Below are 288,358 nucleotides of genomic sequence, written 5' to 3'. Positions count from 1 at the left end.
GAGCCATACGTGCAAAATTTAAGACTTTAATTTTCATTTGCAATGGAGTACTTTGTTCAGAAATACCTTTTCCTCTTCTTGTAATTGCAGCATTATGTATTTGTTGTGTGTGTCTGATATTTACAAAAAGTGTATGTCTTTTAAAGTGTGGTGTTTCTCTACTGAAAAAATATGTACAATTTTATGTTTTCATGTATCAGTTAAAATTAATTTACATTATAATAAAACAAAAAAGATTTATATGTGAATAATTGTTTCTAAATTGTATGGAGGCTTGAACAAGGAGTTTCTCCCCCTAAATGGGAAGTAAAATAATCTAGTGAAAAAATAATCTTCTTTAAAATTAGAACTATGGAATTAAATCAGAATTTTTTTTTTCCCCTGATACCCGAGGATCAAACTCAGGACATTGCACTTGAGAGGCAGGCGAGGCGCCACTGAGCTAAATCCCTAGCCCCTGGAATTAAATCATAGAACAGGTATTCCTTAGTTATTCTAAATTACTTATAAAATAAAGGCAAAATTCTTTAACTCTTATAGTATCACTAAATTGTAAAACAACAGAGTAGATAATATTACTGTAGTGCTTATCCCCATGGCAGATTCTAGAATAGTCTAATATACATACTTAATCATCATAAACCCTGCCAGCCAAAATGAAAGCTTATGACATTTTCAGCACACAGATACTACAGGAAAAAGAAAATTATAGATTCCTTCTAGGGAATGAAATATCAAAGGTAATTAGTTATCCTTTTCAATAAAAGGTAAGCATATAATTATTGTTATTCATAATCTTTAGGTAACCCAAAAGGTTAGCATTCATTGATTCATTTATATAAGCCTAATACAGAAAAGCTAAAAACCCCAGAATGACTCAGAATGCCCAGCATTAGATCCCCCCCAAATATAAACTCAGGATGCCACCATGCAATTTGGAATGAAATTTCCTGGAAGCCTCTAAACTCCCCCTCAGCATAATGTTTAAGAGCCCAAGTGTGATCACAGGAGCAGAAACAGAAAACACAGTCCCTGGCTAGCAGATTTGTGAAAAACGTCTAGAAAACTTTCCTTCAACACTTCAGGATGAGAGCAATGACAATAATGGTAAAATTATGAACAGCTCAGAAGATTGTTAATCTTCTTGTGAAATGGACTCAAAGAATATATATGAAACATGAAAAACATCACAGGCAGCTATTTTATAAAATGGGATTTGGTGATTAGAATGTCTTAATTGTAGGGATTAGGAATCACCTTTTATTCTTCTATTCCTGAGGAATTTAAACATCCATCAAAAGCAATGAAAAGCATTCTTCTACCATTTTTATACAGCTTCCACCTGATTATTCATTATTAGGGATTTATATCTGCCCTTGGCACCTTCCTAAGAATTTCTTTGAATACTTACTGAGCAATTATCTTCTTTAGCAGTGGGAAGGAAATAATAGGGATGAGAGGTATAACTCACATTAAGTATTCTTTTTCTAACTGATTTTTAACACAACAGTAATTCCAACTGCTAAATGATCTGGGCTTCCACTTAATGCTCTGGATCAGTGCTATCTAGCAGATGTTAACAAGAGATATCAGTTATACTGATGCAAATACCATTTCCCAGGAGTCCCCATATGCCCAGAATTATATTTCTTAACTGCTGTGAATAAACAAATAAATTGAGGGGCACTTTTCTCAGTCTGGTAGCATTAGAAGCACAGAATCTTAGAAATAAAGGAGGACAATCCTGCATCAGCTTGATGGCTAGAATTGTGGAACCTGAAGGGGAGGAAGGGCAATGAGGAAGGATGAGTGATCCCTTCTTCTCATTTGAGGTAATGGGTGACTGCATGTTTATGTGTGTACCAGTCTTTTGCCATATATCTTATCACTCTTGACACTTAAATCATGAATCAGCATGATGAAAACAATAATCTTGGAAAATCATGAGAAAAAAATAAAACTAAATTTACACTAGGCTGGGATGAAACCAATTCATTGGCAAGAAATGTAACTAGAGAAATGTGACACAGAAAAACAAACCAGGAATCTACAGCCAGTGATTATCGGATGAAATGAAGTTCATCATTTTGGTGGAACTTGTCCACTCCCTGAATAAGGAAAAGATGGGAAAGAAGGATGAAGGATAATGTCCAGATAAGAGAAATCAAAAGAAAATCAATTCCAAAGAGTTGGGCATTCCAAATGTTTAAGGATTACAGAAAGTGCTGCCCCTGAAGAATGTTGAGTAATATGGGTAGACACTGTCTACTGGTATAGATATTCTAGCTCCCTGAACTTCAGTTTCTTGTCTGTAAAATAGTATTGATGATATCACATGCTTTGTTAATTTCTTGTGTAAAGGAAAACTGTAATAGCATGTTAGAGATAATGTCAGAAAATAAAAAGTATTAGTTACAGGACTGGAAACAGAAGTATAAAATCTATGTTTCAGTGAGGATTATGAAATATAGGAATAAACAATTAAATACCAGTACTACTAAATCTGTAATACAAGGAAGTATTCTCTCTGTATGTTCTCTCCAATGTACCAAGATTGCAGGCAAACTGTGTAAATTCTTACTATTTTATTTGTAAACAAATAATATGTTATATCTTAATTGTTTTATAAAACATAAAGGTACAATAACCTTTCATATTATTTCCCAAATTAATTACCCTTTACTTAGGGTAAAGCCAGTATCAGTGATTACTGAAAGACATTGCCTGTTTATTTGAAAAATAAGACTAATTATAGTTAATAAAAAATTCTAAAATTAACTGTCAATTAAATATAAAAAGTTATGGGAAATTACAGATTCCATCTCTATTTTGTGTGTTTAACAGTCATGTGTGCAAGAGAGAAAGAGATGAAAAAAGAGAGAAAGACAAAGAAAGAGAGCAGCCAGGGCTTGGTTTATTTGCTCAGTTGCAAGAGACTGTTTTCTAACTTTCCTGCCCAAATTCCAGTTTATCAATTGATTACTTCATACAACAGGATTTATTGTCTTCCTTAGTTTTACTTCCTTGCACATTCTCTTGTAAGGAAAATTGTTTTACATTCACAGATCCCTTTTCTGAGCAAATACCAAAATGTATAGTTTTGTTTTTTACACTGTGGGGAAAAGGCACAGACACAGCACAGCATTATTTATTTGTGTTTACCGTTTTGTTTGCCACAAAGCAGCAATCATAAATAACAGCTGGTAGAGGACAGAGACTCAGCCTTTAATAATATTGTTTTGGGAATACATCACCTAGCATTGAAAATGCCATATAAAATTCATATCCATAGCTGTTTACAGAAGGAAAAAAGAATAGTTGCACTTTGCAGTGCTAGAACAATTCTCCAGAACATTGAGAAAGATACCGAATGCTGTCTTTTTTACACTTATTTTTGGTATCCAGGGCTATGTTTCAGGGTTATATTGATTTTCATTCTCACTGTGGTTGATTAATGTTTCAGGAAGTAGTCAGGTGCGTTAGTGCAGAGCTGAATAGAAATATCAGTGCATTTTCTGAAGTTATAGTGGGGTGGAGGGTACAATGAAATCAACACACTTAGTGATTTTATCTGATAATGTGTACACCCAATAAAATGAATCTCTAAAATTGACAGTCACACAGACTGGTTAACAGGAAGCTTGACACTCTTTTACAAACACTTGCTATTGTTACTAACAACCTGTCAGCAACTTCTGACAACCAATAAAATGTTAGTGTTTCCTTAGAACATTAGCAATCTTTTTATTTTTTTAAGATTTAATCTCTAAGGTAAGTGTGTTCACCTTATAAATTTACTTCTAAGAAGGTACATTTTTTAGTAATTGCTTTTTCTTGATAAGGAGTTTTCACTCATTACAAGAAAACTGCAAATGTAATAGTTGGAGAACAATCCCATTGTAGTAAAATTTTTCATCCTGACCCTGTTCCCAAGGTTGAAAAATCATTCATTAACTTACTGTTTCCTATTTGCTCTTTTGTCAGCTGTATTTTTCTAATTAAATAGCACATTTTCCACCATCCACAAATGCTCTTTTTCATATTGTGTTGGCTTTTTCACCATATGACCTTTACACGTTACTGATTCCTCTCACCCAGTTAAAATGGCTAATATATTGTCATCCATATAAACAATCATACCCAATTAATATGCCATGCAAACTTTCCTTAATTTCTCAAAGAAACACATATGTAGAAACCAGAGATAACCATTGAGACCAGTGGTCATTGTCATTTATTGTTTTAAAACATAAAATTTTATTAAAGAATTTTTAAAGAATCCAGATGAAAACACATTTAATAAAATTGATACTTATCAAGTCACTACACCTTTAATCAAAGGTTATTTTAATTCTCACTTTCCGAGGAAGGAACACTGTTTTGGTTATCTTTGATGGTTCTCATTTTGCTGAAATCATACAATTTACAGGGTAAATGATTAAAAAACCAATTTAAAGATATCTCTAAGATGCAAAGACTAATGAACTTTAAGATATTCAGTAGCCATGTACAGTAATAAGAAATACCATGAATAAAAAACTCTACACATAATAAATGGAGACTGTCCCTAGCAACAAGGCCATAAAACACTTCGTTACTCTACACATCTTCAGTTGTGCAAAACAGTGGTGCATGTTAGTTTGTGGTACGTATCCACAGTTTTGAGAAACTGTTTTTTGTTTACCTGAAATTGCTTAGTAAATTTCATTGTTCAATGCAGAAAACAACAGCAAAAAAAGAAATGTGGCTTCTTATTCACTTCATGTTTATCTAGCCAAAACAATCAAATTTCTAATGCAGGGGCTCCATTTATTTTCTCTGCAACATTTCTTCAGAACCCTCAATTTTTGATCTGAACTGATAGCTTCTTTGACATGGTGCAAACTTCTCTTTGGTATGTATAATCTCCTTCTTCTGCTAATTTTTTTTCACTGTTTTTTAATTGCATATCACTAAGGATCTTCCTCTGCGATACAAGGAAAACAAACTGTGTTCATGCATGTGTCAAAGCATACATATCTTTACTTCCCATTTTATTTTATGGGGAAAAGATAAAAAGATAAAGTTCTAAGAAACGAATCTGAAAACTCTTTGAAGCTTGTATTTAATTTTCACAGTGGTAATATTTTGCCAAGTTATAGTGTAATATCACAACCGGGTATGAACATTGCTATAATCTATTAGCCTTGTTCAGGTTACTCCAGTTTTACTTATACTCCTGTGTGTATTAATTTCTACACAGTTATATCACCTGTGGAGCTTCCTGTTTTCAGTGTTACAGTCAAAATACTGCAGAGCCTTCAACACTATGAGGAACCCTTCTACTTCATAGGCCATCCAACTCCAGTGCTGGCCATTAGTAATCTGTCCTACAAGTCCAAAATGTTATAATTTCAAAAATATTTTATAAATAGGAGCATATAATACAAAACCTTTCACAATAGGATTATTTTATTTAGCATAATTCCCTGAAGATTTATCCAAGTTATTTTTGTATAAAGACATTGTTCCTTCACATTGCATATTGTTATTCCAGGGTATGAATGTAAGACAGTCAAAGTTGGTGACTTTTACCTCTTAAAGAAGATATAGATAGATTTTTTTCCAATTAAACATAAAGCTGTTTTTAATTTTGGTACACAGATTTGTGTGTGTGTGTGTGTGTGTGTGTGTGTGTGTGTGTGTGTGTGTGTAGCTGTTTGTTTTTCTGGAAGAGACACCCAGAGATACAAGTGATGGGTCATTTGAGAGCAATAAGTTTAGTTTGTTCACACTGGACAAATTGTTTGCAAGATTAGCTGTATCATTTTATACTCCCACCAGCAACATATGAGTAATCCAGTGTCACCACATCCTTATCAGCCATTGGTGTTTGACACTATTTTATAGTGTAACCATATTAACAGGTTCACAATGCTTCATTGTGTTTTTAATTTGCATTTACCTACTGAACTAATGATTCATATCATTTTTCACATATGTGACCTTTATTTATCTTAGTAATAGATCTATTTGTCTTTTTTCCATTTTAATGTTGAGTTCCAAAATTTTTGTATATTCCTAATCCTAGATAACATTTCAGATAAATGTTTGCAAAGATATTTTCTCACTCTGCATATCAAATGTTCTAACACTATGTAGTCTAATTCTTCAATCAATTATTTATTTTATACATTATGCTTTTATTCCAAAAATCTGAGACCTCTTTTGCCTATCCACATCATAAAGATTTCTTACTATTTTTAAAAAGCCTATAGTTTTAATATTTTGTAATTGAATCAATGTTTAACTTTGAGTTAATATTTGTGTAAGTTGTGATGTTTAAGTCAAGGTTTATTTTTTGCCTACAGATATTGACTATTCCAGGATCATTTGTGGAAAAATCTATCTTCCTTCAATTGAACTACTTCCCACCTTTGTCAAAAATCAATTGTGTGTATTATTTTAGTCAATTTCTGGGTCTCTAGTCTGCTCCATTGATCCATATGAGTTTCCCTCCACCAATAATATGCTGTTTTAATTACCACACAAACCCCCCCCACACACACACACATACACAGTTTATATTTTTCCACTTTAGTCTTCACTGTAAGATTCTTTTAGCTATTCTGAAGTGTTTACCTTTCCACAAAAATTTTAAAATAAGCTTGTCTTTATCTACAAAAATGCTTGCTCAAATCTAGATAAGATCTGCATTAAACCTATAGAACCATTAGTACAGAATCAACATCTGTAATCTGTTGAGTTTTCCAATTCATAAGCACCATAAGCATCTTTCCATTCATTTGGGTCCTTGCTTTCTTTTATCAGCATTTTATAAATGTCTGTATATAGATCTTGTGTTTTGGTAAACATATACATAGATATTAACTTATTTGGAGAGATTCTGAGTGGTGTTTCATTTTTAATTTGTTTCCTCTTGAAAAATGTACAGACATGCAATTGATATTTGTGTTTATTTTTCATCCTGTGGCATTATTAAACTCACTTAATAGTACCACTAATTTTTTTCAGATGCTGTAAGATTTTCCATGTAAACAATTAACACCTATAAAAAGAGATTTATCATTCATACAAATCTTTAATACCTTTTCACTGGAATTTCTAGTACAATGTGAAATGGGAGCATTGAAAACAGACATCCTTGATTTTTTTTTTCCCTGTCTGCAGAAAACAGTTAAACTCTTCACCATTTCAGTATGATAATTGTAGATTTTTTTTTTGTTGCTGATACACTTTCCAAGTTGCCATGATGCCTTTATGTTACTAACTGGTTGAATATTTATTATAGATGGAGGTTAACTTTGTCAAATTGTTGCTACAACCAGCTTTTACTTATTCCAAAGAATTATTCCTGAGAGGACAGGTGGCAGATCTTGCTAGGGGAGGAGTGTGATGGGATCTTCTTCCCTTCACTTTTCCACCTGCTCTCATGGATTGGGGAAGCAGACATCTCTGGTTCACAAGGGTAAAAAGACTTCCCAAAACAGGAAGTCTCCTTCTTGGAGCGGAACTTTCCATTTGGCTAATCCTGCTTGCCTTCCTTGACAGCTGTGGACAAAAAAACTCTCAGGCCTGATGGAGAAGGAGAGTGGAAATTTCCAAATCCATCCTCCCTCTAATGCTGGTAGGCTGGCCTGATTTTTCAGGAGGACATTAACTTAATTAAGGTGAGGAATGCCTCTACTTGAACAATCATTTTTGCTACACACAGGGTTGAGAAACTCTGCTTCCTGTATGAATTCCACTGCTGTCCTGTTCTCTGTAGCACCAAAGTTCCCGAGCAGCTCACCTTCCACCATATAAGTGCCTTCAGGCTCTCCTTAGGTTATATTTTGTGCCTTTCCAGGAATTATAGTTGTATTTAGCAAGCATGATCAGGAAAAGCAGATCTGTACCATTTTTGTCCAAACTGGAAGCTTTCTCTCTTTTTTTCCCCTCACACCATTTATTGGTGCTGAACTTTAACTAGTACATATCTAGGTAACCATTTACACATTTGTCTTCCTCCACATTGGATGAACACTGTTATTTTGAAGAACCATCTTTATTTTCAGCAGTGAAATTTTCTTTCCATCATTTCTTTAACTTCCTCCCCTGCATTTCTTGTTTTCTCATTCTGAAACTCTTAGTACTTGAATATTAGCCTACCTCCATTAACTAGGTATAGTTTTGTTCTTTTCTTTTTCCTCCAAGGTTTTTTCATCTTTATCTTCTTGCTATACATTCTAGAAATGTCACTGTCACATTCAAGCATTTATATATATTTTTCTCAATTGAGCAACCAAAACATTAATCTCTAGTATTATTTTCAATTTTCAAACTCAATATCTTGTAAAGTACTCATAGTGAACTATATATTTTAAGTTATTTTTCTTTCTTGAATTATCTCTGGTTAATCCACAAATGAGTTTTTGTTTGTTTTCTCAGTCTTTCATTTTTATTTACTTGCTATTATGAGTCTTCTATGAAACCTGTAAAAAATATTATCCAGGTGGCTGATAAATATATTTATATACTTATAAAGATATAAATTTATTTATTTAACTCAATAAATAAGAGAGGCTTTTTCTTCCATTTACACTGACTTTAGCTTCTCTGTCCACTGCTGAGGTTTCTCAAATGCTGTGATGAGAGCAATGGCAGCTCCCCACAGGTTTGCTCAGGTCTTCGCTTTCACCCTGGGGCTAAATGCCAGACTACACAGTGTTTTTCCCTTGTGTAATGTACCCCAAAGTACAGCTGTTTTCACTATTAAACTTCAACCACCTCTTCCAACTTTACTTCTGTAACAAACTACCAAAGAGAAACCCAGACCTGTCCTGGATTTGAGCAGGCAGTGATCAGTTGTACCTCCCTGGCCTCTCCGTCCCAGCTTCCTCCTGGAGCATTTTTCCAGAATCAAGCTATGGATGTTCTTTTACAGCTTGTCCATTTTTTTTTTTTTTTTTTAGCTTGCCATTTTTAAAGACAACTTTTTCTCTCCCACTGTTGTTGCTTTATACTTTTTCTGTTTTTACTATTTCTGTGGAGTTCTGGGGGTGGAATTGAGAAGTAATCGGCAAAATGCTTATAATGTCTTCCATCCTGAATTGTAAGCCTATAAATAACATTTAAGTGCTAAATTACATTCCTTATAAAGATACATTTGCCAGCAGAGAAAAACCTCTTAAGTGTGATGCTTACCAATAATTTCAAGAAAAGAGAGGAAAACCGCTGTCTGTTATAACATTCTTTCCATGACAAACCAAATTATAGCAATAATTTTCTCAAAAGGTTAAAGAGCAAAAATAGTCATTGGATTCCTTTACATTGCTATAGATATATATTTTTTAAATTTCTTTTGATCTAGGTTATAACAATACAAAATAAAATATTCTTGAATTTCTGGTATGATTGTGATTTTAATGCACTAATTTTCCTGATCTTTTTAAAATTAAGTTTATTAGTACATTTTAGGTATACAATATGATGACATTGATCATTGAGTATTTGTACCATTACATAATATATCATGGTTTTTATTTTTTCCCCTGCAACCCTCCCTATTTGCAAAGACTTTGTTTCCATTTTTTCCTTATCTCATATTTATTCTTTTCCCTTCTCTCCTTTTCCTTACCCCTCCCACTTCCCCTTCCCCTTTGGACCTTTTCTTTCTACTTCACATTAACTATTATACATTTTGGTTCTCATTAACACTTTCAGTTTCTCATACCAGAGAAACTATTCAGTATATAGATGCAGAAACAACTTCTGACATACACAGCCACCTCGTCTTGACAAAGGAGCCAAACACCCTCATTGGAGGAAAGATACCCTTTTTAATAAATGATGCTGGAAAAATTGAGTTTCTACTTTCCAAAGATTAAAACTAGACCTATATCTCTCACCATGCAATAAACTAAAATTGAAATGGATCAAAGATCTAAATATTAAAGCAGAAACACTAAATTGACTGGAAGAGAGGTTAAGTAGAACTCTTGAAGACATTGGAGCAGGAAAAGATTTCACAAAAAAAAAATCTCAGTCGCAGGTGAACTAGCACAAAGTATCAACAAGTAGAATCTCATCTTATTAAAAAGCTTCTGCACAGCAAAAGAAACCACCAACAGTATGAAGAGACCACCCACAATGTGGGAAAAAATTTTTACCAGCTGATTTCAGACAAAGATCTACTATCTAGAATATATAAAAAATTGAAAAAAAATCAGACCTCCCAAATTTAAAGACCCAATCCAAAAATGGGCATCTGAAATGAACAGACATTTCTCAGGAGAAGAAGTAGAAACAGCAAATAAACATATGAAAAAATATTCAACCTCACTGGTCATTAGAGAGATGCAAATGAAAACAATGCTGAGATTTCACCTTCCCCCAGAAAGAATGGCTGCTTTCAAGAAATCAGCCAATAAAAAATACCAGCAGAGTTGTGGGGAGGAAGGAACCCTTGTCCTTTGTTGGTGGGAGTGCAGACTGGTACAACCCCTGTGGCAATCAATATGGAGATACCTCAAAAAACTAGTGTTAGAGGTCCCATTTGACCCAGCTATTCCCCTGCTGGATATTTTCCCAAAAGATTTAAAAAAACCATATCACAGTGATTTATGTGCACCTATGTTCATAGTAACACAGTTTCTAATAGCTAGAACTTGGAAACAGCCCAATTGCCCATCAACCAGATAAAGAAGATGTGTTGTTTTTTTTTAATGGAGTACTACTTCAGCATAAAAAATGAGAAACTAGAGACATTTATAGCTAAATGGATGCACTTTGAGGCCATACTCTTAAGTGAAATAATTTTCCTGATCTTATTGTGCTCCATAAGTAATTGCTATTTTTAAAAATCTGAAATATGTAACAGAATATCACCAAAAATTCAAATACTTATTTGCATATCATATCTGGAACTATATGTATAATATTGTGCTTTTTAAAATGATTCATATATATTATATGCATATATTTCTGTTTGATCTGCCATTAGCTGGAATTCTAACTCAGATGTGTAATTTTATTTCCCTGTGTTTTCATTTTCTACTAGAGAAAAGAAGACCTGTGCTAAATAAGTGTCTCTTTTTCTTACAATTTTACATCAGTATAGCTTAGAGTTTGTAATTTGTATGTAACTTATGTTGGCAACATCAGCAGTAAAGTGGAGGGTTTTCTAGTGTCCATGTTCTACTTCACTTGGTAATAATTAAACATCAATACATATTTTTGGATCCTAGAAATGTTTTTTAAAATTACTCAACTATTCAATTAAATTCAATAAATGTAATTGAATTTTTATTTCTTTCTATCCTTTAAATATATTCCATTAACTGAGCTATATAAAAAATCATCAAAATATATAGTGTATGTTTAAATTAAAACAATTATTACAATTAAAGATAGATTGCATTAGTCTTCCTCATACATTCTTCATAGCTTTGAATACTTTTAATAACACTGTTTCTGTCACTTTCAGAAGCAGTTCTGGAAGTTCTCTGTCTCTATGAGTATGAACAAAAATACTGTGGTGCTGTTGGGTCACATCCAGTAGAATGGCAAGTTCCTAAAAACATTTTAGTGTGTCTTCATTCACCTTATTTACTGGACCTGGCACTGTTCAACTTCTGGCTCTTCCCCCCAATTATAAATGATGGTGAAAGCTCATAGTAGACCATGAAAAGTTTTGAATTGAATCAAGATATCAAGCAGCTATAGTGGCTCAACTAAAGGCATCCAGGAAAGGATGTCTTGAGAAATTAGCAAGAATGATGGGATAAGAGTGTTTGAAGTAAGAGGCACATTGTCAGGAGAATTAATGACAATGTGTCTTTTACTGCAATAGATTTTTTAAAATTTAATCATTGACTATATTTTTCAATCACACCTCATAGGTACATTTGAGACCATTACAGTATATAGATGAAATGCATATTTGAAAACACACGCACACATACACACATATATAGGCATATATGTGAAAACTACTAAGAAATTTGTACACTGGAAAAATTTAAATTAGTGTATTTATTTGACAAATCTATGTATAATAGACCCTTCAAGATCCCTACTGCATAATCATCTTCATTGCTTTTCATTCTAATCAAACTTTACCATTTTGGGGGCTTTAATGTCCAAATAGTAATTATTTAACTTTCTAAACTCCATGCAGTTGAATCTGTATAACAGATTCATATCTGAGCATTTATATATAAGCTTCAGACCACTTAATGGCACTTCTAAAAAGCAGTTGGTATTCTAAAAGTAAACTCCCTTCGAATGAAAATAAAAGCTACAAAGTACCATATATAACTCGTACAAATATTCTTTTTCTTCTCATTTTCTCCCTTCCTTCTGCCTATCTGTAGCTCAATCATGTTGCTCGCATTACAGGTAACAGTGATAGTATACAGATACTGGAAAAGGAAGATAAAACTACTTTGGGAAATTGAATCATGACTACATCTTTACCAGCCCTTGTATTCCTATGTCTGAGGTTTCCTGTTACATGAAAAAAAAATCTGCCTGGATAAGTTTCTATATATATCACTTCTTTATGTGAAACTGAGTTATTTAACTTTATAGCTTCTTTATTTTCCAATTAAGTAACCACATGTTATTTTAATATTAAAATGGTCTGTTTTATTGTGAAATAGGGCAGTCAGATGATACATGTTTTATGCAATTTCAAATAAAATTGTATTTTATACCTTTCCAGAGAGGTGGCATGTGCTTGCCAGGAGATGTAACAGTATTATTAAATCAGTAAAACACACAGACAACTTTAGAAAGAAGAAAGATAGACATCTAATCACCATATAATTGACTTGGAAGGAGGAAGGCCAGTTTGTCAACTGGTCCTAATATTTAAACATATTTAAAGCATAGGCATTTATAAGCAAAATTACATGATGTTTAAGGGACATCAAGTAATTTAACAACTCCTTCCTCATAATGTATGAACTCTGAAGACAGTGGAGATTTTGTAAAGCAAGCTCATGTGTAACATTAGATCTATGTCTAGTTCATGGTAAGCATTTGAAAATATTTATTAAATAAAAGGGTAGACAAATTTGTTCATGAAAATTGTCGTATAATCTGGAGACAGTAGGGAGGGAAAAGCAAAGACATATGTTCATTCTTGTTTAAGGATTTTTTTTTTTGGTTGTAACCCTCACAAGAAGGCTTTTACTACCTTGAGAATAGTTAACTTCATAAAGCAATCTTTCTATGAAAGATAAAAGAATTTGTCTACATTCAACTGCATCAATGAATGGGTATAATTTATAGGGGATCAGTAAACATTTAATACCTACCATGCTGGACATTATGGAAAACACATACCAAATAATAGATATTTAATCCACTAACTTAATAAACATTTAGATATCTTATGTGATTTTTAATATTTAGGATACTAGTAAAAAGGAATCAGAAACGTATTTCAAGAACAGCTTGCTTAATGAATTATATTTACAAAAAATATATGACTAACACCAGGTCAGATGAATCATGTATGTCAAATAATTTAGAGATTTAACTTTCTCAGTTTATATAAATATATCCTCCAAGATAGCACAAATTCTTAAAAATTAAATCTGTCCATCCAACCAATCTCATTTCATCCTGAAATATAGCTTACTTTTACATAGAGTCGTAAAAATTGCATTCTTCCAATTTCTGTTGGTAATCAACTGTGACATTAAATGGCATAAATCTTTGCTCAATTCATTTCCTGCTTCTTCAAAGAAAATGAAAATAAAATACATCTAAATATGGTGATTATAGCAACCATACAAGATTCTAACTTTTGTTGCTAAGTTCTTGAAAGTTTCTATTTTACTTCAAATTTCTTCGCCATTCTTCTACAGCAATAAAAAAAAAAATTGTCTTGAACTTAGGATGACAGTTTAGAACTTGAACATTTTTATTATTTCCTAACAATTGGAAATGCATCACTCAAACATATTTTGTGTTTTCTAGATCATATATCAGCAATGTTATCAAAAATCACAGTCTATTGTCAGCAGAACTATGTAGCCAGAGCATAAGAGCCTAAGCCAGTGACTCCCCTGTGTCTATCTTGTAGGGAGAATTTCAATGAGTTTTTCTTACCCATGAAAAATGAATAATACTGTAGTACCTACCCCTTGGAAGGAATTATCTATATACTTGTGGCTTATTCGGTGGAATATTTTTGAATCTGAGAGCCTTTAAAATTATTAATTTGGAAATATATTTTTATGAAAAATATTTCAAACACAAAAAGTAGGTGAAAGTATAGTTAAATCTTCAACTCCTATATCAAAGATTCAACAATTATCACAGATTTTTCATCAATTCTTGATGATTAGAGTTCTTCACTAAACTTCTAAAAGAAATTTCAAAATGTATATAATTTCGCTCCTGAACACTTCAATTAAAATGTCTTAAAATGAGTATTTTATTACCAAGTATGTGCTGACATTAATGATACTGATTCTTAATTTATGCCTTTTAGTTTGGAAATGGTAAGACATCAGATAACCTGCAGCTAAATGCTCATTTCAACTTCACATGACATACTGTTTTTTTTGTCTCATTTTTCTAAGTCTTAGGGAAGAGGTTACAAGGAGGAAGAAATTAAACAAGTTTTCAGAAACAAATTTGCTCTTATTATCTAAGTCTAAACTTTTAATGAAAGAACTTCACTGCCCCATTTAGACCTGCTGTTTACTGCTCAACCACATCATGGGAGGAAAGCCTAGCGAGCCCACTCCAAGCTGCCAGCACAGTGCACTAGGCCATGACAAACTTGGACTTGGAAAAAATGTTGTAATAGAATGGCCCTGGTTTTGACTCCATCCTGTAACTTATCTCACAAATTTCATGGGAGCAGTATTTCTGTTTTTAATTTCTCAGGTTTTTTTGAAGATAATTCTTTACATTTTTGCCCCATCTCTTTCTACTGGAGATCAAAACTCTTTCCCGAACCCACCTACAAAAGCATATCCCATGCCACCTCCTCCTTCCTCTTCTATTTCCTTATTCCAGATGTCCTTGAAATAGCTCATCTCAAAAAATGTAAAAAAGAAGAAAGACTGCCTTTTCTCAACTCACCTCAAACCTTTAGGGATCATTGGTGCCATCCCTCAGCAATCAAAATTTTCTTTGCGTTCTGATGAAAAACCCCAAGAATTAGCACTAAATAATATTAAATGACTAAAAATAGGACAAAAACATAATAGAAAGAATAATATGATAAACAGCCTTCATAATTTGGATTAGATAAAAGTAACATTTCAAATCCTGGGGAAAACCTAGTAGTCTTTCTTTTAAAATATATAGGAATAAAATTTACTTTTTACATTAGGATTAATTTCAAATGTATCAAATATTTGGATACAGAAATAAAACTACAAGTTTTAAATTTTGATAACATTGAAAAATTCAACTATATCAAAAGGCTCTATAAAAGGAAAAAACCATACCCACTTGATTGAAAAACATAGTTTCGGACATTCACAGAGAATCAGCTACTTTTTATAATATATAAAGAACTGCTATATCTTTTAATAATAGAAAAGTTTGTAATGATATAAAAATAAGCAGAAGATATAATGATATTTCTCAAAGAGGAAATTACGCATAAATCTTTTCTCTCCTGAGATGTGTAGAGATGGAGCGACAGAGAAAGAAAGAACATGAAAGTAGAAGGGAGACTATTAGAGAAAAAGAAGTGAATAAAGAAGGGGAGTGGGAAGGCCAAGAGAGTATGGAAATGATTAAAGCATATTATGTGCATGCATATACAGATATGCCAAAATGAAACCCACTATTATGTATAACTAGTATGCATAAATAATTTTTTTAAATTAAAAAATGAAAATTGTTTTCCATAATGATAAATGTAAATTAAAATTAAACTAAAATACTATATTTCTCCATTTAAATTTATGTGTACAATGCTATCAATTGTATGAAAAGAGACTGTATAGTTATATGAACATTGAGTTATATAAATATAGATATGGCAATTAACCATTGAAAATTATAAGGAGCTTTAAATGTGGAAAGCAGAGGAGTCAGAGAACATACATGATTGAGCAAATAGATTCCCAAAGTGATAAAAAAATTTTGGCTGATAGTGTATAAAATTTTCATACATCATAAAACTTGTTGAAACTTTTAATTTTTCAGTTAATCATTTGTGTAATATAATGAACTAACATACTTCAAAATTTAAAAGATATTGAGTAAAAATTATCAAATTGAAAAACTTAATTTGACCATTGATTATACACTTTCTTCCCTTGGTTATAATCTATAAGAGAATTTCATGGAGAAATGTAAAGGAACTTCCACTTTACTGAAATTACAATTTTTAATTCAGAAGGTGAATTCACAAAGGATAAATTTATGCTTTTATTATGATATTTCTAAACTTTATTAGACTATCAACTACCCTTTTGTGCTTATCAAATATATAATAAAATGTTAATGTTAATTAAATTCCAAATACCATGACTAGAAATAATAATTATAAAATAGCTTGGTAGTGGAGAAATATTCATTTATTACAAAAAATAATGACGGTATAACTTCACTGACAAGTAAATTAATCTGTAATTTACATTTAGTGAGAATAAGACTCCCTGACACAATAGCAATGAGAATTTTAATAAAGCCCAATATACTTAGAGAAATATTGGTTCTATTCATTTAAATCTTCTCAATTAGCACATTTCTCATTTAATTATTGATACTGTTCTTGATCTTAATTTTCTTTCTTTGGATTGAAACTTAGAGTCCAGTTTACTGCTGGCAAATTTTATTGGTTCAACCCACAGTAAATCCTTGCAACTGAACTCAGCATGCACTTCAAATGAGGAAAAGAAAAATGAACCTCAAGAAAATTGACCTGCACCCTTCAATTGACTTTGGAACAACCACAGAGCATTTTAAAAATCAAGTTTAGAACTATTTATTCTGTAAGAAGCCTAGAAAGAAAATGTTCTTTACATTTATAGGGGAGGGAAAAAAGCCAGCTCCAAGGAAACATACAGATTAAAAGCTTCTTATCAATAAAAAGGATCTAATTACAATTGTCAAGATCATTTTTTATGTAGCACCTCAACACTCAAGAGAGAATACCATCTGGGCTGACTGCAGTTAGATGGTGAAGGTAACCTAGCAGAAATGTCAGCAATAAAAACTGCTTTCTCAAATCTTCCAGATTAAAAACCCTGGTGTGAATTAACTCAGAGTTATTAGGGAAACCATTAAAGTTCATTTGTTAACCCTTAAAAGTTTAGTCCTGATACCCACAAATTATTTGAAGTCTATCTGCAACCTGATTTGTCCTTAAATGAACTATAATTTTCTGTCTTCATTGGTGATGTACTCAAATAAGAATGAATATGTGTCATTGTAGTTCCTTTTTTTTAAGTTCTTGGTTTGTCAGTGAACTGAAAACTGCTGGACTGAATTAAAGTAGTCAAATACATCTGCCTCCCATAAGAAAAGGTGTTAGCATAAATTATTGTCCTTGCCAAGTCTTTCTCTAGTAATAAGAAGATATTTTTACCACATGAATCTCACTAATTTTATCACCATTAAAAAATAGTTTTTATGTTATCTCCTTTTCTTCTTGAATCAGAGCTTGATTTGGTAGTATGCCAATGATGCTTTTTAAAAAATCAATCTCGGATCAGAATAAGATTTTTAAATATGTAGAAAATGCCTATAAGATACCCTTAATATAAAATTCTAATTACTTCATGTACCCTGAAAAGAGAGATATTTCTCCTCCTCACATCCATTTTTTCCTGCATTTCAAGTTTTGCCACTTTTATTTTTCTATCCAAAGCAAAACAAAACAGCCAAAACCAAAATCAAACAAACAGCCCCCCAGTCCATTCTTTCTCCTTATTAATATGTAGCTTTTGAAAGGAGTAGACTTTTACAAAATTGAATTACTATTGTCTGCTTGAGCAGGCAGTAATTAAACTTGGCAATGTTCCTTCAGTTGTATGTATCAACAAAACAATCAAAACATAGTCTAAAATATGATCTTCATACAAAGTCATTTATTACTTTTTATAAACTGCAATGTACCTGTCTTTGCTTCCTTTATGCTTATTTAATTTTTTCTTTTCTTTTTTTCTTCTTCTTTCTTTCTTCATTCCTTTTTCCTTATTTATTTTTGCCTTTAGATTAACTTGCAGTATGCCCTGGATCAATCATACTCTACAACATATGAGAAATCTTTTCAATATTACGCACTTAAAAATAAAACAAAATTAAACATGAGTCATATCTGAAAGCCTGCAAAATCTCTGTCCTTAACCTTGTACACCAATGCACGGAAAGCAGGACGTCCACTCCTCCTTGAAATATGCGCTGCATCTTCCTATGGAGCTCCTGCTCATGCAAGGTGCTTTGTTTTTGTTTTGCTACGTTGACTGGTTAGATACTTACTTGTCCTGCACACATCAACAACTGGTATGAATCACCAAAAGGAGTAATACCTCTCTGGAGATGACCAGGTAAATTGAACTTAATACAGTAACAGGCTCACTCTATTATCAGTTTTCCTACTATCTGGCTCCCATAACCAGATCTATCCTACTACAGGCAGAATTTCAAAGCATATTTCTAAACTGTTAAACATTTAAATTGAATTTTCCAGATAATTAAATAACTTTTCAATTTTAATTTGTCTATTGATGGCAGCCTGGTTGTTAGAAAATATTGAATTATGGTAACTTCCATCCAACATTCATCCCAAAGTAATGAGTACAACTATGTATTACTTATTGCAGTTGTAAGAATGGCTCTGCTTTTATGGATCTTCAAAGAGCAACACAGACAATATGCATGTAAAATTTGAATATGATGATTTTTGACTAGTGTTCAATACAATGAAAAAATGAAGAACAAAACAGTGAAAGGTGAGAGAAAACAAGGTTTAAATATTTGCTGTCCAAAAAGGCCTGACTGTTGAGAAAACATTAGCCAGAGAATAAGTGTGGGAGTATTTTAAGGAAGAGTAAGGCAAAAGCAACATTTCTGAGGGAACGACCAAACAGTTAGATCACACATCTCTTGAAAAAGTTGTACTTCAAAATGAAGAAGCTGATATTAAAATAGGTAATTTGACAAAACATCATTCTAGAAAAGAACAAAAGATTGCATTAATATTAAACATCATTAACAATGCTAAATATTTAAGTCTAATAAGAGGAAAGAAATTTGAAAATGCATAGACTCAATCAGAATAATTATTGTTTCCCAGGTGACTTTCAGATTTCTAAAAGGCCCTTTGAAGAGCATTTTGTTGTTATTGTTGTTACTGGTTCTCATTTGTAGTTTTTCTTCTTTTTTAATTCTCTACTTTCTCCAGAAAAATGTACACAGTTACTCTGAAATATCAGAAAAGGCTTCCATTTAAATAAATCTATACTAAGCTTTGTGTACACAAAGACAAAGATGAAAACAGACAAGACACTTAATTCAAGCTGGGCGAGTCTTCTGGCCTAACTTGGGCTGATTAAGCATATAATTTTAGTGAGCAATAATAAAAGCTTGACCGATCTTTTCTATGTTACATTATTTCAAGCACCCATATTGTTTTGGAGTACATTTTACCAGCATTTGTGAGTGTGCACATATTGCTGCTTACTGGAACATCATTTCCAAATTTCAATAATGAAAGATAAGAAATACGTGCTTTCATTTTCAGATAAAGTATAATGTGAGTTCACAATTCTCATTTCAAATGAGGACTTGGGTTTTCATTTAACTGGTATATTTTTGCTATCATAGTTTTCAACCATTTAAATTTCTCTGACTCTTATAAAAACTTCTCCTGCCTTACTTACAGAACCCAAAAATAGGATCCATATTGTAGTAAATTCATAAATAAAACTCTGTGTCTGGGTCTGTATTTTTGGAGACTCTGATTTTTAATAGTGCAGAATAAGGCATTTGCAAATTTGTAAAGCTTTTCAGGACAATCTAATGTGAGTTGAGAAATGATGATATCACACTTCATATATCTCATAAGTAATTGAAGCTCAGAGATGTATCACATGAATAACATGCATCTAGTTAATGGCTAAGTGTGTCCCATGCCTGGGCCTACACATTCATACACCTGTGTAACAAATTGCCTCATGATGACTTTATTTCTGTACTATGTAAGTTACATTTTTTCCTTTTCTTTTACTGCTTCTATACAATCCTCTTGTGTATTAGCTACTCATACAAAGTTTAGGAGATTTTCAACAGGAAATATGCTTCTTGGTGACAGATCTTTGGATGCTTTCCACTGGCGGCCCTGGCTATTAGGCTCTGAGTTGGCAGCACTGTGCATGGAAGCTGCTGCAGAGGATAACTGCTTTCACTAATCAGGCTGTTTCTTACATTTTGTACTGTAAATGCATCCTGTTGATAAAAGGCTTTGTACTGCTCAGTCTTCGCTGCATGTCCTGGAAATATATTAGCTCTAGTTAACTTATTGTATGCAATAATAACCTAAGGAAATGACAACCTGTAAGAAATTATGACACTCTCCTGAGGGATTTTCACAATTTATGAGACAGAGAGAGAGAGAGAGAGAGAGAGAGAGAGAGAGAGAAGCCCAAACCCGCTTATTTCGTATGAGTTTTTTCTCTTCTTATTTTTGCATTTGTTCTTACTCTACTTGAACATCTGAATTCTGCACTGCTACAGAGCACACAACATATATTTATCATGCTAATTGGAAATATATGCTATAAATATTGAAATATTATTTTACTAATAGATAACTTACTTTTAAGAAACATTCCTTTAATTTTATTTAGAATTATCTGGAGAATTTTAAAAAATATTATAGATTGGAATCCTCAAGGTTGAGTCCACTACTATAATGGACTTTTTATTCATACAATTGAAATAAAAAGAAAATCTGCTTTTCTATTAGAAGTGGTCTTTTCATTAGCTGTTGATTCAAATTCAACATAATTCAAGTCTAATTTTATGTCTGCTTGCTTTATGAAACATTCTGATTTGAAATAATCTTGTACAGTATCAGAGAGACAATAGTTTACTAAAATGAGAGGTCAGAGTTTGCACCAAACTTAATAGTTTGTCTGTATCTTTTCTAGAGATAGCTGTCTTCTAGGGTCATAGGTCTTTTAAATTCTGTGTCTTTGAATCACCTGCAGATTTTACTTAAAAGTTATTCTAATTGAAGTGTTCTTAGGTGAATTCTGAGCATTTGCATTTAGAGACGCTTTCAACAACTCCTTGCCTTACAACTTCAAAAACTTGGGATCTTCTTGAGCAAGAAGTTACCTGGATACTGAGAGGTCACAAACAGAAAGCAAGGCGCCTTGACTATGAAAAGATTGTGGTTCAATTTTTTAGCTTGTCTTTCATTAACGCCCTTTTAAGCTGCTGAGACTTATTTGGAGCTAGCAACACTCCTTAAAAAAAAAAAAGCTACTCTTTAATAAATGATTAATGAAAGAAGGGATTAAACTAATGCAGTTTAATAAGTGTCCAAACACAGGATATATCCTGCAGTAACCTCTTCACCTTTGTGATTAAAATCTTCTCTACGCTCCAATTATCCATAAATTTGCCAAATGAAAAAAAAGAACTTGTGTCATTATTTTTCATGTATTTGGGATACAGTCAGCTATTTCTTAAAAATAAAGAATAGATAATATTTACACATCCAACTAATTGAAAATCAATTAATATGCACTGCTTTTCCAATCAAGTAGAAATGATATTTGACATAATATTTTCAAGGTTATAAACTCATGTATCTCTAAGACCATATTTATCTTCCAAATCCAGCATTATTTTAGGGCATTCAATCCCCAAGGTGTTTCTAAAAGTATGTCATCTTTCAGGGGGTAGAGAAATAGAGAAATGAGCAGTTCATCTGATGCAGTGCTCCCTCTTCTCTGTCTCACTGTCTCTCTCTCTCTCTCCCCCAAAACTTTTGTTAATTTTAATTATACTTCTAAAATAAATCTTCGAAATTTTGAGAGATGGATACCTTTGGAAATCCTTGTAATTTCCTATTAAGAAAAATCATATAAAATCTATCAAGATCAAGAGTCTAGCTAATTTAAAATTATCTTGAGAGAGGAAATAATAGAAACATCTTATAAGGAAGGGTACTTTAAAGACATGTGATTGTTGAACAGATCTAAAAATTTTAAAAGTCTCCATCTACATGTCAAGATCTTTATATACCACATAAATTCTGCAGAAATAATTAGATTTTGCATTTTCATAAATAAAAAAGTTACACCGAATATTATGCTCAAACTACATTTAGTTGCATCTAAATAGAGTAATGATCATCTATCATTGTGAAACTAGAAACTTTCTATTAGATTAACAAGTTTATTTTTCCAAGCATTGATGCAAATCAATATTATTTGTGCAAGTAAAGCTTGAAGCAAATGATTTTCTTAAAATGATTTTAAATGTCTTCTGATATATTTGAAAATTAATTATAAATGTATTTGCAAATCAGTAACACAAGAGCATAAAAGTTATATGTGTTGTTTTTAATTGTCAAAGTATCAGCAGAGTTTTAATATATTATATCTTCAACTTGACTAAAGGACAAACTCATTAGTAAGTGAGCCTCAAGCCTGAGGCTTCTCTGTAGTACCAACAGTTAGGATTTGTAATCTGATTATTATAATCACCAATTAAAAACAGATCAATATATCTCATTTGCCATTCCTTTTAGCCTATCTTAATATGTGAGGGTATAATTCTAATTTGAAAACTAAATTTGTTAAAGTTATGAAGTTTCCTTAACCAAATAATTTTTAAAATGTAATCTTTCTTTTTCATTCATTTATTTTTATTGGTACATATTCATAGTATATTATTATAACATCCATCCTTGTGGGTTGGTATGTGTATGTGACATTTCTCAATTTCTTTTTTTATCCCTCCCCTCCCCTTTCTCCCATATTTTTTAAAGTACATATTTGTGTAATAGGAACTTGTTCATATACACAGCACTTCACACACACCCTTTTAAAAGATATAATTTTTCTAAGCTAGTTTTTTCATGTATGTGAGATACACAGCATTTTACAACACATGGGAAATTGAGAGATCAATCACAAGGTAAATGATCTGAGACAGATCACTTTCTTTAGTATAAATCTTTCTTTTAAATAAATATCATAGATTTCACATTTTAAAATAGCAGATAATTATATTCTAAATAGGAAATTTGCAGAATGAGAACACTTTCTTTAAAACATTAAATATCTCAGAGAAATTAAAAAATAATGTTTTCTCACAAAAATAGAATGGAAATGATAAGATACAGTTGAAAATCATAAGAAAGGAATACTTCTATATTTTGATTGCCATTTCACTTTTTGAAATTATTTTTATTCTTTTATGTCAAAATGAACTGTCACACTGGGGATGGCTGTACTTGCCAGTAATACCAGCACTGTAGGAAACTGAGGGAGAAGGACTGCAACTTTGAGGCCAGCTATGCAACTTAGTGACTTAGTGAGACCCTGTATCAAAAAAGAATTTTAAAAGGAGAGGGAAATACAGTTCAGTGCAAAGGCCTTAGATTCAATATCTAGTATCAAAAAAAAAAAAAAAAAAAGAGAGAGAGAACTACCCTAGCAGCCTACATACAAAAACAGAGGAGATTTCTATATGTTTGAAAACAATATGAATGAAACGAGACACTTCACTGACTTGGTAAGGATTCTTATAGAATTATAAACCATAAACAAAAATTGAGAAGTGTTTTGCTTTAAAATATTGAAACTAGTCAGGCTATCCACATTACTAACTTGAGATTTTTAAGGAATATAACTTTGAGCAAATATAATTTTATATTTTAATGACCTTCCAAATCAATATCAAAGTTCTCATAGAAATAATATGAAATTCAACTAAAATTAAAATAACTGGCTTCTTCCCATTTCTTCTTTGACATATGAAATAAATGGATGAACTGGATATGTCACCGCCATAAATTTGTTTAATACAGTTGCTGCTATGCCATATGTGTTTATGCCTAAAATAAGTGGTTGAAACTGCTCCTCTTCATACAGTGGTTTACAGTAGCCCACTTGTTTCTTATCTCACTGACTCAAACTGAAGCACTCTCCACAGTTACTTACCATGATAAAACTTCATGGTTAAAACTAAGGTCATGCAAATAAGATCTCTCCTTCAGGAGTGTTTTCTTTAAGCTAGCCAATCATCAACAGCTATGGGGAACCCTGGATGTAGCAGCCTGTGTACCTTAATAAAGACATAGTCCCAGGGTTTTTTCTCTCTCACTTCCTTCCTCTTAACTGAACTCTCTGTCACCTCAGGACTTCCCATCAGCCTCCTATCAGTATCCTTTCAGTATCAGCCTCCAAGGGTACCCTATCAGTACCCTTGCTGTCTGGGTGAGATCTATGAGCAAAAATTTTCTTCTGTTTCATGCATTTTTATTTCAATTCTTTATCTTTATCATGTGGTATATGACACACACACAACTTTCTTCCCGGTAAGGTCCTGGTATAAATAATGAGTACTCTCAAGAGAACTCTCAGGACTAAGTTACAAAGAAATAGTAACAAGCTAAAATTTTAAAAGTTACTCTATTCAGTTAGTCAACATATGCTTGGCCACCACAGAACTAAAGCAAAAACATAGAATATTTTTAAACTAAAGCATTGGCATTATACATCTAAATGACTGTTTTCTACTTCAATTTAGTTTTCTTCCTTTTCCAACTATTTTAATTAGTCTTTTAAAATTTATCTTCCAAGGCAGAATAAATAATCTAGGAGCAGACTAAAGAAAATAAAATTTTGCCCTTTGAGTTTGAATTTGATTTCATGATAATAGTCAAATATAATAAAGATAGTGCTAAACTCAAGCAGAGTATTCTCATTGATTTCTAAAAATAATGGATACCTAAAAAGATCGAGTTATTTCAAGGCAGCTCATAAATTATATCTGACAACACTTCTGTTGAGTGTCAGAACATTCTATCAGTGGCACCATTGTGGAAATTTTGTTGCCTCCCAAATGCCTTAAGTGGATATCCCTTATAATGGTCTAAATGTTCTGGATATTGCTTTTAAGAAAGTAAGAATTTTTTATCAGTTAAAATCTCATGAACCATGTAAATATAGAATAATAAACATTTTAATATTCATATAATTATAAATTACTAAAAACATAGAAAAAAATAGAATAGCAAATTGCAAATTATGCAATTTTGTTCCATCAAGGACAGCTCACAACAAAGTAAGTAAGTAAATAAGTAAATAAGAGGAATGCAAAGATGAAAGATAGTAAATGGGCCCAGTATTGATCAGAAACTGCCACAAAAATATTGTTAACCACAAGCCTGAAAATACTGCAAGTGTACTACACAGGTTATAAAATTTATACCACAGAGAATAAATCTTAAAGTATACTTGCTTCAAAGGGGACAGGTGTGTTTAAAATAGAACAGCACAGCATTAAAGAGCCAAGTTGAATTTAAATGCACAAATTCTACGGGGAAAGGATAAAAAGTAAAGGGAGAAGCACCATTCAGAATTAGGTTACTTAAACTAATAAGAAAAATTTCACAGTCCTGCAGAACACAAGAAATCTATAAAATCAGAAAGCACACATTCACACCCTCACCAAACAAAGAGAAAGTACCTGGGCTTTCTATACCTACAAAAGAGGATATCATTATATAGAACTCTTGTAAAATGTATCAAACTTTTTAAAAAATGAAAAATAGGAAAAATATCCATACTAATTGCAGGAAATAGTATTTCACCCAATGAGAAATTCATCTTCCCCTCAAAAAATACTATAAATCAACAGTTTGAAGAAAAGTAAATATATTTGAACAAGCCTTTTATTGTATGAAACCAAAAACTCAAAAATTTACAAATTACAAGTAGAAAAGGACAAAAATTGAGAAGATTTGAACAGACTCAGCATTAACCTCTGAAATAAATAATAAATTAGGAGCTCAAAAGAAAAACTCAAATGATAATTTTACAGTGGGCATTACAAAAAAAGAAGAGAGCTAAACAAGAGAAAGAACATGACATAGAAAAAGTAAGAAAAATTATCAGAGAAAAAAAGAATAGAAAAAGAAAGAAAAATAATATTAGAAGTAGTGAAACACAAGTAAGTATAATATTTGCACTATCAGAGTTCCTGAAAAGATAAAATAAAACACAGATGTGATGTAAATGTACAGTCTAAGAAAACTTTCTAAAAATAGATAAGCTAAAGCTAACATTTAAAGGGATCACTGGGAACTTTTAAAAAATCAAACCCAAATAATAAACTTTGAGACATATTATAGTAAAACTTTAAAATTTCAAAGTCAGGGATATATTTTGAAAGCCTGCAGGAAAACAGTTTAAATAATTAACAAAAGCAAAATTAGAATGGTCTTGTTTTTTTGAATTTATAGGACTTCTTGCATTGGCTCCAGCATATATAGTTCATCATTCCAAGTCTTATCTAAAGCGGAACAAAAAGGAACAGATTGTAATCCAGTGAGTTCATAAAGCCAGAAGAGAATTGAAATTTTGGTACAAAGTGCCACACCTAAATAGACAAATTCAGAAAGACATAGCCAAGGATCTACTTGGAGCAGAAGCTGATAGGGTCATACATTACGGGGACCACTTAAATAGTAATTTCAGTGGGTCAACATAACATAAATTTTTTCTTGCCACAAGTTTAGAGGAATCACCACAGTTTCATTGGTTTTATAAAAAAAAAATAAGAAGAAAACCTCACTAGACTCTCATTGTAAAGACCTGAAAAAGATCGTTTCCTGGCTCACTATCATACCACCAAAAAACCCAGTAAAATAAAAGTGGCTTATAGGTAAGAACTGTAAGATATAGTCTATCTCTCAATGAAGAAGAGCTTTGAGAAACCTAAATTCAAGAAAAGAGGCAAAAACAAAGACATTGCAGTAGTATGAAACCTCTGGCATCTATAGCTACAGCAAACAGTAAACATGGTCTAAATACTGGCCCAATAAACATAACATTAACAGTTTATTTAGACATAAGTAGGAGGAAGACACCATTCACCTGGTAATATAACTGGAGATATTACTATGAATTCATATTTATTGTAGTATAGACACAGAGTGCCTAGAAATACTGACACGCTGATATCCATGACTGTACCTAACATCTAGGTTTTATTTTCTATTACCATTTACCAATACAAAGAACTATGGCTTCTTGAATAATTGCTCATACTAGGATGGGACAGGCATTATATAATATAACCCTAGATCATCTAGTGATATAAGACAGTAAACGGTGTTCAAACCAAAGACATAAACAAAAAAATTCTACAAAAATTCTACAATGTAGCATGTCAAAGAGATAGAGGAATCAACTGAAAGATCTCTCAATGCCCAAAGCTATAATAATCTGAGCAACAAATTTTAAAGAATTATTGTAATATAAACCAATGCATAAAATTGTGTATATGAATCTATACCAATATACAATAAAGATTCAATGCACAAACAATTGCAGAGAATTATTTCTTTATCCCTTCAAATAATTTATGGACATATTCTTTCCACAAGGTGGAACATAATTCCCCACACCTTAATGTAGGTTTTACATTGTGAATTCCTTCAAAGAGCACAATATAGAAAGGTGAAAAAATAAAAGTAACTTCACATTGGAGAAACTGAGAAGCAGGACCTCAGACACAGGAACAAGCTTTCTGTCAGAGGATGTGTCATGTTTCTGTTAAATAACCTTGGTATGATATCATGTAGTTGATATTTATCTCTATGATTTTGATTTCCAAAACAGCTAACTCCATTCTAAGGGGAAAATATCAGGAAAATTCCAACTGATACTATAAAGTTACACTGATAAAAACAGTGTGATATTGGCAACAAAAAAATAGACTTGTAACTCAATGGAACTGAAGAGAAGATACAGAAACAACCCCAGACACACCCAGTTCCACTATCTGAAAAAGAGGCCAAATCCATTCACTGGAGGAAAGATAGCCTCTTTAACAAATGTTGCTGGAGAAAGTGGCTATCCACATACTGAAGGTTGAATTTAGACCCATATCTCTCACCATATTCTAAACTAACATCAGAATAGTTCTAAGATCTCAAAATCAGAACAAAAACACTTAATCTTCTGGAAGATAAAATGGGTAAAAGTCTTTAAAGATATAGGTGTAGGCATAGATTTTCTGAATAAAACCCTGGTTGCACAAGAAACAATACAAGAATCAACAAATGGGATCACATTAAATTAAAAAGCATTTGCACAGCAAAGGAAACTACTAATAAAGTGAAGAGACAAACTACAGAATTTGAAATAATTTTTGCCAGCTATTCCTCAGGTAAAGCACTAATACCTAGAGACTCTGTGCCCAAACTGCAAGGCAAAACCCACTCATTTATTGCAAAGTGCCAAAACTGCAATTAAACCTGAATACTGAGGTTTTAGTTTTGAAAAAACAACCCATACTTTAACATCTTTTGTCTTAAAAGAAAAACATAATAACAGAGTTTTCAATGACACAATAGTTTTTTATTGAAAGGTAAAATGTTGCGTTTGGTGTGCTTTTGCCCAGTTAATGTGAACCTTGCTGTTGTGTGCACACTGATAATTTGTCAAACTTTGGCACATGTTTTGTTAGTTTGAGAGCAACACATGCAGCACTCGGGTCATCTGTTAGTCTGTTTCTTGTATCAGATTTGATATAATTCAAAGCTGAAAACAGCTGCTCATAAGCATAAATTGATCCAAACAAAGTAAGAGAAGCAATCCCAAGTGCTTTTTCTGACTTAAAATTATTTGGCAGAGAATTCCACACTTTAAGGATTTCATTTTCACAACTACCAACTGTGCTGTCCTTTGTCATCTTTTCACACTGTATCTTCTCTATCTTCTCAAGTGTTGTACCAAGTCATACATAGAATTTATTTTACCAGATAGAGTTTTCTTGAATTTGCAATAGTTCTATTTCCAGATTTCTAAAATCTAACCCGTGTAATCAGGAAAGATAAAATTCTTCAAATTTGACTCTATGTGGAGAAGTAAGAAAACACAAGCTATTCTCCATCTTATCGAACTGTAGAAATCCATTTCTAAAATTCTCCTCTATCTGCTACAATGCTTGAAAATTCCTTGTATATTTCCTGATGGTTTGTAGAATTGTCTGCAAATGTTGTAGAATTTTCTAAATGCATTTTTAGATTTGGAAAATATCTCAGCTGCCCATTTTCACTATCTTTTCTAAAAATCTGCAGTTTTCTCTCAAATGTTTTGATATCACAAAACATTCTTTCTCCTGTTTTCCCTACACTTTGTAGTTTTATACATTTAAATGCAGTGTAAAATGTTTAAAAAATATGAGGTTGTTAAGTCAGGCCATATCATGGAGCTGTGGATATTCCTGCCCTTTTTCATTCGTAAACAGCCTAAACACATCCAAACCAGCTAAAACACATCCAAACCGGCTACAAATCTCTCCAAGACTTGTTCTCTGCTCGGCCACTTGACAGTATTGTACAAAAGTAAAACATTATACTGTTGCTAAACCTCATCTGGAATAACTTGAAGCTGTCACAAAGAGATGCATTGCATAATTTTATCCTTGTTTGGGAAATTTCGAAAAAAGGGAATTACTCCCAGACAACAAAACCATTTCAATAAAATCTCCATTAGAGAATGGCTTACCATGTTTTGCTTTGCACAGTGAAATCTGAAAGCTGGAAGCTGTGAGATAATTTGTTTTAAAAATATAGTTGCAAAAACTAAGATACTGGGAATGATATTTCCTCAATTTCCCTTCAAGTCATTCCTTTCAGTTTCACCAAGTTCATCAACACTTTTGTGGTTGGTGTCAAAGTGCCATCTGACACTTGATGTGCAACACTCAATATTTTCACTACATAGAATACATATGCTTTCTCATTCATTTAATCACTCCAAATGACTCTTTCCAGGTTGCTTGGAATAATCTTCCACTATCTATTTTTAGTTTTTCTTATTTTGCTGTAGTCATTTTTTGTTGTTCAAGACTTGAAATCTACAAGAATACATTTAAAAAAAAAAAACATGAAACGTCCAATGCAAATCTATCCCTATATCAAGAATAGCTAGCATTATCAGTTAACACTGAAGAATTAGCTATCCCATAAATCCACAATCAATGGCACTGATTCTCAGCTAAGGGTTCTTATTGAATTTGCTGACTATAGGTGCAAGGGGACAATGTTTCAGTGACCACCAGCTTTTTGCCTGCTCTGAAAAAGGTATCTGAGTGCATTTCCTATCTTATGGGAGCTTTGGCTAAAAATCACAGCCAGTCCAAGCAAATATATATGTTTTCGCACATGTTTTCATAAATTATTCACAAACAACTAAATATGATGCTGCACATTCAAATATGCCAGGGGGACAGTGGAATATTAAAAGAATCTCAGTCTTTTAATTAGAGAATTTATTTTCTGAATCTTAATTATTAAATTTAATTTTTCAGGAGAAAACTCAAAGCTAAAATCTTCCATTAATAAAAATTTATGTATTAAAATTTACAGCTAGTCCAAGCAAATATATGTGTATAACCTTTTCAGTATATTGACTGACCGTGTGAAAGCTCAGGCATTGTGACTAATGAGTTGTGACTCCTGACATTATCACCTGGAGCTGCTACTCCTTTTCAAGCATGTACATGATCCTTATGTGCACTTTTATCTGAAGTTTGGCTGTAGGAGCAATGCTGGAATGATTTGGTTCATGTGCTGATGAGGCGGCTCTGCATGCCTGCTATAGCACACCTGCCATAGATTTACCACCACTGATCTAGAATATATAAAAAACTAAAAATATTAGGCATCCCAAATTTGAAGACAATAAAAAAATGGGCATCTGAAATGAGCAGACACTTCTCAGTTGAAGAAGTACAATTGGCCAATAAACACAATTGTACCTCAGTTCACAGCTTAATTCTTTCCATGATTCTGTGGAAGATAGCTGTGTTCATTTTCTTACTGGGAAAATGGACATGATAATGTTCATCACCCAAGGTGTAGTGTGTAAAGAGAAGCAAAATTTTGCTGAATGCTTCAACAAATTTTGTTTACAAACAAACATGTTCATGAACTAAGGTATTATTGTACATAAAAAAGTGTTCAACATCACTGGCCTTTTAAGAAACACAGGAACACTTTTTCATTGTTGCTGATACAACCATTATGAAAATCAGTACAGAAGTTCTTCAAAAAACTATAAATAGAAATTCTATTTAACCCAGCTATTCCTCTTTTAAGTATCGTCCCCAGAGAATTTAAAACATCATAAAACAGTGAGGTATGGGGGCCATGGTTTAGCTCAGTGGTTCTGCCGCCTGTCTCACAAGCGCAAGATCCGGAGTTTGATCCCTGGTACCAAAAACAACAACAACAACAATAACAAAAAGTGAGATATGAATAAATCGTGTTTATAGCAGCACATTTCATAATAGCTAAATCTTAGAAACAACTCATATGCCCATCAGCAGATGAATGGATGAAGAAAATGTGGTATTTATACACAACGGAGTACTACTCTGTCATTAGGAAAGATAAACGAGGCATTTGGAGAAAAATGGATGCATCTTGAAACCATAATGTTAAGTGAAGTAAATGAGATATACAACTTTGAACATCACTTGGTTTTCCTTACATGAAAAAGTTAATATATAAATAAAGTATGAAAAAAAGACATACAATAGAAAAGAAGAGTAAGGAAAAAAGTTACTGCATTGCAACTGTTTCTGCTGTTGGTTTCTAATTTTACTCTTTAAGGTCTTTGTTATTGCTATGAGCATTGTCTATTTCAATTTTTAAAAAATAAATTTCCAAAATAGAAAAATCTGAAGAGACAGTAGCTCAGTGGGTTGTCTAGATTTAGTGGGGAGGGATTGGGAGTGTGGGTAGTGTGTTTTGTTTTTGGATAGTGAAAGTTATCTAAGTTTGATTGTTGTTATGGTTGTACAACTGTCAATACGGTAAAACCTACTGGATCATACATTTGAAAATTTTAAATTGTATAGCATGTCAAATTCAGTTCAGTATAGCTGTTATTTTAATTAAAAAGATTCCAATTGATATTTTCAGTGAATCAAACCAAGAAAATTATGAGAAAATTTTATATACAAAAGGAACCTAAGGAACATGACTACTAGATAAAATGTGACATTCTTGATAAAATTCTAAAACAATGAAAAAGTAGATGAAAATTAAAGAAAATTTAACAATATATTAACTTTAGTTAATAATAATATATCAGTAATGGCTCATTTATTTAAACCATGCTAATGTCAGATATTTATAATAGTGGAAAATATGTGTAGAGAACATGAAAACTCTGGACTTCACAAATTATTTCTTCTAAAATAAAATAATTAATTAAAAATACAAAAAGAGGCAAAATGACAGAAAAATCTTAGTGAAAGTATAAAAGGATTTCTACCCAAGTTCTTCTTTAAATGCTTACCATTAAAAGAAAAAAGCAATCTATTAGATTCATAACAATGTGCAAAGAAGAAAAATATATTTTGAATACTCTAATATACCTTGAAAATTCTAGTCTAAAATACAATTCTTAAAGTCTATTTATTAATCCAATAATATACCAAAAACCAAAACTAAAATTTTTGCACACAAAAATCAAAATCTTTTATATAAACAAAATGTTGCTACTTAGAATATGCGTTGGGAAAAGAAAAATTAGAAAGACAAAATGGAGATTAGAAACAGAAATAAATCAACAAAAATATCCAAAAAGTGAAGGATATTTTAAACACTAATGAAAGTAAACTTGTATATGGGGAAAGGCTCTGTCTAAATGTTCTATGTACACATGGTTTCTAGTCCCCTTTTAATTTGTAATGTAAGAGTAAAATCTTTTAGGAAATTATAGAACCTACACAAACTCTAAATTTTTCTTTAAGAAAAAAGATCATGATAAGTGATTTAATTAAGTTTGCTTTCTTGTGAATATTTGCTTAATGAAGATATCAAATAATACATAAGTATTTCTGAATTATGTGGGAAATTGGAACCAATGACTTATTTGATCTCCTTCTAGCCTAAAATTTGGTTCTGCTTTTTTCTTAAATGCATTTAAAATGTTATTAATAGATACATTGTACATTGGAAGGCAAAATTTAAACTACATATTGTTTTTCCACATTTTATTCAAAATTCATTTTTAAAGTTATGAAGAGTTATAATACAATTATATTCAAAAGTTTGACACCATAATATATAGTAAGGAAATACATTTGACAATAAAATCTATTAAATTATGAATATGTTGATGTTCAATATTTGCAGATTTGTAAGTCATTGGATTAGCAATTCACATTTGCAATGTTTGGAAAATATTTTTTAATTCATTAAGTTTATTAGTGCATTTTAGGTATATACAGTATGGTGACATTCATCATTGGGAATTTGTACCTTTACATGATGTATCTTGGTTATTATCTTCCCCATTCCCCTGCCCTCGCTTCAACCCCTCCACCACTCCCTATTTAAAAAGACTTTGTTGGAGCTGGGAATTTAGCTCAGTGGTTCCGCCGCCTGCTTTGCAAGCGGAAGGACCCGAGTTCGATCCCCGGTACCAAAAATAAAAATAAAAAGACTTTGTTTCTATGTTTTCCTTTTCTCATATTTATTCCTTTCCCATCTTTCCTTTTCACTACCCCTGCCACTTGCCCTCCCCTTCCCCTTTGGACCTTTTCTTCCTATTTCACATTATCTATTATACATTTTGATCCTCATTTTCGCTTTCAGTTTCTCATACCAGAGGAACTATTCGGTATTTACATGTGTGTGTCCTATTTATTTCACATGTATAGGCAAATGTATGTAAATATTTATTTTGACAATATCTTGATAATATAAACCAGTTACAAGTAAAATGTTTGTTTTATTTATTTCTTTGGTTGGTTGATGGGGTTTGGGGAATAAAAGGGGAGATACTACTTTGATTTATGGTGAAAGGATTAGACACTAAATGCTTTAGATAAACATTATGTTCAGACACTACTATAAGCTGCATCTACCCCTCTTCTAGTTCTGTCCTTCCAATACAGCATGTGATCTGTAGTGTTTTTCTTCCTTTCTTATTCCAGCAGGGAACATTCAAACTGCACCAATCTTGCCCTGTCTCTGACATATGATTTCTAGTGTAATAAAATAGATCTTACAATTGCAAAACTTTGCATATTCATTTAAGATTATTAGTAGTGTAAATTAAGTTTCAAAAGCCATAGGAGCAGTGCATAATTTTGTAGAATATGTAATTATTTTACTTGGTTTTTCCCACCTTTATTTCTGCTTTCCAAATTGTCAATAAATCTTGACTCAGGAAGAAAAAGACAGGTACATGAAAAAGTAAGCTCACTCTCCTGTTAAGAATACTAGGTATCTACTTCATGTCCTTTGATATTTGGTATTTTTTTTCTGATTTGGCAGATTTGAACAATAATATTCTATTATGACCAAATTGTGTTTGAGTTATTCATAGCTTTTGCCATTCAGGGTTCTTCTTGGCTAAATCTCAATGGGCAGCCTCAACTGTGATAAGATTTACTGCAACAATGAGCATGTTAAATAAGGTTGTGCCACATAAGCAGAATATAACTAGTGCCAAGGCCTAGTTCTGCCTGCACATTTATGGTTTATTTGAACAACTACAGTATAAGACTGGGTCAAATAATCAAGTTCTGCTTCAAATTTCTGTGACCTAATTTCATGGAACAGAATTATATTCCAACTGCTATCGGCAAAATGTCTTCAGCTGATTTACAACATATTGATATAACAAATGTTAGAGAAGTTATTGAGGATGCACCAGGACATTTTTCTCAATGTATCCATCATTTTTCATTCTGTCATTTATATGCAGTGAGGACAGAAATAGACACAAGTTCAGAGAAACTATTATAAAATATGCAATTTCTATGACTAAGACAAGTTTGGAGCATTTCATTCAGACAAAATTATAATTTCTTTAGGACAGTTAAAAAGATTAAAAAACTTTAAAAAGAGAGATTTACTTCTTATTTTATGCTAACTGAATTTTAGTTTTCTCAAAGTTGTACGAGTAATTTACATATTACACAAATTCAGCAAACATACAATAGCAAAAAGAAAAAAATGCACTTGTTTCCTCACATCTAAAAGATTGTGTTAAATTTATTATACATCCATCCAGAATTTTCCAAAACTATATTGGTTAAAATAATTACACACATTGTTTCAAGGACAATATATTTCTCTGTTATATGGCTCATTGTTATAAACAACCTTTCAATTTAGCTTTTCTACATGCACTTATTTTTTGTACGTGTCTGATTATTGTCTGTCAACAAAAATTGACTGGAAAGAATTTAAATTAAAAAAGGAGACTTTACTTAAGAAAAGCAGTTTGCAAACAAGAGAAGTGCAGCCTTTGGTGCAAAAGGAAATGGGCTATGAAAGAACAAAGAGAGTTGAGATTATAAAGAGAAAGTACTCAGGCCCATTCCAGTCACTTGTGCAAAGAAGGGATACAAACATGTCCCTTTGTGAGTGGTTGACAGCTACATATGTCTGCAGGTACTCATAGTACCTTAGTCAGGACTGGGCAGCAGACTGAGATTTCTGGGTCCCCTTATCTTAACCGGGACAAGAACATGCCTGGAAAAGCCTGCAAAGTTTAGCTTGTGAGCCTTCTAGGACTGAAGAGCACATGTGTGATTGTAAGATTAGAATAAAAATAATCAATTTCACATTTATTATCTTAGTTTATTTAATCTTCATAGTTTCCACATAAAAATAGGTTAATATCTTTTAGTTTTTCTCTTCCAGAAAAGGAAAAAATGGTATATGATATTAAACAATAACCCTTGTTGACTTAACCAATCAGAGCAAAAATATGAACTTATATTTCTATGATTCCAAATTTCTTATTCTTTTATGTTACTGCACAAATTTAGTTTAAGACATTATTTTTCACAATATTAATGAATTTAGAGACATTAATATAGAAATTTGGATCTTGAGACCTGGAGAGTAAAAGATATTATAAGATCAATAAAATCCTATCAACTAAAAGATTATTTTAAGTTAAACAAAATGAGTAAGAAAACATGTTTCAAAGTGGGTAAGTTTTATAGTGAAATGGTAATTAGTATAAGTAAAATAAATAAATAAATTTCTAATTAATTTGCTGCTTGGATACAACCAATGAATCATGATGATCTACAATCATGTGTAAATTTAGGAAGGGACATGATTGTAAATAGTAAACATCGAAGTAAATAATTAGGAGAAGATATGAGTCATATATGATAATTGGGTTTGTTTCCTACATGTCTCAATCCATTCTGACTGCTGTAACAGGAGACTTAAAAACAACATAAATATATTTCTCAAAGTCCTAGAGTCTGAGAAGTCCAAGATCTGTTTGCCAGTATATTTGGTGTCTGGTGAGGCCTGACTTCATGGATGTTCATCTTCCCTCTGTGTCCTTAAATGGCAGAAAGAGCAAGTAAGCTTTCAGGACTCTGTTTCATAGGCACCAGTATCACTCATGGGGTGTTGAACCTAATCACCTATCAAAATCTCCACTTCATGATACTCTTAATTCATGTGTTCAGATTTCAACATATGAATTTTAGATTATAACAAAAGAGAGGCTTTAGATTGCCAGTATCCCTTTAGAATTTCAAAGTGTAGGATATAATACACAGAATTTCATAAATGTGCACTTATAAGGAAAGCAGCTGCACCAATGATCCAAGGGGGTATACTTCTTAAAGGCTTTGGTTGGTTGAATTAGAGTGGTCAAATGTTCCCAACTCAAAATTTTAACTTAGAATGAAGATAAACATTGCAGAAAACTTTGTGATTATTAACATCAAACTATAGGCAAATGATCAACACTGCACCAGCTCCTGCTAAGAACTCCCACAAAGCCTTTTTCTCTATTTATTTTCCTCTGCATCCACAAATAATAATTTATCTCTACTAAAGATTTATCTCTTACCTTCTATTTAGGTTTTTTCTCTATTATTAGTATTAGGCATGATACAGCTGATAACATATTTCCTTATTACTTGTGTTAGTCAGTTTTCCATCTCTATGACAAAATACCTGAACAAAACAATTTAAAGGAGGGAGGATTTATTTTGGCTCATAGTTTCAGAGGTTTCATTCCATGACCATATGGTTCCATCGTTTCTGGGTTTGAGGTATGACAGAACATTACATCAGAGGGCGTGGTATTGAACAGAGCTAGTCATTTTATGGTAGGTGGGAAACAGAAAGAGAAAAATGTGAGCAGCTGGGGACAAGATGTACCTTTCCAGGTTATGCCCCCAGTGACCTACTTCCTACAACAAAGCCCACCCTCTAATAGCCCACTGAGCTATGAACTCATCAGTGGATGAATCCATTAATGAAGTTAGGAGTCTTGTGACTGCATGACCTTCTGAAATCCCATCAATTGGAAACCAACACAATGAAATTTTGAGGGATATTTAGATGTCAAGAATAATGTCTCCAGCCCATGTATCCTCCTTAATTCCAAACTATCTTTTTTTCTGCTCTTATTTCCCACCTTTTTGTTTAAACTACCTGTACCTCGCTTTTGAAACATGTCAACGTTGATTACAGCTTCCTCCTTGCTCTACCATTGCCCCTCTGAATTGCTTCAGAATCATGCATTCATTTTTCCTTCTTTGGTAGAAATTGTGTCTCTTCAACTTAACAAACTAGCACAACACATGACACCTTTGTGATTTAATTTTAAGACATACTACAGAGCATATGAAAGTTCAAATAGTATCTTATTACCTTTATTAAAATAAGATTAAAACCATTCAATTTTAAATTATTCTATCTTTTAAGATAAAATCATGTTGCTAATGTATATTATGGTTTTAGTATAAGACAATTGAGAGTAAAAAATAAATGCCACAAATCCCATTTACTTTACTTATGCAGGTTAAAAGCATCAGGATGCACTCAATATTTCAATTCCTGAAGGAACCAAGAATAATTCCTCCATGCTGAACAACATTATAGTTTACCATTAGAGTAGTTTTAGAAGTGTCTGGATAGATGCTGTACTAGCCCCAGGGTAAGGACTAGGGCAACATCTAATTAGGTGAAGAGTATATAAGAAGTCTAAAGCAACAAAAGCCCAAGTATAGGCTTTGGTGTGAATGTAAGATGCATGACTCCTTTAAACAATAGGGAAGACACTAACATTGTTCAATATAACTCTGGGTAAAACACAGATACACAGTAATTTATATCTCCTTCAAAGGGGCTACAAGCCACTGCTGTGGATGGAACCAGGGAGCCAAGTTATGGAAAGCATCTCATTAAGCACAAGCAGATTTGAAAAGATAAATATCCTCCCTTTTTTGAGTTGACTTTGGCTAGATATGAGGCATATCAGTGAAAATCCTGCAGACAATAACATTAAAATTGTATAATGTGACTTTTTTCTGGCCATGCTACGGTTTCTCATAACAGATTTTATGCTCAGCTTTCTCTTTCTTGCTTTTGTCTTATTTATACCCTCCTTAAAATGCCCTTTAAAAACTTTCAAGTTACAAATATTAGATCCAAGTACAGACTGTTTACTACAAATTTTATGTGCCCTGAATTTACTATCCAGACATCCTCTGTCTGCCTTTATGTCCTATTACTTTCCCTTTTCCATGAATGGACATTTTTCTCTACAGCTTCCAGTTCGGTTGTTAGAAAAAGATTTTTTTTTATGAACGAATAGTTTAAAATTATATTTATTTACTGCAAGTACTGATCTTTGTCAAGATTGCATATGTAAAATAGACCAATCATACTTTAAAAATGTAAGGCATATTTTGTTGTATTTAGTTTTGTTTAATCTGGAAAATGTTGTTTCTTTTGGGGGGAAAAAAAGCAACACTTTATTATTTAGAATGTGTTGTTCATGAGGTAGGTAATTTAGATAACATCTCATATACAAATAAGACAATTATGTAATATAGCTATAGACATGAGTTCTATTGCAGTGTTTCAAAGAAGTAAATGAGGAAATATGACAAAAGGAAAAAATGGAAACAAAGTCTTTGTAAATAGGGAGAGGTGGAGGGGGTTGAAGGGAAGGTAGGGGAATGGGGAAAAAATAAGAACCAAGATATATCATGTCCAGGTACAAATTCTCAATGATGAATGTCATCATATTGTATACCTAAAATGTACCAATAAATCTAATGAAATAAACAGAAGTAAATGATGAAACAGTATGAAATACATTTGGAAAGTATTTTTGATTAGAAGAGAGATGGAGAAATTAAATACCTACACTGAGAATAAAATTAAAAAATTGTAGTAATAATGAAATCCTGTACATTAGGATGTGTTGGCCAGGAATCCAAATTTTGGTACCTAAAAATAGTACTTAAGCTATATAAACATTCCTCTAAATGTAAAATTGTTTCAAATACTAATTTTATGAAACAAAGGTGGTGAAAACAAAACTACCAAAGTAAAACTTATTTTATTAAACTTAAAAAAATATAATCATGATAGTAAAGTGATATAAAACATAGGACACAAAATATATAATTCCAAAAAAGAAAAATTATATATTAGTAATTTTAATTACATAGAAACATATTTTTGAATAACAAAAGCGTATACCCACATATAGAAGTATCAGTGTAAAAACCAACATTACATTTATATTTTGAAGCCTTCATGTTATAAATTTGTCAGTGGCATTCATAAAATTGTTCTGCATATACTTGTTTTCAGTAAATTTTGCAACCAAACTGGCAAATCTGCATTCACAGTTCATCTCAGAATATTTGCATTAATTTGTTTCAATATGTTTTTTTACATGAAGAGCAGGTATGCAAATAAAAGCATCTCAACCACAAATAATATATTTGCAAAAGTAAATATCCAATTGACTGTACATTTCTGAATTAAAAAATCAAAATTGAATTTGTTGTACAGGGCTGAAATCACAGCTAATCAGGAGTCTGAGGCAGGAAGATTTCTTTAGCCCAAGTGATCAAAACTATTCTGGCCAACACACCAAGACTCCCATTGTAAAACATTTTCCATCTCCGGGATCCACCTTTTTCACTCTGGAGGACAATGTGACTCTGCTGCAGTTTCTGATGACCTGTGACCCGTGTAAGTGGTACTCAAACTCAAAAGTGCAACAGGGTTCAGTTATATTAAACTGAGCGATTGAGGAGGTAGATAAATATCAAAACACAACCAAAGACACTGAAGACACTAGTTAAAGAGATCTCCATACCAGAAAGTCTTTCCACTCTCATGCATCTTCAATCCTTGGCACAAAAAAATTAAAAAAATAGAAATATAAGAAAACAAAATACTTCCAAAAACTACTAACCCTGCCAAGGTACTTGAATGGGCATCTGTAGAAAGAAAAAAATAAGAATTGAATGAAACAATAAAAGAAGAAATTAAGGAACAGATCAGTAAGATGTTTGGAAATCTCAGAGATGATATCAACAAACAAATAAAGGCCTTATAAATAGAATAATCACTTAGATAAAAGAAGACACAAATAAGCTAGTTTAATTAACCCATACAATATAAAACATGAATGACCAGTTTAGCAAAGAAATAGAATCTATGAAAAGTTACCCAACAGAAATCCAGGAGAAACACAATGCTACTGAAAGTAAGGGTGCCAGAAGTGACCAAGGTGAGGACAGAGTGTCAGAACTAGGAGATAGAACTGATTTATATGGCCATATATTCAAAGGTCTATATTTTTAAAATGTAAGATACCATGGGAATTTGATCCAATAGTAGAAAGTTGACACAAAGTAGACTAGCATAAGATTAATTGAAATCAGAGAAAAATTAAAATCTAGCGTGATTTTAAATACTGCTTATAAAAATCATAGCAAAAATGTATGCAAGTATGGGAAAAGAATTCAACATAAAGGTAGGCAAGATATATAGAAATTCAAATAATCATGAGGAGAAAAGAATTTCTCCATGATATATCATAGTCAAAATCCTAGAAGTCCAATAAAATGACAAAATTTTAAAAGCTGTTTGAGAAAAACAATAAATCAACTATAATGCTAAACCTATAAGAATTACTTCAGATTTCTCAACACAAACCTTAAAAGCCCTGAGAACTTGGAAGTTCAACAAGTCCTAAAGAAAAAACAACTTTCAACCCAGTTTAATATATCCTTTAAAATTATCTTTCAAAATTGATGGAGATATCAGGGCCTTCCACGACAAAGAGAACTTTAACAAATTCACTACCAAACCAGGACTATAAAAATAACTGAAGAGGGTCCTAGATGGAGACAATAAAGGCCTACTGGAGTGAATACAGGAAGCAAGGTGAGCAGTTAATCAAATTGGAAAAAATAAAGGAATCAGCAACAGAAAAATAATGCAATGACAGGAATCAGTCAATATCTTGCAGTAATAGCTCTAAATGTAAAAAGTCTCAAACAGCCAATCAAGAGACACAGATTGGCAGAAATGATCAAAAAAGCAAACCCATACTGGCAAATAGAATGCAACAACTCATTAAAAAGATCACACAGGGGCCAGGGATTTAGCTCAGCGGTTCCCCAGCTTGTCTTGCAAGTGCAAGGACCTGAGTTCCATTCCCGGTACCACAAAAAAAAAAGATAAAAAGATCATACAGCATAACCAAGTTGGCTTCATTCCAAGAATGCAAGGATGGTTCAACATATATTCATTAATAAATACAATAAGCAAACCTAATGGTATGCTGCATACAAGAAACACACATAATATTTTTCGAAATACATGGATTAAATATCAAAACTTTTTTATGCAACAAGAGCCAGAAAGCAAGGAAGACTTGCTACCCTACATTCAGAAAAATTATTCTTTAAGCCCAAACTGATCAGAAGACAAATAGAATGTTCCCACATACTGGTAAAGAGACAACAATTGCAAATATATGCACAAAATACTGGCACTCCCAATTTTATAAAACAAATACTACTGCACATAAAATAGAAAATAAACATCAATAAAATTATAGTAGGGGAACACAATGATCCACATTCACAAATATATGATCAACTAAAGAAAAATTGAACAAAGAGATATGAGATTTGAACCACAGCTTTGAAGAAATGGACTTAGTAAATATCTATAGAATGTTCTATTCAAAACAACAAAGGGCAAGGAATTTAGCTTAGTGGCGCAACGTCTGCCTTGCAAGCACAAAGTCCTGAGTTTGACCGCCCATACTGGAAAAAAAAAAAAAAAAAAAGCAGAAAACACATTTTCTTAGAAGCACACTGAACCACATACTAGACCATCAAGCTTGCTTAATTAAATATAAAAGAATTGAAATTAACCCATGCATATTATCATAACGCAATGATACTAGAAATCAATGGCAAGAGAAACCATTGTGTAAAGACATGGAGATTAAACAACATTGAGAAATCAATGGGTCACCAAAAAAAATTAAAGAAGAAATCACTTTCTAGAATTAAATGATAATATCAGTAGAACACACCAGAACTTGTGAAACACAATGAAAGCAGCTCTAAGAGGAAAGTTTATTGCTATGAATGGTCACATCACCAAAACAGGAATCCCAAATAAATAACGTAATGATGCACCTGCAGAACCTAGAAAAACAAGAACAATCTAAATCTCAAATAAGCATAAGAAAGGAAAGTATAAATATCAAAGTGGAAATTAATGAAGATGAGACTAAAATACCAAGAATAACTCATTGAAGAGGTGATTCTTCAAAAGGATAAGCAAAATTGACAAACACAGCTAAACTTATCAAAAGAAGAGAAAAACATATCAATGCATGTAGAAATTAAAAAGGTGAAATAACAAGGAATACCACCAAAATCCAGAGAATTTTGACTAATTATTTTGGCTACCTTTACTCTATTAAATTGGAGAATCTAGAAGAAATAGGTAGATGTCTAGATGCATATGAATTACTAAAATTGAACCAAGAAATGTAAAAATTCCAAACAGTGTAATAACAGGCAATAAAATTGAGGTTTTAATAAAAAAATCTACCTACTGAGAAAAGCCTATGATCTGATGGATTCACTGCTGAATTCTGTAAGAATTTCAGGGAATATCTAATACCAGTACTCATTAAACTAATCAAAATAATTGAAAAGAAAGGAGTACTGCCAAACTTATTCCTAGAGGCTGGCATTACCCTGATACAAAAACCAGACTGGACTTAAGAAAAAGTTTAGAAATTTAGAGTAGTCTCTTTAATGCAGATAAATGTAAATATCCTCACCAAGATACTGGCAAACAGAATGCAACAAATCATTAAAAAGATCATACAGCAAAGTCATTCAGCATATATTAATCAATAAATGTAATAAAACACTTGATCATTTCAATAGATACAGCAAAAGCTTTTGACAAAATCAAATATCCATTTATGATAAAAACCCTGAATAAAACATGCATGGAAGGTATTATCTATAACTAATAAGGGTTATTTATGACAAATGGAAAGAAACTGAGTGTTTCTTCTAAAATCAGGAACTAGAGACGATTGTTCAGTCTCACCACCCTGCTGAATATAGTGTTTAAAACTTTAGTCAGCACTGTCAGGCAATAAAAGAAACAAAATGGAAATGTACTGGAAAAGAAGAAAAACAATCCTTTTTCTCAGATGACATAATCTTGTACATAGAAGACGCAAAAAATTCCAGAAAATGACTTTTAGAACTAATGAAAAAATTCAGCAAACTATCAGGAAACAGATTCAGTACACAATAAATAATAGTGTTCCTGTAGACCAATGATGAAAACACTGAGAAAGAAATCAAGAAAACAATACTATTTACAATACCTTCAAAGAATTAAATACCCTAGGTATTAGCTTAACAAATTAAGTGAAACATCTGTACAAAAAACAGCTATAGTACTCCATAAAGAAGATCAAAGAGGACATAAGAAAATGGAAAAACATCCCCTGTTCCTGTATAAGCAAACTAATACCATCAAAATGGTCATATTATCAAAACTGATCTATAGATTAAATGCAATTCAAATCAAATCAAATCAAATTCTTCACATCTATGGAAATCAAGTGGAGATTCATCAAAAAACCAAAATTAGAAATTCCATTAGACCCAACTATTCCCCTTCTAGGAAACTTCCCAAAAGAGATAAACACATCTTATTACAGTAGTGCACATATACCCATGTTTATAGCAGCACAACTCATAACAGCTAAATTTTGGAAGTGGCCTATATCTCCATCAACAAAAGAATGAAGAAAGGAAATGTGACATATAGATATATATGTATGTATAGATATAGGTAAAGATAACACAGACATAAAGAAAGATAAATTTGATTCATTTGTAGAAAAAATGGATGTTACTTGAGACAATAATGCTTAATGAGATAAACCAAACACAAAAGCTTAAATATTACATGGTTTTCTTATATGAGAAACTCAAAGTATGAATAGTTCAAAAAATAAAATATAACATAAAACAGAGAGGTAGACTTTTTACAGTTGGGAAGGAGATCCAAGGATTGAGGGAGAAAAAAGGGAGGGCAGGAGACAGCAAAATAATAAGAATTTAAATGTGATATATATATATACCAATTCCCTGAAAAGAATATATATTCATTATGTTTCACAAATGTGTAGTAATAAAAAAAAGATAAATAGATGCAACATCTAAAACATTAATGAAATATAAAATCAAAATAAAAAGCGGTAACAATAAAAAATTGAAGTAATTTCAATTCTACTTCTTTGTGTTTTAAATTATTATGCTATCATCGTTTACATGAAATTATCATTTAAATACAAGATGCAGTACCATACTAATGGGAAACATGGACTGTGCAATGTGTAAACTTGAAAATTCTAAAAAATCATTCTTTGTGGTGATATCTGTGGTTGAGTGTATGTAAATATACAATTGGAAATTTTCTGAAGTAATTTTAATGGAGAATATAATGTTCATTAAGAAATTAGCAATAAGAATTTCCTATTCTGAAATATATTCAATGTTGAATCCAGTACACAAAACAAAGTCTACCTGAAACTCAAGATTAAAAAGAGCAAAACAAATAAAAGCTATTTATATAAGATGTAGATAGATAAGATAGCACACAGAATATTTTGGTAATCATGGATAATAGTTCAAAGTTATAGGAATCAAGGGATCACTGAGAGATTATGGTATAAAATGAGCCTGGAAAATCATTGTATCCATACTGAAAATGGAGATGAAAAATATTTATTTAATCTATTAGAAATCATCAGAGGATTTAATGAGTCAAGAGAGCAGATCTGTATTTTAAGAAACCCTGCAGGGGAATGGAATATATTGGAACAGACAGACTAGAAATGAAAGGCATATGAATATGTTTTTAAAATGGAGTAGCAGAGACAAGATAAGAACACCCAATAGCTTAAATACCCTCATATGTGAATTATTACTTAAGTCTGTATTTCTAATTTTGAAATTTATGGTGAAATCCAATTTCCTATTTAATGTTATCTTCTTACAAGTCCAAAAAGTCATTATTAACATGTATACCATTAGAGTCTTCATGACTCCTTCTGGAGATGCTTCCTGATTCCACATATTAAATCTGAGGAAACAAATACATTAATTTAGAACACACTCTACTAATTACTGAAATGCATTATAAATGCATTTTATATGAATATATTATCCATTAACTTATACACATTTTGTTTTAAACTTCTGAGTAGCTGTAGCTTATTCTGAGCAACCAAAAAGAACGTGGTATTACATTGTCATAGACATATGACAATAAATATATGACATAAATATATGTACTTAGATTATTTTTAATCTGCAATCAGGTTTCGATTATTTGGAAAAAATTATCAGATATATATATGAAAGAAAATAAGTCCCTTATGTAGTATATGTTTGTGTGTACATGTATATATGAGAGAGAGAGAGAGAGAAAGAGAGAGAGAGAGAGATTGAAATAAGAATAAAACATGTTTTATTTAAGCACCCAGGACATAAGCAAATCAGTAAAAACTAGACCTACAATTCACAAGTGTATTATTTTCTGAGTGCATGTTTTCCTGTGGCTACTGTAACAGATTACCACAAACTATGGTTTACAACAATATGAATTTATTCTTTCATAGTTTTTTTTTTTTGGTACTGGGAATTGAACTCAGGACCTTGCTCTTGCAAGGCAGGCGGCGGAACCACTAAGCTAAATTCCTGGCCCCTCTTTCATATTTCTTGAGGCCAGAAGTCTTAAACCTTTCCTTGGCTAAAATCAACATGTTGGCAAGGCCACATTTACTCTGGAGTCTCTAGGAGAAAACGTCTTCTTTGCCTACCACCACAGCTTTCTGTGGTGGCTGGCATTCCTTGCCTGGTATCTCCACCATTTCATTATCTCACGAAGTGAAGTCACATTGCTTTTGTATATTCTATCTGTGGCAAATATTCTTTTGACTTCCTCTTGTAAGGACATATAACTGCATTTAGGCCATATCCAGACCATGGAGGATGATCTATACTTTTTAATACATTTAACTCAATCATATTGGCAAAGGCTATTTGCTCAAATAAGATAATATTTTCAGGTTCCAGGGATTAGTAATTGAGGCATTTGAGGGAGGAGGCACATTATTTAGCTTACTTAACATAGTGTCTCAACTATACCTCACCTGACTTATACTTGGAGAGCCAGAAAGTTTACTATACATTAGTAGTGAGACCAGGAAATAAAGGGACAAAGGGAAAAGATCTGAGCAAAACTAAATAAAATAATATCAAGGTAAGATAATCCTTCAGCAATTAGAACTACAAAAGACAAAGAACTAATGAAATCTGCTGGGAAAGTAAAGAAAGCCTGGCAAAGCAGCAACAATGCCACAGCACCTGCATTTCATGTCTTCTGTCCAAATAGCTGTATGCAAGTCTTCAGATTCAGTCACTGCCTCAGCATCCTCTTGCCCTCCTCATCTCCTGAGGCTTTTCTCACTTATTTCTGGTTTTGTCCTATTCCTTCAGTCTTTGTCACATCAAAACAAGCCGGGAGGCAACTGGTTGCAGTAACATTGTTTCCCATCACTAACCAGACTACTAAGTAGTATTTTAAGGAGAAGCTGAAAGTATGAACAAAAATTTATAGATATCTGGTTTTAAAATAAATAATTTAGTAAGATGATATTGGTTTAAATTAACTACTAAAAGTAGTACTATAGTAGTACTACATCGATAAATAAAATTCACACAGAAAATTTAGTTTGTGATTTAAGGAATATTTTGACGTATCGTTATTATTACTTTGTAATGCAATCTTGTCTATAATAAATGTTTATTTGTCATTGGTTGATGACAGAATGAATTTTAAAATTTCAGGTAGTATCTAGGAGGAAATTTCAGCATTACTTGCTATGCTCATCAATTACTCAGCAGAGTGTCTGATGCAGATCCAAAATATGAGTATAAAACGAGTAAAGGAAAAAAAAAACCATAAGACTCTCTTAGTTTCATTTTGGAGACCAAAGCCAGAAATGACATAGCTTTATACGCACATAAAAAGTTGAGCAAATTACAAATTTTCTTGAGTCCATCAGATCAATGGAGTCACAGTTCAGCAAGATAACCAAAGTCTGGGGAAAGAGCATCACATGCAGGGAAAATCAGAACCAGAGCATTTTTCCACCTGAGGAAGATGCCACCAGATGCTATATAAGATGATATGATACACCAAAAATAAATTCTAATAATTTTCTAAAAGACAAGTGAGAGCTAGTGATTGCAAAGCTCTTTGAGGTCAAAGACTTAGATGGCATTGCAACCACTTAAAGCCCTTTTCTCTCCATAAATCTGACCAAGCTCTCACAGGGAAGATTGGGGAAAATTTTATGAAAACCTTTTTGGAAGTGTGGAAAGACAGAAAAAGCATGAACTATCAAAATTGCCCTGAAAACCATATTATCCATTTCCCTAATAAAGGAAAAATTCTTAGTTTTCTAGAAGAATAAGAAAAATTATAGTTTTGGGACCAAACCTGGAGGATACTTTAGTGGGAAGAAGAGTGGGTATACACAGTAGGCTCAGCATTGAGGCAGCAGAGAAACAGCAATGTGGAGAGCACATGCCTGGGATCCAGGAATTCAGTGTCTAAGGAGACCTTTACCCAGAGAAAGAGAATGTACTTGTATCTTATTCCTTTTCACTTAATGGACATCTGGTAAAATTAAGAGAGTAATAAAGTAGCAGAAAAAAAGTACTCTAGAATACAATGTAAAGAAATTACTGAACACTGAGTATTAGCAAAAGTTGAGATACACTTCTGGCAAACCTGCCTACATCTATTCTGCTACTAAGACAAAGTAAAACCTTTCACGCATGAAGAGCACACATAGCACCAACAAGTATTGATGCCAACCAATATGCACAGTATATTAACATACATGCCCATACTAAAACCCAAACCAAAGAAATATATGGGCCTGATGTGATGGCATTCATCTGTAATCCCAGGATTCTGGGTGGCTGAACCAGGATTATCACAAGTTTGAGCCCAGCCTGGGTATTAGTAACTCACTGAGACTCTGTCTCAAAATTTTAAAAATAAATAAATAAATGGAAAGGATCTGGGGATGTATCCCCATGAAAAGGCCCTAGATTCAATCCTCAGTACCAAAAAATAAGGTCCGATCATTTCAAAACTTTGTGTGGGGAAGGGATTGAGCGTTTAAGATAGAGTCTTGTTTTGTATTTCTGGCTGGACTTGAACTGACTAGGTAGCCAAGGCTGCCCTCAAATCCACAGGGATCCTCCTGAATGATGGGATGAGGGGTGTGTGCCACCATGCCCAGCTTCAAATTTTAAATCATACTTTTTTCTTTGCCATATACCAATTATTCAGTTTTCAACAGCAACATTGCCATGATACAAATCATATAAAAGGGGAAGCTAAGAAAAACACTCTAACTACATGAAGTATTTATCAGAATCAGAGAATGTGTGAAATATGGCACAGATTTTAGTATTTAAAGACATACAATTAAAAATAACAATTATTGGTATATTTCTGTTTCCAAGAGTAAAGGTACAAAACATGAAATATCAGCAAATTTCAGTAAATGTATAGAATCAAAGGAAAATGCAAGAAATCAAGAATACAATAAAGATCCGAGTAATGTCCCAACCAGCTGTCAATAGACTCAATACAACTGAGTAAGATACAAAGAATCTGAGAACAGGTCAATAGTAATTATAAAACTCAGAGACAAAAAGATTTTAGAAAAAGATAGGTCATTCAAACTTGGGAATAATATCAAACACTAACACCATGAAGCTGGAATTTGAATGGCAATGAGAAAAACATAGATCACAATCAGTGCGTGAAGACATAATGACTCATAATTTGGCAAAATTAATGACAAAAATCAAAACACAGATCAAAAAAGGAAAAAAAAAGAAAAGGAAAAACTCAAGCATCAATGCCCAGAGAACACAAGTAAAGTTATCAAATTCAAACTACTATTAAAAAAATGCAAAGAAGGTCTTGAAAAATGCTGGAGGGAAAACCATAGTATGTCCATAGCAACAAGGCTGTGAATTACAGCCGAATTACTGGAAACTATGAAAACTGGACCACAACCCAGAGACTCTGATGTGCTGAGGTGGATAGAGGAGAAGAAACTCATCCAGAACAGGGCTGACATCAGTCAGAAGTCTCAAACTACACAAGAACAAAAGAGGAATGGGAGTGGAAAAAAAAAAAGATAAAATTCAAAGTGTTGTTCAAAGATCACTATCAAATCAAAATACTAATATTATATAGTACAATTATAGCATATAAAGAGATTAAATATAAACTATCACAATGATAGTGCAAAGAAGGGGAAGGAGAAATTCAAAATATGTTGTGAGATAAACTGTAGGTGAAGACTATAGAAAGATAGACTCAGATGCATGTAAAATAAATATTATAAATGCTAACAAAACTACCAAAAATTTAAAGAATATTCTCAGAAAAAGCCAATGGTGAAGATTAAAATTATTCATAAAATTAGCCCCATTAAAATGACAATGGGCAGAACAAGAGAAAAGAAGAAAAAAAACTGAACAAACATAAAACAGTAAAGAAGATACTAAGTTATAGTGCAAAATTATCAATAACAATTTTAAATTTAAATAGTTTAAAAGGCAGAAGTTGTGAAATTCAATTTTAAAATGCACTATATGTGATTTATAATAAACTTATTTTACATGTAAAATGTAGATCTCTTACAACATAACCATAGATAAAGTTATGCCACACATATAATAACCAAGAGGATTCTGGATTACATAAATTAATTTCAGACAAAGTAGACTTTAGAATAGGAAATATCATCATAGAAACAGAGAAACATTCCATAATGACAGATATATCAATTACTCTAGAGCACATAAAAATGCTTAGTATGTGTGCATCTAACCATAGAGCTTCAAAATTCAAGCATCAAAGTCTAATAGACATAAAAGAAAAATATCTCGTACTTCATAATTATAGTTGGAGATCTCAACATGTATGTCTAAGTAAAAGATATAATATGTAGGAAGAAAATGTAAAACTATATAGATTATCAAAGAACTAGACTGATTTTGCATTTATGGACCCTCCAACCAACTACAGAAGAATACAAATTCTTCTAAAGTGTACATGAAACCTGCACCAACATTGACCATGCTCTAAGCCATAATTTAAAACTTAATATATCTGATATGACATAAAAAACACAAATTTAAGTCCTATGACCATAAGAGAATTAAGATAGAAATCCAAATGTACATATAGCTGAAAAAAAATTCCAAACATCTGTAAATTAATCATCTCTCTAAATAACACATAATTCAAAAGTAACTTTTCAAGGTAAATAAGGAGATGCCTTGGATCAAAGTGAAAATAAAATACATCATTCATTCATGGGACATAATGAAAATGGGATATAAATCATCATTTATGGGATATGATAAAATGATATACAGTGATTAGAGAGGTTTATAGCATGACATTGTTATATTAGAAAAGTAGAAATGTTTTAAACCTATGTCAAACATCTCAAAAATTCTACAGAATATTTTTGATATACTCTTTAATCTCTTTTTTCAGAGTGCTGTAGTTTTCAGAGTAGAGGTCTTTGATCTCTTTCGTTAGATTGATTACTAGGTATTTCATTGTTTTGGATGCTATTGTGAATGGAGTTGTTTCTCCAGTTCCTCTCTCAGTGAGTCTATTGTTTGTGTACAGGAAAGCTATTGATTTTTGTGAGTTGACCTTGTATCCAGCTACTTTAGTGAATTTGGTTATTAATTCTGGAAGATTTTTGGTAGAGTTCTTGGGGTCTTCTACATAGAGTATCATGTCATCTGTAAATAATGACAACTTAACTACTTTTTAGAAATAATGAATAAAAACCAATACTCAAAACTAACAATTTGAATTGAGCCAAGCATGGTGTCCCATGTCTACATTCCTAGAACTCTGGGAGGCTGAGGCAGAAGGATTACAAGTTCTAGCATAACCTAGGCAAGTTAGTAACTTATCCAGACCATGTCTTAAGACAGAAAATAAGAAGTACTGGGAATTTAGTTCAATGCTAATAAAGCTTAGTGCTCAAAGGCCCTGCAGTGAAGAGGTGAGGGAGAGAAGTGAAAGGGGATGAATAAAGGAATTAAGATGCATTATGTACATGTACCAACTCCTTGTAAGCAATGTAAACATTTACTACACACATGTTCTAATAAAAAATAACTTTAAAAAATTTTATTAGAAATTACAAAACATTCCCATTTGTAATGGTACCCAAAAGTTAAACAGTTAGGAGTGCTATTAATGAAATATTTGTAGCACCCATATTATAAAAAAAGAACAAGATGCTGAAAAAAGATATCAAGAAATACATAAACTAAAGGAGTGAGATATAGTGTTCATTATATGGAAGACTCAATATTGTTAAGATGTCACTTCATTTAAAATTGATAAATGACACTATTAATATGGAAAACTTTTGTTCTTAATGAAATCTTATTAAAGAAATTAAGAGATAAGCCACAATTTGGGAGAAAAATGTCTCCACTATCATATATATATGTTAAAGGTGCTTTTTCAACACAGTATATGAAGAACACTTAAAATTCATAATGAGAAAACAAATAATTGGTGAAAATATAGGACAATCTGAACTTTCATACAATTGTCATGCACAATGATTCAACCACTTTAGAAATCTATTTGGCAGGAAAATATACTGCTATAATAACGTACAACACAATAATCTCACTTTAGATAGTAAATCAAGTGGACTGATAACTTCACATACTAAAGTTTATAACATAAATCTATGCAGTCACATACTTTGTAGTAATAAAAATACAAAACTCAAAAGCTCATACAAAAACTTGAATGAGCATCTGTGCCTTGTTTAGTGAGGGAAACCACTTGGACAAGTATCAATACTACAGCATTTTTAAATAAATAAAATGTAGACTGAGAAAAATAAAACCATCTAATCTAGGGGCCACGTATTCAGAAACCTTCCAGGGATGCTAATCTGCATGTATGATGCATGTTAGATAAGATGGTAAATGCTAAGCTGATTGTATTATAACCCAAATTTTATAAGGGTGATGACTTTCTAAAATATCTAAACATTAACAACAACCAAAAATATGTTTAATAAAATAGCTTTCTGTATTGGTTTTCTGTTGCTGAACACAATACCCAACACCCACAATTTAAAGAAAAGATTCATTTGACTCACAGTTTCAGAAGATTCAACCCATAGTTGTCTGACTCCAAGGCAGAAACATCAGGCCAGAGGGGCATGGCGGTAAAGATGTTTGCTTCAAGATGGCAGAGAAACAGCAGGGAAATAGCACTCATGAGGAAGGCATCCAGATATAATACCCAAGGTCATGCCTCCATAACCCATCCAGAAACACAAAGAAGTGTGCTCCACCAAATCTCTAGGCAGCTCACACTGACACAATCTCATTGACAAAATCAAGCTTAACTATTACAGCCTTTGTATACAGTTTGGGCTTCATCTTGGCCTCTAATCTAGCCCAGAGAAAAAGAGAGTTACTGTAACTAATCTAATGGAAGGGATACTAATTTCAGAACACAATTTTTATTTCCACTGAAGTCAACATAAAAATAAAATCACAGGGAGGTTTGAGGGAAAGCATTTCTCTAAAACCTTACCACAAAGATGAGTTAACAGAGAATATTTACAGAGCATTTCCCCTGAAATTTTTCCATCTATCTTAATATATTGTTCCTAAACAGAATTCTGAGAAATCTCTATATACTTATTTTAGCCTTCAAGTTCTATGAATGTGACAATTATTATGATAGTCCACTATGCATACTCAGTTGTTTAACCTAAATCAATTATGATATTGAATTTCTTTAAATATGCAACTTGCAAGTCAGCATTAGAATCAATAGCTCTGGATCTTCCTTGTCATTTACTGCAAAAAAAAATCTCTGAAATACTGCACAACTCCCTCTCCTTCATTCACAGCCACTAACAATCTGGACACAACATCTACCCTAATACTAGATAAATGTGTGGTATTCAAGTGATAATTTTTCAACTGTGAGATCAGTTTGGATTTGACAATCAAGGAAAATGCAATCTTTTGGAAAATAAAGCAATAAGACCAAACTTTCCAGTTTTCTATTTATTAACAAAATGATCATGTACTTGAGATGAAAGAACATCATTCATGAAAACTAGATTTGATCCAAAGCATAAAACATTTTAATGCATTCCATCAGAATATCAAGTAGGCTAGCTTTCTGAAAACATTTGGTTTTCAGGGAGAAAAGCCAGGGTACCTAGAGTAATTGTGTGATTGCTATGGTAATGCATTATTTATTTTACATTTGTCCACTCTTCTTTGTGGCCTGTGAAGCAAATGGTGGATGTGTTTACCATTCAATAATCAGATTCATTCCACGTGACTGAAATAACTAAGTCAAAGATACACAGTTATTTCAGTTAAATGCTAGGATTGTTGATTTATTAAATAATAATTACTGAAATAATAAATAGATGTTATTTTGAAACCTGCATATAAAAAAGTATTTTTCTTAAATAATTCTTTCTTTTAAAAACTTTGAATTATATTTATTTTTATTCTTAACATTCAAAATAAACAATAAACCTGAAACTTCACAATAATTATACTTGCTGACATTGGAGTGAATTTATATTATCCAAGAATAAGTTGTTTCACAGAGAAAATTCAATGAAATTCAATAAAATATAACACAATTCCTATATTAATTTTAATGAAGGTGTCCCAAAGCTCAGATGTTTAGAGAGGTTTTAAAGCAGGTAGCTTGGATGCCAGTGGGGGTTTTCTCAGCTCAGTCAGATTAAGCAAAGAACATGTTTGTGGCTTTATTAATACACACACAACTTAGCTGAGTAACAGTCAGGCTTCTGTATTTCATAGGTTGGGTGCTTGCTGGTAATATCATTCCTAAGAGATTTCAGGACTTTTAATTATTCTGTGAATAGTTTACAGTATTGAACTGCAGAATGAAAATTAAACTGAGGACATTTTATTTGTGCACTGTTTAATTAAATATCAGACAACAGCAAACCAGACTTATAGAAAACCTCAGCAGATTTGGTTTGCCAACAATGTGCAAAAATATGTTTCCTTTTGATTTCAATTAGTAACCCACTGTGATGAAATGAAACTGAGTCAAAAACAGTCTTGAAGTTTTACCTTGAGCATATTACATGAACCATGGACTTTTAAACATTTAATAGATATTCATAGTCCCTTGTAAATCCACTCTACCTTTTTAAGTTTATATTAAATGGATAAATCATGATTCCTGAAAGGTACATCAATTGAAAACTTACAATATATCTAAAATAGTATAAAAAATAGGGTGTTTACATGAAGTAGTACAATTTTACATTTTTGATGAAAATGCTGCATTTCAGTATTAGAAAATAGTAAGATTCTAAATAGGTTGATTAGTAACACCTTATGTAGCTCTGAAAAATCTCACACACAGTTATAGGAAATTGTTCCACCAGTACAATATACCGTGTGTCTTGCTCGATGATGTAAATGAGTAAGATTCATTTTACTTTCTTAAGATTTTCCAAATGAAAATTCACTTAGTAGCCTTGCTTAATATCTTCTAAAGATTTCTCATAATAAAGATGATAAAGATCAAACTTTTTAACAAAACTCCAGGGGATCTTCCCTGTACTCATCCATAGGAACTAACTTGTAGTCTTTGGCTGGGCGTTCTCAGGTATGGCCACAAGTGTCCTCAAGTGTCCTAGACTCTTTTCTGTCTCAAAGCCTTTACTGTGACTCAGTTCTCTTTTCCTTTAAAGCATTCTGCTACCAGCCTTACTTCAATTTTTCATCTGTCTTCATTCTTCATAGTTCACTACAACTGCAACTTATGGAAACTTTGACTTGCTATCCTAAGATTAAAATTCCATGAATTCTTTCTTATTACAATAATCATATAATTCAGTATTATGTTTGTGAGCGGAGAATCCTGTAGAAAATCTAGAACTCTGGGAGGAAGCTCTAGGTTGGAATGACAAATCTAAACTTCATCATTTAGATGGAATTTCAAGCCATGTACCCAAATGACATCATAACACAACAGTGAGTATAGACAGAAAGAAAGAGTTCTGGAACACTCCAAATTATTATCATTCAGTTTGTCAATTTTTGTCTTTTAGCTTGACATTCCAGTCCACTTTTACTGATGTGTATCAAGGAACACAATTTTTGTATTGATTCTCACAGCTTTTGTATTGCTTTTAATCCTTTAATTTACAAAAAAATATTGTATCCATATTTTTAGACTAAGACTAATATGAATGTCTACTTTCAGCCTAAAAATAAGGAAAACTTAAACATATTTTTAGTGATAAAGGAATAGAAAGTGGAAAGAAGTTCCAATAACCCCCCAAATTATATATTCCATGGTTTAAAAAAAAATTCAATGTGTATGCTAATTTGTTTTATTTATACTGCTAGGTTCTCTTACTTCACTGAAAAGAAAGTTTTGAGATATTATCTGGGGTTTTTTTGTTAGAGTCTTTTTGGCTATGACCTCTACTCTAAGATTTTTGCCATTCTTTTAAGATTGTGGTACACAGTATGTTACCAATGTCATTCTTTAATTAACTGGTTAAAAAATTTTGCTTTCTTTTTTCATAGAAGACTTTTAAAAATATTTTCTTTATTAGTATCTACTTGTATTACATTGAAATAAAAATTTTAAACCTTTAATACATTTTTTCCTTAGATTCTTTTATTGGTACATTTTAGGTATACAATACATTTACATTTATCATTGGGTGTTTGTACCTTTACATGATATATCTTGGTTCTTATTTTTTCCCCATATACTGTCTTCCCTTCATCCCCTACACCCTTCCCTATTTAAAAAGACTTTGTTTCTGGTTTTTCCTTTTCTCATAATTTTTCCTTTCCTGTCTTTCCTTTCCCCTACCCCTCATGCTTCCCTTACCCCTTTGGACCTTTTCTTCCTATTACACATTATTAATTATTCATTTTAATCCTTATTTACACTTTCAGTTTCTCACACCAGAGAAAATGTTTGGGATTTGCACATGTGTATTATTTATTTCACTTAAGACTATGGCCTCAATATGCATTCATTTAGCCATAAATGTCTCGTTTCTCATTTTTTATGGCTGAGTAGTACTCCATTTTATAAAAAAACCCCATCTTCTTTATCTATTTTCCAGTTGATGGGCACTTGGGTTGTTTCCAAGCTTTAGCAATTGCAAACTGTGCTGCTACAAACATAGGGGGCACATATATTGCTGTTGTATGATTCTTTTAATTCTTTTGGGAAGATACCCAGCTGGGGGATAGCTGGATCAAATGGGTCCTCTAAGCCTAGATCTTTGAGATGTCTCCATACTGATTTCCACAGTGGTTGCACCAGTCTTTGCTCCCACGAGCAATGGAGAAGGGTTCCTTTCTCCCCACACCCTATCCAGCATTTGTTATTGGTTGATTTCTTTTTCTTTTGTTTTAAAAATTCTTTTATTGGTACATTTTAGGTATACAACACATTTACATTTCTCGTTGGGAACTTGTACCTTTACATGATGAATATTGGTTCTTATTTTTTCCCCATTCCTAGCCCTCCCTTCACCCCCTCCACCCTTCCCTATTTACAAAGACTTTGTTTCCATTTTTCCATTTTCTCATATTAATTCCATTCCCTTCTTTCCTTTCCCATACCCCTCCAACTTCCCCTTCCCCTTTGCCCCTTTTCTTCCTATTTCACATTATCTAGTATAACTTTCAGTCCTTATTTACACTTTCAGCTTCTCACACTAGAGAAAATATTCAGAATTTATAAATGTATGTCCTATTTATTTCACCTAAGAGTATCGCCTCAATGTGCATCCATTTAGCTATAAAGTTCTCTAATTTCTCATTTTTTATGGCTGAGTAGTACCCCATTTTATATAAAAAACATATTTTCTTTATCCAGTATCCAGTTGATGGGCATTTGGGCTGTTTCCAAGTTTTAGCTATAACAAATTGCTATGAACATGGTTGGACATATATCATTGTGGTATGATTCTTTTAAATCTTTCAGGAAGATACATAACAGAGGAAGAGCAGGATCAAATGGGACTTCCAGTCCTTGTTCTTTGAGGTATTTCCATGCTGATTTCCACAGTGGTTGTACCAGTCTACACTCCCACCAGCAGTGGAGCAGGGATCCTCTTTCCCCAGAGCCCGACCAGCATTTGTTATTGGTTGATTTCATGATAGCAGCTATTCTTTCTGGAGTGAGGTGGAATCTCATTTCACAACTGCTTCCACACAGTTGTTTTCATTTGCATCTCTTGAATGATCACTGATGTTGAACATTTTTTCATGCATTTATTTGCTATTTCTACTTCTTTGAGAAATGTCTGTTCATTTCAGATGCCCATTTTGGGATTGGGTCTTTAAATTTGGGAGGTCTGGTATTTTTAAGTTATTTATGGATTCATGATAGTAGACCTTTGTCTGAGGAAGAGCAGGTAAAGATATTTTCCCACATTGTGGGTTGTCTCTTCACACTGCTGATGGTTTCTCTTGCTGTGCAAAAGCTTTTTAGTAAGAAGAGATTCCACTTGCTGATTGTTTGTTCTAGTTCACTGGCAACTAAAGTTTTGTTCATAAAATCTTTTCCTACACCAATGTCTTCAAGCATTCTACCTAACAACTGTTCCAGCTGGTTCAGCATTTCTATTTTAATATTGAGATGTTTAATCCATTTTGATTTTAGTTTAGTGCACTGCAAGAGATATAGATCTAGTTTTAATCATTGGCAAGTTGACATCCAATTTTTCCAGCATCATTTATTAAAGAGGCTATCTTTCCTCCAGTGAGGGAGTTTGACTCCTTTATGGAAGATGAGATGGCTGAGTGTGTCTGGAATTGTTTCTCCATCTTCTAATCTGTTCCACTGGTCCTCAGGTCTGTTTCTGTGCCAGTACCATGCTGTTTTATCACAGTAGCTTTGTAGTATAGTTTCAAGTTGGGGATTGTGATACCCCCGCCATGTCTCTGTTACCTAGAATTGCTTTTGCTATTCAGGGTCTCTTCTTGTACCAAATGAATTTTGGATTGTTTTCTCAAGGTCCGTGAAGTATGCTGCTGGAATCTCAATTGGAATTTCACTGAATCTATATAGCAGTTTTGGAAGTATGGCCATTTTCACTATATTGATCCTTCCTACTCAGGAGCAGAGAATGTCTTTCCATTTTCTGATAGCCTCTTCAATTGCACTTTTCAGATTGCTATAGTTTTCAGAGACAAGGTCTTTGATTTCTTTTGTTAGGTGGATTCCTAGGTATTTCAGTTTCTTAGATGCTATTGTGAAAAGAATTATTTGTCCTATTTCTCTCTGAGTGAGTCTGTTGTTCGTGTAGAGGAAAGCTATTGATTTTTGTGTGTTGACCTTGAGTCCAGCTACTTTACTGAATTTGGTTATTAAATCTAGAAGATTTTTGGTGGAATTCTTAGAGTCTTCTATATAGAGTATCATGTCATCTGCAAATAATGACAATTTGACTTCTTCGTTTCCTATCTTTATTTATTTTATTTCTTTCTCTTGTCTAATTGCCATGGCTAATGTTTCCCAATCTATATTGAACAAGAGTGGTGATAGTGGACATGCTTGTCTTATTCCTGATTTTAGTGTGAAGGATTTCAGTTTTTTAACATTTAATATGATATTGGCTATTGGTTTTTCATAGATGGCTTTTATCAGTTTGTGGTGGAGACCATCTATTCCAATTTTTTGTAGGTTTTTTTTTATCATAAAAGCATGTTGATTTTGTCAAATGCTTTTTCTGCATCTATAGAGATAATCATATGGTTTTTGTCCTTGGGTCTATTGATATAGTGTATTACATTGATTGATTTGCGTATGTTGAACCATCCCTGCATCCCTGGGATGAATCCCACTTGATCAGGGTGTATGATCTTCTTGATGATCTTCTGCATTCTATTTGCCAGTATCTTATTAAGGATTTTTGCATCTATGTTCTTTGGTGAGATTGGACTATAGTTCTCTTTTTTGGTTGTGTCTTTCTCTGCTTTTGGGATCAAGGTGATGCTTGCTTCCAGGAATGATTTTGGGAGTATTGCTTCCCTTTCAATTTCATTGAAGAGTTTTAAAAAGTAGTGGCAGTAGTTCCTACTAAATGTCTTGTAGAATTCAGCAGTGAAGCCATCAGGACCCAGGCTTTTCTTAGGTGGTAAGTTTTTAATTAAGCTTTCAATTTCATTGGTAGATATTGGGTTGTTAAGAATTATTAGCTCTTTATCGTTCAACTTTTGTTATTCATAGATATCTAGGAATCTGTCCATTTCTTCTGTGTTGTCCATCTTATTAGCGTATAGGTTCTGGAAGTAGGTATTGATGACCCTCTGGATTTCTGCTGTGTCTGTTGTAATTTCACCCTTTTCATTCCTAACTGCATGGATTTGGGCCTTTTCTTTCCTTTTTCTGATAAGGTTGACTAAGGGTTTGTCAATTTTGTTGATTCTTTTGAAGAACCAACTCTTGGTTTCATTGATTTTTTGTATCCTTCTCTTAGTCTCCATTGCATTGATTTCTCCTCTGATCTTTATAATTTCCTCCCTTGTATGAGCTTTGGGTTTGTTCTGCTCTTCTTTTGCTAGAACCTTGAGATTCAACATCTGGTTGTTTAATTGGGCTCATTCAGTTTTCAAATATGCATATTCACTGCTATGAATTTCCCTCATAAGACTGCTTTCATTATGTCCCATAGATTTCAATATATTGTATTGTCATTGTCATTTAATTGAAGGAACTGTCTGATATCTTCTTTAATTTCCTCTTGAAGGATTTGTTATTCATAACTGTGTTGTTCAATTTCCATGTGAGTATGAAATTTTTCCAGTTTCTTTTGCTATGGATCTCCAATTTCATCACACTATGGACTAATAATAAACAGGGGATAACTTCAATTCCTTTGCACTCACTTAAAAATGTTCTATGCGCATATGTGGTCTATTTTGGAGAACGACCCATGTGCAGCTGAGAAGACTGTGTATTCTGATTTTGTGGGGTAGAACACTTTGTAAACATCTGTTAAGTTCATTTGTTCAAGAGTTAGAATGAGTTCTAGTATTTCATTACTTATTTTTTGGCTAGTTGATCTATCTATTTGTGACAGTGGGGAACTGAGGTCCCCCACTACAACTGTATTAGTGCATATATTACTTTTGATGTCCCTTAGTATTTGTTTTATATAGTTGGGCTCAGTAGTGTTTGGTGCATAGATATTTATGATTGTCATCTCTTCTTGTTGAATTGTTCCATTTACAAAGATGTAGTGTCCTTTGTCTCTCTTATCAGTGTTGGTTTGAAATCTACTTGATCTCCAAAGAGGATAGCTACTCCTGTTTTTTTTCAGGTTCCCATTGCATAGAGTATTGTTTTCCCCCTTTAACTTTCAGTGTATGAGTTTCCTTTTGAATTAAGTGTGTTTCTTGTATTCAGCATATTGTTGGATTTTGCTTCTGGACCCATTCTGCCAGTCTATTTCTTTTGATTGGTGAATTGAGACCATTAACATTGATGGTTATAACTGAAATGTATTGACTTGTCATTGCCATGACTTTTTCTTTTTCTTGGGTTCTCCCCCCTTTACATTTAATTTCTTGTTGTGCCAGGTGGGTTCATTCTGCTTTGCTTCCTGGGGTTGTGATCCTCAATGTCTGTTCCTAGGATATTGTGCAAAATTCTTTGGAGTGCTGGTTTGGTATTCATGAAGTTCCTATGGTGCTCTTTGTCATGAAAGCATCTTATTTCTCCATCCATTTTGAATGATAGTTTTGCAGGGTATATCAATCTGGGTTGGAGGCTGTCTTCTTTTAGAGCTTGGAATATGTCATTCCAAGCTCTTCTTGCCTTGATGGTTTGTGTTGAGAAGACTGCTGTGATCCTGATGGGCTTTCCTTTGTATGTGATTTCTTTCTTTTCACTAACTGCTTGTAGGACTTTGTTATTCTGTTGGATTTCTGGAATCTTAACAATTATATGCCTATGTGTAGATTTTTTTTTAATCAAGATTATTTGGAGTCCTATATGCCTCACTTATCTGTATGTCAAGTTCTTTTGTCTTTCATTACTTCTATGAACAGTTTTTTTATGTCATCTGCACTCTCTCCTGTTTCTTCTTTGACTCTAATCAGTCTTATGTTATTCTTCTTTGCATTGTCTAACAGCTGCTGGATTGATTTCTCATGGTCCCCTACAATATTGAAGTAATTATTTTTTTCCTGGTCACTAATTGTAATTTTATCTTCTGTATCTGAAATTATTTGCTCATACTGCTGTGTAGACATTCAATGGAGTTTTTGATCTCCTAGAAATCTATTTACATCTGTTTTATGGATTCCATTTGTTTCCTATGTTGGGATTCCATCATGTTCCTCATCTCTTCTCTAGAATTATTAATCATGTCTTGCACTATGAGCACAATCTCTGTTGTTATCTGATAAATTATTTCTGATTTCATTTTTTCCAGATCCTCTTTTGTTGCCAGTTGAGGGAGTCCAGGTGGTTGAGTATCAGATTGTTCCATCTCATTTCCCTTTAGGGTTGCTGTAGGTGATCTGAAAGTCTGGTTTTGAGGCTTGTTTATGTGTCTTCTCATTTCGACCTGGGGGGGGTGGTGCTATTGCCTCCTATGTGGCTCACCTCTTCTGCACTGGGCGCAGCGGTACAGCAGTTCAGAAGCCCCTTTCTCTGGGCCAGGTGCAGTGGGATGGATGGCAGCCTGGAAGCCCCCTCCTCTGGGCCAGGAGTGGTGGGCAGGATGGTGCCCTGGAAGCCCCTACCTCTAAACCAGGAGTGTTGGGATGGCAGCTCAGAATACCCGTCCTCTGGGCTGGGTGCAGTGGGATCTATTGGTTGATTTCTTGATATCAGCCATTCTTTCTGGGGTAAGGTTGAAATTCAGTGTTGTTTTCATCTGCATCTTTCAAATGACCAGTGAAGTTGAGAAGTTGAACATTTTTTCATATATTTATTTGCTGCTTTTACTTCTTTGTCTGAGAAATGTCTGTCCATTTCAGATGTTCATTTTTGAGTTGGGTTTTGAATATGGGGGGGGGTCTGAATCTTTTGAGTTCTTTATATAGTAGTCCTTTGTCTAAGGTACAGCTGCTAAAATATTTTTCCCACATTGTAGGATGTCTCTTGGCTCTGTTGGTGCTTTGTCTTTCAGTGTAGGACCTTTTTAATGAGATGAGATCCCAGTTGTTGATTCTTTGTGCTAGTTCACAAGCTACTGAGGTTTTGTTCATAAAGTCCTCTCCTATACCAGTGTCTTTAAGAGTTCTACCTAACTTATCTTCCATAAAATTTAGTGTTTCTGTCATAATATTTAGATCTTTAATCCATGTTGATCTCAGTATAGCACAATGGAGATAGGTATGGGTCTAGTTTTAATCTTCACAGGTTGAAATCGAGTTTTTCCAACACCACTTATTCAAAAGGCTATCTTTCCTCCAGTGAGGATGGTTTTCTCCTTCGTCAAAGATGAGGTGGCTGAGTATGTCTGTTTCTCCATCTTTTAATCTATTCCACTGATCCTTGGGTATGTTTCTATGCCAGTACCATGCTGTTTTTATCACAGTGGCTTCGTAGTATAATTTCAAATTGGGTATTGTGATTACCCCTGCCATGTCTCTGTTGTCTAGAATTGCTTTACTATTCTAGGTCTTTTCTGGTTCCAAATGAATTTTTGGATTGTTTTCTCAAGGTCTGTGAAATATGCTGCTGGAATCTCAATTGGAATTGCATTCAGTCAAAATAGTAGTTTTGGAAGTATGGCCATTTTCAGTATATTGGTTCCTCCTACCCAGTAACAAGGGATGTCTTTCCATTTTCTTAAATCCTCCTTGATCTCCTTTTTCAGAGTGTTATAGTTTTCAGTGTAGTTGTCTTTTGCTTCCTTTGTTAGATTGATTCCTAGATATTTCATTTTTTTAAATGCTATTGTAAAAAAGAATTGTTTCACAATCTTTGTAAATAGGGGGGACTGGAGGGGTTGAAGGGAGGGCTGGGCAAAGGTGAAAGACAAGGACCAAGAGAGACTATGTAAAGGTGCAAATTTCCAATGATGAATGTCATTATATTGTATACCTAAAATGTACCAATTATTTGAGTGAATATGATAATGTAATATAATAATAATATAATAATAATGATAATGTAAAATAGGAAGAAAAGGTCTAAAGGGGTAGGGGTAGTGGGAGGCACAGGGGAAAGGAAAGAAGGGAAAGGAAAAAATGATGAGAAATGGAAAAAATGGAAATAAAGTCTTTGTAAATAGGGAAGGGTGGAGGGCGTGAAGGGAGGGCTAGTTATGGGGAAAAAATAAGAACCAAGATGCATTATGTAAAGGTACAATTCCCAATGAGAAATGTAATTGTGTTGTATACCTACAATGTATCAATAAAAGAATTTAATACAAAAAAAATAATTGTTTCCTTAATTTCTCTCTCAGTGTGTCTGTTATTTGTGTATAAAAAAGATATTGTTTTTTTGAGTGTTGACCTTATAGCCAGCTACTCCACTGAATCTGTTAATTAAGTCTAAAAGTCTTTTGGCAGAGTTTTTTGGGTCTCCTATATAAAGTATCATATCACCAACAAATAATGAGGGTTTAACTTCTTCCTTTCCTATCTTTATACATTTTATTTCTTTCTCTTTTCTAATTGCTATGGCTAATATTTCCAGAACAATGTTGAACAGGAGTGGTGATAGTGGGCATCCTTGTCTTGTACCTGATTTTAGCATGAAAGTTTTCAGTTTTTGACCATTTAGTATGATGTTAGCTGTTGGTTTTTCATAGATAGCCTTAATCAGGTTGAGATAAAGACCTTCTATTCCAATTTGCTGTAGAATTTTTTCATGAATGGGTATTGGATTTTGGCAAATGCCTCTTCTGTATCTATTGACATGATCATATGGATTTTGTCCTTGACTCTGTTAATATAGTGTATTACATTTATTGATTTACGAATGTTGAACCATCCTTGCATCCCTGGGATAAATCTAACTTGGTCAGGGTGATGATCTTCTTGATAAACCTTTGTATTCTGTTTGCCAGTATCTTGTTTATAATTTTTGGATCTTAGTTCATTTTGGAGATTGGCCTGTAGTTCTCTTTTTGGGATGGGTCTTTCCCTAGTTTTGGAATCAAAGTAAAACCTGCTCCCAGGAATGAATTTGGAAGTATTGCTTTCCTTTCAATTTCAATGAAGAGTTTAAAGAATAATCTGATAATTCTTCTCTAAATGCCTTGTAGAATTCAACAGCGGACTCAACAGGACCTGGGATTTTTTTGTTGGTAAATTTTTTATTACATTTTCAATTTCACTCATTGTAATTGGGGTGTTTAGAATTTCTATATCTTCTTCATTTAACTCTGGCAATTCATATGTATCTAGGAATCTGTCTATTTCTTCTGTATTTTCCATTTCATTAAGTACAGGTTCTCAAAGTAGGTATTGATGATCTTTTGGATTTCTGCTGGATCTGCTGTGACTTCACCTTTTTCATTCTTAATTGTGTGGATTTGAGCCTTTTCTTTCCTTTTTTGGATAAGGTTGGCTAAGGGTTTATTAATTTTATTTATTCTTTTGAAAAGCCAACTCTTTGATTCACTGATTTTTTTGTACCATTCTCTTAGTCTGCATTGCATTGATATTTGCTCTGTTCTTGATAATTTCCTCTCTTATATGAGTTTGGGTTTGTTATGCTCTTCTTTTTCTAGGAGCTTAGGGTTCTGCATTAGGTTGTTTATTTGAGCTCTCACTATTTTCCTAATATGGGCATTCACTGCTATGAATCTCCCCCTCATAGAACTGCTTCCATTGTGTCCCATAGATTCCTGTATGTTTTCCTAGCATTATCATTTACTTGTAGAAACTGTCTAATTTCTTCTGTGAATCATTGTTTGTTCAGGAGGGTGTTGTTTAATTTCTTTATGTTTGTGGGAGTTTTGCGGTTTCTTATGTCATTGATCTCAAATTTCATTGCAATATGGTCTGAAAATATACGGGGGGTAACTTCAGGTCTTCTACATTTACTCAGACATATCCTATGAGCTAGTACATGGTCTATTTTGGAGAATGAAACATGTGCAGCCAAAAGGAATGCCTATTCTGATTTTGTGGAGTGGAATACTCTGTAAACATTTATTGAGCCCATTTGTTCAATAGCTTGGTTCAGTTCTAGAATTTTGTTGTTAATTTTTTTGTCTAGATGATCTGTTTCTTTGTGATAATGGGGTATTGAGGTCCCCCACTACGATTGCATTAGTTCTTTTTTGGTGTTTCATGTCCATTAATATTTGTTTTGTATAGTTGGGGGCATTTGTATTTGGTGCATATATATTTAGGATTGTCATCACTTCCTCTTAGACTGTTTCCTTCAGAAGGATGTAGTGACCATCTCTGTCTCTCTTAATTAGTTTTGGTTTGCAATCTACTTTGTCTGCAAATAAAATTGCTAACTCTGCTTTTTTCTGGGTTTCCATGTCATGGAGAACTGTTTTCCATCCTTTTACTTAAAGTCTATGCATTTCTTTTTGTGTTAGGTGCTTCTTGTATACAGCATATTGTTGGATTTTGCTTTTTAATCCTGTCAGTATATTTCTTTTTATTGGTGAATTGAGACCATTACCATTGATAGTTATAACTGATAGATATTGACTCATCCTTGTCATGATGTTTTACTATTGTTGCTTCTTTTATTTCTTATTTTTTCCCTCTTTCCCTTTAGTTTCTTACCTTGCCTTTTGGCTTCCCTCTGTTGGGCCTCATGGAGTTGTGTCCATTGTTTCTTTGTAGTATATTTCTTAGAATTGTTGTGGAGTGCTGGTTTGGTGTTCATGAAATTTCTCAGGTGTTCTATATTGTGGAAGTATCTAATTTCCCCATCAAACTTGAAAGATAATTTTGCAGGATAGAAGAGTCTAGGTTGAAAGTTATTTTCTTTAGGGGTTGAAATACTTCACTCCAGGCTCTCCTTGATTTAAGGGCTTGTGTTGAAAAATCTGCCATGATTCTGATGGGCTTTCTCCTTTGTATGTGATTTGTTTCTTTTCTCTAACTGCCTGTAGGATTTTGTTCTTCTGTTGGGTTTCTGGGATCTTGACTATTATATGTCTAGGTGCACATTTTTTTGATTGTGGCTTGGTGGAGTTCTATATGCCCCACTTATCTGTATGTCCAATTCTCAACCTCTGTCTGTGAACTTTTCTGCAATTACTTCTGTGAACAATATTTTTATGTAAATTACAATTTCTCCTGTTTTCTTGTGGACTCCTATGAGTCTTATGTTATTCTTCTTTGCATCATCTAGTATCTGATGGATTAATTTCTCATGTTCCCTTACTATGTATAAGAAATCTCTGTTTTTGTGGTCCTTAAACACAATCCTGTCTTCTATATCTGATATTCTATCTTCAGATTCCCTAAATCTGCTGTGCATGCATTAAATGGAGTTTTTAATCTCCTGAATATCTGTTTGAATCTGTTTCATGGATTCCATTTCTTTCTTATGCTGGGCATTCATGGCTTCCATTTCTTTCTTATGCTGAGCATTCATGGCTTCCAGCATGTTTCTGAGCACATCTGTATTTTTTATCTGTTTCTGTCCTAGAGCCTCTAATCACATCTTTCACTCTGCTCACCATCTCTATAGTTATCTGGGAGATTATTTCTGCTTTGAATTTTTCTAGAGCCTCATTCCTCTCTTTTGTTACTCCCAGTGCTATCAGTTCAGGGTGTTCAGGTGGTTGATTATCAGACTTTTCCACCTCATTTCCCCCAGAATTTGCCTTTTGTGGGGTGGAAGTCTGAGTTTGTGACTTGCTTAAAGGTCTTCTCATTTTTTTTTGGTACTGTCCTTGGTTTAGTTCCTGGGTTGATACTTTAAAGTTGCTTATTGTAAGTATCTTTGTTATATTTAAAACCAATATGGAATGATTGCTTCCAGAGGTGTCTTCCACGTATAGCTGGTCTTTAGGTTTTGAGTCTCTAATGGCTGAGTCTATCTCATTTTCATTATACAAGGAAGGACAACTGATTAGGTCAATCACAATACATTAGCAGAAGTGATGCAGTCAGCAACACAATAGCATCAAGTACCTTTTAGAAAATTATAATTTATGGTGGTTATTAACCTATCACCTTTCAGTTTGTGAATTAAATCAAGATCAAGGACCAATCCAACATGTGTTTATAGTGAATAAACTCTTCAATATAGCAACTCTATCCTTCAGGATGGGGAGTTAGAGGGAGTTGGGGAGGGAGGAATAGGTAGTTAGAGGGAGAGTGGAAGGTTAGCAGTGAGGTCAGAGGGCACAGGTGAGAGAAGGAAAGAGACAAAAAGAAAAATAAAGAAGAAATACAAATTTGGGCCATAACACAAACACAAAGGGAGATGAAAACAATGTGGCATAGCAAGGGAGCAAGTGAGAGAGAGTGAAAAGAGAAAAAGAAACCTTTTAAAAGAGTAGAAAAAGAAGAAAGAAACAAAAATAAGTGCAAAAAGGTGGTAATTTTGAAAATAACAACTAAAAGATAAAACTCAAGGGCCTCCTTCAGGGTATGTTTCTGCTGTCACAATAAAAATGTAGGCAGCAGTGTGCAGTTATAAGTCAATGAGTCTCAGTAAGCCAGTCAGATTCAAGCAGTTTTCGGGCTGCAAGTCCCAAGTTGAGCTCCCTGTCCTCCTGCAGGGTTGAACTCTGCAAGGTTCTATGACAGGTTCCAGCTGCATTTCCCCTGAAGATAGTCCAGGTTCAAATGGGAAGTGATGATCCCTCCAACTTACCAAGTATGGTGGCCTGGTGTGCCTTTATTGCAGAGATTCTCTTCACTTTGCCAGTGGGCTTGTTTTCATCAGGGAGCCTGAGAGAGGCCCTCTCTCTGTTGTTCACTTCTGCAGCTCAGGACAAGGGCCCTTATGTCCCCCTGTGCCTCTGTAATGTGGAACCAGGTAGTGGCATAGTCAAGAGGCCAGAGGCAGAGGGGGGGTTGTTGTTGCAGGCACCAGTGCTGCTAAGCTGGCTGCTGGTGGGTGTGCCGGGGTGTCCTCACAGTCTCCTGGTTGCAATCTGGACAGAGAAGGGCGCAGCCACCTGTGACCACTCTGACTGCATGGCCAAGCTCTCCAGCACCATTTATTAAAGAGGCTATCTTTCCTCTAAAGAGGGTGTTTGGCTCCTTTGTCAAAGATGAGGTGGCTGACTGTGTCTGGAGTTGTTTCTATATCTTCTAATATGCTCTACTGGTCCTCAGGTCTGTTTCTTTGCCAGTACCATGCTGTTTTTATCACAGTGGCTTTGTAGTAGAGTTGCAGGTTGGGGATTGTGATACCCCCTGCCATGTCTCTGTTACCTAGAATTGCTTTTGCTGTTCTGGGTCTCTTCTTGATCCAAATGAATTTTTGGAATGCCTTCTCAAGGTCTATGAAGTATGCTGCTGGGATTTCCATTGGGATTGCATTGAATCTATATAGCAGTTTTGGAAGTATGGCTATTTTCACTACATTAATCCTTCCTACCCAGGATCAGGGGATGTCTGTCCATTTTCTGATATCATCTTCAATCTCTCTTTTCAGAGTGCCATAGTTTTCAGAGAAGAGGTCTTTGATTTCTTTTGTTAGGTTGATTCCTAGGTATTTCAGTTTTTTGGATGCTATTGTGAAAGGACTTATTTGCCCTATTTCTCTCTCAGAGAGTCTGTCATTGGTGTAGAGGAAAGCTATTGATTTTTGTGTGTTGACCTTGTAACCAGCTACTTGACTGAATTCGGTTATTAGGTCTAGAAGACATTTGGTGGAGTTCTTGGGGTCTTCTATATAGAGTATCATGTCATCTGCAAATAATGACAATTTGACTTCATTTTCCATCTTTATTCCTTTTATTTCTTTGTCTTGTCTAATTGCCATGGCTAATATTTCCAAAACTATATTGAACTGGAGTGATGATAGTGGACATCCTTGTCTTGTTCCTGATTTGAGTGTGAAGGATTTCAGTTTTTGACCATTTACTATGATACTGGCTGTCGGTTTTTCATAGATGGATTTTATCAGATTGAGGTAGAGAGTGTCTATTCCAATTTTTTGTAGGGTTTTTACCGTAAATGCAAGCTGGATTTTGTCAAATGTTTTTTCTGCATCTATTGAGATGCTCATATGTTTTTTGTGCTTGGCTTTATTGATAGTGTATTACATTGATTGATTTGCTTATGTTGGACCATCCCTGCATCCCTGGGATGAATCCTACTTGGTCAGGGTGTATGATCTTCTTGATGATCTTCTGCATTCTATTTGACAGTACCTTATTAAAGATTTTTGCATCTATGCTCATTAGTGAGATTGGCCTATACTTGTCCTTTTTGGTTGTGTCTTTCTCTGCTTTGGGGATCAAGGTGATGTTTGCTTTCAGGAATGAATTTGGGAGTATTTCTTCCCTTATGATTTCACTGAAGAGTTTAAAAAGTAGTGGCAGTAGTTCCTCTCTAAATGTCTTGTAGGATTCAGCAGTGAAGTTATCAGAGTCCAGGCTTTTTTAGTTGGTAAGTTTTTATTTACATTTTCAATTTCATTGGTTGATACTGGATCATTTAGAATATTTAGATCATCTTTGTTCAACTTTTGTAATTCACAAGTATCTAGGAATCTGTCCATTTGTTCTGTATTTTCCATCTTATTTTCTTATAGGTTCTGGAAGTAGGTATTCATGATCCTCTTGATTTCTGCTGGGTCTGTTGTAATTTCACCCTTTTCATTCCTAATTGCATGGATTTGACCTTTTCTTTCCTTTTTCAGATAAGGTTTGCTAAGGGTTTGTCAATTTTGTTTATCCTTTTGAAGAACCAACTCTTGGCTTCATTGATTTTCATTCTCCTTGTCTCTGTATAGTTCTGTCAGTCTCTCTTAGTCAGAGCATTGATTTCTGCTCTGATTTTTACAATTTCCTCCCTTGTATGAGCTTTGGGTTTTCCTGATTTTCTTTTTCTAGAAGCTTGAGGTTCAGCATCAGGTTGTTTAATTGGGCTCACTGTTTTCCTGATGTGAGTGCACTTCTATGACTTTCCCTCATAGGTCTGCTTTCATTGTATTCCATAGTTTCTGATATGTTGTATTGCCATTGTCATTTAATTGTAAGAACTGTCTGATTTCTTCTTTAATTTCCTATGTGACCCATTGTTTATTCAGAAGTGTGTTGTGCAGTTTCCATGTGTTTTTGAAATTCTTGCAGTTTCTTTTGCTATTCATCTCCAATTTCATTGCACTATGGTCTGATAATATACAGGGGATGAGTTCAATTCCTTTGCACTTACTTAAACATGTTCTATGAGAGAATATGTGGTCTATTTTGGAGAGCGATCCTGGCGCAGGTGAGAAGAATGTGTATTCCCATTTCGTAGGTTGGTACACCTGTAAACATCTGTTAAGTTCATTTGTTCAAGAGTTAGATTGAATTCTAGTATTTTGTTGTTTATTTTTTGTCTAATTATGTATCTATTTGTGACAGTGGGGTATTGATGTCCCCCACTAATATTGTATAAGTGCTTATATTATTTTTCATGTGCATTAGTATTTGTTCTATATAGTTGGGTGCACTAGTGTTTGGTGCATAGATATTTATGATTGTCATCTCTTCCTCTTGGATTGTCCCCTTTACAAGGATGTAGTGTCCTTCTTTGTCTCTTAATCAGTGTTGGTTTGAAATCTACTTGATCTGCAAAGAGGATAGCTACTCCTGCTTTTATTTGGGTTCCTCTCACATGGAGTATTGTTTTCTACCCTTTAAATTTCAGTGTGTTTCTTGTATGCAGAAGATTGTTGCATCTTGCTTCTTGACCCATTCTGCCAGTCTATTTCTTTTGATTGGTGAGTTGAGAACATTATCATTGATGGTTATAACTGATACAAATTGACTTATCGTTGTCATGACCATTTCTTTTTGTTGGATTATCCCACCTTGCATTTAATTTCTTTTAGTTTCAGATGGATTCATGTTGCTGGGCTTCCTGGGGTTGTTATCCCTGTTGTCTTTTCCTAGGATACTGTCTAAAATTTTTTGGAGTGCTGGTTTGGTATTCATGAAGTTCCTAAGGTGTTCTTTGTCATGAAAGTATGTTATTTCTCCATCAATTTTAAAAGATAGTTTTGCAGGGTACATCAATCTGGGTTGGAGGCTGTTTTCCTTTAGGCCTTGGAATACATCACTCCAAGCTCTTCTTGCCTTGAGGGTTTGCATTGAGAAGTCTGCTGTGATTCTGATGGGCTTTGCTTTGTATGTGACTTGTTTCTTTTTTCTAGCTGCTTGTAGAACTTTATTCTTCTGTTGGGTTTCTGGAATCTTAACAATTATAATCCTATGTGTAGTTTTTTTTGATCAACCCTATTTGGAGTCCTATATGCCTCACTTATCTGCATATCAAGTTTGTTACCCCTGCTTGGGAAGTTTTCTGCCATTACTTCTGTGAACAGTTTTTTTTATGTAATCTGCACTCTCTCCTGTTTCTTCATTGTCTCCAATCAGTCTTATGTTATTCTTCTTTGCATTGTCTAGCAGCTGCTGGATTGATTTCTCATGGTCCCTTACAATTTTGAAGCAATTTTTCTTTTCCTGGTCACTAATTGCAATCTTGTCTTCTATATCTGACATTCTGTCCTCACATTGGCTCATTCTGCTGTGTAGACTTTCAATGGAGTTTTTAATCTCCTGGAAATCTGTTTGCATCTGTTTTATAGATTCCATTTGTTTTCTATGTTGAGATTCCATCATGTTCCTCAGGTCCTCTCTAGATTTATTAATCACGTCTTGCACTATGGGCAAAATCTCTGGTGTTATCTGAGAAATTATTTCTGATTTCATTTTTTCCAGATCCTCTTTGTTGCCAATTCAGTGAGTCCAGGTGGTTGAGTAACATTTTGTTTCCCTTTGGGATTGCTGTAGGTTATCTGGAAGTCTAGTTTTGAGGCTTGTTTATGCGTCTTCTCATTTCAACTTGGGGGTGGGTGGGTGCTGCTGGTGTCCATGTGGCTCACCTCTTCTGTGTTGGTAGTGGTGGTGCATTGGCCCAGAAACCTTCTACTCTGTGCTGGGCATAGTGACATGTTGACCCAGAAGCCTTGTCTTCTGTGTTGGGAAACAACATGTGGGATCTCTTCTTATTAAAACTTAGTTTTGTAGATCAGAAGTCTGATGCAGATCACACCAAGTTACAATAAAGGTATTGGATAGGACTGGATTCCTCTGTGGAAGCTGTAGGCATGGATCCTTTTCCATACTCAAACAGAATCTTGTGATATTCATACAGACATTGCGAGTGGTGCTGAGGTCTCTGTTTTCTTTCTGATCAGGCGCTTTTATTTTCTATTTTCCCCCCTTTCCCTTTAGTTTCTTCCTTCACCTGGTAGCTTCACTCTGTTGGGCCTCATGGAGTTATGACCTTCATTGTCTTTTTCTAGGATATTGTTTAGAATTCTTTGGAGTGCTGGTTTGTTGTTCATGAAATTGCTCAGGTGTTCTTTGTCATAGAAGCATCTAATTTCCCCAATGACTTTGAAAGATAATTTTGCAGGATACAATAGTCTAGGTTGGAAGTTATTTTCTTTTAGGGCTTGAAATACTTCACTTCAGGCTCTCCTTATCTTGAGGGTTTGTGTTGAGAAGTTTGTTGTGATTCTTATGGGCTTTCCTTTGTATGTGATTTGTTTCTTTTCTCTAACTGTCTGTAGGACTTTGTTCTTCTGTTGGGTTTCTGGGATCTTGACTTTTTTTTTTTTTGTACCTGGGATTGAACTCAGGACCTTGCACTTGCAAGACAGGTGTGGTGTCATTGAGTTAAATCCTTGGCCAATGTTGACTAGTATATGTCTAGGTGTAGATATTTTTTGATTGTGGCTAGTTGGATTTCTTTTTTTTTAGTTGGATTTCTATATATCTCACTTATCTGTATGTCCAATTCTCTACCTCTGTCTGGGAAATTTTCTACTATTACTTCTCTGAACAGTTTTTTTGTGTCATTTGTACTTTTTCCTGCTTTTTCGTGTACTCCTATCAGTCTTATGTTATTCTTCTTTGCATCATCTAGCAGCTGCTGGATTGATTTCTCCTGGTCTCTTACTATTTTTAAGAAATCTCTGTTCATGTTCATTAACTGCAATCCTGTATTCTATATCTGATATTCTATCTTGACATTTGCTCAATCTCCTGTGAATACATTTAATGGAATTTTTAGTATCCTGGATATCTGTTTGAATCTGTTTCATGGATTCCATTTCTTTCCTATGTTGGATGATCATGGTTTCCATTTCTTTCTTTTGCTGGGCATTCATGGCTTCCAGCATGGTTCTGAGCTCATCTATTTTTTTATCTGTTTCTGTTCTAGAGCCTCTAATCATGTCTTTCACTATGCTCACCATCTCTGTAGTTATCTGGGAAATTATTTCTATTTTGAATTTTTCTAGAGCCTCATTCATCTGTTTTGTTACTTCCTGTGCTATCAGTTCAGGTGTTCAGGTGGTTGATAGTCATATTTTTTCCACCTCATTTCTCCCAGAATTTGCCTTTGGTGAGCTGGAAGTCTGTTTGTGTCCTGCCAAGGTGTCTTCTCATTTTTAATTGATGCTGTTTTCTGCTTTCATTCCTGGGCTGATACTCCAATATTTCTTATTTTGAGTATCATTTTTACTGGTGTTTAGAGCCCCTATGGAGTGATTGCTTCTCAGATATCTTCCAGGTATATCTGGACTTTTTAGGCTTTGAGTCTCTAATGATTCTTAGGCAATTTCATTTTCAGTATACCAGGGAGGATAACTGATTAGATCAATCACAACACCTTAGCCCAATTGACACAATCAGCATCAAACACAGGTTAGCAAATGACAATTTGTGGTAGCAGTTAATCTGTCACCTTTAACCATAAGAGTGAGATCAAAATCTAGGGCCACCTCAAAATATGTTTGTTGTAAGTAAACCCTTCAATATGGCAAGTTTACCCTTCAGGTTAAGGATTTAGCAGTGGTTGGGGAGGGATGGTTAGAGAGATGGAGAGGGAAAGTTTAGAGGTGAGGTTATAGGACATGGGAAGATCACGCAAATTGTGGGGATCTGTTGAAGACAGGAGGAGAAGACAGAGTGAAAGAACAGACACAAGTACAGAACAAACTGACAACAATAGGGAAGCTAGAAATTGTATTCCTCTTCCTATAAAAGTGACAGTCTAGAGGACAGAGAAAGAGAAAAAATTCAGACTGGGACAGAAACAGGAACAAAGAGGGAGAGAAACATAGAGCCAGAAGGGATAGAGAGATAGAAAAACAAAAGAAAAAAAAATCAGGATATGTCTCTGCTGTCCTGGTAGGCAATGTGGGCTGCAAGCAGTGTGTGGGTCTAAGTAAATTAGTCTCAGCAAGCCAGCTATAGTCTACTGAGATTCAGGCTGATTTCTGGCTGCAAAGTCCAACCTGAGGTCCCTGACCTCCTGCAGGATTAAACTCTGCAAGGTTCTATTGCAGGTTCCAGCTGTCCTCCCTACTATGCGGGTCAGGGTTTCTATGGGAGGTGCTGATCCCACCAACTTACCAACCATGATGGTCCAGTGTGCTTTTATTGAAGAGGTTTTCTTCACTTTCCCAGTGGGCTTTAATTTTCATTGAGGGCCCTCTCTGTTGTTCACTTCTGCTCTATCTCCTGGAGCTCATAACCATGGCCTTTATGTTCTCCTGGTGCCTCTGCTGTGTGGATTCTGATGCTGCACGACTGGGGTCCAGTGGGGTGCAAGCTGCTGGAGTCCATGGGACCGGTGGCGGGGCCAATGTTTCTTAGTTTACATTCTTCTGTATTTCCTCTCAAGATAGAATGCCTTGGGCCTCAGCTTTCCCTGGCCTGGGGAGTGGGCAGGGGTGTGACAGCTTGAGAACCCAGGACAGACTTGCCCTTGCACTGTGTATGCATGCAATTTGCCCCTCAACGTCCCTGGCTGAGTGCCTTTAATACATTTTTAAAACTCTTGATCTTCCCAATCCCATAGTACTGTATTGTACATTTCTGAGACTGGGTTACAATTGATGATAGATGACAGGCAACTTAGATGAATAGATGATAGATAAGTATATAGACACATAGATTTAAATCAATAGATTCATCTATGTATGTTTCAAAACAAATAAAAATGACTAAGATGTCCGTCCATCTTTTCTTTAGGTATCTACTTAATGTCTACCATTATGTATATATTTCCTTACATAACTTTGTTCAAAGTAGTTTTGTTTTTTGGGGGAGGAGGTTGTTTTGTTTTTTTTGGTACCAGGGATCAAACTCAGGTCCTTGTGCTTGCGAGGCAGGTGGCAGAACCACTGAGCTAAACCCCTGGCCCTGTTCAAAGTAGTTTTATGAGCAAAAGTTCTGAAGATTTATATAACAAAGAAAAAATTTTATGCCGTCCATCTAAATAAAAATGTATTAACTATCCCATATTTTCTATATTAGTATTTATTAACTATACACGTATTTTCTAAATTAGTATTTGAAATCCATATTGTAGTTCTGTTTTTTTATGGGGATTTTTTGGTACTGGGGATCAAACTCGGGACCTTGCGCTTGCAAGACAGGCACCAGAACCACTGAGCTAAGTCCCTGGCCCTGTAGTTCTGTTTTTGACTGTCATAGTTAACATAGCGAGTAATTTGAAAGCAAATTAAAAATGTGTAAGGGCTCATTTAATTGCCATTCAAGTATAATACATGCTGATAGATGCCTGTTTTGATTGTAGTTTAGCATGGCATTAGGAAATAATATGTTTTTTATGTATTCATTATTATATCTGCCCTATTACAACTGGCTAGATGTAAAGTCAAAAATAGAAATTCATTACAAAAGATTATTTCAGTAAGAATCTTACTATGTGACCCCATAATCATTCAATTTGACATGCCTACTACAAATATCAAATAATTTTCCCTACACTACTTTTTATTTGTAAATAGTGACTGTGAATAATCTTTCCCTCTCTGCTCTCATGTCACAATTCAGTGTTTATATTCTAAATCCTTGCTTAGAAGGGCACAGTTTTAGGTTTGCATATCTTCAGAGTGGCTCTAAATGCATATACTAAAAGAAGTATTAATTAATGAAGTGTATTTAAAGATAAATAATTTTGTGAAGAGACTTTCAGCATTAGCCTTCTTCCTGAAACTAAATACATAATTAGTAATATAGTTCACCAAGTGTTGCTGTTGTCTTCTAAAAATCACAAGAGCAATTTTGAACTGAAGTGTGTTGCATGCTTTTCTTTTTAATAAGTAAGCAAATTTAGCAAGTCTGTTTCAGGCTACAATGGCAAATAAAATGGCAAAGTTTGCAACCTGGCAAAGTTAAACTCTGAATCTGTGTTCAGAAAGACTTGAGTTCACAACTTGTCTTTGGAGATGATTAGTTATGTGAATTGAAGACAAATATTTATCCTATCTGAGCCTGTTTTTTATCTTATAAAATATAGTTACTTAGTGCAAAAAGTTATAATGATTTATGAACAGTTAAAATCAATTTATTTATTTTTTCTCTATTTTACAAAGATCAGCAAAGTTTTTATCTACAAAATTATTTTATTTTCCTTTTCTCTAGTGCCACAATCTCGAAATGCAAAGACTTTAAATTTAAAAACAAATCATTGTGACTGATCATGTTTTCATTCTTTTGTGGAGGCTTTTTAAGCCCAGGTGATCCTCAGTCTTGTGGTTTCTCAATGGTTCTCAGTCATAACATCAACTACAGGAAATCTGAAGGCAACCTGTGTATCTAAACTGGTTCACTCACGTGACTGTCAGTTGATATTATTTTATAGCTAGACATTCACCTGATACTTTTAATCAGAGATTCTACACGTGGCTGGTCGTGCTTAACACTGAATGGTGACTAGGTTTTTAAAGAGAACAAACCATGAATGATTGTTCTCAAAGACCCATGTGAAAGCTGTAAGAAAAATTTTCACCTCACTTTTACCACATCTTAATGGTCAAGAATGAGTCTTAGAGACAATCCAATTTATAGGAAGATCTCACAGAAAGATAGATAAATAGACATATGTGTGGCACCTTTTAGATTGGCTGCCACATCTATTTTATCCATCTTGGGGAAAACAGTGTAAAGAAGAAGTATAACATGACAGGGCCAGGGATTTAGCTCAGTGGCACCATTTCTGCCTTGCAAGTGCAAGGTCCTGAGTTTGATCCCTGGTACCAAAAAAAAAGGAGAAGCATACCATGACAAATTCTTACTTTTGAGGTGTATTTTCTTGCTGGCGGGCATAGACATAAGCTCTAGATACAACCAAATACATACAGTTGTCCTGGTTAATAAAGAAATGGCTAAGGAAGGTCATTTCTGGCATTCTTTAACCATTGCAGTATCACTTAGTTTTCACAGGCAGCAGTTTCCTGCATCATTGTATCAGTAGTCTTCATGAGTGGCAGGCTTCGATGAACCAATCAAAAAGTCAGGGACAGAGCACAAAGTGCAGCACGGAGTCCTCTGCCAGGTGGAGTAAGCTCTACCTGTTTATATCCTGACATTGAATGTGATTCTGTCCTTACATTTTCTAAGTCATCAGACTTTTCAGTGTTTATTTTTGCTACCAGTGATCGTGATTTTTTTTCTTTATTTTTTGCTTCTATTTTTATTAGAATGTGTTTGCAGTACATAGTGATTGCATTTATTGTGGGGAATTAGTACACGCACATAACACATATTAATTCTTTTTACATCCCCCTTCCCTCCCCTTTCTCCCCACTTGCTCCAATAAAAATAGATGATAAGAAACAGAGAATTGATCCTTTGTGAACAAGAAAGGTACCAATGATCTTTTAAAATACTTTTGCTCACATCAGACAAGTTTAATTTTATTGCTTTCATCTAAGAATTCTGATAGGTACACAAAGAAATGTTTTAATGAATTATTTTATATACGTTAATTGTTCCAGGTCTAATATTAAGCCAGCTGATCATATTGAACAATCCCTACAATGTAAGTCAAACATAAATAAATGTTTGCATTGGTTTAATATTTAAGTTTTTAAAAATATTAATAATTTATACTTAATTGTTTTATATTTATCTCAATATTTTCTTTTGTATGGGTCTTGTTATTCAGGCTTTTAAAAACTAAATTCCAAATATTAAGTTCCATAAACACAGTATAATAGTAAGTACCCAGTATAATCTTGTATGAACATATATTTTAATACAGAAAGAAACAAAAACAAAATGTTGTAGAATATATGAGCCTATTTGTATAGTGATGACTTTTACTTTTTCTTCTATATTTTGTTTTTTTTATTGTTACAAAGTATTTTGGAAGAGTCCTAAGAGGGAAATAAAGCTGGGGAAATATAACTCTTAAGAAAAGCTATGATAGAGTTGTCATCTAATCTACCTGTGAAAAGTCAGACTGCTAAATATTCATGGGACTTGTGTTATCAGAAGTAAGTGAGAAATGAAGGTATATCTTAACCAATGGGATTATAAGTCAAGTAAATGGAAGTTTTCTAGGAAAAAAATCTTTTAAAATGTTTATGGAGGATTACTTATTAGTTATAAATCAGATTGTTTCATAGTATCAATATTAAAATAAATGACATATAGCAGAATAGTGAAAACTAAATCATACTATAATGTTAATTAAATTTTGTTCTAATATTCATAGAAAATTTGCCAATAATGTGAAATCAGTTTGGAAAGTACAATTGAATCCAAAATAAAATGGGTAAAAGCCATTAACAAATATTGCCTAGGTCTCTTAGTCCACTGTGGCTAATTCAAACAAACAAGCACAAAAAGTGCCTCATGTTTGAAAGCCTGAGTTTTTCTGATCTTGTACTGTACTCTTTACCTGGCTTCTCTTTCAGGGAACAGATTAGATTCTCTGTTCAGAACATGCTCTATTAGTGGAGTGTAGGTGTATATAAGTACACATATACACATTTGTTTAGAAGAAAAGAGAGGTAGGAAAGAGAGTTATGTGTAAAATATTATACATAAATAAAAGAAATAATGCAAAAATCATCCATGTCAATATTTTTCTGTGTTCAACAATAAAGTCACATACCAAAGTATGAATATCAAAAACTAGGTTTCCAATGAGAGCATATTTATCCTAAAATACACTTGTAAACTTTCTTTTATCTAAGTATCTCTAAGTTTCATAAAGAAATTTCTGGGTGTTAATAAGACATCTGAAAATTCCTTAGTGAGGATAAATGTTATAAAATATAACATTAATAATAGTAACTAAATTAATCCAATTTAACTTCTTAAAAGTAAATTATATTCTAAATATTCTTTTATATTTATTCATGAGAATATTTCTGGAAACAATTATGTTATAAGCATGTTTTATGTACTCTGTCATTCTCTTCTCAGTACTTCTCTCAATATAAGCATGAAATATAGCTAGTAAACATTCATAGTGATCATGCCAATACCACTGTATTAACTTTCCATCACTATAACAAAATATTTGATAAAATTAACATATACAGAAAAGAAGATTTATTGTGGTTCTCAATTTTGGATGTTCTGGCCTAGGATCAATTGCCCCCATGCTTTGAGACTGTATGATACTGCACAGCAGGGTAATGTGCATGATGGAGGGAAACTACTCATTCATTTCCAGGAGGCACAAAAGAGAAGGAGTAGGAAGTGAAGGTACCTCAGTCTTCTTCTCGGCACGCCCCAGGTTACCTTAGAACCTCTCAGGAGGCTACATCTTTCAAAGGCTCTACCATATAATACCAACCTGGGGAACTAGCCTTTAACACATGGGCCTTTTAGGGATATTCAACAACCAAACTACAACAATCACTGAGTTCTATTTAAAAATGGGTAAAGAAGGCCAAGGTGTCTCATCAAATCACCACCAGGGTATGAAGAATTCAAGACTTCCACATAAACTATCTTTAAACATTTAGTGGTGTTCATGTAAAATATTTATTTTAATTAATTTAATTACCATTATATAGAAATATTTTGTTAAATGGCTAAAATAAATGGTCAAAACAACTTCACAGTAATTTATTATATATTTTCTGAATACTAGAAAGGAACTTGAAGGCATCAAATATTGGAAAAATGATAGATGTTCACCACCCTGATTTGATCAGTATACATTATACACAGAAATATCACACTGGCTGAGTGTGGTGGCACATGACTATAATCCCAACACTCCGGAGGGTGAGGGAAGTTGATAGCCTCCAGTTTGAGACCAGCCTGGGCTACATAATGAGCTCAAGATCAGTCTGAATTACAGAGTGAGAACCAGTCTCACAAAACAAAAACAAACAAATATAAAAAAATAATATGACACTATACCCCATAACTATAAAATTAATATATGTTAATTAAAACAAGTTTTAAAACCACTGATATTCTAAAAATAATTGACAAATTACATAATAAAAATAACTATTAAAAGTTTAAAATTCAAAAATGGTATATACTTATAATGCCAAATGTTTTAGTTAATTCTTGAAATAATTTTAATGTTATGAGTATTATTAATAATCCCTAAAGAAGGGTAAAGGGAAAAGAAAGAAAAAATATGAAGAAAGGGAAAAAAAAGGACAGAAAGCAAGTTAAAAGGCAAGTGTTTCTTGGAAATATAAGAAAAGATAAGCTTCCAGTAGCTAGAAGAGATCCTAAGAAGTCAGGTGCTATGTAGGTTACTGTTCCCAGCATCCAGTGGTCACCTATCACAGGTGGTGCTCTGGGTTTAAAATGACCAAGTGGGACTCAAGTTCTATAAACCAGTTACTCAGCATGTAGAATTTAAAGGAAACTGATTTTAAAAGAAAACCAGTTATTCTACATTTCTAAGTTCATGAAAACTCAACTCTGGATGTAGCAAGGGTTCGCATTCTGTTTCCCCCCAGGAAACAAAGTTCAAGTTGGCCAAAGTTCAAGATCTACTATCTATTTTATCCTAATTCTTATTAGTGCAGCTGGCCACCAAACTCCACCTCCAGTCCTGACTCCTGGTACCTGCCTAATTACAGGCTGAAAAACTAAACTGTCTCTTACAATAACACTATTATTTCTACCAGAATGTCAAGAGAGCTCTTTAGTATAAGAAAGTAGTCTCAAAAGCATTGCTTTTTAGGATGTATACCCTCACAGAGAAATATTTTGTTTTCCTTTACTCTTAAGCAAAGACAATAAAATGTGAATATTTAGAAGTAGCCAGTCAGGCATTAGAATTTTTCAGTTTGTTTGCCCAGTGCACATAATTTAACTGGAAAACAAAATGATAAATCTTACTGTGGTAGCATAAAGGAGAATATAATCATTTTATCTCTCTACTCAGAAAAAATCTGGTTATAAGATAGTCAGAAAAATACTTAAATTAGGATTTGAGTCAGGAAACATCACTGGACCTTTTTTTACATTCACTTATCCTCTTTAAAATAGGAACAAAGTTATTGTTTAGTTTTCAAAGCTATTTTTAATTTTTATATTTACTTTGATATTTTTGTTTCCCCCTATAAATTGCTCTGATATTCATGGATTACACTCAATTCTTTTAGTAATAGTCTAAATATTTTAAGTGTTGTTAAACTTATGCAACTTATTAAAGTGTCAGTTAACCCAGCAGAAGTTATATAGTTTCAAGATCAAATGCATATAAATTTCATCTGAATTACAAATTAAATTTACCAGTCATATTCAGTTAGGCATTTAATATGCAATGACTGACTAATGTTTTATTGTAGACGCAGGTGACCTAAGAGAAAAGTAACAAAAAATGTTCACACTTCAATGCAGTTGTTTTCTGGAAGGAGATAAAAATACATAATTAAATAGATGTAATATATATTTATATATACACACATATATGCTTACAGTCTATGTGGAAAAACTAACAAATTAGGCAAAAAAGAGTAATGGATGGTGATGCTTTTTATACACACATGTTCACTGGAGCACTCTAATGTAGTACCATTAAACAACTCTGAATGCATTGAGCACACTGGCCTCTAGCAAGCAAAGAAATGTTGGTCAGAAAGGAACACATTTTGTGGTAAAGGAAGTTGATGTGCCCTAAGTATAGGGTGTCCTAAGTTGAGAAGGTATTTGTAAAAGAGAGAACAATAATTTGAAATTTCCATGAAATTGAGCCAGGAGATTAGGGCCGCACAAAGCTGGCTGGAGAACTAAGTGGAATCTGTTAATTACAAAATGTCAGGACACAGTTCTCAAATCCCTGCATGTGAACTTCTCAAGTAAACTCTAGCAGGTTTTCCATAGGATAGCCTAGACCTGACCTCAGCCTGAGGAGTGGGTAATACAAAAAGAGACAATTGCCATTAAGTGCTTACTATGGTGCCTCTTCACCATAACCCACCCTCGTGCTTCAGGATGCAGTTCTTTTCCTACTTTTACTTGGTGCAAACTCACTCTGCAGAGCCTATTTTCATACCTTAAATAAAGCTTCACCACTATTTGTCTTTGTCTCGACCAATTCTGTGCTCAAAATAGAAAGAACCTAGAAACTGACTCTAGAAAGAGTCTCTACCACTCCCAAACCCAGTAACAAAAAAGTATAACAAAAAGAAATTTTTCCAGTGACAATTAAGAGGCTATATTTGCAGTAATTGCATTTCTAATTTGTGAAATGGTAGGTCTTCACATCAGAAGACACACAACAATGAAAACATGACACTAGAGCCCCCTGCAGACAGGCAGGTCTGCGCACACACTACCGAGGTCACGAGTCATGTGGAACATGCCGAATCAGCCAGCGCCCCGGCAACAATCCATTGGACACCCCCTTCACTCTTCTGTACAGCCACCTGGTTCCACACTACAAAGATGCACAGGACACGGGACCACGAGACCACAGTACTGAGTGCCGCTGCTCCCGGCCCAGATGTAGGGACTTCTGAGCCACTGTCTCACTGCTTCTGGTCCAAAGGAAGGGGCTTCCCAGCCACCATCCCTCCTGCTGCTCCCAGCCGAGAGGAAAGGGCTTTTGGTCCACCCTCTGTCCCACCACTCCTGGCCTAGAGAAAGGGGCTTCCAGGCCACCATCCCTCCCACCACTCCCAGACCAGAGGTAGGGGCTTCTGATTCACCATCCACTGCTCCTGGACCAGAGGATGGGGCTTTCTAGCCACCATTCCTCTGGCTGCTCCCAGCCCACAGGAAAGAGCTTTTGGCCCACCATCCCTACCACTGTTCCTGGCCCCTGTCCCACCTCTCCCAGCTCAGAGGAGGTAATCCGTGCAGGTGCCAATGCCCCCACCAGTCAAAATGAGAAAACATTTAAATAAGTCTCAAAACCAGACTTCCAGATCACCTACAGCAACCCCAAAGGGAAATGAGATGGAACACTCTGATACTCAACCACCTGAACCCACTAAACTGGCAAAAAAAGAGGATCTGGAAAAAATGAAATCAGAAGTAATTTCTCAGATAACAGGAGAAATTGTGCCCTTAGTACAAGACATGATTAATAAATCTAGAGAGGAGCTCAGGAACATGATGGAATACCAACATAGGAAACAAATGGAATCCATAAAACAGATGCAAATAGATTCCCAGGAGATGAAAAACTCCATTGAAAGTCTACACAGCAGAATGAGCCAATGTGAGGACAGAATTTCAGATATAGAAGATAAGAATGCAATTAGTGACCAGGAAAAGAAAAATTGCTTCAAAATTATGAGGGAACATGAGAAATCAATCCAGCAGCTACTAGATGATGGAAAGAAGAATAACATAAGACTGATTGGAGTCAATGAAGAAACAGGAGAGAGTGGAGATGACATAAATAACCTCTTCAAAGAAATAATGGTAGAAAACTTCCCAAGCTGGAGAAAAGAGCTTGACATACATATAAGTGAGGCATATAGGACTCCAAATAGCCTTGATCAAAAAAATCTACACATAGGCATATAATTGTTAAGATTCCAGAAATCCAACAGAATAACAAAGTTCTACAAGCAGTTAGAGAAAAGAAACAAATCACATACAAAGGAAAGCCCATCAGAATCACAGCAGACTTCTCAACACAAATCATCAAGGCAAGAAGAGCTTGGAGTGACATATTCCAAGCCCTAAAAGAAAACAGCCTCCAACCCAGATTGGTGTACCCTGCAAAACTATCTTTCAAAATGGATGGAAAAATAAGATATTTTTATGACAAAGAACACCTTAGGAACTTCGTGAATACCAAACCAGGACTCCAAAGAATTTTACACAATAGCCTAGGAACAGACATTGAGGATCACAACCCCAGGAAGCAAAGCAGAATGAACCCACCTGGCACAACAAGAAATTAAATGTAAAGGGGGGAGAACCCAACAAAAAGAAAAAGTCATGGCAATGACAAGTCAATACATTTCAGTTATAACCATCAATGTTAATGGTCTCAATTCACCAATCAAAAGAAATAGACTGGCAGAATGGGTCCAGAAGAGAAATCCAACAATATGCTGCATATAAGAAACACACTTATTAAAAATGAAACTCATACACTGAAAGTTAAAGGGTGGAAAACAATACTTCTTGTGACGGGAACCAAAAAAAGCAGGAGTAGCTATCCTCTTGGCAGATCAAGTAGATTTCAAACCAACACTGATTAAGAGAGATGAAGAAGGACACTACATCCTTGTAAAGGGAACAATCCAAGAGGAAGAGATGACAATCATAAATATCTATGCACCAAACACTAGTGCACCCAATATATAAAACAAATACTAACGGAAATGAAAAGGCATATATGGACTTATACAATTGTAGGGGGGACCTCAACACCCCACTGTCACAAATAGATAGATCAACTAGACAAAAAATGAGTAATGAAATACTGGAACTGAATCGAACTCTTGAACAAATGAACTTAACAGATGTTTACAGAGTCTTCCATGCCACAAAATCACAATACACATTCTTCTCAGCTGCACATGGGTCATTCTCCAAAATAGACCACATACTCACACATAGAACATGTTGAAGTAAGTGCAAAGGAATTGAAGTTAGCCCCTGTATATTATCAGCCCATAGTGCAATGAAACTGGAGATCCAGAGCAAAAGAAACTCAAAAAATTTCATAAACACATGGAAATTGAACAACACACTTCTGAATAACCAATGGGTCACAGAGGAAATTAAAGAAGAAATCAGACAGTTCCTTCAGTTAAATGACAATGACAATACAACATATTGGAATCTATGGGACACAATGAAAGCAGTCTTACAAGGGAACTTCATAGCAGTGAATATGCATATTAGGAAAACAGAATGAGCCCAATTAAACAACCTGATGCTGCACCTCAAGCTTCTAGAAAAAGAAAAACAGGACAACCCCAGAGATCATACAAGGGAGGAAATTATAAAGATCAGAGGAGAAATCAATGCAATGGAGACTAAGAGAACAATACAAAAAAATCAATGAAGCCAAGAGTTGGTTCTTCGAAAGAATCAAAAAAATTGACAAACCCTTAGCCAACTTTATCAGAAAAAGGAAAGAAAAGGCCCAAATCCATGCAATCAGGAATGAAAAAGGGTGAAATTACAACAGACCCAGCAGAAATCCAGAGGATCATCAATATCTACTTCCAGAACCTATATGCCAATAAGATGGACAACACAGAAGAAATGGACAGATTCCTAGATACATATGAATTACCAAAGTTGAATGAAGAAGACCTAAAAATTCTGAACCACCCAATATCAACCAATGAAATTGAAAATGTTATAAAAAAACTTAGCACCTAAGAAAAGCCAGGGCCCTGATGGCTTCACTGCTGAATTCTACAAGACATTTAGAGAGGAACTGCTGCCACTACTGTTTAAACTCTTCAATGAAATTGAAAGGGAAGCAATACTCCCAAATTCATTCCTGGAAGCAAGCATCACCTTGATCCCCAAAGCAGAGAAAGACCCAACTGAAAAGGAGAACTATAGGCCAATCTCACTAATGAACATAGATGCAAAAATCCTTAATAAGATACTGGCAACTAGAATGCAAAAGATCATCAAGAAGATCATACACCCTGATCAAGTGGGATTCATCCCAGGGATGCAGGGATGGTTCAATATATGAAAATCAATCAATGTAATACACTATATCAATAGAGCCAAGGACAAAAACCATATGATTATCTCCATAAATGCAGAAAAAGCATTTGACAAAATCCAACATGAATTTATGATAAAAACCCTACAAAAAATTGGAATAGATGGTCTCTACCTCAAATTGATAGAAGCCATCTATGAAAAACCAACATCCAATATCATACTAAATGGTCAAAAACTGAAATCCTTCACACTCAAATCAGGAACAAGACAAGGATGTCCATTATCACCACTCTTGTTCAGTATAGTTCTGGAAACATTAGCCATGGCAATTAGATAAGAGAAAGAAATAAAAGGAATAAAGATAGGAAATGAAGAAGTCAAATTGTCATTATTTGCTGATGACATGATACTCTATACAGGAGACCCCAAGAACTCCAACAAAAGTCTTCTAGACTTAATAATCAAATTCAGTAAAGCAGCTGGTTACAAGGTCAACACACAAAAATCAATAGCTTTCTTCTACACAAATGACAGACTCACTGAGAGAGAAATAGGGCAAATAATTCCTTTCACAAAAGCATCCAAAAACTGAAATACCTAGGAATCAATCTAATGAAAGAAATCAAAGACCTCTTCTCTGAAAACTATGGCACTCTGAAAAGAGAGATTGGATATCAGAAAATGGACATACATCCCCTGCTCCTGAGTAGGAAAGATTAATATACTGAAAATGGCCATACATCCAAAACTGCTATATAGATTTAATGCAATTCCAATTGAGATCCCAGCAGCACACTTCATGGACCTTGAGAAAACAATCCAAAAATTCACTTGGAACAAGAAGAGACCCAGAATAGCAAAAGCAATTCTAGGTAACAGAGACATGGCAGGGGGTATCACAATCCCCAACCTGAAACTATACTACAAAGCTACTGTGATAAAAACAGAATGGTACTGGCAAAGAAACAGACCTGAAGACCAAGGGAACAGATTAGAAGATGCAGAAACAACACCAGACACACTCAGCCATTTCATCTTGGATAAAGGAGCCAAACACCCTCACTGGAGGAAAGATAGATTCTTTAATAAATGGTGTTGGAAAAAATGGGCTTCAACTTGCCAAAGATTAAAACTAGACCTATATCTCTCACCATGCACTAAACTAAAATCAAAATGGATTAAAGATCTAAATATTAAAATAGAAATTCTGAACCAGTTGGAACAGAGGTTAGGTAGAACCCTTGAAGACATCGGTGTAGGAAAGGATTTTATGAACAAAACCTCAGTTGCCTGTGAACTAGCACAAACAATCAACAAGTGGGATCTCTTCTTATTAAAAGGCTTCTGCATAGCAAAAGAAACCACCAGCAGTGTGAAGAGACAACCCACAATTTGGGAAAAAATCTTCACCTGCTCTTCCTCAGACAAAGGTGTACTATCTCAAATCTATAAAGAACTTAAAAAGATCAAACCTCCCAAATTTAAAGACCCAATACGAAAATGGGCATCTGAAATGAACAGACATTTCTCACACAAAGAAGTAGAAATAGCAAATAAATACATGAAAAAATGTTCAACATCACTGGTCATTCGAGAGATGCAAATGAAACCAATGCTGGGATTCTACTTCACTCCAGAAAGAATGGCTGCTATCATAAAATCAACCAATAACACATGTTGGCGGGGCTATGGGGAAAGTGGAACCCTGCTCCACTGCTGGCAGGAGTGTAGATGGGTGCAACCACCATGGAAATCAGTATGGAGATACCTCAAAGAACTAGGACTGGAAGTCCCATTTGACCCCACTATTCCACTGCTGGGGATCTTCCCCAAAGAATTAAAAGAATCATACCACAGTGATATATGTGCACCCATGTTCATAGCAGCATAGTTTGTAATAGCTAAAACTTGGAAACAGCCCAAATGCCCATCAACTGGAGCCTGGATAAAGAAAATGTGGTTTTCTAATAAAATGGCGTACTACTCGGCCATAAAAAATGAGAAATTAGAGACATTTATGGCTAAGTGGATGCACATTGAGGTGATACTCTTAAGTGAAATAAATAGGACACACATGTATAAATACAGAATAGTTTATCTGGTGTGAGAAACTGAAAGTGTAAATAAGGACTAAAATGTATAATAGGAAATGTGAAATTGGAAGAAAAGGGGCAAATGGGATGGAAGTGGGAAGGCTATGAGAAAGGATAGAAGGGAATAGGATTAATATGAGAAAATGGAAAAATAGGAACCAAATCTTTGTAAATAGGGAGGAATGGAGGGGTTGAAGGGAGGGCTGGGCAAGGGTGAAAAATAAGAACCGAGAGACTACGTAAAGGTGCAAATTTCCAATGATGAATGTCATTATACTGTATACCTAAAAATGTACCAATGATTAGAATGAATAATCAATAATGCAAAATAGGAAAAAAAGGTCCAAAGGGTAGTGGAAATGGAAAAAATGTAAATAAAGTCTTTGTAAATAGGCAAGGGTGGAAGGGATGAAGGGAGGGCTAGGAATGGGGAAAAAATAAGAACCAAGATGCATCATGTAAAGGTACAATTCCCAATGAGAAATGTAATTGCATTGTATACCTACAACGTACCAATAAAAGAATTTAATAAAGTGCAAAAAAACCCAAAACAAAACATGACACTATTAGAAAGTTATATGATTCATGAATATCATAATGAAACATACAAAACAGCCAAGAGATAACGAGTGCTTTTGATCTCTGTATAGTCACCAGATGGAGATATGTTACTGGCCACTGCAGTGTGATCCCATTCCAGTATGTCCGTGTGTTTTTCACTGATTAATATACCATTTGTCTCCCAATTTAAGCCACTATGCACATAACAATTCATATTTTTTAAATTTTAATTTGATTGGTGCAATTTAGATTTACATAATGATCACAGTCATCATTAGAAATTTGTACCTCTACATGATATATCTTGCCTCCTCTTTTTTCCCATTCCCCTCCCCTCCCTTCAACCCCTCTCCCTCTCCTTATTTACAAAACTAATTCATATTTTTAAACATTTACAATTTTAATATCTTTCCTTTGTAGGAAACCAAGTAGAGATTATATTTGGGCACTAATGAATGCATACATTTTATCAAATATCACCTTAATATTAGGATCCATGAAAATAGCCATATAAACAATAATGTGATCTATGCATACTATAAATATTCTACTAGGAACCCCATCATTTAATTCATAGAATAATTCTATAATATAGTGCTTAAATTCTTTCATGTGTATTTTACAGATGAGTAACTGAAGCACAGTTGATTATTTTCTATGCTTGTGCAGTTGATAAGCACTTGCGTTAGAATCTGCACCCAAGCTATTAGCCTCAAAATTCATTCCTCATCAACTGTGCAATGGAAAACTTGGTGAAAACAACAACAACAAAAAAAGCAAAGAATAACGCTACCAAATATCAGAATTAATTTAAATATTTAGGTGAAATTTTCTTAGCCAACAAATCCAGCAATTTCATTCTCATGTGTACTTTGTATCTGCCCATGAATATTCATATCTTAATAATTCTAACTGGAGTACTCTACAATTTTTTTACTCTATTTCAAAACTCCTTAAAATATCAATATTGATATCATTTCCAAAAGCATTATTTCAATATTCTTAGTATTGAATCAGACGACACTCTTAACCCTTTGCAATGATTCCAACATCGTAAACATCAATTTTTTTCTTGAAGATATTTTTACTCTTTCAGAACATTGCCTTGAGTAACAACTCTAGGAAATGAGGTTGAAATGTCTAAAGATAGAAACATATTTAAGATTCATGGTACATGCAGTATTTATAAAGGATTTTATTTGCCCAATATCTATTGTACTTAAAGCCAGATGATAATCAGTAACTGTATCTCCTCTAGTCATTCCAATAACTTATTTTGTGTTCCATGACTCATTTTGGGAGCCGAACCAATTCCTCAGCATTTTGCTGCATGAAAACAATGAAATACAGGTAGCAACACATGAAATGAAGAAATGAGTAAAATATTAAGCACTTGGAGTGATTACTATTCCAAATTGAGACTTCAGTATTTCTCTTCTGATTACTTTCACTTTAGGAAAAAAAAATCCACAAGTACATGATCTGTTATTAGATTAGATACCCTTGTTTATTTAAGACAACTAGATAAAATTATAATATTTTAAACTATTTCTCTAGGAACACAACATGACAATAATTGGAGCTACTTTAGATATTGTCGGAAATACTGTGTTTCACTGAGACTAAATACAGTGGTCTGCATATTCTGGCATAAATGTGCACTTCTCGAAAATGTCAAGGAAGTTATTGATCTTTCTAACATTTTTGATGTCTGATGTCTAGTGACTCACACTGACTAATTTCTTTTTCACAAAATATTATTACATGTGTTAAAAATTAAGAATGGTGCCGTCAGAAAGCTTTATGAGTTATTTAACATATAAGCTAGTACTTTGTACAAATATTTCCATGTATTTATATTCACATCTTCTCTTGGATGAAAACCTGTGGCATTCATTAATGCATTCTGAAAAATATATTTACTAAGAGGAAGAAAATTGACTAACAAATAGCAGTCTTGTAACACATCGGAGCTAATGGTTTTGCCATTTAAAGGAGCTATCAAAACGCTGCATTTAACAGTGATCTTCACTAATGAATCAGCGCCCTCTATGTTCAGCAGTCTTCAATGGAGACCTGAGTAATAGTAATCTTTGAATAATTGATGAAACCTGATTTCTCCACGTCAATTTTTATACATAAGGGTAAAATTCATTTCTTATCCGTCAGTTTTATAGTCCACTTCCATAAATCCAAAGGAATACTTTTGATTTTATAAGGAAAAAAATAACTCTACAGTTGTTAATTTCTTTTGAGGACATCCACTGACCTATTGTGTTAGGATATTAAAAGCAGAGATGATTTTTGAGTGAAAAAAATTATATATTTCAGTACACATTACTAACATTTAAAGACCTTATAAGTAATAGAAAAACATTTGATTTTGGCACATATTTATGATCATAAATTATAGGTTTCATTCATTAGACGACACCGTACAAATTATAAGGAAAGTCTGGCTGAATTATACAGAAATTTCTAAACAGAGATTTCATTATAGAAATCAGTTCAGAGGAAGAGATAAAAGTAGCTTCCAGAAAGGAAAAGAACCTTTTATTTATACTTTATATTTAAGTATTTATAATGTACAAATTTTCCAATGTAATGCTTTGAGTTGTTTCACAAAGCTTGTCTTGAAAATGTTAAAGGCAATATGAAAATTGCAATAAAGAAACCCAGAATTTTTTCAAGATTATTTAAACAGTTCTAAAAGTTTAAATTACATTAAATTTGTTTTAATTAGTAATTAAAATATTTGTTACTTAAGGTGCATAGTAGTTTACATTGAGTGTAATTTGAAGATATATGCACTTACAAACATTGAATTATCTGATATATAATGAAATGGACAAAGTGGATGTTTGATAGGGGATTTTATTCTACATTTCTCATCTATGATATTAACTATGTAGCTAAGAATAAGAAGAAAAGATGGATGGAACAAAAGTGGATTAAGCAAATAAGGTTGGCACATTTTATAAAGGAAGTGTTCATAAAATTAGAAATCTGAGCAGCCCTAAAAATTCTTAAGTGAATTAAACATTTCTGTCATACACTGAAATTTTTTACAAAAGTTCAAGATCATTAAAAGACTATGACAATTTGAAAAACTGTTATATAATTTCTTCTCAAACTGTCAAACTTATTCTACATGATTTATTGAACAATGCTACTAAAGTTTTAATATATAACACTTGAAATGAAAGAATAGACAACCAATGTAAATAAATGGCAAAAGAAAAGCTAACCACAAATATGCTCAAGACTATTTTTGTGATGTTCATCAAATATATTAATGAGCCATCATAAAGCTAAAAAAAATTAGCTATAGAGACACGTTAAAATTTATCACAGAGCTTAAAACTAAAATTAGTTCTTATCAAAATCCAAAAGATAAAATACAAAATTTGAAATCAGTGACCCGGGAAAGGCAATAACTTACAAGGTTAAATTGGTAATTAAAGTTGGAAATACAGGAATGAGAATACAGCATGGGGCCTCATCTCACCCTATCTTTACAAAGAGAAGTTGAGTTGAAATGTCCCCTTCATCCATTATATTCCCATCTTTATCACCAATGACATCCTCATTGCTAAATCCCGAATCCCTGGCTCTGGCAATCAGCCCTGTGTACTTCCTACTCATTCCCAGTACCCCCTCTTTCATTGCTACAATTTGTTATTGATGTTACATCACAATGCCCTTTCAAAGCCATCAATCCAGATAATAAGCTCCATGAGGGAAGGACCTTGGCGGTGAATTCATTGAAGTTTATAGCTTCTCTCTCAAAGCAAGCCTTCAATGAATATTGTTGAAAGACTGTACAAACAATTTTAAAAAGCCAATTATTGCATTCCCTTCAGTGACACTGCAAAAATTTCAACTTTATTAATGTCATATAGAAGGCATTGAAAGCATACATTTATCCTCCTTTTGAGTTTCTCTATGCTTTTCTTTCCCCCAACAATATAATCTATTATCCAAGAGTAGTGCATATCTTTCAAATCAGAAAACAAGCAAACTAAATTTTTTGCTTGAATATTCCTATGCTTTTACTAGTTCTCCCTCTAAACTAACCTTCTTAAAGCTAACAACTACTCATCTTCAAATATCAGCTGCAATGTATTACCTTTAATTCTTTTATAAAGCTCCCAAGCAATAAGGGACAAATTTGTCATGTTGAATTTACATGGAACCCAATGCAAGGCATATTCAATAAATCAATGTGAAAGACAAGAAGGAAGACAGGAAAGAAAAGAGGAAGGAAGGAAGGGGGGAGTGAGACAGAGAGGAAGGAAAGGCAATGTTAATTCATCGACAATTAGCCACTTGATTGTAGCCCTTTTGTAGATCAAAGTTAACACACTTTTTCATTTGCTTTGCAATTTTTATTTTTACCTTCTTAATTCACACAACCTAGTTGTTCTAACACAGTCTCCAAGATAAAATTTTTCTCAATGATAATGATAATACCTGGTTCATAGTCAAAATACCTATTATAAATATTGTGCAAATATTGAGATATGAATGAGTATTTATATATATTCATAATAATTATGAATTCATTAAATCTAAAAAAGTATCACTGATTGCAGTGTGGCAGAATAGAAAAGAACTGGGAACTTCAGTTATGCTTGAGTCTGAAACTGACACATTCAGGTTTTCTGACCTTGAGCTAGTTAAATATTCCTGAAGATCACCTTTTTCACATATAAAAGAAGGGTAAAACACCTTGCAGTGTTTGCAAGTAGTGTAGATTGCATAAAAATTTTGAGATTTTAAAAAATGTATAATATCATTTCAAAATCTTTGTGCTAAAATCCATACATTGGATATTGTAATTTTTGTGGAATCATTAGCAAATTAGAAAGAATACCACTCAAGAATACCATAGTAGATACCTTTATAATCCTGTTTTCCTATTTAAGAAGATAATTAAGATGAGACCATGACTAATTACCATAGAAATAGGTGTCCTGCCTCTACTGCAAATTAATTTGTGTCACATAAAATGCACTAAAACATGCATTAAATTAAATATTCAGTGTCTGGTAATCAATTTATCTTTTAAAAAGAGCTAAACACTTATAAGTGTATCACTAAAACTTTTTACATTTTTAATAACAGTTTCTCTGAGATTATGGAAGATTCTTAGAGAGATTCTCCAAAATTGTAACCCTCAATCTTTACCCAGGTGAATTTACAGTTAAAAACTTAAAGTGAGAATATAGGAAAAAACAGGTTTACACATTCATAGTGTTTAATTTAGCAGATTAATTGGAATCATTTCAAAAATGTTTATATATCAGAAATAATTCTAGGCACTAAGGATACAATATTGAACAAAAAAGGAGGAAAGGAGGATTTATACTCACCTAGTAGCTTAAGACAACTCCCACTTATTTTCTAATTTCCATAGGTAAAATTTGTAACTCTTCTTGGCTCAATCCTTGGTTTAGATTTGAACAGGGATGAAATCAAGATGTTGGCATGGCTGGGCTAGAGGCTCTAGAAAGAATCTGCTTCCAAGATCATTCAGGTAAAGCATATTTTGTTGAAGTGGTAGGGCTGTAGATCTTTGTTTCTTGGTTGGTTGTCAGCCAGAGATTATATTCAAATCCATGAACATGACACATCCCACCTCCGTGGCAGCAATGGCACATCAAATTCTTTCTCTGCTTTGAATATCTCTGACCTTTCTTTGCACTATCAGCTAGAGGAAACTCACTTTAGAAGACTCATAATCTCTGTTTTCTTAAGGACAACTGACTTGATTTTTTTTTCCATTTGCAAAATGCCTTCACAAAAATACCCAGATAAGTGCTTGAAATAATAACTAACAGACAGAAATCTGAAGGCCTGAGAATCTTTGGAATTCTGCCTGTTACAATAGAGGGACCATAAATACTTTAAAAAATAAGTGAAATACAGATGACGATTAAGGGATATGGAAAAAAATAAAGTAAGTAGGATATAAAAATATTCAGTTGAGGAGGCAGGCTAAAAGGATCATTGAGCAGCCTTCTGGAATTTAAGTCAGAATATAGTGGGCTAAAGAAAATTTCAAATGCCAAAGAAAAAAGGGAGAGAAATCTTAGCAGGAGCATTTAGCATTCAGTGACTCCTGCTCATAATACCTACCACTGGTTGTTGGTAGACCAAGCAGAAGAGCATCTTATAGAAAATGCAGACTAAGTTGAAAAAAATCTAATGAACTGCATCTTCTTCCCATTAATTTAAATATATGCTGATTATTCCAATATATGTTCTTTATTGAGCCTTAAATCAGAAACCAGACTTTCAAAACTATATTAAGACTCACAAAATAAATAAATTGGGCTGAAAATGGCATACAGGAAAAGTATCTAAGCACAAACTCTTTTAACACCATTTTTTCAGACTCTGTATTCCAAGCTAAAATATAGACCGACTGACTAAATAGAAACTCCACAGAGATACATTTATTTTAAAGATAATACTACTATTCTTCCAGTATCTTATTATTTCACAAAATTAAAAATAATCCATATGAAGACTACTCTCTAACTTATTCAATTTCCCCCAAATACTATTGAAATTTTCCCTAAGTTTCTATTTTAAAATTCTTTATCTTCTCCATGGCTTGCATTTTTCTTTACTGTAACAAACTAACAAACCTAACAGTCTTAGACTGTTGAAGTTTACCAAACAGAATGCTAACAACATTTATTATGTTCCTCATTGACACAAGGACATTGATTCTACAATGTGTGCACATCTGAGACACCTTGGGGCTCCCCCTGCTCAAGACTATCCCTTCCCATAAGCATGATGTAACTTTTATGCTCAATCTGGGCTCAAATTATTACATAGAGTTTTCATATTGTTTTCTTCTTTATCCTGAGAAAATAATCTTTTAGACTTCTTAGTCACTTGGTCAAATCTTTACATGCAGTATTTTTCTTTGTGAAGAGTTTTCAAAGTATTCAAAATTCATTTTGATAATTTCTCTGATAATTAGTGAGATAGAACATTTTTTCATGTACTTTTTGACCATTTGTATGTATGTTTGGCTTCTTCTTTTGAGAAGTGTCTATTCATTGTTTAGCCCATTATTGTTAGAATATTTGGTGTTCAGCTTTTTCAGACCCTTCTATATTTTAGGTACTAGCCTATTACTGGATGAACAGTTTGCAAATGTTTTCCCCCACTCTGTAGGTTTTCTCTTAAGTCTTTTAATTACTTCATTTGGTGCACAAAAACCTTTCAGTTTGTGGTAATCCCATTTGTCTATTTATACTTGTGTTGCCTGTGCCTTGGAAGACCTTTGTAATAAATCATTTCCAACATGAGTGTCTGGAGTGTGTAGGTATGTTTTCTTGTGATATGTTCCGAGTTTCAAGTCTATAAATAAATATTTGTTAAATTCTTAGCTGAGCTTTGAGTATGGTGAGGAGGAATCCAGTTTTAGTTTTCTAAAAATATACCCAATTTCACCAGCTCTGTTTATGGAAAAGACTGTCATTTCCCCACTGTATATTATTGGTGACTTGTCAAAAAACAGTGGGGTGTATGATCATGGATTAATTTTGGGATTCTCTTGTTTGTTCCATTTGTTCTTAGCAACTAATTTTAATCTAAGATTTTACAGTTAACCAGAATCTTGAAACTACTTCTTAAATTAACATATCACCACTTATCTTTTGGATTAAGTGAGATACAATTCTCTATGTATAAACTCCTTTAAAAGATATCCTTCATAAGCCAGGTAAGGTAGTGGAGGCCTGTAATCCCAGTTCTCTGGGAAGCTGAAGCAGGAGGATAACAAATTTGAACCCAGCCTGAAAAACTTGAGACTGGTGGGAACCTGCCCCCCCCAAAAAAAACCTGAAAAATTAAAAAAACATGCTGAGGGAGTATCTTATTGCAAAAACACTAGCTTCAATCCCCTGTTCTACCCCTCCCAGATACCCTTTATTACAAATTTTACTAAAGAGACATAATTGCTTATAAACAATTTTAGAAACAATCCAATTTAGTTTAACCTTAAAATCCATTTAGGAAATTTAGAGTTCAAGTCTTGTTAAAATAATCTTCAGTCTTGTAGAAGGCAAATACTTCTTCTTTTGATAAATTAATGAAGAAAACGTAAAAAGTTGGGCCGGGGATTTAGCTCAGTGGTTTCACTGCCTGCTGTGCAGGTGCAAGGACCTGAGTTCGATCCTCAGTACCAAAAAAAGAAAACATAAAAAGTTATTTTAAAACCCATATTAGTAGCTTAATTTACTAAATTTCAAAGCTTTTTTCTATTCAGAACTAATTACAGATGGGGAGATTTTCATAAGAGTCAAATCATTTGCATTAGAAGTTAAACATTTTAAATTGTTCCTTGAATTTTTCTTTTAAATTTGCACAAACACTTAGTATACATCAATTTGAACATGAGCTCCATTAAATGGTGAGAAATCTTGTAGTCTGATTCATGGAATGTTGTTTTACGGGATCTGTTAAATGAACAACCTTGTGTATACAAAAAGTTTGTCATTGCACTTACAAATTGATGGTGAAATTATAGCAGAAAATTTTGCATATGAGTTAAGATTATCACAAAAAAGATAAAAGAGATTTTTTTTTCATTCTGGGGAGAATACAGATTTAAAAGACTCCAGGAGAACAGCATCATCAGTCAGAGTTACACACAGGGAACTATGAGTCTGAGAATTTGGCCAAAATCATCACCCAACTATGGCTCAAAACCCACCAGCTTTTAACAGCTGGAATAAAAAATATTTCTCAGGAACACAAACACAAAACAGAGTAATGTTCTTTTAAGATTTTGAAAAGGTGACCTGATATAAAATTTGTCCAAAGAACACTAATAGGACATGATATTTTGAAGGTGTCATCTTCTGATTCAGCCTGAAGTCACTTTATCTAGCTATCATAAAAAAGACATTAAAAAGTCCTCTGACAGAGATGTGGAGAAAAGATAACTAATATACATTGTTGATAAGCATATAAATGTACAGTCATTATGGAAAACAGTTTAGTGATTCCTTAAAAAACTGAAAATAGAGCTGCAAGAGGATCCAGTAATTCCACTACAGTGGAACCTTGACTTATGAACTCAATTTATTTAGGAAGGCTGGTTGTAAATCAACTTGGTCAGGCTCCTCTATATAACATTCAAAGTTTCTCTCCTGTATAATTTTAGGCCACACTTTCTTCCCGGCAGATCTTGGTGTCCTTAGAAAGACATTGGCCCAGGATTTATCAATTAATCCCACACAGGACAGGATGTTGTATGCTTCTTCCAGAACTCTTTAAAGGTTAAATCTATATCTGAGACCATCTGGAAGCATAAATAGCCAGCATTCTGGTCATAACTCAAGACTTTGGTCAAAAATTAAAACTAAACTTTTGGTCATAACCCAAGTTGTTTGTATGTCAGGCTGATCATAACTTGAGGGTCCATTGTACTGGGCATATATCCAAAGGAGATGAAATCATTACATGAAAGAGATACTTGCACTTCCATATCAATAAAAGCATTGTTCATGATTGCTGAAATAGTCAACCAAGAAGCCCATCTGTAGATGAATGGATAAAGTAAATGTGGTACAAATATCTAACAAAATATTCTTCAATTATAAAAAATGAAGTATTATTATTTACAGAAACAGATGAACTGGAAGTAACTATGTTAAATGATGAAATAAGTCAAGTACAGAAAGATATATACCACATTCTCACTCACTTGTGAAAAATAAATACAGACTTCGTAAAAACAAACAAACAGTAAATTGGAGGCCATTAGAGGCTATGAGGGAGCAGAGAGAATAGAGAATGGACAGAAGTTAAAAAAGGAGAAAGAAAACACCAAAGGAGGAATTTTTTCTCATTTTCTACAGGGGTAACTATAAGTAAAGCAGTCTATGAGATATTAAAAAATGATTAGAAAAAGAGAATACAAAACTCCCAAAATATAAAAATGACTAAGATTTCAAGAGATGGAAGTGCTTAATTATTCTGATTTGGATCATTCTACTTCACACACGTTTCAAGTTATAATATTGTATCCACAAAGGTGTATAAATATGGCACAATAAAAATTAATTACTAAATTACATTTATAATGCAATCTATGCTCTAATATCATCTAGTTAAAAAGTACATACAAATGTATTCAGGTCATATTACCTACCTGTTCATTTTGAAGACATATAAAAAATGTAGAAGTATGTGAATATAAGGTAACATATTTGTTGACCTAATAAACAAAGAAAGATAAAATAGGAATACTTTGTATTAAAATAAGAAGACTATTTGTTCTAAAATATGCAATAATATGCAAAACAAATGAAGAAGTATAATGAGGTATAAAAGAAATGAATTTTGTTTACCTGGATTTAAAATAACTGCAAATATTGAGTTAGAAGCAATAAAATATGTTTAGGAACTTGACAAATTTAAATAATTTATTCAGTTTATTTACAGGGAAGAAAGTGCCTATTGTTAAGAACTGCCAATTGTTAAGTATTTGATATCAAAACAAAAAGAGTAAAACTTGAGCTGGAATTTTCTCTTTTGAATTCTAGAATTAATTTGTGGCCAAGTAACTAAGCTTCCCTTTATCACTAATATTTTTACCTTTCTGTTCCTTTTGGTACATTTGTAAATTATCTTGGAAACTATTATTAATTTTATAAAATTTAAAAGTTTCAAATATCATTTTCACTTATTGTGGGCAAAATTTATGTGTGTGGGACCATATGTAATTATTTCTTGGCTATTTGGGTATAAGTTTTGTTTGTATATTTATGTTTATATATTTTTTCTTCTCCGAAGCTTCCAATTTTTGTCTTTCTCAGACCATGTGGCAGAATAATAAAATTGTTATGTTGAATGCCTAAATTGTTTATGTGGTTTCTAAATAAACATTATTAACACAAAGATATGCACTTCTCTCTTATAAAAGGATGAAAAATAAAGACAAACTAGATTTGCTCAGCCTGCTTTATATTTTAATTAATTAGAAATAAATGTAAGAGTCCATTTAATTCCTTAATTTAGGATAAACAAAACAAACCTGACAAATCAAAAAGCACTTTAATTTCTTGCTTTAAAATTGCTTATTATTACTTGTGAATGTCTTGCAAAACTTGACATGTCTTGGAAAAATTGACATAGTGTCACTTCCTAAGAGTTGGAATCAAATATAGACAATACACATTGCTCATATAACAAAAATCTAAAATTATAATTTTAATAAATGCTTTAATATGTGAATACTGTTAGAATCAGAACATATGCCTACTTGATTATTTGGAGTAGTATGTTAATGAGTAGAGTATTTGAGGAAATGATACCTGAACTAGCACTACCTAAGAGCAGAAAGTGTTCTATGAAGGAAGGAGAACATTTATAAAATTGCACTCAAGGAAATATGGCTCATTTAAATATTGTGAAAACAAAACTTAGATGAGACCTGAACTCAGAGAGTCAGAGCATGCTTGATATTAGAGATGTGGATGAAGTGGTACATTGGAGACATACCTTGTTATGGATTTTGTTCCTTTCTTAAGAACAATAAAATAATAATATTAGAAGATTTTAGGAGGGGCATAACATAATTTTAGTCATAGCAAAACACTAGTAACACTTGATAGTGTACATTGTACCTTAAAACATGTCAGAGTTGTCTTAAGTGTTTGTTATCTCATTTGAGAACCAATCCAGAGGCTAAAAAAAGTTGCTTATTTGACGGAATTTATGCACGAGAGTCACCTAAACTGATAATTTATAAGAAGATGGCAGTGCATTCTTGGTTTCTGGAGCTTTTGATCGGAAATGCAAGGAACAATTCCCAGGAATTTGAATTTTATTAAACATTTTCAACTATCCTGATAAATACTGTTCACATACTTGGACAAAAACACTGGTCCCCTACTATAGGATGCTCCTTATTTTATTCATATACTCCTTAGGAAAAATCCCAGAGTATAAATACTCTGCTTTTTTTCCAAAATTTCCACTGCCTGTTTCCAAAAATAGGCATATAGAAAAAGAAATGAATGTAAATTTTTTAAAAATATTATGCTCATGAAGTCAAAAAGTCACTAGAATCTTAGCAAATATTAATCATGAGAACAAAAATGATGCACACATTTTATCCTTGATTATCTAATCACTTCTTAGGTGTTATTATCAAAGATATTGAACTTTGTGACAATAAAACTAAGCACTCAAGAAATACAAAAGCATATCTTCTGGCTAGGATGCATAGGAAAAGAGAATAGAAACTTTCAGAGGTGATAGAAATGTAAACTTTGAGAAGTTTAACTATATACACTGCATATATTTATTAAAAATCACTGAATACAAGGACCCAAGTTTGTTTCCCAATACAAAAAAAAAAAATCACTGAATTTACACTTAAAATTCATACATTTCACTGTACCTATATTTTACCTAAATGAAACTGATTGCTCAGTGCACAAATTTGTGACATAACACTCAACTTTTCATCTCATTCTTCTATTTCTTGTCAGCTCCAGTCAGTTGCCCTGACACTTTTGGTTCTGTGATGAGTGAAGAGAAGTCCTGAGGCATGTAGAGATTCCGGGAGCGCTCCTTATCCATTCCACGGGAACCTATCCAAGGCACCACAACTTATCACGTCAACTTACATGTTTTGAGTGAACTGATACAGCAAAATTAAGATGTTGAAAGGTTGGAACAAGTTATTTGTGTGCATTCTTTTATTTAGCTTATGTTTCATTAACTACTGTTTGAAAAGCAGGAAAGGACACAGTAAAATTTCCACCCCAAGAGGGCTTATTTTAACAATGAATGGTGCCAGGGACAGTACATAAGTTTTCCAGTGGGCAGAAACTCTTGTCCATCTCTGTTGTTTTAAGGTAGAGAAGAAACAAACATGCATATAAACTAGCTTCTCCCCCACAGAATGTCTCAAGTCAAGAAACCTATAGGATTTGATCTATACAATATTATTGTAGGGAAATAAAGAAAGCATTCTAAAGCACGACCTGAAACAGTGGAAGAAAAAACACTCAATAAAAAGAAAAATACAAATTATATTGAATTATATCCAATTTAATGGTTTAAAGGTCAAGTTTTTATTCTAATCTTTGACATTTAGAAATCTTCATTTTTCCACTTATTAGATGTTGACTGAGAACTTAGTATGTTATTTATTTAAGAGGCCATGCAAAATGCAAGGTAACTTCAAATATCAAATGACCATAAAATTATTGAATTGTGGAAAACTCTAATCCAAGTAACTCAAAGAATTTATATTTTAAAATAATTTTTAATTATTATTAGAAGAAAAATGGTATTTTTATTTACATGTGTCCAGACTATAATAAAATAATGTAATTGACAACACAGAGAAATAAACATTAAAGTCAATTAACTTTATTGAAGTATACTTCCATTTTTTTACCCAATGCTGACCTAAATCTTATGACTTCATAAATAATGACAACCAATAAATATTTTCTTTCAAATTAAGAGAAAGCAGATCTGTTGATGTTTTTATTATTAAAGGGTAAAAAGCTATTTTCATGAAATATGATTCACAACTATAAATGAAGCTAAAGAGTGACAGATACATGAATTGACATACATGCCATCAAATTTTTTATTTTAAGTTTTTGAATGAAACAATCTTACAAGATGTTTATCAGAAGCCAAGAGAAAGAGGATGGAAATGTATAAAGAAAATCTCAATATTTTTGCTTAAATGTCATTTTAACAACACAATTTAAATGTTGACCAAACATGATATCCATTATAAAAAAGATACATAAAGTAATGAGTGAACAGGTCCACAAATAAAGCAGCCTCTATAATAAACATGCTGAGAGTGAAATTATGAAGGTAGATTAGGTAATGAGAAATCTTTTACAGGAATTAAATTTAAATGATACATATTCCTGCAACCCCAGTTATCCAAAGGAAATGAAAGCAGCATGTTGAAGACACATCTACACCATCATGTTTATTGTAGGACTGTGTGCAATAGCCAAGAAATGCAACCAATCTAAACATCTACTAACTGATGAATGGATAAATAAAATATGGTACATATATAACATAAACTGCTACTGAGCCATTAAAAACGGAATACTGTTATTTGCAACATGATGAATGAACCTGGCAAGCTATTAAGTTAAGAAAAATAAGCAAAAAGCAAACCACCAAAAGACTAATATAACATGGTCTTGCTCATGTGGAATCTAAAAATATTCATCTCCTAGAAAATGAGAGAAGAATCCAGGTCACTAAAGGCCTAAGAGAGTAGAAGGGAGAGAGTGATATAGAAAGTTAGTGAAGAGGTTCTAAATTATATTTATAAAAGAAATCATTTCTGATATTCTATTGCACAGCAGGGTGACTACAGATAAAGGTAATGTGCTGTATACTTCAGAAACTAAAAGGGTTGATTACTTTCATCACAAAAAAATAAATGTTTGGGGAGATAGATATGTTTATTGTCTTTGAAGATTGAAAAATACATGTATCAAAACACCATGATATCCTATAAATATGCACAACTTTATGAGTCAATTTTTAAAAAATAATATCAAGTAAAATACAATTTCCATAATGTTAAATATAAATACTTTAAAAGGATAAATATATATGATAATAAAAAGACAAGGAAAAATATTTTGATATATTTTGACCATATACATTATACTCCTATACACACAATAAAAACTCAAGAAGATTCCAAGGTGGCCCAATAAAAGTACCCAGTACTTGCCTCCTTCTCCATAAAGGTTAATTAAAACAACAAATGAACACCTGCATTTCAATGCGAGGCCAAGTGAGCAGATTGGAAATTATCAAGGGTGAAACATGATCCCTGTGAGCTAAAGACATAGGAGGGCAACATAAAGAGAGGAGCAAAGTACAGCAGCACTCATGACCCCACCCCCCTAGACAAGGGACTCCCTGCTGAAAGGGAAAGGTAAATGGGAAAGGCCCAGCAGATCTGATCACTACAGTTGCCAGTGAGCCACAGGAAAATCCTCAATTGGCTCAGGCATGGAGCCCAGGTAAGGAGCTATAGAGAGTCTGCACAGTAGACTGGCTTCTGAGAAGGAACTTCAATGCTGTAGATCTAAGTAATTCAGAGAGTACAAATAGGCCAAATCCTCCAAACTCTATACTGAATCATACCGTATTAAACTATAGAAAACCAAAGACAAAGCAACAAATCTTGAAACTAAAGAAAAGAAATGAACAAAACAATCTACCTATAGAGGAATGGGAATAATCATTGTAGCATACTTCTATCAGGAAATCCCAAGCAAGAAGAAAGTGCAATAAAGTATTTTAAATTGGGAATTTAAAAAAAGGAGAGGATGCCAATCTAGATTTCTACATCTAGTTATATTATTCTTCCAAAATGAAGGTTACATAAAATTTAGGCAAGCAGAAATAAAATGTATTGTTAGCACATATGTCTGTGGAAATATGTGCAATTCCTCACAAAGAAAGAAGATACAGGTTGAAAAGTTAGATCTATGTAAGGAAAGAAAAGACATCGGGGAGTAAAAAATGAAGACATATTAAAATTTAATTTATCTATTCTTAGTTGATCTGAAAGAACACTATTTTTTTCAAGTAATAATTACAACAGTGTGTTAGATGACCATAGCATATTGAGAAATGAGATGAACAACAGTAATTCCATGACATACAGAAAGAAAGAATTGGAAAGAGTTCATTATAATTGAATTATAGGGAAAGTGGCATGGTGCTACACAATGAGGAACTCAAATTAATTATAATGTAGAATGAAGACTCTAGGGAAGCTTACACATGCACAGAAATTAAAAATAAATATAATTGATATGCTAAGAGAGAAGTGAAAAATAGAAAACAGCCAATTAAACTGTAAATGATTAGTAAGAGAATAGTAAATGAGGAGGGAAAAGGAAACAATTAGCAAGTTCACTGACTATAGAAAATATGTAACCATGATAGATACTAATCCACCTATATCAATTATTACTTTAAATGTGAATGTTCTAAATGTACAAATCAAAATGTACAGCATGTCAAAATATATATAAAAGAGACAATTCTCTGTTCTATACAAATTCATTTCAGAAGTAAAGATTTAGGATAAAAGTAAAGGAAGACAAAAAATATTAAAAAGTTAACAATAATTAGAAAAGCTGTGAATCTTGTGATAATTTCAGAAAATGCAGAACTCGGGAAAAAGAAAATTATCTGGAGGACATACGTAATGGTGATGGAGTGAATCTCCATCATGATGAAGACATAATGATCCTAAACATGGATTATGTTTAAGAAAAGTTAAAATAGGGGAGGAACCACTTGTAGAACTGAAGTGAAAACTAGAAAAACCTGCTGTAGCAGTTGGAGACGTCTATATTCTTTATCAATATCCCATGGCCAAATCTTCACATGCATTCTCTCATTCTAGCATCCCTAATATTATAGGTTTGAATTTTATATAATAAGAAACTGATTTCAATTTTGTTTAGGTTGGCAAACATCTGAGATTCTAGCTCAGGTTTTTCTGATGCTATTTTCTTTGGTTCAGTATTCATGTTGAAGAAACCTCACAAGTTATTACAGCAAAGTAAGTTTTCCCACCAGAACAGTGGATATTAACATTTTAAGTGTTCAATTTTTGCCTTCATGAACCCGTAGTAATATCTATTAATATTTTTAAGCACTTGATATACATCCAGATATTATTCTTCCTAGATGTTTTATTCAAAAGCAAATCTATGAGAGAAACAGCTCACAATCCTCATTTTCAAATGGTGAAGCTGAAACATAAACTAGTTAATAAGTTGGTAAGATGCAGAATTACGATTAGATGTCATTCTCCTTCAGTTTACAGGTTTACTACATTATAATTTTTCTTGTTAGGCATTTCAAAATGTTTCTAGGTCGTTTTTCTTTGAGGGGGGTTACACAAACAATGTTCACATCAGTTTATCTGTCTCCTAGCTGTTTCATCCTTTTAACTTCAACCCATGAGGACAGGTTAAAGGTTCCTGTTCCTCATCTATAACCATGAGTGATACAGCCCTACTGCAAATAACTCTGTAAAATAAACCTAAGAAATATAGAGTTCTGATGAAGAAATCAAAGAAAATTTCTTGTCATTCAGAAATGAGACAATGCTGTAAGGATTAGGGAATATTATTGCTTTGCTCTAAAGTAAGAGACGGAACTTGTATACATCCTCAGAGAATAGATTTTAACAAGTAGTAAAGGAGATAGCACCTGTCTCATTTTTCTGACAATGAATAAGCAGTGAAAAATTGTAATAAAGTTAACTCTTAGCATCCTCAATTTCATTTCTTGCCTTAGCATATTTTGCTTGGAAATAATTGCCCAAACCTATAAATAACACACCCACAGCCAGTATCATACTGAATGAGAAAATGCTAGAAGCTTCTCATCTAAGATCTGGAAGAACACAAGATTTCCAATCTCATAATTGTTATTCAACACAATATTAGAAGACATAGCCAAAGAAATTTGGCAAGAGAAAAAAAATAAAAAATATGCAACAGGAGAAGAGAAAGTTAAATTATCCCGGTTTTCAGACCATAAGATTCTATATAGAAAAATCTTAAATACTTCACTAAAAGACCAATAGAACTAATAAATGAATTCACTAAAAATGCAGGGCATAAAGTCAACTTAAAAATATTCAGCATTTTTATACACTAAAGATTGCTGAAAAAATCATGAAAAGCATCTCATGGACAATAGTTACCAAAAAATAAAATATCTCAGAATAAATTAATCCAAGAAAGTGAAAGACTTCTGCAATGAAAATTACAAAACTTTGAGAGAGGGTGAGCTGGTCCCAGCACCCAGAAGGAAGCTCCCCGCCTCCATCACAGGCTCCTAGGGCAGTGAAGCTCAGCTGGTCCCAGCACCTGGAAGGAAGCTCCCTGGCCGCCATCCCAGGCTCCTAGGGCAGAGAAGCTGAGCCACGTGGGTGCCAGAAGCACCCCCACCCTGTGGAAATGAGAAGACACATAAACAAGCCTCAAAAACAGACTTCTGGATCACCTACAGCAACCCCAAAGGGAAACGAGATGGAACAATCTGATACCCAACCAACTGGACTCTTGGAAATGGTAACAAAAGAGGATCTGGGAAAAATGAAATCAGAAATAAGTACTCAGATAACAACAAAGATTTTGCTCATGGTGCAAGACATGATTAATAAATCTAGAGAGGACACAGATAAAAAATTAGAAGATCTGAGGAACATGATGGAATCCCAACATAGGAAACAAATGGAATCCATGAAACAGATACAAACAGATTTCCAAGAGATTAAAAACTCCATCGAAAGTCTGCACAACAGAATGAACCAATGTGAGGAGAGAATTTCACATATAGAAGATCAGATTTCAATTAGTGAGGAGGAAAAGAAAAATTGCTGAAAATTGTAAGGGAACACGAGAAATCAATCCAGCCCTTGCTAGACGATGCAAAGAAGAATAACATAAGACTGATTGGAGTCAATGAAGAAAGAGGAGAGAGTGCAGATGACATAAAAAAAACTCTTCACAGAAGTGATGGCAGAAAACTTCCCAAGGAGGGGGGAAAAGAACTTGACATACAGATAAGTGAGGCATATAGGACTCCAGCTAGCCTTGATCAAAAAAAATCTACACATACGCATATAATAGTTAGGATTCCAGAAATCCAACAGAAGAACAAAATTCTACAAGCAGTGAGAGAAAAGAAACAAATCACATATAAAGGAAAGCCCATCAGAATCACAGTAGACTTCTCAATGTAAACCCTCAAGGCAAGAAGAGCTTGGAGTGATGTATTTCAAGCCCTAAAGGAAAACAGCCTCCAACCCAGATTGATGTACCCTGCAAAACTATCTTTCAAAATGGATGGAGAAATAAGATACTTTCATGATAAAGAGCACCTCAGGAACTTCATGAATACCAAATTGGCACTCCAAAAAATTTTAGACAATACCCTAGGAAAAGACAATGAGGATCACAACCCCAGGTAACCCAGCAGAATGAATCCATTGGTAGTGACAAATTAAACACAAAGTGGGAGAATCCAACAAAAAGAAAAAGTCATGACAAGGCTTTTAAAACTTTTGACTTCATCTCCCTAATGAGTGTATAATTCAATCTTATTAGTATTTTTCTGATTCTAGAGTTGCACACCATTCCTTGTGCTATACTGGCTATTTATCATTGTCTTATGTCTACATTTTAATTGGTGTGTCTATTAATGAGCTCTAAGAATTCTTTATATATTCTGCTCATAGGTTATATGCATTGTAAATATGGTCTGTTTAAGGACTACTTTTCATTTTAATGATGTCATTTAAAGTTCTAAATTTTGATGGAATCTCATTTATCAATTTTTTTCTTTTATACATCATGTTTTTTGTATCCTAGGTAGTTCTTGCCTACCCTGAATTCATAAATATTTTCTCTTATAATTTCTTCTTAAAGTTTTATACTTTTAGGCTTTCTTATTTAGGTTCATAGATCCCTTCAAGTTATTTTCATGTATGGAAAAAAAGGGTTGAGGTTAATTTTTTATATACGGATACCAGGTATTCTAGTGCCATTTGCTGAAGACACTCTCTCTTCCTTGGCTCTTGAATCGAGTTTATATTCTATAAAATGCTAATGTTAAATAATCTTTCAAAACTCAGTGGACCATATATGTGTGGTTCTATTTCTAGATTCTCTGTTTTATTCCAATGATCTGTATGTCTTTCCTTACACCAACACTGCCTTGATTACTGTAGCTTTAGAAGAAGTCTTAAAATTGGGTGCTAAATGTCTTCCAACACTGTTTTTGTTTTTGTTTTTGTTTTTGGCTTTTCTGGGTCCTTTGCAGTCCTACATAACTTTTAAATTTCAATATCCAGTTCTTCATTTATAGCAAGTATACACAGACCTGAATTTTGCTATATACCTTGTCTTTTCTAATCCTGCTAAATTCAAATACAAGTTCTAGGGGCTTCTAGAGATTTCTTAGTATTTTCTCTGTAGATGATCATTTCATCTACATAGAAAGATTTTGCTTCTGCCATGCCAATCCTATCCTAGTTGTATCATTTCATTGCCAGACTATTTTGGTGGGGACTAGGTTTCAAAGTTTAATGGACAGATAAAGAGTAAGCATATCTGCCCTTGTTCCCCACCTTAAGGAAAAAGCATTGTATCATCTCCATTCATATAAGGCATTCTCGCTGGAAGTATGTAGTACATGTCTTTAATCTGTTGAGAAGTTTCTGTTCTACTTCTAGTCTTCTGATAGCTTTTACATGAACAGCTGTAGAATTTAGTCCAATACTTTTTCTCCAACTAGTGACAGGATCATATGGCTTTTTCCTTTCCTCTGTTTAAATGATGATTTTGGGGGGTGGATCTTCCAATGCTGAACCAACACTGCCATCCCTATAACAAAACCACTTTCTACATACTGCCAGATCTGACTTCTAAGAGTTTGTTTTGTTAAACAAATTTCTATCTATGTTCATACTTTTTCTTCTATTATCTTTATCCAATTTTAGGATTAGCACAATGTTGATTTCCTAAAATGAGGGGAGAAGTGTTCCTTCTTTTTTTCTGCTTTAATTGTTTGATATAATTTATCAGTTAAAATGTTCATGAGCCTGCTGTTGTCATATATACATTTTAGGTATACAGTATAGTTATATTCATCATTAGGATCTTGTACATGATGTATCTTGGTTCTTATTTTTTTCCCATTCCCCTTGTCTATTTATATGTTGATCTCAACAATGTGTCTGAAGCAGTTTTAATTTAACAATTAACATGTTTCAGAAAATCTTGTGAGAATTTCTGTTCTTATTAATATCTTCATCTAATCAGTGCTTTTTCTTTTCTCTCTCTTCCCACCCCTTTCCTCTTTCTCTCTTCTCACTCTCCTCTTATTCCTCCTTCTCCTTTCTTTTTCTGTCCCAAATATTTTTCCATCCCTCCTTCCATCCCTCTTTGTTTGAATGACATATTTTTCTAAGCACTCTAATAAGTTTAAGGATTAAGTTAAAACTTCTTTTTCTTAGTGTGGAAGCCTAGAACCTTCTTCCATAGTGTCCCCCACTCCTTGTACATCACACAATATTTTTGAACCCCGTGATTATACTTTTGAAACCACTACTCTAGGTGATTGGCAAAAGCAATCAGAGGACAATCGACACAAATAATGTCATCAGAAAGTTGAACATTCAAGAATAACTCATATTTTGGTGTGTAGGGTATTTATAATCCCGTAGAAAAATCTTTTTTAAAAAATTATTGTATAATTTGCAGTACATAATGTTTACTTTCCTTCTGTGGAATTGGCACGTGTACATAACTCACCTTAATTCCTTTTTTCATCCCTTTTCCTTTTCCTCCTCCTCCCCGTCTACCCAACTCTTGATCCTCTTACCTTTTTTGGGGGGGAAGTACATGTTTGCAGTACATAACATTTCCATTCCTTGTGTGGCATTGGCACATGTACATAATTCATCATAATTCCTTTTTTCATCCACTTTCCCTCTCCTACTTCTGCCCTTCATCTCTTGAGCCTTTCCCCGTTTGAGAAAGATCTAGTTCCTATTACTGATCTTTTGGAAACATCTGTTTTTAAATGCTTACTCTGTTTGCTTCATGGAGCTGCCATTACAGTCAAGCTGTAGAATATAATGTGAAATACTTTAGAAGTCAATCAACTCAATTTCTCACCTGATGTTTGGATTCCATAAGCAAACCATTTTAGATGCAATTAATTTGGGCTTAAAAAGTTCTAATTTTGAGAATATTCTTTATATCATCAAGATTTTTTAAATAGGACTCTAAATATACAAGATGCATTTATTCTACAGTACTAGATATCCCAGTGGACAGAAAAATAGATAAGATATAATTTTGTATTCTCAAAGCTTATATTTGGAGGGAGGATATGATAATGAACATAGTTAAAGGGAAAATAATATTGTGACATAAAAGAATAAAAATTTATTCTGGGTGTTCAGAAGAGATATTTCACATCTAGTTAGAAAATCAAACATAGTCTTATAAAACTGTGGTTGGTGTTAGATACTCAGTAAGATTGCTCTAGACATTGAAATTCCTGAAAGTGCAAGGCTTCATGTGAGTAAGTGTACATTGAGGAGGAATGGTAAGAACTTCGCAGAGTATCTGACAACATATGTTCAAAATTGAAGAATACTGAGAAATCAGGTATAACACATTTAATGTAAGTCAAAATTGATTTGCTGAAATACAGCTCTAATACCTCAGGCTTTGCAGAAATATATTCATATGCAATTCCAAACCTAGCTAATGGCTATGTAACATCAGCAAAGAATGTTCCACTACTTTTTTTTCCTTCCAATAAGGCAACTTAATGACTTACTGAGAACTTTTCTTAAAATAAAAAGGAATGCACAATTACCCCATAAGAAATGGAAGTAAATATCTACAAAGTAATATTAGTTATTATCAACAACTTTATGGTTATGACATAAATTATTACTAATATTCTGTCATCAGGTAGATGAAAACTTAGTTGAGTTACAGGTTTTACTCTTTTTCTATTTATTTTTGTCTGAGTAACTGATGTTAATTTTACTTTTAAAGGTTCATGAAGCACAAGTAGATAATTTCTCCTTAAATTTGCTTAAGAACATTTATTAGAAATTGGGAGTTTTAACTCAACAACTGTCAAACCAAATCGTTATCATAATAACGTTACAAATGCTTGCAGCCAAACTTTTACTTATATTCTTAATCATCTTGAAAAATGAAAATTAAGCTTATCAATAATGTTATCTTTTACTTAAATTATATTTAAAGGAAAAATTTATCAAGGGGATAGTATGACTTACAATTGCTTGTGGCAGTTTTAAATTCAATTAAGACTGCACATTAATTTGAATGTGTGAATTCTACTGTAAATATGAAGAATTCACCCTGCATTATGTTCTCTCCTGGAAACAGGAAAAAGGAGGCACTTTTTATCATTGAGCATTTAGAGACAATAAATTCAAATTATGACAAATGGTTTAACAAAACTCTTTTAACAGTGTGATGTAGAAGGACATACACAGCTAAAATAATATTTTCCAGGCCTAATAACTGCTAACGTTTATTGATATCACAACAATGTTAATTTCAAAATGAGATCCCAATTGTATTAGACTTATAATAATGTAATTTTATTTCAAATTAGAATGAGAAACTAAAATATATGCAAATGATATTAATAACTACTTTCACCTCCCGTGTGCCATCATATTTTCTCCTATTCTATGAAGATAAAATAATAAAGCAATAATAAAATTCTTATGTTTAAGAGTCCCTACTTGGAAGTCAGTGTGACTATGATGACTTGTCTTCCACAGAAATGTGGTTATCTGTAATTAAACATATGATAACCTCACAACATTTGTACAATAACCTCTAATTTAAAATAATTATACTAAGAAGTACTTATTATAGCAGGGCATGATGGCACATACCTGTGAGGCAGAATGATTGCAAATTCAAGCAAAGTTAGGGCAACTTCGTGACTTAGCAAGATCTTTGCTTAAAACAAAAAATAAGTGGCAGGGAATATAGCTCAGTGTAAAGGCTTGGATTTAATCCCTAGTACTGAAAATCAAAGCAGTATTTACTAAGAACTGAACCAGTACTGTCATGTGCCAATGAGAAACACACTGCTAGGTGATTCTGCTGTGCTATGAGCAACCTAAGTGGACTTATCACAAGTATAAATGGATGAGGAGGTCACTACCACATGACAGGACATGTCATTTTTTGGGGACATTTTTTTCTAAGATATGTACATATATATGTATATAAATATATATACTGAGCACACTCTAAAATAGTGAAAATAAGTACAGTAGATAAATACATAAGCCAGTTGCTTGTTATCATTATTAAGTATTGTATACTGTATATAATTGTACATCTTATGCGATTATTCAGAAATCCAGTGGACAATACAGAAGAAACTTCTGGCAAACAAATAGAAAAGGTCATTTCTAAAAATAAAGTTTGTGTTTTCAGTACTCGTTTAATTATGTATTTTTACTAGTGTTTGCAGTACATACTGATTACATTCATCATGAGGAGTCTGTACAATTATATAGTCCATCTTAATTCATTTCCCAAATTTCATTTGTCCACTTCTCTTCCCATCCCTTCTTACCCCCTCTAATTGTTGATCCCTTTCACATTTGAAAAAGCTCTATTTCCATTTTTCTTCAAGTCTTTCTTTTTCAACAAATTCAAAACTGTAATATACTTAATTCAAAAAATCTCATCAAAATCTAATAAAAGAAAAAAATTTATTCCAAAAACGACAATGAAAAAGTTTTTTAAAATACTGTTTTATATAGAATATGTTTTCCCTAAATATATTTTTGAAGGTAAAAGTAACAATATAGAGACTCAAATACAAATGTACAGATAAAGACAGTTTTATATATATAACTAAGAAAGTTATTATAAATTCAATCCATAATATATAACACCTTATGTTTTAACTCTAGAGCAAAACTTTTTTTCTAAAAGAAAAAATAGAAAATAGCCCAAAGTGACGTTAAAAATGGCCAAATTTAAAAATATTCCACTAGGAATTTGGTTTTGGTCTATAAATTTGTCTTCCATATGCAGGGAAATTTGAAAAGTTACCCACTAGCAATGTCTTCTGTAAATATAATCCTCAAGAATAAGATTAAACTTGTCAAGGCTCTAAAAATACTCCAGTTTCTTCTGTATCAGAGAAGACAGAGAACAATGATGGTATGACTGCATAGTGTTTCTGCTAGATCTTTATGATTCTGTTTGATTAAGAGGTCAAATTTTTCTTTCTTGTCTCTTCAAACAAGAATGATGAGAAAATATGACTGCTAAAATAGTTTCACTTATCCTGCCCTCTGAGGCAGTCTACTGCAAACCATGCATATAAATAAAACAGTTAATTAAAGCTAGCTTATGTCATATAAAATGCAAAAAAAGAAATTTAATAGGATATTATTCACTGAGTACAAACTCATTGACTGTATTCATAAATGTAGATGATATAGATCTTTTGCATATTTATTTGCACCAAAAATACAAATTATTTTTTCCTCAAATATCATTTAGTCTCAAATATTGTCTTGGTAAAAGTTAATTTTACTTCTCAGCCTGTAATATAGATAATTTTCAGGTAAAATGAATGTTGGGTAATTTTACAAGCAAACTGCCTGGCTTCCCAGAGAATCTATAAATAATAAGAAAATATTATTTTTTCTATTAACTTCTTATATGATATGGTTGTCTAAACAAAGATAATTTCAAAAGTCAAAATATATGCTAATAATTTCAATATATAAGCAATATCTTTGTCAGTTTTTGAGATAGTCAACAATATTGTTGGAAAGTAGAATCCAGTTGAATTAAAATTATTTAATTGCATCTTCATAGAAACAAGTATTACCTTTTTTTGACAGACAAATATTTTATCAAAGAAGATTTAAATGTCATGAGTAAAATGTGAGAAATTTTGAACAGAAACAAGAGGTCTCCTTAGAGACAAACTATATTTTCTAAAAACCTTTCCGTGAGATTCAAGGTTAAAATCTCTTGCAGTGGACTGTGGAGAAAAAGGATAATAAGCTCGATCATCTGAGAGAAGCAAGGCCAACAGGATTATTCCTGCACCGCATAAAAAAAGGAAGGATATTTTGAGTCAGAGATCACATTTAATTCACACAGTGAACAGATTTTATCCCTAAAATGAGGTGCTGTGCATAAATCCACATCTTTATTTTTAGTATTTGTCAATTTATACGGAGTATTAGCCCAATATTAGGAAACTTATCCAGTTTCTCCTCTTCAAGAACTCTTGTGGTCCTTTACACTAAAGGTGGAGAGAGTTACCTGAATTGGAAGCTGGCCCCTGAACTACCCTGCACACGTAGTCACAGTTCAACCAATGCTGCAGTGTCAGAGCAGGACCAGCAGTACCACTGCCACCAAAGGCTTTACATTTACAGATTCCATCTCTCTAGATCTTGGCTGCAGCACAAAACTTTATCGTCTGAAGAGTGGGCTCTTCGCAGTAAGTTGCTTTTTAAAAAAACAAAGGCATCTTCCTTAGTTCATCTAAATTCCTCTTCCATCAAGGTCAGGTTAAAAAAAATAGCAAGACTGTATCCAGGGCACACTTCTGAGCACCCACACATTCTTGGGCATATTAGAGGAAGGGGAATGGTGTGGATTATGGCACTTTGAAATTTCTTGGGTGGAGGTTATGGACATTATTTTTAATCCAATCTGTAAATCAAAACATTCTAGTTATTGCTGAAACATGAGTTAAGTCATACAGGCTCATTAAATTCTCTCTATTGCTATAAGCAAATTTCAGTCAACTCTTTTTCTTTACACTTCTTTTTTTACATTGAGTTCCCATGAGTACTAGTTCATTAGCAATTAACTCATGTATAATAATTATTCTAAACATAGGGATGCAAGTGATATGGTTAACTCCAAAGATCAAAAATTTATTAATAGAAGTGATTATTGTACAAGCACAATATTTTCATTTTTTACAAAATATCTTTACAAAATATTTTTATCTTTAGAAAGATAAAAAAGAATGTTTCCAAACTTCTTTTACAAGGCACTTAGAAAAAAGAAAGCAATGAAATAAAAATCAACCACTTCAATAATGCAGAGACAACCTGAAAACTGTTTCTTCTCTCCTAAATTTATTTTTTGTGGTTCTGCAAAAGGCCAATAACATCATCTTGTTTGATGTTGCTGTTCTTAAATATCTTACCAGTCACCTAATAAAAACAATGTTTCATTAATATGGAAATCTTCATAATAGTTATGATGTTCACATACCATTTAGGTTTTTGCCTTGGATATTTTGAGGAAATTCAGTTTTTTTCTTTTCTCTATACTTGAGTAGAAAGAATGAAATTTGATTTACAATGTTTTTGTTTTAACCACTATAAAGAAGCAGATACCTTGCCCCAATCACATTTGGTTCAGAGGTCAAGAATGATGACGCCACCTATTGAAAAGGAGGAGGTAAAATTATTACTATAGACCAAATAACTCTCTGAGGAGAGAAGGATATGCTCACAACACAGTCTATTAGAACTAGCTTGAAAGAATGGGGTGCAGAGACTGGCTTGTATTACCATTGTCAACACTAAGCCGATCCACAGGTATTTCTTGATAGTATTGAGATAAAGCAGCCATTAATTGACCAAATAATTTTGAAGAATTTAACCAAGGCAGTGAAGCCTTGTACTATGGATGGGTCAGTGCCCCATTTCCTCTTGGTAAACCTCCCTTGAATTTTTTTAATGCCTTGAATAAGTATGTCAAGTAAATCTCCTTGGAGAAAAGTTCATGAATGAAACATACTTGAGCTCCCGGAGAAAGTTAGATGCAGTTAGGATCTTTCCTGAAGAGGTTTTTGAGGATACTTCATGGAGAGATAGGAAAAAGTGCATTGCCTTCTTTTGATCTTGAAGGTAAAGTGTAGCTGAGAGGCTGTTTAGTCACTGAAAAGATTACAATAACTCAGTGAATAATGGCAAGGTGTTTAACAATTTCTGATTGGACAGAATTGGTAATTTTACTAATAATGGATGTGAGTGCCTTAATAAACAGAAGATTAAGATTTCTGTCATCCATGAGCTTTTATTCATTTTTTCCAATGTTCTAGCCAAACTGTGTAATTATGGAGAAATTCTAGTGAAAGTCACCCATTTTCACATGACATTTTGTATAATGAGTTTCAATCTTTGAAGATTTCTTTGACTTTAGACTATATTAACTATTTTAACTTGGGTGGGATACGCAAAGAAGGTCCATAGGAAATCCCATTTTGTCACGCTGATTCTAAAATTCAGACTTAGTTTAAATTCAATGTATTTATTATTCATTGAGTTAGAATGTCCATGGATATCATGAGATATTTCAGGGAAATGTGTGCTGTAATCATAGGATTTGTAGGAGAGGCAGTAGTTGCAGAGGTTAAAATGTCAGTTTTTATATTTGGTAACTCCCAGAAGAATATAGGAGATACATAATTGAAACTCATATCATCTCTGATATAATTTTAATTTGAACCCCACTATCAATTAAGACATTAAAGTTTGCCAATTGGCACATCTCAGCAGATATTAAAGTGAATTTAGAACTTATATTGTGCAGACACAATAGAGACACATTGTGTCTTTTTTACCTTTTTTTAAATAAAATTGTTTTAATGTATTTTGGATTTTCAAATGGGTCAAACTTTAATTTCCACTGGGGGGGTTGTTTTTTAATTCATTTTATTGATACACTTTTGATGCACATAATGATCATATTAATCATAGGGAATTTGTACCTGTATGTACTATGTTTATGTTTCTCTTTGTTTTCTCCCTTACATCCAGGTTGCAAAGATGGACTATTTCCCTTCTCTTCCTCCTTTTCCTCCTCCTCTTCTTCCTCCTTAATTACTCTAGCTACTCCAGGGGAGTGTCTTCGCTCTCCTGCCCATATTTATAAGTTTCTTTGTTCAGAGATCCTTCAATCAACATTGTGTTAATGGCCTCTCCCATAGGAGTGGTTGAGACTCTTAATGCTACACATACACACAAACACCAAGGGGGGTTGAAAAACAATAATGACCCACACGTTCATGTTTTCTGTCATGATCAAAATGGTCTGATAGACGACTATCTCTACTTTTATAGTAGTTAAAGAATGGGGCTGGGCTGGATCAAAGATTGCTATGGGTGGGTCAGAGCTTTCATGTTGTGAACTTCTTACCACCACAAAGGAGAAAACAGGAGGATGAAGATTTCTTCATTTTGCTAAAATGTGAGGTAGAAGGTAGAGAAAGAGGTAGAGCTTAAAAATTATCAGTAAGAAAATACCAAAACTAAAGTCAATCTTTATTAGAATTCCAAATGATTCCTCTGGACTCTGATTATTATTTATTCAATATTTTTATGAAAAAATGATAGTATTAAATATGTTTGGGAAATAAGATTAATAAAATGAATATATACATAAAACATTAATACTAATACATGACAAAAACATTTAAAGTTAAGGAACATTAAAAATAAATGTAACATTAAGACAAACTAAAATAGAATTTTATATGGAGAGCATAATAATTTAAATAATAACTTGAAATGATATATATATGTGATTAAATTTTTAGATCCTTTATAAAGAATTATTTTATAGATTGTATTAAGCTGCGTGTGATATTACCTTTCAAAAATCTTGCAATCGGTTTTAATTCTGAATAGACTAATTTTTCCACTTAAACTGTCAATCATTAAATTGAATTTAAGTAATTTAGTATTCATTATGTTAAAACATTAAGCAAGAAAAATGTAGCTATTTGTTTCAGAATCAAGAAATTAAAATAAGTTAAATTTCAAAATACTCTGCAAATTTCATATTCACCAAAATGATGATACTCAATATAGAATGTTGTTAACATCACTAAGATTTAGAGATCAATTTCATAAACAGCCTATTAGCCCTTCTAAATATCTCGGATATGTATGAGTCATGTTTTGCACTGAATAGACAAAATAATGCAACCATTTGTAACTCTATTACCAGCAACCTTATGTTTTAAATGTCATTTATTGGAAATAGTATTTTTTGAAAAATGGATTACATATTTTATTCATTTTAAGGAGGAAAATGAGTATTAAAGTCAACTACATAGTATCTGTTATCTAAGTCTGTGTGGTATATATTGGGGTAGTAGGAGAGAAAACATATTCTGCATAAATTTTATAATGTATTTCTACTGTCACACTAAAACATACAATTTAAAATAAATTGTGAAATTCTTCATTACAGTATTTTTGTTTTACTCTTTATAAGATATTTTGGTGAATGTTTTGCTTTTTTTCTAGAGACATAATCACAAGCAAAAGTTTAAAAGCCTAGATGAAACTTTGAAAACTGTAAACTATTTATTGAAATAAAATAGTTTTATTTTGAGTACATCCTGGGATATTTCAGGGTTAGTAGAAGCTTAAGAATCTACTTACAGAAATTAATATCCAGTGTAAAATTTAAAAATAGATTTCTAAAGCTTTCTTTAAATAAAATTGCCTAAGATCAGCTTTAATTATCTGCCAACTCAGGCTCAGTCCTCAAAGCAGTCAATTTAAGATGCCAATATGATCAAGAGACTGACAAATGTCAACACTTGAAGACACAATATTTACTAGAAAAAATAAAAATCTAAACAGAAAAATAAATTTTCTATGCAGTTGCTCACCAACACAAAATTATGGAAAAATAAGCTTATAAAAGCCACAATACATAAAATGCTGTCTACTCAAGAATTACACTGGCCAGCACTATGCCCCTGGAACCAGACCACGCCATGCAGGCCTTGTGGTATGTGAATCCACAGTGCAGAGGCACTGGTGCAGGGGCAAGGTTATGTGCTCCAGAAGATAGAGCAGAAGGAAATAACAGAGAGAGGGCCTCTCAGGCTCCTCAATGAAAACTGAAGCCCACTGGGAAACTGAAGAAAATCTGCAATAAAGGCAAACTGGACCTTGGTGGTTGGTAAGTTGGTGGAATCAGCACCTCCCATAGAAATCCTGACTTGTTTTGGGGGAAGAACAGCTGGAACCTGCAGTAGAACCTTGCGAAGTTCAATCCTGCAGGAGGTCAGGGACCTCAACTTGGGCCTTGCAGCCAAAAATCAGAGTGAATTTCAGTGGACTGCAGCTGGCTTGCTGAGACTAATCCACTTAGACCCGCACACTGCTGCCCTCATTGTTTACCAGGACAGCAGAGACACACCCTGAGGGAGAACCTTTTTCTCTTTTTTGTTATAAATATATTTTTTCTTTTCCTTTTTTCTGTCTCTCTGTCTTCTTGCTCTGTATTTCTCTCCCTCTTTGTTCCTGTTCCTGTCCTATTTCAGATTTTTTTCTCTCACTTTCATTCTCTCAAATGCCGTTATTTTTTCTTTTTCATAAAGTTTATTGATATATTTTAAGTATACAGTACAGTTACATTCATCATTGGGATCTTGTACCTTTACATGATGTATCTTGGTTCTTATTTTTTCCCCACTCCACTGCATTCCCTTCACCCCCTCCACCCTTCCATATTCACAAAGACTTTGTTTCCATTTTTTTCCTCGTCTCATATTTTTTCTTTTCCTTTTTTCCTTTCCCCTACCCCTCCCACTCCGCCTACTCCTTTAGACCTTTTCTTCCTAATTCACAATATCAATTATACATTTTGATCCTTATTTACACTTTTAATTTTTCGCACCAGAGAAACTATTTGGTATTTACACATGTGTGTCCTATTTATTTCACTTAAGAGTATGGCCTGAATGTGCATCCACTTAGCTATAAATGTCTCTAGTTTCTCATTCTTTATGGCTGAGTAGTACTCCATTTTACAAAAAAAAGTACTTCTTTATCCAGTCTCCAGGATGTCATTATTCTTATAGGAAGGTGAATACAGTTTCTAGCTTCCTGGAATAGCTTCCCTGTTGCTGCTAGTTTGTTCTGTTCATGTCTTTATTCCTTCATTCTGTCTTTTACTCTTGTCTTCAAGAGTTTCCCCCAAAATTGTGTGACATTTCTGTGTCCTCTAGCCTCACTTCAAACTTATCCTATCCTTCTATCTCTCTATCGCTCCCTCCCCAACTCCTTCTAAATCCTTATCCCAAAGTAAATTTGCTATATTGAAGGGTTTATTTACTACAAACATATTTTTGGCTGGTCCTTGATTTTGATCTAGCTCATGCAGTTAAAAGTGACAGATTAATTGCTACCACAATTGGCATTTTCTCAACTGTGTTTCATGCTATTGTTGATGCTGATTGTATCACTTAAGCTAAGTTGTCTTGACTGATCTAATCAGTTGTCCTCCCTGGTATACTAAAATGAGATTGCCTAAGAGTCTTTAGAGACTCAAAGCCTAAAGACCAGCTATACCTGGAAGACACCTCTGAGAAGCAATCATTCCATAAGGGTTCTAAATACAAGCAGTAAAGATACTCAAAATTAGCAATATTGAAGTATCATCCCAGGATTTAAATGAAAAAAACAGCACCAATAACAAAAATACAAATGAGAAGACACCTAAACAAGATGCAAGACCAGACTTTCAGCTCATGACAGGCAAATTCTAGGGGCCATAAAGTGGAAAGATCTGATAATCAACCACCTGGAAACTGAACTGATATCAATGGAACTAAAAGAACACATGAATGGGGCTCTAGGAAAATTCAAACAGAAATAATTTCCCAGATAACTACAGAGATAGTGAGCAGAATGAAAGACATCATTAGAGGCTCTAGAAGAGAAACAGATTAAAAAAATAGATGAGCTCAGGACCATAAAGGAAGCCATGAATGGCCAGCATAAGAAAGAAATGGAAATCATGAACTCCCAACATAGGAAAGAAATGGAATCCATGAAACAAAATCAAACAAATATACAGGAGATTAAAAACTCCACTGAAAATATTCACAGCAGATTGAGTGAATATGAAGATAGAATATCAGATAGAGAAGACAGGATTGCAGTTAGTGAGCAGGGAAACAGAGATTTCTTAAAAATAGTAAGGGACCATGAGAAATCAATCCAGCAGCTGCTAGATGATGCAAAGAAGCATAACATAAAACTGATAGGAGTCCACAAAAAAGCAAGAGAAAGTACAATTGACATTAAAAAATCTGTTCACAGAAGTAATAGTAGAAAACTTCCCAGAAAGAGGTAGAGAACTGAACATACAGGTAAGTGAGGTATATAGAACTCCAAGTAGCCACGATCAAAAAAAATCTACACCTAGACATATAATAGTTAAGATCCCAGAAACCCAACAGAAGAACCAAATCCTACAAGCAGTTAGAGAAAAGAAAAAAATCACCTACAAAGGAAAGCTCATTAGAATCACGGCAGACTTCTCAACACAAACCCTCAAGTCACAGAGAGCCTGGAGTGAACTATTTCAAGCCCTAAAAGAAAATAACTTCCAACCTAGACTATTGTATCCTGCAAAACTATCTTTCAAAATCGATGGGGAAATTAGATACTTCCACATCAAGGAACACCTGAGAAATTTCATGAACACCAAGGCAGCTTGCCAAACAGTTCTAAACAATATCCTAGAAAAAGAAAATGAAAGTCCCAACTCCATGAGGCCAAACAGAGTGAAGCCACCAGGTAAGGCAAGAAACTAAAGGGAAAGGGGGAAAAATAAAAAATAAAAGAGCCAACAACAGCAAAACATCATGACAAGGATGAGTCAATATTTATCAATTATAACCACCAATGTTAATGCCCTCAATTCACCAATCAAAAGAAATAGACCAACAGAATGGATTAAGAAACAAAATCATACAATATGCTGTATACTAGAAACACACCTAACTCAAAAAGTAATTCATACACTGAAAGTAAAAGGATGAAAAACAGTTCTCCATGTGACAGGAACCCAGAAAAAAGCAAGGGTAGTAATTTGATTTGCAGACAAAGCAGATTTCAAAACAAAACTAATTAAGAGAAACAAAGATGATCACTACATCATTGTGAAGGGACTAGTCTAAGAGGAAGAGATGACAATCATAAATATATATGCACCATATACTAATGCCCCCAACTATACAAAACAAATATTAATGGACATGAAAATCCAAATAAGCACTAAAACAATTGTAGTGGGGGACCTCAATACCCCATTATCACAAATAGACAGATCATCTAGACAAAAAAATTAACAAAATTCTAGAACTGAACCAAGCTATTGAACAAATGGACTCAATGGATGTTTACAGAGTATTCCACTCCACAAAATCAGAATACACATTCTTTTCAGCTGCACATGGTTCATTCTCCAAAACAGACCACATCCTAGCTCATAGGATATGACTAAGTAAATGTAAAAGACCCGAAGTTACCCCCTGTATACTATCAGACCATAGTGCAATGAAATTGGAGATTAATGGCATAAGAAATTGCAAAACTCCCACAAACACATAGAAATTAAACAACACCCTTCTGAACAAACAATGGTTCACATAAGAAATTAAAGAAGAAATTAGGCCAAGTAAATGATAATGACAGTACAACATACAGGAATCTATGGGACACAATGAAAGCAGTTCCATGAGGGGGAGATTCATAGCAGTGAATGCCCATATTAGGAAAACAGGGAGAGCTCACATAAAGAACTTAATGAAGAACCCTAAGCTCCTAGAAAAAGAAGAGCATAACAAACCCAAACTCATACAAGAGAGGAAATTATAAAGATCACAGCAAAAATTAATGCAATAGAGACTAAGCGAATGGTACAAAAAAAAAAATCAATGAATCAAAGAGTTGGCTTTTCAAAAGAAGAAATAAATCAATAAACCCTTAGCTAAACTTATCAAAAAAAGGAAAGAAAAGGCTCAAATCCATGCAATTAAGAAGGAAAAAGGTAAAGTCACAACAGATCCAGCAGAAATCCAGAGGATCATCAATACCTACTTTGAGAACCTATACTCTAATAAAACGGAAAACACAGAAGAAATAGACAGATTCTTAGATGCATAAAAATTGCCAAAGTTAAATGAAGAAGATATAGAAATTCTAAACACCCCAATTACAATGAGTGAAATTGAAAATGTAATTAAAAATTTACCAACAAAGAAAAGCCTGGATCCTGATCTCTTCACTGCTGATTTGTACAAGACATTTAAGGAAGAGCTAATGCCACTAATCTTTAAACGCTTCAATGAAATTGAAAGGAAAGGAATATGTTCAAATTCATTCCTGGAAGAAACTGTTGCTTTGATTCCAAAACCAGGGAAAGACCCAATCAAAAAAGAGAACTACAGGCCAGTTTCCCTAATGAACATAGATGCAAAAATCCTCGACAAGATACTGGAAAACAGAATATAGAGGGCCATCAAGAGGATCATACAGACTGACCAAGTTGGATTTATCCCACAGATACAAAGGTCATTCAAAATACATAAATCAATAAATGTAATACACTATATTAAAAGAGCCAAAGACAAAAACCATATGACCATTTCTTTTTTTTTTTCTTAAATTCTTTTATTGGTACATTTTAGGTATACAATACATTTACATTTATCTTTGGTGCTTAAATCTGTACATGATGTATCTTAGTTCTTATTTTTCCTCATTACCTGTGCACCCTTCACCCCTCCACCTTTCCCCACTTAGATAGACTTCATTTCCAGTTTTTTTCTTTTCTCATAGTTTTTCCTTTCCATTATTTACTATACGCACAAAAAGCATTTAACAAAATCCAACACCCATTCATGATAAAAACCCTTCAGAAAATTGGAATAGAAGGTCTTTATCTCAACCTGATTAAGGCTATCTATGAAAAACCAACAGCCAACATCATACTAAATGGTCAAAAACTGAAAACTTTCACGGTAAAATCAAAAACAAGACAAGGATGTCCACTATCACTCCTGTTCAATATAGTTCTGAAAACTTTAGCCACAGCAAGTGGAAAAGAGAAATAAATAAAAAGAGTAAAGATAGGTTAGGAAGAAGGTAAATTGTCATTATTTGCTGACGATGCATAGAAGACCCAAACTCTGCCAAAAGACTTCTAGACTTAATTGACTGATTCAGTGGAGTAGCTGGATACAAGGTCAACACTCAAAAAACAATGGCCTTCTTGTCCAAAAATAACAGACCCGCTGAGAAAGAAATTAGGGAAACAATTCCTTTCACAATGGTATACAAAAAATTATCTAGGAATCAATCTAATGAAGGAAGCAAAAGATTCTTTACTGAAAACTACAGCACTCTGAAAAAAAGAGATCAAAGAGGGTATAAGAAAATGGAAAGACATCCCTTGTTCCTGGTTAAGAACAAGGCAACAAAGGCATGGCAGGGGTTGACGCAATCCCCAATTTAACACTATACTACAAATCCACTGAAATAAAAATAACACAATGCTGGCAAAGAAACAGACCTGAAGATCAGTGGAATAGATTACAAGATACAGAAACAACCCTAGACATACTCAACTACCTCATTTTTGACAAGGGAGCCAACAATTCTCACTGGAGGAAAGATAGCCTCTTTAATAAATGGTGTTGGAAAAACTGAATTTCAACCTGCCAAAGATTAAAACTAGACCCATATCTATCACCATGCACTAAACTAAGATCGAAGTGGATTAAAGATCTAAATATTAAAACAGAAACACTCAACTTGCTGGAAGATAAGTTAAGTAGAATTATTGAAGACATTGGCATAGGAAAAGACTTTATGAACAAAATGTCAGTAGCATGGGAACTAGCACAAAGAATCAACAACTGGGATCTCGTCTTATTAAAAAGATTCTGCACTTCAAGAGAAACCAACAACAGAGCTAAGAGACAACCTATAATGTGGGAAAGACATTTTAGCAGCTGTACTTCAGACAAAATACTACTATCTAGAATATATAAAGAACTCACAAAAATCAGGACCCCCTCCAAAATTTAAAGAAGAATTCAAAAATGGGCATCTAAAATGAACAGACATTTCTCAGACAAAGAAGTAAAAGCAGCAAATAAACATATGAAAAAATGTTCAACATCACTGGTCATTCGAGAAATGCAGATGAAAATAACACTGAGATTCCACCTCACCCCACAAAGAATGGCTGTTATCAAGAAATCAACCAATAACAAATGCTGGTGGGGTTGTGGGAAGAAAGGAACCCTTCTCCATTGTTGGTGGGAGTGCAGACTGGTGCAACCACTGTGGAAATCAGAATGGAGATAACTCAAAGGACTCGAACTAGAGGTCCCATTTGACCCAGCTATCCCCCTCCTGGGTATCTTCCCAAAAGAATTAAAAGATTCATACTACAGCGATATATGTGCACCCATATTTATAGCCGCACAGTTTGTAATAGCTAAAGCTTGGAAACAGCCCAAGTGCCCATCAACTGAAAACTGGATAAAGAAGACATGGGTTTCTTTTTATAAAATGAAGAAATACTCAGCCATAAAGAATGAGAAACTAGGGCTGTGTTCCAGTTCCTGCCCATGGCACGGTTGGGTCCCAGGAGTGGCTTGGATCCCTGCCTTCATCCTGTGCTCCTCTCTGTGGGTCAGCCAGGCAGTGTGAAGCTCTTCAGCTGTGTTCTGGTTCCTTCCCATGTCATGGTGAGGTCCCAGGAGTGGCTTGGAGCCCCACTTTCATCTGGTGCTCTGCTTAGCCTCGCAGGCACTTGCAAGGTCCAATTCCAACACCACCACCACCCCTACCTTCCAGCTCTTCTGCTACCTGGTCCCACACTACAGAGGCACAGAATTATACTTCACATAGTTAAATGTGATAGATTAATAACTACCACAAATTGTCATTTTCTAAGCTGCACTTGATGCTATGGTATTGCTGATTGTAACATTTGGCCTAACATGTTGTGATTGATGTAATCAGTTTTCCTTCCTGGTATAAGAAAAATAAAATAGCTTCAGAGTCATTACAGCCTCAAAACCTAAACACAAGCCATATCTGGAAGACACCTCTGAAAAGCAATCATTCCACAAGGGTTTGGAACACAAGCAACAAAGATACCTGCATTAAGCAATTTTGAATATCAACATAGGAATTAAACCAAGGACACTACCAAAAACAAAAATGAGAAGACATTTAATCAAGGGACATTTAAGCAAGGGGCATTTAATGCAGGCTTCCACACCACAAAAAGGAAATTCTGGGGGAAATGAGGTTGAAAAGTCAGATAATCAACCACCTGGACACCCTAAACTGATATCACAGGAAGTAGCAAAGCAGATACATGAAGCTCTAGAAAATTTCAAGATAGAAATAATCTCTCAGATAAATATAGACATGGTGAGCAGAGTGAAAGACATGATTAGAAGCTCTAGAGCAGAAACAAATAAGAAAATTGATGAGATCAGAAACATTCTGGAAGCCATGAATGCCCAGTATAAGAAAGAAATGGAAACCATGACCACCCAGCATAAGAAAGAAATGGAATACATGAAACAGATTCAAGCAGATATTCAGGAGATTAAAAACTCCATTGAAAGCATGCAGAGAAGACTAAGAGAATCTCAAGACAGAATATCAGATATAGAAGTCAGGATAGCAGTTAAGGACTGTGAAAACAGAGATTTCTTAAAGATAGTAAGGGGCCATGAGAAATCAATCCAACAGCTGCTAGATGATGCAAAGAAGAATAACATAAGACTCATAGGAGTCCACAAAAAAACAGGAGAAAGTACAATTGACATAAAAAAACTGTTCAAAGAAGTAATAGTAGAAAACTTCCCAGACAGAGGTGGAGAATTGGACACACAGATAAGTGAGGCATATAGAACTCCACCCAGCCACAATCAAAAAAATCTACACCTAGACATATAATAGTCAAGATCCCAGAAACCCAACAGAAAAACAAAATTCTACAGGCAGTTAGAGCAAAGAAACAAATCACTTACAAAGGAAAACCCATCAGAATCATGGCAGATTTCTCAACACAAACCCTCAAATCAAGGAAAGCCTGGAATGAAGTATTTCAAGCCCTAAAAGAAAATAACTTCCAACTGAGGCTGTTGTATCTGGCAAAATTATCTTTCAAAATTGATGAGGAAATTAGAAACTTTCATGACAAAGAACCTGAGAAATTTTATGAACACCAAACCAGCACTAAACAATTTTATGCAATATCCTAGAAAAATACAATGAAGATCACAACTCCATGAGGGCCAACAGAGAGAAGACATGATACAAGGTAAGGCACTAAAGGCAAAGGGGGAAAAATAAGAAAAGAACCAACAACAATAAAACATCATGGCAAGAATGAGTCAATATCTCTCAATTGTAACTATCAATGTTAATGGCCTGAATTGACCGATCAAAAGAAACAGACTGAGAGAATGGATTAAGAAGAAAACCCAACAATATGCTGTATACAAGAAACACACCTAACTCAAAAGGAAATTCATAGACTGAAAGTAAACGGATAGAAAACAGTTCTCCATGCAACAGGAACCCAGAAAAAAGCAGGAGTAGCAATCTTATTTGCAGACAAAGCAGATTTCAAACCAAAACTAATTAAGAGAGACAAAGATAGTCACTACATCCTTGTGAAGGGAACAATCCAAGAGGAAGAGATGACAATCCTAAATATTTATGCACCAAATATGAATGTCCCCCAACTATACAAAATAAATATTAATGGACATGAAAAACCAAATAAACAATAACATAATTATAGTGGGGGACCTCAACACCCCTCTATCACAAAGAGAAAGATCATCTAGGAAAAAAAGTAACAATGAAATTCTAGAACTGAACCAAGCTGTGGAACAAATGGACTTAATAGATGTTTATAGAGTGTTCCACACCACAAAATCAGAATACACATTCTTTTCAGCTGCACATGTGTCATTCTACAAAATAGATCACAGGCTAGCTCATAGGGCAGATCTAAGTAAATGTAAAAGAATTCAAGTTATCCCCTGTATATTATCAGACCACAGTGCAATAAAATTGGAGATCAATAATATAAGAAACTGCAAAACACACACAAACTTATGGAAATTGAATAATACTCTCCTGAACAACCAATGGGTCACAGAGGAAATTAAAGAAGAAATTAGACAGTTTCTACAAGTAAATGATAATTCCAGTACAACATACAGGAATCTGTGGGACACAATGAAAGCTGTTCTATGAGGGGGAGATTCATAGCAGTGAATGCCCATATTAGGACAATAGAGAGAACTCAGTTAAATAATCTAATGCAGAACCTAAAGTTCCTAGAAAAAGAAAAGTATAACAAACCCAAAGCTCATACAAGAAAGGACATTATAAAGATTCGAGCAGAAATCAATGAAATGGAGACTAAGAGAATGGTACAAAAAATAAATGAAATGGAGAGCTGGTTTTTTGAAAGAATAAATAAAATTGATAAACCTTTAGCCAACCTTATCAAAAAAATGAAAGAAAAGGCTCAGTTCCATGCAATTAAGAATGAAAAAGGTGAAGTCACAACAGATCCAACAGAAATTCAGAGGATCATCCATACCTACTTTGAGAACCTGTACTCTAATAAAATGTAAAACACAGAAGAAATGGGCAGATTTCTAGATACATAAAAATTGCCAAAGTTAAATGAAGAAGATATAGAAATTCTAAACATCCCAATTACAATGAGTGAAATTGAAAATGTAATTAAAAATTTACCAACAAAGAAAAGCCCAGGTCCTGATGGGTTCACTGCTGAATTCTACAAGACATTTAAAGAAGAACTATTGCCATTACTCTTTAAACTCATCAAAGAAATTGAAAGGGAAGCAAAGCTTCCAAATTCTTTCCTGGAAGCAAGTGTTACTTTGATTCCAAAACCAAGGAAAGACCCAACCCAAAAAGAGAACTACAGACCAATCTCCCTAATAAACATAGATGCAAAAATCCTCAACAAGATACTGGCAAACAGAATAGAGAGGGTTATCAAGAAGATCATACACCTGTCCAAGTCAGATTTATCCCAGGGATGCAAGGATGGTTCAACATCCATAAATCAATAAATGTAATACACTATATTAACAGAGTCAAGGACAAAAACCATATGATCATCTCAGTAGATGCAGAAAAGGCATTTGACAAAAGCCAGCACCCATTCATGATAAAAATGCTACAGAAAATTGAAATAGAAGGTCTTTATCTCAACCTGATTAAAGCTATCTATGAAAAACCAACAGCCAACATCATACTAAATGGTCAAAAACTGAAAACTTTCATGCTAAAATCAGGAACAAGACAAAGATGCCCACTATCACCACTCCTGTTCAATATTGTTCTAGAAACATTAGCCATATCAATTAGACAAAAGAAAGAAATAAAATGAATAAAGATAGGATAGGAAGAAGTGAAACTCATTATTTGCTGATGATATGATACTTTACATAGAAGATCCAAAAAACTCGGTCAAAATTCTTCTAGAACTAATTGACAGATTCAGTAGAGTAGCTGGATATAAGGTCAACACTGAAAAAACAAAGGCCTTCTTACACAGAAATAGCAGACCCATTGAGAGAGAAATTTGGGAAATAATTCTTTTTACAATAGCATCTAAAAAAATGAAATATCTAGGAATCAATTTAACAAAGGTAGCAAAAGACCTCTAGACTGAAAACTGGAGCACTCTGAAGAAGGAGATCAAAGAGGATATAAGAAAATGGAAAGATATCCTTTATTCCTGGGTAGAAAGAATCAATATAGTGAAAATGACCATACTTCCAAAACTGCTATATAGATTTAATGCAATACTGATTGAAATTCCAATAATATACTCCACAGAACTACAGGAAACAATCCAAAAATTCATTTGGAAGCAGAAGAAACCTAGAATAGCAAAATCAATTTTAGGCAACAGAGACATGGCTGGGGGTATCACAAGCCCCAACTTGAAACGATGCTACAAAGCTACTGTGATAAAAACAGCATGGTACTGGCAAAGAAACAGACCCAAAGATCAGTGGACTAGACTAGAAGATGCAGAAACAACTCCAGACATACTCAGCCACCTCATCTTTGACAAAAGAGCCAACCGCCCTCAATGGAAAAAAGATAGCCTGTTCAATAAATGGTGTTGGAAAAACTGGATTTCAACCTGCCAAAGATTAAAACTGGACCCATACCTATCACTGTGCACTAAACTAAGATCAAAGTGGATTAAAGAACTAAATATCAAGGCAGAAACAGTAAACTTGCTGGAAGATAAGTTAGGTATAACTCTCAATGACATTGGCATAGGAAAAGATTTTATGAACAAAACTTCAGTAGCACAGGAGCTAACACAAAGAATCAACAACTAGGATTCTCATCTTTTTAAAAAGCTTCTGCACTGAAAGAGAAACTACCAACAGAGCTAAGAGACAACCTGCAATATGGGAAGAAATTTTTAGCAGCTGTACCTCAGACAAAGGTCTACTATCTAGAATATATAAAGAATTAAAAAAAATCAGACTCCCCAAATTCAAAGACCCAATTCAAAAGTGGCCATCCAAAATGAATAGACATTTCTCAGACAAAGAAGTAAAAACAGCAAATAAATATATTAAAAAATGTTCAACATCACTGGTCATTTGAGAGATGCAAATGAAAACAAAACTGAGATTTCACCTCACCCCATAAAGAATGGCTGCTATCAAGAAATCAACCAATAATAAATGCTGGTGGGGGTGTGGAGAGAAAGGAACCCTTCTCCATTGTCGATGGGAGTGCAGGCTGGTGCCACCACTGTGGAAATCCCTATGGAAATAACTCAAAGAACTAGGACTACAGGTCCCATTTGACCTAGTTATTCCCCTACTGGGTATCTTCTCCAAAGAATTAAAAGAATCATACCACAGTGATATATGTTCACCTATGTTTATAGTGGCACAGTTTGTAATAGCTAAGGTTTGGAAACAGCCCAAGGGCCCATCGACTGGAAATTGCATAAAGAAGATGTGTTTTTTTATAAAATGGAGTACTACTCAGCCATAAAGTACGAGAAACTAGAGTCATTTATAGCTAAATGGATACATATTGAGGCCATACTCTTAAGTGAAATAAATATAACACACATGTGCAAATACCGAATAGTAGTGAGAAACTAGTGTGAGAAACTGGAAGTGTAAATAAGGACGAAAATGATTAAAATAAATAATTGATAATTTGAAATAGGAAAAGGTCCAAAGGGGTAGGGGTGGTAGAAGTGGAAGGGGAAAGGGAAAAAAGGAAAGGAAAAATTATGAGAAAGAAAAAACACTGGAAACAAAGTCTATGTAAATAGGGAAGGTTGGTAGGGGTGAAGGGCGTATACTTAATGGGGGAAAAAATAAGAACTAAGATACATCATGTTCAGGTACAAACACCCAATGATAAATGTAAATGTATTGTGTACCTAAAGTGCACCAATTAATATATAAATAAATAAAAAGAATGAGAAACTAGAGACATTTATAGCTAAATGGATGCATATTGAGGCCATCCTCTTAAGTGAAATAAATAGAACACACAGGTGCCAATAACGAATAGTTTCTTTGGTGTGAGAAAGTGAAAGTGTAAATAAGAATGAAAATGAATAATTGATAATGTGAAATAGGAAGAAAAGGTCTAAAGTGGTAGGGAAAGTGTGAGGGGTAAGGGAAATGATAGAAGGGAAAGGAAAAATTAGAAGAAACAGGAAAAATTGAAAATAAAGTCTGTAAATAGGGAAGGGTGGAGGGGTTGAGAGGAGGGCAGGGAATGGGGAAAAAATAAGAACCAAGATACATCATGTACAGGTACAAGATCCCAATGATAAATGTAAATGTATTGTATAACTAAAATGTATCGATAAAAGAATTTAAGAAAATAAAAAAGAAAACACTACTGAGATTCCATCTCACTCCATAAGGAATGCCTACTATCAAGAAATCAACCAACACAAATGCTGGTGAGGTTGTAGGGAGAAAGAAACCCTTCTCCATTGTTGGTGGGAGTCCAGACTGGTGCAACCACTGTGGCAGTCAATATGAAGAAACCTCAAAAAACTAGAATTAGAGGTCCCATTTGACCCAGCTATTCTCCTGTTGGGTATCTTCCCACAAAAAGTAAAAGAATAATACCACAGTGATATATAAATACCCATGTTTATAGTGGGATAGTTTTTAATAGCTTAAACTTGGAAACAGCCCAAATGTCCATCAACTGGAGACTGGAAAAAGAAGATACGTTTTTTTTTTTTTTTAAGTGGAGTACCCCTCAGCCATAAAGAATGATAAACTAGAGTCATTTATAGCTAAATGGATGAACATTGAAGCCATGCTCTTGAGTAGAATATATAGGACACACATGTGTAAATAGCAAATAGTTTCTCTGGTTTGAGAAACTGAAAGTGTAAATAAGAATCAAAATTTATAATAGATAATGCTAAAAAGGAAGGAAAGGTGTAAATGGGAGAAGGAAGTTAGGGGAGTAGGGGAAAGGAAAAAAGGGAAAGGAAAAAATATGAGAAAAGGAAAAACATGGAAACAAAGTCTTTGTAAATAGGGAGTGGTGGAGGGGTTGAAAGGAGGGCAGAGGAATGGGGAAAGATAACAACCAAGATACATCATGTAAAGGTACAAATTTCCCATGATGAATGTCATCATATTGTATACCTAAAATGTAACAATAAACTTAATGAACAAAAAAAATTACATTGAAAATAAAGCTACAAGAGCAATTTTTTACATAATACACTTCTTTTCCATTTTGTGTGCTATGAATATTTCACTGGGTTCTTCAAAATGTTTGTCAAATATACCTTATCCTCAAAATATTTTATCTTTCATATGATTTCACATTCACTAGGTGCATCAGTGGGGAATATTTTTGGTTTCAGTTAACAAAATGTCTGACTAATAGGAGCTTGAAACATACAGAAATGTTATTAATGTAACATGTATTTTGTAAATAAATGGCACTCTCCAATAGTAAAACATCACAGAGGATGGTGGAGTTTTTCTGTTTACTGTTCTACTATCTTTATCATGCTGACATTTCTTCTGCCTGCTGCCCCATTAAGTTTACAGAATGGCGGCACAGCCCAAAAGGTACCTTAACAACATTAATAAAAGGTATCTATGTTAATCTAGATTGATAAAAGATATCTACATTGTCTCTTATCGGTAAAGCAAAATCTTTGTCAAAATCTCACAGTCCTTAGAATATTTTTTATTGTGTGCATACTTGTATTACAGAATAGTGATGTCTGGTTTTGGAATTGGGTATATCCCCCAGAATTATGGGGAGGGATTATATCTGTAAAACATGGTTATCTCTAAATCAAGAAAAAATAAAGCCTTTATAGTTGGAATTGCCAAGAGAGACTGAAGTTTAAATGCAAGTGGGATCAGTTTCATCAAGAAATCTTTGGGCATTAATTTTTTTAAAAAAATGATTTCTTTAAATAATATTCATAGAGAGGAATACCTCTGAGTATGTATATTGGAAAGAAATCCTTTCTCCTCAGAAATGGTTATCTCAGGTATTTTGTCACAGTGACAGAAAGCTGACTAACACAGGTAGAAAGAACTCAACCTGCTTAATTGGAACATTTCATGGCTTAGAAGTTCTAGTGCACTCAATTTGATCCACTTTGTTACTTGATCAATGCCTTGACATGAATGTTGATGAACAAAACACAAAATCTGAAAACCCAAACCTTTACTTCCTGGACACCTTTGTAACTGAGGCACAAGTACTCGTGTTAGACTCCAATAATCAAATACTTGCCTCTCAAAAACAGATTCAAGAACTAAAGAATACTAACAGTGTAAAATTCATTATGCCAGCGATTATATCATCAGCAAATGTTGTTTCTAGGGCAATGATGACCATTACACCAGGATAGGATTTAGTGTTGAGCAGCAAAGCTAGCAGAAGCATCAGCTAGCAAAGTCTTTTTTTTTTTTTTTTTTTTGCACTTTATTAAATTCTTTTATTGGTACATTGTAGGTATACAACACAATTACTTTTCTCATTGGGAATTGTACCTTTACATAATGCATCTTGGTTCTTATTTTTTCCCCATTCCTAGCCCTCTCTTCACCCCTCCACCTTTACCTATTTACAAAGACTTTATTTCCATTTTTTCCATTTCTCATCATTTTTCCTTTCCCTTCTTTCCTTTCCTCTGCCCCTCCCACTACCCCTACCCCTTGGGACCATTTCTTCCTATTTTGCATTATCAATTATTCATTCTAATCATTGATACATTTTAGGTATACAATATAATGACATTCATCATTGGAAATTTGCACCTTTACATAGCACAATCAACAAATGGGATCTCTTCTTATTGAAAGGCTTCTGCACAGCAAGAGAAAACACCAGCAGTGTGAAGAGACAACCCACAATTTGGGAAAAAATCTTCACCTGCTCTTCCTCAGACAAAGGTCTACTATCTCGAATCTATAAAGAACTTAAAAAGATCAGACCTCCCAAATTTATAGACCCAATTCAAAAATGGACATCTGAAATGAACAGATATTTCTCAGACAAAGAAGTAGAAATAGCAAATAAATACATGAAAAAATGTTCTACATCACTGGTCATTTGAGAGATGCAAATGAAAACAATGCTGAGATTCCACTTCACCCCAGAAAGAATGGCTGCTATCATGAAATCAACCAATAACAAATGCTGGCAGGGCTGTGGGGAAAGAGGAACCCTGCTCCACTGCTGGTGGGAGTGTAGACTGGTGCAACCACTGTGGAAATCAGTATGGAGATACCTCAAAGAAGTAGGACTGGAAGTCCCATTTGACCCCACTATTCCACTGCTGGGGATCTTTCCCAAAGAATTAAAAGAATCACACCACAGTGATATATGTGTGCCCATGTTCATAGCAGGACAGTTTGTGATAGCTAAAACTTGGAAGCAGCCCAAATGCCCATCAACTGGAGCCTGGATAAAGAAAATGTGGTTTTCCAATAAAATGAAGTACTACTCAGCCATGAAAAACGAGAAATTAGAGACATTTAGAGCTAAGTGGATGCACATTGAGGTGATACTCTTAAGTGAAATAAATAAGACACACATGTATAAATACTGAATAGTTTCTCTGGTGTGAGAAACTGAAAGTGTAAATAAGGACTAAAATGCATAATAGGTAATGTGAAATAGGAAGAAAAGGGCCAAAGAGGAAGGAAGTGGGAGGGCTAGGGGAAAGGATAGAAGGGAATGAGATTAATTTGAGAAAATGGAAAAATAGGAAGAAAATCTTTGTAGATAGGGAGGAATGGAGGGGTTGGAGGGAGGGCTGGGCAAGGATGAAAAACATAGCAAAGTCTTTATTCCTTGTTGAATGAAACAGTATCCTCCTGAACTGACAATTATATCATCTTGCATGTAGTACTATTTGCTACTGAGTGTCCCTTTTATGAGGCAATTGAAGCTAGATTATGCTTTTTATAAACAAAGCAAAATCTGAAGGATTTAGCACAATAAGCATTTATTTTTTAGAACTCAGACTTTAGGTACAGTCCCTATATGAGATTTTCTCTGTTATATGACAGAGAAAAGACAGATGATAAAATCATACCTCATCTCTTAAAACTTCTTATCTGAAGTGGTATAAAAGAATTTCACTTACACTTCATTGCAAAGACAAATCCAAGGACATACTCATTATTAGCAAAGTACAGAGTCAAGTGCTGTAAGCCATGTTCTTATCTATTTGCTTTTATTTTTTCATTTAGTTCCCAAAACTTTTCAGCAATATTGTGAACTATACAACATCTCTTAAGTAAAATGCTAATTTTCTTATGTTAGTTTCTTACAACTGGACTGATAAATATCCCTAGGCTATAGACACAAAGCCCTTGAATCAGATGCTATGAGCACATGCAAAAAGGAGCAGGGAGGGAACATGTTACAAGGAGAAGAGAAATTGTTCATGTTACTTGCAGAAAAAAGTGCTTGTGTGCAAAAAGGGAATAATAAGGTACCCATTTTCTAGGGCTGTTATAGAAAGAATGGATTAATGTACGGATATAGAACTGTACATGGTTCATAGTAAGCGCTTAGTTTAAATATTGCAATTATTACTATTATTGCTATTATTCCTGAAATAGAGATGAAGACTATAATTAGTCTTTCTTCATAAAGTGTGTTGGAAATCCAGGAAAATACAAACACTACTTCTCCTCTCGAGAGTGAATTAAGAATTCAGAGTAGGATAAGGTCAATGTGCACTTGAGTAATTACTTTAAATCACATCTCAGAGAAGCTCAGAATGGGCTTATACTGTGGCTGTATTTGGTTATCAGCACCTCCAGGGGTTGAAAAACCAACCATCCAAAAACACAGCTGGGTCCTCATGATAAGTGTCCACATAAATATTATGCCTAGAATATCCTCTGACCAGAGCAGATTTGTTGGATGAACTATTTCACTGGACAGAGCTTAGTAGTACTTGATTTTGAAGGGAAAACTGATAATTCAGTGCTTTCCAATTTTGGCTGAAATATTGCCTTGCCTCTGTGTGTATATATGAGTGTAATGAGAAGAAGAGGAAAGAGAAATTATATTCCAAACCTTTCCAGTTCATTGTGCTGACTGCTTCTATGCATCAAGTAATGACACTCGCATAGGGACTTATTGTTGTCAGTTGGGACTAACATATTAAATTCTTCCCAGCATAAATACTCCAGTCACAGAAAAACAAAATAGAAAGGAAAGAAAGTTGATGTCATTCTGGACTCATTTGATAGTTCTTTTTACAGTTTGACAATAGAATTGAAAGGGGGAGCATTTGAAGGAAGAGACAGGGTGGGTGCCAGTCAGCACTTCAAATTCCTAAATAGGAAAACCTCAGCTGACTATTTTAAAGTAAAATAACTATGTAAGAAAAGAAAAGTAAATGTCTATTTTTCTTATTTCTCACTACAGATGAAATGATGCTGTATTAACCAGAAAGAAGGAAAAATCCAATGAAAAAAAAATTAGAAGGGGACAGGGATTTTGCTCAGTGGCACCATTCCTGCCTTAAAAGTGCAAGGTCCTGAGTTCGATCTCTGGTACCACAAAATAAATAAATAAATAAATAAATAAATAAATAAATAAATAAATAAAGTTAGATGACTTAAAATGGGAATTATAAAAATATGAGAATCACAAATGTAATAAATTTATTCAAAGAGCAGATAACTTTTATAAATTATTACTTAGATTGTTAAATGAACTGTTGATTATGCAGTAAGTGTAGTTTTAGAAAAGAAATATAAGAAATAGCATTTCATTTTTCTGACTTCTTATTGGAAAATTTTAATTATTCTCATGAATTAGTTTTTTGAATGAGCTTCTCAGATATTAAGAAAAAAAGAAAAAAAATCAGATAAACCAAATTAGGGAAACATATATATCATTGAGAGAATGCTCACAAATGTGCAAAAACATTGCATTAGTATATTTTATTATAAAATAAATGTCTGAAAATCAGATCATGTTGACTTTTCAGGGAACTTCATTTCTAAAAATAAATGAGATCCAACTATTTTTGATGTTAAATGGTAGCTATGACAACACAGTTTTGAGAAGCCAAATAGCATATAGGACATTCTATGTATTGTTAATCTCCATCATGGTTGGAAGGAAGTTCTTGGATTGGTTTGAAATATTTATTAAAATGACAGTATTTTTCAATTAAAAGTAAAAATTTATGAGGAATGTGACTGAAAATATAAGTAGCATGAAAGTAGTATGGTCAAAAAGTGAATTTCTCGCTGATCAAAATATTAAAATTGGTAAGTCACCATCACTAGGTTACACTTATTTTGTCTCATAGGATCCACACAAAATTCTTTTTTTTTTTTTTTTTTCGGTATCGGGAATTGAACTCAGGATCTTGTGCTCTCCAGGTAGGTGGGTGCCACTGGAGCCCAACCACACAAAATTCTTAAAAGAGAAGTAAGGAGCTCTGTTCTACAGTTGGGAAAGCTCATGTTCTGAGAACTAAGAGGATTTTTTCCAATGTCATAGGATTGGCAAGGGGCAAAATAAACTAGAAAGAATTCATTATTATATTTTGGACTAGGAATTAAAACCAAAAATAAAATCTACCGATACTGGCATGACAGTTAAAAAAAATTGTTATCAAATAGACTAGATGATTCACAGATATGTATTGAAGTCAAGAAAGAACAGAGGCAAACAGATACCTGCATAATACATTAAATACAGTTAAGGGTTCACTCCAGCTGTATGGTAAACGTCTCTCACTACAGTTCATTCATTTAGACACATGCAGTGTCTCCATTTATGGCTAAATTTTCAGCTTAAAACACAAGGTGAGAATGGAAAAGAAGACTAATGATGGCACATTTTATATTTAAAATGTATTAATTTTATCTTAATGATTTAGACATAATTGACACACAAAAAATATGTATAACTGATCTGTACAATTTCATGAGTTTGAACATTTGTGGTCCTGATATCCCCATCATCATGATAATAAATACAGTCAAAACCTCCCAGAGTTGTTTTGTATCCGTCTGTTTTTGATCGTTTGTTTTCTTTTTGAATTAAAAACACTAAAAATGATATATACCATCCCATATTTAAAAAGGCATAATACCATATGGTTGCATAGATACAATATTGTATAATAGATCTCTAGAATGTATTCACATAATAACTGAAACTTTTTGATCTTTGAACATCCACTCCCTATTTCTCCCATCTTTCAGCCTCTAGAAACTAATATTGTCTTTTCTGTTTCTAGGAGTTTGATTGATTAAGACAAATTCATATAAGTGGAATTATGCAGTACTTAATTATTGCCTGCAAAGAATCTATTTTTCTCAATGACTCTTATTCTGTGAGTTGTGGATATACAGCACACTCTAATATACAGTACAAAAATTTAAAAATCATGTTAAAATTTACAAAAAATAAACTTTTATCCCCATAGTATTCAATCTGCAATATCCAGATGGTCCCATAAAAGTTGTTTTGTTTTTTAATTTTATAAGTAGCACTTGAAGGATTCTTGTGAATACTTCAAACATACAAGACTAGTGAAATGCTGCTTTGTTATTACTTATACAACACATTCCTTCTTATTGGTAATGATCATTATTAACTATCATTATTTAAACAGTTTTCACCTAAAACTCTTTGTGTTTTTTGTACCTCCATATATATGGATATACAAGTGTGTAAAACTTATACTAGAGACAGTGGAGGGTTAATGACGCATTTTCCTTCTCTCATCAATAAGAGATAGACCTTGGGCCAGGGAATTAGCTCAGTGGCACCACGCCTGCCTCGCAAGCTCAAAGCCCTGAGTTCGATCCCCAGGGGAAAAAAAATACAAAAAACAAAATCAAGAGATAGACCTTAAAATGCTCAATATTGTGTGTTACGGCCTGAATTTGTCTACTCCATAAATCATGATCCAACTTCATGCCCAAACTCATATGTTAATTGTACTTGGAGGTGGGATCTTTGAGAGGCAATTAGGAATAGAGGAGATCACTACAGCGGGATGTGTGTGTGTGTGTGTGTGTGTGTGTGTGTGTGTGTGATTACATTAATGCCATTATGATAGAAGGAACAGAGCCAAGTGAGCAAGCTTGATCTTCACCAGGTGCTTCCTGCACTGCCTAGAATCTCAGCAGATGGTCCACACCAACAAGAAAACCTTCACTTAATATTGCTGCTTTAACTTGAACCATCCAGTCTCCAGAAGCATAGGAAATGAATTTGTTTTATTGGTAAATTTCCAAAAAAAAAATAATAATAAATAAAAACTTTTAAAAAATTAAAAAAAGAATTTCCAGTGTGTGATGTTCCTTTGTGAGAAGAGAAAATGGCCTAAGACACTGTATTTTTATTTCTTTTTATTCTCATTTAGTAGTCTCTGAATAAAAAACAAATTGTTTATAAATAGGGAATCCTCAATAATTAACCATATCAAAATTATTTTCATTAAATATCCGAAGTCCAAGCCAGAAATGATACAGTGTAAAGTCTTACGAATTTTTTTCTGAGCTTATTATGTATGGCACTTACATTTCAATTTTACAAATAAGATTCAATATATAATTGATTAAATGATAAATAATATATTGAAAACAATTTTCACTCATAAGAATAGAATCTGAAGTTTTTAAAATTCCAATTTTATATATAAGCATATTAAGTAGTGTTCTGAAGTTTTTATATCGAACATTATATATAGTCAGAAAATAGGATATAATAGCTTATTCAAATTAATTAAATTTTAACATACTTTAATATTCATGTGTGTATAATGGATTTGCTTTAGACTACGAGAAGGCTGGTTTAGAAGAATTACACCTAATAATGCCTATGTGTGCATATTCAGTGCTCTATAAATGTCTAACAAACCTCAAATTTATATTTTATTTTATTTTACTGAGCATTGAGGTATACATTCTGAATGAAAGAACACCATTCATCAGTTTCCACTTCTGCCTTCTATTTTGCCAGTCATTTGGGTTTCTAAATTTGGCTTGATATTTGTGAAACTTCCAGATGAAATTCAAGGCTGAGAAAAAATAAAAACAGAAATTTGGATTCTTACAACTAATTTCTAATAGAAGTTTAATCAGACTCAAGTACATAAACAGATTTGGAGAAAAGTGAAAATTAAAGTCAAGACTATGAGAATAAAGCAAATACAGTGGATATTCAAATGGCCAAATTCACTAAACTGTCTTTTTTCCTGTGTGTGATGGGGAAGGAAAAGTTACAATTGTTCTGCTTATGAAGTCCTTTGCTTTGATTGTCACATAAGCATTGAATGTATCAGAACACCGCCCTGGAACGTTTCTCAGCAACTGGTCTGTTGCCTATGGCCATACTGCTCAACTTCCCACCATTTGAGCTCTGAATGCTGTGTTGTATTGTGTACTGTGCTTGCTGCCTACTCCATAGCAAACATAGATAGAAATTTATATAAACCCAATAATAAGATAATTATCTTCACAATTGTGGATGCTACACCCCTATATTTTTTTCTAACTGAAAACTTTCATCTACTAAATCTTGTTACTGTATGTTACCTCTCCCACTCAAATCCTGTTTCTTTTATGGACATATCTCTCTGCCTTCTATTCTTATATGAGTTCACCTGTCAAGACTTACCTTCTCTGGCTACTTTCTTTTCAATAGAAACCTCAAGAGAGGGGATATTTTCTTTTTCTTTGGGGGTAAATAATATATTTTTAATCACTTTCTTTAAAAAATACTATTTTTTCGCAGGGCCTATTAACAATGAACACATTAGTTACTTAGAAATTACATTGATATCCTCTAAAAAGAGTAAAAAGGTCATTTGTGGAACCTAAGCTAAAACCACTACTGAATTCTCTAAAATTTTAGAACACTTTATAAGTAATGAATTAAACTCTTAGAAAATGTTTCTTAATTTTATTAACATATTTACCCATACTAAGAGAATATGACCCAGACATGATACTCATTTAGTATGTCAAATGATATTATTACTTATAGCTTATTATTTGATTTATTTATTTACAGTGATGTTTTATATTTAGAAAAACTTCATTAACACAATTTTTATTACCATGGGTCTTCTTATCTAAGAGTAAGTAGATAAACAAAGAACCTCATGAAGACTTATGCTGTTTTATTTATAATAAATTACTTTATAATGTATTTTAATTAAAATATAACAAATATAATAATAGTTTGAGTACATACATATGTTACAAAAATATATGTTTTAGCCTTTATTCTAAAGTTTAGGATTTAATTGGACAGGAATCTGTAAGTAGATTTGAAAAAAAAAAATCACTCCTAAAAACATTTTCTTTTATTAAACTCAGGATATATTGTAGATATCTTCCATATTCATGGAGTCAAGAAGTTTATTTTCCTTTCCCTTTTTTGCTGGAGAAATTATAGGAAAATAAGCTCTAACAAAATGAGGGAGCTGGGGAAAAGTCATTACAAGGGAAAATATGGAAGATTTTACATAAAGGTGGTACATAGTCTAAACTGGGCTATGTTTTGAAGATCAGTCTTAGAACAGAGAGGTGAGAAAGTAGAGAACTGAAATGAACTGCAAGGTTATTGCCTCAGTGATGCACATTGTATGAGACAGAGTCAGAGGAGATGATGCTATGGAAAATAGTTTCAGTCAAATTATAAACTTCCTTTCAGGCAATACTAGAGACTGGATTTTTATCCTGTGGTTATTAAAATAAAAGTACACATTTCTTAAGAACACTGTCTGAAATAGAAATGAGGTATGACAATCAAAAGGGGGAAATAGTTCTGTGTGTAAGTAAAATGATTACAAATGACAGATGCCTAGTCAAGCATACAATCTGAAAATGACAGGAAAAATGCAGATTGGCCAAATAAATTATCTGACACTATCCTAGGCACTCAGAGAAATAAGAACCTATCATGACTGGTATTGTACATTTACATAGACTTTTGATAAACTGACAGCATTAGTTCTATTCCCTAGAGCTGATACGATGGGAAGAAAAAAAATAGAATGTCTTAAGGGTCTGATAAATTAATCAAATAGCCTAGAATTAGAAAACTAGCAGCTTCAGAAGACAATATTATTCTCTCATAATTTTACTCAAACGGTAAAATCTGTATCCTTAATTACTATAAAAATTTATGGTCCGTTTTTTGTTAAAAGGCATGTAAAAGTCAAATTTATTTATTTGTTTTATTTATTTATTTTTTTGGTACGGGGGATTGAACTCTGCGAAATCACTGACCTAAATCCCCTGTCCCTCAAATTTACTTTTTATCTCTGACTCATTATAAGAATTACTCATTAAAAATAAAACCTATAACAAACAGTTCACTAACATCAGAAATGCTATTTATTGGGTTAAAAGAGTCTGGTTTCAAATTTAAATGCTTAGCATTTTATCACAAAATAGTTCCACAACCTTAAAGGTAACTATTCACCAATTAGCCCTAATAAGTGTGATTCCCAGAGACAAAAATTATTCATCCTTAGTTTGCTTTTCAGTAAGCCTGATACAAATATTGTTTTGTAGTCATTTCCTTATTCCTAGTATTTAGTTCATCTTTTCTATTCAAAGTAGAGGTTGAGAAGAATGACAACACAGATGGTGTCATTTTCTTCCTCACAAGTCAAAGTGATGAGCCTTATAAATGACTGTCACAAGCATTTTCTCACTTGTCTGGTGCCTTCTGTGTCCCCATCTGCACAGAGCTAATCTGATGACTTATACTTCTCTGACCTCTTGAAAACAGATTCCCATGATCAATTTAGAGAGGAGACAAATTATAGCCTGATTATTTTTTAATTGTATAACTATTATATTAGGAAACCAGTTTTATAATGAAAGGTCATAGATGTTAGATAAATTCCAAAAGATAATTCAAAATGCCTTTAAATTCATGAATAACAGCTCCAAGAATGTGAAGTCCAGAGTTCCTGTTGAGCATTGGTAGTGCAGCCACACAATATGACTGAGCATGTCCATTTACAGGTGCACTTACAAAGAGTGAATGTAACCAACAATGTATGTGTGCATAGCAAAGTAGGGTTCTCTTCCATATACCCTAAAGGTGAGATTGGTTTTACCAGTTGCAGTTATCAACTAAGACTCTGCAAAGCCAATGATAATTTTATGAATTTGGGGGTTGATGAAGAAGATAAAAGTCTGGATCAGATAATAATCGAAGGACTCATTCTTGAACGCAGTTAAAGTACTGATAATCCTAGAAACTTGAAGATGGTTGTGTTTTCATTCTTTATATTATAGGAACATATACATAAATGAAATTGAATTGTATAAAACATAACTTCAGTAGTTAACATTTTGTCAGTCTTCTTTCATGTATCACCCCATTTCTCCTTGTTTTTAACCAACACAAAAATTAAGTTTGATTGGTATTGACCAGTAAGTTCAAGGGTTTACAGCTGCAGTAGACATAATTCTAAAGATGCCCACTCAACCCTCTCACTTCCTGTTTCCTCAAACACTAATCTAGGTACATCTGTGAAAGGAACTTTCAGATGCAATTATGAAAAGATCACCTTCAATGGTGTGAGTAAACACAATTTAATCACTTAAGCCCTTAAAACTGCAAAGTGTCTCAGGCTGGAGACAGACAGGAATGGAAGCAAGACTGATGAGACACAAAGGGGAGATCAGATGATCACAGCAGAAGAAATACTGAACCTAAGCAGTTAACTATAAACATGAGGAAGGGGACCAGGAACCAAGGAATATAAGGGTTCTTTGGAACCTGGGAACAATCAAGAGCCCAAAGTAAACAAGTCAATGAGACCCCATCCTAGAGTCACATAGAACTAAATTCTGCCTAGAATTTGAATGGCCTTAGAGATAGACTCATCCTCAAAGCCTCAAGAAAGAAATGCAACCCTGGTCACAACTTGATCACTACCTTGTGTAGCCTAGACAGAGAAACAGAGAGACACACACAGTGCTTGGACTTCTGACTTGCATGACTGCAAGATAAATTCTTGTTGTTTTAAGTATTCATTTTGTGATAGTTTACTATGACAGTGATAGAAATCAAAGATACCAGATTTATTCCTCTTATAAATTCTCCCATCACACTTTCACCAAATGCATTTAGCATTCACTATTGATTACTGCCTAGATCCAATATTTCCTTAGAGATTGCAAAATGGTATTTTTGAAAGTCTATCACTACTCCTGTTTTTATTATCTGTGATTATTTTTTATAAAAAAGACTTTCTCTTATCAACTATTGGTTATTCAATAACAAAACAAAAACAAACACAATATTTCTTCCTTTTTCATTATTTACCAATTTTCAGAATGATGAGTTGGTATGCTAGCTGATGTCTAAACTATATTTATGCATTCTAAATTTCAATATATTTCACAGATATAGGTCCATTGAAATCAATGTTATTTTTAAGTTAAAAATCTCCTTTCTTTGGCAAGCTTCAAACTGTCTCATGGGTCTCTTGACATTACTATAGTTTGTATAAAATCTTTTCTTTCTGGAACAGTAAGATACTGTAACTTAATTTCTCACCTTTTCCCACAGGCCTGAATCAAACATTTGCCCTTAAAAGGATTATTATTTTCTTGCTATTCAGGGATTATCATTTGGGCAATTAGTAATCTCATTACAACTAAGTTATTAGTTTTTCTTGCACTTCAAACTGCACAGAGCAAAGGTATGCTATTCTACTCACTGATTTCCATTTTGAATGTAAGATTACAGCGATTTTAGTTGATTGTTTTATTTACTTTAAAGATACCACATAATTATTTTAACAGGGACTTTAGCTATTTTGTGCGGAAAAACAAAACCAAAAACAAATGGGCAGCTCTTCATTTGAGCCTATAAATGCCCAATGGGTAACTAAAAACAAGGTGAATGTCTCTGTGTTTATTTTTTTGTCTGTCTTCTGCACTGCTTTAAAATTTTGAGTCTGAGAACTCTAAGACAAGAGATTTACATGGACATTCAGCTGCCAATGTTTAGAGCATTTTGCTCCAAGTCACCTAGAATGGGAGCCTAAAAATCTTCAGTCTTTACCCTACACCTACAGTCACCTTAAATTCCAGCACAACATCTGCAAGACTGAGACTCCTGCACCCCCTTAAAGCAAGAACAACCATCTCATGGAAACTGAATTGGCCCTGAAGCCATAAAGAGTTTTTGACCTGCAAAACCACATCTGAGATAATGAACAGCCAGACTCTAGCCCACCTCATCTGCCCCTTAAAATCTTATGCCTGTTCCTTTTCTAATGGATCAGTCTGCTCTTTATTAGAGCTGTTCTCCCTTCAGTACCTGATGAATTCCCTTTCCTGTTTCTCCTCTTACTCTCCTTTGTTAGGGCCTGGCTGATCTCTGTCAGGGGCATTTCCCCCTTCAGGTTATCTTCTCTTCAAGCTAGAGTGCCTTCCTGTTTTCTTTTATTTTTCAGTTAAAACTTTTGCTTGTATATTTTTGGTGTTACTTCAGTTTTAGTATCTATCATCATTGATGCAAGGTCCTATGCTAGCTGCTAACAATATCATACAGCTATAAATCTGGGAAAGTTAACCAAATGGTCAGCTTCTTATATCTTGATTATCCAAAAAAACTGGATTTTCAACTCCTAAGTTGCCTCTTCCATTTGAAATATTTATTCCATACCAAAAAAAGAGAAGTTTTTCATGACTAATTGAAAGTTGTCTGGTCCATACAACTCCATCCTTCAGGTGAGCCTACATCTCCTCACACTCTTATAAACAAAAGGTCTACCCCATCCCGTTTGTCCCTAATGCCAGCTCTGCCCCCATGAACTAAAACTATCTAGGCCCAGGCTTGCAGATCCCAGACACAGGCCCATACTTGTGGACACAGACCAACTCCATAGGCTCAGGCTCCAGGTCTATCTACACAAACTCAGTCACTAGGTTCATTTAAATCCTTGCAGGCTTCTGTAGACTGCAGTTTAAGGACTATTCCACAGCTAGTCAGAACCTGCAGACTCAAGCTGCAGTACATTCTCCGAGTCCAACTCTGTGAACACAGGTGCCAAGCACAGAAAGATAAATATGGCATGATCTCACATATATGTGGAGTCTAAAAAAGTTGAGCTAGTACAAGTAGAACGTAAAATGTTGTTTACCAGGGGTACCTACCTACAAAGGGAGATATTGGCCAAAGCACATAGAATTTCAGTTAGACAGAAAGATTAAGCTCAAGAGATATATCATACAACATGGTGACTATAGTAAATAGCAGTGTATTTTATTTTGAAAATTCCTAAGAGAGTATATTTTAAGTCTTCTCACCACCAAAAAAATCAAAAGTATATGAAGTAATAAACATGAACAAACATGTTACCTAGCTCAAAAGAACCTTTTCACATTCTATACATATTTCAAAACCCAGTGTTTTACATTATGATTACATACAATTTGTCAACTGGAAAAAAAAGGGGTTATGCTATTCCCTTTCTAGGTATCTTCCTGAAACACTTAAAGACATCATATTCCAGTGATACATGCATACCCATGTTTTTAGCAGTACAGTTCACAAAAGTAAAATCTTGGAAGCAGTCTGTGTCCATGAACAGATGAATGGATAAAGAAAATGGCATTTATATACAATGGAGTACTTACCCTGCCATAAAGAAAGCTAAACTTGAGTCATTTGTAGAGAAATGGATGCACTCCGAGACCATAATATTAAGTGAAATAAATCAGAGACAGAAGTTTAAATATCACCTTGTTTCTCTTATGTGAGAACCACAAAATATAAATAAGGAGCAAAATAACAGGTAGGTAATAGGAAATAGGAAAATAAATCTTCTACAAAAGGGAAGGGAACCAAGAGATGTAGGAGGGATGGAAAAGAATTCAGATGTGTCATGCGTATAAACCAGCTCTGTGTGAGAAGTATAATCATTAGGTGCTGCAAAAATGGACCAACAGAAAATCAAATGAAGAGAAAAATACATTGACCAAGCAGTTTACTTTAACCCCTTTCTTTTACTAAAGGAATTATTTCCCAATGACATTCTTGTGTGCAAAATGGTACAAATCACCAAATCACACAAAAATGAAACTTAAGTCTCAAGAAATCATTAACAAGATTAAAAAAATGGTAAGAGATATTTAGTTAGATGAAGTCATTACCTTACTACAGAAAAGGATGAAGGCATTTAATAATTTAGTTTGTTAGAAATATCTAAATTTAAGTATAAGGTCAAAGTATGAACATAACAACTAAATACTACAAAATACAATGTATTGCATTCAATTAATCAAATAAAGGGCAGTTATCTTAAGTATCATTTAATGAAAGACAAAAAGAAGCAGCAAAGTAAAGTAACTATGGGCAGAAAATACTAAGTAAGGTTGTTAAAAAGTACATCAAAAGTGAAAGCAAAAAGAGTTAAATAATAAAGACATGGAAAATAAATAGCACCTAAACACTAAACAAAAAAAAAGTTTTTAGCATTGTTGACATTTAATAAAACAGAATGTTGTAAAAGATGTTAATAGGGACAAATATTAGCACTGTGGAATAAAAGAAAGAATTGCATGAATGAGCATATACTAAAATAATGAATATAATGACATCTGACTACAAAAAAATATCTGAAGCAAAGCATGTGACATTTATATGGACTTATTACCAAAATTATTACTCACAGTGAAAATGCTATAGAACTCTTATCAGAAAATTAAGATCAGGTAGAAGAAAAAATTTTAGCAAAGGGTAAAAAAATAACAAAACCCTTAGCTGTGTTGCATTATAGGTGCAATAATCAAGAAGCGAAGATTATATATTATGATGAAGTACATATTAAACTACAATAAAATGTAATTATATGTGAGGCCAGTCCTAAGCCTATTATATTTCAAAGGACTGTTATGATATAGTCTACATTGACCACAAAAAAGTCAGGCATCAAATCTGTCATTATATTTTGTACTTTTTCTGTTTGTGACAGAAAATATAGAGGGTCTTAAGTCTCAGATTTCTGAAATCTGAAACAGTCTGATGCTGTTGGAGAACGAATAGAAACAATAAATTATGCTGCCAGGGGAAAATGAAACATTTTCTCAAGTAAACTGAGATGTAGGTTGCAAATGCCTGTGTGGTTTTCCAAATCAACACTGAGAAATCACAATGAAAAACTGTATAAGTACTTTATCCCTGGTTGAAACTATCACTAAGTAGAGATATTTAAGGAAGGAAGGGATAAATACTTTTCAGTATTAGTTGCATTAGTCTTTCTATACTGTGATTAAGAAATTAGAACCTTATATTTGAACTGTGGATTAAAAACGCTAGGGGGAATTTTGTTCTCCTAGTTGAGATTTCTTCTTTTTTTCAACCTCTTCAAAACTGCTTTTGTTTTTTCAGCATTGGGGAATACTGTGCTTATGCAGCGTAGGTGAAATCTTGAAATCCAGTAGCATAAATGCTGTTTTTGAATTAGACTAAAATATGTGAAACACCAGGAGTAATAGAGTGTCATAAAGAATTGAGAAAAAAAAATAAGAAATCTGATTCTCCAATAGAAGAAAAAGAAAGTTCCAGGATGCATCTTCATAGTGTACCAGATAAAATGGCAATCAGAGAATGCTCATCAAGAGCATTCATATCCTTAGGGTAGAAAAAAATGTCAAGAAGCCTTGAAAAGCAGAAGTCTTCCCACTGCTAATTGTGTATGGTGGCACTTTCTTAGTCAAAAGTGACAACACGCTTACATGCAGAGAGCACAAGGCGCTGCTTTTCTGGCTGAGAAGAGTGGAGCTTATTTTCTGTTCCCTCCACTGAACCAATTATACTTTTAACATCAACTCCCCACAGAGAAAGTTAATACATGACAACCTCTCTTGGTCAAGCATACCTTATTTAAACAGAAGTTTCTCTGGAGAGTTCTAAATGGTTTGGCACGGAAATAAATTAGCCAGTGACAGCTCTGTTCCATTTTATTAGAACAGTATTAAGAAATGAAAGTAGCGTGTAGCCAGCTATGAATTTAACAAGTAATTCTCTGGAACGATTGTTTTAGGCTCCTCCTGAAAATATGATGAAGAGACATTAATAAAAATGATGGATAATTGAATAATATAATAAGAAATATGTGGAGTAAATTAGATAACTGCTTGGTTTGACAAATATAGCTCTTACTCCCCAGGACTGCAGCTATAGTCCTCAACGAAATAATATACTGTACATTATTTCATTTTAAGAATTTAAAAAAGTATTTGCTCTGTCTCATCAGAAGCAATATAGGAATATCTACTTAAATATTGGAAAATAAATATGACATCATAGAATTGGAATAATTAACAATGTAATGCTAGGCTAACTGCTGTCTCTAAGAAGTACCTCATATCATTTAGGGGAGTACTTCATAAATGTGCTCTACTGTAAATTTAACAGTTATTTAGTAATAAATGTTTTATGGTCACATGAGTTTGGATAATGCTGCATATTCTGTTCTGCTTCCAGATTTACAACACATAATACCATATTAACAGAACTAAGGAATTCTGGGAGGTAAAGAAACTTGGCCTAAACCAGGGCTTGTTTGCAATGAAGCAAACAGCATTTTCTATTTTTCCTTTTTTCTTTCCTCTTTCCCACCCTTTTTTCCTTCCCCTTTTCTTCCTTCTTTCTCCCCACTCCTCTCCTCTTTCTTCCCCTCCTGCTTTTCCCCTTCTTACTTTCCTCCTGATCAACCAACTCCTTTCTTCCTTTCTTCCTTCCTTCCTTCCTTTCCTCTTTTCCTTCTGTTCGTCCCACTTTCTTTTCTCTCCCCGCATTACACTTTCTTCCTGGAGGGAGAAAAGACATAAAAAGTTTTCATAAATCTAGTGTTTTCAGAACAGTTCAGAAAGTTAATTTGGGTATTTGTGATTCCTGTCCAAATATGCATTGAATAAGTTACTTGGATATATGTCCATCAGGAAATATATCACATGTAAATATGACTTTAGAACTAAAAAACAAGTTTCTCCTCTTCATATTTCCCTTTTGTAGTTAATTGTTATTACCTAAAATTATTCTTGTGACTAGGAAAAAACAAATAATAAAATCATGGTACAAAGTCAAGTAGAACTTTGAAATGTCAAATACTTTTTTTATTTGTACATAGGAAAATGGATTTGCATTCTACAAAACATTTACTTATGAAAAAGATATTTTTAGTTTCTTATGAGTATTAGATATTATAATGTCCTCATCTTTTGTTTGCTAATATTTTTAAAATTTCTTCAGAACCTTCTGGAAAAACCTGTTATACCACATTAACAGATGATAAGACTTTGAACACACACTATTACTGTGGATAAACCAATTGATCTTATTATTATAGGATGATATGTATAAATTTTTATTATTAGAAGAAAATAACTGACATTCTATGGAAATCTAGAAAAATGAAGCTTAATATCTTCATGCAAACTTATTTCACAAATCAGTGAAAATGGCATAGAAAGATACAATGTGAAGTAAAAAATGTAGTAATAGTAGAGAAATAAAGTAAAAAAAGAAAAGAAATGGGGGAAGTTTCCTCATTTGACTTTCTCAATAGTTTGTGACAGGTGGCCTCACTAACATGGATATTTAGCCTAAGGCTAGGACTTGATGAACAGGTAAGTTTGACTCCACTCCGGACAAGTTCCCCCTGGATCTATATTGGATTTGAGTCGTGTACCCCAGAGACTACAGTGGTGTGCAACTCAGGCCTGATCCACATGAGATCTCTCAAAGTTTACTCCTCAGGTGAGAACTCTGCACTTTTATTTAAATATTGTCAATGCTAAATATGGGGTCTCTTGAGGTATGTAGAATTTCTGTTGCATTCTCACTTCATAAAACTCAGGGAAACTTTTCCTATTAACAAACACTTTAAAAGATATTAGTATAGTTTCTTTGTATGGTTGTTATACTATTTGATACTAAATATTACTGAAATTTCATCTTGACTACTTAGTGAAGCATTAATATATCAATTAATAAGTACTTATTAAGGTTCTAGTTTATGTTCAATATCCTAAATATTTTGAATCAATATAAAGTTTTAAAAATTTTAGAATGCCTTTGTAACATCCTTCTTTCAGTGAATAATGCTACTATTAATTATATGACCTATTAAATGCTTTACTGGAATTATGTGAAGCTTGTCAATTAATCTTACCAGCCTGCTTAGAATACTGACTTTCACTATTTAGAAATGTGGTATCTTCTTCCATTTATTCATTCTTCTCTAAGGGCCTCAATATATTTCTTATAACTCTTTTTTTTTCTTTCTATGCATTTTTGTCCAGTGTACTTGTGGTATATCATTGTTTCTAATGTGTATAAAAACTTTATTATACAATTTTCTGCTTAGATTTGAAAACTAGTGTTTTCAAACCTGATTGCATTATCAAACTTAAATGAATAATAAAACTTTTATAGGACCCATTTGAATTCCCATCCTATAAATTATTTGTAATAATTAAGTTAATTATTTATTAATAATTAAGTTCACAATTAGTTTTTCCTTTAATTATGGTTTAAGTTCCTCACATATTTTCTTCCTTTTCTTTTTCTTTTCCTTGGTAAACAGGTTTGTGCCTATAAATACAAGCTAGGACTCCGCACAAGTTTACCCTCTAGTTTCTAAAATGTAGAACAACAAAGAAACTCCATAAAATCAGGCAATGAAATCTGTGTTTTCTGTATCAACAAACTGGTAATAGAAACAAATATTTGTGCAAAGATTTGCTCATTTTCATTTTTCATTTTAAATAGGAACATGTTTTCTTCCTTTCATTTTGCTTCCCCTTTTGCTTTTGGAAAGCAGATTTTTGTCTTTCCTAATGAAGGAACAGACTGGCTGTTTAGAAGAAAGTTATTACTGCAATCTCAGAATGTTTCTGATAGTCTAATATGGTCATACTTCATTCTCCCAGAAGCAGGAAAATACCATTCAATCTTTTTACGATTTCATAATAAATGTGGGTCAGACACAAGGCAATTAAATTAAAACTTTTGCAAAAGGGAAATGGATATTTGCACACTTTTCACAGTCCTCAGGTGTTACTAACTTGGAGGCAAAGTTAGAGTATCTTTTTTTTTTTTTTTGGTACCAGGGATCAAACTCAGGTTCTTGCACTTGCATAGCAGGCAGCAAAACCAGAGCTAAATCCCCGGCCCAAAGTTAGAGTATCTTCTGTAAAGCTATTAACTAGTCCTTTACAAAATGGCTTTAAAAAATGTAAATATATTCTTTCAAGTTTTTCAAAAGGGCTTGATTTAATTCTCATGTTCCCATCCTTTAGTTTCCCTGGAGCAAATGTTATTAAGCAGTCACTTTGGCCAATATGACAACACAAGCATTCCTTCCTAGGAGATAACAGAGTCTCCATCTATTCTTTTTCTTTTATTAGTACATTTTTGCAGTACCTAATGATCACATTTATCACGGGAAATTTGTGCATATGAAGAACTTTTTCTAGTTTTCTTTTTGCTTAGGACAGTGCCTTAGTGTCTTAGTGTCCAACTGCCTAGCACAGACTAGCATAGCAAATGAATATACTATATATATTGTTTTACTATGCTGTATGTTTTCCTTTATTCCATTCAGATTTATAACTTCTTATTTAACTATCTTTGTAACCAGAATCATGAGCTTATAAGATGATTGATTAGGTTAAAGAACATACTTAGTATTCATTAGGTAGGATGAAGTTAATTGGCCCCTAGAGAAATTATTCCCCATAGTACTGTTTGCATAAGCACAAGATTTCAACCTACTGACTTACAAATGGGAAGATTTATATTTCCATTTCAAATATGGAGCATTTTACACAAAACAACTTATAGAGGAAAGTGGAGCTATTACTTTTGGGATGAGGAAAATTTATAGTACTTTGATACTAAACTTCTGACATAAGATTACTGTATGTAGTTTTTTTAGTGCTCTTTGGGAAAATATCCATTACAAATGCATAGCTGGAAAATTTTCAAGCTAAGTTTCTGTTAACTACCATGTTATATTGGAAGAATCCAAAAATCTGCAAGGAATCCCTTTTGATTCCAGAATATCAGGCATTTGGATATAAAGAAAAATGCTAAAATGTCAACTATGGAGTAAAATAAACATGTGTATCTTTCAATATCAACTCACTAACAATGTATCTCAGTGACTATATGTAAAAAAAAAGGCAGCTGAATATATCTGTGATTTTTACCCTCAGAGTGGTTACATTTTAATGCATGAAAGAGACAAATTATAAAAATATGACACTTAAATACCATAAAAAGGGACATGCATCAAAGGCTGTGAGAATAAAAAACACTCTCTGCTTGAACAAGTTGTCACAGGAATTAATTTGTAAATTAAATAGCCATTAAACTACTCTAAGCCCCTTCCTAAACTTCCTTGTAACAACACTCACCCCAGTTAATCATTCATTTCTATTTCTTATCAATGAAAGTAGTTCTTAAAATCTTCATGGATACAGGCCCCATAATGATCCTTGACACTTATCCTCTTGCCTTATCCTCTTCCTCTTCCAGTTTTCCTGCTGTGTCACAGACAACTTATTTCCAACTCCTTGCATATTTTCCTCCACAGTCCATTTCTTAAATATAAGTATTCCTCAAGCTTCTGCCCTTGGATTTCCTGAATTCCATGTTTTCCTTTAGACTGTTATGTCCTCTACTCCATCAAATATATTACTCCATCCCTCTATACAGTTACTACATAATCCTGAATCTGACTCCAGATATAATTTGAAATATTTAAAGATCCCTTTCATGGAAGGACACAACACATTGCCACTTGAATAGATGAAAGGTGGAATTTTTTGTTGCAGCTTCAAATGAGAGAAGAATGCAAGGCATGGTCATAGACGGGATGGCTCCTAGGGTCCGGTCAGGGTGGCAAAAGTGGGAGCTGACGAGGTAGTTTATGTGTGGTAAGTAGGGTGGGGTTAATTATGTTTAGTGGGCTTTCTGAATATAGATGAATATAATGATTTCTTGGGCACAGGGCATAGTGGCTACCCAGGGTTTTCTGGAATCTGACCTTGAATCAATAGGGCAAGTGAAGAATGATCCAGATTGTGGGGACCTGATTAGGGAAGTGGTAGGGTGTGCACTTAATCAGTTGCCCATGAAGGAGAACTAACTACCCTCTAGCCAGGACCTCAAAATTGAATAGGAACACATTTCAAATTAACTATATACAATAGTTGCATGCAGTCTTTCTTTGCCTATGGTCACCACTACATTTCAAGTGAAAGTTATCTCTCTACTGAGATACTTTCAAACTATTATTCTAAAAAATTCTCAGTCTTCATCTTTCTTATACCATTTCTCACTACACAGGGTTATGAGAGTCATAGGTTCTAAGTATAGATCTTATCACATCAATTTAAATGAGAACTCAAATCCTATTGTCTCGGGGCACTGGATATGCTCTGCTTTAGAACATTCCAAACTATTTCTTTCCCTTGTAACATTATCAAATTTCTAGTTGCTGAACATGCTCCTATTATTTACTTCAAGATCCATGATTATGCCTTGCACCCTACATGGAAGAAATGTCCCTGTCATTCTATCACCACATGTAACAAGATTCCCACTCATTCTCTACATCCCATCAGAACCCTCTCTCTTTCAAATACCTTCCTCAGATTTTCTCATTCAAAAAAAATCTCTTCATTTTGATTTTCTTTGGTAACTTATATAAACTTCTAATATAGCACTCATTTACTTATTCCTTTATTCAACAAATATAAACAATGAAGATACAAAGACCAAGAAAACGTATGATTTCTAACTTCATAGCACACACAATAGCCTTAAATGTTAATGCTGCTCCTACAATTACGGCTCAAAATTGGCTGGAAATTAGTGGCTTATTTTCTTATCTTTATGCTTTGTTTTGTCTTTAAACACAAGGTCTTAATTTAAACCTTATTTACTATATTTGTGTAGAGGCTAAGAATATATTTCAGTGGGACTAACTTAGGCAGTTATTCTAAGAAAAACAAACAAAATGTTAATGCTTTAACTCTGCGTTATAGTAGGAATGTGATAGATTTATTAAAGAGTGAAGATAGTAAATAATCTCCATTTTATAATGGGACAAAGATGTGCTCTTTGCCTGTTTTCCCTGAATGTCATTAAACATTTTATTAGCTCTCTCTCTTATTTTTTTTTCTTTTGGTACCAGGGATCGAACTCAGGACCTTGTACTTGTGAGGCAGGCAGCGGCACCACTGAGCTAAATCCCCAGTTCATATATATATATATATATCTTAAAAATGACTCACTCACATTTTACTATATGTCTAAAAATGAACTTTATTATACCGGTCTGAATTATACTTTATAGGCATATGACTTTACTATATAGAAAGATTAGTTTCTTAAACTATATTAGTCATAGCATACTTAACTAGACACATTTTTAAGGAACCAACAGCATACCAGTACAACGGCAAAGACAGTACGATATTTCCTACTGTGACCCTCTATTTGCATCTGCAGGAAAGGCATGGATTAAATGGGGTACTTTCCATGTGTAAGGCACTAGGGATATGTTGGTAAATCACTGTCTTTTCCTTAAGTAACTCACAGAAATTTTTATATAAAACCAAAGTATCCCTTATCAGAACACATGTATAAACATTAACCTGCTTTATACTAACACTTTTCCTGAAAGTGGTCTTTAAGCAAAAATATATTTAGTTCTGCTAGTGTTGGGTACTATTATGGCTATCTGTGATAAAATATTGAGCAAAACATGAATATTCCTTGGAAGGCTTACATTTTTGTTGGAATAATCACACAAATTCTGCATAAAAGCAAAGAGGCTCAATGAGATTAAACTCTTATTAATTGTCATATACCTAGGAAATGGTAAAATCAAGGCTAAAATCTGTGATCTTCTGATTTATAAATCCAGTTTTCTATAATCTCTGTTCCTAAAATCACAGAAATCAATGCAAGACAAAACAAATCAAAAAGTCACTTAAACTTTAAAACCACTATATAAAATGAGACCTAATTCATACAATATAAGATACAACTCTTTACTGTAAAATTTAATTTTCACTTATTTGTACCATTGTGAAGAGGCAATTTAAAGATGAGTTCAAATGTCAGAAAATTATTAAGAACTACATCGTATTTACCATTATAATGATATAAAGCTAACTAACATGCATTTATTTGAAAACTAGGCAAAACTGGACACTGTGAGGACATTAAAAAAAAAAAAACCTCTCCAAATATATGGATATAGTTGTCACTTTCATGTATTCACTTGAAGAAACTGGTGCAAATATTGTGAAAAGTCAAAATATTCCAATAAAAGAAAATTTAATTCAGAAGATATACATTATGAAAACAACATTATGAAAAGTTAGCAACATAAAATTTCATGGTGGAGATGTCAGGAAAGCCTAGGAGAGAATTATGATGGAATGAAATTCCAGCTGAATTTGAAGGACTGTCCATACGAAGTGAGTCAAGTCCTTCCAGCAACAGGGTTAGAGGAAATAAAGAAATGCAATTTAAGGAAATTAGAAAGCAGAGGTAGAAGTTTTGGGAGAAGTAGGTTAAGATACTTAGATCTTGTAGGATGAGGCCAAATAATGTTTGTGTTAGAGAAGTTTTTAAAGTATACAGAGACGAATAGGACAATGATAAAGTCTTCTGAGAAGACTTGATGGGACCCTGTGATTTGGATTGGAAGAGTGAAAACCAGAGGCAGTAGTTCATTTAACAGATCAGTACATATTATGAATCCCACAGAAGGTCAAAATAATTTGGGAAACTATGATAATAGAAGAAATAGGAAAAAAGAACAGACTTAAGGAAGGACTAGAGTGTGACTCAGTGGCAGAGCACTTTCCTGGCCTGTGTGAAAGAGGCCTTTGGTTTGATTTCTGTCATTGAAAACACATCCACACACGTGTGCCCTCTGTAGGTGAATTTAGGGAAAAAACAGAACATGAAGATCAATGTGAGTTCCATAATCAAAGTCATAAAGATCAGACTAATAATTTACTGTTTTTACTACATGCCATTACTTTTGCAGCTTTATTTTTTCTTACTCACTTAATCCTACAACAGACCTAGAAAATAGATATTGTCTCCACTTTATAGATGATGAAATTGAGACTCAGAATCTAAGTAATTTCCTCTAGGTCCTATAGCTAATAGACGGCCAATCCAAACCAAACCCAGGCAGGTGACTTTCAGAATCAGTACTGATTTTAATTCACTGACCCTAAAATTTCAAGTATTAGAGACTGGAGTACCATATTCATAAGTAGTAAAATTGAGAAGGTTATTAGTGCTTGTTTAACAGATGAAGAAAGGGGGTTTCATGAAGATGAATAGCTATTTAAGTTTTCAAGCTTGTAAGTGCAAAGGCCAAATTCAAACCTGTGTCTTTGTGATAAAAATCTCATGATCAGTCCATATTTTATGGTCGGTCCTTCCCTTCATTTCAGTTAGTTTTAAAGTGGATCATGGTAGCAAAAATTAATCGTAGAGTTCACTGTACTGTAAGTAAAGAAATCATCAGATGAAGTGAGAAGCAACTTACTGAGAACCCAGTATACGTACATTTTTCCAAGTGTACCATTACAAAGCAGAGACAACATTGTTGTGTATGGAGTCAAAATAGTTCTCCTCTGAAGTCACTTTAGCTCTAGTGCTATCATTTAGAGCCACAGAAGATAAATCTATTCTCTCTTCCTTATGACAACCCTTTAAATTTGGGGGGTAAGGAATGTATTCTTGACAAACCTCTTTTTTATTAAAAATATTCTCTGCTTCTTGAATTACTTTTCATTTCTTCACTTTTTTTATATGCTGAATGTATTAAAATCAATCAGTCAATATCCTACTGTGAGAGGAGCACAAAACAGAGTCTAATGTTATAGTTATGGTCAGACCTAAGAAAAAATAGGTCTACATAGACCTCATTTTACACACTATATATCCATTAGAAAAGCTTAAATCTAAGTTATATAATAGCCAGATCACACTGTAGATTCATGATGCATTTAATGTATTCAAAATTCCTAGTCTTTTCATATTAATTCTACTCAGTAGTTTTTAAAAAGTAGTGATAATTAAGCAACCAAAATAATCTATGAACTGTATTGAGAGACTTTGAAGGTGGGCTTGTGGCACATGTCTGTAATCCTAGCACTTGGGAGGCTGAAGCAGGAGGATTGTCATGAGTTTGAGACCAGCTTGGGCTACATACTGACTTCAAGGCCAGACTACTACATGGTGAGACCCTGTTTCAAAAAGCAAAACAATAGCAACAACAAAAATGAAAGCCTATGACGGATTACAGTGTTTTCTGTGTATTTTTAAATTATGTATTTTAATAATTGTTACACATGTTTATTATTAAGATTCTAGTTAGCATTATTGAAACTAAGTTTTAAAAATTTAATGTCAAAATAAGCATTTCTTGAATTATTTGAATAAATATACACTGTATGAGTAGCTAAGACTAATTCAAATATAAATTTTTTATAATGTATATCCTAAAATCCTTTGGCCTATACTCTTTATTTACAACATATATAACTTACACATAATAGTGAGTTTTGAACAGTAAAACACTATAATTTTATTCTGAAATACTCCATTATTGAGAGTGAAAAGTATCAAAAATGTTACATTTTTGTTTAGTAGAAATCAATAAATACACAAATATCCCTTAAAAATCTTTTGCCACACATTTTTCCCAAGAATTTTCACATGCAAATTTATGTTATCATTCATATGAATTCACAGTTTATAACTTATAAATGCTAAAGAATCTATTAGAATTCATGACAAGAACAAAAATTAAATATAGAAAAAGTGGCTAAATACTGCACATTGATTCAATGGATAAATTTATATTACAAAATAAATAATTCAGTTCATGCTTTCTGGCAAAATTAAATCTTCATATTATTTTAAATACACTGTTAAAATCAAACAAACTACATAATATATTCATTCTGGCATACAACATTGCTTGAGCCTTTCTCAGTTTCATATTTCATTGACACAATAAAGCAATAATAGCACTCTAAAAATAAAGAAATTGAAAAATGTAAAATTTTGTTGGGGTTAGAATTTCTGAACAAAATGCATAGACTTTGTTGTCTCACTATCAGTTATGATATTTGTAATTTAATACAAAAATACTGCTATAGTTTGGATGTGATTTTCCCCCTATGTGGTAAATCAAGTGTTGGGAGTATGGTCCTTAGGTCAGCAATGCCGGAAGTGGAAAAGGTAGGATCCCTGAAGGGCCCTTCAGTCAGTGGGGGACATGCCTGTGAAACGGACTGGGAAACCTCAGGGTTTCTGTGGCTCCCAATCTCAAGACATGCTCTCTTGCTTCATACATGCTTCCCCATGGTATGACTCAGACCAGAGGGCCCTCAACCAGAGGTGAGCTGATGTCAGCACCATGCCCCGAGGCCTCGAAAACTGTGATCTAACAAGCCTAATTTCTTTATTTTTTAATTAAATTCTTTTATTGGTACATTGTAGGTCTACAACACAATTACATTTCTCATTGGGAATTGTACCTTTACATAATGCATCTTGGTTCTTATTTTTTTCCTCATTCCTAGCCCTCCCTTCACACCCTCCACCCTTCCCTATTTACAAAGACTTTATTTCCATTTTTTCCATTTCTCATCATTTTTCCTTTCCCTTCTTTCCTTTCCCCTGCCCCTCCCACTACCCCTACCCCTTTGGACCTTTTCTTCCTATTTTACATTATCGATTATTCATTCTAATCATTGGTACATTTTAGGTATACAAAATAATGACATTCATCATTGGAAATTTGCACCTTTACATAGTCTCTCTTGGTTCTTATTTTTGACCCTTGCCCAGCCCTCCCTTCAACCCCTCCATTCCTCCCTATCTACAAAGATTTTCTTCCTATTTTTCCATTTTCTCATATTAATCCCATTCCCTTCTATCCTTTCCCCTAGCCCTCCCACTTCCTTCCCCTTTGGCCCTTTTCTTCCTATTTCACATTACCTATTATGCATTTTAGTCCTTATTTACACTTTCAGTTTCTCACACCAGAGAAACTATTCAGTATTTATATATGTGTGTCTTATTTATTTCACTTAAGAGTATCACCTCAATGTGCATCCACTTAGCTATAAATGTCTCTAATTTCTCATTTTTCATGGCTGAGTAGTCCATTTTATTTTTAAAAAAACACATTTTCTTGATCCAATCTCCAGTTGATGGGAATTTGGGCTGCTTCCAAGTTTTAGCTATCACAAACTGTCCTGCTATGAACATGGGCACACATATATCACTGTGGTGTGATTCTTTTAATTCTTTGGGAAAGATCCCCAGCAGTGGAATAGTGGGGTCAAATGGGACTTCCAGTCCTACTTCTTTGAGGTATCTCCATACTGATTTCCACAGTGGTTGCACCAGTCTACACTCCCACCAGCAGTGGAGCAGGGTTCCTCTTTCCCCACAGCCCCACCAGCATTTGTTATTGGTTGATTTCAGGACAGCAGCCATTCTTTCTGGAGTGAAGTGGAATCTCAGCATTGTTTTCATTTGCATCTCTCGAATGACCAGTGATGTTGAACATTTTTTTCATGTATTTATTTGCTATTTCTACTTCTTTGTGTGAGAAATGTCTGTTCATTTCAGATGCCCATTTTTGGATTGGGTCTTTAAATTTGGGAGGTCTGATCTTTTTAAATTCTTTATAGATTTGAGATAGTAGACTTTGTCTGAGGAAGAGCAGATGAAGATTTTTTCCCACATTGTGGGTTGTCTCTTCACACTGCTGGTGGTTTCTCTTGATGTGCAGAAGCCTTTTAATAAGAAGAGATCCCACTTGTTGATTGTTTGTGCTAGTTCACAGGCAACTGAGGTTTTGTTCATAAAATCTTTTCCTACACCGAAGTCTTCAAGAGTTCTACCTAACCTCTCTTCCAGCCGGTTTTGTATTTCTGTTTTAATATTTATATCTTTGATCCATTTTTATTTTATTTTAGTGCATGGTGAGAGATATAGGTCTGGTTTTAATCTTTGGCAATTTGATACCCAGTTTTTCCAACACCATTTATTAAAGAGACTATCTTTCCTCCAGTGAGGATGTTTGGGTCCTTTGTCAAAGATGAGGTGGCTGAGTCTGGAGTTGTTTCTGTATCTTTTAATCTGTTCCACTGGTCCTCAGGTCTGTTTCTTTGCCAGTACCATGGTGTTTTTTTATCACAGTAGCTTTGTTGTATATTTTCAAGTTTGCTGTTGTGATACCCCCTACCTTGTCTTTATTGCCTAGAATTTCTTTTGCTAATCTAGGACTCTTCTGGTTCCAAATGAATTTTTGGATTGTTTTGTCCAGTTATCTGAAATATGCTGTTAGAATTTCAATCAGAATTACATTGAACTTATATAGCAGCTTTGGAAGTATAGCCATTTTCACTATATTGTTTATTCCTACCTGGGAACAAAAGAAGGAAAAAGTAGAAACAAAATTTTGTAAATAGGAAGGGGAGGAGGGAAGGGAGGGAAGAAGAATGGGGGGAAAGCAAGGGCCGAGATAGCCCATGTACAGGTACAAATTTCCAATGATCAATGTGGTCATACTGTATACCTAATAGGTACCAATAAACTTAATGAATTAAAAAATGTAAAAATAATAGTATTCTAATCTGTGTATTACTTTGAATGCTAAGAAAACTTCTGATTATTCTCCATTGCCTTGGAATGTAATTTACACTCACCTTGGCAAACAAATCCTTCTAATAGCTTCAGGGAATTTAAGTTTTAAATGTACTATAAAATGAATTCATGTGTTATTAAGATATATATTCCAGATTTTTTGCCCTTGTGTATGAAAATGATAGCTAACTTGCTTTGAGCTAAACTTACTCTTTTTCCATGTTACATGCTATACATGATATACAGCATATGTATCATAAAATATAGAATTTGAAATATATCCAATTAAATAATAAAAAAAGTTTATTCTTGATGAGATTAAATTTGACTATGATGATATGAATTAATTTGAATGTAAACATTTCTTATTCAGGATGCTAAATTGTGATTTCAGCTCTTCATTACCAGAAAGAATAAATCTAATCTATACTGGAAAGGTTACATAAACTAGTTCAAATCTAACATATATTTAAGTCTTAAAAATATACAGCTCTTTCAAAAAACAGAATGGTTTTGGATAACAAGTTCTTTGTGCTTCCAGTACCTACTGAAATAGATCCACACGGGAAGTGATTATTGCCTCATAGAGAGTTAGTTTTCTAGTATATGACCCTACTGAGAAAGGTATGCTAGGAGTCCTGGGCGTACAAGTTCCCACTGAAGATTATTTTGGCAAATTTTTATGTCCATCAGGTAAGCACAATTCGATGTCATTATAATTTCCTTTCATGCACACTCCCTTAACACTTTTTACTACCATCCTTTCTCCTATGTGGTTACCTGAAATAAAATCTAACTGGATATTTTAAAAGTCCATGATAGAGTTCTTCATTAGATCTGAGAAAGGTCTGGAAAAGGTCACATAAATGCAGTTAGTGATACTCTAAATTTATAACCAGAAACCTCAAACAGACAGCTCTCCTTGAAAATTCTATAACTTCCCTTCTTTGTCATTTAAATTTTATAATTTCTCTTTCTTCATTCAATCTCAATTGTTCACAATATACACAAATTAACTAAAAAACAAGATTAAGCACTAAGAATCTACCCTACTTTCTCACCATCAAAGGAACAAGTCCAACTTCACCTCCACACTTTTGTCCTTATTCATTCCCAACAAAATCAGAGAATTTTTTCTGCTAAAATCAAAGGTCAATCCCTTCATTTTTCAGAGACCACTTTTACATAACTTTTATTACAGAACATTGGTGTCATTTTTTTTATCATTACTTTTTGATCATCTTACTGTGTCTAATTTATAAATTAACTTTATCATAAATAAGTAGCTATGGCATTAAAATAGTACATACAGGATTCTCTACTCTGCACAGCTTCAGGTATCCTCTAGGAAGCTTAAACCATATTCCCTTAGGTAAGCTGGAGCTGCCAAAATTTAGCATCTTCCCTCATCTCCATTCTCCTCACTCCAATTCTATATTTCCTCTTATCAAAAAGATATCCACTCTCTTATCTGAGTTAACTCAGGTTTACTTTTTTATAGACCAAAACTTTAGGTGCCATCTTTCCACTGAACTTGCTTAATCAAAGCCAGTGATGATGTCAGTAAGGACAAATCCTGGTCATTTGTCTGTCCCTACACTTACACAACATTACAGCAGTTAAAATGTGGAGTAAAAAAATAGAGTCTCTTCTAGTGCTTAGCTATCTCTCTGAGCTTCAGAAACATATCACCAACAGACTACATTTTATTTAAGTATATGACATATATTTATAAATACATATATTCAAAATAAGTCATATATATATTCAAAATAGAACCCTCATTTTCTGTCCCTGGGTATGTTCCTTCTTCAGTTTTCCTCTCCTTTGTAAGTGCCATAATCATTGCCTTGCACAAAACAAACAACTACTCATTTCTCACCTATAAGCAAATACTATCAGTTTTACCAGTAAAATGTTTCTTGAATCTGCTTCTCAGTTTACCATTGCTTTCTTCCTATTATAAGACACTACCATCTCTAACTTGATCTACTATGGTACATTTCCTTTGTCTACTCCTGCAGTGTAATTGTTAATCAGACTATTAGAAGATTTCTCTTTATATTTATCATAAAATAAAATTATTATTGTTTCTAGTAAGTCTCTAAAAAGCAGATATATGACCACATTTCTTACTAATATCCTACCTCTCTCCTGAAAAAAAACAAAGATTTTTACAACTTTAAGGGCCTTTTGGAGTTGTCTTTACCTAAAATATGAATTGCTCAACACCTTGTCCCTTCTTATTAATGAGATCTCACCTAAAAAAAGAAAGAGAAAAAGAATAAATCACAAAGCAATTGAGGCTAACCCTGCCCAATCAATATAAATCATTCCCTAATCCTGATGCTCTATTATTGCTCTCTATCTTGCTTTGAAATATGTACTGTATGACTTTAACACACTTAATTTTTATTTCTTTGTTTCTGATATGTCCCAGAAACTATATTACTCCCCATATTACTTCCTATATTACCCCAAAACTATATTTTAGACCATAAAAATTAAATACATTGAGACAGTATTCGGGTCTGTGATTCCTGGATCTGAGGTTTTTTGTGTGTGTTACTAATTTTCAAATATTACTGATCATTCCTTTTTCAGATATTTATTCTGCTCTGTTCTCCCTCCCTTCTTCCTCCATTTCTCATTCCCTCTCTCTGTCTCTGTCATCTCTCTCTTTCTATTGCTCCCATTTCTTTCTCTTGCTTCTCTTTGTCTTTCTCCTCTCTTTGTCTTCTCTCACCCCTCCCTTTTTTATCCTAATTGCATCTATGCACACTTAAAATTGTTCAATAATCTGTTCTCTGATAAACTCAAGGTCATTGATTTTTCCATTTATTTACTTTTCATTGTTTTAAGGATAAGAGTGAAAACTTTGTAGTTCTTTATATTTCTGAGCTGTTAATTAGAAGTTCTATTTACTTATTTTCCCCTTTGAAAATAATGATTATTATCTATATGTGTTATATAATACAATGCATTGTCTAGATTAGAAAGTTTATAACACTCAAGGACTTAAGAGGAAGAGCAATTAGAGATTATTCAAAGTCCCAACACTCTTCTGAAATAATCGTTAAAATATTGATCAACTTTTAAGAGTATGAATATATATTATATATGCCTTAATGCTTAATGTCCCTGGGACATACTGAATATATAACTCACTATACTTCTTTGTTAACTTTATGTTACAGGAATTTCCCTATATCATTAAATAATCTTTCAAAATTTGATGATTTGTGGCTTCATGCAGTTTTGCTGTTTCTTAATTGAGGTGAAATTCATAATAGAAAAATAATCATTTTGTACTGGTGTTTAATAGTAAGCACTCTTCCATCAAGTTCTCATTTTCATTACTTCATTACTTTGGTTGGTTGAACTTTATCCCTACATAGTCATCCCTCAGTATCTGAAGGGGAGTGGTTCAGGACATAGCCCAGATACCCGAATCTGTGAATGCCCCAGTTCCTTATGTTAAGGGGTGTACTACTTGCATATAACCTATGAACTTTTTTCTGTATGCTTTAATTCATTTAGATTTACAATATCTAGTACATTCTAAATGTTATATAAAAAATTGTATTTTTAGTGAATAATAAGAAAAAAAAAACCCAGTACAGATGTTACGATTTTTTCAAATATTTTCAATTGATGTTTATAATCAATAAATGATGAGTCCACACATATAGAGGGCCAGTTGTACCACATTTTGTTTATATATATTTTAACGAATATTTTTGTTTGCTTCTACCTTTTAGCTATTGTGAATAATGCTGTTGTGAATATTCATGCAAAAGTATTTATGTGCTTCTTTTCAATTTAGAGGGCATGCCAAGGACTGGAATCACTAGGTCATGTGATGATTCTATGTTTAACTTATTGAGAAAGCCCACAAGTGTTTCCCACCACAGGTGTATCACATTACACTGCCAAAACCAATGTGTGAGGGTTCCAATTTTCCCACATCCTCACCAACGCTTATTATTTTATGTTTACCTGTATTATTTTTATCACACAACTATGAAATGATATGTCACTGTGGTTTTAATTTATGGGCATTTCCATAATAACTAATGATGTTACAAGACTTTTCAAATACTTGTTGCACATCCTCTTTGGAAAAATGTTTCTTTTAAATCATCTGTTCATTATCTAATGGGACTCTTTGTTTTTCATTTTTGATTTGTGTTTACTTTACATTCTCTAGAAATATCCCTTAACAAATGTAAATATGATTTACAAATACTGTCTCACATTATTTTCACTCTCATGATAATGCCCTTTTATGCACAAACATTTTATTTTATGAAGAACAGCTTATTTATTTTTTTCACTTTTTTAAATTTTTTGGTGTCATATCCAAGATTTGGCTGTCAAATCTAAGAATCAAATCCAAGGTCAGGAAGATTCTCCCTTAAATGTTTTTCTAAGAGTTTTATAAATTTTACACTTACCCTGGGGTCATTGATCCATATCAAATTAATTTTTGTATATATATTGTGAGGTAAAGATCCAACTTCATTCTTTTACTTGTAGACATTTCAGTAGTAATTTTGGAAGATATTATTCATTCCCTAATTTAATGAACTTCACTCTCCTGTTGAAAATGCATTTTTCATGTACATATTGATTTATGGATTCACCTTAATGCTCTCTATGTTCCTCACCAGTACCATACTGTTTTTATCACAGTAGTTTTGTAGTAAATGTTGAAATCAAGAATCATGAATCCTCTGATTTTGTTCCTTTTATCAATATTGTTTTGACTACTTGAGTCCCATGAAAATTCCATGTGAATTTCAGGATCAGTTTTTCAATTTGGACAAATAAAGCTGTTGGAATTTTCATAGGCTTTCTCTGGATCAGTAAGACACTTTGAGTACATCATCTTCCATGAACTCTTACAATAAATTTTTATTTCTTTAAGATCAGCAGCAATATTCTCATCATTATGATTTTAGTAATTTAAGCCTCCTTTTGTTTTCTTTGTCAACCTTGCTAAAGGTTTTTTAATTGTGTTGATCTTTTCAAATATCCAACTTTTATTTTATTTCTATTTGGAGGTCATTCATTTACTCAATAATGTATTTTAAGAACACTATATCAAAATAGATTTTTGCTTTTTATGATTTATCTCATGTATTTTGCCACAATGACAGAAAGCTAACTAATGCAACCCTTGTCCTGCTCCCTATTTGGGAGAACACTGAATCTGATGTTAGCTATGGCATGTACATAAATGTTCTGTATCAGTTGTAACTTGTATATAAGAGATAAAATTTTTTATTTGGTTCTACATTTGTCTTATATTTCTTTTGTATGTCCATTTATATGAAAGATGAGATACATGGATTCTTAACACCTGACACAAGTAAATGCTGTAGAAACTTAAGTGGTTGTTAACTAAAAAATTAAGCTGGAATTTTGACAAGTATTCAGTTGCAAAGAACCTAAAGTTATAAACCCGAAAAAGATCTTAGATTATAAATTTTCTATATAAATAATTAGTTAAATTCCAATAACAGATCAGAGTAGATTTTGATATAACTTAGTAATATTAGGAGTTATACATAAATATAGGTCTGAGTTAAGGCTTATTTCCATTATATTTTTACCCCTGTAAAACAATAAATTCACTCTCAGTAAAAATTTTGTTTTGGATGCCAAGATAAATAGAATAAGAATAGGAACCTTATTTTACAATCACATGTACATCAAACAAATAGAAATCAAATAACTAAATAGGTAGATATTTATAAAAAGATTAAAAAAGCAAATCAGCTCCACAATATTTCACAGATGTCTTAGAAAAGTTTAGATTTTTTTTAAGTCATTCAACTGGGGTTTTGACTTGAATTTATCTGTAATATCAAAAGAATGAACGACAACAGCTGACATCAAGGCTAGTGACCAAGCAATCAAATAGCTATTATGTGAAATAAACAACAACCACTCAAGAGCTAAATTGTCAAATACAATTAGTTCAGAATATCTGTGTCAACACAAATAGAAACCTGATTTCATCTACCTTAATTAATGAAGAAGCAAATATGGTTTTTGTCTGTATATTTCTTTATCTTTTTTAAATCCCCTAGAACTTAGAAGGCAAACTTGAAAATAAGCAATGGCTAATGTATTGGCTTTTCTATTGTTTCTTTTACACACTGAGGGCTTAAGGAAGAATCAGATGAATGTATTTGCTCAAAATATATAATCTTTAGGATCTTCAAATTGACTGCAGCTCAACTTACCTGTATTGGACTTGACTGGGCCAGTTTAGACCCCTATCTTCCATCTAAGCTCATATCTTTTCCATATTTGTTCATTCTTCAATCCAGGATGAAGGGATATTTTCTACCTAGAGTGTGTTCTTCTTATGTCAGGTTTTAAAGCATAAGATAGAGAAAAGCAAATACTCAAACTATCACAACGCAGCTGGTGTCCTACCTTCCAATGTTCCACTGGTCAAAACTAGTCATAAACCCAAGCCCAATGACAGAAGGATGGATGAATAAATTCTATCCCCTTTGTCAGAATGATGACTTCTCTAATAGGAGAGAGTGAAGAATTAGGAATGATAATCTAACCTACCCCAACTCTTTGGGAAAGTGCCTTTTTTTACAACACTTTCAGCCTGATTTTTTTCCCGGATCACCTCCAGCTTACTAATCTTACTTCAAATTGATGTAAGTAGATTTATACATTCCCACAAATTTTCATAGGCTAGACACCCTTTATCTGGAAACAAGAGAGTAATAAATACTACTTTTATTTATTTATGCTTTTGAAGTATAGAAAATATAAGTGCCAGTATGTCTTGCCAAGTAAATCAAAAATGAAGCAATAGTCAAAGTACTACAGCAAGTGAATCAGTTGAAAATTATTTATAAACTGCTGGGTAAAAGGGTTCTTTTATAGATTTGAAAAAGAGCCTCAATTTCATTATAGTTTAAAAAGTTTCTTCAAAAAATGTAATTTCTTTATCTTTTCTAATCAAATAAATTTTTGTTTTAACTTTTATGAAGTCTCAATTTGTTTTCTAGTTGAGTACCACTAAAATTCAATTCCTAGTCTAAATTTAATTAAGTACTAACTCCCCCACACTAACATCAATATAACTATAACTCTTCAGTCACAAACTTTAAAACATGTTTACTGAAATTTTCAATATTTTAAAATGTTTGACACATATTTGTATATAATTCTGGGGTACTATATAATAATTTGAGTTTTGAAAGTAAGAGAAAATTTCAGTACTCTCAGCTCCTATTTAATTAAACATCTAATGACTCTCTAACATGAAGACTAAGGTGAAAATAGTACCTTCCAAACTATCATTTCAAAGCACATTTCTGAACAAAATACAGAAGTAATTGATCAAATGGAGTTTGACATTGTCAAATTAACAGCATTATTTTCTACAAGGTTTTTCATGTGCATTTGCATGGTTTTAGGATCATCTAGGAGTTGTTACTGCTTCCTTTTTAGGCATTGTAGTACTTATTTTAAGATTTTCAAGTAATAGCTAACAATCTACTAGTAAATGCAGAAAATACAAGTTGGGACTATATTATTACTCCATGGGAGAAATCTGATCTCATGATAAATAAATTGAGTTCACTATGCTTAGCTATTTTATGGATTAATTCAAAAGTATTTCCTTTTCAAATCAACCTAATAGCATAGTTAAGATAGACCATGATATTCCCATAGCATATTATGTGCCTGAAAAATGATTAATGATCTAAATTTCTTTCTCTTATTCATCCATTTTCCTAATAAATACAAATAGTAGCTCACCAATAGATATTGAATAATTATCCCCAATTTCCAAATATCTGCCCATACCTATTCCTCTGATATCCATCACAGTGAGGGTAAAGAAATTCTAGTGATATTTCATGATGCTTGATCTCAGTAGGATCATGTAAAATATCCTTGAAATGTCTGAATTTTAAAAATTATACATATATATTTCTTTTTGACAGTGACAATTAATGGAGGATTAATTTTTCTTAGTGTTTTTCATCAACAGTCTTAGATCTTCCCTCTGCATTTCTCTCTGATCAGTATTATAGATATCTACTCCACTCTAGCTCTACTTTAAACTGGGAGTTAAGTTAGGAAGAACCTCTTCAGAATGAATGTTCTCACCAATTATGGGAATGGGTATATGTCAGCTTCCCATGTTACATGTAGTAATTTTCTTCAAACAGCTACAAAAAATGAAGGCAGTTGATAACCTCCTGTATTTGAAAAGCAAAATAGAAGGTCATCTTTCCAGCATGATTTGAACTGAGTTCACAGACCCACCACTGGTCTAAGTAACTCTCATTCCCACCCACCCCACACACTTTTATTTGTCTCATCACTAGTTTACTCCTTTTCTTGTCTGAGCTATATTTTATTTGGCCTTATTTTGGTTATGGATTATACTCATTGGATATAATAGAGTTCAAAATAAAACAATGGGTAAACTAGATAGAAATTTATCTCTTTGTCCTGAAAAAGTTTGGCAGCTCAGCTCTAACATGTGATGGATTCAGATTCCCTTTATCCAGATTGTTTTATCAGCTCTGTGATGTTAACCTTGAAACATCATTCAATATGGCTCACTCCATTTTCTCATTTTAGCCAATGGGAACAAAACAGGAAAGTCCTCAACTGGATACTTCTCTGCATACAGAATCAGAGAGAAAGAGATAGAGAGAGGGGGAAAGGGGGAGAAAAAGAGATCTGATGTTTCTTTCTCTTTGTACAAATACACCAGTATGTGTAGATGAAAGTCTCACCCTCTGACCTCAATAAAACTTGATTACATCCTGATAGGCCCCATCCATAAACACAATAACAAGATTGGGACTAAGTGTTCAACATGTTTTTGGAGAAGGGATATAATTCATTCGTAACAGCTTGCAATAGAATACAAAACAGCAGAATTAAAATGAGATCATTATATATCTCTAGCATTATATGTGCCTACAAAATGATCATTGAAACAGATTTCTTCTTATTACCCCTCTGATATCTTCAGGATATTATTAGGGTTAGGGGCACTGTAAGACACTTCACCCAATATGAAGAGAAGAAGACAAAATAAGACACCCTTTGGTTTTGCTCACATTTCATTGAACAAAACTACTTCATTTACAGTGGGAGGAAATATTTTCCCTCTAACAAAATCTGCTACACAAGTTTTGAACATAGAATCAAAAATGTGTAAGAAGAAAAAGCATTAGCATTTCATGGTTTAATGTCATGAAATAAAAGAGCCTCTAAACTTTCTATTATGGTATTATTATACCTATAATATAGGTATCTATGAAGATTTAGAATGATAGAAACATTATTAAGAATTTTCTAAACTTTATAAACTACATGAAAAAGAGTATTATAAACTAATTTTTAAATTAAAACATTGTCAACTATATCATAAGTTAGGAAAGGAGATTTAGATCTGAGGACAGGATAACATATGTTCCATCTTCTTCACAGAAATTGCATCCTAATAGTATAAATCCTGTTCTAGCTAAGACCCCGGCACTATTACAGAACCCAGTAATAACTGATAAGGAGAAAAACAGAGTAAGAAGGAGGAAGTGAAGTGTGTTTGTATATCTGCATATGTCATTTACTATTTCTACTTGCCAGCCTCAAAATGTCATTGTTGTTTTTGTCACTTCTATTCTTCTTGTCCTTGATGTTTTATGCCTCTTAAAATTATTTACATTTCAGTGAAGTTTCAGAAAAGATTAAAATAAATCTATGTTCCACCTTACATGTTGAGTTTATATTACATTCAGAAAAAAATTATGTAAATAAAATTAATACACCTATTACTAGATGATGAATATTGGCCATTAGTTCCCAACATTTTTACCTAAAATTAAAAAATAAAAGGCAGATATACATATAACAATAAATGTGAACAGGGATGTAATCTAATCAATAAGAGAATGTTTTTCTAAAAATGAGAATCTATTGCATGTAAAAGAAGCCAGTAGCATCTGCTGTGATTTTCTTTCTCTGGCAACCACAGAACTAAACAGTTTATAGCAGGGATTGAATATTTAATAAATAAAAATCTAGTGTGAAACCAGAGGAATCACATTAAAAATCTACTTTCTTACATTAGCAATTACCATATGAAGAAATAAATAATATGGAAAAGAAGAACATTGCAGTAAATGTGTGTTACTTGGCTTTTTGAGAACTTCAGATAACCCACATGTAAAGATATAGAAAATGTGTTCTTTGTAAAGAATACAAAATATATGTCAAGAGATTGAAATGATTTTACTAGATAGATTGAAATGAGCATATGTTTTCTTCTACTGCATCATTTATCTATAAGGAAAAGAATTTTAAAAATTGGAACAAGGGCTAGGGCAGTAGATAAGTGGTAGTGTTCTTGCCTAGCATGCACAAGTCCCTGGGTTCAATCCCCAGCATCACACACACACACACACACACATCCATACAAAATATGGAATATGTGTGTGTGTGTATATATATATATATATACACATACATACAGAGTCCACGAAAAAATTTCTACATTAGGAAAAGAAAAACTTGTATAAATATTTTAATACTAAATTTTTTGAGATATCATGAGATTACTACAAGTTACCTTTGGCCTTTACAATTACAAGAGGTGCTCAAAGTTGAGGCCATTAGCTTCCAGACATTTATTAGCTTCCAGATATTTATTAATATGGCAAACTGATGAAATGTGTATATGGTTGTTTTTGGCCGAGTATTTCTATCTCTATCTCTGTCTCTGTGAAAATTGATGATAGCTAGAATGTTGAATTCTCAATAAACAGAAAAGCAAATGTTCTTTTACAAAAAAATTGATGTAAGCATTCAGGTTTTCTATATTAAAATTGGTGATGTTGAAAGAGCCAGTGCTATTTACAATACAGAAAACATCTATTTTGGCATAAATTACCTGTAGATCAGGGGATTGTCAATCAGATTATCTGCCTGACCTTAGCCAGATCCTCCACAGAATCAGCAGAAACTGTTCTGCAGCGGAAGCTGTGAGCCAAATAAAAGTCAGCTTCCAAATCCATTTACACAGCACAGACACAATTTATGTTTTTCTTTTTGCTTAGCAAGCAGTTGTGCTATGAATTTTATCTTGAGAATTTTGGTGGTAATGAAACATTGCTGTAATTTAGGATGAGCCAAGCATATATAAAAATAAGAGAGCAAAAATCTGTCTTTCTTCGCCCACTGAGGCATTTTTTTAAAAAATCAAGTAAAAATACGTATTCTCTGAGCTTCTTTGAGCTCTCTGGCAGTATTCATCATTTAGAAAAAAATCAATAGAGAAGATTTTATTTTCAATTAGTAAACGCTTATCTCCTCAGAAGCTAGTCATTCTTTATTTCTATAGTGCATTTTAGAAGATTTTTACAATCCAATTGTATGCAACTTTCTGTATTACTATAACAATACATTTTAAAAATTGTGAGGTAATACTCCTAAACACATATGAGTAAAGATGGATTTTTAGACCATCATACCAGGCAAATAGTAGATGCCCTTTAATTGTTCTGCTGTTTTTATTGCTCAGACTTTTACCCAGTCATATTCCATATAAAGTATCTGACATGGAAATATGAACTGTTTCTATATTGGGATAATTTCTATATTTTTAAGGATATAGACAAATATTTCCTGAATGAAAATAATACCATGAAGAATAAATTGTTTTCTCATTATTTCTTGCTATCCAACTGAGATTATAATGGTTTTTTAAATGTAGGAAGTGCTAGTCAACAATGTAAAACTACAAAATGGTTCTAAAAAATTGTACAAGAATTCAGGTTTTTGTTTGTCATATATGTTTATTTTGTATAGACAATTCTCATAACACAATACAGTAACTTTAATAAAAAGTTTAAAATGACACACATGTGTAATAACCAAATAATTTTTCTAGTGTGAGAAACTGAAAGTGTAAATAAGGATTAAAATGATTAGAATGAATAATTGATAATTTGAAATAGGAAGAAAAGGTCCAAAGGGGTAGGGGTGGTTGGAGGGGAAGGGGAAAGGAAAGAGGGGAAAGGAAAAATCATGAGAAAAGAAAAAAAATGGAAATGAAGTCTATGTAAATAGGGAAGGGTGGAGTGGGTGAAGGGCACACAGGTAATGGGGGGAAAAAAGGAACCAAGATTCATCATGTACAGGTACAGCACCCAATGATAAATGTAAATGTATTGTATACCTAAAATGTACCAATAAAAGAATTCAAGGGAAAAAAAGTTTAAAAAAGTGAATAGTTATTAACATATTTTGGCAACATTCTCCTAAATGTTTTGTGTTTTTGACATTGACATAAAGCCCCTTATATAGTAATAAAGGCAACATGATAAAGATAAATGATAAGAACAATATATAAAATAAATTCTGAAGACCAAACAGTGATGATAAATTTGTAAGTGATAGTTTTTCAAGGGCAGCTTTTATAGGATGATTTCAAGATTTTTTATCAAGCTTTATAAGTTTCTTAAAACTTTAGAGATTTTAAAGGATTTTTTTTTTCATAGCTGGTATCGAACTCGGGGCCTTGTACTTGCGAGGCAGATGTCGGAACCACTAAGCTAAATCCCCAATCTGAGATTTTAAAGGATTTTGAGGCTATGTTTTAGGGAAATGTTCATTCAGATAGAATTAATGCCACTGGTCATCTTATAGTATACTGGCCTAGCAAGTATATAGTGGAATAGATTTCTGTAGTCTGTCGAAAAATTATGAAATACTTTAAATTCCACCAAAGTAAGAACTATGCAGGCAACATTATGTACACAATATAATCACAAAAGTACACAATCATGTTACAAAGAGCAAAGATGCAAGAAAGAGGATACACTCATACTAGGGGTTGAAATACCGAAAGGGGAGTGTGTGTGTGTGTGTGTGTGTGTGTGTGTGTGTGTGTTTTGGGAATTAAAACTAGGCCACATGCTAAGCATAGGCTTTACCACTGAGCATCACTTTCAATTCCCATAAAGCTTTTTGTGTTTTCATAGTATCTAACAGACTTTAAACTTTGTGCACATGACAGGAAATTTTTACACCTAGAAATCTAAACCTTTGAAGTACTTACACAGATTCAGAGGTTGCTAGACGAATGCTCATTGCATGTTTGTCTGCAATTGCTAAATACTACAAATAATCAAACTGTTGATCAAGAGATAGAAAATTACTGACTGAGGAGTAGCTCAGTGGTAGAGCACTTGCCCAGTATGTGAAAGGCCCTGGGTTTGATTCTCAGCACAAGAAAAACAGAAGGAGATGGAATGTTGCATAATATAATATATAAAATATCCATATTGTTAAGGAAAATTAGGTGGAACTATGGGTCCATATATGGAAATATCACTTCAAACTAGCAGTTAAAATACAGAAGTTTTTAAGTAGTACTTATATCATGACTACATCCCAGTAAAAAATGTACAAAAGTTCTCTTTTTAACCTTTAAATGTACACAAATGCCCAGGAAAAAAAATGTATACCAAATGCTTAAGAATGGTGATCATGATTACCAAACATAAAGCTAGCCTGAGGAGAGGGAGAAGATGGCACTCACACAATTTACTCTTTATATTTGTGTACACTTTGAATCATGTCAAGAGTGAACTTATGTATACATTAGTGCATAATCAGCAAGAGCTGTATATCAAAGCCAAATTTGAGTACTTGTTTTTTCCACAAGTTTTGTATGATCAATATAAGCAAAAAGAAGAAGCTATAATTTATTAGTCAGGGATGTGTTAGGCTCATAAGCAGTCTAAAATCTGTCAAATAATTCTCACTGAATAACTGAAAATAACTTATTTGCTCTAGGTATTTCTGCCTGTTATTTAACCATTTAATTCAAATCAAGAACAGTCTATATATCTACCTTCTATTTATCTTCTCTCTTTTCAGAGTTTACATCTTCACATGTCCTTGAAGGTTGAAATTATTGTTTGGATCCTAAATGTCTCCCCACAAAATCCAATAGGTTAAAGATTGATCACCAGCATGTAGCACTTTCAGAAAGTGGTGGGATCTTTAGGAAGTTGAGCCTCACCCAATTTGGGGCGAGTCTTTGAAGAGGATTTTGGAACCCTGGCCCCTTTTTGTTTCTCTCTTTGCTTCCTGGTCGACATGACATCAACAGCTTTACACCACCCTGAGTTCCCTTCCTATCGTGAGGTTTCTGCCTTGCCACAGATCCAAGACTACAAAGCCAGCTGCCTATGGTCTAAAACCACTGAAACTGTGAGTCAAAATACATCTTTCTTCCTTCTAATAGCTTTTTTCAAGTACTTTAGCTACTCCCTTAAACTAACCACATATATCAGTACTCCTGAATATGGATATTTTTAATGTATTCAATAGAAAACAATTAGTAAATCATTCATATTAAAAGGATTGTCTAAAATTGGTTATATTTCTTCCACTTACAATCTGCATTGCACTCAAACAGGGTGAAAAGTATAGCTGTCACCTCCTGACAAAGGTATTATACTCCTGACCCCCTCTTCTTAGTATCTAAAGTCCTGGAATATTTTCTTCCCCTTATTGTCTACATATACATCTGGAATTCTGTCATTTCAGTAATGATTGAGGAATATTATTTTTGTCTCAGCCAAATTGGTAATGTTTTAAAACCAGAATTGAAGGTGTCATCTGAAGCAGCTTAGAATTAATTTACTAGTTTGCATTTGATGTTCATTAAGCAGTACTCTCTCTTTGGTTTGATTAAAACAATATTCTATTCAGTTATCACTTTATACATCTATACACCAGAAAGAAAAGGAAAAGCAAACTTGCCAATAAGAAACAACAAAAGCCTTCATAAGCAAATGAGTTTGTTAGGTTTACCTCCAGTTATGCTATTTTGTTTGCTTTATCATAAAATGGTTTACTTAATCTATACACTCAGAAGAGTCTTTAACAGTACCCTTCCATGCTAATATCTAGGTAAGAGGTCTCTAAGTTACAATAGTTTGAATGAGATGTTCTACAGACTTGGCTGAACCCTTCATAGTTAATTCCCATAGGAGAACCAAAAATAACTTGTTTTCTCTAGGTGATTCTGCCTTCTAATCATCCATTCAATTCAAATTAAAAGCAGTCAAGATCTATACAAAAAAAGGTCACTCAAAGTGACTTCTTTTTCTAAAATAGTACTTAAAACTACTCTTCTTCAACATATAAGATTAGCATTTTTCTTCATACACATGCAATTATAAGACATGGGAAAATCACATTTTAAAGAATTTGACAAAATGTTACATTCATTAAAATATTATTAAAGTAAGCTTTTAACAATTAGAAGATGGTTTTTATTTATAACTATCTCTACTATGTGTTGAATGTTTGATAATGTGTCTATGTTTCCTTCATCTTTATGTCTGCTATTATCTAAGAAATGGCTTTTAATCTAGTACTTAGAATTCTTTAGACAGATGTAAGCAATGTGTTCTTGCTGCCTATAATATTCAAGAGGTTAGTGACCTGGCTAAAGTTGTACAGATAAACATTGTGACTATGAACTATCTCATTTTTCAGTTGTGTCCTTTTCCTCACCTATAAGATGATAGGTCAGAGATGGACATTATCTAAGATTACATATAACAATAATAACGTTTCTAATTTTCTTTCCTATTTTATTTTAACCAACAAATAAAAAGTATAAATATTATGGTATAAACCATGATATTTTGAAATATATATTATAAAATGTCAAAATCAAGCTAACAACATGTACTAACTTAGGTACTCATTTTGTGCTAACACTCAAAATCTACTCTCAGCAATTTTTGAGTGCAACATGTTGTAACTAACTATATCCCTGATGTTATATAATAGAACTCTTGGACTTAGTGCTCCTAACTGATGTTTTGTGTTCCTTGACCAACATCTCTGTAATCTCAACTCCTCCTGACTTTGGTGACCACCATTCTATCCTCTGCTTCTATGACTTTGACTTCTTTTAGCTTCCATATGTAAGTGAGATCGTATGGTGTTTGTCTTTTGATATCCTTTCAGACCTCTACAAAGAAGATATTTGAAATATATATATCTATTTGAGAAATATTCATTAAACCAAAGTGGTCTCACATGTTGTAGGTATGACATTTGCCAAGATTTTAGATAAAGTCCAATTATTTATCAAACTATTATATCCACTATTATCCCCCATCTTGTAAATATTATAAATACTATAATAAATAAATACTATGATAAATACACAAATACTGAAGAATCAAGGTTAAAAATATCTCATATATTCTGTTTCTTCATGGAACTTAATAGTAATTTATACATTGTAGGCTTTTAATAACAAATCAAGAAGAATTTTACAGATATCTTTATTATAAAAGTCCATGAAGCAATAATGAGCCCCTTCAAATTTTGTGATATACAAATGAGTTTGTCCTCCCTGTCAGGAATTGAGATTTGAGATTATCTAATTTGATGAAAGAGGAATCAACAACAGGTGCCAATTTTATATATGGCTTGACCAGAAAAGTCATTTCCTCAGTTTGATCAAACTTTATATTGCCTCTTCCTAGTTCTAGGCCTTTGATCAACCTTTATTTATTATTTTAAATTCTTTCTATGCCACTTTGAAAGGTATATGAAATTTCTCCAATCTTCTTACTGGTTTTATAGCCTAGGAATGTCATTCTCAAGGATCTGGAAACCATCCCTTTGAAATGTAAATATTGAATAAAATGGCACCTCTATCTCCTAATTTCTGTAGGAGGGTTGGGTCTTGCTCCAAGTTCTGGAACTGACTCTTGTCGTGAAAACAGAAGAAAGTATACTTTCACTTTGAGTAAAGCATGTTAGCTAATGAAAATGGCTAAAGGTCTCCTCTCCCAATGTCCTTAATAACTATTCAGGCTTTTGTTCCCTTAGAGTTGACTTTTCTCTCTCCTTTTGCAATAACATGAGTAAACTTTTCTTTGCCTATGTATAATTTTGTAAGACATAAATTTGCTTTGACACCTGAGGACTACAGTAAAGAAAAAAATGTGTTGAATTTGTTCAATTTAGGACTTTATAAAAATCAACAACAAAAAAATCATCATGTTATTGCATATGTACTATAACTTATTTATATCATGTGCTTATAAGCTGTTGAGTTAGGCTTGCCTTATAACAAATATTTTAAATAATTCTTCTGTTGCAAATTACACAATAGTTAAAATTATTTTTTCAGATTGAAGTCTCAGGCTTTAGTACTTAAGACCTCTGCAGTTAGGTTCCAGTACCCTGCCCAGTATATTACACAAAGCTGAAAAATAAATACAGTAAGAGACACAACTAAGAGAAAGAAAGCGAGGCGCCAGAATGACCAATGCCGGGGCAACCAACAAAGGCCCTGGACAGTCGCAGGCACTGACTTTTATTGGCAATCAATTGAGGTAAAGCAAGCTACATGTAGTTTCTATGGAAATTAATGTAAACAAGGCTGATAAAGAGAAGACAAAGCATTCTCAAATTAGGAATAGAATAGGCAAAATATATGGTTGTAATTAGAACATTGTCCTTCTAGTCAGAAGGTTTTAGCTGTAGGAACAGAATTTGGGTGCCAGTTACTCTGATCTCGGCACATAGGCTTCAGCCAGACTCCCTTCTCAAAACAAGCCCATTGTGAGGTTGACTTTTCATAGCTTGGATTGGGCATGATCAATATTACAGTCCCCTGCACATTAGAAGTACAATTTCGAGCTTATCTTCTGTTGATTTAGAATCCATAGTAAACAGTTTCCTTATTTGTAAGAGCTTGTATTTTAATAGAAAGAACCAATATTGATTTAGAGAGAATTACTAAAAGCCCAGAAGAGAACACTGAGACAAGTCCAAAGGTGAGGCTCACTGTTGCTTCTGTGCAGGTTGGGTACATTATACAAGTAACAGTGAATCATAGACTGTGCCCATAAGACAATGAAGAGCACTAACAGGAAATTCCTAATGGATTGATCCTAAGTACAATCCCATGAATGTAACACTCTTTAATGTTTTTGAACCTCATATCAGGTTGCTTGTTCTTTAAACAATGGTCTGAGTTCTCTTTTAACAGCTAAAGATGAAAGAAACTACCATGCAAAAGAGAAGAGATTTTTTAAAAAGCTAAGGAAACACAACAGATGCTTCAAATCAATATGATGTGATTGGAATGTTCTTAAATGTTAGTGAAACGACAATGAGAATGAAGCATAAAAGAATCCCTTAGATATCTTTGTATGTTTGTTTTTAAAATCTCTGATGATTTCACTACCATGTGTTTCACAGAAGTGGTGGGCATCATTTTATCTCTTAGCTTCTTAAGTTTCCAAAACTTTTTATTTTACTGAGAGAAAGAGATTTATCTTTGATGTTTTACATACTATGTTAATTAGTTGACAAAGTACAAATTACACTTATTAATTTAGATCAAAGTATACTTTGCCATTTCTGCACTGCATTAAATATTATCTGTATAACCTACTGAAGTGTAAGAAGTCAAAAATCATCTAATGTCACTTTACTTTTGTCTCTCAAAATTAACTAAATCAAGTGGTCATTTAGGTGGCACATAAATTTTAATCTGAAATAAAGTTTCATTAAATCAAATATGAAACTTCTTATTTACATATTACATCATTCTTTAATTTATGTAGCTGTTCTATTTCTAGATCGTATGTATTCACTTGAAAACTGAAAAAGGATAAAGAGATAAAGAACTTAAAATGTCACAAGAAAGAGGTCGCAAAATTCTTCAGCTTGGAGGAATCAGAAGGCATGACACTGCAGTCACCTAGGTCTTTCTGACCTAGCGCTCCAGGTTTCTCTGAAGCCCCTGACACCATACAGATAATAAATGTCCCCAGGCAAACCTTTTCCTGCTGCTTGCACTGCCTCTGTGGAATGTGTGACGACTACCAGTCAGCAGCCTATGCTATTCTTGTCAATCACAGCAGTTGTAACCACAGTTTGTTGCAACCTCTTTTTTGTTAGTATTTTTAAGCTATCAAGCCAAACCCTCCAGAAACCATCTCAGGAACACTTACTCTGGGCTAGTAGAATTTGTGTTTTACCCCCAGATGGCCATCCTCATTGGAATTTAAACAATTTGTTGTCAAACTTGATATACCTCAACTTATCATTTAAATTTACAAAAATAAATCCACAAAGTAGAAAAGTGATCATGGTAACTGCACGAATCAAGCAGAAATCATAAAATAATAATTGATTTGAAAAATTAATTCATAAAATTAATTAGTGCTATGCAAAATTGAACTAACTTATTTCTATTTTAACACAATTCCATGTGCAGCTTTTGTCATTATTTAGGCTTGAACAGATTGTGTTTGAATAAATGCTTTCACCAAATGAAATACCAATAAAATTTCCTTCCAAAAGCAGTTGGTCTATGTGAATCTGTGTAACTGAATAAAAAATTAAACAAAACCTGAAAATAATTAAACAAAGGTTCTGGCTGCCATTTTTTGTACATTTTACATTGTTTTATAGTTAAAGCAACAAAATTTAAAAATCATGCAGTCTTGACACTTGAGAATTTAAAGGTTATTTGGTCCAACAACCTCTCTAACACTTAAATCTACCCAGTAGCATGGATGACCTTCCTGCCTTATTTCAGTTCCTAGAAATTAAACACTAATCAAACAGCCTCACCATCAATCAAAGCTAGTGATGCCTAGAATCTCATGTTTATGCTGTACCATAAGAGATAGGATTGCCATTTATACTTATTAGATTCTACTCACAAAACTAAAATACAGAAAAGTCTAATTCTTATGGCATTTAGCAGTTCCCTGAGCACTTGAAAATACTTTTATATGATGAATACAATTAAGAGAGATAAACTAGATGCCATTTAAAATATCAGTTTCCAGCTCCATCCATGTTGCTGAAAATGACCAAGTTTCATCCTTATAATGAATGAGTGGTATTTCATTGTACATACATGCCATCTTTATCCACTCATCTGTTCCCAGATGCATGTGCTGATTAAATTTCTTGACTGTTGGGAATAGTAAAATAAACATGGGAGTGCAGATATTAACATATAACATAGTAACATATGTATATATGTAACATAGTATGTTAACATACTCACATACAACATACTAATTTCATTTCCTTCAGAAATATATTGTACCTAGTAGTGAGAATGCAGGTTATAAAATAATTCTGTTTTCCTTTTTAAATCTCCATACTATATTCCATTATGGTTGTACTAATTCATTTTCCATATCCTCATCAGCACTTACTATATTTTGTCTTCCTTTGGGAAATTTCTATTTAGATTATTGGCCATTTTAAAACCAGATTTTATTCTATTGAGTTGTTGAAGTCCCTGTGTATTATGGAGGATGGACATTATACTAAGTAAAATAATCCAAGCACAAAAAGACAAATATGGAATGATCTCACAGACATGTGGATTCTAAAAAAGTTGATCTCTTAGAACTTGACAATAAAGTAGTGGTTACAGAAGCTGGGGAGAATAAAGGAGAAGGGATAGGGAAAGATTGGCCAATGGGTACTAAGCTACTGTTAGGAGCAAGAAGTTTTATTGTACTATTGGACAGTAGGGTGACTACAGGTAACAATAATGTAACACATATTACAAAAATCTATTAAAAGATTTTCACTATTTTCATCACAAAGAAATGATCAGTGGTTGGGGAAATAGATATGCTTACCTTTATTTTAACATTATGCGTTATACTATATATACATATAGTGAAACACCACTTGGTACCTCATAGATAGATATAGATACATAGATATATTCTACACATCAAAAAGATTATTCTCCTTTTCCTGAATATTTTAGTTTGATAATCTAACTATCCTCAGAACAAGTATGACCCAAGACCCCTAAATATATTACAAGTTTCTCTGTAATCAAAAATATTTTCATAACACTATAAAAATATCATTTTCTTTTTGTGTTAATGTTGAAAAAAACCAAGGTGAACTGCTATTTAAGCACAAATCAAGATGATGGCACCAAATGTTTTAGCACTGATTGAATGTTTCTTTTTCATATTCATGTGAAAAATGTTTTCTTATTCTTATGTGGAAGCTAAAAGAGTTCATCTTTTAGAATTACAAAATGGACTATTATTAGTCACCAGAGTCTGGAAAGGAATGAGAGGATAAAGAAAAGTTGGTTATTGAATAAAAAATATAATTGGGTAAGAAGAATAAATTCTAGTTTTCTATAGCATAGTAGGGTGACTATAGTTAACACTAACTTACTGTGTTTTTTAAAGTAGCTAAAAGATTTTAAATATCCAAAAACAAGAAATGATAAATGTTTGAGGTGATGGACATGCTAATTACTCTAGTTTGATCATTAAACATGGTATGTATCAATGTACTGAAATGTCACGCTATATAATATATACAATTTATTTGTTAACTAAAAGTTTGCAGAACAGCTAAGATTAAAGATTATAATCTTTAAAAATAAGATTTAAAAAAATAGTCTTAATGATAAAGTAAAACTGATTAATGTCATATCTCAACCCTTGTGGACATACACCTTTAATGTTCTGTGCAACGAAACAGGAAGTGTACCAAGAGCACTTCGAAACTATTTGGCAATTTTTTGATTTGCAAGGTAAACTATCCACTTTGTAGATGTAAAACCATTATTGCTTAAAACAATAACTGGGAAACAAATTATACTTATTCAGAATTGGATAGTTGCCATACATTGTCTCAAAAATGACTCAAGTAAGCCTGTTCACAATGAAAACATCATTTGTTGCCAATAATAAAATTTCTGGCTTCTAAAAATTAGAAACTAGTATTTGCCACCACGAACTTGTTACCTCCCAATACTGAACATTTTTTCTTAGACTAGTTTGAGATAACATTGTCAGCCTCAGATTTTACAAATGTGAAATCATACATTGGCAAAATTACATTGAAAATGTAAAACAGATCATTTAAATCCCAATGTTAACAGCACATGACATGTTCATTGATATAAGATCTGACCCCTCACTGAAACTGATCTTTATTTTAGTTCCATCAAGTTTCCATGTTCTTGCATTCATCTAGCCTCTTTTGTTATGGACTATAGGATTCTTCCCCCACTCCTGACTAACTTTCTCTGTTTTCTTCAGATCCTAAATTAGGTATTAAATATTTAAGATATTCTTCCAGAATTCTGTTCTCCTTTTCACTATGACACAGTCTCTTTTTCACTTAAGAGAGCACCTAGCCTATTGCATTTTATAATCACTTGTTACATTGTCTGTCTCTATACCTGATGTCTCATTTGTTCATCCCTGAAATTCCTAGATGCTAAAAATAACTAGCATATGTTGAACACTTTGCCCTAGGCATTGGATGACATTTACATATATTATTTAATTTAATCTTAGTAGCAAGCTTCTTAGGCAAGTACTCATAGTTCCCTTTAAATGGGATAGAAAATTATAATAAGTAATCTAAATCCCACTGTCAGCAAATATCAAAGCTGAGGCTCAAATGGCAGTCATTGACCTATTAGAATTCACTTTAGTATCAGGAAACTTATAAGAATTCAGTAAGTATTTACTAAGTAGTTTTGTCTTTGAAAGAAGTTTTCAGTACAGCATTATATGTGTTCCTTTAGTGTCATTACCTGAATAATTGGTTTTTGCTATTAGATACAAAAAACAAAACTCAGACAACAAAAAACTTCATTTATTTATGTGTGCTCTATTGACAAGAAAATTGAAATCATTGTATTATTGCAGAAGTATTCCTGGTGATATTTAGAAAAGAATTTTCAAAAAATACTCAATTTTATTATTACTAGAGTCTCCTAATAAATACCATAAGGGCAATTCTGACACACATCATAAAATTTTTTAATCTCATTCTTAGAAACAGTTTTCAAATAAACAAGTGCAAAGTCCGCTGACCATAAACGAAGCTAAAGAATAGTGAAATTGAAAGTCTGGTATTAGTGTTCTTTTAGGAATAAAATTCCATTTCTAAATGACATTCTATTTGATATTCCTCAGAGCAGCTTCATTTGATGTTGTAAACTATATTTAATATTTGAAATTGCAATTGAAAGACACTTGTAGGCAGATTCACGTTCTTTTCCATACTCTCTGGGGTCAATTTATTTTGCTGCCGCATCTATTACTTTTTCAGTTTCACCATAAACTAGAGACAAAAAAGGATAAAATTTAAGTTCCACTGAAGTAACCAAATCTAAAGCCAAGTTCATACTACGAAAAGATTTGGATCTAGAAATAGAAACTATCCTGAAATGCTGACAGGTGCTGGAGTGTAGAAATCTGAAATCTATGTAAAGCTGTCAGACAATGAAACAATTGTGCCAAAATCAGATGGAATGAAATGTGTTAAGTAAATATTCCCGCAGGATGCCATTCAACTCCACATCTGCTTGTGGCCACTTACAGCACAATGGATGTGTAAAATTTACTTAGTCCCTCCTTGCTTCTCTTACACTTATATTTTAACAGCTCTTAAAATTCAAATAGAAGAGAGAACATAAGGTGTAGAAGGCAGAAAAACCAGTAAAGTAAGTGTTAATTAACTGATGACCTCTGTGGAAAGTGAGGGCTCAGTCCCACTGGGGAGCCCATGAGAAATCACACAGATTACACCTCCAATTGGGGTAAAGGGGGTGGCTCAGCTATTCACTAAATCCTGTCCCCTGCCTGCTGAAAAGTGACCTAGAAAACTTTAACTACAATAGTTTCCCACTTATCCACAGTTTCATTTCCTGCAGTTTCATTTACACACAATAAACTGTGGTCCAACATATTAAGACATTTTTAGAGAAAAAATATGCACATCAACATAAATTTTATTACAGTATACTATTATTGTTCTGTATTATTATTGCTTTAGTCTCTTACTGTGTCTAATTTACAAATGAAACTTTATCATAGGTATGTGTGCATAGGAAACAACACAGTGTAGGGTTGTTTACTATCTGCAGTTGACATACTTGTCTGATGAGGTCAGCCAGATAGGCTTCTCTGTGATATCAGTGTTCTTCCTGTCTTCGGTTTTGTTCAGTGAAGTTTCAGCAACTGTCCATGTGTTATTTTTATGGTTAATGAAAATTCTGAGAGATATCTAGTAGAGGGACAAGTTAAAATAACCCATCCCAGACCCAATTATGTAATATTAACTGAAACTTATGAAAAGTAAAAATTTTAATCTCCATTAGTAATCAAGTAACAGGAATGGCTTTCTTTCTGTGGAAATCTCAGAATATTTTCTGATAGAGTCATACCAACTATTAACCAGAAACTCCTAGGCACCATAGCCTGGACTTAAACTGGCACAACGCTCAAATTTTACAAGGTTGCTCAGGGCAATGATAAGAGGAGCTAGTTCTGTTTTCACTCCTTGATATTGAAACTGAGGTATTCCAGCTACTAACTAACTTTTCTCTAAGTTTCCTCTGCCTCTTTGTGTCTCTCCCTCTCTGTATCCGTATCTACACATAGGAGATCAATATATATGTTGACCCAATGCCTGTACTGTTTTCTGGAAGACAGAGACCCTACCCTACATATTGTCATCCCAGAGATGTTTCTTGATACAAAGTGTTTCTGTAGGATCCTATGTCGATGAGTCAAATTTTCTATTTTAAATAAACTATAAATTACTATGATTTAGTACTATAAGCAGGAAAACCAAATACACATAAAAAGTAGGTGAATATTTCAGTAAAGTGAAATTTTTTTCTGTGAGATTGAGGCAGGTTAATCACAAGTTTGAGCTCAGCCTGAGAAATTTAGAGACTTAGCAAGAACCTGTCTGAAAATTGGAAAGAAAGAAAGCAAGGAAGCACAAAAGAAAGCACGAAAGAAAGAAAGAAAGAAAGAAAGAAAGAAAGAAAGAAAGAAAGAAAGAAAGAAAGAAAGAAAGAAAGAAAGAAAGAAAAAAAGAAGAAAGGAAGGAAGGAGAGAGAAAGAAAAAGAGAGATCGAGAAAGAAAATGAAAGAGAGAGAGAGAAAGAAAGGAAGGAAGGAAGAAGAAAAGAAAGAAAGAAAAAGAGAAAAGGCTGAAACTGTAGCTCATCATGCACTGCCTAAATTCAATCTCAAATGTTGCAAAAATAAAAACAAGGAAACAAACAAAATACCTTTATCATCTTCATAGTAAAAGGGTTCTGATATAATTACTGTAATTGACTTGCTTTTAAAAGAAAGATGCTAGCATGTCTGCAACTTTGTATCTGTCTCTTCTCTCATAGTTCAGGATTTCAGAAGCAGCCTCATCAGCTGTGGTAAGAAGGAGCCCTTGCTGCGATGTTGCTGAATAACTTTTATCCATACTCTCATAGCTCCTCCATAAAATTCAATATTTAAACATCTCTTAACACTTAAAATAATCACAGAAAAACTGAAACTTAAAGTCATCATTTTCCTTTCAAATATTACCTTTTAGTTTTAGCAATTAAAATATATATGAATAAAAAGAGCTTTATAACTAAAAGGCAGTGAAATAAGGATTTACTCAAGACTTATTTGACCTTTAAGTTGAAAAGATAATTTATGAAAGCAGATACATTTTCATCTACTTTCTAAATAATTCAAATTAAAATAACTTTTTAACCTTAGCCAGACTACATGGAAAACCGAAGATCATCCTGCAAGAAAAGATTTAAGTTCATGTGTATTTTAAAAATTTAATTATAAACTAAAATTATATTCCATAAAGTAATGGGGATCCTGGGATATATGAAATGTCAAATACGAAAGTTCATCACAGGATGAGCAAGTGTTTACATATGTTAGATATTCTACATAATTTTAACATTCCACATACTTTGAACTATGAAGCTTTTTAAACTTTTCATAATTGGCCTATGTTATTTCCTAGAGGAGTGGCATATTATGTACTAATTCTAAAATATTTTTATCACACATCTGACATTCATCCAAGATATACCTATATATTTTTACTACTCCCTGTTAAAAATATGAAATGAAATTATATTATGAAATAGGGAATTTATCAAAAGATAGTTGTCTTTGTTCATTCAGAATGTACTGGGTAGCTTTTAAAAAATTTTTTCCCCCAAAACCAAGATCAAGGTACCAACATACTCTGTCAAATGAGGTCCCACTTGCTGATTCCAAAAGATAAACTGTTGTGTGCTCACACGGTGAAGGTGCAAGAACGCTCTCTGGGCCTCTTTCACAGGGACACTGGCCCCACTCACAAGTGCCTCACCCTCACAAACTAACCATCTCCCATAGGCCACACTCCTGGTCCAATGCCATCAAATGGGGATTAATTTTCAACTTAAGAATTTTGAGAGGATGCAAACACTGAGATCATAGGAACAGTGAAAGTGCATATAGGCATTAAGTGCACAAAGACAAGAAGAAGATACTGAAAGCTGCTCCCTTTATTGCAACAAGATGTTCTGCTTTACAAATCTTTGTTGGGGTCACAAAACACCATATATCTTTATTAACTCATCCATAAGTTTGAGCTATGTTTATGTACTTAATTATAAATTACTGAAGTTAAGACCTATTTGATGTGGTACATTATCTGGTCTGCTATTGGATACTTATACATTAGCAATTCCTATTCAAGAGAAGGTATTTAAATACACACATGTTAAGTGAATAAGTCTACATTAAGATATGATTGCTGTGGTTAGCATGGTTGCTTTATACAATTCAAATCTGATATGTTAGTGAAACAGAAAGAGTCCATATCTGAGCACAAAAATCTTTAAGCCAAAGGGAAACTACAGAATGCTTTTGTTCCACATAATGTTTTTACTACCTTAGGCATACTCATTTCTTTTAACCAATCTCAGTGAAGTGAAAATATTTAAAATTATATTTTCCCATAAAGTGCTCAATTTCCTTCTCAAACACTTTTTAACTGGGCACAGAAGAGAATATTGTAAATAGTTTCTAATGAAACTAAAATTTGTGAGACAAATTCCTATACTTTGTATAGACATAAGTAAAATTCTTTATTTTTCTTTATTATTAAAAAGTGAAACTTTATATCAAAAATATTCCTTAGATAAGAATATGGCACAGGTAATGGGGAAAAAATAAGAACCAAGATACATCATGTACAGGTACAAACACCCAATGATAAATGTAAACGAACTGTATACCTAAAATGTACCAATAAAAGAACTAAAAAAAAAAAAAAGAGGATATGGCAGGTGGGGAAAAGGAAAGAGAGCTATGACATTTTTAAAAATCACTTAATCTAAACCAACTGTTGCTATTTCTACCAGCAAGAGCAGCTCTACACTAAAGTAAATAAAGAAAACATTTTACTTGGAGAAAGAACAAAAATGTGATTTTGAATTTCTCCACGGACAGAAGTTTGTACCTTTCTCAGTGATGACAGCTTGTCATGGTAAAATGACACCGTCTGGCTAAGAAATCTGCATTAGTCAGATTTCTATTACTATGACAATTACCGGAAATATTCAATTTATAAAGAGAAGAAGTTCATTTGGCCTCATAATTTTGGTGGCTATAATTCATGACTAATTGGCCCCACAGCCTTTGGGCCCATAGTAGACCAACACCTCATAGTGGGAATACTTGGCAGAACAAAACTGCTTATCTCATGGCTAGGACCTAAAAGAGACAGAAGAAAGCAAAGGGCCAGAGTTCCACAACCCCTTCGAGGGCATACACACCCTCAGTGACCTAACTTTCCATTAGGCACCACCACTTAAGGACTTATCAGAAGCCCCATGCTGGAGACTAAGATTTACCATGTGGACCATTAATGATATTTAAAGTCCAACTTATAGCCAAACCCCATATCTACTGTCATGAAAAATTTAGCAGAAAAGTGCTATCTATTTTCCCAAATTTGAAATCCATTTTAAAAACTGATGACACAACAGGAATAGTAAAAGATAGTAAGGGAAATAAAACTGCATCACATTATACCTGGTAACTGGTTTGAAAACTTAGTTACCAGTAACTTTTCTTACATTATTTTAAGCAAATGGCTTGATTCCCCTAAGTGTCAAAAAATTCAAAGATGACTAAACTTTCAATTAGCTCTTATTTCTGTGATTTTAACTTATGGAAAGTATTTGCTGAGTTACTGAGAAAATATAGTTTTAATATTTTTATTTCTTTCTCACCATCATTGTTTTGCAGAAAAGTCTGTAGTAAGTCTTAAATATCAATTTCAGACTAATGTTTTAGAATATCTTAGGAATCAAATCATATGGGTTTTTTACATGAAAAAATAAAAATTTGATTAGAAATAATTTTAAAATGATTATTTTTTCAAGAGTTATGATCATAAAACTTGGGTGTCTTCACTAAAACTCATTAGAAAGGCTCTCTTCGAATGAAGAAAGGTAATGGTGATATTTAAAAGTGAAATCAATGGAGAATTTAGCTTCACTACACTTTGATATACAATAGAATCTCATTTGGGCTCATATTTACTCTGAGTCTATAAAAAAACCTCAGTGGACACTTGCCTCGGTGGAGCACAGGCTGTCATGGACAGAATGTCAACACTGCTCACATAGAAGGTGGCACACATAACTTCTCTTAAATTTCTTTCCATTATTTTTTCTGACCTTTTTCAGCTGAATAACTATTCTATGAAAGCATGAGAACTCTAGAGGTGACAAAAATTTACCTGAATTTTCTTAATAGATTTATTTCATTAAAAACAGAAGCATCACTAATTTTCATGAACAGATGAATGGATATTTAGATTGTGGCATATCACCACGTTGGCATACTACTCAGGAAAGAAAAATGGGGTAAAAGATGAATCATTGAGATACACAATCAAAATAAAGATGTTAAATGAAAAATATAGCCCTCTTGGGAGGGGATTTAGCTCAGTGGTTCTCGCGCTTGCCTTGCAAGCACAAGGACCCAAGTTCGATCCCCATACCAAAAAGAAAAGAAAAGAAAAGAAAAAAATATATACCCCTCTCAAAAAAGTTCCATAAGATTATTCCATTTATATAAAACTACAAAATGGAAAACTATATAGTTAGATAAACTAGATCAGCAAGTGCGTATAGTGGGGTTTAAGAGCAGGAGAGAGGGATTACCAGAAACAGAAGAAAACTTTGGGAATGATGGATATGTTTATTGTCTTAATTTGAGTGCTTGTTTCATAGGTGTTTATAAATGTCAAAACCTATAATACCTATCAAAAACTGAAAATACATGCACTTTTCTGCATATCACCTATACCTCAATAGTATTTTAAGAAAAAAAAATGTTTGTGGTAGAAAAAAATGATACAAAATAATTTTAAATATATTTATGTCATCACAAGATTTATCCCATTTGGGAAAAAAACTCAAATCTGAGTTCTAAATTTTGCTTTCATTTTCAACCTATATTTTGTATGGTAAGTTTCAGGTTTTAAACTCAATGCTGAGTTGCTGAACAAAGAGCTGCATGCTATCTATGATTTTCATGTTAGTATTTGAGGGTTTCTTTTAAATTCTGCTTTAAGATACACTACTCATATTGTTTCAGTAGTTGGTACTGCATAATAACTTCTGTATTATTGTGCCCCACCTTAGAGGATGTTAGGGGGAACAGGTTGGGTGTTTAACTGAGCCGTCTGCAGAGGTACACACTTCTTGCCTCAGTGTTTGCCATTGTTTTTACTCTGTGAATATACCTTCACTTTTATCTCAGTTCCAGTAGCTAGTGTTCTCTTTTTGTGCTCCATGGTGGAACTATAAATCCATATCTTGCAGAACCAAACCTCTGATATTCTTTAAAGAGGTTAGCTCCCTTTCTCTGAACCACATGACACCAACCCCCAGGAAGCCTACTCTCTTCTTATTGCTTTGGAATCTTAGCTGCATTTTCACATTGGGCAGGGTCCCTACCTAAGTTTTGAACATCACTAGTTCTTCTGCAGAGTTTTCCAGCCTATCACACTGCTGCCCTCGCCATGGTTTAACTATCTAAAGAATATAAGTGATAATATCCGGAGTTTTCTATATACAAAGCAAAGATTTTCAATGAGATTCCACAGCATTTTGTATGAAAAAGTCTTTTCTCTTGGCAGGTATTTAATCTCAGAGAAAATGATTTGGAAATGTCCCTATTTTCAATCTTGATTCCTCATTATGTTTGCACAGTGTCCCAGAGAGGTCCAATTAGGGTAAAATGCTACAATATTAACGTAGTGATGTTCCCTTTCCTCTGACTTTTTTGTTGCTTACACGTACTCACTAATAGGGATACAGATAGCCTGTCTCTGAGCATGACTCCTGGCTGGAGAAAAATCTTTCTGTTGAACTATATAAATGAAGTATTCTATTCAAGATCGCAAGCTTGATCACTTCTCAGAATTGTCTCCTTGACTCACTCTTGTAATTTCACGAGATTGTCTGGGCCAGAATTGGCCACTGAGGGAGGCCATCAGTCTCTTTGAAACTGGTTTGCCAACTGAAAGTCCAGGACTCATTGATCTGATGTAAAAATTGAGTGCCAAAAGAGCACTCTTGTGCCTGGATTAGTGATTCCGAATTCCAGTTGCATGTGAGAAATATATGGAGAATATCTTTACAAGGCCAATGTCTGGGCCTCTCCTAACAATGTGAACCTGAACCATATGAACATGCATAATATCTGTAGTTTTTCATGTCTATTTATACACACTTGCTGTACACAATGATTACATTTGTTGTGGGGGATTGGTACATATACAAAACACATCTTAACCTTTTACTCTCCCTGTCCTCCCTTCTCTCTCCCGCTCCGCTCCTCCATACCATGCGCAGAGGATCTACCTCCTTATTTCATATAAATTGTTAAACAGCAAAATAAAAGTGCTTATAGTTTTTAAATCTTCCCATTCTTTTTTAATTGAAAATGACAGATCTACACCAAGACTCTCCCCCTCCACACACACACATACACATACTATCATTTTGAGGTATAAAAAATGAATATTTAGATGCAGCTATTAAGAAGGAACACAGTGAACTTTGAGTGTAGGCCAGTGGTAAAGCACATGCCTAGCATGTGGGAGGCCCTGGGCTCCACCATTAGCATGAAGAAAAAAAAAAAAAAAAAAAGAACCTACTCTGTATCTTTAGCAATGCTTCCTTTCTGAAATCCTTCCCAATGTTCCCCATGATGAGATAGTTTGGGCACCTAAAGAACTTTCTTCAATAGAAATCCCAGCAGAAGCATCTTTCTTTCTCCTCACTCCTTCCTTGCTTCTTAGTTTTCTTTTTCTTTCTTTAAATTTTTTGTAGTCCACTTCATCATCATAATTTTCTATTTCTTTTCTTTTCTTTTCTTTTTACTTTTGGTTTTGTTTTGTTGTTTTTTTTTTTTGTACTGGGGATCAAACTCGGGACCTTGTGCTTGTGAGGCAGGCGCCAGAACCACTGAGCTAAATCCCCAGCCCTTTTCTTTTTACTTTTATTAATACATGTTTGCAGTACGTAACGATTACATTCAGAGTAGGGAATTGGTACATGTACATAACACATTTCAATTCTTTTTTCCCCTTCCCTCTACTCCTTTTTATTTTTCCAACATCAGATTCATTTATTTATAAGAGCTTATAAAGTTAATTATTACATACAGAGATTGGAAATCAGACTCATAGGCCAAAGAACATAGAAAACATTTAAGAGAATTGTACTAAGTCAAGGTACACTTTTAGATACATTGTCCATGCTCCTGAATTACAATAACTTTTTTATTCTCTCTCTTTCTCTCTTCTTATTACCAGTCTTTTATTTGAGGTTTTTATTTGAGTTTTTCTTGTAAGAGAAACCATGTGATAATAAACTTGTGTGTCTGGATTACTCCACTTGACATTATGGTCTCGAGGTGCACGCATTTGTCTACAAATCTTTCTTTAAGGCAAAGTAGTACTCTGTTTACTCTATTATGTTTAAATAACACATTTGCTTTATCCATTCATCTGTTGATGGACATATAGGCTGTTTCCAAGATTTAGCTATTATGAATTGCACTACTATAAACATGGGTATGCATACATCACTGTAGTATGATATTCTTAACTCTTTTGAGAAGATACCTAGAAGGGGAATAGCTGAGTCAAATGGGATTTCTGTTTCTAGATTTATGAAGAATCTCTATACTGATTTCCACAGTGGTCATACAAGTTTACTCTTCCACCAACAATATTCCAACTACTCCTCAAACAGAGGATTAATATCAGGCATATATAAAGAACTCAAAAACTTAGACACCCCAAATTTACACACCCAGTTTTAAAAAAGTCATCTGAAATGGACACTTCTCAGATGAAGATATTCAAATGGACAATAAATAGATGAAAAAATGTTCAGCATCACTGGCTATTCAAAAATGCAAATTAAAACAACACTGAGATTCCATTTCACTCCAAAAAAAAAAGGTAACCATCAAGAAATCAACCAACAACAAATACTGGTGAGGCTGTGGAGAGAAAGGATCCCTTACCTCATAGTTTTCCAAAGACAATAAAAATACCTTTTAATCTGGGCCATCCTCATTCTCAAATTTTATCACTAAATTTGCAACTGCAGAAAGGAAAAGAAAAGGAGAGAGAGAGGGGAAGGGGAAGAACTTATATATCATCTCTTCTTTCATCAAAACTTAAGCTATAAAATTACTCATGAAACATCTTCATTTGAGGTAGGTCAACTCATTTCAAGGTGAAATGTAAGTAGATGGCCAGAAAGAACCATTCAACATGAATGCATTTACCTTTTCCATTATTTAATAGTATAATTCAGTTTTATGGATACAAAAAGTTCCCCCATAAGGAGTAGAACTCAACTAATTAGTTGTTTTTTTTTCCATTAACTTTATTGGTACATTTTAGGTATAAAAAACAGTTACATTCATCATTGGGATCTTGTACCATTACATGAGTTTCTTGGTTCTTATTTTTTTCCTCTTCCCTTGCCCTCCCATCACCCCCTCCACCCTTCCCTATTTGCAAAGACCTTGTTTCCATTTTTTTCCTTTTCTCATATTTTTTCTTTTCCCTTTTTTCCTTTCCCCTATCCCTCCTACTTCCCCTACTCCTTTAAACCTTTTCTTTCTATTACACATTATCAATTATACATTTTTAAAATTACAATATCAAGATCTAGAAGACATTTCCACAGATTTTACAGAATTTAAAAGGATATAGAAAGCATATGACAAAAATCTTTTTTGAAATAAATTTGACAACTTCTAAGAAGTACCTTGGAAGACAAATTAATGAAACTGACTCTGGAGGAAATATAAAATTTGAATAGCACCTATTAAAGAAAGTATATTCCTAGTTTGAAAACCTACCTTTGACAACAGCAGGCTCATATACATTTTAACTGATAAATTATATCAAACAATTAAAGCAGAAAAAAGAAGGAACACTTCTCCCCTCATTTTAGGAAATCAACATTGTGCTAATACTAAAGCTGGATAAAGATAATAGAAGAAAAAAGTATGAACATAGATAGAAATTTATTTAATAAAACAAACTATTAGAAGTCAGATCTGGCAGTATGTAGAAAGTGGTTTTATTATAGGGATGGCAGTGTTGGTTCAGCACTGGAGAATCCACCCCAAAAGTCATTATTTTACCAGAGGAAAGGAAAAGGCCATACGATCCTGTCAGTAGTTGGAGAAAAAGTATTGGACTAAATTCTACAGCTGTTCATGGTAAAAGCTATCAAGGGACTAGAAGTAGAACAGAACCTTCTCAACAGATAAGCCATGTACTTCATACTTCGAGCAAAAACGCCTCATATGAATGGAGAAGATACAATGCTTTTTCCCTAAGGTGGGGAACAAGGCCAGATATGCGTACTCTTCATCTGTCCATTAAACTTTGAAACATAGGCCCAAACCAAAATAGTCTGGCAAAAAAATGACACAGTTAGGATAGGATTGGCAAGGTAGAAGTAAAATCTTTATATGTGGATGAAATGATCATCGACAGAGAAAATACTAAGAAATCTCTAGAAGCCCCTAGAACTTGTATTTGAATTTAGCAGGATTAGAAAACACAAGGTATATATAAGAATTCAGGTCTGTGTATACTTGCTATAAATGAAGAACTGGATATTGAAATTTAAAAGTTATGTAGGAGTACAAAGGACCTAGAAAAGTAAAAAGAAAAAAATAACAATGTTGGAAGACATTTAGTACCTAATTTTAAGACTTCCTCTAAAGATACAGTAATCAAGGCAATGTTGGTGTAAGGAAAGACATAGATCATTGGAATAAAACAAAGAATCTAGAAACCCCCTTGTACTGGGCCATGGGAGCAGAAGATCTGACTTTGGGGCAACCTACTAAGGTTCTGTTCTTGTGTCAAATGCAAGACTTTAAGGAGTTGCCTTGCTTTGTTTGTCTGTCTGTCTGTCTGTAGAGCAGTTTTAGGTTCACAGACACACTGAGAGGAAAGCACAAAGATCGCCTTTATCCCCCTGCCCCACATGTACATAGGTCCCCCATTCTCAATCCCATGCACCAGAGTGGTACAATTAATTAGCCCGCATTGCACATCATTACTACCCAAATCCTGTTGCCTGTGGGTTTGGACAAACGTATAATAATGTGTATCTGGAAAACAGTACTCCATGTGACAGGAACCTGAAATAAAAGCAAGAGTAGCTATCCTCTGTGCAGATCAAGTGGATTTCAAACCAAAATCTGAAACACTCTGGTCCCAAGAATTTCAGATAAGGGATAGTCAACTTGTATGTACAAATCTATTGTGAACATGTGTTTTCATTCCTCTTAAGTAAAAACTTAAGAACAGAACTGTTGGTTCTTAACAGTAATACAAGAAATTTCTATATTGTTTTCCAAAATGGCTTTATCATTTTACATTCACATTAGCAGTATTAGAAAGTTCTAACTGGTTCACACCTAAGCTGACATTTGTTCTTTGAAAACTTTTAACTTCATCTCCCTAATGAGTGTATAATTCAGTCTTGTTATTGTACTGATTAGTATTTTTCTGATTCTAGTGTTGCACACCTCTCCTTGTGCTGTACTGGCTATTTATCATCTTCTTGTGTCTACTTTTTAATTGGGTTGTCTATTAATGAGCTGTAAGAGTTCTTTATATATTCTGGTCATAGGTTATATACATTGTAAATATGATCTGTTTAAGGACTACTTTTCATTTTAACGATGCCATTTGAGGTTCTAAATTTTGATGGAATCTCATTTATAAATTTTTTTCTTTTATACATCATGTTTTTTATATCCTAGGAAATTCTTGCATTCCCTAAATTTATGAACATTTTCCCTTATAATTTCTTCTTAAAGTTTTATAATTTTAGGCTTTCATATTTAGGTTCATTGATCCTTTCAAGTTATTTTTATGTATGGAAATAAAGGGTTGAGATTAATTTTTTACATATGGATACCAGGTGTTCTAGTACCATTTGCTGAAAATACTATCTTTTCCTCTGCTCTTGAATTGAGTTTATGTTCTATAAAATGTTAATGTTAAATAATCTTTCAAAACTCAGTGGACCATATATGTGTGGTTCTATTTCTAACTAATTAGTTTTAAGTGCCATTTTCCAAAGCTATAGTGAGAAATATGTATGTATATATATATATATATATATATATATATATATATATGTACATACTCCCAATTTCCAAATAAACCTTCATCTTCTGCTAGCAGTATGGGACATTGTCTCATTCTTTACTGGGACGCTTAAAGCCATCAGTATGCCTTTCCTTGTTTTTCTGATTCTCCCACTTGAAGTTCATTTAATCTATTTAATATTTCCATTCTCTTTTCCATTATACATATGTGTTTGATTCTAGTCCTTCCCTCACTTGCTACATTTCTACTAATCTCTTCCTTTAATTTTTACTTTTCCCTCAATTACTTTCTTAAAATCCAACTACAAGGGCATTAAATCCTCATTTGATGTAATTTGAATTACTAAATCAACAAGATATTATAAATACTCCAGTTCTAAATTCTGGAATGGTGGGACAAGCCATCAAAAGACATATGTGCCCAGAATTGAGTGAACTTAGTTCTCAAGATAAATGTGAAACTGAAAACAATGTAATTCAGATCTCTAAAAAGTCTTAAGATACCAGAATCCTCTGGAGATGAAAGTGTTCTGTGTGTGGATTACTGTTTGGCACAGGATGCAGTACTGGAAGTCCTTTTTTCTTCAAGTCCTGATTGCTTTTGAGTAACCAATACACAGGGCCAGGGAGAACTGAGTGGAGACTGAATCTCAGAGAAGAGCTGCACAATGAAGATGTTCCCACAACAGTGCCTTCAACAGAGATGGGTGTGGGTCTCTCCCACATCTGTTTGCATTAGAGTAGGACAAGTTTCTCACTTCTCTATTTTTCTGAAAGATAATGCAGCAGAAATGGGAATCATATTTCCCATTAATTAGTTTTAACTAAAAGCACAGAAATTCAGTTATTACCTTAAATATTTTATCTTACTTGGAGTGAAAATGATTCACAAGCAATCCAACAGATTTGTGTTCAGTACTCTGAGAAGAAATTATTCTCTGAATGATATTCTCAAAATTTTAAATTCTTTAACTATGAGGTAAAAGAGATTGCTTAATCCTTTGAAAAATACTATTTACAAATAACACCACGGGTAAAACAAATAATAAATTCAATTAAGTGACTTTTCATTTAAAAATCATGAAGAAGATTATCAATACAATCCTTTAATGTCTTACACTATATTAACTATGCATATATCTTAATATATCTTGCATTCCAATAGAATGACAGTCATCAAAAAGATTTTCCACTAAAATAACAGAGATGTGATTAAACACATCTCAGAGTCAGTTCACAAACACAGTTACATAATCTAAATCAAGAAGAGGCTTTAATATTTTGTCATTAAATATTTTTCAATTTTGTATTAGCAAATTAAACACATTTAGTGAAATCTCATTAAATAAATTACTATAATTATAAGTGTTCCATTGCTATACCTGTAGAAAATATTTTTTGTATTCTAATTTCATCAGAAAAATAATAAATATTTCCGTCCTAGCTTTTGAATTAGTATTAGAAGGGAGAAATTAAAAATAAGATTGTCTATCTGTTGATATTAAAATAATGAAATAGCAATAAATTATTTCATTATAAATTATAACAAAATTATGGGAGCTATTACACTAACGAAGTTTCTGGAATAGTAACTATAATTATTCCATTTTTATGACTTGGAACATCAAATATTTTCAAGGTTTGCTAAAATAATTCTTGATCTTCAGATAACGTAGACATGATATTTTGGCTGAACATTTAAAATAGATTTCTCTCTTTAAAAGAAAAATTTATAAAACTCATCTATGTCTTATACTGACCTACATGAAACTTGCTGATATCAATTAGATATCACTGGAAATATCACAATTTGACATTTTATGACCCATAAAACCTCTCTTTCATATGATTCAACCCAATATGTTCATTTATTACTGTTAATTCATGTTTTGAAATTGTCTAATTTCATGATCTTTTCCTATGTTCTTAATTTCTCTTCTATTGCTTTGTCTATTTTTCTTTGATTTTTTTGTTCCTCTCATAAATAACTCTAATAATTTCACAATAACTTGTAGTTTAAGAAGCACTTTGTGGACATAAATAAATGTAAGATGTTAGACAGTCCTCTAGTCAGAAATTCAGATCTCCATTTGACAGATATAGAAATAGAGACAAAAAGGGATTAAGTGTGTCCCTGAATCACACAACTACTAAGTAGTAGAGCTACGATATAAATTCATGGTCTGGCTTCAACAGACTCTGTTCTTCAAGATGTTCCTCTGAATTATGATGGATTCTCAATTTGTCTTTGCTAGTAGGATATCAATTATTTCTTTTATTGTTTTGAGCACTAATTTCTGCTATAATATTTATTATCTTGTTCATTTGTTATTTCTTGGAGTCAGAATTTCATACAGTTCTCGTACTCTACCTTTTAGACTTAAGATATGTGATGTACACTACATGTATCTGGGCCCTCTTCCTGTTTGTATTGTTAACATTGGGAAGAAATCTGCCACATTGGGAGAAACTATAAACCCATAAAATGTAATGCAAGCTTTTTATTATGGAAGTGGCAATGTGTACCACTGCATACTCATCTCAGCCAACTGACTGTATTTCTACAACTCTTTATTTCTAAAACTAATTTTTATAAAAGTCAGTGTATAAATGAAATTCTGTCAAGAATTCCTCTGACTTTTCATACTCCACATCATTTTCTCAGAAACGGCTCTTGATAGTGAACCTCATTAATTGTTTCAGTTTGGTGAATATCTAAAGTAACCCTAACTGTATTTCTAATAGTGACACAAATATATACAGACATGTTTTGCTATTTGGGGTTTTCCCATGATTAGCAGGGATTGATACACATCTTTTGTTAACTTTCTTCCTTTTTTAGTTTTTTGAGACAAGATCTTGCTATGTAATTCAGGCTGGCCTTGAACTCACTATGTTTCCCAGATTGACCTTGAACTTCAACAATCCTCCTGCCTCAAGGCCCAAGTGCTGAAATTACAGGCATATACATCTAGGCCAGGCTCAGAAGTCCTGTTTTGATAATTGTGGGAAGAATGCCTAACCATGTGACAATCCCAGAACATCTCTCATATCTCCCTACATTTTGTAAGAGGCATTTGGATATGCCTTTTTCCAAGATTACTCAGCTTATCCTGATAATGGCCATTAAATTCCAAGTCACTAATCCCTTTCCATATAAATCTACCCACAGCATTTATTCCTCATGACTCCAACAATCTCTAAAGGATAATTCTTTCCAAGCATCATATCATTTTATTCAGGAGACATAATTAAGTTCCCTAAATTTGAGGATGTGGCATTAAAAATTGATCATAAATATTGCATCATAATATAAAGCCTTATATGTTGCATTAATGTCAGTTACGTTTATTTATGTAAACTTTTAGTTTTAAAAACATGCAATACTTACCCTATTTTTCTAAAGCAAACATAAAGAGGCAAGCAGAAATTGCATCGCCTGATTAACCAGTAAGATTCTTATTAATGATAACAATAACTGCATCTATGAAGCACCTGCTAGGAGAGAAGCACAATGCTGTTTTTTAATGGGTATTTTTGCATTAAATATTTGTCAACAAAACTAAGGTATAAGATTCCATATTTTTCCCATTTTTCAGATGAGGAAGATGAATGGAGGTAATAGAGAACAGCTCTTAGTAGAAGCACTTTAACCCCAGGCTCTCTGATTCTAAACCATGATTCTATGCTTTCATCATATGAATCCATTTTATGAAGAACATAAGCCTAAGACTGCCTATTTCATAACAGTTTCATAACTGTTTCTCTGTTCTGCTCATTGCTAAATAAATTTTACTCATAGAAATAAGAAGAAAGTAATTTTGCCTACAATACAAAGCATAAAAATAATGAACAAAAGGAAATTGCTTCAAGGTGAGACTGACCTACTTGTAATTTGGTTCCAGTTTATGTGCTGTGTGGTTTTCAGCAACTGCTCTTACCTCTCTGACCCTCTGCTGTTTTATCCATATAATGAAAAGCAAGGCTGCTTTTCCAAAAACCTACGTTGTCTTAAAAACTAAATGAAGATAAAATTTCTACCATAATGTCTAGTATATAGTAGGTACTCGATTTAAGACAATTTAATGCACCTAGTTTAGTAGATATCCATTGTGTCAGTTCTTTTATCACCCACTCACAGAAACATGCCAACTTGGGCCTGATTCTATTTGCATATTTTTAAAAGAAAGTAATTTATGTGGTCATTTGTGTACATTTAAGTAAAATTTTGTTAACAGAAATAAGTGAAGAATGACGAAAGTATTTACAACAGGGAAAAAATCCTGTAGGCAAAATAAGTAAGACTTAACTATTTTACTTATTAGCATCCTTAATGTGACAGTTTCCCTCTTACCAATATACCCTATTTATCTGTAATATTAACATATACAATACACACTTAATAGCTTATAAAATATTTTTAGAAGTTTATGAGCATAGCAGACAGCCATAATGTTAAAATAAACAGGAGCTGGAAGTGTTTTGATCAGATATCCTTAATATGTAACCTTCAGGTATAGAGTTCATGTCTGACAGGACTCTCAATAGTAAACAATCTGGAAACTTCACTTTCTGAAATAAAAATACAGAAGTAGGGTGGAATGACTCTAGGTGATAGCTCTTTGTGTCACATCCTCCTATGTAGTTTTTAAAGCCTATATTTTTGAGACTCTAGGCTGGACCTATTGAACCAGAATTCTCAGGCATGTGGTATAGCATCTGTAATTTCCTTTAAGCTCCAAGTGATTTTCTCCTGCACAGCCTGGATTGAGAACTTTTGAATGAAGTCTTTGAGACAGACTGTTCTATAATTCAATTCTATGTCTGCCGTTTCTATGTAACATGGTCTATTGAAATCTGTTGGAATTAATTCTTATTTCAAAGGGTTGCTATAAAAATTAATAAATATAAAAGTGACTGAACTGTAATGGACACTTAATAGAAATATCTGTCACATGTCTAAGAGATATTGATATAGACGTAGCACAGATGCAAATATAGGTATCTTTCTCTCTTGATGAACAACAGAGAAAGTACTTCATTTTTCTAGGTCCTAGGGAAATCAGTTGACATGGCTAACAAGAAGATAGACCCTTTGCTCTCTTTGCTCTGTCACCATTTACAATTCTGTCACATATATTTCAGAGTATACTGCCAATAAGAAACAGACAGCAGTCTGACAGTGACAGGCTGAAGACAATCGCAAGAGTTTCATAATTATTTCTTATCACAAGTTGTGGTATCATCTTGCAGTGGTAATTGCATGCTGTTTTGCCTCTGATTCCTGCCTGGTGTTTTCAGCTACCAAAATTACACTGGCCAATGAACAGTACAGTATTATGGACCAGATCACGTCAGTACCTTGTAAGCCCAGAGGAAGAGTTTGTTGTAAAACTGTGTAATTCTCTGGATAAAGTTACTAAAGACGGCTTAAGCAAGGGTATGTGGTAGGTTAACATAATATTTTGACTCATAAGAAACCAGTAGTGATTTCATTTAGAAATCTAGGCAGCAAATTAATTCCTGTTAGGTTAAGGACATGAATGAACTTGAATGAGTGGAGCCATGCATTCATCTAGCAGAAATTTTTCAGAAATGGAATAAATCCTCTTATTTATTGGATCATTATTTATATTTATCTCAAAAGCATAGAGAATGACATACATCAAAGGCAAATATGCCAAAGGACTAGTAATAGAAAAGTACCAAATGGAATGTTTATTGCAATAAAATGGTAAAATATTAAAAAATATTTGAAAACAATAATTAATTAAATGTATGATGCAGTAATGATGAAATTCTTTAATGGAATTTGCTTCTCACCGTACAATGCTGAGACTGTTCTTAGAAAAAACATGACCTCCAGCCTCTACAACCTGTCGGACTTCATTGTGGAATGTTGCTCACCTCACCGTACCTCCTCTTCAGAACATAAGCACTCATTTATTCTCAGCTGCTGGGACAGCTAATGGCTGAGTGTTCTCTGGTGAGCCTCACTGTGAATTATTTAAAGAATATGAGACATGGTATAAAGGCTGACTCCTTTGGCCCAATCCAGAATAACTCTGAGAGGTAAACTCATCTCCGGAGCTCCTCATAGGATTAATGGAGGTTTTCGTGACGATTGGTTTAATGTTTCTTCTCCCCACCCAGTTCCCTCAGGGTTGATCTGAGAGCATTCCTGAACAAATTCCATAAATCTCTCTCCCCAGATCTGCTACCGAGGGAACAGACTAGTAACTTGCCTGCTTGCCTGGAGTGAACACCTTCAATCTGCTGCACCGACACAATTCACATTCCCCCACTTGTTTGACTTTAGGCTCTGGCTACTGGAATTTGAAAACCGTTCTTCAAATATGTCTTTACCTATTATGTGCCTTTGTGTGTGTGTGTGTGTGTGTGTGTTATTATTACTATTATTGGCTCAAGGAAATTCAGTATTTCCTTCATATTATCTTAAACTATTTTTCTATAATAAGGAAGAATACTTATATTTTTACTTATACAGTATTATACACATAGAGAGAGAGTGAGAGAGACAGAGAGGTATGTGGTATAGCACCACATTTACAGTTTTACTTGTAAATTTTTGCTTTCACTTTTCAATAAATCAAATTTGAACTTCAACTATATAGAGAATAATTTAGGAGCATCCTTAAGTAGAAATCAAAACTGGTTTATCTTAATTGGAACAGATAAACCTCAACTTCAGGGCCTAAATTCAGTTTACCTGGTCAATTTTAATGAACTCTTAATTGGTCTTTCCACCTCAATTGTTGTCCTTCTCCAAGCAATCTAAAGTAGTGCTAAGATACAATAAGCTTTTAATGTAGAATTATCAGCAGATTGCCTAAAAAATAAATGCATACATAAATAAACCAACCTTATATTATTCAACAGCCTAGACCCAACTAAGTTTTGCTTGCCTCATATAGATTTTAGTCTATTTTTTGTTTCTTACCAATAACTTTTCTCCAATTCTAACTTCATACATTTTATTTTCCTAAAATGTCTTTTCCCCATCCTCATATGTGCAAATGTAATTCTGCTAAGTCTATATCAAATGACACATTTTGCAACTTTACTGTATCTCTCTGACCAGAATTTTTACCCCAAGTAACATATTTTACTTATGCTTTTCTTACTAGATATAATATTCTACTTGGTCCCATGTCAATAGGTGTCATGTGTATTTGTCTGCACTTCCTACCATGCCTGCTAATGAAATTTACTCAAAAATGTTTAAAATAAGTCATAATAAATGAAAAGATGGAGAAAAATCATGTGCTACTTGACACACATTTTTTTCTAAAATAAAATATCCCTTAATAATACAGAATTGTTTCACTGAGTCAATACCTTTTGTTTACTCTTACCAATAAAATATTTTTAATTTGCTAAGTTTTATGCACTCAATGTAATCCAGTACTAATATGTTCCCTTTAATACAGTGCAGCCACCATCTAAAAAGAGAAGTGTTCCAGCAATATGTTTTGCTACATCTTATGCCATGAGCTGAGATGGAGGTTTGCAGATGCTAATACAAATCAATCAAAATAACTTGTGTATTTGCAATCTCTTTTGGCATTTCAACAATCCAACCAGAAATGATTCAGGTTATGAAACACCCAATTACTTGACAGAGTATGTTAGACATTCAAAAATACAAGAAGATTTATATTTTTCAATTTCCTAAAGGAAAAATGAAAAATATTTTCTCAGCTACTGTTTCTGCAAAACTGCAGAGACAAAGAACTAAAAATATGAACATTTTTTGGATTGTCAGTTAATATCAATTGAATTTTATGTAAATGTTATTATTACTATTACTATTATTTGCTTAAAGAAACTCAGCACTTTTTTCATATTGTCTTAGACTGTCCATAATAAGATAGGTGAAAGGGAGAATATTTAAATTTTTTAAAAGATAATAATAAGTGGACATTATGTTAGAGATCATTTAAATATTGCCTCCAAAAATAAAGTCAACATTTCATTGAATATAGAAGCAAGAATTACTTATGTAAGCCAGGCATGATCATAAGTATTTTCCATGATTACCTTAATTTTCACATGTACATTATATAATAGATAAAATATCAGTCCAAGTTAATATGAAGTACAGCTAAGCTTCATAAACAGTATAATTACTTTAGAGCACATGTCCTCATCATAAATGCAGTACTGACTTCAGTACTGTTAAAACATTGAAGGAAACTCAGATTATTATCCATGGTTTTAGAATTCAGGATAACTTAAACTCTGACTGTCATTGATTATAACTTAACCAATAATATTATTTGATGAATTTTTAATAAATTTAATGAATAAACATATGTTTATCTATAAGTGGATTGATATTTAAATAAAATATTTTTTATTATTACAAATAAATCAGTCAGAGATTTTCTTGAGCAGGAAATAAAATATTTTTGAATGTGAAACAAATTTTTGTTGACATTTAATCTTGTTCATTTATATCATTAACATTTTAAAGGAAACAACTAACAATCATTTATGGAAATGAAAATGTAGAAGTAGCTGGAAAATTAATTGAATGGTTATAAGTGCTGCTAGAGGGCAACATGAGGGTAATTGTTTTGACTTCTAATGGTGTCCTGGAAGAAGTTAAACCATGGTCACAGTGAGGTGAGATTTAAAGAATATCTACCACGATGCTTCATTTTAGAGCCTAGGTCTCTCATACAGGTGATACAGAGGTGATACAGAGTGCTATTGAAGCAGGAAACTGTGAGGACCCCAGAGAGAGCACTCTTAACGTGGAGTTTGGAGCAAATTGGCTTTTAATGTCAGTGGCTCAGCAAGTGACTCCTGTCAGTCTCAAGAGCCCCGTATAGAAGTTTGTTCTTCTTTATACACCTCTTTTGATATCTATGAGGCTTAATTTCATTAGCGTTTCCCTGGGAATATAGCAAGCAGTATTTATACAAAGGAGAGCAGGGGGGCGGGGCCCAAGGAGTTCTGGCAGGACTTTCTGAGTCCATTATGCTCCTTTGGTAACAGATTACAAAAGTTGTTGTGGTTACTCAGGTTCATTCTACAAAGAGCATAGTTACCTAACTAACCCATAGTTTGCCGATAACACAGTTAACCCATTGTTGCCCAATTCCATACTGAGGTGGTGATTTCCTCTCTCACTATCAGCATTTTTATATTGCTTATTTCTCACCTGGACTATTTTAATAGCTTCCCTAAATCTTTTCAGTTTTACCTTTGGTACCTATTTTTACACAGAACTCACAGTAATACTTTAAACTATGACTCAAGTCATACAATTCTACTGTGCTCAAGATCTTCTTTTGGGGTTGCTTGTAACTATAAAGAAGTAACTTACATAGAACTAATCTTTCCACTGATAACACAAATAAAATGTTTCCAAGAAAAAGACATTGTAGTGAGACTTGGCTTGCCATAACTTTTTTACCACTTAAAATCATTTGATTATTTATTTCATAAGGATAAAAGCAAATTAAAAAGCAGTATTCTTGCCACTTTGTGGGCCCCTTACTTTGAAGAAGAGACAAAAAATTAGAGTTCAGAGCTACCAAGTCAAGAATTATGGGTCAGCTTCTTGGGTAATATCCAACTACATAAAAGTGTGTTAGGCATTCTGTCTGCAATTTACCACTTCTGATTTCTAGTTGGTGCATGAAGGATGTGAGAGACATTCATATTTATTAAAGAAATTGAATTTATTTTCAAGGAAAAATATTCTGCAAAGCAAATTGTAGGCCAAAGTGATTGCATCACTGAAACAATGGTCATTGTGCTGCTCTCTTTCATGCTGTAGTGTTGTCAATGAGAAGAAGCTAAGGAGCTACAGATGATGTTTCTGTGATGTGTGGCCAGGTAAGCATGACTGCCACCCTATGAAGTAGGAGCAGAAACTATTGTCTTCACTTTCCAGCTCTCTGACAATGACCTCCAAAGACCATTTTATAACAGCGCATCTCAGCAACTAGATGCAGTGTGCCAAGGCAAATGTGGGAGCCCCGTGTTAAGGCTTTGTGAGTTAGTACCCATTCAAGTCTCTAAATAACTACATGCAACTGAATCATGTCCAACCTTGCCTACATGGAATCAACTCAGACCATTATGTGAGTTTGAATTAAAATTTATCATATTACCCACTGAAATTTGGGTTTATTTAATGTGATACCTATTGTTACCCTCATCAATGTAGAAAAACTAAAGTGACAAACAGGAGTGAAAAGGATTACAGATGGGAGTTATGGTAATTGTTAGTAGGCAACAAGAACTGATAGAGTCATGAACAGGTATGGTGGCCTAAGGAGGTAAGGTAGCAGACAAACAAGAAATGAGGCACAAACATTACATTCTTTAAGGGCTTAGATATAAATAGATGAGTCAAAAGTAATTGGTTAACCAAATATCTGGAATAATGATATTAAAAATAACAGAAATATATTTAAAGATCTATTTGAAAGTAATGTAAAAATATTTGGATGATGGTGTGATAAATTTTAATTTCTTTATTAATAAGGCACCTGAGACTGATTAAATATTTATTTGAAAATTTGGAAAGGAATTCTTGTAGGAAATGTGTCACATCAAAAGGTACAATTTTAGGGAGAAGTTGACTATTGAAACTGCCAAATTAGCTAAAATTTTCAAAGGAAAAAATTATAGGTAAAAGGAAAAATAGACCTTGAGAAACACTCAAAAAGGGAAGGAAGAAGGCAGATGAATGTCAAGGTGTGTACAGGAGCTCCAAAGCAGCAACAGAAGAGGCCCAGTTCAGTACACTGGCACATGAAAAAACAGATTTGCAGGTTTTGGAGAAAGTCAAAAGTGAACCATCAGATTACTCATGCACGAATGATGAAGATGATGACTTTGACATTGGTCATATGAGTCAAAGTTCCTGTGACAGTGAAATGAAGCAAGAATTGACATACAGACATAAGGAATGCAGACCTTGATTCAGATGATGAAGAAAATAGCAATACCTACTCAGTTTATCTCAAGAAAAAACTTCTGATCAGCGAGCTGTATGAATTTGAAGCACAAGTAGAAAGTGACATTTTCCATATGCTTAATTGAATGGCCAACCTCATCTTATGGAATTTTAACAAGGTTCACTTCAAGCAAGAAGCACAGGATTCAATCTAAGACTTCTAGAGGACTTCTCTCCAGGTGATGTTCAGGCATGCTTGGTCCACATCCCCAGTAGAAACTATGATGGAAAAGGTCAGTGAGGGAATGCCCTTCACTCAGTTGTTCATTGAGCAGTGGTTGAGCTGAGTGGTGGGAATTGGGGTGAACAAAAAAGACTCATTCTGATGTTCACAGGAAGTGGGATAAGAAATAATTTGCTAATTAATAGAGACCATTCACTTGGCCTTGATCTGATTGTATTGCATATCCCCTTAGGAAAAGAAGCAAGTATGTTCTTTTTATTATCAGAGGCAGTGTAGTATTTACCACCAAGAAGTCTACAACCAGATTTCCTGGGTTTATATCCTCACTCTGCCACTTACTAACCATATGAGTTTGAGAGTTATCTAAATATCCTGTACCTCGGGTTTTTCTTATCTGTATAACAGGGATAATAATAGTAGTTACTTTATGGGCTTTTCTGAAAATTAACTGGTCAACACATGGGAAACACTTTATATAGGTCTATGAAAACTAAAAGCACTCCTTAAGTGTTAATAATTATTAACCATTTACTGGCATTGTTTAAACAGTATACATACATGATGTCATTTAACACTCACTAAGGCAGGTGATGTTATTACCAATTTATAGAAGAAGAAAGAGAGACTTGAGCAGTTTATGCAAGGCCACGATCCTCACCAGTCACTGTGCAAGGTGGTGTATTTGGTGTTGGTGAGAATACTGCATACCTTTGCTTTATTATAGCAGATTACTATTTCACATTATTATACATGAGAGTACATAGGCAAAGATATAATTTTTGGAAAACTAGTGCTACCAAAGTATTATAAGGTTTATCTAGCTACATTTAACAATCTAAATTAATAGTGTTGAAACAAAACAAGCTTTCATCTATATGTGACATGTGTGAATAGCAGCATGTTCAAAGCACAGCTTCCACTGTCCTGACCACATACACTGAGTCCTTCCAGGAAACAGCAGCCAAGCTCACCAGCCCTGTGCGGTATACACAGGAGATTACGGGGCTGCTCGCCTATGGCTGAGCCCCGTTTCCACCCTTTCACAAACTGTAGAACTGGCGAATTTCAATTTTTCAATACAGCATTTAACCATTTTAATAATTGGTTGGAAAGTTAGAACTATATGACATTCAGTGGAAAAGGAGAAAAAGAAGAAAAGCCTATAGAATGTTGAATCATTCACCAGTAAAAACTACAAAAAGGGTGCAAAAAGGGAGGCGGGAAGAAGTTGTACTTGAAAGAGTATAGAAACCAAAATCTCAAAACTAAGTGGATCATTTGTGGATAGAAAAGGAAAATTAAAAAAGGATGAGATCTGGGAATAAGTAGTCATCTCCTGCTGTTGCAGGCAATGCAATGAACACAGGACTCAGATCCCAGGGGTTGAGCAATTCATTTGTGATTAGAAAAATACCAAATATTGCCTCTTATTTTCACAGGTTTGATAGTGTAGAAAAAGAGTAGCTAGATTTTACATCAATCACCCATTCATCCAAAAATCCATCTTAGGAAACGCTGTGTCAGAGATTTGTTTGAGGGTAATCTTAACCAAGGGAAGTAGAGTTGGAAGTATTAGTAATTCAAGAATCACAGTTTCTAATAGGGCAGAAAGTCATGGGAAGGCTGGGCTGCAGGTGCTGGGAGGGGAGAAGCATGCATCCTCAGGGGCAGGAGAAGTAGAGCAGATGGACAGAAAGGTAGAGAGGAAATCAGAGGCATGGAGAAAGGAGATGAAGGACATTGAAACTTGCCGTAAAGCAGGAGGTAATGTCATTTGCTAAAGTCATAAGATTAAAGAGACTGAGAAGCCTAGTGAAAGAGCAGATATCATGGTAAATAAGATAGTATATTAGAGATAAAAGAGTAATGAAAAATAATAAATTCTCAGATGAATCTAAATGGCCACCTCTGGTCAAACTAAAGAACATTAAGGAAGTCAGAATATTAGAAGGAGGAAAGAAACTGGAAATACAAATTGAAGATCAGTGAGAGAGTTGGCAGGAAAATGAATTTCAAAGTTTTTGGAACACTGACTTGACAGAGTATATGTATCACACAACATACGTGTTATGTAACATAAAGCTAAATAACAGCAGCAGCCTTTGAAGGATTTTAAAAACTGGTTAAGGACAGAGGACTTACATTATAGTAAAAGAAGTGTTCAAGCAAAAATATGTAAACAAGAACAAAGTTTAATGCTGTAATTTTCAAACAAAATACTGTGGGGAATAATTAGAGTCAATGAGCTCAAGAGGAAAAACTTTCTGAAAGAGACAAATTTCGAGCTGAAATTTGAAAGAGAAGAGAGGGAAGCAAAAGAAATACTGCCAGATGTCAAAGGTGTAAGAGGCTCTTTGGGAGCAGGAGTTACCAGAGTTCTAGGAAGTGCTGGCTTCAAGCTTCCCTGAGGGCCCCTGCATTGCAGCTCTATGCCAGGAACAAGAGTAGCCAGTAGTGACAATTCACTGATTGTGTCAATTTGAGTAAAAAATGCCCAACTGAATTGGATCAGCATAGTTCTGGGTGTAGCTGAGAGGATTTACAGAATCTTCTGAATTCTGAAAACAGAAAAATGAAGAAGGAAGGTTCACTTCTGTTTTCACCTTCATCTTGGACATCTCCTAGCTTTAGGTGCTAGACTCTAGCTTCCTTCACAGACCTTTTGGCCTCCTAATGTGGACTCACATGGGACACTACACTGATCACCAGGTCTTTGACTGGATTCTTCAGATATCCTGTGAACAGATAGCCCTTTTGTACTTTTCTGCACCACACCTCACTCTGCAGGCGGCCAGTGTAAGCCAATCTTGTAAATTCTTACGTATTTGTAAGAAACTTGCATTAAATCTGTTTCTCTAGCGAGCACTGACCAAATCACCAGGATCAAGGATGAAGAGAAGAAATAAAATTTCAGTATCTCCTTTTGATAGGGTAGCACAGATAGTACTCTCATCTGCAAGAATGGGAAAAACTCACCTATAGTAACCAGCCTTTTACCCTGTCACTTGGGCAGTGCATTTGTTTTCATACTGATTATCTCGAGCATCACTTGGGAAGGTTTCCTTTCAACCAGTTGATTGTTGTATTGAATAAAGTTGATAAAATTGTGATTTTTATATATCCTATTCTATTCTTATAAAAATTAATAAAAATTATGCAAATATGTGATATGCAATTATTTCCTTATTTAAATAATTGGACTGGTAAGTGGTTAAAAAGAAATCACTCCTGTCAAATGACTTCTTGGCCTGTACAAAATGATTTATCTTTACCACACTTGAGTTGTTTATCTGCAGCTGCAGAAACTCAATATCGTGGGAACTAAACAATAACTTTCTTCTTTATCACCCAAAACCCACAACCAAAAAAGAAAGCAAATGTCAAAATTTTGTGCAGGTTGAAAAAGCTCTACAAGAACTGTCCTGTTAGAAGCCAGAGGACAGCATCCATTCTCCCTTCAGAAAGGCAATTTTAAACTCATTCCATCATTGTCTGTAAGTGAATTTAACTTCAGAAAATCCTTCAGTTGACCTACACTCAATCTTTTACTTTTTCTTTAATACAAATGCTCAGAAAGCAAACTATTTTTTCTCAATTTCTGGAATGAGAACAAAGTGGAAAAAAAAATCTGAAGCACAAATAAGCAAAAAAAAAAGTGTCAGAGCCATCTGTTTGGGGAGTATCAGAAGTGATGCAGGTAAATAATTAAAAGAGTTTAAGTGGCCTTTTTTATACAAAAAGAAAAATTTCAGGACCACATGGTATAAAAGTATCACATATGGAAACTAATTAAAACCTTGTCAAGGGAAACTTGTCATCCCTTATACTTCAGTAAGTGATCTAGAAACTAGGACAAGACTGCTACAGAAATGGGCAAAATAATTTGCTTTGAAATTTGTCATTAAGAAAAGTGTGTCTCAAGAATCCAAGTTACATCATCTGGAAATGTTACTGTTGTTTTGATCACAAATAAATGCAAGTTTGTATTAAACTAATGCAGAGTAGTTCTAAATTATAGAATTTGAATGTACTGTCACATGGAATCTTGTCAAAAATGTTTAAAAAGCTTTATGTCATAAAATCATTGAATTAAAGACATACAAGGAAACAAATAAGAAACAAAAAAATCTCATTCCAGTGGTATATGGGGAAAAAGATGAAAGTGTCTAATGTGAGAATCAGATACTCTGAGTTCAGTGCTTAACTTGTTTAAGTTTTTGGTTGCATGGTCAGTCAAGACATGCTGCAATCACAGCCACACCCCTGAGCCTTATACATTCCATTCTACCTCCATATTTCCCTGGAGATTTGGTGTACTTAGTTAAATATATTTCACTGAACTTATTTTAGCAAGGTGAAAATTCCTTATTACCCAAACTTTCTGTCTTCCACAAATCACTCCCAACATACACATGTGCACGCTTTTCCTCTTTTATGCTGTTAAATTTAGATATCTCTAATGGATTCCTAAAGACAGGCTGTGAGCAATTGTTTCCATCTTTCTCCCTGGACATTCCAAAATTATAGTCAAACTGAGAGAGAATATTATTAAACCGCCTCCTAAGTGCATTACATACAGGAACATATGTAATCCTAAGAATAACACTTTAAGGTGTGAAACATTATTGTCCTAATTCAACTGATAATAATGGTAATGATGGAATGAATATCTGACGCTCCATAAAGTGACACAGCTGACATGGAAGTTGGACCTGGATTTCTTGGTCAAGGCCATTAAACAGACTTCAAGAGAAGACGCATATCAAACCTCAGACTTCTGCATTAAATTCAACAAAATATCGATAGGCCAGTTAATTGACGGAGTGCACTTCAGTGCCTTAAAGTCAGCTGCTCCTGATGCCCTCTCCTCCTCTACCTAACTCTCACTCAGAATTTAATATCCTAGTGTTCAGTGGGATTACTTATCATGCCAGTCCTCACACTGATTTTAATGTTAGCACTTTCAACGTTTTATTATTTGTTAGCTTCACTCTTTATTTTTTGAGGTTGTCTTTGGAGCTGCTCTCTTAGACATTGTAGCTTTTGAAATAGAAAAAAAATTTACTCCGTTGAAAATCCCATTTAAATAGTTCTTTTAATTCTGCATCAAGAATTTTGTTAAACATTTCCCAGTGAGTTTCTATAAGACAATCATTGCAGTTTCTTTAACTCAGACATGACTTTCTTTTAATCTATTTTCCCTGACTTTTTGAACTGAACATACTAAGATAAATAAATGAGTATGTCATTATTCTTAGTTTTCCATGACCATTGATATGATAGATATCAAAATAGAATCCCTTTTTCAATTTCTACATTATGTTGATAAAGAGGGAAGCAAGATAATACGGTCTTTAAATGGAATCCAACATCTCATGAGTATTCAGGGCCTAGAGTAGCTGACATTGGCAAAAATTATAAAATGAAGAACACTGATGATAAGTCTATAATAATAATGTGGTTTTATCAGAGAAGACATTCTGCTTGCCTTGCTTCCTTTATCTGACATCTAATCAAAATGGAACTGATTATACCAGGAAAAATTATGTTTATAGTACTGGACACCATCCATTTCTACACCCTGAAAAGTTGTCATGATTCCTAGATGACTACATCTTTTCCTTCACAGGGTAAATTGTCCCATTATAATGTATCTTTTAGGAAATTAACACCATAAATAATCCTTGCTCATATGACTTTTGTCCAAGTAATGATTAAGAGCTCCAATTTCTCATTTTCCATTTTACTTGAAGTTTATATAAAGGTCAAGAAAGTAGTGTCTTTGTTGAGACTTTCACTATACAAAAGGCTTATGAAAGGGAACTTATATTTCTTATACATGTTTCCTCTGTTCCTTTAGTTTTCATATGCAGTGCTAACACAAAACAGAAATGTTATGCATTCAGACTTTATTAATTGTACTGCCAATGATAACAGTACTAATATTTAATATTTAGGTATTTCTGAGTTTCTGGAATTCTCCATGCACTATTTAGATCTCAAAGATACTTCATGAAAAAGGCTGCACTTCAATGAAAGAAAAATTACAAAACTTACTGAATGCTTACTTTGTTGGCATATTTTGGATACTTTCAAGTGTATTAGTTTTAATCCTTAAAACAATCTATTTAAAATATCATATGAATCACTCTCCTCTTCTGCTTTAATTTTTTCACATTATCAACTGACATGAACTTGTTTTGTTGTCAATCTCATGTTACTGGAATAACATCTCCAAGGGTGCAATGACTTCATTTTGGCTCATTTCCATATTACTGGTATCTAAACAGTGTCTGGAACATAATAGACATTTAATGAATCTTTAAAATATTCACACATCCAACAAATATTTATTAAGTTTTAGAAATGTGTTCGACACTGTCACCTAAAAGATTTCAATCTGATGGAAAAATTAACCATCAATATAGTAGCTGTAAGATCTTTGAATGATAAACGTTAAGACTTGGACAGTGGCCTCGGAGCATGTTACAAGAAGGCAGAGCTTAGGCTGGAGTATCTGGGAATATCTCCTTTACTGAGTACAGACGTGACTTAGGCAGAAAAGGAGATGACAAGCAGAAGACATGGAACGGCATGTGCAAAGGCTCCCAAGTATGGTGACAGCAAGCAAAGGGCATTTGAAAACTTAAAGTTTTAAATGGAGCCATTAAAGCACAGAGTCAAAAAGATACTAGTGGAAAATAAAGCTAGAGAAGACTTATTTTATGCTTTAGTTTTTTTCTTAAGCACAATGATATCTTGATAGTCTAACTCCAGATCTTTTCAGAGTATCAGTCTAATGCATAAAGAATAGATTATGAGTGTCGTTGCAAAAAAAAATGTTATTGAGGAATCAAAAGCAATCATATTTAAATCAGCAATACACATGGAAATAAATTAATAAATTCTAAAGCTACACTCCTGATTTTAAAAAGTTTTGGGGCTAGGGATGTAGCCCAGTAGTAAGGCAGTAACTTAGCATGGAAAAGACCCTTGTATTGATCCCCGGGACTGAAAACAAAATAAAAATCAGGATTATTCAATGTAAAGAAAACTTTCAGAAATGGAGAGTGGTAATGGTTGTACATCCATACTGATGATTTTCACCTTTTGGATCAGCAACAACCAAAGAATGGAAGAAATAATCACTGATTCTAAAATTCCTTTCATGATTATTTAAAAAATTTCCTTTAATTTTATTGATCCAACATTAAGCAGCAATATTACAGCTTTATAATTGAAATCAAAATAGAAAAACAATTGCAAGGGTTCAAATTCCAATTCTACCATTTATCTTATGAGCTTTCTGAAGGTTTTCCAACTTCTCTGTGCATTGCTTTTCTCAACTGTAAAATAGGGAGAGTAATATAGCACCTTGAGGAGTAATTGAGAGAATTAAATGAATATAGCCAGTTACACTGTAACACTCAGTACATGTAAGTTGTCTCTGTCATTAAGATCTTTCAGCATGTAGTTTTTTTCCCCAAGATTTCTTTCTAAAAATTTTTATTAGTTCATGTTTGCAGTACATAGTGATTATACTCATCGAGGGTTTGGTACACATAAAGAACACATCTCAAAAAAGCAAAAAGAATACATCTTTATTTTCACTATTCCAAATTACAAGTTACTTCATCTCTGACACTAGTTGTGTATGTATTATTAGGCCATTATCATAGACTGCTAGGCAAGAAGCAAAGCGTTCAATGTATTTTTAAAAGAATGATAACACGGTAAGCATTTGTCATTTGCAGTATACGTGTCTTACTGAAATAGGGGATTAGGGTCTGGCAAAAGCTGGCTGGGGAAGTAGGGTGTCCTATTAAGTTCAAGATCCAGGACACGTGCGCAGAACAGTTCCCAAAACCCTGCAAGTGGACTTAGGGCGAGAACTCGAGCAGTTTTTCAATAGGATGGCCTAGGGTTGACATTAGCCTAAGTTATGGGATCTCGGCATCGCCTCTCAGGACCCATGTGTAGAAGTTCTTATGAGTTTCTTCATGATTTGTACAATCTAAAAGAAAGGCAGCTATGAGGAACTGGTACTATCATACCTTTCCATGATAACCCAACCTATGTTTCCCAGATGCAGCATGCATTTTTATCTTTGCTCTTACCCTCTTTTTCTATTTACTCTGCCCAAGCTGGCTCTGCAGAGCTAGTTTCTCTCCTACTCTTCATTTTTGCTTCCTTGAATAAACTTTGCCACTGATTATTGCTCCTTTTATTCGATTCTTTGTTTAAGGTGAGAAGAACCTGGAATCCAACTCCAGAAGTAGAGGCAAGCTATCAAGAACCTGGTAACGTTTAACTGACAAGCCACTTTTTAGAAACAAACTACTCAATAACATTACTAAATTTCAAGGAAGAAAATGGACATGAACAAACTGACTACTCAATCCAAGTAACTAAAAATAGTTTATAGAAAAAGTAAAATAATATGATTTTTATTTTTTGAAAAAAAATTTTTGGTAATACATTACTTTTTCTTTGTAGCTTTAGGAATTACCATAATAATTAATGTTTTTGAAAATTTACACTAGTGAAGTCATAGTGATAGTGACTTTATATTATCATTTTTAATCTTCAACATCACAACGTTAAGTATTCCTACAGTAATCTTCACTGAATTAATGAAGACCCCAGAATTCAAAAGAGCTAAGAGACTTGGTCAAGATTATGGAGCTACATGCCTAATGGTTAGACGAGATTAAAATCTAGGTGCTTAGCTTCTAAAGCCTGTGTTCTTAAACTTTATGCTATATCACCTCTAAGTATTATTAACAACGTTCAAATTGTGAGCGCCTCTTTCTTTCTTCCTTCCTTTCTGTTTTTCTTTTTTTTTTTTTATGGTACTAGGGATTGAACATAGGGCCTGTGCACTGAACTATATATGAAGCGCCTTTTTTGAAAGTTTATATATTTATGAATGTATGTATGTATGTATTTCAATTTTGAAACAATGTCTCACTAAGTCGCCAATTTGTCCAGTCTGGGCTTAAATTTGCAATCCTCCTGCCTCAACTACCAGAACGCTGAGTCTACAGGCATTCACCACCAGATTAAAGATTTTCTTTAATCTAAAACAATTTTTATTCTGAGAGTCTGAAAAAAAAAAATCTTGATTTGAGTACAAAGTATCCAGCTTCTTCAGAGTGTAGGATCGAAAGACAAAATGGCAACTTAAATCCTAGCTTTGCTGCTAAGGTCTTTTTGTTCTTGAGATGTTTTACTTAAAGTTTACAAGATTCAGTTTGCTCACCTGTAAGATAAAGGTTCCAATGATGCTTCATAAAGTTGCAAATATTCAATGAGTCAATATATGTAAATTATGTAGAACAGTTCCTGGCCAAAAAAAATAAATAAATAAAGGAAATGTATTAAAGTTAGCTATTTCCATTAACCAAAGAGACCTTGGACACAGAAAGGCATTCTATTAATTAAAAGTAGATTTAAGTGGCAATAAACTAAAAATAGATTTTAAGAAGGTGAAAATGTACATCTTATGCACAAACTTGGAAATGATCGTTTTTTAAGGGTTACGAGTGCTCAGTGTCAGACCAAGTATGTTATCCATGCCTTCAGTCATGCCATAAGCAAATTTGGATTAACAGTACCCAGCCATATCAATCTACATTTAATTCATCAGACAGACAGAGATCAAGATGAAATGGGGGGTTATAAATCAGTTTTGTTGTTGACTGAAAACTCTCCCTGACATAAGACTTTTTATAACAATGAATTTTTTAATTAATATTAGTTGTTATCTTTATCCTCTTGTGCTTTTTTAAACAATAGCCTCAGTCCTAGTTATATGTATTTTTGCCTGTTACTTTCTCTCTGGTGCTTCTTAAGTAAAAATCAATAAATGTAAAAGTAGATGTTATCACTTTGAAAAGGGCTACACTTCATAACAATAGCACCATTTGTGGGATAATTTTGATAAAGCGTAAATCCTTATACTGATTTAATCCCTTGTTTTCTAAAACCGATCCATTTGGTAGATGAACTCTAATTTTGCTATATCCAAACATTTTTAGAGAAACATGGGAAATAAATTAATACTTTTTAAATAGCTGCTTTTATTGAAGCATTTGGATAGTTCATCAAAATAACAAAGAACAAGGTGTATTTTTAGTTAATGATGTTTCTTGATTTAAAAGCTGGAAGAATTACCTCTGGTAAAGAATATTAAGAATTCTGTAGTCCACAGACAAACTCTAAGAATCGTATTTATCGCAATGTAAGTTTGGGGCTGATCTAGATTAGGAAATATATGGGAAGAGAAGGAAGCAGAACTTTAGAGTTAGAAAGGCCTGAAAAATAACCTTACTCAAATGATTAACGTCAACAGCAGTGATAAATAATGTTGATAGTAAGCACCTTGTAGCAGAAGTGATGAAGTTGATGCTCTTTGAGGTCTTTCTCCCCAAATCCCATAACTCCAACTTACATAAAACTCAGAAATCCTGATTAAGGAGCATCAGACAGAACACCTATCAAGTACTGCTCAACTGACAAGGCCATCGAAAAGAATGAAAACCTGGGGCCGGGGATTTAGCTCAGTGGTTCCGCCACCTGCCTTCCAAGCGGGAAATCCCGAGTTCGATCCCCGGTACCAAAAAAGAAAAGAAAAGAATGAAAACCTGAGAAACTGTCACAATCAAAAGAAGCCCAAGGAAACATGAAAACTATATGGAATATAATATCTTGGATGAAATCCTGAAACATAAAAGGGGCACTGGGTATAAACTAAGGAAATCTAAAAACAGTATGGAATTTACTTAATAACCTGTCAAAACTGGTTCACAATCGTGATAAAAGTACCATAATGTAAAATGTTAATAGTGATAAAAAAATGAGTGCAAGAGTATACAGGAGCACTCTGTATTATCCTTGTAACCCTTTTATAAATCTAAAACTAGTTTAAAATGTATTTGAAAAGTTAAGAGACCTGGAGGTATAGCTCAATTTTAGAGCACTTGCCTAGCACATGCATGGCCCTGGGTTTGTTCCCCAGCTCCGCAGCAACAAAAACATCAATCATATTTTGTGATTACAGCTACTTTTTATAAAAATATAAATGTCATTTCTTATTTACCTGTTTTAAATGTAGGCATTTCCCTAGAAATTGATGATAGAGTGTCATTTTTACAAAAAAAAAAAACTCATCAGTGGTCCAAATGATACAAAAATCATAAAAACAGATTAGTTATGAGACGGTAGAAATCTATACAACATTTCTACTATTTATTGAAAGATAACCTAAGAAGTAAAAAAAAAAAAAAGAAATTCAGAATCTTCTTTTTTTAATTGTTCTTGGTCATTGTAGTGGAAGGACATCCTAAAAATGACCCAACATTTGCAGATTTCTTGCCTACTATTGTATTTTAGTAAGAAAATCTGCACATTAAGAACTCTGATCATAGAATAACTATATCTGATCTGTAATTAGCTGTTTTGAATCTACCTCTCTAGAACTGAAAACGTTTTTGTTTCATCTCCTATGAAAGGAGCAATTAAATAGTATTTCAAAAAATATTATGAGCTGCTAGGAAAAATTGACCCATGATAAAGCATTAAACTTTCTCTTTAATAAAAGATTATTTGCAATTACTTATACTTATCTCTTCAGCATTGTTTGGAAAAGTGTCTTCTTTTTTTTGGGGGGGTGACTTGTGTAGAGAAGTACTGAATAATTACAAGATGGTTTAATATATACTCTGTCATATAATAGTGCTGTGTCATATTTGTCAAGTTAAAACTCCCTAAGTCTCAGTTTCCTCAAAGGGGGAGTTAAAAGTTATCTCATGGGGTTGTTGTAAGACATAAATAAAGGGATGTGTAGAAAGCTATTTCATAGTTCTGGGCATAAAATTAGTGTTCAATAACTAGTTGCTTGAAATAATAGGGGTAGGATAAGGTTGTTATTCAAAGTTAATCTTTTCAAATAGATCTTTCTAAAATTTTTAAAACAATAATTGCTCTCTTTCAAAATTTTTTGTTAGTACCTGCTTGCAATATGTAATGATCACATATATTGTAGGAAATTGATACATGTACATAACACATCTCAATTATTTTTCCCCTTCCCTCTATCCCTTTTATTTTACCAGCATCATATTCATTTATTTATCTTATAAGTCATTATAAAGTTAGTTATTCTATATACAGATTAACAACCAGATAAATAGGCCAAAGAACATATAAAACACATAATTGCATTGAATGAAGGTACAATTTTAGATATGTTCTATTTTTTTGCTTTATCTTATACTTAAAAGGATAGAAATATATATTGCACTTGGGTCAGCATAAATATATCTTTTAAAATTAAAACATTTGCAAATCCAATATAATCCTAAAATGATTGACATTAAACATGACGTATTTGACCATATTCTCCATTTGGATAATGCATTTACATACATGTAATTTATTAATCCCAATAGTATGTATTTATTACTTAAAACTGTAATATACAGTATACAAGATGTAATATTACTTCAGTCTAGAAAATAATTTTATATATTTTTGGATTTTTGCATGTGGTCATTGCAATAACACCAAAGTACTTATGACTTCATGTTTCTTGTCTCAGGAAATATTGATATATCTTGAAAAATTCAAAATCTAAAAACTTTTGATATAATTGCATTCCCTAATACAATGTGATACTGTTTAAATGAGAAAGATTTGATAACATGCCTTTGATTTCTCCCTGCTGTTGTTTGCATACACTAATCCTAAGAATTTATGCTGGGGTCATCCTCCTGGTATCTTTGTTAACAAAAACCACAATATGTGGCAAAGGCTAGTTGTCAGCCTCTGAAATATTTGGCATTCTCAAAACAGGCCCAGGAACATCAAAGTAGCATGAAATTCCATTCTGTATTATAAAGGAAGCAAATTAAGTGCTGACACATGAAATATATAATATAAGCCACTCTCCATCTCTAGCCATTGTTGCATGCAGGTTAGGGTTTGTGGCAGATGCTGATGATTACAGCTCTCTCCAGCTATGCCTGGCCTTGTAAAACAAGACATTTGTATATGGTCCATATAGCCTGTCAGTCCCTCTAAAGTGTCATAGACTAAATTCAGATCCTGCTACTCTGAAGCATATGAGTCTTAAGAGGTATTCATAAATACACTATCCAACTGGCAATACCGACTACTTGGCCCACATGAATATACAAATTTTGTCTGTCCTTGACAACCTTACAACATTTTTTATCCAATGAAATGGTCAGGAAACTGAGTTTTAAAATACAATTACACTTTGCTTGTATGTTACCTTATTGCTTTTGTGTTCTCTGCCCACTGCACCCAAAAGAGACTCTGCAAATGAAAACATAATTGGTGATCTGGCTGGAGATTTGAGGAGGGAATCTACATCTGTTCTGAGGATGGGGCCTGACAAAATCAAATTTCAGTTTGGAAGCAGGTCTTGCAGGATGTAAGCAAAGTAACTAAGGGTGCATACATATTATTCCTTGCCACACAGAGAGTGGCAAAGTCGTCGTAGTCCAAGTAGAGAACTGCATTACCTATGCAAGCAAAGGAGCCCAGGATGTGAAGAAGAATCACTTCAGGCATAATTACAACAGTCACATATTCTGGTGTTTCTGGCATTCTGACTTGGGGTAGTCAGCCAGGGAGAGAGACCCATCAATCACCTGGACACAAAGGAATCTAGAGTGTATGAGATACTGCAGAAATTATCTTCTTCTACAGCCAAAGAAAAAATGTAGATATAGACTCACCTTTGTGTTATTAAATTGCATCTTGAATATGATCCTTGGCAGGAGATCTAGGAAAATACTAGTATTTCAGATAGAAATTATTGTGAGAAGACAGATAAAATAGAGTAACATTTCAGGTAAAGAATTCTTAGAAGACACGAATGGAGGGGGAAAAAAAAGGATGAATTGAGCCCTGAAAGATGCTCAATCATTTTCTTTGGGTCCATGCCTTACCTACTGAACATTTCCTCCCAAATAAACCACAGGTAAAAAGTAAATTACAAGATTTATCCTGCAGGGCAAACCAGAACCCACTTTACCATTATCAAACCACCAACCACATTTCCTTTGAATTTTAATTTGATGTTTAAAAACAATCCTTTCTGTACACATTAAGAATCCTTGTCTTTATCTTTGCATTCCCAGTACCTGGGATTGTTTGTCTATAAAATGCTGAAAAAGCATTTGTAGAATATATAAAATACTGAGTCAAAATATTGAACTAATGAAAGCACTGGTAAGAAAATTCTACTTTCTTATTTCTCAGTTATATTTTTTAACAAGCTTAATACTAAAATTTATTTTCACTCATTGAGGTTCTGAGTATAGACATTCCAGCATTCTTGAATGTTCAGATTGAAAAATGCAAATATCCCATTTTCCAATGGCAAAGACCACTGATGCTGTAGAGGCTTGAATACTACAATAAATGGATTTTCCAATTTGAATAATAAGATTTCTGAATTAATAGTATTTATTTCTACCACTCTTCCCAAACTCTAAATTAAAAATATTTTGCAAAAAAAGTATTTATTACAATTTAAAGTAGCTTTTGAAAATCTGATTTATCAAGAGCCAATAAAAGTCACTGGCTACCAACAAAGTAATTATCATTTTTTGTTCATTTTAATCTACAGTTTTATGAGTATTTTTCAAATGAAAATTTTAAATGAGCTGTGGATTGCCAAAAGGTAGTTAAATGGGAAGTCCCTCATAGATTGCTGATGATCATTCCTCTCCAATTATAATAAATATTAATTTTCATAAATCTATTTCATCTAATGATTTCCTAGTTACAAGTTATGCTTACCTGTGCTGCCATTTCTCCAAAATAATAGTTCTAATATTGTGTTAAATTACTTTGATTTCCCTTGACTTTCATCCATTTCTTCTGCCCAAGAAGTAGACAGGTTATCATATGGTCGCCTATTATCTCAGCACTTCAGAGAAATTTAATTGGAATAATAGTATTCAATAAACATAGATTGTATTAATAATAATGTGGCTGTTAAATTGTGTCAACTTGATTGGGTTGGGAGGTGCCCAGGGCATTGGTGGAGCCTGTGTGTCTGTGGATGATGCTGTAGGCCAGCAAACTGAGGAGGAAAAACCTACCCAAGTTGTGTGTGGTACAAACAAGTAGGATGGAACTAAAAGGGAAAGAAGAAGAAAGAAGAAAGGAGAATAAGAAAGTGTGCCTATTCTGAAAATCTCTAGTCTTCATGTCCTGTGCTGTCATTGACTTTTGACATCAACCTCCAGGTCTCCAGTTTCTTCAGACTTCCAACACAGGCTCACAGTAGTGACCTGCCCCCCCACCCCCTCGAGCTTCCAGGCCTTCAGCCTTGGAATAGTGCTGCATCCTTGATCCATCTTGTTGAGTAGCTTCCATCTTCTTGGCTGAGTAGCACTCAATTCTTGGGCTCTCCCACATGGAGATGGCCATTGGGAGCTTTCCCTCTTCTGATCCACAGGTGGCCACTGTGGACTCTCCCAATTCAGATCCTGTAAGTCTACCTAATAAATCCCTTTGCATAATTATACATATATTTCCTTTTGATTATGTTTCTCTAGAGAACCTTAATAAAAATATTAAAATTTTTAATAATTTACCTATACTGATAAGATGATGAAAGATGCACATTTAAAATAAAATGACCCACAGAAAATAAGTCTACCTGACTTAAAATCATAAGAATAGCAAATAAATACATAAGGAATCATTTAGTCCTTCCACCCCTCTCCCCCTTTTTTGAGACAGTGCCTCAGCTGGGCTTGGGTTTGCTGTGTAGCCCAGGCTAGCCTTGCACTTGCAATCTTCCTGCCTCAGCCTCCCAAGTGCTGCGACTACAGGTGTGCACCACCACACCAGCTCCCTACATTTTAAACTATTTTGTAGTACTCATAATTGGGAATGAAATCCTTTGAGAGGCTATGACCTTGTCTCATCTATTCTTCTAATTTATGAATGGAACCTAGGATGCCAGTTGATATGTTCTCATAATATATATTTAAACATCTTGTAAGGTTAGAACAAGGCAAGATTGAGACCACCAAGGCAGGCAAAGTTCAAGCAACTGTAGAAGAGTTTATTGTCATCTGGGTGCAGAACAGCCAAAGTGGAAAAGGCCATTGGCCTGAGAGAAAGGTGTTTGCAATTGTTATAGGGGAGTTTAGGTAGGGGAGGGGGCACTGGTGCAGAGGGTGGAAAATTTTAGAGTCCCATGGGTTATGGGCCTGAGGCCTGCTGATAAACAGGGCGGTGGTGGGAGCACCAAGTCTCTTGTGGTTTTTTGTAGAATCAGCTTTCTTGCAAGTGCAGCTAAGTGGGGCAGCTGCTGTCTCCCTGTTACTTCTGTTCTCCTGTGGATGCTGGTAGCGGGTCTGCTTGGGCAGAAGATCTGACTTGGGGACCTGTCATATCTATTGTCTCCTCTTTTGTGTATTGCTAAGTATTCATGTTTTCCATTCAGCCAGAATTCCAAAATTTTCACCTTCTTGATGTCATACAAACAATATCACAGAGTGCTTTGAAATACCCCCAAAAGAAAAGTAGGAAAGTACAGTAATTACAAGTACATAATAGATGTTGCACAGAGAGGAACTAATTGTTATGTAAAGTACCTTTCTTTGCTTTCCTAACAAAGAAATGTCCAAAGCAATTGTAAAATAGAGCACATGCTATTTAAAATGCATTTACCCCAGGACTGCATTTCACCACAAAACATAGTAAAATTTTAAAATCATTTGCCATCACAATTTAGATAGGGGAGGTATGTTTAGATGGGGGAAGTATGTTTTCATTTGCTAATGGTTCATTCCTAAACCAATGGTCAAATGTGCAATTATATGAACAAAGCTCTGGTGTTGAATGAAAAAGCAAAATTATACATGTCAGTATTATCAGTTATAGGGATTGCTTTAGACTTTTCTTATATGCAGTATTGTAGGATCCTGTAATATAACCAGATTAGAGACCAGTTTAAAAATACTATACTACCAAATTTATCTTTCTGTATTTGAACTAAATGCAAAGCATGGGGTGATATATAGTATCCAAGAGAAGTAGGACTCATTTCTTTTGGCAAATACACATACACACAACACAACCAAAGTGTAATAAAATTAAATAGCACCTTTTATCAGTTCAGATTTTTTTCAGTCATCACTTGGTCTTTTGTAAAGCCTAATAAATTATGAACCAAAGAGGATATTGAACATTCTCAGGAACAATAATGATGTGTTTGCTTTTTTGTAAATAAAATTGCATTTGGTGACTCTTCCTAGAAACAGAAAGAACAGCACTAGCTAACTTGATGTCAGGGTGCCACATAGTGTAGGAGCTGTCAGACATAGCATAGTTAACATTTTTCAAGTTCATGGACTTCTAATAAGATTGTAACTTTCAGACAACATTTAAAATAAATTCCATTTTTCCTGCTGGACACAATTTATCACTCTCTAAAATACATATAGTGGGAAAAAGGATTTTATTAGAAACATTCAGTGAAATAGAGATATTTTAGACTTTTGGAAGCAAAGAAAAAGATCAAGTTTGAAATAATGGTAATATCCCTCAGCTTAAGCATTTTCTGTCAGCTAATGAATAACTGTGTTAAAGGACCCCAAGGCGAAGCTTTTTCCTTAAACAGTATTGTGTATAGCTGATAAGGGTTTTCATATTGACATTTTCTGTGGTTTCCCACTAGTCTCTTTTTAAAGAATGGTTCCTATTGATTCACATCCCTACGTTCTCTTTCAGACATTATTCTCAAGAAATATACTTTCATAGATTAGTAAATGTGTGCACAAAAAGAAAACCCTAACCTCAGGAAAATATTTTGTAGCAACAGTAAGAGGCTTTGTAGGAGGTGTCTGCTACTCTCTGGAGAACATGAATTATAAGTAGAGAGGGTAGGAAAGATGGCAGTAAGTTTGCATTTCTACACCAAAAGAAAAAAATTGTGCATTTCACAAAATATAGCAAATTTTGAATCTTTATGTATTATTACTTTAAAATTATTTGAGGTTAATTGAATGTGGAGATTTAGGCACCATGCCAGCTGTTCTCATTTTCATATTTCCATATTTTAATTAGTCATATGCAAGCCTTCTAGTATATTGAAAATGTAGCATGAGGCTAATTTAATGAAAATAAAATCTTGAAATTACTAAACAGGCTGGTGATCTGGTCCAGTTTTAACATCTTTTCTAAGCTTTGGGGTAAAATACTAGAATTGTATATGTAAAAGGAAATTTTTACATTATTCTAGCCCAGATTTTCATTTTTCAGAAGCTGAGTTACAGAGTTATTAACCGTTTTGCCTAAAGTCAGATAATACTAAACAAAGAAATTCACAGGTATCAGAGCTAGGAAAATGATTGCCTGAACATTATTATTAAAAGTTCAAATCATTTCCAAAGATTCAGAGATAAGATCAAAGTGGACTGTAGTTACCAATTAAACAAAAACCTTACTCTTTGTGTCTAGAAGCTAAGTCAAGAACAAACTAGAAGGATTAGACATCTCTACTAATAACTCCAACAGGGACTGACTAGAAGCTTTATCCATAGTACTGGATTTACATTTCACATTGGTCACTGTTGAAATGTTCACCAATCTTTTCTTCCATGGTTCTTTAGTTTCACTGATTCTATTTCTGCTTCTATGCAATAGATGGGGCTTGGAAACAATTATATTGCTACTTGTATGGCAAATATGAGACTTGAGGGTCCCATTTAGCCTGACATGACACACAGTTCTCTCTCTTGGGTCTTTCCACTTCCATGGCCCCATAATTGAGCAGCACAACACAGGACCAATAATTCTAGGACCCCAGTATCTCTGTCTCTCTCTCTCTTCTCATCCCTTCTAAGTTGTATGGAGAATTCTAAGTTAACAATTATTTTCTTTTTTTTAATAGCTTTAGTGATGGCATTGGTACTATTCTAATTTGTACTGTTTCTGGTGCTAAGTTGGTGCTCATGCTTATCGATGTATTTTTGTGTGTTTTTATCCTGTGGCTGTATTTATCTTTATTTTTATTATTTCTAAGCAATATGACTATGATATCCTGTACATTTTTATGGTGAAAAATAGTAGTTTGTGCCTTTAGATAGAAATAGTACATAAATTTGAAAAATATCCTGGCATTAATCTTTGGCTGGTTTTGTTTTTGTTTTGCAGTGGTGGGGATGGACCTAGAACCTTCACATGGAGCTACTTTCCAAGTGCTTTCCAAGTGCTATTTTATTTTGAGACAAAGTCTTTTGCCCAGTTTCCCATGCGGGTCTTGAACTTGTGACCCTCTACAGGGCTAATGTGGTGTTTTCAGTAAAATTTAGCATGTGACTTGATGAGCTAAATAGATAACCCACTCTAACATTAGCAGCAATCTTCCCATCCACTGAGAGTCTACATGTAACAAAAAGGTAAAGGAAGGTTAACTCACCCTCTGCTTGATTGCTTTAGTTGGGACTTTAATCTTTCCTGGCTTTGAAGATCCTGGTTTTCAAGGCTTCAGACTCAGATTGGAATAAATAACATTAGCTCTCCATCTCTCAAATATTCAATCTATATCACAGGCTTTCCTGGGTGTCTAGAACTTCTCATTGTCAACCTTAACCACTACTTTGTTGTAAGTCCCTTTCTAGATTGGTTCCATTTCTGTTGGAGGATATTGACTAATACATTAGCTAAATATCCAATATATTTCTCAATTTGGCTTTCCATGTATATCCAGAATACAATTCACTATATGTTCTCTCACTATATAAGGATATCTTGTAGTATATTCTTCATTTATTTCTGAGACTATAATAATCAGTTTATGATGATTTAGGCTTTCTCTAAAGAGATTTAAATGCTTTTCTGCAACACTCCTCACTTCATTTTGAATCATCATTGGCAGTCTTTAAAATCTGGATTTGTAGTAAAAGTCTATTAAACACTACGTGTTTTCTATCATGTTTCTCAATATTTTTTCCAAATTCTATCCATTGCCCTATTCTAAAGCCACTTCCATACACATTTTAGAGTAATTGTTATATATTTGCCACTCTGCTTTCAGTTATCAAATTATGTATTAACATTATATTGTTGCTGTAACAAATTACTATTAATTTAAGAGATTAATAGAAATTTATTACCTTAAACTTCTGTTAAACTGAATCAGTAGGCCTATTTCCAGGTATCTGGAGAAGAAGCCATTACCTTGGCTTTTCCATCATTCCTAGAATTCGCAAGAATTGTTTATTCATAGCTACTCTTCTCAACCTTCAAAGCCAGCAGTGCTGAGCTAAATCCTCACATCACAGCTCTCTTCCTTCTCCTTGTGACCCAGCTCTCACCCCTAGCACAGAAAGGTTCATCATATTTAAGGATTTCTGTGATTAGATTGGGCTCACTCAGATAATCCAAAATAATTTTCCTTCTCAAGGTGCATAGCCTTATTCACATTTGCAAACTCCCTTTGACATATTAAAGTGTCATATTCACAGTTCCTGATAATTACCCAGTATGGATATCTTTGTAGGGTCATTATTCTGCTTACTACATTTTGTTTCCAAAATTTGGGTACTTTTGCACTTGTTTGTAAGTCAAAAACCTATACGTTAGGTTCCACAATGAGACAAACAGAAATTGATGGGATAGTTTTATGTCACCATACTCTTAGTTTTAAAAGGGATACATTTTTCTAGACATTTATATTATTTTATTTATATTATATCCACACATAATGTTCATATTATATTACCTATTTGTATATTACTTTTGGAGTACTATGTCTTATAAATTTTGAAAATATAATATATAAAAAGACTAACTTAGAACAACAAAGGTTAAAAAATACGAGTCCTCAAATATAAAAGTCTTTTAATGTAGCGTAATCCCAAAACTGATGAATAAGTATTAAAAACTGTTCATATTAGTACCACGTGTTACGCTGAATACAGAAAAAAATATTTACTTTTTTATCATGATCTTTACAGAAATTACAGAAGTTTTGAATTATCTAAAAACTGAAACAAGGCAAATTTTGCGCAAAAACTGACTGCTGAAGATGTTACAGGAAATATTTTAAATATAAAAAACAAACAATATATTTTGTAAAAATCTAACATTTTGGCATTAAATTTGGTCCATATATTTATTTAGTGAATTGAAGGATAAGGAGAGATGATTTTAAAAGCTACTTTAAAAAAGCTAGTATAAAATTTCCATTAAGACGGGGGATTTAGCCCAGTGGTTCTGCCGCCTGCCTCACAAGCGCAAGGTCCTGAGTTCGATCCCCAATCACCCCCAAAAATTTCATTGATTAAAAACACAGGCTATGACAACTTATTAATGCACAAGTATGTAAAAGAAAAGCCAATATAAAAGTTGCAGTGGTTAAAAAGTCAGAATATTAATCCAAGAATGGCTGGAATATATATATATATATATATATATATATATATATATATATATATATATAAAAGATAGCAAACTGGATAAAAACAAAAGCATCAATCCAATTGGTAATGGAATTGAAATACGGTTACTTACATTAAAAAAGCTAAATAACTTGGAAAATTACGATGAGGTTATAAAAATAGAGGGACTTAGCTATCTTAAGCAGGAGGCATAGTTTCTATCTAAAATGTCCTGGATGTATTTCTATCAATATTTGTAATTATCAATGTGTTTAAATTACAGCATAAATATTTGCTTTTGAATTTTTTAAATTTATATGCAGAAATACCAAATACATAAAACTTTTGAAGGCATAGGCATAGGAAAAGACTCTTGAACAGAATCCTGTTTGCACAAGAAATAGTACCAAGAATAAATAATTGGGATCATATCAAATTAAAAAACTTCTGCACAGCAAAAGAAACAACCAACAGAGTGAAGAGACAACCTACACAATGAGGAAAAATGTCAGCTATTTCTTAGACAGAGGACGACTATGTATATATATATATATATATATATATATATAATTTTAAAAAATTAAATCCCCCAAAATAAAATTTTTAAATGGGCAAGTGAAATGAATAGACACTTCTCAGAAGAAGACATACAAATGACCAAAAAAGGAAGAAGTGCTTGACATCTCTGAGCACTAAAGAAATGCAAATTAGAGCAACATTGAGATTCTTCCTTACCCTAGAAAGAATGACCACCATCATGAAATCACATAATAACAAATGCTGGCAAGATTGTGGGGAAAACGAAACCCCTCTACATTACTGTTGGAAATGTAAACTAGTACAGCCACTATAGAAATCAATAAGGAGATTCCTCAAAAAGCTAAAACGTGAAATTCCATTTGACCCAGTTATTCTCCTTCTAGGTATCTTCCCAAAAGAGTTACAGACATACTACAATGATACATGCACACCCATGTTTATAGCAGCACAATTCATAATAGCTAAATTTTGGAAGTAGCCTATATGTTCATCAACAGATAAATGGATAAAGAAAATGTGATATTTACACACAAAAGAATAATACTCTGAAATAAAGAAAGACAAACTTGAGTCATTTCTAGAAAATGAAAGCACATTTATGCCATAATGTTAAGTGAAATAAATCAGACACAATCTTCAAAATCAAGTGATTTCTCTTATATGAGAAACCCATAATATAAATAAAAGATAGTTAATACGAAGTAGGAAGATAGATCTTTCTCAAATAGGAAGGGGATCAAGAGATGAGGAAGGCAGAAGGAGAGGAGGGGAAAGGGTAAAAAAAGAAATTGAGATATGTTATGCACATGTACCAATCCCACACAAGGAACTTAAACATTATGTACTGTAAACATGTACTAATAAAAAATAAAAACAAAACACAACTATCACCCTTGATGTGTAATTAATAATAACTTATTTAAGTATATAAGGTTTCATGATGTATAGAACGTATAAATAGTGTTCATCCCCCCACCCCCAAAAGTCTGTAACATAGAAAAAGAAATAAAAGACTTAGAAAAGTAGATGGACCAAAAATTTACACAAGACTTGCTTTTATTTTCTTTGTTTCTAGTTCCATTTTGAACATTTAATTATTTGCCCTCAATATGATTAATCCAATGAACACAAAACCAACAAAGAGCAGAACATACCAATGTTACCAAATACTATATATTATGCAATCAATGTACAGTGGGTAAAAATCAGGGTGAAATTATCAAATTCATATTGAGGGCATTTCCTGGCTAAATTCCTCCAATGTTATTCTTAAAACCACCTAAATATTTAAACTATTACAAAATGTAAATTCAGATTTTAATGAAAAAGTTCAATGTTTTTCTTCAAAGTCTTAGCTAGCAAGCTCTATACCTCCTTTGAGATGGATTATGTGTTTTTAGAGAACAGGTAAAATGATATAATGTGCAAAACAAGTTGGCCCAATTACAATTACTTAGGTTAAATCTATTTTAGAAGACTAGATAGATTCTATAAAACTAATCATGAAGCTGATGACATTTCTGTAAGTAATTCTTTTGGGTCTGACTCAGATTTAGGACAAGTATTAAGTTTTATTTTTTAATATTCTTGCTACTAATTTTCATACATGCAATGATTATATCTATAAAATGAAACTTTTTATATTCAAACAGTCCCACAGGCTGTAATTGGGAAATTAAACAGAAGAAAGAGGTAGTAGTAGCTTCATGCAATGTTATAGTAAATCAAAAAGTCATAATACAAAAGTCTAAGAGGAATGATATTAAAAAATTCTTCCCTCAACACCTCTCCCTGTTTCTTTCTTGAAATACACTAGTATTCTATTTCAGAGAACTGTCATTATAAAAGGAGATAGAAAAAAATAAAAATTATTCTAAAAGTAAGAAGAAATTAATATCTCAATCTGTATTTTGCCACATATTTAAGGAATATATTTTGGGGTCACTGGGAAGTAATTTTAATAAAAATATTCAAATTTTGGAGTGTCTCTTCCTGCTTAGATAGCAGTCCCACTAGTTATTTATATCTATTTTAATTAAAGATTTCGCTCAAATGTCACTGAACATTTTTTTGTCAAATTTTTCAATATACACATTAAGAAAAAACAATATTTATGTAATAATGAACAATTTTTTTTTGGCTCAAATGTGAATTTATTTATTTATTTATTTATTTTATTAAATTCTTTTATTGGTACATTGTAGGTATACAACACAATTACATTGCTGATTGGGAATTGTACCTTTACATAATGCATCATGGTTCTTATGTTTTCCCCATTCCTAGCCCTCCCTTCACGCCCTCCACCCTTCCCTATTTACAAAGACTTTATTTCCATTTTTTCCATTTCTCAGCATTTTTTCCTTTCCCTTCTTTCCTTTCCCCTGCCACTCCCATTACCCCTACCCCTTTGGACCTTTTCTTCCTATTTTACATTATCGATTATTCATTCTAATCATTGGTGCATTTTAGGTATACAATATAATAACATTCATCATTGGAAATTTGCACCTTTACATAGTCTCTCTTGGTTCTTATTTTCACCCTTACACAGCCCTCCCTTCAACCCCTCCAGTCCTCCCTATTTACAAAGATTTTGTTCCTATTTTTCCATTGTCTCTATTAATCCCATTCCCTTCTATCCTTTCCCCTAGCCCTCCCACTTCCTTCCCCTTTGGCCCTTTTCTTCCTATTTCTCATTACCTATTATACATTTAGTCCTTATTTACACTCCCAGTTTCTCACACCAGAGAAACTATTCGCTATTTATTCATGTGTGTCCTATTTATTTCACTTAAGAGTATTGCCTCAATGTGCATCCATTTAGATATAAATGTCTCTAGTTTCTCATTCTTTATGGATGAGCAGTACTCCATTTTATAAAAAAAAAACACCACATTTTCTTTATCCAATCTCCAGTTGATGGGCATTTGGGCTGCCTCCAAGTTTTAGCTATTACAAACTGTGCTGCTATGAACATGGGTGCACATATATCGCTGTGGTATGATTCTTTTAATTCTTTGGGGAAGATCCCCAGCAGTGGAATAGCAGGGTTAAATGGGACTTCCAGTCCTACTTCTTTGAGGTATCTCCATACTGATTTCCACAGTGGGGTTGCACCAGTCTACACTCCCACCAGGAGTGGAGCAGGGTTCCTCTTTCCCCACAGCCCTGCCACCATTGGTTATTGGTTGATTTCATGATAGCAGCCATTCTTTCTGGAGTGAAGTGGAATCTCAGCGTTGTTTTCATTTGCATCTCTCAAATAACCAGTGATGTGGAACATTTTTTCATGTATTTATTTGCTATTTCTACTTCTTTTTCTGAGAAATGTCTGTTCATTTCAGATGCCCATTTTTGGATTGGGTCTTTCAATTTGGGAGGTCTGATCTTTTTAAGTTCTTTATAGATTTGAGATAGTACACCTTTGTCTGAGGAAGAGCAGGTGAAGAATTTTTCCCACATTGTTGGTTGTCTCTTCACACTGCTGGTGGTTTCTCTTGCTGTGCAGAAGCTTTTTAATAAGAAGAGATCCCATTTGTTGATTGTTTGTGCTAGTTCACGGGCAACTGAGGTTTTGCTCATAAAATCTTTTCCTACACCGATGTCTTCAAGAGTTCTACCTAACCTCTGTTCCAACTGGTTCAGAGTTTCTATTTTAATATTTAGATCTTTAATCCATTTTGATTTTAGTTTAGTGCATGGTGAGAGATATAGGTCTAGTTTTAATCTTTGGCAAGTTGAAGCCCAATTTTTCCAGCACCATTTATTAAAGAGGCTATCTTTCCTCCAGTGAGGGTGTTTGGCTCCTTTATTGAAGATGAGATGGCTGAGTATGTCTGGCGTTGTTTTTGCATCTTCTAATCTGTTCCACTGGTCCTCAGGTCTGTTTCTTTGCCAGTACCATGCTGTTTTTATCACAGTAGCTTTGTAGTACAGTTGCAAGTTGGGGATTGTGATACCCCCTGCCATGTCTTTGTTACCTAGAATTGCTTTTGCTATTCTGGGTCTCTTCTTCTTCCAAATGAATTTTTGGATTGTTTTCTCGAGGTCTATGAAGTATGCTGCTGGGATCTCAATTGGAATTGCATTAAATCTATATAGCAGTTTTGGAAGTATGGCCATTTTCACTATATTAATCCTTCCTACCCAGGAGCAGGGGATGTCTGTCCATTTTCTGATATCATCTTCAATCTCTCTTTTCAGAGTGCTATCATTTTCAGAGAAGAGGTCTTTGATTTCTTTCGTTAGGATGATTCCTAGGTATTTCAGTTTTTTGGATGCTATGGTGACAATTTAATGCAAATTCAGCCTATACTCTTAGTGCTTGTTCATTTCTCTTGGTTGTTTGGAAATCTATTTCAACATCATGTTAATATACATTTTTCTTATAGTTTTCAATATTTAGTAGTAAATATTTGGAGTACATATGATTACATTCATTATGGGGACTTGGTACATTTACATAACATATCATATTTTTACAGCCCCTTCTCCTTTGTCTTCTCCCTCCTCCCTCCATCAGTTAGTCTCCACCCCATTTGCAAATGATCTATCTCCATTTATTATCTCCCTTTTATTTTGCTCTTTTATTATATTTTGGGTTTTTAATGTAGGCAAAACAATGTGATATTGAAGCTTATGTGCCTGATTTATTTCACGTAATATTATAGTCTTGAGTGGCACCCATTTTCCTACGAATGACTCAAATTTATCCTTAATTTGAACACTCTTTGGAAAATAAGAAAAATTATCCCATTTCTTTATTAAAATTATTTTTATTTATCTTTAATGTATATGTGTAAGAAAATGAAGTAATGTTATCATTCATGCAAGAACAAATGCATGCTAAAGAATTATTAATTTTTTTAAAAAAACTACATCGATAGTTCACTAAATTTACAAATATTAAATTATTCCATCTTTAACTTTGAATTAAATGAGGTTTATTAATGATGGCTTCATGCAAATGAAGGTATACTCATATCTTTGCTTGTGGCATCTCCTATTTAAAATATTTATTAGCTTACTGATAGTCTATTAATACTTGAATACAGTATATTTCATATAATTCTATTCTATAAATTTAAAACAAAATACTTTTCAATATTCATTAAAAAGTCTCATCAATTGAGATGATAAAAAGCTATTCAAAACTTTTCTGCATATATACCTCTGCTTTGATAATTCCATAAAGACCTTATTAGATTGAGTGTATATTTTTCTTTAGCAGATGTTTATAAGATTATGTACCATTTTCTTGAATAGACAGTATGCGACTCAGGTCGATCAGAGAACCAAGTTTTGAAGCTGAGCAGCCAAGAACTAGACCTTGTCACACTACAGTGCATTTCAGTGATGATGATGCCGACGTTATTCAGCAATGAGGGTGGTCAGTTTCCTGTGTGAGAAGTTTCACCTTTGCTACATCAGATAAAAAGGGTGGTTCTTTAACTCTTCCACACAGAAGAAATATATCTTCTCATCCCCACCCAGAGTGAGACCATCTCCACGTTTTAAGACTATAGGTAAGTTGGGCTGGGGATTTAGATCAGTGGCACCTCTCCTGCCTTCCAAGCACAAGGTCCTGAGTACAATCCCCAGTAGTGAAAAAAAAAGTGTGTCTGAAGACTATAGGTAAGTCTCCTTTCAATTTATCTGATAGGAGGATTCTAATGAAGAGTCCAGCTCCAGGCCCAAATCCTATGTGAACTCTTTAGCCCTGAGCATAGGCTATATCTGGCAGACTCCCTGGGGGAAAGGTTATGCAGGGAAGATGACCTTCTCAGGCCAAACTTGAAGACTATTACAGAAGTGAGATAACCCCTATGTGTACCCTGTAGAACCATTCTATGCAGGAAATTCAAGTGAGACATGAAGGGGTAGAATTCTAACCCTTCTCTAGTTTAGCCTCCAGTTTATCATTAAATCATTTATCAGTAAATGATGAAAATCTTCACAGTTATTTTAATTTGGGGCTTGTTGGTTAATCAGCTAATCCTATACCCGATATCTCAACTCTACTGCTCAGCTGAGTTCCTGAAACCTAAGATATGTAAGTCCACTCTTAGAACAAAAGAGTCTAAGTAACCAAGTTTTCTGACTTCTGTCATATCAAGATCAATGGCTAGTGTAGGAATTTTCCAACAGGTAGGAAGTACGTTCTAAGGTTCTGAGTAGCTGTTAATAAAAAAATAATGAAAATTTATCACTTGTTTAAAACTTTAAACAAATTAAATTTAACAGAGTTTATTTAAACAAAGAAGAATTCGTGAGTTGGACATACTCAGAGCCAGAAGAGATTCAGGGAGCTTCGCCCATCATTGTGATCAGGCAGATTTTACAGCCCTACATGGAAGCTAAGTAATCATCACCTGATTGGGTCCAGGTAGACATTTGTTTATTTGCTATTGGTATAATAAATTAGGTCCCTATGACTGGCTGAAATCCAGCTTCCTATGGCTGGCTGAAACTCCACTGTTCATTGTACTCCTAAGTTAGTTTTTGTTGGGGACCAGGCTATGTGAAGAATTATTGGGATCTAGATTGAGTGACTGCACCCCACAGTTGTGAGCATACAGAAAGCTGTGTGCTTTCTGAGTGTGTGGGAATGCTCATAATCACAGTACTCCCATGGCAGGATAACTAATCTGGTGAGGACAATGTAAAGAATACTTATTAAGGGTTCCTTACTAACTTGGGCAGGCATCCCAGTATAGGGAAGCATATATTTCTTTTCATGCATTCTCTTTATAAAAGTTTAATCTATTTCCTATTTTTCAAAATATCGTTTCAACTGTTATTATTCCACAAATGACACACAACCCTCTTTCCCCTATGCTTCTTGGTGGCAAATAAAAGCAGAACACCCATAGAGATTGTCGAGGCTGTCCATTAGAAGCCGGCTTCTCCCAGGCCCTTTGCACCTTTAATATTGTCTCTGTTTCTCTTTATTCCCAGTTGTTCCCCCCTCACAGGTGTATGGAGGTCTAATCAGATCCCAGTAAGTTTTCAGTTTATTTATGTAAATATGTATGTCAGGTTGCAGTTTAATTAAGTAGGGAAATTCAAAGTGGGGAGACAGCCTCAAGCTAATGACTTGCTGCTTGTTAACACACTAATTAAGCAGAAATTGTCAATAATGTATTATAGTGGCACATATAAGCAATATTCATGTTACTCTTCATTGTATCCCTTAATGTTGGTGTTCATATTATTGCCATTATGGCTAAGCAAAACGGAATTCAGAGAAGTGAGCTACCAAAGTTACAAAGTTGGTCTCAGACTTAGAATTCCATATTCTTCAAAACTTCCCCTTTTTGTCTACTACAGTACAGCTACCTCTCTACTAGATAGATAACAATATTTGCTTAATTAAATTGAAATGTTAATATTTCCTGAAAAATACAAGCTAAGCATCAGGACAGATTTAAAATTAGCTCATCTAATTCACTTCCAAAATTAATTAGTCAATTTTGCCCAAGTTTCAGAAATCTGTTTTTTATGACTTGATATTACTTACAGTTTTTATTATTAAAGAATCTTTTGTTGGTACAGAATGTGCAGCGAAGAAGACAGAGAGGCTTTGGAGTGTCAGTTATGTCATAATTCTGAATCATTAAGTCAGCTAGTCAATTTTTTAAAATAATAAAGAAAAAATAATTGAAGGAGAGAAAAGGTCAGGAACATTGTTTTTGTTGCTGTTCTTGTTCATAAGTATACTTGTTTCTGCAAATGGTTTCAATGAATCATTTCAAAACTGAACAAGAAACAGATGTCTGTTAATTAGAGATTTGAATTTAATGACATGGTTGCATAGGTATGGCACACAAAACATCTGTGTTCTAGTACTTACATTAATTTAATTTCTTTATAGGAGTCATTTACATTTTTCTTCATTTTCAATAAATTGTTTTTCATTGCTCAAAATAACACTGTAGTTGTGAAGTTGATGTCGTCTAAACAATAGTATGAAGCTAATGCCACAGCATTCACCTAATGAGCCCTGCATTCTCATACTGAACTACATACAAGAATCACAAGTAAATTAATTCTGGTTATGTAGAAACAATATACTTTGAAGTATGATTGAAGGATTAATGAGCTTAATAGATCATACCTTGTGTAACTAAGAAAGGAATTTCAGGTTCACTTTATTATTGTTTTATACCATTATCCTTGGAAACATGAGATCAGAACCAGTGTTGTGCTTGTTGTCTAAGATTGTATTTTGATAAACAAATACAATTTTTACTCTCATTTAAGATCTAACTTCAAATTATATGCATATTTATTGAACATTTCCTATGCATCAGGTTCTGGGTAAAGCACTTTAGATATATTTTTTCATTTAGTCTTTTAACAGTTTCAGGAGGGAATCATGCCTCTCTACATTTATAAATGAGGAAACTGAAGATCAGTAAGATTATAGTAACTTGTCAGGAGTCACTATTTTAGCAAGCTGCAGAGTTCATTAAGAATTTCTTTTACCTGAGCCTTTGCTCTTAGCCTTCAGGTGCATTGTCCTTGAGAAGTTCATCTCACTCAAAGACAGGGCAGCAATTCCTGTTCACTCTTGTTCTTTCCATTGTGCAAGTCTATTATTTATTGAATTCAGAACTATTTAATTTATTTCTTAGGTTGTCCCAGGGTCAATGTTTGGGTTCTCTTTTCATTACCTGTCTCCAGAAGTCATGAGAAGTTAGAACAACACCAATATTTTCAAAAAAGCTGCTGGAACATAATAGAAGGATACATATGGCAAACATCGGGGATTAGGCCAATGACTCCCACCACTGTACTAAAAAAATACTGCTCTGTGGTAGAGTGATGGTAACTTGCTAGCAGCTCCTTCAACACTTGTACACAGAAAGTTGACTAGGATGCTAGAGAACGTGGGATTTTTGCTATAAAATGCAGACAGTTTGCTATGAGAAAGAGTTAAAAATGAAGTCTTTGTCACTCTCCTGGTGGTTGGGCCTCAGTGTACTTCCTAAAACTTAGAAACTGTAAATAGTCTCAGTGGCATCCAGAAGAGAATCTACAGATTCTTTTTCTTAATTTATTTTCAAAGAAGAGACAGAAAACTAGTACAATAGTGTTTTGTTTGTTTTGTTTTGTTTTCTGCATGAAATAGTAAAGGGGGATGGTACACTTTGAGGCCTTTGGCAATCTCTATTGATTATTTCTCAGCTGTAGTCATATTTTTGAGATCTGTTAGGCCCTACTATAGATATTAGGTATATAATTATAACTAACTTATTCTCTTTCTCTGCAGAGTCTCACAATTAGATAAGGAAATAGATTTGTGGGTGTATAGTTATGATATAAGATTATTAATGTGACAATGTAAGCAATGATACAATTTCATAGAAGTTACAGAAGAAAATCAACAGGCATCATGCGGTGATTTGAATAATGATTTTAAAATTTGCAGTGATAAGATTTCCTTTTATTTTTTCAGAATTATTATAAATGGGCAGACTCATGTAAGTTCAATACATTTAAATGCATTTCAGTTATCAGTGTTTTTTAGTGGTCAAATCAACCCATTGTCAAATTGGCACCAGCATTTTTTGGACATAATCAGTCTGATATCTTCCTTGGTTTCTAGAACAGCACAATATTTAGTCTTATTACTTTTCTTATAACAGATACAAAACAAGTAATTTTCTGTGGAATCCTGGAAAATATATTTAGAGGTCAAAATTTAAGTGCTACAGTACTTATTACTCCAAAATTAACTTTGCTTCTAGGCCTCTTCATTGAATAAAGCTGCTAATTTTGCAATTTGTTAAAATTAATTGTATTTCAAGTAATACATAAGAACATAAAAATTTTACATATTAATAGTTCAAACAAATAAAAATTTTATACTGTAATATGTAATTCAAATTTTAGATTACAATGTAGGGGCTAATTTATTTCTTTTTCTCCTATCTCTCTTTTTTTAGATTAGAAACCTGGTTCTCAGTGTCATTAACATATTTGCTTTATTGTGTAATAATATCCCTCTAATAGGTTTAACGTAGCCATACCAATAGCATCACCAATTAAGACTACTAAATGCAGATTACTATATATTTGGTTTCTTACTTTTCCCTTAAGTTTGAGGATTATAATCAAAATAATGTGCATAGAAAACAGAACTTCTGGTGACAGTAACATGAGAAAGTTGAACAATTCCTTCAACAGATGACAATTATAAAACCCAGTGAACAAAGTTTTTAAAAAAGACAATTTCCATTCTCTTCTGCTTAATGATATGGAAAAAAAATTCATTGCTTCCCCTGCAACAAGATAAATCTAGATGATATCTTCAAATAAGTTTTCTGGAATAAATCACAGAGCAGAAGTTCTAAGATAGCTAAGTAAACTAAATCCCAAAATGTAACAATCCATCCAAAGGCGATAGGGCACAGAGATCATTTTATTACTTTGTTATAGAATAGGAAATGATGGCTGCCATGAAAATGAGCAAGAAAAAAAGCTGCAAATTTTAATGGAGCTTGAATGTGAACCAGGATGAAATTTTAGAATCTTTAGGAACCCTAGACACTACAACAATCACACAACAGACATTAAGTATATAATGATAACCACAAAAGAAAATCTATAATTTCTACAGACCTCTATCTGCTGCTTTTGACAAAGATCAGGGATGCTGGGCACCAACCAGAGTGCTCCTTGTTGGCCTGCGGTCAGAAAATGGTTTGTCCTTCATAGTAAGGAAAACTTCACCCTAATGGAAATCTTCCTGCCCCTATCGCAGACAAAAGTAAACTCCTTTTGAAGATGAGAAGCAAAACCTGCCTATCTGTGTGAAATTTGTGAATCTGCTCCGTGTTGAGCTGTGCTTTTCTTCCAGCCTATGCAGAAATTGATCCTAATGATAAGTGAGTTTGGATTGAAAACTATGGTAGTCTTCATGGTTTGGAGTATGAGATACCAGAAATTAAAGGGAGAGCAACTAAAACTAAAACATGGGAGAGGCCCTGGAAATAAGCGTGGCCTGGAGACATTGAGACCCATGCTCAGAGTATGAGCTCTATCTAAATCACTGATTTCTCAACTACAGAGGCAGAAAACAGCAGTTAGAAAACCCAAAGTTTATAGACTTGAACTGCTTCATGTTACAGGAAGATGTATTTTGCAGTTTGACTCCAGATAAGTTGTTTCTAATATAGAAAAATAGTTCTTTGATGAACAAAAGTAAGTCCAGACATTATAATGTAATACACAAATATTAATTAAATTTATTGGTACATTTTAGGTATACAATACAATGACATTCATCACTGGAAATTTGTATCTTTACATAATCTATCCTGGTTCTTATTTTTTCCCCATTTCCCTGCCCTCCTTTCAACCCCTCTTTCCAACAAATATGACATATATCTTTGGAGGTGGGATATGGGAGAAGATAGTCAATAGAAATGAACCATAGATTGGCCCATATATCAAATTTATTAAATAACTCGACAGTTAATGTGTTCAAAGAATTAAAGAAATTTTGTAATTAGAAATGAAAAGAGAAAATCTCAGTAGAAAGTGAATTATATACTATATTATATTAGTTGTCATAACATAATTAAATAGAAGTGCTAGAGCTGAAAAATGGCAGTATCTAAAATAAAAAACTTACCAATGAACTCAAAAGCAGATTTAAGGGGGAAGAAGAAAGAATCAGGGAAATCAACAGATCAACAGAAAAATCTAATATGAAGAACAGAAGAAAACAGTAGAGCTGGGGATTTAGCTCAGTGGTTCCAGCACCTGCCTCGCAAGTGCAAGGTCTCAAGTTCAATCCCCGGTACAAAAAAAAAAAAAACCTAAGCCATTGACTTTTCAGTTCAAGATAATAAATTCCTTTAAAAAGAAAAAGAAAAAAATAACGGAAGGTACTAAAGACTCAGGGACCTATAATACAGTATCAAGAAGCCCAACATATTTCATGCTGTATTTTAAAAAATCAGATAGCAATATTAGCAAATTGAATCTAGCAAAGTATAATGTATCTTTAACAAGTGGTTCTCCTCTAATGAATCCAAATTAATTTATCCATTTAAGATTGTATGATCTTCTAAACATAGATTAAATAGTTATAGAAAAAGCATTGAAGCATTCATAATAAATCTGAGATGACTAAGAAATTTATTTCTTAGATCTAATAGAGAAATAAGTCTACAAATAGCCTACTAATAACCCATAACTAGCATCATACTTAAGACTTTCTACTTACCATAGGATCAAAATAGTATAACATTTCTATTCAACATCATATGGGAAGATTTAGCCAATGAAATAATAAAAGAAAGAAGTGAGAAGTATATAAATTGGAAAAAAAGTAAATTTTTTAATCACAAATAGCACAATTGTTTACTGAGAATATCAAAATGATTCTAAAATGTAGACACTACAACCAATAAATCAACTAAACAAGATCTCAAGATAGATCAAAATACAGCTGTGAAGTTAGAAAGCAACATTTAAATAGATACTATAAACAACACAGAAGATATTCAACATATGATATTAAGTTTAATGAAAGTTGTGTAAGATCCACACAATTAAAATTATACTACAGAGAAAATTGTAAAATGAGATAAACAGAGCATAGTATAGTGATAGAGTACTTGCCTAGCATGGGTAAGCCCCTTGGTTAGATCTCCAGTACTAAGACAAAAAAGAGAGGAAAACAATTGGAAAATTAGAATAATATAAAATATTCATTAATGAGATTCAATATTAATTGATTAATTAAAATGGCAAATGTACCAACATTGATCAACAAATTCAATATAATCTTAAATACATATGGCTGTGTTTATAAAAAATGAGGACTTTATTCTAAAATTCATTTGGAAATGCAAAGTGTCTAGAATAGCCACAAAAATATTGACAACAATTTGGAGAATTTATACAATTTCATTTCAAGACTTACTCTAAAGTTTCAGAAGTCCAGAGATCGCTGTTTACATAAGAATAGATGCATACATCAATGGAACTGAATACAGTTTACCTATAGAATCACACATACAAGGTAAAATGATTTTCAAAAGAAAAACCCAGGTATTTCAATATGAAAAATGATCCTATTCAACAAATTATGCTAAAATAATTAATTTAACATGCAAAAAAATTTCATGTGCACCTCTTGCAGTATTTTAAAAAATAGCTAAAAATAAATTATATATATAATATAATGGATAAAAAAATTGTTTGAGGAAAACAGGAGAAAATTTTGACCATAACTTAGACAAATGCTGAATAGATAAGATACAAAAATATGTGAGTTGAACAAAAAAAAAGGTGGACTTCATCAAAATGAAAAGTTTTTTCCACTATGAAATACTCCACTAAAACAAATAGGCAAGCCACAGATTGGGAGAAAATACTTATAATATAGTTAACAGACAAGGGTTTTGGATATACAACATAGAAAATCTTTTTCAAAATAACAATAGAAATATAAGCATCTCAATTAAAATATGGTGATGAGGGGGAATTAGAACAGAAATTTACCACAGAAGTTAGATGAATGAACAAAAAAGCCATAGAGGTCCAGGGATGTAACTCAGAAGCACACCACTTGCCTGACAAGCACAAGGTCCTGAGTTTGAGTCCCAGTACCAAAAAAAAAAAAAAAAAGCATAGAAAAAATGACCAACATCTCTACTCATCAGGGTAAATGCAAATTAAAACAAAAATGAATTAGCACAGTAGGCTGAACTGAAGAGCTACAATTTTTTAAAAAATATATTCGCAATACTAAACACCAAGTATTGACAGAATGTGAAATCACTGAAACTATTATATGTTGCCAATGTAAATTCAAAATCACTCTCTCTTTGGAAAAAAAATTATCATGTTCTTAAGTTTAAACATACTTACTATATGTTCATAGCAGCACAATTCATGATAGCTAAAACTTGGAAACAAACCAATTGCACATCAGCTGGAGATTGGATAAAGAAAATGTGATTTTATTATAAAATGGAGTACTACTCAGCCATAAAGAACAAGAAACTAGAGACATTTTTAGCTAAATGGATGCACATTGAGGCCATACTCTTAAGTGAAATAAATAGGACACACATGTGTAAATATTGAATAGTTTCTCTAGTGTGAGAAATTGAAAGTGTAAATAAGGACTAAAAGGTATAATAGATAATGTGAAATAGGATGATCTAGAAATTTTAAGAAATCTCCCACCTATGTGTTTATTCAGGAGAAATGCATTTCTACACAGAGTTCTTTTTATCTGCATGTTCAAGGCAGTATATAATTCATAGTATCCCAAACCTGGAAACAATTCAAATGCTTAGATCTGTTGAACAAATCTGTTGGGCAAATTCTGGTATGATCATACAAAGAAATGGTAATGTTCAGTGAGGAGAAACTATCAACATGGACATCTACACAGACACACTAAAACATCATGCTAAAAGGGAAAAAAGATATCATACATACTGCTTATTATATTTGTAGGACATTTTATAAAAGATGAAGTGATGGAATTGATTAATGATCACCAAGGATCAGGAATTAAGGGAGGGCATTAAGTCTAAAGAAACTCATGAATTTTCTGAGTTGGAAAGAGTCTGCATATTGACTACAGCAGGGGTTGAATGACTATGTATTTCACCCAAATTCATCAAAATGTTTACATTTAATTTCAAAATGGTTGTATTTTATTGTAGGTAAATCATATATCAATAGAACTATTTAAAATATACAGTATATGAATGTCACTGAAAATAATGTTTCTGCTTCAGTTATGCCATCAACTTTATATATAATAAGGCCCATTTATTTTAGTATGTTTTCAGATTTCTACAGATTATGTTCTTACTCATTTGATTTCATTTTGTTTCTTCTTAAGTAAAGAAATGAATACATAGAGGTTTAAAATGAAAATTTTTAAACAATTTACACTCATAGCAACATTGTTTCTACTTTACTTCTTTCACATTGATCCACCTACTACCTGAAACTTCAATTATTATTGATTTTCTATCATTCTCCTTTTTATTCTGTAGTGCAGGAGACCTAACCAGGGCCTCACCCATGCTAGGCAAGCACTCTACTACTGAGCTACATTGCCAGCCCCATCATTCACTTTTGAATATACTACATATATATCCTAAATCTCCCTTTTGTTACCCACAAAGTATAATGCTATTGTTTCTCTGAATAAGATATGTTATAAATTGCCTAAGTGCATGAAAATGTTGCTTATCCCTTTTTTATGAATGTTACAAAGAATAGTTTTGGAATCAGATGAGGTGGGGGGATTGATAAAGTATTTGGAAAATAAACCAAGCTTACTAAGAGCTGCATAGGTTTCAAATGACAGTACAGTAAAATTATCTTGAATTGAAGCTCTTGGGAGAGATAAGTCGTAAAAAAGATGTGCAGATCAGCTTACTTTACTACATTTCACAGTAGGTAACAAATATAACAAATATACAATCCACAGTATGGTAAATTAATCCATTGGAGCACAACTACTAATCTTTCTAAAAAGCAAAATATAAAACATAGATATATTTATACTTTTCTCCAGTGTTCTAACTACTGTGAATGCATTTAAAATATACAATTGGATATTTTGACAGTTGTATACATATACATATGTATACACACACATATATATATGTATATATGTATATATACACACAAACAGATTTGTCAAAAATACAGAATGACATTTTTGGGAGGCTAATCTTTGTGCCATTATTTGTGACAGCAAAAGACTGAATGCAACCTATAGGTCAGTCACTGGAACAGAACTGGTAGGGCTGGATGAATAAATAAGTGTACATGGATACAATGACGTACTATGTATGGTAAGAAAGGATAAGGAGTATTTCCTGTATACTTGTATAAAACAATCTGCACCATATCCATCTCGCACAATTCTTTCCACTCCACCAGTCAGTGTAGTTCATTTATTTGTAATCTGACACAGAAGGATATGCTAAATATTAGCTTCTACTAGAATGCATTGCAAATAGTCTTTTGAAACCCTTGGTAGTGAGGCTGAGTAATTTCTTTACTAGGCATTAAGACTACATGATAGCATGGTCTTGCTATCCTTTGTTCATTATTTTTAAAGTTTTCTCTTTATTATTTATTTAATAATCTTACAGTGTAATGCTGAACAGAACTGAGCATTTATTTAACCCAATCTATACATTTCATAGATAAAAACCCTGAGGATTGAATATCAAACTACTCTTTTGTCACATTTTTGTTGAAGAATCATGTTTAGAATAAAAAACACACCATAATAAAATACATATTATAAAATTCACTACTCCTAAATTATATAACTTTTAAAATTACAGAGATAATATTATTCAATGCACATAATACATTTGGATTTAATTTCCTAAATCCATTTTGTGTATATGTCAAGATCCTTTAAAGAATAAAGATATATAATTTGAAGGATGAAAGTACTGAGTAACAAATTACGTATTGAGTACATAACATTAATGAAACAGAGTATGTACTTTTTAATATATTCAGTGATGTATACAGAGTATGAATCTCAGTTATAAATTCTAATGCAAAACCCAAATTAATTTATACTAACATCTGTATTCCATTAAGTTGACAGTACATAATCTCAATTATTTTATGTCTTTTTTCCCAAGACTTTAATTTTGGGTGGATTTGTACAGAACCAAATCTTTAAGACAAGGTTTCTATCAGATCCTTGGTGGCTCTTATGCACTTAGATTGTATCGTATAGCTCTTACAATTCACTCTACTCATTCTATTCATTTAATTCATTAAACTCCTGCTATATTGGGACTGTCTATGGATACACTGAGTTTCCATCACCTAAATATATCACGTACTCATTTTGTATTATATCTACTTACCTATATAGAGCTAACCTCCCTACAATTCTATAAAGAAAGAATCATAAGTCTGCTCTGCAGTTAGATTTCATAAATTTATATAGATCATAGTTGCCTCTACAGGAACAGTCCAGAGTTCAAAAGCAAAGAGTACTAATATCTCATGTTTTACCCTCTTAACTATTTTCTATCCCAGGTGTAGTCTTAGATAGATAGAATATAGTGAAAGGGAGAAAGGTAAAAGAATTATTTCCCGCTATGCTGAATCTTTTGTCAATACTATTATTTTAACTTGAAGTGTCTAGGTATTTGAAACCAAAAATAACAGTGAATGACTTTTTTTTCCCAATTTTTTCCACTGTATTCCTTTTTGAGGTAATGTCCATGAAACCTGCAGACGACTCATGTTACAAAGGATGGAAACTCAAACTTTTAAAATTATCTTACAGTATATATGCTATAAATGCCTTAAAAATAAAATATTCTATATATATCATACTTTTCCATATTTCTCCTTTAACTATCCTTTCCTTCTACACATTAAATTCTTTGATTAGATGTAACTTAGTGCCTGCAATTTTTCCATATTTTAGTACCCCAACTGGTTTCAATCAACTTTTCTCCAGTGCTATATTGTCTCTACCTGATATCATACCTTACTGTGTCAAGAATTCTAAGAATTCCATTGAATCTGTATTCAATTGTGTCTTTATTCAACTACTCCATAATTTAAAAGTTTTAGGTATTTCTCCCAAAAGGGACAGAACAGCCTGGCGGAACTTTGCTAAAGAAGGGTGCATCTTAACAGTTTTACTTTCTTTGCTCTCATTGCCCCTAGGTTGCCTACAGCTGATAGCTGAACTTCCCCTTGGATTTGCAACTTTTTCTCATCTAACCTATATTCTTCATAGACAGATAACTTTTCTGGTGATATAATACTTGTGAGAATCTAAACCTTATGCTTATTTATCATAGATTTGTATTTAATTAATTTGAATAAAAATTCAGTAAATGTAAACACATAAGAAAATTCAGTAACCAGTTATTGACCAATGATAGGGGAATATTAGCATCCTAATTAATGTGTTTTAAATTATCACGATAAATAGCTGAAGCACACAAATGCATGTAATGACATTTTAGCCAACATGTCCCATAGATTCCAACAAATATCTAAAATCCAAATGTGCTATCTGCTTACTGCTTGCCTTTTCAGCTAATTTGAATTGTCTACTGTCCCCCATCTCCAGGGTGAGGGGAGTGATACAGTGGTAACCTTGCTACCACTTTTGGGCAACCCAGTGAGCAGAGAGTGACAGTCTGCTGTATTAAGTGTGATAGTTTTGCAATTGGGAATTTGGTTTACTAAGGACATCTGTGACACTGTGGATTATGTGTGGAGCATCAACTTGGTCCCCAAGATACTGTAAAATTAATATTTTTTCACAAAGACACCTGGAAACCAACTTATTTTGTGTGAACACAGCATTTTTATATTATTCTGTTATTTTTGCTTTTGCTATAAATAGCATCACTAATGAATGGCATTTTCATAGTTTTAAAGTGTGTTTCTTCTTTTCTCACATTTATCTGGTGCATTCTTATAGGAGCCTTCAAAATATAAGGACATGACAACATAATTGCATGCTATTTTACACATAATGTAAAGATAGTAACTGTAATATCTTTGCTTTATGTAACTAAATCCCTTAGTAATCACTGATGGATCATCAAAGGGCAGATATAAAACAGTGTATAATTATTTTAGGAAGGAAGTGAAGAAAATTATTTCAGAAATGAAAAGTATTACATTAATAAGAACTAAAACACTTTCTGAAAGTGAAACAGTATATTTTATTACGCCAAAGAGCTTCAAAAAGACAGTTTAATTGAGATTAAGACATTTTGCTTTCTAACTAGGATTTTCCTTCTTAAAAGGTCTCTTTGATTGCTTAGCCAATTCTCTGTAACTTCCTAATAATTACAAAGGGTTAGTACTTCAAATAGATTTTCAAGGATTTCTACTCATTAATTCTTCATTCTCACTTAGTTATTGCTGAATTCCTACCTGTATATTATGATAGTATCTAAGAATTTATAACAAAACTTATTGTGATGACTCAATACACAGATTTCTCAATGACAAACTGGATCCTCTTAATAACAACTGCCAACTTTAATTCTTAGAATTTCAAGTAATATCTTCAAATCAGAGTTTGATGTTTATGTATATGTGAATGCTGGACAGACAGATGCTTTTCATAACTCAGTTTTGATGCAAACTAGATCTCTGTGATTACTGGAAAAATAATTTTGAGATGCTCACTAATATTCATGTTTTTCTTTTCATAAATGAGTAGAAGACTAACAGACCATAGAGACACAATTCATTTAACCCATTTACATTATAATGGTCAACACATTAATTTTTTTATACTTTTATTGGTACATTTTATGTATATAATGCTTTTACATTTATCATTGGGTGCTTCTACCTGTACATGATGTATCTTGGTTCTTATTTTTTTCCCCATTACCTGTGCACCCTTCACCCCCTCCACCCTTCCCTATTTACATAGATTTTATTTCCTTTTTTTATTCTTTTCTCATAACTTTTCCTTTCCCTTCTCTCCTTTCCCCTTCCCCTCCCACAACCCCTACACCTTTGTACCTTTTCCTATTTCGAATTATCAGTTATTCATTTTAATCATTTTAATCCTTATTTACGCTTTCAGTTTCTCACACTAGAGAAACTATTTGGTATTTTCGCATATGTGTCCTATTTATTTCACTTAAGAGTATGGCCTCAATATGCATCCATTTAGCTATAAATGTTTCTAGTTTCTCGTTCTTTATGGCTGAGTAGTACTCTATTTTATAAAGAAAAATACATGTTCTTTATCCAATTTTCAGTTGATGGGCACTTGGCCTGTTTCCAATATTATTTTTAACATCATTGAACTTAAATTTAACTCTAAACCATTTGAAATATGATTTCTATTTTTTAAAAAAAATCAGCCAATATAAAGGAGCTCTATGTAAGAACAGAGTAATTTAATACCTATTTAGCCCAAATATTTGTATATTAGTTGTCTGGGTATTTTTCTATAATAAAGTTGAATTAACAAAACTCCACAATTTCAGAGGATTAAAGAAATATTTTTTTCCAGATTCATAGTATTGGAGGTTAGCTTGCTGATATTGGCCAGACTCAGACTAGCTTAGTTGGAGGAGGCTGAACTGTAGATTGTGAGTTATGTCCTTCCACACAGCTTTGTCCCTAAGACTCTTCTCCTCTCACAGAAGAGATATGTTCGTGGTCATTTCCCATGCCTCCAGGCCTGAGGCCTAGATCTAAACTAATGCAATGTGTCCTTTTCACATTGCATGGAAGTCATTTGGTCACCCCTGCCATCAATAGTGTGAAAATGTATTCCTCCAACAGGGAAAGTATAACAAGAACACGTAGAGAAGAAGGGAGGGAGTTGTGATACAGACACAGAAACAGAAATATAGAATAATAAATTATCACAGTCCAAATAAAAATAAAGGTACATCGATGTCAAGCTGAATATAGACAACAGTGCTCCTTAGGTTCAAATTTCTAATGAAATCACCAGCACAGATTTGGTTTGTTTTAATACTGAGTCGGGGTTATTGCCAAAGATTTGCATTTAATTGTTCTGGTGTGGGGCTCAGGCACCAGTATTTTTAAAGGTGGCCGCATTATGAAAATCACTAGGACATATGTGTCTGCCTTGGTAACATCTTCCTATTTCAGAAAGTTGAAAGCTCAGGCTCTGTTTAGAAAGTCAGTTTAATCAGATAAAGACAGTTCTGCTGAAATCAGCTCTCACTTTCCTGACCTCCAAGTATGTCCTTTAAATTCTGGCTACTAGTTTAAATACAATATAAACAGTTTGCATGAACAGTATTTTCTGTTCATAGAATGAAGCAGACACAGAATATAAAAATACTCTTCCTCCTGACATCAGAGGAAAAAAAGTTGTTTTGTGGTCAGCAAGTGGGAAAAATGTCAGGAAGGAAAGCTGGCATTATCCATTGTCTTTCTGTACTTTACTGTCTGGTTAGGTTCCAGTTCACGTGCTATCCCATTCATGACTGGGCCACATTTCTGATCATTTCCAGGGCTTCTAGGCACTCAAATAACATGACCCTATTTGTGGCTCAAGGCTTTCCTATTGGCTTTTACTCTCAGTACATTTACTCCATACAATTGCAGAACCTTTTTTGTGTATAACTGCATTACTATAAAACATAAAACTAGTAAAAAAAAAAAAAAAAGAATATTTTCACCATGAGTTATTTCTCATAGTTTCTCATTCTTGGTTTCTATACCTTCAGTTTGTAATCTGTCCAGTAATGTACTTTTTAAAAACTATTCCTTCTTTCCTACTTAAAATAAATTTCACTCTTTTTTATCATCAATCTACTACACTGCAATTCTGCTATGCCTTTCTCTCTAGAGCATTCATTTATTTAACCAATTTGTATTCAACCAACAATTTAGAAAACAGTTGCATGTCAACCAAAGCCTTCAATGACTTAATTGAAATAAATTAAAGATTTGGAGGATTGTGGATATCATAACATGAGTGCATAAGATCCAAAATATTTCTTGGGATTCAAGTTGAGTAATAATTAAGTGCATCCTATAAGCTTATTGAATATATAAAACTACATTAATTGATACGAGAAACAAAATCTGAGCTATCCTAAATTTAATTATAAGGACCAGAGGATGGAAGGGAGGAGAGATGAAAGAGGTTATTAAATTAATAACTGCAGGCCCAAAACTCCAACCAATCCTTTTACATATCTAAATGTATGACAAAACTTTAACTCAAGTCCCGTCCTTACTCCATGAGTGGCATTACATTCTGCTTACAACTACAACCAACATAGACGCAACACAGCCCTCCTATCCCAGAACTGTCTTATTTCACATTAACCCACCCCTCTTATTTGCAGCCACTGTATGATCAATGGAAACAACCTATGCCTTCCTTATCCTAATTTTTATTATAAAAATATTCTTCACTCTAGCTCTGTAACACAATGCAAAATCCAAAAAGGACAACCAGAAGATAAAAGAGTGGGAAAAAATTGATTTATTACCTACAACAGAAAGAGAGTCTTGGAATTATTTTGCAAGCAATACACTCCTAGAGGAATGGAGGTGAGGAGATTTTATTCAGAAGTCTATCTGTATTTATATAGGAAAAAAACTGTAGAGGCTGGCACATTCCTAAACATGCTCAGTTTAAGATCATAGTTCAAGAAGGAAAGATGAAGGACACATTTCTGGGTCTGCTCTGTTTGGGCATGGGATACACGTCCCAAATGTTAAGACAGCAGACACACAAATGCTTCTGTGCATACAGAAGTCAGGGTCATAAAGAAGGCAGCTGTAAATGCTTTTAGGCATGTTCAGCTCAGTGTTATAATGAGTCAAGTTTAAGCACAGTAGTGAGGGGGGCCTGTAATCCCAGCTTTTTTGGAGGTCAAGGCAGGAAGATCCCAAGTTTAAGACAGTCTGGGCAACTTAGCAAGAATTTAACAAGACCTTGTCTCAAAATAAAAAAATAAAAAGGGATGGAATATAGTATAGTTATGTGGTAGACTGCCCCTGGGTTTCATCCCCAGTGCCATGAAAACAGAATAAAACAAGATCCATGTTTATTCTACATTGCCTAAAGAATGAGTCAATATGGCTTGATGACCTTGCTTGGTTTTGTACAAGTTCTTCCAAAGAGTCTCAGCTAAAACAAAAATAAAGGACAACTCTGAAGATGTGTTAAAGCAGGAGTTTACCCGCAAAGGTGCCTCCCTTGCTTAATCACTAGTAAGTGCAGTGTACATATTTCCAAACTACTATCTAGCTTTGCTCATGGTATTACCCCATTCTAATCTTTACTGTCTAAGTGACCTAGCTGATTTTCTTCCCATACTTAATCTTATCTTTGAGAACAGGATTCCTGTGGGCCTATTGCAGGTAGGCTAGTCAAAACTGGTTTAATCTAAAATGGCTGCCAGAGTGACAACCAGACAATTTTTAACTTCAGTGTCATCCATCAGCACGCTGCCTGACATACCCCACCATGTCACGGCAGTTTTTAAAGTTTTTGAGACTATGAACAAAAAGAAACATAAAAGGAGCTAAAAGAAGCAGCACCTAAATTCACAGAAAATCTCTACCCATTTCCAAAAATAGGAATATTCTTCCTCCCCATTAGCTTCTTCCTTTCCCTCTTTTCTTTCTCCCATATCCATAACCTCTAACCTCCAACAGGTTGAGAAATTGATTTGTGAGTTAAACTCCTATTTCTTCTACTCCTGGTGAAGAGTAAGTCTCCTTTGGTGTTCAATCCACTCTTAGCCTTGTTATTCATTTCACAACTCTGAAAAGAAAAAAGGGCCCTCTTTGGGTTTCAGAAACTGCTAACACAGGTACCTGTAGGAACCTGTCCAGGACATGATCTTTATTCTGCCTAGTATCTGTAATGGCATAACAAATCCTTCTATTTCCAAAATTCCTTAATCTTAATAGTTTTGGTTTAACATTATTTTAGTATTTGCTAATGTAACCAAGCTACTTTCAGGGAAAGATCTTTAACACAATTCTTTCCTTCCCCAATCTTTTTTGTCCTCCAATCTTTAAAAGATCCATTCCTTTTACATGGCATTCTAAATGCTAAAGAGAGACCTCTGAAATGCATCTCTTCTCCTCCACCCAAAAGAGTAATGTGCCTGGGCCAGGCGGGGGATTTAGCTCAGTGGTGCTGCGCCTGCCTGGGAAGCCCAAGGTCTTGAGTTCGATCCCTGGTTCAGCCAAAAAAAAAAAAGAGTAACTTGTCTATTTGAAAAAGAAAATGCAAATGCTGACCCCAGGAGCTCTAGGTCCAGGTGTATTTCAATGAGGAAAAAGAGGGGAGAAAAACAACATTCTGAAGAGGATTCCCTGCCCCATGTGGGTTCCTAAGGTAGAGTTCTGAGGTGACAAAGAAATCACTCTATTTGCTTTCACTCATTTCTGCCTCTTGAGCAGTAAGCAGTACAGGGTTTGGTAACACTGGATGGCATGAATGTTTATGACATAACCCAAAATTCACATCTTGAAATTCTGACCCCCAAGATAATGATATTAGTGAGGTAGGGAATTAGGGCTGGGGCAAACCAGACAAGCAATTGAGTGAAATATGTCAAAAGTTATAAATCCTGCGCTGGGGATTTAGCTCAGTGGTGCTGCACCTGCCTTAGAAGCTCAAGGTCCAGAGTTTGATCCTCAGTACAAAAAAAAAGTCATAAAATCCTATGGCTACAGGCTAAGGAGAGACCCAAAGAGAAACATCCACAGAACACTGGACCCAAAAATGACTCCCAGCTTAGTGCTCCTGAGCGCTGTACACAGAACCAATCAGAAAGCAGTGTTCTCAATCCTGTATTTGAATCTTGCACTGTTTCTAGAGCCAATCAGAAGACGCTATTCTCAATTCTTCATTTACCCATGGGCATGACCAATTAAAAGACACTATCTCTGATTGTTCATTTACAACTGGCAAGAGGCCAAATGACTTTTTCCACAGGATGGTTTATAAGGGGCTTGAGGCCATGTAATTTTTTGATAGGACAACTGTCCTTTTGCCATATTTGTGTGAGGTAAAGGCCAATCCAATATTTTGGATACTAAAGAACCTCTTCTCTTTATCCTTGGGGCCATTGTATGCCCTTTTAACCAACCCACCCACAATTTGTAGCGACTACTTTTTTTTCACCTACAATAAAATTACACCCTGGCTGCATTTCCTAAGTGTCTTGTCCAAATCTTTGTTTGGGACATCACAGACCTGGAAAGAAGTCCCTGGGATCCCTGTCCAGTAACATTAAGAGATAAGGGTTTCCAGAAGGTGATTAGGTCATAATGATGGAGAGGAGGCAGGCAGCAGCGAAACCACTGAACTAAATCCCTGGCCCTTTGTGATTTAGATTAGTAATCTTAAAAAAGAGATACTAGAGGGCCATTTGTTTTCTTTCATCCTGTGAAGAGGTAGCAAGAAAACATGGGCTATGAACCAAGAAAGATGCCCTAAATATCTAATGCCTTGATCTTGAACTTCCCAGTGAGACAGAAAATGAAGGGACGAAGGGCAAATGCTCAGCAAAACTAAATAAACTAAGTAAACTAAAGATGGGATAGAGGTAAACCTCAGGGGAAAGTAGAGATTCAAAAGACAAAGAACTGATAGAATCCATTGGCGAATGGAAGCCTGGCAAAGCAGCAACAAAGCCACAGTACCCAGTGGCAAACCTCCCTTTTTACACATTCTCTTCTGCCCATAAACTTTTAGACCCAGGTGCTTCTTAGGCATCCTTTGCCCTCCTCATCTACTGAGGGCTTTTCTCTGTTCTAATAAACTACAAACCAGTCAGTTCTTCACCCCTTGCTGTTTTGTTATGTCCTTATTTGACACCTCAGAACAAGAACTCAGAATGGGTGAGAGAGCTGGTTGCAGCAGCCTCTGGAACTGTGAGAATCAGATCTATGCTTCCTATAAGCTACCCAATTATGGTATTTTATTATAGCAGCCCAAACAAGCTAAAAAAATTCACATTAATTGCTTGAACCACCATATCTGCAGGTGAGCTGGGAGCTCAAAAGTCCTCTCAATGATTTTCCCACTCCAATAAACTGAGGTGTACCCTAATACATGAGGACCCAGTTCTGCTTGCTCATATGTCATCACACTGAAGCTGGAGCTGAAAGATAAGTCACCTGAATATTTTTTCAAAATTATCTTTTGTACATAAGTATTTATGCTTCTGTCTCTGTTGTTCTTGCAAATGTGTGTGGCTTACTGTCATTTTCCTAGCTTCCAGTGCTCTTTGAAGGATGATATCTCTCTATCTTACACTTGGCTGTGCTACTTTTAATCCAAGGTTCACCAAAGTTTATAGCTCCTTACATTACACACTGACACTTAGTCTTCATTCCTGAGGGACACTCACAGTTCCAAGTTGGCCATCATTCAAGAGGCTATAGCCTCAATCAATTTTCCTTTCGGTGATTTTTGCTGTCTTTTCTTGCTAAGGGGTGTTAAGTCTCAAAAGGGAAATGAATTTGTTAGCTACTCAATCCTTTGCTCCCAAAAGATAAATGGTCTGACACTCATTTTGTACTTGTTTGGGGGCTTCTTGTTTGTTTCACTTGTTTGCTAATTTCTCCCCAGTGATTTGTTCTGCATATGAACGGCAATTAAGACAGATACTCACTTTTCTACAACAAATGATATGATGACTATTTGTCCCCATTTATTGATTGCCATTCTGGGAATTGAACCCCAGTCCTTCACACTGTGCTGCATCCCCAGCCTTATTTAATTTGTTTTGTGACAGAGTCTTGCTAAATCACTAAATTGCCCAGGCTAGGCTCTGATTGTTAATCCTCCCTCAGTCTCCCAGACTGCTAGGATTATAGACCTTTGTGACCAGGCCCAGTTGCATTACTCACCTTTTGATTATATAACTAAAGATAGCACTCCATTCTGAATATTCCATTTGAATATTGGAAATGGGCAGGGGGGGCATAGGGTGAGTATTATATTATCTACTGGATTGATAGGCTGTAGGAGTTCAGAAGCCACCTGAGATTTCCAAACACCTTTCTCCACTGTAACTAAGTGACATAAGCAGTTACTTAACTGGATTATTTTTACATGTCATGTATGAAAATCAAACACCTTCTTGGCACATTTTGTACTATAAACCAAGGCACTTGTAGGTAGGATCAGAGTTGCTCCAAAATGCAATGATGAACTTCATCTCATTGTTTGAGGAGAACTTTCCCCCCTTCATCTCAAACTTCTTTTCCTCCCTATGGAATCTGTTCTCACCTGAGTACCCACTATATAGCTTTAACTGTACTTGTGATTTAAATAAAACAGGATTGCACTTCCTATGATCTGGGGGTAAAGCCTTGGAAAGTCTATTCATTTTCTCTGTAGCTCCTACTCATCAGGTTCTCCACCCCCTCACAGGTTTCCAGGGCTTTTCTTAGAGAGTATTTAATGAACCACCTTTCTGCTATATGACACCACGGAACAAGGAGTCAGCCCTAACACAGAGGTAAAGCCACTCTGCCCAACTGAGCATAGGTTTTGAAGGATTCTGACCAGTCTTTATCAAATGATTCTAGGACGCAGGAAGAGTACAAATAGAACCCACAGAGTAAAAACATAAATCAAGCTAATAAACCACTGCATCTGCTCTACTCACCTTAAAATATTATCTTTATGACCTTCTGGAAGATCCAACTTGACTTTAGAAATTTTTAGGTAGTTTGGATTTCCGCCATGTGATGAAAAGGGTCAGCCCTGGGACACAGCTCTTGGCCTGACTCGGGATCATTTAGACAGAGAATTCTGGAGCTTCTAGCACCCAGAAGGTATCCTAGGAGAGGAGATACGGGGTCACAGTGGACCCACCCGTTGATTCCATGATCACTCAATCTCAGAGGAGAACCATGGGCAGAGGAGAACCTGAGCTGAGTCCTCTAAATGGCAGGGACTAGAGTGAAGGTGCAAGGACCTGGATAATAGAAAATAAGCATGTTGGGATGTATGCAAAAATTTTAAAAAATAGGTGAGTAGAAAAAGAGGGAAATCAGAGAAAAGAGTCCAAAGATGGCAAAAACTTGGTCCCGGGTGAGATCCCTAAAACTCACCAGTAGTTAAATGGCCAAAAATCTTAAAAATGAAATGCCTACCCTAATTTTGAAATGTTTAAAAAAGCAATAAAGGCAGGTGTAGGAAAGTGACACACAAGGCAAATTTTCCTTTTATAAGGGATGGTGAGAGAGGAGACAACTAGGTAGTAGAGAGTTTTGCAAAGACAAGGAGGAAAAGTCATATGAATCAACATTTGGGGCACAAATAGGTTTCCCTAGTGCAATAGTTTACACAGGCAGTTGAGTTTTCTAAAAACTCCACAGCTTCACTTAGGGGAAAGAGAAGGACATAAAGATTCAACTACTCAGAAAATCTTGAACTATCAACAATTACAGAACAGGGGGAAGTTAGAAGAATTCCATATTACAGACTTGTATATTGCTCATTTATTTTGCTTAAGAAATAAAATCATGTCTTGTAGCAAATTCAATATTTAAAAATGAACTATAGAGATTCTCTTTCTAGTCATTCATTTCCATATATATATATATATATATATTCAGGCATATTTATATTTTTCCACAATTACAGCAACTCTATATAGTTTTTCATGTCTTAAGTTTACACTAACAATATATCATGCCAATCCTTCCAAAGAGTATGCTTGCCATTGCCTCATTACTTAATGGGCTTATAGGATCTATTGGATTAATGTAACTTGATTTACTTTACAAATCATCTGTTGATAGAATTTAGATATATAATTTCATATGTGTGCTATACACTTCTTGGGTAATATCCTAGACATAGAATTTCTGCCTCAATGTTGACAGATAGTGATATAGTCACTATTAATCTATATGATCTCTCTAATGTGACTATAATCATATTTCATAGAAGTTGTAATGGATTATTATTTTTCTGTGAATAATCATTCTTTTTCTCAAATGGTCATTTTCACATATTCTTCTCCACTCAACTGATTTTGGTCTTGATTAGGTGGCTTGCTTGAACTAGTAGGATGTGATCAAAGTTAACAGTCTTTATTTCTTAGTTTAGACCTTACAAAGTATGGCATATTTCCTTGTACTGTCTTAATCTGCCATAAAAGGAATATGCCTCAGGAAGCTGCTGAACCTTTAGTTCCTGGTATTAGTCAATGCTTCCTGGAGTCACCTGTAGAAGAGTACAAAGTCCATCCACATCCATATCAGGAGACCAGAGGCCTGTGTTAATGGTTGTTCCAACTTGTAACATATGAATCTGAGGTTCCCAAAACTTTGGTAATACAATGTACCATCAAAATGCTCAATCTCATCTGAACAAAAGTTTTCCTATTTTAATCTTTATAGTACACTAAAAATCGGTGAGACTCACTATTTTTTCAGGTAGTGAATATCCATATTTCATTCCCTTTTCCAGGAAATCTCTTTTACATTCTTTTTTGACAATGAATTCCCCAGAAGCAGAGCCTAGGCCAGAAGGCTTGTTGCTTTTTTTCCTTCTTAATGAGTATAATTCCCAAAAACAACAATGAGGAAGAAGAGGAGTGTAGTAGGGAAAGAGGGAGAGATTAAACAAGGAAGCAAGTGAAGATTGATGTTCTGAAGTATAATTGGTAGCTTGATCCCTCAGGATTGTCGTGAAAATCCACATAAATATGTCTAATGACTTATTCTGTGAAGGGAAATGTATGCTCATCAGATTCCATCTCCCATTAGCCTAAGTTTTGCCCATGAAAAATTTACTCACTATAATTCCTGGAATTCTTACTTCTTCCACAAATGTGTATTGGAAATCACTAATATTACCCTAAGTGAAAATTTAGCAAGAGAGACCTGTGTAGCAATTGCAGGTTGTATGTGAGTCCTGCTCATGGCATTTACTGATGCTTTCTAGACTGTCTCAGATCCCAACTTGAATGTACCATTTCCATCAAACAGTGGTGGCCAATAAGTCTGCCAAACCCTGAATTTGAAAACACTGCTTTTAATGTGCAGCTCCAGCCATTTAGTTTTTCCTGTGCCTCATGATCGGATTCTTGGTCTCCAAAAAGATCAGCAGTACTCAAGTAGTTCCAGAAAGCATGAGGTGAACTGTGCCTCTTTTCAATCTTGCCAATGACTAAACAGCTTCATTCGCCATTGTGCATTGGTGCACCACGAGATCTGTCAGTCAATTTTGCAGATATAGATATAGAAATATATAACTTCATGTATCTTACTTATATAATGCATATATATATTTATAAAGTATACATATTTTATACACAAATATTTTAATATATAATATGTATACATATGATACAATATGGAGAGAGAAATAGACTATCTCTAAAATCTAAAGATAATAAAAACACATTTTTGTAGTGGAAAAAAGAAGTAAAGTATAAGCAGTTTGTCTTTTATCTTAGAGAGTCTATTTGAGCTTTCAGATAATGGACCCTAAAACTTTATTCATGTGGCATATTCTTGAATCTTCATGAGATAATTTCCTGCTTTCTAGCATATATATGTTTTGGTACAGCTAGACCACTTTTCCCTTTCTTCTCATCAGGCTTTTTAGTATACAGTCATCAATGTAGTGAACAAGGACAATAGGTTATGGAAGATCAGTTGACATCCTATAAACTATATTATGGCAGAGAGGAAAAAATTTATCATATCCCTGGTTCAAGATAGGGATGGGTAATATTATCTTTTCATGTACAGAAAAATGATCTGAATTTCCTTATTGACAAACAAAAAGAAAACATATGCCAGATCAATGACCACATAGGAAATTTCAGAGGCTTTTAATGATCTGCTCAAATGAAAACCCAACATGGAAGCTGAAATTCAGACCATAAATTGGTTAAATTTATAGTTGTCAATTTTCATTGTCCCTTTCGTTTTTCATTTTTGGAAGAACTATAAAGGTTGATTAAATAATGATATGAAAATACATGGCATTTCTTCCCAGAAGACATTATTGTTTCTGATTTATATCTTGGTGGGGGTAAGATAGTCTCCAGTATTTTTTGAGGTTTCCATTTGACATTTCTTACTATAATGTCTCATTTCTCAATTTAGGAAAACAGTGTGATTGTTCTCATAGCCACTGTGCATATTAATTCCAAATAAACACTCTTGGGCTGGATAAATTATCACAAAATATGTCTTTTAGGGGAAGAATTGGGGGAATTTTTATTGCATATATTTTCTATAATGCTGCAGGGTCTTTCCCCTAGTCCACCAGGCTTTTTCAAATTAAGGGGGGAAATCTGGGTCTGTGAACTAAATTTAGACTAGCTTGGATAACAGACAATAGTTTTTCATTGTGGCAACATATACAATTTTCTATTCAACAGTTCTTGAGTATTTATTAACCAATAATATTCTTAGTACCCATTTACATTTAACTCAAGGAACAGGCTTGTTAGTCAACACCAAAGGTTCCAAATGATCAAGCTTATTTAGTCCTCCCCCAAACCACCAACCTGGCCAGAGAGAAGGTAAACAAGCGAACAGGGCTTGCTGCACCCACTGACTCCTACAAAACCTCAACATGAGGACATGCCTGCCAACTCCCATGGATCCCTATGCCTACCAATTCTGCCATTGTACCTGGGAAGGAAGAGTCCCTAAACCAGGACCAGAGACTGCTATAGATTCTGCCTGCTGACTGGAAGGGAGAATCATTGAGACTAGGTTAGTTCAGGTTTTGAGTGCAAGGGAAAAGTGGAGAAATCGGTGCGGCTGCCTGCAATCAGACCACAATTAAGGCAAGAAAGGAACTGTATGAACACTCAGGCTTTTTTTTTTTTTTTTTTTTTTTTTTTTTCCTAGCCGTCCCATGGGAATTGCACATACCCTCTCTTAATGCAGAATTTGATCTCAGCTCCTGCCATAATATTTTTTTTGCTTTGAATTACTTGGTGTTTATTTTCTACCCCACTTTTTCTCTCCCTATTTTGTTTCTTCAACTCAAGCTTCAGTAGCAATATTTTCTAATTTTTACTTGTTTCTTCCACTTTTTAAATTCTCCTTTTCAAGTTTTTCATTTGCTCTATTCTGTTCTCTCTCAGTTACTCCTACCTTCTCCTTCTCTCATATTAACCTTCTGTCCTCTATTCTATTTATTTTGCTCTTCCTTATCTTACTTAGCCCCACATCTTCCCTTGCCTCTTCTCCACTCTACAGGTGCACAAATATATCAACAACTTCTGACAACTTCATAAATTTCCTCAATACCAGAATACACCTCCCTCATTCTACATACCATCCTCACCCCCTTAAGTGTCTTCTTAAAACTTGCAATGCTAACTGGTCTAGGCATACCTCCAAGAGTATTTGAACCCCTTTCTAATTTTCACCTATTATTATTTCTCCTATCTACCTGTCCTCCTACTGACTTGGCCAAAAACATGACAGAAAGGCCATATCTAACTAACTAAAAAGATCTTCATACCAACTATAATCTTGTGTCACCCTACTTGACCTCAGCCTTCAAACGAGGCAACCAAAGGCCCCCAGATTTTCCTAATTCTCCCAGTGCAGATCCAGAGAGCACTGATGGAAGCAAAAGAAAATACCAGGCAATAGAGCTTTACAACTTGATTGAGAAGATGAAGAAAGTTGGCAAGTTCAAATAGGGTATTCCACATAATTTCATGGAATTAATATGAAAAATGATCAATGAGGATATGGGAGAAACAAATAGAAAATTGGAAGAGCTGACCAAAATGATTCAAAACACTAATGACAAATTTACCAAAGATAGAGACTCCACAAAAAGGTACTGGACAGAAATACCAGATACAAAAATTGATAAAAGTGCACAAATAACAAGACAGAGAGTTTCTAGAATAAAAGACTAAATGGTAAATTATGTTGAATTATTCAGAAAAGCCTTAAAAACAATAAGAAAACAAAACGAAAGATCATCCAACAGCTACTAGACAACACTAAGCAGAACTTCTTAAGGCTAATTGAAGTTAGAGAGAAACTAGAAGAGAGAACACATGGAATAAAAACTTTTTACAGAAATTGTAATGTAAAATTTCCGAAGTATGAAGAAAGAGTTCAACATACAGATAAGTGAGGTTTATAGACCATCAACCAACTACAATGAAAAATGAAACTCCCCACAATACATTTTAATCAGAATTTCAAAAACTCACCAAAAAGATAATTTGTAAAGATGATGAGAAAAGCAAAGTAAACCCATTAGGATTACAACAGATCTCCCGTGCAAAATTAAAGACCAAGAAAACCTGGGGTGAAGTATTTCAAGCCCTAAAAGCAAACAACTACCAACTCTGATTAACATATGGGGTAAAGCTTTCGTTCAAGATAGATGGAGAAATAAGAACATTTCTTGAGAAAGAACAATTGAGGGATATATGAATGCAAAACCAGCACTCCAGGAAATACTCAAAAATATTCTAGACAACAAAAACAACAAGGCCAAAGAAATACATCAGTCGAGGAAAATTATAAACAAAAAGAAAAAAAGAAAGGAATGAGCAACATAAAAAGCGTGTCTTAGGAATAAACCAACACCCTTCAGAAATAGCTCTTAAGGTTAATAAGCTCAGCTCCCCAATTATAAGACACAGATTGCAGGACTGTATCAAAAAAGAGAATCTAACAATCTGTTGCATTCGAGAACTCATAGGATCCAAAAAGATATTTGTAGGTTAAAAATCTAAAACAGTGTTTCATGCACCAGAATCCCCAAAACAAGCAGAGGTAGCAATTTTACTCTCTGACAAAGTAAACTTCAAGCTAAAACTGGTCAGAAGAGAAAAAAAATGTAATGACACACACACACTAGTTAAGAGTACAACCCAACAGAAAGATATACCACCTGTAAATATATATGCACTGAATATTGGAGCACCTATCTTCATAAAACAAATATTTCTGGACATAAAAAATCAAATAAACACAAACAAAATCATAGTGGATGTCCATAGTACCTTACTTCCACTAAAAGGCAAATCAACTAAAGGAAAAAATGAGAGGAGAACCACATCTTTGAAGACAGATATCTACAGGGTGTTTTACCCTATTACAACAGAATACATCCTGTATTAAATTTCAAAGAAAATGGAAAAAGGAGGAAAAATTAAATATGATGGCAGCTGGTCATAAGCACAGTAGAGAAGAATAGTACTGTGCTTTTAACATTGAGGAAATGAGAATGTGTGAAAGATGGGAGACAAGTCAAAATGCTGAAACCCAGTTAGAGTCAATTGATAACATCCCTGTTTCAGGTTGGATTTCAAACAGAAACCAAACCTTGCCAGGAGCACAGGGAAGCAGAAGCTGAGGAAATGGGGAGAAGAGCACTATACGTATTTGTTAAGATGAAGACAATTAGTGCCCGCAGACAGTACCAGAGACAGGTAATAAGAAACAGAGTGTGAAGTGCATTGGCTAATGTAGAAATACATTCGACTCACAGGTTTGAAAGAAAATTTACTGGGCAGATACAGTACCAAATTAGTTATTTCTAAGGAATGACAAGGTAGGAATTTGAAGGAATTGACTAAATTTTAGGAATCAGAGGTGAGTCTGAGAAAAGAGAAAAGGAAGCAGGTAAAACTTTATGCCAATAGAGATGGATGACTTCGGCATTCAGAAATGGAAAGAGAAAATTAAGAAGACAAGAAACAAGTATCCAAAAAGAAGCTGAGGTTTTAAAAGACAGAAATTTAAAAGAGGTTTGTTTAAGTGAGAGAGTTTCTGAAGGAAACTATATCTTATGAAATAAAGAGAAGTTACTTGGATATAGAGAAGAATAAGAATTCTAGGCAAATTAACTCTATGGGTTCAGTGAAGAAAGCAAGAGATAGGAGAGCAGCGTAAAAGATTGAAATCCCTGAAAAATGCTGAAGTTAAAGAGGGGAGGCAATTTTATGTGTCAACTTGACTAGGTAAGGTGACCAGTGGTTTAGTCAAGCACTAGTCTAGATTTTGTTTAAATGTATTTTTTAATATTTATTTTTATTATTACACAGGGGCAGTAGATAATGACCACGTTCATTGAGCGCTGTTGGTTCATGTACGTCACATATCTTAATTCGTTTTATGTCCCTTTCCCCATCTTTCCCTTAGCCCTTCCTCCATCGCTTGGTCTCCTTCCCATGTGCAAAAGACCTAGCTCCCTGTTTCCCATTATCTGTAGATGTGCTTGACCAACAGATAAATCAGTAGCCTGAGAAAAGCAGGGTAGGCTTCATCCCATCCGTTGAGCATCTCATGAGGAAAGACAGAGGTTTCCCTAAGAAGATGGAATTCTTCCTGTAGTTTGTTTTCAAATTCTAGACTGCAACATTAATTTCCACACAAATTTCTAGCCTGGAGGTCTATCCTACAAGTTTCAGAATTGCCAATCCCCACAATCCATGTACTAATTATTTAAGATAAATCTCTACAAACAAACACAGCACACAACACACACACACACACACAAGCACACGCACACCCTATGAGTTTTCTTGCAGAACCCTGATAATTATTAGGGGAATATTAAAAATAAACAGATGCTGGTAGCTCTTTTGGCAACTTGTGGACCTTAGATCAACCTTTGCAACAAAAATTAAATACTTGACAACATTCATGCCACTTTTTAAAAAAAATTGTTGTTTTGGTGCTGGTGTTGGAAACAAGGTCTCCAGGCTGGCCTTGAACTTGTTATGTAGTTCAGCCTATCTCAAATTGATGAGCCTCCTGCTTCAGTCTCCTAAGTACTAGGATTAGAAGCATGTGACACAATGCTGATTTACTTATTTTTAGACATAACTAGATATAACTAAAAGTTTTTCCACAAGTGTAGTTTTCAAATTATGCTCTTCTTCAGTAGTCTCATCCCCACATTTTTAGATTGGTAACAAAAACAAGCTTTAATGTTCCTACTGGAGATCTACCAGGACTCTGAAAGTACGCTTTCCCTTGGTACTTTGTGTCAATTACCTTACCATCCAACTTCACATCAGAGAAGTTATGTGGGGTACAGGCTGTCAGTGAGATATTTAACAGAAAGAATAATATGTGGCTTTTTTGTTACAGAAAAGATAATTCATCTGAAAACCACCTGAAACACTTTTTAATTTGAAAGAACCAATGAGATGCTATTGATTTTTTTATTCATTTAATTTATTTGTACCTTTTAGATATACAATATGATGAAATTGATCACTGGGAATTTGTACCTGTACATGATATATCTTGGTTCTTATTTTTTCCCCATTCCCCTGCTCTCCCTTCAACCCCTCCAACACTCCATATATACAAAGACGTTGTTTCTGTGTTTTTTTTTCCTTTTCTCATATTGATTCATTTCCCCTACCCCTCCTACTTCCCCTTCCACATTGGACCTTTTCTTCCTATTTCACATTATTTATTATACATTTTGGTCTTTATTTACACTTTCAGTTTCTCACACCAGAGAGATGTTATTGATTTGAATTACTGAAATTTTCCTTTTTATAAGTTCATTTCATAGCAATTATGATTTTTGCCCTAAAAAAATTCAGAAGTCTTAGTCTCCTAAAGTATTTTTCTTCCTTCGTTTGTTGTCTATGGAGAATGTAAAAGACATGAACCAAAACCATGAAATATATTCAATAATATTAAAAGATGGAGTCCGTTAGCTATAAGGCCACAGTGTTGACTAACTTCCCAATCTCCACTCCAAAATTGAGATATTTAGTAAAACATTGCAAGCTAAACAAATGAAAAGCATAAAGAGACAGCAATTATCAATAAAGTATACCATCAAAGTCAACAAACTTAACAGAATTTGAGGGCATTAAAAAAATTAGACTATTGTTAACATTTCATGAAGAAGTGTGCAGTATATATGGATTTAAATGCCAGAAATAAGCACAATGAGCAGAACATAAATGAGAAATACAATTCCATTGTTTTAAAATATTAATTAGCATATAATCAAGAAAGGTAAACTATAAAATTATTTTAAAAGCATGCATCTGTGTGTTTTTATAGAAGGTCTATTTTGTACCATTAACCAAATACAAGGATAATTATACTTATCTTGAACATAATTAATATGAAATACATAAAATAGGAGTCACAAACAGTCCACGCTGTAATAGTAGCATTTTCCTTGCAGCACAAAATAAAGAATATTTGTAAAGTTAGAACTAAGATCTAAACTTTAATTGTACTTATGTGTCAGATACTCTTTAAGTAGTTTAGAGGTATTCATTTCACTCACTCGTTTTAAAAGTCCTATGGAATATTATTATTTTCTCCATTAAAGATTAGGAAAAATGAGAAATTGAAAGATTAAACAACTTCCACAAAGAGACACAATTCAGAAGTGGCAAGCCAGAGTTAAACCAAAACTGGTTTTCTTAATTACTGCATTGTCTTGCCCCCAATCTTAACTGGATGCAAAGTTTCATGGCAACAACCAAAGAGGGAAGCACAGGGAATGATGTCTAGTGACTAAACACTATATGTGTGTATCAATTTGCTAAGCACTCTTACCAAGTTCACGAAGTAGATGTAAATGAAGAAAGTGAGGCTCAGTAAAGTTAGGCAATTTACCCAAGATTACAGAGCTAGGAAACAGTGAATCCTCTACCCAAGTTCACGATCTTTGTAATTTCCACTAAGAATGGAAAAGTAGTCAAGAAATTAATATTTCTTGAGCACTGATTGTGTACAAATCTCTGTGTCACTAATTAGGAATAAACTTTATAATACAGTCCTTGTCCAGAGCATCTCACATGAATGTAAAACAACTATGTACAAATAAGAATACATAATATCCAAGTTATATTTCTATGCTACAAAAAATGTAAGTAGTCATTTGGTTAAAAACCAACACTTTAGGACTGGGAATTTAGCTCAGTGGTCTGGTGCCTGCCTCACAAGCACAAGTTCCTGAGTTTGATCCCCAGTATCAAAAAAAAACACCCAACACTTTACAGACAGGAACACTCACTTTGACAGTTCATTTAGGTCACAAAAATAGCTACCAAGTGAAGAAGAATGCCCAGCACCTAGGGACTGAATGATTTACTGTATGAATCTTGATGCTTTTTCTCTTTCATGGTAGAAAACTTCTCTTTTGGCCAATTCTCCCATCACATGCTTCCTTCTCCCAATGGAAGGGCATAAACAACAAAATTCTAAGAGTTCAAATGAGTGAAAAAGTGTGTACACTCAAATAGCAGCCCAATATTTATTTAAGGTCTTATTCCCAAGATATTTTTGTATGTGTCAGCTAATTCATTAGAAGAAAAATCAAAGGTTTTATTTATTTAAACACACACACATATATATACATACACATATATTTAGACATATAAATATACATATATAAATATACATAGATGTGTATATAAATATGCATATATATGTGTGTGTGTCTGTATATACATATATTTGCTTCATAATTGAGCAGAAGCTGTTGATTTTGATTTCGTTGCACTGCTCTGTTCATGCCAGCTAACATTCAATACCATTGATAATATGTGTAGAAATAGAATAACCATATATCCTATGTGCAAATTTTAAAAGCCAGGTCAGTCGTGTTACAAGAGATGGCAGTCATGCATGACAACTTTAGAAAAGGTTCTTTGTTAAGATTCTACAATAACAGCTTTTCAGAGTTCTTATAGTATCTCTGTTAAATAATGGCTTGGACAGCTCAACAGAACTTTATTCTATTTAGCTAGAAATTTTCTCCCCAAACCATCTGGGCTGGCAGGTGTTCATCATCAGATCTGGGTTGCTATGAGACTCAAACTTGCTAATGCTAATGAGGTATGGAGACAGAAACCTAAATTTTGCTCATTTGAAGCAACTTTGTATTTACTACTGCTGAAAGTACCAGCAATACCTTATGACCTTACAAAGTGCAAATTTATAATTAAAGATTCTCAAGGAAGACATTCCAGTGATCAAAAATGATAGAATAATTTGGTGGCAATGTGTGCTTATTTTCATTTTAAACACTGTATGAATCCTACTACATTTCCTCTTTTAGGGTAGAGAACAAGTTCATGGTATGTACATAATTCTAAGTGAATGGGCAGGAGAAGGAAAGTATGTTTTCTCTCACATTAGAGTTGTATCTCAGTTCTAATGGGAAGAAGAGTTTCAAGTGATTTGCAGATGACTGTCACAATGAAGTTTAAAATATACAGAAAACGTACAAAGAGCAGCAGTTATGAAAAAATGATTAGCATGGTGATTTCTATTAGTTTTAACATAGTTCTTGGCATCACATCAAATGCAAATTCATGGTCACAAAAAAGGCATAGAGCCTACATATAGGACAATGTTATAGAAAATGTGTAATTGATATTCAAAATTACCTTAAAAGATTGGAGAAATGGTTTTACAGAAATAGGATAGAAGCTAGCAAAGGATGTCCAAACTGTACATTTGAAGGCCAGGATGAGCTTGTAGGCAGAGAACGGGACAGAGAGATCCTTGGAATTGGGCTGGATCCATTGGTGAGCACAGATAGACAATGCTGACACCGAATGGAGTAACAAAAGGGCATTCAGTGTTTTTCACCCAAGTGCTAACTATGTAAGCACACAAACCAAGGACAGGAAACGGGTATACTAAAATGGCTGTGCCAAACTCCCTTTTGTGTGACTAGTTTTTCCCTGTTGACTCAGGACTTTCAGACAGCAGGTGGGCAGACAGACAGGAGAGAAAGTGAGCGGTCATCAATCCATTCTCTCAGCTCCATAAAATCTCAACCTACATCAGTTTTCTATATTGAGATTCCGTGCTGTTTTGTTTCAAAAGGTGAAGGCAGGCAGAGTCTTGATTGCTAATAAGGAAAGAATAAACTTAAAAGCCTCCATCTTAAATATAGAAGATAGAAAAGAAAAAGATTTGCTTATAATAAATCCTCTTAAAAGATGAAAAAGTATAATCACAATGGCACAGGCCAGCCGTGAACAGTAATGCACAATTGCTCTGTACCCTAAGGAATACACTTAGGCTAAAAGAAAAAGATGGTAGTGGTTGTGCGTGTATATGTGTGTGCCTGTGTGTGTGTGTGTGTGTGTGTGTTGTAAAGATCTAAGGTAAGAATATCAGAATTTTTTTGTTACTACTGACAAAGATTTGCAACAGCAAAAGAATAGCAGTAGGTGTTCTTCAGTAAACTGTTTAGCAAACTATTGTATATTTTCCATTTTACTATATCATTTTATCATGTATATCATGAGATTATAATCAAATATGTATTATTTATAATAGCAAAGTTACTTTAGTATGATTTCTGCAGGAGTTTTCAATATTATTCTTCACAACAGACCATATTTTAGGGCCTCAATCCCCATTTCAGAGATGTCAAAAGCAAGACCTGACTAGTTTAGCAATTACTCTCAGATTACAGAACTGAAATAACTCTACAGTAACTACAGAGAGAGTTCTACGATACTCCAAATCTTACAATTTCATACTACAAAGCCTGCCAGGAACACAGGATAAAAAATTCAAAAATTTCATATATTCCTAAGAAACTACAAAAAAATGTACACTGAAAGAAAAAGGTGTTTCTTTTGTTTGTTTTCTCTTTAACAAGCACAATCTAATCAATGTCTTAGCAGGCATGGTGTGACCAAAGTAAGCACTATTTGCATTTTTCAATAGTTAAATCAAATCCTCATCTAAGAGAGAATTATTTTGATTTATTTTAAAATTTCATCTTGAGAGTTGAATCTCTGAAGCACAGAAGTGTTATTAAGATCATTCCAAATTGAGTAGTGAAATTACTTGAAATTCTGGTAAAATCCTACTCTTCACTGACGTTTTAAAATATATGTCAAAACCAGTCCTTCCTGTGAGTTCTTTAATAATAATGAAGTAGACTGATCTCTATGAAGTCAACCTATCAAGAAACATGAAAGTAATTTATTTGTTTCTCTATAAAGGAAACCTGCTCTGATGATAGGAGACCCAAGGTAACATGATTCATTCAGTTGGAAAACTGCTGGATGCCTCACTTGTGTTAAGGATGTCTAGTTCTCCTAGGCAACCAGGAAGAGCCTGCTGATTCCTTGAGCGGTCTTAGACTTGCCAGAGTTCCCTTATTGATCATCAGATACATAGGGCGCTAAATTGGTTCTAGAATATAGTAAACCATTTTTAAATGCTTCCTTCTGTAAATCAAGATGATAGGCTGAGCCTATGAATGAACAACTTCTAGTTAAAATGATAACACACTCCCACCAGTTGCAACACTTGTGAAAATTTCCAAGAGCATTCATTTTAATGGGCTGCAAAAGCAAACATATAAATATATCTCACTTCATCCTCCTGAGTCAAAAACTCTATTTAAGGCTCATGTTTCTCCATTTATTCACAAAGGACAGTCAGTATCTACATGGTGTTCAGCATCTACATATGACTGAAATTTATAGGTGTCTCTATTTTTTTGTCATTAAGTTTATTGGTACATTTTAGGTCTACAATATGATGACATTTGTTATTGTGAATTTGTACCTTTGCATGATATAACTTGATTCTTATTTTTCCCCTGTCCCCTGCCCTCCCTTCAACCACCCCACCTTGCCTATGTACAAAGACTTTGTTTCCATTTTTTCCTTTTCTCATATTTTTTCCTTTCCCTTCTTCTTTTCCCCCTACCCCTCCCACTTCCCCTTCCCCTTCCCCTTTGGACCTTTTCTTCCTATGTCACATCATCTATTATACATTTTGATCTTCATTTATACTTTCAGTTTCTAACACCAGAGAAACTATTTGGTATTTACACGTGTGTTCTATTTTTTTCACTTAGAAGTATGGTCTCAATGTGCATCCACTTATATAGCTGTCTCTATTCGGAAAAGAGGTCCTTAAGCTCCGCTCATACCTCCCATGCTGCCAACTAATACCTGGCCAACTTGGCTTTGTAGCTTAGAGTTATGAGTAATTTCCAAAGGTATATTGTTGGTATTTCCTATTATGGTGTCATCTATTTCAAGAACTACTAACGTAGAAAGGTCCACCCCCTCCAGACTGTTAATCCCTCTTTCCAGTTTCTTTCCTTTCTTCTAAATGATTTCAGATTTCCAGAGTATAAAATAGTCCTGAAAACAAAAGAAATGACTCAGGCTCTGTCCTCACATACTTATTCAAGAGAAATCTTTGTGGGTATTTTTTTTTAACTCAGAGGCACTCTACCAACAAGCTACATCCCCCAGTCCTTTTAATTTTAGTTTTTCTTATTTTTCAGGCAGAATCTTGTTAAATTCCCTAAACTGGCCTTGGATTTTTGATATCCTGCTGCAACTTCATGAATAGCTGGGGTTATGGACATGTCCCGCCATGCCTGGCTCCTTTTTGAGTGTGAAATGAACTAAATACCTAAGTAGTAAGGTTTAAAATAAGCAACATAACCATATCTTTCAGAATTTGAGTTATTATCAAAATTAAAATTATTATAGAGAGAAAAAATGAATATAATGATAAGGAAAACTTCAGATATTACTGGATTGGATGACATTCTATAATTAATTATTTTCCAAGGCAATAAATAAACAAATCTAAAGAAAACAGTCTGCATAAAACATTAAACAAACAATAATTAATAAAATAAACAGAACGTCTCTTAAACAGTACTTTAGTGTGAATAGGAAAAAATGTTCAGATTATTATTGTCTTTGCTTATTGTTTTAAACAAAGGTTTTCAGTGTTATAGTTAGGTTTCCAGATATTTCTTGTGTGCTATCTTTTGCAGAAGAAATTGCATGTGCTAGGCAGCCTCCATCCTAAAACTCTACCCAAACTTCACCAAATTCCAGATTTTTAACAGGAAGCTATTTACTGCCCCAGGTTCACAATTTATGACTCATTCTGCTTTAATACATCGGAAAGACTGTGTTTCAAAGCTAATTAGGCAACTGGCTATCATTAGTGTTGTATAGTCTCTTGCCAGTTTGAATTTTATAAGTGAAATTACTGTGATGATTCCAGCTCACTCTCTAGCAGATATTTTGCATTATTAAGCTGCGTTTGGCCCACCTCTGCAATTAACATACTCTCCAAATATAGGGGCTTTTTTTCCAGTTTCCCCAAAAGAAGATTTAAAAAAAAGATAGGAAAGCCAACCAATCTCAGATCATGACATGGGTAACTAACTAAACTATGTTGGAAGCCATATGGTGTATGAATGTTTTAATCAGGAACATCTCACATTACATGCTAATTTTTGACGAATATTAAATGTATCCCATGGCATTGCCCATTTAGTCAGTAGTAACAACTTCTGCATTTATAAGGAAGATCTACAAAGACCAGAGGACAAATGTTGAAAATAAAACACAAGTAAAATGTATTATGCACGGTAGAATTTTCCTTTGAGAGCTGTAGTAGAAAAAAAAAAATCCAAAGTATTTTTCCTACTCTCACAAACCAACCAACACATGCCTGACACCAGATGTGTGCAAGTGTTTTGCCAACATACTGGCCAAGAAATTCTGCATTGAGTCCAGCTGAGTGTCCTCTAATTCAATTCAATTCTGGTACTATCTCTCTACCTGGAAAAAGTGTTACTACAGCAATATATTTGTATGCAAAACAAAGAAAACCTAATGAAATATCCAGAGGAAATACCAACTAGAAAAAAATTAGCTGACTAGGGAATGTTTTTTCCCCATCATGATTTTGGTCATGTTGCTTTTCAGCTTAAAGTCTTTACTTACTTCTTATTTCCCACGACAGTAGTCAAATAAAAATGGGTGTGTAGGTTTTTTTCTGTTGCAAGTACTCAATTCTCTCTCTCTCCTCTCCCCCTTCCCCTTCCCCTCTCCCTCTCCCCGCATATTAGGAATTGAATCCAGGGCCTTTACACTGAGCTACATCCTCAGCTTCTTTTTTTTTTTTTTTTTTTTTGAGTCAAGGTCTCACTAAATTGTCCAGACTAGGCACAAAAATTTGAATGTTTGCAACTTCATACAGTAAAACAATGGAGAAATACCTCCAGGTACAGGCACAGGCAATATATTCATGACTAAGACTCCACAAGCTCAAGAAATAATAGAAAAAAATCAACAAATAGGATTGCATCAAATTGAAAAACTTCTGTACAGCAAATGGAATAATTTAGAGCAAAGAGCCAGCCTACAGAATTGAAAGTGAGAGGGTTATCTTTGGTTGTGTTTTGTTTCGTGTTGTTTGCAGTTCTGGGGATTGAACCAAGGCCTTCATCCTGAGTACCTCACTACCCCCTTTTCATTATGAGACAGGGTCTCACTAAGTTGCTAAGCTTCCCAAGCTGGGCTTTAACTTGTGATCCTCCTACCTCAGCTTCCTAGAGTGCTGGGATGACAGACACACGCCACCACTCCTAGCCAGGAAAAAATCTTTAACAGCTATTCTCCCAGCACAGGATTAATATCCAAAATATATTTTTTAAAACCTCATAAAACTTAACTGAAAAAACATAAATAACCCAATTAAAAATGGGCTAATAACAAACAGATACTTCTTAAAAGAAGGAGTACAAACAGATAATAGTTACGTACAAATGAATATATTTAACCATCGGAGAAATCCAAATAAAACTAACTTGAGGTGCCATCTGATAGCCCAGTCAGAATGGATATCAAAAACTATATAAAATACAGTAATTGCTGGCAAGGATGCAGGGGAAATGAACCAGGTTACACTATTGACAGAAATGTAAATTAGTACAGCCACTATGGAAATCACTGTGGATGTTCTTCATAAATTGAAAATAGAACCACCACATAATCCAGCGATACCACTCTTCAGTATGCATGGAAAAGAATTAAAATCAGCATAATATAGAGATACCTGAATACCCATATTTACAATGGCACAATTCACAATAGCTAATTTATAGAATCAGCCATGTTGTCTGCCAATGGATGAATGGCTGAAGAGAATGTTATGTATTCTCAATGGAGTATTATTCAGCCACAGAAAAAGAAAAATTCATGTAATTTGCAGGAAAATGCATGGAACTGAAGATCATCATGTTAAGCAAAATAAGCCACACTGAGAAAGGCAAGTATATTTTTCTCTCCACTGTGTAATCTATGGGGGGAAATGGTGATATTAAGTAGAAAGGGAACTGTTACAGAAAAGGAAGGGAATTAAAGGGAAGAAAAGAAAGGACAAAGAGGCATAATGGGGGTGGGAGTGATCAAGGTATGTTTTACATGTGTATTAATATTCTAAAATGAAACATTATTCTATATAATCAATATGCACTAATAAAAATTTAAAAATAAAGTAGTACTCAGTGTAAGCCTCATTTAGAAGAGTAATATTTTAGAAAATATTTGGAGAGAGAAAGAGAGGGAGAGAGAGAGAGAGAGAGAGAGAGAGAGAGAGAGAGAGAGAGAGAGAACTGGCCAATGTGAATGGACACGTAGTAAGCAAGGAAAAGAGTAGCTGAAGATGCCTGTGGAGAAACAGGAGTTGGAAGTTGGAACCAGGTCTGTGGGATCTTATAAGCTACTACAAGACCATAGCTCTTACTTCTAGTAAAAGGAGAAACCACTATCAAGGCCAAGAGTTATAGGATCCAGTTCATGTTTTAGAAGCATTGCCTGACTACTCTGCTGAGAATGGATTGTAACAGAGAAACAGGCAGAAGCAAAGAAATTGGTGACAAGGTCACTGTAATAATCCAAGCAAGTGATGGTGTGCACTCAATGAATAAGGAGTAGTGACTATGTGGAGAATTTGGCACATTTTGGACTTAACATTCTCTTTTTGTATCTTGAATATACTTATATCCAAACACTTTTCAACTGTTGTGAATTAGTTTCACATTAATTATTTACTTTGTTCCAACTGTCTATCTCATTCATGCCTGTGTTCTCGCCCTTTCTCCTTATTCTGTCACCAGTTTGGGAATAAATAAGGAAAGGATGTTGTATCTAGTCATCATTTAGACTATTGTGTGTATGAACTCTATTAAGTTATACCACATCTAAACCCACCCACAGAATAATGCTAATATCTACTAGGGCAAAAATTGTTTCCTCTTTGGTATATGCACTTTTTTTAAACAAAAATTGAAAAGCCAAAGCCATTCTATGAAATAGTCATATGAAATCATCCTTATAACTGCCACTTGTAAAGGTAATGCCTTCAATTTCCTACATGTCATGAGCCTCTTGACTTGCATTTTTTAAGCTGGGTTGCAGAAACTAGTTGTATCAAGTACAGTGGTACCTTGGTTTATGAACTTAATTTGTTTTATGATTTGGGGGAAGATGGCTGCATTTGTGTTTGTGTAGGGAAGATGGCTGTAGTTGTGTTTGTCGACCAATGCAGAGTATGCGAATGGAAGTAAAATTTTGCTGAATGCTTTTGTTTGCAAACCGAACTGTTTGCAAAGAGAATCATTCGTGAACTGAGGTATTGCTGTATTTTTAAACATGCCAAATCTTTCCCTTGCATGCCAAAAAGACTTAATCTCTAAGAGAACCTAGTGAAGTCTAAGAATACTTTTTATCAGGAGATTGTCTGAAATCACAAATGTTAAAGCAACTACATATTTGCTAAGTGTGAGTAACTGTGGTGTCAATTCTTTTCAGGATTTTTGCTGCCTTAAATTCTGTCAATGTATCTGTGAGGCAGAGCATTAAACATTTGTAGTTGTGGATGTTTTCATAGAACTATTGCACTCATTTCTAAAACATTTAATATTCTTTTCTCCATTATAAAAGGACAATCCAAAAATAAATTGAATTACCTGGATAAGAGAAAAGCAATTGAATTTTATTTATTTGTAAAGGGCAATCGAAAAACATTATACTTGGTTCTTCCGTACAGAGATGAACAGACCTCTGTAAAGACTGATTAGTCCATCAAAGAATTTACATCTTTGAACTGAAGTGCAAACTATTCATTTCACTGCATTTCAGCAGTGAAGTCGGATTCCCTCCTACCCTTTCTCTTTGTAAACTATGAATGTTGAGAAAAGAGTGTAACTCTGTAGCAAGGTTTAAATTAAAAAAAAAGAAAAAGAAAACTAGAGCTATGATGGTTCTGCTACAACATTTTCTAGCTCATTTTGCCAACTGCTCAGTTTGAGATTTCTAACTATAGTAAATCTATTTGCTGCAGCAGGATCTAGGTAGCTGTTGTTGCAAGGTAGTTCTCTTGAGTGATTGAATAAAATCCCTTCTGTGAAGAGCATGTATAAAGCCCAGTTGAAAACATTTTCTTTAGAATATTGCTGTTCCCTAGTTTGGAACAAAAGAAAAAATCACCATCATTTGTCATCCAGTTCCTTTGATGAAAGCCCTTTTATTATTTTTTTCTTTTTACTAGCAGTGTTATATAGCTGAGGGTCTTAGGCAAGAAATCAGATTTTAGTCTACATCTCTGCTCTGCTATACACAGGTTTTGCTTCTTTAAACAAAGTCTCTTTATCCTTGAGTTCTGGTTTCTTCATTTGTAAGACTACATCCAAACACTGTGTCTACTAAAGGTTAATGTGTTAAATAAAATTATGTATGATAAAGAACTTTAAAATATAAAAAACTAACATAACCCTCTTCCCAAAACTGAAATAACTTTCTGTTAACATATATTTTGTTTTTCAGCCAATGCCTGGAATTGTTCCATACTTAGAAAGAAATGCTTTTGGGTATAAGTATCAATATCCAAATATGAGCTGTTTAACATAGGGATATTTGTTGTTCAGCTAAAGTGGGGTTCAGAGGTATAAAAACACTTGGTGAATTCAGTAAAGATCATGGGCTAAATTAAAACTTTTCTTGAGAACAGAAACCAGCATCCTATGATTGCTGTCTTTCATTTATATTATTCTATGACTTTTTTATTTGTGTTGTTCAAACAGCTATAGCAAGGAGATTTCAGTGGTTCCGGTGCATGTCTAAGTCTCATTTATGGCATGAAGTTATAAGTTGGTTTTGATCTTTGTTGTTATTTTGGTTTAGTTCATTGTTATGCTGGGAATTGAACCCAGGGCCTCACACCTGATATAAAAGTTGGCTTTTGATTGTGACCTCCAATCTTCAGTGTTTGCAAAAAAGCAAATATCATCCAATAGAGACTGAAGCTTTTATCTCCCTCTGTTACGTAACCAATTACCAAAAAAATTTTGACATTTTAAGGACTATATCACCAGCCATATCTTTTTCTTTGCAATTATTTTCTTTTGAGTGTCATTCACCTCTACTTGCTACACTATTGATAGGAAAGAAAAGTATAAACTATAAAATGTCCTGTACTCTTTAGTCTAGACATAAAAAAATGGCTCTTTATTCACCCTTCTCTGAAGCAAGATGATCAGATTAAAGGTGAATTTCTATCCTTGTTCTCAAAGCAAAGTAGGTAGTAGTCATTCTCTTCCCATCTGTAGTCCCCTCAAAATAAAAACATTACTGCCTTCTCTGAGCATCCTGTTATTCCTGATGTGCTTATTAAACCATTTTCTTTTGGAATTACCTATTACACTTAAGTCAAAATAAAGAAAAATTCATTTCAGATAATTCATTGAAGCAAAGTGATTTCTTCCTCTCCTCTTGCCCTTCAGAATCTAATAAGAAGCAGAAAATAACTTTATCTGTACAAACAAGGTTCTGGAACATGTTCATTGTCTCAGAAACAGTTCTAAAGTAGGTTGAGGAAACTGAAATAGTAACCACAAGGAATAATAATTAGATTCTGCAACCCCCATAGGTGCCTCTGCTGTACTTGATTAACCTTGAGAGGCTTCAGGAACTGCTCTAGAGTAATAAAACAAAAACATATTGGCCAGACACTACCATGCATACTGATCCAAGGAATTTATTTTCTCTTAATTCAAGGATGAAACATCTTTTAAAAATTAAGAAACATGTTTTTCATTTTCTTTACAGAAATAACTAATTATTTTCCTCATGGAAGAGTTTGACTTAAATTTTCAGGGGTAGTGGGAAAAAGGTTTTATCCGCAAATATCACGAGCACAACCCCATCAGTCCTGTAAATGTTTTTGACAAAATATTACCAGAACTTAATTTATGTAGAAATTCCTTTGACTTCTCCCTGATATTGTTCTGCACCAACCTAACTTAGTGGTGGCAAGGACATGTCTATCTCCCTCATTTCTTTACTCCTAACATCATTTCTTCTTCATGGTAGGAATTCAATAAATAATGGTTTAATGAAATATGAATTTATAATATTTAACATTTGAATGTGTAATGTTTAACTAGTATGATACAGGAATTTTTTAGCAGATCTATACATGAGATAAGAGTTTGCCCAGGTGAAGGAAAAATGTTTCTAGCAAATGAGGGCAGGCAAAAGGGCCTCAAATTCCAAGTATTATCTTTGAAGAAAAATTTTAGTTCCAAATCTATGAAGAAACAGGATGCCAAAGAAAGGTGACCTACCTTAAAGGCACGGATAGCCTGACAGTACAAGGTGAAGGAAGATGACAGGTGCTTCCAATGACTTTAGAGCTCAAAGAGTTTCCCGAGGCATAGAGTCTATGTCTAAAATAAATGTGATGCTTGATGGGTTTGATATTCATTGGAAACCTCTGGGAAAACATTTCAAATAGTTTGCTTTCTAAACTTTTTTTGTAAAGTAAAGAGTGGGAATATGTCACCTAAAGCCTGAGCAACGTGCTTCCCTTGGCAGCTAAGTCAATCTCTATTCATAGAATGGGCATGTTCCTGAGCCTTAGCAATTTATGTTTCTTTTATTCTCAGAACACATATCAGCCCTGCAAGTCTCAGTTCATATGCTTGACAGATTTCAATGTTATATTACAAAATAAAACATCTTTTCTCTCCATGTGCACTGAGTTTTCAGATGGGAGTTCTCACATTGTAAAACTATTGGTCAAATCTAACTGGTGTGTCCACAGACCCTAGTCTCCCTTATGCATCACACATTTAACAGTAGTGAGACATGCAGTCCCCTTATAGAAATAGCAGGCTTCTTGCTAAAGAATTCATAGGGTAGAAATAAGTAAGGGCTGCTATATAGTTTTGAATATTTTTTTCTCATTATGTGCATTTCCTAGAGTAATCTATAGAAAATCTCAGGTGGATTACCACTATTTTGCTTTTTCTACTTATAAATTTCAACTTAATAAAAATTATACTACTCATATAATCAGCACCTAACAAAAATGAAAAATATTCCAAGTGAAATATTCTAACTATATAATAAAATATATCACTGTAGATTCATGACATAATTTTATGAAGGAGATAAGAATAGAAATACAGTAAGAAATCAAAATTGTTTTAAAATCTAGCTTCAGGTACTGTCAGTTTTTTATACTTTTAAATATGATTTAAAAACCATTGCCGATCTTATGTACATTTCAAAAGATTTCTGTCAGTTGTATCAATAGAATTCCTAAGCATTATTGCAGAAGAACCGACAGCATTTTTCCTACATCTCAATTCTCATTTAAATTAATTGCTAAAATATTTTCAGACCTAGATAATCAGAAAACATTAAGATGTAATAGCTTTTTTTTCCGGTACTGGGGATTGAACTCAGGGCCTTGCATTTGCCAGGCAGGCGCGGTGCCACTGAGCTACATCCCTGGCCCTACTGGTTTTATTTTTGATGAACACAACAAGCTCTTCTCTTATCTGAGCTTTAGTTGCTTCAAGGGTAAATTAGATGTTATAGAGGATACTTAAGGACTTTCCTTTTTTAAGAATCAATGACTAATTTACATTTTAAGAAATAGAGGATACAATTTTTTTGTGTGAAACTTCAGTTTTTATCACTAAGCTCATCTTTACTAACTGATGATTATTCTCCAAAGACACCTTCCACCTGTAAACTATATCCTCTTGTGACACACTTCTTTTAATAGTTCTTAATCGAGTGTAACTGATAATATGAAGCTCACCAAAATAAATTATAAGAGACCAAAGTTTCTACCTAAAATTGTGAGACATCTTGATCTAAGCAACCCATTGCATGAGACAAAGAATGGTTGTGAGGAGCTAAATTTGGGAGTGGTTTGTTACATAGCAATATATAAGCAAGTGCTAACTATATTTTTAATCTATGGACTCCATTAAATTCTCACTTAATACCTTCATAAAATGGTCATATTATGTGTTGATCTTCTTTTTTGCTTCTTCCAGTAATTATTTTCTTCACATACTGAAAGACACATACAAAAGTGCTGTCTTGGGTAGTACATATCCTGTACAAAGATATCAAAAGATCTGTCTTCTAATCCCTATTTCATGCAGTGTTTGACGTTCTGGGAGTCATTGCATACTTTTGCTCAATTTTACTATAAATGGTTCATGTAATTTTAGCAAAATTAACTACATTGTTTAATAATGACAAGAAACAACAACAAAGGTAGGAACTGAAAAAAGCTGTAGATTTCATCATAACCAATGGCTTTCCCTCAGAAAATTTTAAGTTCTCTGCTTCATCTGAGAATTTTTTATGATCTGCTTGATGCATATAAAGCTCATGGTTATATGTCATCTTTTCATTTTAAAAAATGCTAAGAAAAAATGACCTTCTATTTATCTCAAATGTTAATGTCACATTTAATTATATAGATAAGAAGTTGTATCTGATTCTATGGTTAATATTAAAAATTCTTATCTAGGTAATGGTGATAAGAAAAAATAGCATTTTTTTTCTAGTTACTGGATTGTGCACATTTAATTAAGATCAACTCTAAATTTTACCTCTAAGGAAATAGAAGAAATGTCTGATGTCTGTAAAAGATGACCAATTTGACATTAGAGAAGATAAAGAATTGTATTATTTCAAAACAATCAAATACCAAAAATAGTGCCCAGAAAAGGGCCACAGCAGAATGTTGAAGCTAAAGAAAATGCCTGGAATTTCTCTCAGGACCTAGAGTCCTAGATTTTTAAGACTCATTTTGTTTTGTCATGACCAAATTCTTGGGGAAATAATAAAAGGATCCAGGCCTCAAAATGTAAGCCTATTTCAATATGATGATGGAAGTATGGGTTTAAATTTTCAGTATTATCAGTTGGACGAGATGAAGCTTTGGGTGATGAACTACTGGTGATGGCATACAAAGCACAGAAGTCAGATTGCAGAGACAGATCCAATGCCTGTTCTTCTTCCTGTCCAACGTGCTATGGGAAGATTGTGGCAGTGTCCTTCCTGCCTCCTACTCTGAGCAGAGGTGTGAATAGCATTGGAAATATGTAGACATGTAAGCTCAGCCTGAAAGAAAGTAGTCCTTGTCACTAATCAACACCAAAAATATAATGACCTGAAACATGCCATCTGAAACTAAGTAACTTCTCTCTCAGCCTTAGCAGGTAAGAACCCAAGGAACTGCTCCCTCCAGGTGGAATCCATTCCAGTTATGAGTTTCTGTATTAACCTCGTTATACCCAGTATGGTGGGAAAAACCCACTTTTCTACACACTGTTCCATCCTAATGAAGGACTTCTTAGGACCACAATACATTTAAGAGTCAATTACATTGTGTAGCTTAACTAATTGAAAAAAAGAAATATATGTGAAGGATGAGCTTCATTACCAAATTACATAAATAGTAAATTGATTTTCTGACATATGGAAAATAAAATAAAATAAATGATCCTTGATAATCAAAGCAAAGACATGAACTTGCATGCAAAAAATCCCTTGGATTTTTTTAGAAGGAAGGATCTATATATCTATACATTACAGATATATTTCTTAGTATCTCCATGTTTAACTTTTCAATGTATGTTAAACTGTGTATTTTCTCCCATAATGTCTGTTAAATGAATGTTTTCAAACACCAGAGATAATAATTTTAGAGTACAGAACAACTATGTTCCTCTCAGTTGCTCTTTGAATATTAATGTGCTCAGCTTATTGAATTGATGGCATGATTAAATCATCATATTTTAATAACCACCTAAACCACACAAGCTATGTTCATATGTCTGCTTTTATCAATTTATATTATTCAATATAATGAGAATATTTCTATACTTACAGATAGAAGGAACAAAAAAACAACAACAATTTTCCCTCCGAACTACCAGGGTTGGCTTATAAAAGCACCTCAAGTCAAAACAGAAGAGATGGATTTTTATAATTTTACAACTAAGGTAATCCATATTTGGGTAGAATATTACCTGAGTTGACCTTGAGTGATTATAGTTTTATTTGAAATAATGAAAATAATAAACAGTTGCCTGAAAGATTTGAAAAACTCCAATTTTTATAGGCTACCTGAGGCACTTAATTTAAAATTGTGAACTAGAAATCCTTCAAAGAACTATGTGGTATACAGAGTTTACTAGATTTATGTCACCCCAAAATTCATGTTGAAACTGGATCCCCCATGAAATAGTATTGGAGTATTAGTATTAGGTGAGGTATTTTCGACATGCTCACACCAAGTTTAATGTCAGACTTCCAAAACTTCAAAAAGTATGATAAATAACTTTTTGTTGTTTATAAGCCACCCATCTATAGCATTGTGCTCTAGCATCCCCATTTTCTCTGCCCCTCTGAGTACCAATAATACTCAATGAGCATTAGAGAAGTCCCCATCACAGTTTTGAACTTCAAATACCAGAGCATGCTCACCTAAACTAGAGCAGCACAGTTTACCAATGGATAGTGACAGAGGAAGGACAGCCCTCATAAGATGGAGAATGGTTCATCTTCCTGAGTTAAAAGGGAAGAAAATCGAAATGAATTCATCACATATCTAAACACTACAAATGTAACCAAATATGTATGTACCTAGGGAGCTTTGAACTGGAGAATCGTATTGATCCAAAAATTGCAGAAGGACGTTAGACAGGTTGAGCCATAACAAAGTTAAAAAAACAAAACCAATAAACTATTGAGCAGGGATAATTTAAAACATTGGAAATTGTAGAAGGTAAAGTGGAAGAAATACAAGGATATTCTTAAGATGAAGGTTGGAATCTTAGCAGATTGGAAGTATACAAAAGATAAAGGAGCAATATATGAACTAAATTCTTTTGAAAGGTAGAACTTGAAACTTTGAAAGGCTTTGTTCATTTGTTTTTGTTTTACTTTTGTTACAAGGGCAATGACCAAAACCAAACATTTTTAATAATAGAGAAAAAAAGATTCCCAAGACAAAATGCTAAAATGTCAAGAAATTCATTTTTAAAAACTCAGAGTACTGCAGCATCAGGGATGGACACTTCTATGGGCAGTTGAAAGGATATGATGTGAGCTTGTGTGTTGGATCAGCACAATTTAAGTAACACTACACAAAGTTGCTGTTATGAACAATTTAAAAAGAGATTCAAGAGAAGAGGCCAACAAATGGATAATTCAGGCATTTCTCAGTGAATTTAAAAGAGACATGAGATGCTTTTATGAGAAAACTAGACTAGCCCAAGCCAGGAAAATATATGGGGCCTGAATCCCAAAGGCAAATGGGACTCACTAAATACAAGTGGCACAAAAGCACAACAGAAACAGTGAATGCCTTGTACAAACACTGAGCAGGCCTTCAAGGAAGAGTGATTCTACTTGGGGATGAGAGACTGAGAATGTTTTCTTGAAAACTGATTTTTTTCAGACTCCGAAACCACCAGTATCATATCTCTTTCTATATATAATCACACAGGCAGAATATGGGTATCTATGCAAGCAAGCAGCTACATATTCTCAAAGAAGAAAAAAAGAAGAAACTGAGATCAAGAAAAGTGTTAGCACTAGGAATAAGATCAATTTAAGAAACATGATTTTTTAAAAAATGCAGTTATACTTGGAATGGAGTAGAAGAGTGTTGAAGAACAACATGAGATTAAAAATAGTGAATTCAGAGCTAGTTACTTGTTAAAAAAGAAAGAAAAAGGTGATGAAGGCCATTTGTCTTTCTGATGCAGATAGAACAAAATTTAATCAAGTTCTGCAACATTCAAAAACCCTCTTCTTTTTAATGTATTTATAGTGCCTATTATTTTACAAAGTATTGGGCCTGAATGTAGCATTAGTATGAATGCATACGATCCATTTTGATTGTTTCCATACTTCACTTCCCTTTCTTTCTACCTCCTCCCCTCTCCCCCCTTTTCTCTTCTGTTTTCTAATAACAACCTCCCTTCTACTCTCATGTCATCTTTTTTCGATTCTACATATTAAGAGGAACCAGTGATACTTTTCGAAGTCTGGCTTATTTCTCCTAACATGATGATCTCTACTTGTATCCATTTTCCTGAAAATGGCATGATTTAATTCTTACACCTGAATAATACTCCATTGTGCATATATACCACATTTTCTTTAGTCCTTTGTTAATGGGCACCTAGGTTGATTTCATATCTTGGCTACAGTGAATGGTGGTGCAACAAACATGGTATATAGGTATTATTGATATTTTGATTGCATTTATTTTCAGTAAATTTGGAAGAAGAATAACTGTATTGTATGATAGGTCTATTTTTAGTTTTTTGAGGAACCTCCATACTGAGTTCCATAGTGCCTGTATTAATTTACATTCCCATAAACAGTTTAGGAGGTTTCTTTCACACTCCACACACGCCCTTGGCACCATGTATTGTTTTTCCATGTTTTTGATGATACCCATCCTGACTGAGGTGAAATGGAATCTCAATGTAGTTCTTTTGTGTTTTTGTTTTCTATCAACTTTATTAGTACATTTTAGGTATATAATACAGTTACATTCATCATTGGGATCTTGTACCTTTACATGATGCATCTTGGTTCTTATTTTTTCCCCATTCCCCTGTCCTCCCTTCACCCCCTCCATCCTTCCCTATTTACAAAGACTTGGGAGATCAATGTAATTTTGATTTGCATTTCAATGATGACTATGATGCTGAACATTTCTCGTACACTCTTATGGTTTGGGTCTAGATGTTTCCCCAAAGCCTTATGCAGTCTTTTTCGAAAGTAGCTAAATCTAGAATATGGGATGCTAGCATTAAGGGCATGTGATTACTAAACAACTACATGTAAGTGATTGGTTTGGCACTGCCCTAATCACAGTAGTCTGAAAAAGATAAAAGGAGCAGAAAGATACCGTTACAATCCCTTTTGCCTTTGCTACCTTGTGTGAGCCATGTTGTTTCTCCTCTGAGATGTCCATTTGCCATCCCTGCCTTGGAGCCAGCCCATTATGTACTGAAACCTCTATTAACCATAAGCCAAAGAAACTACTTCCCCTTTAAATTTGAGTGTTGGGTATTTTGTCTCACCAACTTAAAGTAACATATGGACTATTTGTACTTATTTTGAGAATTCTCTGTTCAGTTCTTTTGTCCCTTTCTTGATTAGATTGTTTAAATTTTTGTGTTATGTTTTTAAGGGTTTTTTTCATATATTCTATATACATATTAATCTGTTCAAAGAGTAACTGGCAAAGATTTTTCTCTCATTCTGTAAACTATCTCTTCACTCTGTAGCTTTTGTTTGGTTGGTTTGGTTTTTTCAGGCAGGGTCTCGCTATATAGTTCAGGCTGGGCTTGAACTCACAGTGTAGCCCAGGCTGGCCTCAAACTCTTGACAATCCTCCTGCTTCAACCTCCTGAGTACTGGGATTCTAGTGGTGCACTACCACACTTGGCCATTTTGATGGTTGTTTCATCTGCTGTGCAGAAACTTTTTAATTTGATACATTCTCATTTGTTGATACTTGCTATTATTCCGTGCACTATTACAGTCTTGTTCAGAAGGTCTTTTCCTGTGCCTATGGCTTCAAGTGTCTCCCCTCTGTTTTCTTCTGGCATTTTCAAAGTTTCAGGTCTTATACTTAAGTCTTTGATTATT

Source organism: Heterocephalus glaber, unplaced genomic scaffold (assembly GCF_053883595.1).
Source record: "Heterocephalus glaber isolate CG9 unplaced genomic scaffold, H.glaber_assembly_v1.0 deba00001569, whole genome shotgun sequence".
In the NCBI taxonomy this organism is placed as follows: domain Eukaryota; kingdom Metazoa; phylum Chordata; class Mammalia; order Rodentia; family Bathyergidae; genus Heterocephalus; species Heterocephalus glaber.
The sequence above is the reverse complement of the archived record's forward strand: the minus strand, read 5'-3'. Positions refer to the sequence as shown.